This window comes from Cibotium barometz, chromosome 55, assembly GCF_041138505.1.
Source record: "Cibotium barometz isolate CiBa-2024 chromosome 55, ASM4113850v1, whole genome shotgun sequence".
In the NCBI taxonomy this organism is placed as follows: Eukaryota; Viridiplantae; Streptophyta; class Polypodiopsida; order Cyatheales; family Cibotiaceae; genus Cibotium; species Cibotium barometz.
This window is the reverse complement of record NC_141100.1, coordinates 17,930,231-18,198,052: the sequence shown is the minus strand read 5'-3', so window position 1 is coordinate 18,198,052 and position 267,822 is coordinate 17,930,231. Positions and strand designations below refer to the sequence as shown.

The 267,822-nt window shown below is 43.1% G+C and overlaps 5 protein-coding genes and 1 pseudogene across 14 annotated transcripts; 4 read left to right on the top strand and 2 right to left on the bottom strand.

Moving 5' to 3' along the window:
- The first annotated feature begins 30,085 nt into the window (after positions 1 to 30,085).
- Positions 30,086 to 31,077, top strand: LOC147607450 (late embryogenesis abundant protein D-34-like; annotated as a pseudogene).
- Positions 31,078 to 37,452: 6,375 nt separating this feature from the next.
- On the top strand, positions 37,453 to 102,323 carry LOC147607449 (Transmembrane proteins 14C). Of its 6 annotated transcripts, none has more exons than XM_086790245.1 (5): positions 37,460 to 37,812; positions 78,973 to 79,037; positions 79,118 to 79,312; positions 101,664 to 101,751; positions 101,840 to 102,323. In XM_086790245.1, the coding sequence occupies exons 1-5, from the start codon at positions 37,464 to 37,466 to the stop codon at positions 101,947 to 101,949; spliced, it is 807 nt and encodes a 268-aa protein (XP_086646371.1). In that variant the 5' UTR covers positions 37,460 to 37,463; the 3' UTR covers positions 101,950 to 102,323. The 6 variants fall into 6 exon arrangements, with proteins under 6 accessions (XP_086646375.1, XP_086646371.1, XP_086646372.1 ...); XM_086790246.1 differs by having other exon boundaries at positions 37,461 to 37,812; positions 79,118 to 79,291; XM_086790248.1 differs by having other exon boundaries at positions 37,463 to 37,812; positions 79,118 to 79,204.
- LOC147607447 (uncharacterized) lies at positions 60,477 to 216,880 on the bottom strand. The gene is made up of 2 exons (XM_086790251.1): positions 215,711 to 216,880; positions 60,477 to 61,150 (listed from the first exon to the last, which is right to left on the bottom strand). The coding sequence occupies exon 1, from the start codon at positions 216,859 to 216,861 to the stop codon at positions 216,133 to 216,135; it is 729 nt and encodes a 242-aa protein (XP_086646377.1). The 5' UTR covers positions 216,862 to 216,880; the 3' UTR covers positions 60,477 to 61,150; positions 215,711 to 216,132.
- On the bottom strand, positions 135,022 to 142,681 carry LOC147607448 (respiratory burst oxidase homolog protein A-like). Of its 2 annotated transcripts, XM_086790499.1 has the most exons (15): positions 141,437 to 142,681; positions 140,993 to 141,155; positions 140,846 to 140,894; positions 140,638 to 140,751; positions 139,961 to 140,407; positions 139,376 to 139,762; positions 139,138 to 139,233; positions 138,781 to 138,896; positions 138,490 to 138,592; positions 138,021 to 138,079; positions 136,444 to 136,603; positions 136,012 to 136,248; positions 135,694 to 135,822; positions 135,490 to 135,568; positions 135,022 to 135,363 (listed from the first exon to the last, which is right to left on the bottom strand). In XM_086790499.1, exons 1-15 carry the CDS (start codon positions 142,032 to 142,034, stop codon positions 135,254 to 135,256), a joined length of 2,847 nt encoding a protein of 948 aa, XP_086646625.1. In that variant the 5' UTR covers positions 142,035 to 142,681; the 3' UTR covers positions 135,022 to 135,253. The 2 variants fall into 2 exon arrangements, with proteins under 2 accessions (XP_086646625.1, XP_086646626.1); XM_086790500.1 differs by lacking the exon at positions 140,638 to 140,751 and having other exon boundaries at positions 141,437 to 142,609.
- On the top strand, positions 166,264 to 225,754 carry LOC147607446 (uncharacterized). Of its 2 annotated transcripts, XM_086790253.1 has the most exons (5): positions 166,264 to 166,537; positions 209,301 to 209,398; positions 211,128 to 211,394; positions 211,615 to 211,672; positions 225,478 to 225,754. In XM_086790253.1, the coding sequence occupies exons 1-5, from the start codon at positions 166,338 to 166,340 to the stop codon at positions 225,578 to 225,580; spliced, it is 726 nt and encodes a 241-aa protein (XP_086646379.1). In that variant the 5' UTR covers positions 166,264 to 166,337; the 3' UTR covers positions 225,581 to 225,754. The 2 variants fall into 2 exon arrangements, with proteins under 2 accessions (XP_086646379.1, XP_086646380.1); XM_086790254.1 differs by lacking the exon at positions 225,478 to 225,754 and having other exon boundaries at positions 166,304 to 166,537; positions 211,128 to 211,491.
- A 15,377-nt stretch (positions 225,755 to 241,131) lies between these two features.
- Positions 241,132 to 246,784, top strand: LOC147607445 (putative protein phosphatase 2C 5). 3 transcript variants are annotated; one of them, XM_086790320.1, is made up of 8 exons: positions 241,132 to 242,417; positions 242,942 to 243,113; positions 243,220 to 243,373; positions 243,910 to 243,973; positions 245,268 to 245,375; positions 245,475 to 245,600; positions 245,724 to 245,959; positions 246,058 to 246,784. In XM_086790320.1, the coding sequence occupies exons 1-8, from the start codon at positions 242,190 to 242,192 to the stop codon at positions 246,245 to 246,247; spliced, it is 1,278 nt and encodes a 425-aa protein (XP_086646446.1). In that variant the 5' UTR covers positions 241,132 to 242,189; the 3' UTR covers positions 246,248 to 246,784. The 3 variants fall into 3 exon arrangements, with proteins under 3 accessions (XP_086646446.1, XP_086646448.1, XP_086646447.1); XM_086790322.1 differs by having other exon boundaries at positions 241,166 to 242,417; positions 243,931 to 243,973; XM_086790321.1 differs by having other exon boundaries at positions 241,166 to 242,417; positions 245,484 to 245,600.
- Positions 246,785 to 267,822: the final 21,038 nt, after the last annotated feature.

The window sequence follows — 267,822 nt, the reverse complement described above, 5'->3', positions numbered from 1 at the left end:
GAGCGATTGATGCAGTATCCCTCTCTTCAAGAATGTAGTTTTGATTTTGAAGCATTGACCGTGTAACTACATTCGCGGGTACAATGGGTGTGGTTCTTCGTGCTTGGTTGGTGACCTCAACCAAATTCAATGGCGTAATCTTGGGTGCATTAGGATTATGTGGACATTGAGCGATCAAATGATCTATGCCACAACGATTACATGTAAGTACCGGCATTCCCGATGTGCTCCCTTGATTTGGTTGCATCTGAGTAGCGATCTTTTGTAACCTATTAGGGCACTCCGCTACACGATGCGGTCCACCACACTCGTAACATTGAAGAGGTGGTCTCCTCGCCATGGTATTAAGGTTTTGCCCTCTTGTGGCAAGAGCAGCCGCTTGATATACAGGCTTGACTTGCCCGAAATGATCCTCCATGTAGTACTGGGGAATCATTTCAAACGTATCAATCCCGTATGGAGCAGTGGGGTCTATCTCCTCTTCATAATCCCCACATGCACTATGTGACTCACAACCCATCTGGTTTACAGGGGTAATCCTTGGTGGATGTGGAGGTTGTGGTCCTAGCACTGGCGGTGGTAATGGCACAGACTGGACTACATTCGGATTCCTTGGAACTATGTGCTGTGATGGTTGCTCGATAGGTTGTGCAGGCATTAGCGCGGGTACTTGAGGTGTGTTTGACCAAGCTAGTGGTGCCTGGTTTGCCAACATTCGCTTAAGTGTTAGGCAATCTTTAGATTGATGGCCATACTTACCACATGCATTGCAATTTCCATTGAATTTGACTCTAAATGTGGGACATTCACTCGTGCTATGTGGTCCTAAGCACACCGAACACCATTGTTGCTCTCTCCTTGGGTACATATGGCTATTCTGAGGAGCTCGATTACCCCTAAAGTATTCTTGGAGAGCCTTAGTAAGGTCGGTCACAGACATTTCAGATATCTTGGGCTCCTTGGCAATAGGTTTTACCGTCATTGGCTCGTGCCCAGATACTTGCGAACTAACGGATTTTGTTTCTGAAGACACCTTTTTACCTGCAATCATCAAGTTGTCTTCTAACTGGATTGCATTGGCAGTGACTGCTTCCCACGTTGTAAGACCTCTAATGACTAGGCCATTGTAAATGTCCTCGTGGCGCAATCCTCGGATGAATCTATCGAGGAGTTGGTTGTTATTGAAGCGTTCATCGGGAGTGCAGCGAGAATTTAGATGCTTCAATCGACTTATAAAGTCTCTCACTGACTCCCCTTCCTCGCGTTCAGCTTTTTGGAGTTGAGATGCTACCCCCCAAAGCACACCCTCACGTATGTATTCTTTCAAGAACAATCTCTTGAGAGTGGGGTAGTGAGTGCGCTCTTCAACCCTTAAGGTTCGATACCAATCTCCGGCCTTCCCACTCAAGGTTAAGCCTAAGGCTTTACACTTATGCAGCTCATTGTGTTCTTCCAAGGAATCACACACGTGCTCAAAGACTTCAATGTGCTTCCTAACATCCTCGTTACCACTGAAGTTTTGAGTGAGCTTAGCCACTTGTACTGCCTTGCTTCTAGGTTCTCTCTCAGGCATACCCCGCATGTTTTCCGCAATAGATCGTCCGATCGTCTGAGCAAACGCTGCGAGATCACCTAGGTGAGCAGGCATAGTTGGTGGAGGCACTTCTGGGATAGCCTGGCTGATAGGAGTTGGCATTGGTCTGAGTAGGTTGGCAAATGACGTAGGATATGATATGTGGCTAGGCCTAGCTCCTCTTGGATAAGGGTGGTGATAAGGCAGTCTTGGAGCATACGCCATTGGCATACTAGGAGGCGTAGGAGCTACATGAGCATGAGTAACAATAGGTACATAAGGTTGATAGGCACTGGCATGCACTGTTGTAGGTACTGTTCCACTAGGTAGCGGTGTCGTACTAACTACAGCGACAACAGGTGCACTTTCAGCTATGCTCATCATTGGGGTAGGCATTGCAGATTCCCTAATGGAAAGTTGAGCCAAGGTTGGAAAGCTAAAGTTACTGCTCGTGGGCTCAACCTGCATTGAGACTCCAGGCGAAACAACATATGAAGGGTCTATGGGACTCACCGAGGGAGTCTCCAATTGTGATAGGGTTGGTTGTTTTGCCTTGCCCGTATCCAAAAATCTCATAGGGCCAGTGGAAACTAAGTTCACTCCCCTATTTTGCCTCTCAATTTGGATAATTCTATGAATCACCTCACATATCATGTGTTGTTGCTCCTCTAGATTAGTGGCGCTAGATGTAGATCGTAGGACTTCTAACCAACCTACATGATATGTGTAACCCGTGTATAGGTCCGTTAGAGTCTCTGTGTGTAGATCATATTCCCAATTTTCATTGAGAAATATCCCATCCAGACTTGGTGTGCCAAACGGTTCTCTTGAAGTGGACGCAATGTCACTTCTTATGGATTGGCTCCTAGGGACCTCTACTTTAGGAGGAGCATCGGAATGTGGTAGCTCAGTAGGGCCCTCATTGAACGAAGTGGGTAGAATATCCACATGGACACTCTTTGGGAGGGTAGGGTCTACATAAGATGTGAATGGCGAATCTACTACCCCTCCTTCCTCATTTACTTCGCTTGTCGCATGTTCAGAGCGTGTAGCTCTACTAAAGGTCTCTATTAGACGACTAAACATGCTAGATCCGGGTTGTGGGGCCCACACTGGCATGTTTTGGCTTGTCTCCTCAGGGTTCTTGGTAGGGTGTCCTTCCATGGCTTCTGAGTCAGAAGACGAGTCACTATCCACTATTCGTGGATCTTGGGTTGCACTCCCTTGGGTTCCAGCCGAAGGCCAAGATGCCAACGTGGAGGGATGGTGTGAGCCTGCGTAGACTGAAATGCTTTCTAGTGGCTCAGACTCCAGCACCCGACCAGAGCGTAGATGCATGTGATGTGGGTACCCTACGTGCGTTGGTAACTACCCTTGAAACTCACACAAGTGGTTTCTTAGGGTATTTTGCACCTCGTTTTTACTTGTTTTTAGATTGTTTTTAACTCGTTTTTGACCCCCTTACCTACGGTCGAACTTGGACTAGGGCGTGTGATAGCTCGAAACGAGCGTATCGTTTAAAGGGTCCTAGTGTGCTTTACAGCACCGTGTTCGCCTATATAGAGCTCTTGTAGTCCTCAAAATAGTCCGTTTCCTTTGGGGGGAAGGGGCAAAAGCCTATTTGCTTGTGGAGGAAAGGGTGAGGGCTTTATCCCACATGCTCACTTTACTCCTTGGGGAGTGGGCTACATATAGGGCACGACTTCCCATAAGCTCTCACTTGAGAGAAAGCTATGGAGGCTCACTCTCCTATATATATATATCAAAAGACCGAGACCGGGGTCGGGGTCGGGGTCGGGGTCGTGGGTCAATTGGGGTTCTTTCTTTTCAAAAATTTTTTCTCCAATTAGAAAAGCTTTCCTCTCCACACGTTTGGTTCTTTCTTTGAAAATAAAATTTAATTTTTTCTTTTTTCTTTTTTATAATTTTCTTATTTTTTATTTTCTGCTTTTTTTTTGTGGGATAAGTTTTCTAGGGTTTCCTTACGGTTCAACCTTGGCCGCGGCGCAGTTCGCACACACAGCACAGATCTGGGGATTCAGAAATCCCTCTCACACGCAGAAACCAGATAACAGAACGTACGCCCACACGCGGAGCGAAAATATAACAAAAAAAATAGGAATACAGAAGACAAATTGCAGAAACAGAGATTGAAAACCACAGAAACACCTCAACAGCAACACAGACGCCTTTCCTACAGTGTAGATTAAACTTCACGCAGTAGTCGAGCTGCAAACTGGAGCTTGGTGCAGGGCAACTCCCCGGCAGCGGCGCCAAAAATGTGCGCTTTTGCCGCACAGGTCGTAGCTGGGGACTTGCCAGACACCGTATGCGAGCCACGAATGGCTACAAGCATACAACCAGGGAAGGAAGCTCAAACAGAATGCCAAAGGGTGTGTCACTCACCGCTTAACTGCTGCCTTGAAGGATTCCCGCGTCGCAGCCGTGAAGGAGGAGCCGCCGTCGCCGCTCTACCGCCTCTCCGCCGCCTCGCCGTGCCGCTACACAGTGCGCTCGATCGCTCTCTCACTCTCTCTCTCTCTCACACACGCAGGAGAAGGAAAACAAGGAGATAAGGCAAGAGCACTCTTCTATTCACAACACATGAGAATGAGGATTTTAGGGTTACATTTGACTCATATAGGTGACTTGGCCGTTCACACTTGGGCGCCCATACATGGCCGGCCGACCCTAACCCTTATCCTACTGATATCCAAGGTGCGCCTCTCATCGGCGATCACCCAATCCCTTCATCCTTAACATATGGTGCCGACAAGCCCGGCCCATGACTCAGAATATTTAAATTAATGACGTAAAATATAGTACGTCGCCATGTCCGCCATGGGTTAACATCTAGTTTTCAAGCTTTGTGAAATCTCTAGTTTTAGTCATCTTCTTGAGTGGCTGAAGACACAAGGTAAACCAATCCATTCTTTGTGTTAAATATACATGTGAGAGAAACTCCTCTTTATTTATGAAAGTGGATAATTAGAGAGGAAGAGAGAGATCTTGGTCTTTATGAGCTTTGTGAAGAGTTTAAGGGACATATATAATTAGAGAGGAAGAGAGAGATCTTGGTCTTTATGAGCTTTGTGAAGACCAAGAGTATATGTTAGATACCTGTAACGCCGCTACGGGCGTTACCACAGGAGGGGACGGCCTCTGGCTCACCACCCAGCCATAGAGGAAGAATGAGGATTGCCCCTCATCCCCCAGGCTATATAGTGTGTGGCCTACCGTCCACACTAGCCTGGCCGCCCATGACTCCGCATGGGCATCCTCTCCCACGTCCTTGGCCATCCGGTCTGCCGCCGTCGGTCACGGGCGTTACAGCCTACGTGACATTACCCCCTCCTTAAGAAGAGTTTTCGTCCTCGAAAACAAACTGGGGAAACCTCTTGGAAATTGCACTACGGTGTTCCCAGGTAGCTACCTCCTCATCCCTATCTGTCCATTTAACAAGTACCTCCTGGTACACTTTATGTCGGGTTTGTTTGTCACGATACTCTAGAATCTTTTCAGGTTCATGTGGTATCTTTGGTGGCTCTGTCAAGTCCACCAAAATCTCTGGAGAAACTGCATTCTCTAGCCCGTGAACTGATTTCTTCAGTTTACTGACATGGAAGACAGGATGGACTTGAGAACTCTCCGGTAACTCAAGTTTATATGCTACGTCCCCAATATTCTTAAGGATTTTAAAAGGACCACAATATCTCGGAGAAAGTTTATCACACTTTCCCGTTTTCATGGTTTCTGACTGCGCAGAAACCTTGAGGAATACAAAGTCACCTTCTGCAAAGGTCACCTTTCTACGTCCTTTATCCGCATAAGTTTTAGCGTGATCCTGAGCGCTACGAATGCTCTCACGTGCGGCTCTGAGCATATCATTCATATCTTCAAGGAAATCCTTGACAGATTGAATTTTCTCCTTTTCTAGGCCTACAGCCATCGGAGATCTCGGCTGGAATCCATACATTAACATGAATGGTGTAAATCCAGTCGTCTCGCTGAGTGTTTGGAGCTGTTATAGGCAAACTCCAATAAGGGCAAGTACTCTTCCCAATTAGATTGCTTCTTACTAACATAAGAATGCAACATATCCTCTAGAATTTGGTTAACTCTTTCAGTTTGACCATCAGACTCCGGATGATCTGCCGTACTCATACTCAGAATAGTATCCAACTTTTTGAAGACTTCCCTCCAAAAATGACTGTTGAACTTTCTATCTCTATCTGACACTATATCTGCGGGCAGGCCATATAGCTTGTAGAGATGTTCAATAAAGAGTTTTGCCAACTCTGGCGTTTTAACAGTTTTCTTCGTGGCGATAAACTTTGCCATTTTAGTTAACCTGTCCACTACCACCCACACCGAGTCATTCCCTCGACTTGTCTTGGGTAAACCAGTAATGAAATCCATGGAAATGCTTTCTCATTTCCCTTGATGACGGATGGAGTAGTCCTCCAACCTTAAGACGTTCATGTTTATTGACCTGGCACTTACTGCATTTCAGCACATAAGTCTGGACGTCCTTAAACAAACTAGGCCAATAAAACTGTCTTTTTACTAGTGCATAAGTCTTCTGAATCCCAGGATGACCCGCACTTGGACTATCATGACTTTCTTTAAGAATGTGGGCCGGAAAGTCACCAATAGTTGGTACACATACTCTACCCTTGTAGAGTAAGTACTCGTCGTCAATGGAGTAATTAGCATATTTCTCCCCCCGACGAAGTTTATCACTTCCCTTTGAAGCCGTGGCAGTCAAAGGTGATGAAGGGCCTACGTCAGAGCTCTCCGGCTCCAAACTATACCCAGAAGACACGGCTAGTCTCTCCGGACTGACTCTCGCTTCCCTTCTCGTTGCACCTTCGGCCAGTCTCTCCGGACTAGCAACACGTGCCAACGAGGGAGGTGGTCGCGTCTGTGAAGAAGTGCGTACGCGTACAGCGCGCTAGACCTCTATGTAAAAGATGGATTGTGTTCACATAAACCACGTAGTGACTCCAAGAGATGAAACTAAGTTCATTAATCTGTGGCATGCGACTAAGTGCATTTGCCACCACGTTATACTTACCTTTCTGGTAACGTATCTGAAGGTCAAACTCCTGTAGAATCTCCGCCCACCGAGCTTTTCTACCCTTCAGTTCATTTTGACTTGAAAGCCATTTCAGACTTTCATGGTCCGTCCGGACCTCAAAAGTAGCACCATATAAATAGTGTCTCCACTTTTTCAGTGCATGAACTATCGCTAGTAACTCTCGCTCGTAAGCCGAGTAGTTACGCTGCGCACGATCTAACTTTTTACTCTCAAATGCAATTGAGCGTCCCCTTTGCATAAGTACGGCCCTAATGGCCTCATTACTAGCGTCTGTTTCCAAAACAAACGGCTCATTTGGATCCGCAATAGTCAAAACAGGTGCAGCTGCTATACGGTCACCTTGAGCTTATCAAAGCTCTTTTGTTGGGCTTCCCCCCAACTAATGTTTTTAGTTTTTGACCGTAAACTGGTCAGTCAATGGGACTGCGATCTTCGCGTAGTCCTTTACATACTATCGGTAGAACCCCGACATGCCAAGAAAAATATGCAGTTCCTCGAGATTCTTCGGCGCTGGCCATTTAAGAATAGCCTCTACTTTTTCTGGCTCCATCTGCGTACCATCGGCGGATATAATATGGCCAAGGTAGTGAATTTCTGTTTCAAAAAATTCACATTTGCTCTTCTTTGCAAATAGTTTGTGCTCTCGCAACAACTCGAACACTAGACGCAAATGCTCTATGTGTTCTTTCTGTGTCTTACTGTACACAAGAATATCATCTAGGAAAACTACTACGAATTTTTCTAGATATGGACGTAAAATACTGTCCATCAGCGTCATAAATGTCGCTGGAGCATTGGTTAGTCCAAATGGCATAACCAAAAACTCAAAATGCCCGAAACGAGTCCTAAATGCTATCTTCGCAACATCTTCTGCTTTTATTCTATCTCAGGTCTATTTTTGTAAAGTATCTCGATCCATAGATTTGATCAAACAACTCATCCATGCGTGGCATTGGATACTTATTCTTAATCGTTATCTGATTAAGAGCCCTATAGTCTATGCACATCCGCATAGATCCGTCTTTCTGATTAAGAGCCCTATAGTCTATGCACATCCGCATAGATCCGTCTTTCTTCTTTACCAGAAGAATAGGTGATGCCCACGGACTTGAGCTAGGCCGAATAAAGCCTTTGTTCAAATATTCCATTAATTGTTTTTCCACCTCCTGTGCCTCGGAGTGGCTTAATCTATAAGCAGGTTTGCTTATAGGTTTTTATCCTGGAATAACTTCGATGCCATGGTCTACTTCTCTAGATGGTGGTAAACCATTTGGTAGATCTTCATGAAAAACATCCTGAAATTTCTCTAATAAATTCATTAAAGTATCTACGTACTTTTTCTTTATTGTCTCATTCACCTTGGATTTTTTCTTGTTTGAATCACATGCATGCCAAACAGGGTTTTCAAACAGTGGGTCTCGTCCAAGGCTATTTTGTTTTTCTTGTTTGTCTACACAAACATCATTTACAGTTTCATCTACGGAAACAAAATTTAAAAGAGGGTAACAAGCATATACCTTTGCTATCTGGTCTCTCCGGACCGCTGTACACAGCTCCATGGAGGAAATAAGTGGTATGGCAAGGACAGTACGGTCGTCCTGCAGGGTAATGACTCTACCTCCATGCTCAAAACATAGCGTATTATGTAAGTAATTCCGAGCTAGACTAGGGCCCAAGCCATACAGCCACTCCCTGCCTAGATATACGTCTGCTCTAGCTAAGTACATGACCTGAAAGTCAAGCGGAGCCTTGTAGTCCTGCATAGATAATGGGACCCCCAATACTACGGTATTCCATACCGTTTTGTCATATCCATTGGCTAGGCCAATAGTATACTCATGATCACTCTGGGTCTCAGTCAACCCCAATTTCTTGACTAACGAGTAGTTCAAGAAGTTGTGGCTAGCTCCATCATCAATAAAAACTGTGACTCTACGGCCACCTATGGTGCCATACATGCGCACCATGTCATGCGGACCTACAGTAGGCTGCCACATCGCTGGTGTCACTGAACAAGCGTGATGCTCTATCACCTCTCTGAACTCTGCGGAACTGAGAGGGAGTCTCTGCACTGTATGCAATTGCCTAGAAGATTTACCATCTTTTTTGGGCTCGTTGCCACTCGTGCTGGCCTTAGGCTTTGGACACTCAACCTTCGTGTGCTACTTCATTGCAATTAAAGCAACGATTTTCCTTTCATGCTTTAATATATTGCTCTTTCTTTTGGATTTCGGTGTCTCTTTTCTTCCTGGATGGTCGCGGTTTTTTAGACCAATGACCACCCTGTCCTTCCTGGTCCGTCCTATACCCTTGTTTATCACTGCGGAACCCTTTTCTTTTAAGACCTGAACTCCTTTTTTCACTACCCTTGGCCTTGCTCGAACCACCACGCGCACTACGGCGCTTGATGTCATCGAATATCTGCGCATACTTAATTGCCTCTGCTAAGTCTTTAGGCTGCAAGGGCTCTACGTACTCAAGGTAATCATCTTTGAGTCCTCTTTCAAACCCTCGCAATGTCTGGAATGCATCGATTCCCTTTAGCTTGAGTACTATCTCCCTATAGTCTGAGATGTACTGAGTTAGGGATTTGTTCTCCATCGAGCATTTGTCCCATAACTCCCAGCTTCTTTTTGCCTCATTAACAGGCAAAAATTCTTTTCGAAACATCGTTTTAAACTCCTTCCAAGTGGTAGGACGAGTTGTCAAACTCATCCACCACTTGTATGCTTTGTCGGTTAATAAGAGGCTAGCCTCTACGAGCTGTATACGGCTAGGCTGCTGTCACAGCGCATGCAAATCTGACCACTTTTCTAGAAACAGATTGACCGAGTCCTTGTTTCTCTCCTCGCCACCAAAACTAGGCGGCTTTAAGTCTTTTAATGACGACGAAGCTGTCGCTACGGACGGCCCCGCAGGCGCATCGGCCTGTACTCCTGCAACCACTGGCGAGGCTACGCTCACTCGTGCCGCAGGAGCTCGACTACCACGAGGAGTTGGAGTACTAGCCGAGGCGGCTGTCAGTGCATCTAACCGTGTGGAGATGCTCTGTAGCATCGTGACTAAATCAGCCTGGACTTTACCCATATTGTTCAGTTTGGCATTAAGATATTTAAACAGTCCACTAGAGAGCTCCATCTCTGTCAGGACATCAGCAGGGTCCAATAGGTCATAATCGTCGTCGTCATAATCCAAGAGGTCCTCCTTGGTTCCCTCGGCGACGTCGGTGTTCATGTCCTCTGGCTCGTCGGCCAGAAAGGGGTCATCTACCAATGCGGCCGCCGCTGCTGCGGGCTCGCTGGGTCCTAAGGCGGGGTTAATAGACGAGGAGGACGCTGGCGGATCACGCGTGATCGAAGAGCGCACTCCGCATCGAGAACAACGGTCGGGCGTGTACGGCCTGACAATTCGGTCGGGGTCAAACCCGCGACCGAGGACGAGACCTGAAAAACCTAGAGAAGTAGAAGGCGGTGGGGACACACTATGCCTAGCAGACATCTTTAATTCTTGCAAAAAACAATGCGAGAACTCGGAAATTACAAAAAAAAACGGTAATAAAATGAGCAGTGGTGGAGAGAGAATAGTCACCCCCCTTTACGGTCGCTTGTCGATTTGTGTTGCGTTGCGAGCCTCTACACAAGGACGCTACTCCGGGATGCTCCGATCCGAGAGAAAAAAAATGCCTGCAACTCATAACAAAAATTAATCTCCAGAAACACTTATCCCTTGCCGGGATTATTCCTCCACAGCTGGGAGAGAGGGTTTGTGTGAATTTACTTTCATTTTTAATTTTATTAAAAATGATTAATGAAATAATGAAAAAAAATTAATTTTGTTGTTGGCGGCTGCTGGTTTTTTAGGTGGCCGTCGTTTGGCTGGCCTGCCGCGTCGGGTTGCTGGTTGGCTGGACGTTGCCAGCTGTGCGCTGGGCAGGCCGCCCATGTGCGTTGGGCAAGCCGCCCATGTGCACTGGGCAGGCTGGCCGCCCGCCCGTTGTGGGCTGGGCAGCCGCCCGTTGTGGCCAGGCCGCATGCTGGGCTGGCCGCTTCAGGTCTTCGCAGCCGGGAGGAGGTCTTCGCAGCTAGGAGGAGGTCAACCTACAGCCACTACAGAGCCGGCCAACACCTGTGCAACAATCAACAATCGGTCATCATAGCAAAATGGCAGCCAAATTTTTTTAAAAAACAAAAACGAGGCAGCAAGTCGCTCTCAGGCTCTTCGCCCACACCTCAAATGAGGCAGCATTGCTCCAGCAAGTCGTGGGGCTGGTCTTCGCCCCCCCCCCACACAGTAGAGAGACGGAGCTTCAATGCAGGTCAAATGGCGCACATGGGTGCTCTTGGCCCCACCTCAAACGGTGCAAACGGGTCCTAGGGATGGTCTTCGCCCGCCCCCCCGTTGCACAACAGCATTACGGCTGTGATTATGGCCGGGTATATCTTCGCCCCCTACCGCACAACAGCTGTTTCATGTGTTCGCTGGCCGCTGGCCGCCCCGTGGGCAGCACCAGGCAGCCGCAAATCACCCGACGTACCAAGTAGCCGACGCACCAGGCGACCTCTCTCTCACCCAAACGAGATTATGTTTGCGCAGACAAACTTTAACGCAGAAAAGAAAGAAAAAAAATGAAAATTGCTTACCTGCGTTTTGGTGTGTGCTACTGAGAGAGAGAGAGAGAGAGAGAGAGAGAGAGAGAGAGAGAGAGAGAGAGAGAATTCTTCCCTTCAATTCTGGCCACCTCCCTCCACACACTCCATTGTGGAGATAAGGATGAGAAGATGAATGGTTGAAAACCATTGAGTGGGCTCCAGTCCCTCGGTCACGCGCAGACCCTGACGACCCAATCGAACCGACACTCTAATACCAGTGTTAGATACCTGTAACGCCGCTACGGGCGTTACCATAGGAGGGGACGGCCTCTGGCTCACCACCCAGCCATAGAGGAAGAATGAGGATTGCCCCTCATCCCCCAGGCTATATAGTGTGTGGCCTGCCGCCGTCCACACTAGCCTAGCCGCCCATGACTCCGCATGGGAGACTCTCCCACTAAACCCCGGATGGCCACATCCGGGGCCATCCAGTCTGCCGTTGGTCACAGGCGTTACAGCCTACGTGACAGTATATATGTCCCTTAAACTCTTCACAAAGCTCATAAAGATCAAGATCTCTCTCTTTCTCTCTAATTATCCACTTTCATAAATAAAGAGGAGTTTCTCTCACATATATATTTAACACAAAGAATGGATATATATATATATATATATATATATATATACATACATACATACATACATACATACATACATATATATATATATACACACACACACATATATATATATATATATATACATATATATACATACATACATACATACATACATACATACATACATATATATATATATATATATATATATATATATATATATATGTATGTATATATATATACATATGTACATATACATATATACATATGTATATATGTATATATACATATGTACATATGTATATATACATATGTACATATACATATATACATATGTACTTTTATATACACACACACACACACACACACACACACACACACACACACATACACACACACACACACAGAGATTGTAACTCAAAGCTTAGAAGGGAGAGAAGTAAGTAAAGAGTGAGTGAGAGCTTTAATTGAGCTTAGGTATGTGTAATTAAGAGAGCTTTAATTGAGCTTAGGTATGTGTAATTAAGAGAGAGGGGACTGATTTAAAGCATTAACTCTTGCAATTGTTCAATTCTTACAACCTATACATGTGTGTGGCAAAGCATTAAAGGTCTCTACTAAGTGAGAACACTCCTAGTGAGATCACTCAACTATGTGAAGAATACTCAACTACTACTTTGTGTGTCAACAGAAAGCTCCAAGGAAAATTTTTGTGAAACCTTCTCTTAGCACCAAAGCAACTGTGTGTGGGTAGCAACCTAGCAAGAAATCAGTGCATTATAGTTGGTAGAAGGCAGCCCTTAGTGTGTTCACAAAAGTAATTGAACGTTGAGCTCGACAACTAAAGCTTTCTATAACAATGATTTCAGCTCATTTGAGGTGGGATTAAGGTGAGATCAAAGCTCCAAAATTAGAGAGACCTAAAAAACTCCCATTTTTTCTTACATTATGTGCCTTCACCTATAGTTTTCAAGAATTTAAGACTAGATTTCAAGGGCTACTTTGTGAGCCCCATGTGGTGAGTATTGTGAGCTCATGAGCTATGAGCCCACTATGGTAAGCATTGGGAGCTTATAACTAGCTCAACCTTGAGCCGAATCGAAGGTTTGAGTAGTCATTTTCTTTGGTACATATATCACAGGCATCAGGTAGCATCTCACGTTGTTTATAAGTAGTAGATGGCATACTCTATGGTTCCCTATTTTGTGAGAACATGAGCTCAATGTTGAGCTCAATGGAAAGGAAGATAAGAGATGCAAAGAGGGAAAAGCTAGTCGATGGTTCATCACATTGATGCCTGTGGGGTCAAGACCAACTTCAAAACCTTGAAATCGGCCTTTATACATGGCTTTTCAGACAAGGTGATCGGTGGAGTGCAATAACAAAACTCTATTCAATTGTCCACCAAAATCTCTGGAGAAACTATGTTCTCTAACCCTTGAACTGATTTCTTCAGTTTACTGACATGGAAGATAGGATAGACTTGAGAACTCTCCGGTAACTCAAGTTTATATGCTACATCCCCAATCTTCTTAAGGATTTTAAAAGGACCACAATATCTCGGAGAAAGTTTATCACACTTTCCCATTTTCATGGTTTCTGACTGCTTAGGAATTTTGAGGAATACAAAGTCACCTTCTGCAAAGGTCACCTTTCTACGTCCTTTATCCAGACTTATGTGCTGAAATGCGTATCTGAAGGTCAAACTCCTGTAGAATCTTTGCCCACCGAGCTTTTCTACCCTTCAGTTCACTTTGACTTGAAAGCCATTTCAGACTTTCATGGTCCGTCCGGACCTCAAAAAGAGCACCATATAAATAGTGTCTCCACTTTTTCAGTGCATGAACTATCGCTAGTAAACAATCTAACTTTTTACTCTCAAATGCAATTGGGCATCCCCTTTGCATAAGTACGACCCCAATGGCCTCATTACTAGCCTCTATTTCCAAGACAAACGGCTCATTTGGATCGACAATAGTAAAAACAGGTGCAGTTGCTACGGTCACCTTGAGCTTATCAAAGCTCTTCTGTTGGGCTTCCCCCCAACTAATTTTTTGGTTTTTGACCGTAACTGGTCAGTCATCATCAACAGGACTGCGATCTTCGCGTAGTCCTTCACATACTGTCGGTAGAACCCTGACATGCCAAGAAAAATGTGCAGTTCCTTGAGATTCTTCGACGCTGGCCATTTAATACCAATGTTAGATCACCGTAGCACAACTATGGATGCTACCATAGGAGGGGACGGCCTCTGGCTCACCACCCAGCCACAGAGGAAGAATGAGGATTGCCCCTCATCCCCGTAGCACCAGTACGGACACTACCACAGGAGGGGACGGCCTCTGGCTCACCACCCAGTCACAAAGGAAGAATGAGGATTGCCCCTCATCCCCCAGGCTATATAGTGTGTGGCCTACCATCCACACTAGCCTGGCCGCCCATGGCTCCCCATGGGCGTCCTCTTCTACCATCCACACTAGCCTGGCCGCCCATGGCTCCGCATGGGCGTCCTCTTCTACTGAACCCCGGATGGCCACATCCTCGGCGCTCTGATCGAGGCGTTGATGCTAAAGCCCCATCTGGCCTACCATCCACACTAGCCTGGCCGCCCATGGCTCCGCATGGGCGTCCTCTTCTACTGAACCCCGGATGGCCACATCCTCGGCGCTCTGATCGAGGCGTTGATGCTAAAGCCCCATCTGGCCATCCGGTCTGCTGTCGGTCACACAGGCGTTACAGCCTACGTGACACTCGGTAATCCTTCATGGAGGCCACTAAGAAGGATAGGTATCCACCAAGAGTAGCCTGGCTAGCCAAGGAAAATCAACCTACTATAGCCACCATTTGGCCTACAAAGCCTAACCATGAGAGCGGGGATCTGTTAAGTGGTGGGAGCTCCATGTGTACTAGCTAACAATGCAATCCATGGGTTGTGATCCATGGGTACTAGCTAACAATGCAATCCATGGGTTGTGATCCATCCGCTTCTAAGAATGATGCTCTCTCTCATTGTACCTGTTGTGTGAGGGTCACATAAAACTTGCACAAGGATGTAGGTTCACTTGAGTGGGATTGAAGAAAAGCCCAAGGAGTTCATTGTGGCATGCTCATCAAGTATACCATAATTATTTATGTTAAATGGTGTCACTTGACCTTTGTTAACTCTTTCTTTAGCTCTGATGGATGCATAGCCTATAGTACCTACATCTCTCAAACACTTGCTAGATGAGGGATATGCTCTCTTCTCAACTTTGATTTCATGCAAAGGTCATCCATAAAGACCTCTAAGAAATTCTGAAGGAAATCCTTGTATGCAGTGGACATCATTTGAAACATAGCTAGCACATTTATACATCCAAATGGCATTACCTTACATGCAAGTGAACCTACATCCACTAAGTGAGGTAGCCTCAAAGCTCTCAATAGTCACAGCTTTGTCATCCTTTGATGATTGACTGTGTGTTGCACTTAAGCTAATCTTGGTACTCCTTGACAAAAAGAAAGAGGTAGTGGATATTTATGACAAAGAAATAATATGCTTCAACATGAATAGGGACTCCGAAGAAGAACAAATAATGTATTACTATCATTGTCTTCATTGTTTGAGGTTATATGCATAGAGCTTTTAAAGACATGATAGATACAATATTCTGAACCCTACATATTTTAAGCAAACCCTTCACAACCTTCAAATTACAAGTTTAATCTTGGTGACTGATCCTTTAGGCCATAACATGGTTCTAAGGGTGGAACCTGCATTGGGTAGGGGGGATGTTAACCCATTTTGGGATTAACAAAAGAACTGTCTACTACACGGGAGTAGTGATAAGTGTCATAAAAAGGCACTATAAAAGTTATGATTATTATGACAAAAGCTAGCCTAGAAGCAAGCTTAACTAGTTAGTTCTTTAAGTTTTAAGTGCCCAATGTGAATAAGGGCCAAATGTATATAGGACATTTTCTTTTAAAGCAAAGACACAATATCCCTTTGTGCTAATTGAGCTCTTATTTTCTCTTTGCTCTTACTTTTTTGTATGAGAGAAATACTGAGAGAGAAAGTTGAGAGGAGATAATAGTTTGCTCTTTATTACATATGCCTCTTTATGCTTTGTGTGAGAGAGTGAGAGAGGCGAGTCTTTACAAGGAGGTGTAGCAAACCTCTTGTTGAGAGCAAGAGAGAGGCTTGGGAGATTGGAGCTAGCTACCACTGGTGAAGCTTGGAGGTCATGGAGATCCAAATTTTGAAAGCAAGGTAAGTCTCCCCACGATAATTGCTGCTTATTTCCATTCCGTATTAAATGAGAGAGAGTTCTTTAAAGGGGTAGAAAAGGGTGGACTTCGACACAATCACAGATGCTCCCCCATGCCAATGTAGCCATTGGCCTTGCCAACCCCAATAGGCACTGCTCATCAGGCACAAGATATAGTACCTACATATCAAAACCCCTTAAGGTATGTATAGACTGCCCCGATTGCCATATTCACCTCTAGTACTACCACCCAACTAATTCCCAAGAACTACACTAGTACAACAATACTTGTACCCTTGCCCACAAAGATAGAAAACACAAAACATGAGAGCTATGGGTCTTATGGACCAATAATATCCCTATGGAACTTATGACCAACAAGATCCCTATGGGTATCCTGAATAGGCTTTACTCATAGACTATGCCTCTTTATTTGAAGTCATGGTAAAACAACGAGCAAGGGACCTCAACAATATGGTAGAGAGGCCACTAATATAATGCTTCCAATGCAAAGTTCCACAACATTGCATTATTGCAGAGTGTCCCCATAAAGACCCTACACCAAATTCCCCAAGGTACAAATCCCAATGTAATTCCTACACATTCTATAAATGTAGATTTAACCATGCTTACAAGGATCTGCTACCACTTTGAGGAGTCTTAACTTGTTAAGTGTACAAGGAGAATTTATTTATATAGTTCCATGTAGTGCCATCACAAGGCTCCAAGATAAGATGGTGGTGGTAGGCCAAAGGAACATTCAAGGCTACCAATAAGAAGAAAGCCTATGCTTCAACTTTGAAGCAAGCATCCAAAGAGCAAGAGTGCAAGCCCCAAAGTCTATAGTAGTCCCTAACAAGGCTAATAAACTAGAACTAGAGGTCCAAATGAAGCACACCTTAAAGAGTGTGTAAATGCAATGCACAATCACTTGGGGGTATCGATGTTATGTGATCACTAAAAGTGACTCACACAAGAGCTCTGAAGCTACCTTCCTTGCAGAGACCGTTAGCAATCTCTTCCTCAAACTCGCTCTTCCCAAGGAAAAGAAACCCATAGACGATGAAAATCTACCCCACACTGCTAGATGTAGTGAGGGAGGGTTCAGTGTGGGAAGTGAAAATTGGCCTTCCATGGGTCACAATAGCCATAACATTTTCTTGATGACAACTTTATCTTATCCCCTTCAGAGGTACCACCTCTCTTAGGGAAGGATCAATGCATATACCTTACATATTAGCAAGTCCTAGCCAACCTTAGAGGAAGCATAAACCTAGTGAGTGTGAGTATCGCCCGTGAAACATGGCAAGCCTCACATCCGTCTTGTCCTTAGAAATCCAAGCTCCAATAAGTTATCTTTTTCTAGAGAGTTTGCAACTTTGGAGAGGCATATGATTGGGAGCTTAAGAGCCCACACAACCAACTCTAAACCTAAGGAGGAGGAGGATGAGCTATGTATGCCGCCCCATGAGCATCCTCCCTCTATAACCAAAACTAAAGGAGGAGCAAAAAGTGCCCATGAACAAGGTGGGGAACTAGTTTGAAAGTGATGAAATAAACGCCATGTTACCCATCGTGTATAAGGGCCTAACAGTCTCTGTGATCTTGGATGGTGGCGTTGGTGTCAGCATAATCATCAAGGATTACTAGAAGGCGTGGTGGGGAAGCGTGCCACTCATAGTCACAAGCCTCATAGTGAATCTTGCTGATGGGAACACATCCAAACCCATAGGTAGCCTCTTCAAGATGTAAAAATCAAAACCATGTGAATTAAACTTCCACCACACATTCATGGTCATGGAATTTCACAGAAGAGGGTCATACACGGTGATGATTCAAGACACTCAGGATAGGATAACAAAAATACATGCCGAGTAGGAGAAGGCCATGGTTGCTCTCAAGCAGGAAGAACACCATCAGAGTAATTCACAAAGAGGGCCCAAACTAAGGCTATGCATAAACTTGACACGAGGGTTACCACTAAGTTCCTTTATGAGAATGTGATGATTACACATTTTGGTTACCTGCCCCCACTAGAAATAATGAGTGATCGTAGTACTCATTTTATAAACAAAGTGGTAGAGTTCTTACTCAAAGAGTTCCTTGATGTGGTGCATAAAAAGTCGACACCTTACCACCCACAAGAAAATGACCAAGTTGAAAGTACAAACAAGACCTTGTGCACTATTCTCACTAAGACAGTAGAAGCATCAAGGAGCGATTGGGAGCACAAGTTATACTCTACTCTTGGGCCTATTGCATATCATATAAGGTAGTTGTTAACATCATGCCTTTTTAACTTTCATTCAGGCTTGATGTAGTCATGCCAACATGGTACACTTGGTTCTGGGCTCCGAATTGCAACCATACATAATCTCAAGGGAAACCCTCTCATGGGAGAGGGTTAATTGATTTGGAGAAACTTATTACAACCAAACATAATCTCAAGGGAAACCCTCTCATGGGAGAGGTTAATTGATTTGGATAAACTTATTGGAGTAGCTTTGTGAGAAAAGATTGTGATCCGCTTAAGGAATGATGATTAAAAAACTATGGTGCAAGTTTTGGTGGTTTGACGACCAACTCAAGGACAAGTGTATGGAGGTAGGAGACATGTTGCTAATATACAACATCAAGAACACCAAACACAAACTTAAGTACAGAGGCCAAGGTGCCTACCAAGTGACAAAGATTGCTCCTCAAGGTGTAGTAAAGATAGAGACTCTAGATGGGATTGAGATAAAAGGTTGCTTTAATGGTAGCAAGCTGAAGCGTTACTATGGACCTCTCACCTAGGACATGCTCTTCCAAATCCACAAAAAAAAGAGGAGAAATGAGAGGCTAACAATAAAAAATAGGCTATTCCATAATTTATAAATAAATAAGTAAAATAATATCATAAGAAATATCAATGCTAAAGTAAGTATCATAAGACAAAGTATTATAAGACAAAACAATGCATTATATAATCTTATATAACATAAGATTATACACCTATGTGTAGTGTTTTTAAAAAAATACGTTTTTTCTAAGACGTGTGTGTGCTCGATAAAGAACATAATAAGTGGGGGGTTTCTTTATAAAACAAAGCTTTCAAGATTTCCTTGATCAAAATGTGTACACTATTTTTGGTGTGAAACACTGAACCAAATACGTGGCTAGAATCTGTACTTTAAAAAATTCACTTTTTCTAAGATGTGTGTGTGCTAGGTGAAGAACATGATAAGTGAGGGGTTTCTTCATCAAACAAAGCAATCAAGATTTCCTTGATCAAAATGTGTACACTATTTTTAGTGTGAAACACTGAACCAAATACATGGTTAGAATCTGTACTTTTGATCAAAGTATCAAGCATACACAATTAGAGCTAGAATGTTTATATTAGCCAACATACGTGGTCATAATATGTACTTCTAATAAGGGAATCAAGCATACATGGTACATAATATGTACTTCTAATCAGGGAATCAAGCATACGTGGTCAGAATAAGTACTTCTAATCAAGGTATCAAGCATACACAATAGCTAGAGTGTTCACAACTAGCTCACATATGTGACTAGAGTGTTCATATTAGCCCACATACGTGGTCATAGTATATACTTCTAATAAGTACTTCTAATCAAGGTATCAACAAGCATACACAATAGCTAGAGTGTTCACAACTAGCTCACATATGTGACTAGAGTGTTCATATTAGCCCACATACGTGGTCATAATATATACTTCTAATCAAGGAATCGAGCATACGTAGTCAAAGAATTACTTCTAATCAAGGTATCAAGCATACACAATAGCTAGCGTGTTCACAACTAGCCCACATACGTGACTAGAGTGTGCACAACTATAGTGCTAGTAATAAGTTGGATAAGACTACAACCATACTGCTAGTAATAAGCTTAATAAGACTAGAGTGTTCACAACTCTAGCCCACATATGGAATTGGAGTGTGCACAAGTAGTCTTAATGAAACAAAAAATGTGAAAGACTAAAGTGTTCACAAAAGGCCCACATATGTGAACAAAGTACATAAAACTAGCCAAATTAAAATAGATGGAAACTAGAGTGTTCACAACTAGTCCACATGCACACAACTAGTTCAAAATAAAACAAGTTGAACATAGCTAGAGTGGTCACAACTGGTCCACAGATGAGACCAACTTTCACATATCTAGTTCAAAATAAAATAAGTTAAACATAGCTAGACTGGTCACAACTGGTCCAATTATAAGACCAAAATGCACACAATTGGTCCACTTATAAGTTAAACATCACAACAACTGGTCCAATTATAAGACCAAAATGCACACAATTGGACCACTTATAAGACCAAAATACACACAATTAGCCAAAACACAAATATTTTTTTAAATTAATGAGCTAGAGTTATCACAACTGCCCTGTAAGGGTGCTGACTATAGCTCAATTTCACATTAGCATTAAACACATAGACTATCTAAGATAAAAATTACCCTTGAATTTAAACACAAATATTTATATATGATGAAAATCCTAATATTAAAATAGTATTATTCACATTAAAATTAAACATATGTAAAAACTAAAAGGCAAATAAAAACGAAGTTAAATTTAAATATAAAAGTATAGATAAAAATTTAATGTTAAAATTAAAATTATTATTCATATTAAAATTGAACACATGTTAAAATTAAAAGATTAAAAAATAATATAATCATAATGTTTAAAAATATAAGTAAAATTTAAAATTAAGCAAATAACATACACACATAAAAACACGATTCTAAGTGTACACACCTAATCTACATATGTGACGCCCTGTAGTCTATATATGTGACCATGGTGGTCATGAATGTAGACCACCCTGGTCACATAGATATAACAAATTTACACACACATAAACATATAGTTCAAAGTGCACACACTTGGCCCACATATGCAAACCACAACACACACAAACACACGAAGTTTAAAGTGCATACGTCTAGCCCATATATGTGACTAAGGTGGTCACAAAGAACCACAACACACACACCTAGCCCCCATACATGATTGAGGTGGTCACAAGAACCACAACACACACCTAGCCCACATACATGACTGAGGTGGTCACATAGAGAACCACAATACATGCCTAGCCTACATATGTGATTAAGGTGGTCATAGAGAACCACAACACACACCTAGCCCACATACATGACTAGGGTGGTCATAGAGAACCACAATACATGCATGTCCCACATAGGTGTATATTGTGGTTACAAAGAACCACAATATACACAAATAACATGGAGTTTAAAGTGCACACACCTAGCCCTCATACGTGACCAGGGGGATCACAGAGAACCATAACATGGGAGTTTAAATTGCACACACCTAGCCCTCATACGTGACTAGGGTGATCACAAAGAACCATAACACACGCACACACACATACACGGTTCAAAGTGCACACACCTAGCTCACATACGTGATTGACCAGAGTGATCATAATGATCATAGAGAACAAAACACACACACACACACACACACACACACACAAAGATAAGGAAGAGAGTTTAAATTCCCTCTCTCTCTCTCTCTCTCTCTCTCTCTCTCTCTCTCTCACACACACACACACACACACACACACACACACACACACACACACACAATGATCTCTAAAATAATTTGAATGGAACTATTTTAAACTATAGCTTATATAAGAAACATTTCAACAGAAAGCTTTTCAATCGATCTAAAGCTTTCAAATATCAAAAATCTTTTGTTCAAAAATGATCAAAAAGTTTTTGATTCAAAAATAATAAACATTAAATATTAAATGACCCTATATTCAAAGTATTCATGAATAACCATGTATAGGTTGAGAATCTGTGATGAGGCTTAAATCGTGAAAGTGTAGGTTCTTAAGCCGTGAGATTATTATTCGTGAGAAACCTGAACTCATGAGATTGGCAGGTTTTTGGCTGTGATGGGATTCCATGAGATGGCAGGTTTTTGGCCGTGATGGGATATTCCATGAGATGGCCTAATCCCGTAAAGTACAAGCCGTGAGATGGAATTTCGTGAGATTGCAGGTTTTGACCTTAGGTTTTTAACTCGATTTTTTTTTAAATTTTAATTGATTTTATGGGTCAGCCAGGTCATGATTTACGAGCAACAGCATCTTGTGCACTTATTTCTCACTTCCAAAGGGGTGACAAGAGTATTGTTATTTTGTTCTTGATGCGCTCATAAGTTTCTGTTGCTGCAGACGTGGGTATTGATTCTTGAATTTGTTGCTCAAATGTTGTCGAGGCAGTAGGGAAGACTACTGATTGTTTGCTTGAACAGACAAGCTCTTGTGTTGGTGCTGAATGCACGAGAGTGGTTGAGTGATTTGCTTGTTGTTGCTTAGACCTCCATTCTTGTCGAACTTTAGGTGAAGCTGTTGGGGTTGAAGTTGGTGGTGAGGTTTTCTTCACATTAGAATTACCATCATAGTATCCTTGTTGTTGAAGCACATGCACAGGCACCCATCTTTGATAAACATTATAAATTGGTGGCCTATGTGCTTGGTGCTAAGGCTTCCTTCTTTGTGCAAGCTTAGGGGACTTTGTGATGCACTTGGGGTCCCAAGCTTTAGTATTTTTTTGGTAGTACCCTTATGCCTGCAGTAGTGTTTTTGGTACCCACACGTGATGACTTGGTGGAGTTTTTTGAGGAACTCGCATAGGCTTTGGTGGACTGTGTTCGGGGAGTACTTTTCTTCTTCCTTGACCTCCGAGTGCTGCGTTGAGGAAGAGGCTTTGACTGTCAAGGCACCCAAATTTGATTGGCACCTTCATAGTAGCCTTGAGCTACAAGTAGCTTCTTCTCCACCCACATCTTGATACTAATAAGATACCATGATTGTGGTTATCTTAGAGGAGTTTTCTTTTGGGTTGATATGGAAGGTTTGGGTCCCTCCTTGACTTTGGTTGGCATTGAGGCTGCAAGTTTGAGACTCATGGGCATCGATGATGAGGCTAGAGTTTGTTGTGGAGTGGTTGTTGATAACGAGGCCTTTGAGCATGTGGTTGTCTCCTTTGGTGAGGTTTGTCGATGAAGATGTATAGGATCCGGGGCCTTCCCTTTGAGTTTTTTGTTAGAGATAGATGGTTGGGCTTTGGGAACTCCTTCAGGAATAGATGTTGATTGCAAGGTTTTGGCATCGAACTTCGTAGGTAAGGATGGGGTTGAAGGAGTAGATGCTTTATCGGAGTCGATCGTTGATGCAGATGGTAGGTTATTGTGTAGAGGAGATTTTGTGGAAGAGGCTTGTTCAGCATCATAGTATCCATTAAAGTTGGATCCTCTTCCTTGCAATATAATATTATCAACTTTTTGTCGTTGACCATTATGATGACTCTATCGCTAGCAAAGCATAGTGGTGCTTAGGCACCAGCAATAGTCCATTTATGTCCCAAGATCAAATCGTCTTCCAACACATACTCAACCACAAAAAACTTGCAAGTGAGGGGGTTAGTTTCAATATACATTATATGTTCAAAGTACCCCAAACATGGCACGTTCAAGTCTTGTGAAAGGTAATCCTTTCAGGATGTGCCGTGAATGTTGGTTGACCTAACAAATCCCATAGCTCAAGGGTCATGAGATTGTGTTCTCACGCTGGATAAAGCTGTGCTTGAGCTGTGGTGATTTTATTTGCAATTTCCAATCCAACCAAAATCCTAGGGATCTTTTCAATAAGATATGTTGGAAGTTCTAGCCCGTCCAAGGTCTCTTCCTCCCGTAATAACAATTGTACATTGCTTGCAGGAGTGTTCAAGGTGACTGTTTGCATGGAGTCATCTATTGAATACAACGATTCGCCTATCCAAGTTCCGCCAAGACGACATCATACTCAAGGGAATCTAGGGTAACATGGAATGTAAATTCCATATCGCCCCATCGATTGTTTGAGTATCTTGCAGGAGTGTTCAAGGTGAATGTTTGCATGGAGTCATCTATTGAATACAACAATTCACCTATCCAAGTTCCGCCAAGACGACATCATACTCAAGGGAATCTAGGGTAACATGGAATATAAATTCCATATCGCCCCATCGATTGTTTGAGTAGTGCATCTGAAGTAACCTGGAAATTAAATGTTTTGTCCATTGGCTCCTCTTGCAAGGCTATTTTCTGTAGGGAGATGAGTTTAGGTTATCCCAATGACACCCAAGTGTCTATTATCATGATGTTATGACTAGCTCGAGGGCTAATCAATGCACGTTTGCACTTAAAATCATTGCCTATAGGGAAATTTCAACCATACCATGATAGAATCTTCTAAAGGAACCATAGATGTTTCAGTTTTTGTTTCAACTTCAGATCCTATTTCTGTTTCATATTCCCATTCACTTTCATCCCCTGTTTGGATCTCAGCTTTTTCAAGAGTGCCCAATGCGTACATTGGCACACTTGGCCCTCTGACAATTCTTAATGAGGTATGTTTGGAAACTTGCGAATCCTCACAGTCCTGTTTTATGGAGTTCTTTATGTCTTGGTATATCTCATGTTGAGCCCCTAAAGGTGCAAGTGGTGATGTGATGTTGGCTTCATCATGAGATAAGAGCATTCCTCTAAATGAGGTTTTGAAAGACTATTTTAATCTTGTAAGGGAATTATCGAATTCCTCACGTGCTTTCTCAACAAGCATATAGTTCGTACAATCTGTTTCAAATGACTCTTATGTAAAGAGTATGTCTTTCTCTTGAAAGGGGAAGCGGTACTCATCTAGGCTTTGTATTTTGGTTTGCTATTTTAGGATTGGCATTATAAGGCTCAATCACAGCCGGTGACCTTGTAAGACATTCAACCAAGCTAAGCATGCTCTCCTGAGCTTGCTTTTTGTGTTCCACATATGTCATGTGATCATTATTATCCATTTGGAGTGGTTGGGTGGATTCTAGTTTCTTGATTGGCCTATGTGGTGCACTGAGCGAAGAGTAAGAGCTTGTTTTATCCTCACTTAGTGCGACATACTAGAACTTGTTTCATTTTCTGACTTTGTTTGGATTGTCAGTTTTTCATTATGTTTACCCATGCAACGAGATTGAATTTTCTTTTGGGTTTGGATCTTATCCTCGCTTACAGATGTCGATTGAAAGCTTTTAAGCAAGGCTGCATAGAGTTCGGGAAAGGACAATTCTGAGATCTTTCTTTCTTTTGCCATTGCTTCACTTGGTTTAGATGAGGAACACCTCGTAGCATGATTATCTTCCATCATGTTATCTAAAATCTCTAATAGATTCATTTGGTTGACGCTCAATTGAATAGAGTTGCTGCACTCCATCGATCACCTTGTCTGGAAAAGCCATGTATAAAGGTTGATTTCAAGGTTCTGAAGTTGGTCTTGATCGCTGGCATCAATGTGATGAACCATCAAAACTAGCTTTTCCCTCAAGCATAGGTTCAACGCATGTACCTTGGTGGGACAGTTGGGATTTCCAAAGGCTTCACATCTCTATTCAAACATTTGAATGAATTGAACAGGGTCTATTGTTTCGTCGTATTTGCCCATAATTTTAAAAATTTTTACGGTCGTATTTTTGTATGAGTTACTAAGGTCGTATGTGAGTGCTCTTGTTTTGGGAGAGACTCATTGAGTCCTTGGGCCACCCCCCTTCCTAGACAAGTTAGTATGTCCAAGGTGTGGGCATCCAGAAAAAGGGTGGTACCTATAGGATTTGTGGAGATGTTAGGTAAGGGACCAAAGCCCAGTGGGATCGAAGTGACAGGGGGTGTAAAACCTCATGACACGCTTGTTACAGGCATGGCCAATGGCATTGGGAGTTGCATTTGCGGCATAGATCTCAATGGCTCGAAGGTGTTAGCCATTGGGTTCAAACCTTGTGTGATCCCTCGCAATCCCTATATTATTGCCATGTCGGATTGCCTAAATGCTCCCTAATGAGCAAACACAAGTTTATTTTTTTTGGGCTCTTTACATTCTCTCACGCCCATTATAGCCTCAAGAGGCCTGGCATTCTTTTCGTTGGGTCAAACGGGTGTTCGTTCATCCTAATTAGCTTAGGCACTATACGCACGCGAACGACCTCTTAGAGATAATTTTATAGAAAAAGTGTATGCTAGTAGCTTCCCAAATGGAAGAGGAGGTTCTAAAACCTATTTTCCATCACTGTCTCAAGATGGGGAAAAAATCCCAAGATTTTTTTCTTGTTTCGCAGCACGTTTTTTAGGGTATTCCAAAAGGAATTTTGAAAAACTCTGTATGGGGGAGAGTTGTAGTATTTTTGGAGTATAGCTTTGTTTCCCTGAGTCGTTCATGATTTTGTCGTTTAGACCCTCAAGAAGTAGCCTAAATATGGTTCGTTATCATTTTTCCTCTATTTTTTTTATATGATTTTCGTGGTTTTGGGCTGTTTTTTAACCTCGATTTTTGGGTCGAATTTTGAGACTGCAAGTCGGAGATCAAAATGATCAATTTTGACTTTGGATGGCCGAGTCCAAAGTCGAAGAGCTCTTTGTCAGCTTTTCGATGAGCCCTAGAGCGCCCTCATCAGATATATGGTTTAGGAGATATAGGTCTCCAAACAAGGGTATTTTCGAGCCTTTTTTTTTTCCAACGGACCTTTCACGTCGTGAACTAGCAGGGTGCAATTCACGTCGTGAAGAAGAATTGATGAATTTTATAAAAAAATATTTTGGTCACGTGAACGAAGGGTCTCACGTCGTGAACACTTAATGGTTCACGTCGTGAAGCGAACTTCACAAAAAAGTTAAATTCTTTTTTTTTGGTCGCGTGAACGAAGGGTCTCACTCCATGAACTCTTAACGGTTCACGTCGTGAAGTGGACTTCACGAAAAAATTAAATTCATTTTTTTAAAACGTGTGAATGAAGGGTCTCACGTCATGAAGCAGACTTCACGAAAAAATTAAATTCAGTTTTTTTTGGTGCAGGCGTGAACCCTTAGGCAATGAAGTTACAGAAATGGTTCACGATGTGAACCATTTTTTGATTTTTTTTTGGCACGGGCTCCTAGGGCGACGTGAACCCTTAGGTTGAGAAGTTGTAAAAATGGTTTATGACGTGAACCATTTTTTGAAAAAATAATTTCGACGCGGGCTCCTAGGGCGTGAATCCTTCGGCCCTGAAGTTGTAAAAATGCTTCACGACATGAACCATTTTTCGATTTTTTTTGAGTCTAGTGGAAAATATAAAAATTTTCTTTTAGGGGGGGATATTTTTTTTGAATTTAAAATTAAGGAGATATGGACATTTTCCCAAAAAGGTAAGTGAAAATAAAAAAAGTCAACCTTTTTATGACACCCCTTACACCCTTCATAAATGACTCCCAAAATGGACAATTTGATAACTCATGAGCATCTGTTCATTGAATGCTCATTAGCCTTAATGAGTTATGTAAAAAAGTGATTAAGAATTAATCCAAAATTAATCATTTCACTAATCTTTTCTTCTTTTACACTAATCAAGGACTCTAATTAACCACTAATCTCTAATTAATTCACACAATTGAGCACATCATTAAATAGAGCAAGGACATGCTAATCTTTGTGCATTAACAAATGTGTAAATTAATCTAAAATAAGAGATTAATTAGAATCTTAATTGTAATCTTCTCTTTTAAGATAAAATTAAGTAGAGTCAAATTTCTTTAATTAATGAAAAAATTGATGTAATTAGGTATTTTGATGCGTCTAGATGCTCTCAAAATACTCAAAAACACTAATTGGACGACTCATATGATCAATTTAGACCCCAATTAACACATTTTCTAATTTTTTTAACCTCTTGAACAAGATTAATCACCTTTAATGACAAAAATTAGTCCATTAAGAGAAATTAATCAAATTCAAGGATTTTTTAATGATTTTAAGAATTTTTTTGAAAGATTAAGCTCTTCCTAATGCTTTCTAACACTCTAATAAAAACAATGTCAACAACAAACACACAATCAAGCTAAAATTAATGATTTTAATTCTATGTTTAACACTAAAAAGAGAGCTAACATTCATAAAAAAATTCTACTGCATTGTTTGATGCAATGGATGCAAACTAAGCTTTATACAAACTATGTGCAAGCCCTAAGAACATGAAAAACTACAATAACAATAACAATAACAATAACAATAGCAAAAATAACAAATTTAGCTAAAAATTAAGCAAAAGATATTCTTTTCAAAAACAAAATACACCAAATCACACACAAATCACCATCAAATCCACATCTTTTTTATGGAAAACCATTAATCAAGATAATGGGTAATGGGTAATGCGTAGATTAGAGGAAAAACAATGGAAAAAGCCAAAGGATGGCTCCCCGATAAACGACGCCAAAAATGTTAAGATGCATCCTAACCCCCTTGAAACACATCCAAAAAGAGATTACCTGGTGAACCACAACTGTCATGAGGATCTTTCCAATGGCCGAGCTCGTATCCCTTGAGGTCTCCAAGCTCTACAACTCCTTGTGAGAAGCAATTCCACTGCGCCTCCCGCCGCGAGCGTTGTCACACTACCGTGTTGCATTACCGGTACTCGTTCCTCCTCTCACCTCACTTCACTCACACATACTCACTAGTATGCATTAGGGAGATAAATTAGCAAGAGGATTAGCAAGAGCAAGACTCAATTGCACAATGGGAGAGTATGCTATATTATGAGAGATATTCACTTATATACATGGCCAAAAGTCTCACTTAAACTGTGGCCGACCGGGCACTGTAAGCTCATAAGAGGCCTAATGCTATTACAGTGAGTACTCTCATAATAGATCTATGAAGTACATTACTTAGGACTTCATCCTAACTTGCTACCACCCACACTTGAAGCAAGAATCGCCACATAAATACTCCGTACACCATTATGGGCGCCCGTCCAAGTTATAGCTTTGGACACTATTGCTTCATATCTTGAATGTATGACCCTCCTTGATGTAAGATAATAGCGATAGATCTTGTTAACCCTAGAATTGGGTTAACAGAAAAACAATAGTAGTTATTGGAAAGAAATTGAGTTCTCTCTACTTCCCAACCTCTTAAAGACCAATTATTCCTGATCCAGGTACGAAGAAATTCAAGTGGTGGTCGGGGGCCAAAGCACAGTTCCACAACGAGCCCACAATAGCACGTGCTTGGTAAGAAGAACTCCATTCATTAACCAGATCTTCAGGTAATGAAACAGGGATAGTTTTCCTAGTTCCAGGTTGCTTATTTTGAACTCGATCATGCTGGTCGCCTCCTCCTTCGATGTTCTTGGCTGCAGCCTCAAGACTTTGCCTTTGGTCACCTTGGAGAGGGCTTCGTTGATCTGTCGAATCTCGTTCGCATCCAGAGTCAACGAAGTTTTCTCGCTCCTCATGGACGACCTTGACGGCGCCTCTATTTCCGATTCCACTTCCTCCTTGGGAGTGATCACCCTGGAAGCCATATTTAGGATTGAAGGCTGAGCGAAAATCAGGTGGCGGTTCAGGCTAGAAATTACCCAAGGTAAGGTTATCTACACCAAGAAATGGCGCCGTCGTAGTGGAGATGTATGCATGATTTCCCGTCTTTCGACTGCAGTCTGCCAGACTCCCTGCATGCCTTGCAGTGATGCTGCTGCCTGAAAAGTAGAGCCTTGAGCATGCACTTCTTGTAGTGATGACCTTTTTTGGGACAAAGTGCCTTCCGAATGAAGGGAAACTGGACTCTAAGATGTTTGCTTTGAGGCTGGTTTGGGGGTGCCCGAACCGGACCCCCACGGTTTCACCATGGGGAGAGGCCTAGGGCCTAAGGACGAGGTGGCCGTACAGTTAGGCAAACCCTAATCCTGGGGCGTCATCTTGGAGTCATTTTCTATTTGAAAATGAGGATTTCTTGATTTTAAGAGGAAAAAAAATTCCGTCATGCATGTGGCAGCAGAGAGAGCAACGATCGCCCGTGGGCAGGCATTAAGGGGGGCACGTGGTGTACAAATGGCGGAATATGGCAAAGCTATGGAGGGCGGCAGCAGCTGTTGGAAGCTCTGCCCATTATTATTCAGAAAGCTTCTCTGATATAGATGGTAATACGGATCGAGAACTGTTTTCAAGAGCGAAATCTCTGCGCAATATATATGGCCAGCCGATGAGCAGCCCGTCACTAAGGAGGATGCGGCCCTCATGCAAACTGTAGAAACGTCGGCCACCGGGCAGACGCAGAAGGGCGGGGCGGCGTCCGCCATGCAATCTGCTGCCGACCGGGACATCACATCGGAGCTTGTCCACCGCGACTCTCACACTTTTGTGGCTGAAGAAGGCATGCGGCTGGACCAGGCTGCCGTGCCCGGTGCCGTCGGTAGATGGAGTCCGTTGCCGGACAGCCCGTCGTCGCCACTGTACACAAGACTGCAGGAGAGGCTTCGTTGCCGTCTCCACCCATGGCTACGGCGATGGACATGCATACCATCTCCGTCGATCCTACTGCTACGGTCGATACACCGATTATTGGAATAGCGAAGCCTGTGACCGTCGGAGAGGTAACGACGATCTCATACAATCAATTGTGGCCTTTAAAGCTGGTGGCAGTTGTGGATAATTATAGTTTATTATCGTTATTAGGCCTTGGAGGCTGCAGCTGTGGCTGCTGGTGGATCGCCTGTGAAGAACGGCGACGCGCGAGCGATTCAGAGCTCGGAGAGCGGAGCTACTGGTGAGGGCGTTGAGAAGGGAGGCGTTGGCGCAACTGCCCAGTCTGCTGCTGTTGTGAATGAACGCGGCAGCACGTTCCAAAGAGCCACTCTGTCGGATGTTCTCACTGTAATCCATCTCTTAAACGCCATCAAATGTATGTGGGTTTGTGGGATTATACGCTAATGAAATGCTAACTGCGCATGATTTTGTGCAGGATGCAAGCATTGAGATGCCAGAAGACAAGTTGGTGACGAGGGAAAAGATGCAGAGAAAGTGAAGGTGGCGGAGCTGCGCGGCAGGCCCTGAGGTGAGGTGAGGTGAGGTGAGGGATCGCCTTGCTCAAGCCTCATCATTAATGGAGAGTTTTTTTCTCTCTCTCTCTCTCTCACACTACTTTTCTGCCACCCACAAGTGGCAGATTGGCTAGTGCAAGGGCCCTTACAAAAGCCATGATCCACTCGAGTTCAAGTCCCACCGTTTGTATATGCCCTCGTGAAGCATTATACCGACGTTAATACCCCTCTCTCTCTATTATTGCATACCATCCCTTTTCACAAAGGGAAGGGATGCTATGAGAGGTTGAATGAAGAGGGGGTTTGCACGCCCAACAAAGGACGTTTCTAGAGGTGGAGGCATGCCTTCTTTGGTTTTTCGTCATTTGCTCAAGCGTAAGCTAACTGTTGTACTCTCTCTCTCATGCAAGGCAAACTCTTATCATTGCAACAACAATTAATCTCTCTCATTCACCTAAGGGTGCAAAGGGTGGTGTTAATCTCTCTCATATGGGGGAGTACGGGATGTTGGAGATTAATGGGCTAGGTGGTCGAGGGAGTACATGGGGAGAGAGAGAGAGAGAGAGATGGAGCAAGAAATGCTTGTAGAGATAGAGATGATCGAGCAAGAAATATTTGTTACTCTTTCCATAGGAATTTTAAAGATGGTTTCAAAAAATGTTTATGGGCTTAAAAGTCTTATCATTAAAACCTACTCTTCATCGAAGATGAGAATTAAAGAGTAGTGCCACCACATCAATTTACATGTTGGATTAGTTTGATCCTCGCCTTAATGGTATTTAACTTTTGCTTGAGATTCCTCAGAAATTAGTGGGAAAGTATGTAGAAAATTGGAGACCCATTAATTAATTTGTGGAAACCCATTAATTAAATTGTGGTGGCACTACAGCCAACTCTTTACGTGCTTTTTTTTGTCCAACCTAACACTATTTTTTAAAAGCTTGATATAGTTGAGGCAAATGCAATCTTCAATGTTCAGTCCATCTCCGTTCCAAGCATACATAGCTTTTCTCATGCACATGCTCTTTTCTGCCCATCTCGTTCATTTTTGCACTTACTTTCTCTCTCTCTCTCTCTCTCTCTCTCTCTCTCTCTCTTTACCCCTTGTGCAATATACCAAGACCCTCGTGTGGACACAATCTAGAACGGCGGCAAGAACCTATCTTACCTATCTTTCATCCATGCAATGCAAGAGAGCATGTGCTCACTCTCTTGCCACACTCCCATCAATACATAGCCCTTTGTTCATAGGTTCGAACAATACCCCCTGCCACATGGGAAATAACTTTTAACAGACAAACTCCTTAATCAGGTCATGCAAAACCTCTTGAAACAACCAAGCCCCCCTCAACTTATGAATATCAGGTCATACACCCCCTTTGGCTCCTGCAAAATCAGCTTATAGGGATTCAATTGTGTGTCTCAACCAATCTGCATGCCCCCCGTCCTAAGAGGCGGTCTCTCTCTCTCTCTCTCTCTCACTCTCTCTCTACAACTGAATTAGGGTTTAGCAACGAAAATAGCAACACTTTTATAACTAGAAGAGTAGGGAGATGTCGGGCCCATTTTGTTGCTAAAAAAGCTGCTATTTTTGTTGCAACGGGTTCTCTACTTAATTTCATGTCCTACTCATCATCATGGACACGTGTAGTGTTAAACTTGACAAATACAAAAGAAAAACAATTTCAATTCATGGTTTTAGGAATGTCAAAATTCAATTGCAATATCGGCATGCCCAGGTAGTTACCATCATGCATTGGAAGCTACCGGCATGCCTAGGTTGCTATTGGCATTCTTATTCACAAGTCTCATGCATGTGGCTTATTCATAAGCCTCATGCATAAAGCCTATGCATAAGCCTCATACATAAAGATTATGCATATGGCCTTATGTATATGGTTAATGCACAAGTCTCATGCATGAGGCTAAGGCATATGGCCATCTCTTGAGAGAAGCATAGCTCTCTAAAGGCTATCCATAGAGCATGAAAAAAATAACAAACCCGCCTAAAACTTACAAAGTCTATAACATGTAAAAGCATAAGAGAAGAAACATGCAAGAAAGAGATCTCTTACCTTGTGAGGCTTGTATGTGTTGAAAACCTACAAAATCAAACCAGATTAAGAAAAAAAGTATTAATAACAAACCCTAATCTTAAAAGCCATTTGAAAAACTTATAAATCCTATAAACATGTAAAAGCATGAAAGAAGAAACACACAAGAGAGATCTCTTGTGAGGTTTGTATATGTTGAAAACCTACAAAATTAAACCAAACCAAGTGAAGAAAAAAAAGTATTAAGAAAAATCAAGATCTCTTACCATATGAAGCTTTAATGGAGGGCTCTTAATTAGGGAAAAGAAGAAGGAAAAATACTCATAATGGTTAAGCTTCAATAAGAAGGGAAAAAGAAGAAAAGAAAAACTTAGAAGAGAGAAAAGAGAAAGAAAATACTCACAAGAAAGCTTTCTTGGACAGCTTGTTTGTATAAGAGATAAAGGAAAAGAGTAGACATACCTTGCTTGAGCTTGAGGAGGAAAGGGTGGTAGAAGTGATAGATAAGACATACACCTGCAAAAAAACTCAATAGTACAAGTTTATTGTATTCAAAATATAAAAACTACATGGCGACAAAAGAAGCGGCAAATTATTTTTACATTATAGCACCGTTTTTTCACTGCTATATACGTTACTGGATGAGTAGCAAATTTTTGTTGTTCGTGTGACAAATCGCTGCTTAGCATAGTTAAAACCCCTGATATTTCCTTTCCAAAAATGCTATAGAAACGCTGTTGTGCTCTCGATGTGTTGTAATCTCTCTCTCTCTCTCTCTCTCTCTCTCTCTCTCTCTCTCTTTGGGTGTGGGAGGGCGAATGAGCATGCTAGGAGGGGGTGGTACGTGGATCATGAGGATCAATCACATACAAGGTCGTCTTGTGTGTTGCAAGGTTGTCCTGTGTGTTGAAACATGCTGGGCGAGGCTTGGTCGCTAATGGCCATGAGGGTGGGCATGTGTAGCTAATGATATTAGCCAAACATAAACGAGGGAGTCATGCACTCAAGTGTCCATTACGATTTTATTGTGATCATAATGCGTGGTTGGAGGGCGTCTCATAAAAGTTGCGCCACGGAGTTGCTGACATTATCCATTAGGCTACCACATGTTGCTGCTTAGCTTTATCTCATTGGCTTACTGCCACCTTATTGGAATGCATGCTTATCCTAGCTATTGTCATTGTGCACCACCAAAACATCAACACTGAGCTTGTTGGGAAACACTTAGGCACCTCTACGAGTGTTCATTTGCATAGTGCTTACACCACCTACGTAGGTGCACCTTACACGTGCCTCGATTCTGCAATTCCAACTTTCCAAAGCTTGACAAGCACTTGTACTAAGCAGTGATTGCAATGTTTGAAGCTTGTTTTTTATGAAACACTAACAAGAATGAATACACCAAGGAAGAAAAGCACTTGTGCAACAAGATGTTAAAGCTAGTTTTGCTGCAAATACTAATAGAAATGGTTATCCTCTCATGATTTGCAACTCCAATCGTGCAAAGCAAGATGAGCTTTTGTACAACACTTGAACAATCAATGGTTATTCCAATACGTAGACCTTAGTAAGCTCCCCTCATCACCTTCCCATGTTCTCCTTTCTCAATCTTTACTTCTAGACCAGAACATATCACAATCTCCTTGCCTTGTTTTCCTTAACCTTTGTGGCAGGGACCGGCATGCAAATTTTAAGTGTGTAACATGTGTCATTAGTCTTTTGCATGTGTGGTACTAGTATATTAAGTGAACTTTTGAATCTTAGGAGCCCATTTACATGGATGCAGTGTGCAAATGGCACAAACCTCTTTCTTGCACATCCATAGGTACTAGTCCTAAATATGTGGGGGTCCACCCATGCATATTCAGGTGCTCTAGGGGGAAACAATTGCATGTGATACAATCATTGAAGAGAAGCTCTCCCATCAAGCTATCGACTTGCTTCATGTAGGTCTTTTCACAAAGCGTTTGACTCCAAACAAACTCCACTTGGCTTCATCTGCTAAATGGGAATGACTCACCTAATTCGCCTACCCAATGAGGAGAATAACATAACAAGAGAGAAGGTAGCTAACCTTTGTAAACTATCAAGTTCTATTTTCATCTACCAGTTGTTGCTACACACAGTGATGTCTCAACCTTCAAGCTTCTCTAAATTGACCATGTTTAGATCTCGGGGGGGTCACTATATGTAAATCCTCTATATCACGTGCGTTCAAGGCCTATTTAAAAAGTCCCTTATCTATGAATTTTTTAGTGAATATAATGTATCCTTTCCTATTCAAATCTGTAAATTTTTTTTAAAATACAATAAATAAATCCCCTTTGTAAATATATTTCTGTAAGTTTTAAATATTTAAAATGTCCTTATGTTGAACCCACGTGATACTTACATATTTATATGAGTGACCCCCCCCCCGAGGTTTAGATATGTTTGCTTGCAAAATTCAATGCTGCCAATAGGTTTGTTGTTGATTAGGTGTTTGGTAAGGTTAAATACTATTCATCCTCTCATGCTAGCTTCTTTCTTTACTAATCAATGTTGTGTGCACACTAAGGCTATCTAGTTGCTTCATGGTTTATTCTAAGTTAGCTTTATAAAAAACACTTACATAACATGATTTCTTGTATTGATGGGGTGGCAAAGTCCACAACTCTCTCTCTCTCTCTCTCTCTCTCTCTCTCTCTCTCTCTCTCTCTCTATCTAAGTTAGTTTTATAGAAAACTCTTACACAACATGCTTTCTTGTATTCATGGGGTGGCCAAGTCCATAACTCTCTCTCTCTCTCTCTCTCTCTCTCTATATATATATATATATTCTTTCTTTACTAATCAATGTTGTGTGTACACTAAGGCTATCTAGTTGCTTCATGGTTTAGTCTAAGTTAGCTTTATAAAAAACACTTGCACAACATGATTTCTTGTATCGATGGGGTGGCGCAGTCCACAACTCTCTCTCTCTCTCTCTCTCTCTCTCTCTCTCTCTCTCTCTAAGTTAGTTTTATAGAAAACTCTTACACAACATGCTTTCTTGTATTCATGGGGTGGCCAAGTCCATAACTCTCTCTCTCTCTCTCTCTCTCTATATATATATATATATATATATAACATCTACAACAGTTCTACCTCCCCCCCTCCCCCCCCACATATAATAAAATAACATGTATATTTATAAAGCTAATATAAAATATTTTAGAATAGCTAAGTTTAACTTTTTAATGAGTATTTATCTTAGTTAATAAATATAAGCATACCTTTGAATATGATTAAGCATTTGATAATAATTTGGCAAACTTTTTATTTGTTATTATCGAACACATCTTACGAATGCACAAGTAAAGAGAGCACTCCAAAAAGATTTTGGAGTAAGTCTTCATCACGTATCATGCCACATGTTATACGGCTCTATAATAATTGAGTATCGTTCACTTTCATGATTCGTACTGCTCCACTTTTAATAGCGGATTAGGGGAAGACGTGTGCCACATCTCCACCATACCTTATGTATTTATGGGGTATATACAAGAATCATATGAGAGGCTTCTTCCATATTCTACCTTTGAAGCATTTACCTTGTTTCTAAAATAACTACTCTTAAAATTCTAACATGTGCACTTCTGATAGCATCCTTGTTTTATTATTGACGACGAGTAATCAACTACTACTCTTAAAATTCAACCATCCTTCTTTTATTGTTGATGAGCAAGCATTTACCTTGTTTCTAAAACAACTACTCTTAAAATTCTAACAGGTGCACTTCTGATAGCATCCTTGTTTCTAAAACAACTACTCTTAAAATTCTAACATGTGCAGTTTTGATAGCATCCTTGTTTAATTGTTGATGTGAGTAAGGATCTTTTGTAATTCACATCCAACCACCTTGCAGTAGCCTATACATCATGGCACCAAGGGGGGGTGTGGTGCCATTGAGGGCAAGGTATGAGTAGTCTTAGCATCCTTCTTTTATTGTTGATGAGCAATCAGGATCCTTTTTTCCTTTTTGTTCTCTTATGTCATTCCACAAAATTTTCTATGTTTATTCAGAGCAACACTAAGAATGAATGGTCGATCTCTTAATGCTGCGTGAACATGGATCAAATAACAAGACTTATGTTAATTCCAATGTAGTGTGTTAGAGACGAAAGCCTTAAATCTTCGTTTATTAGGTTAGTCAAGTCTCACCGCAATAAACACTTGAATGTAGGACCCTCCCCTAGGGTTAGAATCTACCTTTGTGCCAGGTGTAATATGAGACTCTCTCTCAATCGTTGATACCATGTGAAGGGGGTCTTGAAGACCCAATGTGATATAGTGCTGAGGCCTTTGTACTCTACATGTGAAACCACATGAACGGAAAGGGAGAATTAAAGTTGCAAAGCCTTTGTTTCATTTTATTGCCATTTTGTTGGTGCATTGAAGATTCCATGGCTTCGCTATCGGTGCCCCACCCTCCTCTTCCGCTGGCAACACGATCAGGCGGTCTTGGCAGGAGCATTGATCTCGTTTGTCTGAAGCTCAGGAACCCTCGTTGTCTGGATGGGGCCAACCAACAAGCCCGTCAGCATGCGGGGACACGTGTGGCCCGTCCGAGGACACGTGTGGTACCAGTCCGTGCAGAAGCCGCTCTATCGGAGCTGGCACCCACTGCAGCAGCCGTCTATGGAGGTCTTCTCCTAGGAGGAGGGCTCTTTGCATGTGAGATACTTTGCCGCCTCAACTGCAAAAAAATCATCAATAAATTTTACTAGCTTTTGACACTTAAGATGATGTATGTATGTAGGGGTGTTTGTGTGTGTGTGTGTGTGTGTGTTTTTCACAATTTAGAGATTTTATGCATGAAAAGGATCCGCATTTCTTCAATCTTGAAGTTTCAAGGATATAATTGTACCTAGTAGTTTGGCTTGGCATGAGTGTCCCTTGCTGTGTGCATACCATAGGCTGTGCAGTCTAGGACGGCATCTCACAGCGGTTATCGAGAAGTGCAAATGTATTTAGTTGTGTCAATGGCTACTGCGACGGTGAGCCGCTGGTGGAACAGGTGTAGTGCCACTCCAGTGCCATCCTCCTAGTAGTTGAGAGCAAGGCTGGTCGCCATTGCCGAAGCAACTATACCGCAAGTGATAAAGTGGTCACTTTGGGTGCAGATCCTGCTCCAACCTACTGTGCTGCATACAGGACATGTTTGATGGACTATTACCCATTACAATTAGGGGGGATTCAGATCAGCCAGCCCCTACACAAGAAAATCCTCATGTAGAACATGTGGAACAGCCAGCCATTTAGTCCCCTTCTATGGAAGAAGTGGAAGATCTTGTCAGGGAAGAGCAAACAGCCATAGACACAGCCAAGTCAGTGCCAAGATGGTTGCTGAAAACTTTGCAAGAAAGCAAACTTGTAGCTCCACTCACAGGTAGAACAAGGGGCTAGTTCCAGCCATGCATTGAATATACATCGTGGGGAGTCTACATTAGCCATGGGTGGTCTCTTTGATTCAAAAGAGCCTTCTTCTTATGATGAAGCACATGAGAATGAGCATTGGGTGTAAGCTATGCAAGTTGAAATCTCTTCTATCATGAAGAACAATACCTGGGATCTTGTGGAATTGCCTAAAGGCAAGCATGTCATTGGAACAAAGTGGGTGTACAAAGTCAAAAGGAAGTCTGATGGTACTATTGACAGGTACAAAGCAAGACTTGTGGCTAAAGGCTATTCCCAAAACAAGGGAATAGATTATGAAGAGACTTTTGCTCCTACTTCAAGAATGACCACAATAAGATCAGTGACTGCATTTGCTGCACATAAAGGATGGAAAGTGCATCAATTGGACATCAAAACTGCATTCTTAAATGGGGATTTATAGGAGGAAGTATATATAAACCAGTCCATTGGTTTTGTAGTTCCTGGTGAGGAACATAAAGTATGCAGGTTACACAAAGCATTGTATGGGTTAAAGCAAGCTCCAAGAGCTTGGTATGATAAGATACATGCTTATCTAACCAGCCAAGGTTATGTGAATAGTCCAGCTGAAAGTACATTGTATGTGAAGAAAACCGGTGCCGATATTCTCAGTCATCTTGTATGTAGATGACATGCTCATTACAGGTACTAGCAAAGCACAAATTTTAGATTTGAAAGTTGATTTGAAAGCTGAATTTGATATGTCAGATTTGGGGCCTTTACACTACTATCTCAGCATACAGTTTATGCATACAGATGATGGCATTGTTATGCAGCAAACTAAGTACATAAAAAGTTTGCTAAAAAGGTTTCACATGGATGAATGTAAGCCCATTTCTACTCCAGTAGAACCAGGTGTACGGCTTACTATGCATGATATTGGAGAGCCTTTTGAGGCCGGCATTTACAGCTGGGCAGTGGGATGTCTCATTTACTTGTGTAACACGAGGCCAGATATCTTTTGGGGTGTCTTTGTTGAGCAAATTCATGCATAGTCCAGGCACAAAGCATTGGCAAGCAGTCAAACGCATTTTTCGTTATCTTCAGGATACCCTGGATCTTGGTTTGTTCTATCCCAGGGGGGCAGCTTGCAGCTTTATGCATACAGCGATTCAGATTGGGCTGGTGATTATGATACCAGGCAATCCACCAGTGGGAATTGTTTTTTTCTTGGCAGTTCATGCATATCTTGGTTGAGTAAAAAGCAACCCACTGTTGCCACATCTGTGAGGCTGAGTATAGGGTAGTCTTCACAGCTACAGTAGATTGTGTATGGTTGAGGAGATTATTGGCTGATCTTCGTGAGTGTCAGTAGACACCCACCACCATTCTCACTGATAGCCAGAGTGCTATGGCCGTGGCACGAAATCCAGTACTTCATACACGTACTAAGCACATTGAGATTCATTATCACTATGTCAGAGAGAGGTTACATTATCTTAGTGTCCTACACAGGATAATGTTGCAGATCTATACAAAGGCTTTACCTCGAGAAAAGTTTGAAGCTTTCCGCAAATCTTTGGGCTTACTCTCATACAGAGAGTGATCTGCTACCTTCTACAGGTTCACACTTCCACTACAGGGGGGATTTGTAGCCATATGCTCACTTATGGTAGTGCTTTGTGTGAACAGGGCTTAACCAAGGGCACTTTTTCCCATGTGGTTTTTCCCCTTGGATATCAAGTGTGAAAGAACACTCTACATATAATATTTTGTACTTCTATATTATATGGATGTGGTACACATGCAAGGGTGGACTTGCATTTTGTGGCTACCACACTTGTGGCTCTCTCTCTCTCTCTCTCTCTCTCTCATTTCTGTGTGAGCTTCTCCATCTTGCACCTAACCCTAATGTGCAGGTTTGTGTGTGTGAGTGTGTGAGTCCAACACTAACAATTACAAGATCACATACCTTGTGTAGTGTTCTCTTGTCCTACGTGTCCATGACACTGTACTTGATTCTCCCAAGATCAATATACTTCCGGCTCATTGTGTGTCTCTTGTCAATTCAGCAATTTACTTCTTGTATTTGAGCAAGTGTCCATCAAATCTTAGTGTATTGATTAGCATTGTGTTCAACCAAGTTACACAAGGTACCAAAGAGGCCTGTACAGTTGGTACAATGCAGTACTGTGGGTACATAGGCTGGTGCAGCAGGTACAGAGGTTGGTACAGCTGGGAAAGAGACCAAATTACAAGTTTGTCTTGATAGAATGGCTGTAGCACTGCCTCTAGCTAGCTGGGAGCAAGAGAGGAGGTGGAGAGGGATGATTTCGGGTTTCCAACATGAAAGAGTGTCGAGAGAGCCCAATCATGGAGAGAGAGATCTCAAAAAGAAAGAGGAGAGCTGCCAAATATAGGGGTTACACACATACTTGTCTTATTGCAATCTCAAGTTGAAATGCTAAAATATGTGTGAGAAAAGGATTGTTTTCTTAAGAAGGTAACATGGATTCTAATCCTATGGTTTAGTGAATAAATGGATTGTTATCTTGGTTAAATTAAGGTACAGGTATAACTCTCCCTGCCTTGACGCTGCCCCGTTCTTGTGCTTGTATAGCCAGACGGCGGAGACATTAGTAAGGCTTGGAGTTGGCCCATGGTATCCCTCATACCATTGGGAGAATGAGGTTCGTCGATTGAGGCGAGTGATTGTGATACTGCCTAGTTCTGAGGGCCCAGGCTAGTGCGGTAAATTAGCCCATCCTAGTGTGCAGACATCCCTCTGAGGGGGCAGAAATGTTGAACAATGTGCAAGGGATTGGATGATTAAAGTGAGCAAATGGAGACTCCTTATATAGTGAAGAAATGACATGGCCGACTGTCTCTAGAACAAGCCGACTAGCTCACGACCTACTACACAAGGGAAAGTACATGAAATTCCCAATAAATAGGGACAACCCCATACCACTAAGATGCACTAATTCTAACACCCCCTCTGTAGCTCAGTGTGTGCAAGAGTCTGAAGAAGATAAGTTGATGAAGATGCAACCATGGACCCTCTAGCATCGCGAATACTGGAATCACCTCGGAGAGAGCACCCGCCAACCTGTTTACTCGAAACAAAATGCCACCATGAACAGCAAGGAACGTTGCTTAGCTACGAATTCCCACACAAGTGTGCAGTGAACTCCATGAATAGATGATGAGCTGTTGGACACACCGTGCCCATAATCCCTAACAATAGACGAAAAAACACATCACGTCCCAAAAGACTCGAACAATAAACTCGGAACAGATCCAGTTTATAATCTCTGCCACACCAAAGATAACCATGTCCTGCTAGATGTCTAATGCTTGGAACTCCGAATCACGGTTCCCATGCACCAGTAAACGGAGCTGCAATCAACCTCCTCTCTCGCCCACAAGCCTCCTCTGGCTGGAAGCACATGGGGGGAACTGCATGTATATTAGAGAAGTACACCATCTGGGTCTTCCTAGTCCCTATAGCCATAAGCGCAGCCATATAGGGCATCCACAGGCCTGAATCAACAAGAAGACATGCGTTTTCTGCATATCCAGCAGCGGGCCTTTGCACAGCAGTCCCTACAGCCTGCGTTTTCTGTCCAGCATCAATACAACTTGCGTTTCTGTCCAGCAGCAGCCCCTAGAGTCTGCGTTTACAGTTTAGTTCAGTCATTCAGCCCTGCGTTAACAGCTCCACAACAGTCCTACCTTGCGTTTTCAGTCCTACAGCAGTTCTACAGCAGTTCCTCTGCCTATATGCATCATCCATACATGCAACAGTCATCTGGTGAAGGTAACACAGCATTCATAAGCATTTACAGCATTCTAACATAGCTTAGAACAGTCCACCCCCTTCTTTTCTCAGCCTCAGGTGTGCAGCCCTTCCTCATGCCCTTGGGAAGAGTGCATAGGCTTGAGATGAGTTCATCGAGATGTTTCTACGGCGGTGTAAAGTTCAGCCAGGCTTCCGATGCTCTGAGATCTTGCGTTTGGCTTATCTACAGTCCACAATCATTCTCTCTAAAGAAATAAAGCAAATACTATCTCGTTATCGGGATAGGGGGTCCTTCAGTGGGTAATTCGGGACCCAATGTGGTGTACAGTTTTCATAGATCTCTCTCTCATCTCTTTAAAGTTTGAAGTATTAAAGTGGATTGCTAAACTCATGAAACTCAGGATACAGAAGACGGTGTGAGCATTTGTGTGACAGGATCTTCCAATACAAAGACTTCCGCTGCATATCACAGTCCAATTGAATCCCATCGGAACTGATGATATAGCCCAAGTATTGAACGTCTTTAACGCCGAAGATAGTCTTTTTGGCGTTTATGTAGAGTCCATTATCTCACAAAAGTTGCAAGACTTTCTCCACATCTTTCTCATGTTGCTCTGCAGTGGCTGAGAATACAAGTATGTCATCAAGAAAGATGAAGACACACTTACCAATAAGGATTGCGAAAATCCTGGACATCATTTTATTGAAGGTTGCGGATGCATTTGTAAGCCAAAAAGGCATGACTACGAACTCGTAGTGAGCACGCTCTGTCCGAAAAGCTGTTTTGGAATGTTAGCTTTGAAAATGCGGACCTGATGGTAACCACTCTTGAGGTCGATCTTAGTGAAAAATTTTGCAGTGTCTAAACGCTCCAAAATGTACTTAATCCTTGGCATAGGAAACTTATTCTTAATGGTTAGTTTATTCAATGCCTTAGTCTACACAAAGGCTTGCAGACTTGTCCTTCTTTTGGACAAATAGGATGGGTGCAGCAAATGGTGAGGAAGAAGGCCGAACGAATCCGGCTCGGAGGAGCTCAGATAATTGTCTTTCTAGTTCACCCTCTAAAGTCTTAGAAAGACAATAGGGGAACCTGCTAGGAGATTTTGATCCAGGGACCAAATTGATATGATGGTCCTCAGGACGTGATGGAGGGAGACTGAGAAGAAAATCGTCCCCAAGCATAATGTCGTGATGTCTGGATAGGAGGTCTGCTAACTGTGGGACTGAAGATGAGATAGGTCTATCGATGAGGTAGAGGCTGTCTGAGCACGTACATAAAGTAGTGCTGCTTCTGCTCCCTTGCGGATAGCTCGTCGGGCCTGGAGGTGTGAAATCAATAGGATGCCAAGAATGCTTCTATCCCCACGAATCATGACGGGCTCAGGAAAACCTTTACAGATAGTAAAAGTGTCCTACCTCCAATCGGGAATAGGCTTATATTGACGAAACCACTGGATTCCTAAGATCATGTCACATCCCAAAAGATGCGAGAGAATTAAATCTCGTTGGAATGAGGCCTTCTGAACTTCAAAGGCAAACTATTGTACAAGCCTTCCGAGATATGTGGGAACTCGTCCACATCCAAATGATATGGTACTAATATGCAACTTATCTTGTTAGCCAACTGGGGAGAGATGGCGTCCTCAGAACTGCCCATGTCGAATAGGACTACAAACTGCCGGCCCTTGGCAGAGCCATAAGCTCGGATGAGGCTTTTCTGTGTAGCATCGCTCGCACCCTCCTACTTAGCATCAAATACCACGGATGGCATAGAATGCATAGAAGGTAAAAGCTGAACTGCATTTGTGGTAGTAGGCGGGGCCGGAGGAGCTGGAGATGCTGTGGCAACTGTGGCTGAAGGAGCTTTGGAGGCTTGCTCCACTTGCCATTTGTAACAATCGTTCTTACCATGCCCTATGATATGACAGAAAAAGCATCTATTTTCTGACTGTTATTTCCTTTGCTTCTCTGGAGGAAGATAACCTCCAGTGATGCTTGCTTTAGCCTTTTCCTTTGGGGTTTTCTTAGGCTTGGATTCTTTATCCTTCTTACTCCCTGAACTAGAGCTATTATTGCCGTCCTTCTTAGCATCTTTAGAAGATGCATTACCTTTCCTTGGTTGCGCAGCAGCTTGCTGCTGTTGGGGTTTGGTACTGGACTCTGATGACTGCTTGGGCTTGCCTCCGTTCATCTTCATTTCTTCGTTTTGAGCAAGAGTCAAAGCCCGGTCATATGTACTGGATTCAAAGTTACGAACTGTGAACCGGATGTTGGGATCTAATCCACGAATGAATTGATCCATCTTGGCTTGCTCAGATAGTCCTAACTCTTGTGCTAAAGTGATAACCTTTCTGGAAAACTGAAGCACTATTGACCCGTTCTGTTTGAGTCCATAGAACTCATCTGCCAGGCCGGTCATATACTGGGGCGGGAGGAATCTGGTCTTTAGGTCATGAACAAACGTATCCTAAAAAGCTATGACCCCTGTGGTCTGGTCTATATAAAGACTAGACCAATGCTGCCACCAAGTGACTGCCTCACGTGTAAGGTGGGGAGCCGCTACGTGGACTCTATCCTGAGGATCCGTCATCCTAGCTAATGGAAAATGAGCAGTAAATTGATGAATGAATTGATTAACTGCGAAATGTTCACACTTACCATCATACTTACTAAAATTCGGTTGACTTTGAATGACGGTAGTTGACGCCGCGGGCTGGTGGTTGGTGGCACCTGAGGCTAGGGAAACTGAAAAGACGTGCTGGTATTGAAGATGGATGGTCTCCTTTTCCCTTTGGTGCTCGAGTAACATAGGTTGTCGATCAAGCTCTTGTTGGTGCTCCCAAGCGGCGAGTTCAGCCTGACGCAGGTCTTCTTCGATCCTGCGTTGGGCTTTCTCAAAGTCCCGTCTATCTACTTTTTCTTGTTGCTTTCTTGCTTCAGCTTCAGCTTTTTCTTGATGCTTTCTTGCTTTAGCTTCTGCTTTTTCTTCTCTCCGTCTAGCCTCGTCTTCTCTTCTTTGTTGTTCCAATTGAAAGAAGAGGGAGATGTAGTCAGGGGTTGCTGGAGGCAGAGGAGGACGTGCTACTGTTGCCTCCAAGAGTTGGAGGCGCTCCTTGAGAAGCTGGTTCTGAGCTCTGAGTAGAGTTATGGTGTTTGCTGTAGTCGGAAGAGCAAGGTCTCCTTCGGGGGGAGACGTCTACCCGCTGATGGGTACTCTCCTCTGTAGACATGATGCTAAAGTCGATGGTCGTGCCGGAATGCAATCTGACCAGCAAGGATGCCCTCACGCTAGGATACAGTGTGTGTGGACAAGCTGAATTTGATACCAATGTAACATGCAGCGGAAGTATTCGTAATTTGAGGATCCTGTCACACATGCTCACACCATCTTCTGTATCTCGAGTTTCGCGAGTTTAGCAATTCACTTTAAGACTTCAAACTTAAGAGATTTGAGAGAGAGAGATATAGAAACTGTACACCATATGGGGTCCCAAATTACCCACTGAAGGGCCTCCTATCCCGTTACCGGAATAGTATTTGCTTTACTTCTTTGAAGAGACTGACTGTGGACTGATGATAAGCCAAACGCAAGTTCTCGGAAGACCAAGAGTCGGGCTGAATTCTACACGGCTGTAGAAGCACCAATGATGACCAGTCTCGAGCCTATGCACTCTTCCCAATGGATGTAGGAAGACTGCAAATCCGAGGCTGAGAGAAGGTGCTGATTGGGACTGTTCTAGACTATGTATGAATGCTGAGTTTTACCTTCACCAAGTGGCTGTAGCAAAACGATGCATATGAGGGTGTGGAAAACTGAAGGAATGCTGAAAATGCAAAGGGGATTGAAGGCTCAATGGTGTAGATGCTGGGTTTTATTGAAGGAAGGCTGAATTGCTCAAGCGTTGATGCTCCTATATGCTGATGAGGAAAACGCTGGAGGATGAGGTGCTGAATTCTGCAATCGCTTATGCTCGTTGTGCTGAAGGCTCCAAGCGTCGAGTGCTTCAAGGCTGATGATGATATGAATGAATGAAAGGACTACATGCTTAGCTATTTATATGGACAAGGGATGCTGGTTGGCTGGCTACAGAGCTAGCCGACTGCATTTGTCCTGGCAAAAATATATAAATGATGTAAAAATGCCCATTGAATGCTGTAAATTATGGGAATAATACTAGATAAATTCTGATGAATGCTAGATGGTATGTGAAGGCTTTTGCCATGGTCTGAATGCAGTGGATGAATGCTATGCATTATGCAGAGTGCTTTCTAATGCAAACCCTACGGCTTCTACTGACTCTACATGCATGAATGCATCGCTTCAAGTGGGTTAAGGGACTTGGACTGACTGGCTGATTGACTGTCTAAGGCTGAGCATGACCTACGTAGCTCGTGCCTGACTTATCCTGGACTGAGGATTACAATGGGATCACGACGTACGACAAATATCATCCTAAAAGGTACTAATAATGTACAATGTTGCATTGATGATAATGATGAGCCATCTTGTCACCATGCACTACATTGTAGAGTGCATGTGACAGAATGGATAATAAACAAGAGTGGGGAGGGAGGCCTTTAAATAGGCACGTCATGAAGCATCACGACCTACAAAGATGTATCATGACTTGCAGAAATAATAACCAACTTAATAAAATGTTTAAACCTACATAAGATCTAGTTCCCACACAACACATGAGATGCACATATTTAAATATCCCCTTCTACCTACATGCAACTACATGCTATTCCTTAGATGCCTGGTATTTGGCTACAAGCCGAACACCCGGAACACTTGTCATCATTCTAGAGGGTGGCTCATAGCACGGACTGGCACTACTTCATGTGCGAGACTTATACACTTGACCTTGGACTCTTCGAGTGAAACCTTGGGTGACTCGTCCCGGATTGGGACTCACAAGGGACTAGTTTCCAAACCAAGTCTTGCACTTGCTTGTACAAATATGTCCACGCGGCATCCAAGTGTGGGATGCATGTGACATCTCCTTCTAGTTCACTTGACGCGGAAGCCACAAAGCCTCCAAATAGTCCATCAATAATGTCGGAAAATCTTCGAAGAAGGTCTTGTTAACCCACATAGCTTCATGTGTTCCTCGGTCTGGAAACTTTGTGAGCAACTGTCTTTCTTTTTTGTCGGAGCCGTTCTTGAAGGATCTTTTTTGGAACCATAACTTAAGCTTCGTCCACTATGCTTGGTTCCTGTTCATCGTGGACATCGGAGAGAGGAGGTCCAATATAAGGCTTCAACCAACTGACATGGAACACATCATGCATGGTCCAACTATGAGGTAGCTTTAGCTTCATGGAAACCTCATTGATCTTCTTTAAAACTGGGAGCGGTGCGATGCTCCGAAACAACTCTGGGCATCGCTTGTCCACCTGTTTCAATGTTTGCTTTAGTATCCTGAGATAAACCCAATCTCCTTCCGAGAAGATCATATCTCGTGTCCTTGTTTGCCTATTGAGTGTAGGCCTCCTTTGCTTTAGTCAATCTGTCTTTCATAGACTCCAAGATCTCCTAGTAAGACTATGTCAATCTGGTAGCTTTAGGCACTAAGGACGACGTTTTGGTCAACAAAGACTGGAACGGTCTTCCAAATGCTGCCTTGTATGGAGTCTTGCCAATAGCTAAAGAAAAAGAGTCATTCAACATAGCAACATCCTCAGCAGTCATGTTGACCCTAGAAAATCAACAATCGTCAAACACTGCGTATTACGCTTACCCGGATTGGGAGGGAGGTTCGTCACAAAATCCATCGAGATATCTTGAAAAGGTCCTTCGGGAATGGGTAAAGGCTCTAACACCCCTATCTTCTTTCCATGAGGAGCTTTCACCTTTTGACAAACGAGACAATGTTGCACATGAGTGAACACATATCGCCTCATTCTTGGCCAATAAAACTGCCACTCTTAACTTCTCCAGAGTCAAGTCCATGCCCCTATGACCACTAGTGATGGCATCATGGGTATCGTGAAGAAGAGTGTAACATGCAGAAGCTTCGGAGAAGAATCGGTAACTTCAATGCTCAGAAATCAGCACTCTTTTCGTGACGGAATTAACGCACAAACTGAATGAAGATGTGCACAAAATAGAGAGAGAGAGAGAGAGAGAGAGAGAGAGAGAGAGAGAGAGAGAGAGAGAGAGAGAGATCTGGAGAGGACACAGTATTAGGTCCCAAATACCCTCTGTAGGGCCCCCACCACGGATGGTGTATTTGCTTTATTAGAATGATGTGAATTTGAAAAGAAAATACAGAAAACCTTGACCTTTCTTGGTTGGGAATTCCCTGCCCTTGACCTGTAGTCCTTCACCCCTTTGCTTAGCACCTTCTTGGCTTGTCTAGCCCCTTTATGCTTGAGCTCTTTGTGAGAAATGAGATGAACTAATGGGATTGTGGGCTCAGTATTTATACTACTCTATCAACAGCAGTCGGCCAGCTGAAGTCCAGTCGGCCAGCATTAATTATATCCCACGACTGAACAATAGCATTAAATGCTAGAAAAATCCCATTAAATGCTGCGCATTATTCGCTATATGGTTGGACATCAGGCGCATGCTTCTACATGGGCTGGACACTGTTTTGCAAACAATCGGGGGGCTGGGCAGCCTGTATGGGCTGCCCCATACCTGCCCTACAGCCATACAAAGACCGTATCTCCTGAATGTTTGCCCCTAGCCTGCCCCTAGGGCTGTCCTACAGCCCCTCCATGGCTGGTGGGTTCAGCCAAGGCCTTCCTGGCCCTCATGGGGGTGGTTTCACACTATCCCCATGCCCACACAAGACCCGGGGTAGCCCTATGGGCTGGCCCCTTGTTCTAAAAGCAAACCCTAACTAACTACTCAGTGATCTGGCATCCGGTACCATACCAGATATGGAGAATCACTGACATCATTCCAGAGAGAGACTTACAGCGCGGACTGGCACTGTTTCATGTGCAGGATAGTGCACACCTGATCTTGGACTCATGTGCAAGACAATGATTACCTGACCTCAGACGATTGAGATGGATCCCTGGCTGACTCGTCCCGGACTGGGCTCACATGTGACCAGTTCACCATCCGAGGTCCTGCACTTTCTGTACAGATATGTCTATGTGGTATCCAAGTGCGGGATGCAGGGTGGTAGAAACCGCTGCTTAAGGTCGTGGACAAACTCGTCCCACACATAAGCTGCCATACCTAATCTGGTGTGGGCATGAGCCCACTGAGTCCACCAAGGAATAGCCTCACCTTTTAAGTACCAACTGGCTAAGATCACTTTGTCAGTATCTGTCTTTCTAACTGCGGCAAAGTAAGCTTCAAACTGATGTAACCATGAATAAAGAGTTGTGGGATCGATTTTACCATTATACTTACTGAAATTCATTTTCTAGGGAAAATGATTCGAGGGTGCCGCCGGTGTCAATCTGGCGTTCAAAGCTTTGAGGTAACGCTCGTGTTCCATGCGTCGCATGGCTTCGTCTTCTCGTTGTCGAATCTCCAATGTACGCATCTGCAACTCAAGCAAAGAGCTCGGCTGCGGTTGTGACCCCGCAAAAGGGTCCCTGTGTTGAGGATCTGGAATCTGGGATACAAAAGAAGAGGGAGGAGGAGATGGATAACGCGACGCTGGAGAACGGGTACGCTCTTCCAAAGCCAAGATCTGTGCCTTCTGCTCGTCCAACTTGGTGGTCTGGTTTGCGATTGCTCGCATCATCTGCTGGAACATATCTGTAACACTCAAGCCTGGTGCCCTAGCTGGGCTGCCTGGTGCACTCTGTGTTACCATATTATAGTAGTGATGTGTGTGAACACACTTAGGACCGCCGGGGCACTTTTTCCCTCACTAGGAGGTTTTTTCCCCCGTGCATTGTATATACGCCCATTATCTTCTAGGGCTTGTTATCTTTCATTTTTGGCACTCATAATACACTACTGTGTTGTGCTCAAGCTTCCTCATCTTCTTGAAGTTGTGTGTGCATTCCTGCAACCCTAATTCCAACAATTGGTATCAGAGCAGGCTTCCTCCTCCCGGGCAGCATCACCGGCACCTGCCGCTTCATCTCCTCCGATTGCAACGAGGTTTCACGAGCGTCTGCAGGTTAGTATATGCCGTGGGAGAGCCCGTAGGGCTCGGTCGTTTCAGAATTTTGATCTGAAGTCATTTCGCCCTCCGTTTTTGCATTCCAAGTACTGCGCAGGCAAAATCGTCCTACTGTGCAGATTTTCTGTCAAGATTAAAATCTGCAGGACAGGTGCCCATTCGTCTGTTTTGGGCTGTGCTACATAGCACAGGTCGATTTTATACAGGTTTACCTCTTACAGACAGCATTTACATCTAGTAGTACAGTCATTGGCCATGGCTGACAACAATGATGTATTCCGCATGTTGGCTGCTGAGGATAAGTTGGATGGCACCAACTATCCATTGTGGGCATATATGATGCGACATGTATTGGTAGCAAAGGGGTTATGGAATATTGTGCAGGGTATTGATGCACGTCCTATTGTGGCTGGGAATGCTGCAAACACATCAGAAACAGGTACTGTTGATGATGGTGCAGGCACAAGTGCTGTAGCAGCTGTTCGAGAACCACCACTTTCAGCAGAGCAGATTCGTTGGGATGGTAGAGATGCGCAGGCTCATGCCTTGATTGCGCTGTCTGTCAAACGTACCATTATCCCACATATTCGCTCCTGCAGGACTTCTAAGGATGCTTGGGATGTACTTGCCACATTGTATCAGGCAAGAAATGAGGCTCGTGTTGCTTATCTCCGAAAACAGTTGGAGAATGAGCAAATGAACGAAGGTGATTCTATGGATAGCTTTTTGACAAAGATCAAGGATTTCAAAGAGCAGCTCATTTCTGCAGATGAAATCCTGTCAGACAGTTCACTTGTGCAGACTGTTTTGAATGGTCTACCAGATTCTTATCAAGGTTTTGCTTCCACTCTTCGCTTGATGATGAAAGGCAATCCCAATGCCTTATCATTTGAGGAGTTAGTTTCTGTTTTGCTGCAGGAAGACCAGTCAAGGCAAAACAGGAATATTATGCGTGTCGCAGATCAAGCTTTCGGTGCTAGTCAGAGAAGCGGGAAAGGTAAAGCTGGCTTTTCTTCTAGTAAGCAGAAATCTGCAAATGCTGCGCAACCAAAGAAGGAAGACAAAGATGAGAAGAAGGGTGACAAACAGAAGACATTTTGCAAGTACTGTAAAGGAAATGATCATGTCATCAAAGCGTGTCCTAAGCTGGCTGCGAAAGAGGCTAAGAAGAAAGAGGCTGGTATGGCTGTTGCAGATGCCTCTCCTTCTAACAATGAATCTGCTAATGTTGTGCTAGATACAGAATGGGCATTCAATGCGCAGTGCAGTTATGACCCATCTTTGCATGACACATGTATGTCTGCAGTAGATTCAGATGTATGGTACTTTGACAGTGGTGCCACTAAGCATATCACCTCGCAGCGCAGTTTATTCACTTTCCTTGAGTCTGCTCCCACAGGGAATACTGTCACTTGTGCCAATAACTCCTCTTATCCCGTTAAAGGAGTTGGACAGATTGTGCTGAATGTTGCAAATGGCAACACCTTTACACTTTTTGATGCATTGTATGTGCCAGGGATCAAAAAGAATCTGCTGTCAGTCTCCGCATTTGCCAAAACAGGTTTGGTTGTAAAATTTGTGGATGACAGATGTACTGTTCATGATCTCTCTTGTGGTGACATCATTGTAGCATCTGGTTCACTATGTCGAGGGCTGTATAAGCTCAATATGGATGGCAAATGTGTAGAGGATTCAGCATGTGCTATTATGGATACGCAGGCTATTTCAAATGCAAAACTGTGGCATGCACGTTTTGGTCATCTGAATTTTGCAAGTTTGCTGCGCCTGCAGAAATCTGAAATGGTGTCTTCTTTGCCTAAGCTTGAGGCACCTGTCAAGCATGTTTGTGAGGGCTGCATATTGGGTAAAATGCAGCGTGCTTCCTTTCCCAAAGATGGATCAGTGAGAGCTGAACGCAGATTGCAGCTTGTTCACAGTGATGTTTGTGGTCCCATGCAAACTCCATCATTTGGAAACTACCTTTACTTCGTGACTTTCATTGATGATTTTACCAGGCATGCATGGGTATATCCTTTGAAGGCAAAGTCCGAAGTGTTTTTGTGCTTCAAACAGTTTTTGGTTATGGCTGAAAATGTGTCAGAAAGTAAGATGGGCACCCTCCGTTCAGATCGAGGGGGGGAGTATATGTCTTCAGAATTTAATGCATTTCTGGCTGAGCGTGGGATAAAACACCAATGTACAGTGCCGTATACACCACAGCAAAATGGTGTGGCTGAAAGAAAAAACAGGTCTCTCATGGAAATGGCAAGATGTATGGTTAAGAGTCAAAGTCTACCACATGGTTTTTGGCTTGAGGCTGTCATGTGTGCCACTTATGTACTAAACAGGTGTCCCACCAAAGCATTACAGGTTGTCACTCCATATGAGGCTTGGCATGGCCGCAAGCCGTCTGTTGGCCATTTACGTGTTTTTGGTTGCCTGGCATATGCATTAGTGCCTGTGCAACATCGCAGAAAATTGGATGACAAAGCTGTCAAATGTATTTTTGTTGGATATAGTGCTGAGAGCAAAGGCTATCGTTTGTATCATCCACAGACAAAGCGCATTTTGGTTAGCCGTGATGTTGTATTTGTGGAAGATGCAGTTCAGCCCTTGGTTTCATGTACTAAGGAGACAGATATCAGCTCACGTGATGTCTATGATACATTGTTGCCTCTTTTCAGTGGTGCACAGTCAAGTGCAATACCTCATGAGGCAGTTTTTCAGCCTATGCAGGTTTTAAATGATGGCACAGATCAGCCTATATCTGATGCAGATGTGCATGATGCACTTGAGGATGAGAGACAAGAGATTGAGGGCTCTAGGAATATGCCTAGATGGCTGGTGCAGACTTTGCGTGACAGCAAGTTGGATGCCCCTTTGTCTAGTCGCACTCGTTCTGGCTCTCATGGTGCCTCTTATGCGTCAGATTGTTATGCATTGGCTGTTTCTAGTATGTGCGATGAAAGTGAGCCTGTTTCATTTGATGAGGCACAAAGTTCAGAAAATTGGATGGCTGCTATGCAAGCAGAATACGATGCTATTATGAAGAATGGTACATGGTCTTTATGTGACTTGCCCCCTGGCAAGAAGGCCATTGGCACTAAGTGGGTATACAAATTGAAGCGTAAGCCTGATGGCACAGTGGATCGCCATAAGGCTAGGCTTGTTGCAAAAGGTTATGCTCAAGAGAAGGGCATTGATTTTGATGAGACTTTTGCTCCCACATGTCGTATGACCACTGTTCGTAGCATCTGTGCATTAGCAGCTCATAATGGTTGGAATGTACATCAGCTGGACATAAAGACTGCGTTCTTAAATGGAGATTTGCATGAGGAGGTGTATGTATCGCAGCCTCGTGGTTTTGTTCAAAGAGGGCAGGAAAACAAAGTGTGCAGGTTAAAAAAGGCTTTATATGGTTTAAAGCAAGCTCCACGAGCTTGGTATGAAAAAATACATGCATATTTGACTGCACATGGGTTTCAGAATAGTCCAACAGAAAGCACTTTGTATGTTAAACGTGTGGATGGTGTACATCTAATCATTGCTCTCTATGTCGATGACATGCTGCTCACAGGACCAAATAAGAGTCATATTGCTGATTTTAAGGCTGATTTGAATGCCTCTTTTGAGATGTCAGATTTGGGGCATTTGCATCATTATTTGGGGATACAATTTAAGCAGTGTGATGGAGGTATTGCTTTGTGTCAGACAAAGTATATTGAAACATTGTTGCGGAGATTTGGCCTTGAAGACTGCAAGCCTATTGCTACTCCAATGGAGACAGGTTTGAAGTTGAGTCTTCATGATGCTGGAGATCACTTTGATGTCACACTCTATCAGACAGCTGTTGGTTGCCTCATTTATGTATGCATTACGAGGCCGGACATTCAGTTTGCAGTCTCACAGGTGAGCAGATTTATGCATAGCCCAGGCATTAAGCATTGGCAGGCAGTGAAGCGTATCTTTCGCTATTTGAGTGGTACTCGGCATCTTGGGTTGTTTTATCCCAAGGGGGGATCATTGCCGCCAGATTTACATGTTTTTTCAGATTCTGACTGGGCTGGTTGTTATGACACACGCGTGTCCACGAGTGGTTTTTGCTTCATGCTTGGAAGCTCATGCATATCATGGTTGAGCAAGAAGCAGCCTACTGTGGCCACTTCTAGTTGTGAAGCTGAGTACAGGGCAGCTTTCACAGCTACGGTTGAGTGTGTGTGGCTCAGACGCCTTATGGCTGATTTGGGTGTTGGGCAGCCATCTGCCACCACCATCTTCACTGACAGTCAGAGCGCATTGGCAGTTGCGCGGAACCCAGTGTTCCATGCTCGTACGAAGCACATTGAGGTGCACTACCATTATGTCAGGGAGAGACTCTCTGCAGGAGAGATCAGTTTGGCTTATGTGCCAACACAGGATAACCTTGCAGACCTTTTCACAAAGGCTCTGCCTCGTGAGAAGTTCGAAGCTTTTCGCAAAGCTTTGGGCTTACTCCCTTTTGTGGATTCGTCCACATAGCTAGACACTTCCCTATACATGAGTGCTAGCTCTTGTTCACCGCATCACTCCAGGGGGGATTTGTTACCATATTATAGTAGTGATGTGTGTGAACACACTTAGGACCGCCGGGGCACTTTTTCCCTCACTAGGAGGTTTTTTCCCCCGTGCATTGTATATACGCCCATTATCTTCTAGGGCTTGTTATCTTTCATTTTTGGCACTCATAATACACTACTGTGTTGTGCTCAAGCTTCCTCATCTTCTTGAAGTTGTGTGTGCATTCCTGCAACCCTAATTCCAACACTCTGGTCCCATGGTTCTTGGTCTCTCTCGTCGTCGAAGCTCGCCATAGCAGAAAAATGCACTTCCTTTTCGGAAGGCAATCTGACCATCCACTATCGGTGTGGGAGACGTCCGGAGGCGGAAAACCAACCGTCCTTCGAGGGACAGGAGTCGCTCCGAAAAGGGTAGTCCACCGGCGTGTGAAAACCAACCACACAAGCGAGAAAAAATTCTGGTTTCTTTGCTGAATCTTTGCACTTGAAGTAGGCTCTGTCACCAGCCTGGACATTTCCGAGTATGAAAGGAGTCTGGTGGACTGAAAGTACAAGCTTTGGGAATGGGGGATTATCCTAGAATACAAAGGACCACACTCCTAAAATTTAGGAGAGTTGCTATTTTTGGCCCGACTCTGATGGAAATTCTGTTCGCGTCATTACATCTGGAATTGAGCAGATACCAAGAGTTGGCAATGACAGAATGTCTACCAGTTGGGATATTTTTAGAGATAAAGTTTATGGAAGGACCCATCTCTTAGATTGGGACATGTGGCAAGAAAGTGGATCAAAGTGAGACAAGTGGCCTGACACTTGTTAGAAAGTGGATCAAAGTGAGACAAGTGGCCTCACACGTGTCACTTTAGCTATTGTGGCTCTCCACTTGTCATTGTAGCCTTCTCTTGCCATTTTAGCTCATGAGATGCCCAAATCTATAAATTGGAGCTCTCTCTCTTCATTAATAAAGGCTCTCTTGCTGCACACTAGCCTCTACCACCGTTACAGGCTTCCCCAATGATGGCTACTCTCTTACTCTCTCTCTTGAAGGCTGCCCATGAAGAATACCGATTGTTGGGGACTATTTTGGAGGTTTCCATCGCGAAGAAATACTGAAGGCAAGGGTATTTAATCATTTTATTATGATTTCTAGCCATTGTACTTGTTGTACCAGTCCTTGTACTTGCTGTACCTGTTGTACTAGCCATTGTACCAACTATAACTGTTGAACCAACCATTGTACCTGAAGTACCAGCATTTGTACTTACTGTACCAATCACTGTACCGGCTGTACCAACCACCGCTAAATGGAGAGTTGTACTTGCTGTACCAGCTCTATTGCATGAAGACCCGTGGTTTTTGGGGAAGAATCAGTACCCACACGGAGGTATATGGATTATATTGTTGGCCCGACATTTCTACAGCCTATGTTTTGGCTTGGTTGCCTCGTATATTGGGCTGTGTTATGGCATTTGTATATGGATAATCCGGCATCTCCCGTGGGAAGAGTAAGGCCCTCAAAGCTTGTACATGATATTATTCTCCTTGGGTAATAATATACTCCAAGGGGGGGGGTGGGCCCATTCCGGGCTCTATGCGGTGTCACATGTGCAAGCTCCATTTTCAGCATTTGTGGATGTTTTCTCTAGCTTTATGTTTTATGCAAAGTGATGATGGCTATGTGTTAAGGCTATGGCCATGTTTAAATATTTTAATATGCATTGATGGTATCAACAAGTGTGCCCCGGGCATGCGCGAGTTACATTGGTATCAGAGCATAGGCTTTCTTGGAAGTGGAGGCTTCCTTCTATCAATAAGGAAGAGAAAAGATCTCAAGTGGGGACCACACTTACCATTATTGCTGTTAAGCATGGCCAGCCGCTTCATAGCTTATGAAGCAAGAGCATGAGCAGTAGACAGCTTGTTGATCTAAGGATTTATGAATTCACAAAATTTATCTTGGAAGTATGGAGTTGGCTTTACGTGCATACGTTTAGCACTCTTTCCATATGGATATTGTGGATTATATTATCAAGCTTACAGGCAGGCTATATGGAGATATATCTCAGGATATCTTAAGGATATGGTAACGAGATATTTCTTTTGGCTTCATGACCAACCCGGCAAAGAAAAGCTAAGTGTACTTTGAGTTTGCAAAGTTAGTGCTTTTGTTATTTACTATGAAGTGTTTTTGATGTTCACTAACCCTTGTATAGCCATGCAAGGAGAAAGGTGGTGTTTTTTGGCTTGGTCTATGGATTCCTGGACTTCTTTTCTAGGGATTTGGATCCATCCTCAGTTTATGGATTATGTTTATGACTCCCTTTTACTAGGATGGATTATTCTTTATAGTTCCCTTTATTTGGGATGCATTGGACTTATCAAACTCATTGTTCACATACCTTGTGTAGTGTTCTCTTGTCCTACGTGCTCTCTTGAAGATTGTTTCTACCATGTGTGGGTGGAACAATAGAGAGCAGATGGAAGGGAACATGGGCACTTCAAAGGGTAGTGACAAGCACAACATACCCCGTGTAGTGTTCTCTTGTCCTACGTGCTCTCTTGAAGATTGTTTCTACTATGTGTGGGTAGAACAATAGAGAGCAGATGGAAGGGAACATGGGCACTTGAGAGGGTAGTGTGAGTTGGTGGTCGAAATGCCTACAAACTATTGGTAGCCGAAATGCCTATAAACTATGTGTAGCAGAAATGCTTATGGAACACCAGGCTATCTATGACTGCGAGTGATTGTTTTATCTTGTTACTTAAGCCCACCTCTTATCCAAGGTGTGTGGTCAGAGTACCAACACGGAGTGCAAGTGGTAAAGTGGACATGACGCCTGGTTGGCACGGAACTTATATCTATGCCAAGGGTCATGTGGACCGATGCCTTATTGGCAGGAGACTTATTTTGTCTCGCCCATTTACTTGGGACATGGATTATGATATTTGGACTTATGGGACTGATTTGTCTCGCTTAATTTTGGGACATGATATTGCTATTATGGAGACTTATTTAGTCTCACCCATTTCTTTGGGACATGGATTCTTCAGATATATTGGATTTTTGAGACTGTCTCGTCTCGCCCACTCGATGGAACATGATTATATCTTGAATATATGGCTTGAAGCTTAAAGTTGCGGACAACTTTTAAGAAGTTGGGGAGGATGTCACCAGCCTAGACATTTCCCAGTATGAAAGGGGTCTGGTGGACTCTAGGATGTCTAAATATTTGGAAAATACAAGCTTTGGGAATGGGGGATTATCCTAGAATACAAAGGACCACACTCCTAAAATTTAGGAGAGTTGCTATTTTTGGCCCGGCTCCGATGGAAATTTTGTTCGTGTCATTACATCTGAAATTGAGTAGATACCAAGAGTTGGCAAAGTGCCTATGACAGAATGTCTACCAGTTGGGATATTTTTAGAGATAAAGTTTATGGAAGGACCCATCTCTTAGATTGGGACATGTGGCAAGAAAGTGGATCAAAGTGAGACAAGTGGCCTGACACTTGTTAGAAAGTGGATCAAAGTGAGACAAGTGGTCTCACACTTGTCACTTTAGCTATTGTGTGGCTCTCCACTTGTCATTGTAGCCTTCTCTTGCCATTTTAGCTCATGGGAGGCCCAAATCTATAAATTGGAGCCCTCTCTCTTCATTAATAAAGGCTCTCTTGCTGCACACTAGCCTCTACCACCGTTACAGGCTGCCCCAATGATGTCCATTCTCTTTCTCTCTCTCTTGAAGGCTGTCCATGAAGAATACGGGCTGTTGGGGATTGTTTTGGAGGCTTCCATCGCGAAGAAATACTGAAGGCAAGGGTATTTAATCATTTTATTATGATTTCTAGCCATTGTACTTGTTGTACCAATCCTTGTACTTGCTGTACCTGTTGTACTAGCCATTGTACCAACTATACTTGCTGTACCAACCATTGTACCTGAAGTACCAGCATTTGTACTTACTATACCAATCACCGTACCGGCTGTACCAACCACCTAACCGACTATACCAGCCATTGTACTTGTTGTATTGGTTGAATGGAGAGTTGTACTTGCTGTACCAGCTCTATTGCATGAAGACCCGTGGTTTTTGGGGAAGAATCAGTACCCACACGGAGGTATATGGATTATATTGTTGGCCCGATATTTCTACAACCTATGTTCTGGCTTGGTTGTGTCGTATTGGGCTGTGTTATGACATTTGTATATGGATAATCCCGCATCTCCCGTGGGAAGAGTAAGGCCCTCAAAGCTTGTACATGATATTATTCTCCTTAGGTAATAATATACTCCAAGGGGGGGGGTCGGCCCATTCCGGGCTCTATGCGGTGTCACATGTGCAAGCTTCATTTTCAGCATTTGTGGATGTTTTGTCCAGCTTTATGTTTTATGTGAAGTGATGATGGATATGTGTTAAGGCTATGGCCATGTTTAAATATTTTAATATGCATTGATGGTATCAAGAAGTGTGTCAAAGGCCCTAGTCCCGCAGGCATGTGCAAGTTACAGGCTCTGATACCACTGTAACATGCGGAAGCTTCGAAGAAGAATCGGTAACTTCAATGCTAAAAAATCAGAACTCTTTTCGCGATGGAATTAACGCACAAACTGAATGAAGATGTAATTGACATCATTCCAGAGGGAGACTCACAGCCCGGATTGGCACTGTTTCATGTGCAGGACAATGCACACCTGACCTCGGATGAATGGAGTGGAATCTTGGCCGACTCGTCCCGGACTGGGCTCACATGGGATGAGTTTTCCACCCCAGGTCCTGCACCTTCTTGTACAGATATGTCTACGTGGCATCCAAGTGCGGGATGCACGTGATATCCCCTTCTGCTTAACTTGACGGAAGTTGCATAGCCTCCAAATAATCCGTCAATAACGCTGGATAGTCGTCGAAGAACTCTTTGTCAAGCCAATCTGCTTCGTGGGTCCCTCGGTCCTGAAACTTTGTGAGGAACTGTCTTTGCCTTCAGCTTGAGCCACTCAGCCATGTCCGAAGCGGTGCAAAAGGATCTGTTCTGGAACCATCACTTCAGCTTCTTCAATGATATTTGGTTTCACCTCGTCTTTCACTTCTGAAGGGATCGAACATGCATATGGTTTTTAACCAACTGACATGAAACACATCATGCATAGTCCAACTCGGAGGTAGCTTCAACTTCATTGACAACGTTGGGCATCTCTTGCCCACCTGTTTCAACCTTTGCTTCATAATCCAAAGATACACCCAATCACCTTCCGAAAACTTCATATCCCTTCGGTCTTTGTTGGCCTGCCGAGTGTAGGCCTCCTGCGCTTTAGCCAGCCTGTCTTTTACTGACTTCAAAATCTTCTAGTAAGACTCCGTCAATCTGTTCGCTTCAGGTACTGAAGACGAGGTTTTGGTTAGTAGCGACTGGAATGGTCTTCCAAACGCTGCCTCATATGGAGTCCTGCCAATAGTTGAAGAAAAAGAATCATTCAAAATAGCTTGAACTAAAGGTAAATAAGATTCCCACTTACCTTGGTGATCGTGTGAAGGGAGCTAAAGAAGCTCAACTGAAACAGTTAGGGTTTCATGTGGGAGACACACACAGAGAAGAAGGGAGAGAGAGAGAGACGTATGGGAATAAGTCAACTCACAAAGTATGAGTGTGTGACTCCCCTATCACACATGTATATTTGCTCTAGTGCACATAGTGCACTTAGTACATTAAAAGTACTAAGTGTACTATGTACTATAAAACTTATGGGCTTGTACACACTATAAGGGTGGGCATAATGCACAACCTCCTACTTAAAGGCAGTGTGCCCTTAAGTGAAGAAAAAGAAAAAAATCAGCATGTACATGATAATATACAAGGCCATATCAAGGCTGAAACTGGCCTCATCCAATGCCCATCAAGTGTCTGCAATGAGCAAACCGCTCTGGAGGCAAACTCTTTGTCAACAGATCAGCCGGGTTGTCATCCGTATGAATCTTGACAAGCTGAATCAGCTTGTTCTCTATCACCTCTTTGATGAAGTGATACTTCACATCCACATGCTTCGTCTTTGCATGAAAGACAGGGTTCTTTGCCAACTGGATGGCACTGTGACTGTCACAATGCAACAATGGAATATCCCCTGTATAACCCAAATCAACCACTAACCGAGATAGCCATAATGCCTCCTTGCAAGCCTCTGTGGCTGCAATATACTCGGCCTCTGTAGTAGATAAGGCAGTGCACTTCTGCATCCTGGATATCCATGACACAGCACCTCCTGTGAATGTAAACACATAACCGGTAGTAGACTTCCGGTTATCTGGATGACCGGCATAATCCGAATCCGTGTAACCATGCACTAATGCATCCTGTTTGCCAAAGCAGATGCACATATCCTGTGTGCCCTTCAGGTATCTCATGACACCTTTCACTGCTTCCCAATGCCTCTGCCAGGGTTGGCCATGTATCTAGTAACCACTCCCACTGCAAATGCAATGTCCGGCCTGGTAGCAACCATGGCATACATGAGACTGCCACAAGCTGAAGCATACGGAATCTTGGCCATATCAGCCCTGTCACTATCCGACTGTGGGCTGTCCATAGCACTGAGTTTCACATATGGAGGCAAAGGAGTACTAGTCTTCTTCCCCCCTTCCATATTGAACCTCTACAAAACTTTGCCAATGTATTTCTTCTGAGACAAATACAACACATGTTGATTTCTGTCCCGAAGTATCCGCATACCCAAAATGTGATTTGCATCACCCAAATCCTTGATGTCAAAGGTCTGATGCAGCCTCTTCTTCAAGGCATCCATCTCTTTACGAGATTTCCCGGCAATCAACATATCATCAACATACAAGATGAGGATGAATAGACTGCCATCCAAAGCTTTCTTGGTGTATAAGCAGTGATCTATGTCACTCCTCCTGAAATCCTGGGATTTCATGAATGTATCAAATTTATGATACCATTCCCTTGGTGCCTGTTTGAGCCCATAAAGACTCTTTTTCAGCTTGCATACAAGCTTCTCCTTTCCATTCACTACATAACCCTCTGGCTGTTGCATATATATCTCCTCATGGAGATCACCGTGAAGAAAAGCAGTCTTCATATCCATCTGAATCAAATCCAGATCATCATGAGCAACCAAAGCTAATACAGCTCTAAGTGTGGTCATTTTGACCACTGGAGAGAAGATCTCATCGAAGTCCACACCATATTCTTGCTTGAAGCCCTTAGCCACTAACCTGGCTTTGTATCTTGGCTTTGCATCAGGCGCAACTTTGAGCCTGTAAACCCACTTGCATGGCAAAACCTTCTTGCCTCTAGGCAAATGCACCAACTTCCATGTTCCATTTTTGTGCAGAGAATCCATCTCTGACTTCATAGCACGCTCCCAAAGAGCCTTGTTTGCCCTCTGTAAAGCCTCCTTATAGCAAGAGGGCTCCCCACAGTCAGTGAGCATCAAGTAGTCAACCCCTGGAACAAACCTGTGAGGGGGTCTGGATGGTCTTGTGGACCTCCGTACCCAATGACCATCATTTGCAGGTTGCTGTCCAGCCTGCATATCACCTATTGGTGGCTCCTGTTCCATGCCATAAGGTTGAAAGATCATGCCCGGTATCTCCTCTAACTCTGGAATATCCATCGGGATATCTTCTGCCATCTCTGGCTGTCCATTTGGACCATTTCCAGCACCATTTAAGGGCTGGTTTTGTTGCTGTAATGGCTGATTTACAGCCCTTGGTTGTTGTCCATGATGTCCATCATCATCAAAGATGACTCTGCCAGGCTCCTGTTGCCTTGCAGGTTCCTTATACATGCATGTTTCATCAAAAATGACATCATTGCTGCGTATAATCTTTCTATTCACTGGATCCCCAAGTCTATACCCATTTCACTTTTGTTACCATATCCTAGGAATATGCATTTGTGAGACTTAGGATCAAGTTTGGTGCGTATTTCCCTGCGTATGTGCACGTACGTAACGCAACCAAACACTCTCGAGTCTCAAGTGCTTGTAGGACAGAGGCTTCCCTGTCCATACTTCCTCTGGCACTTTCCCACCAAGCCTTGTGTTAGGTGACCTGTTTATAAGATGAACGGCTGTCATAACAGCTTCAGCCCAAAAACCATGAGGTAACGCAGCATGTGACAACATAGAACGTACCTTTTCCTGAATGGTCCTGTTCATCCTCTCTGCTGTCCCGTTTTGTGGAGGATCATAAGGAGCAGAGAGCTCCGTCTTGATGCCTTTAGCATCACAAAAGTCTTGAAACTGTTTGGACATATACTCTCCACCATTGTCGGAACGCAAAGCCTTCAGTGTTTTGCCTGTTTGATTGTCAACATGAGCAACAAACTTCTCAAACATTGAGAATGTATCACTCTTCAAACGAAGAGGATAAACCCACACCTTGCGTGTGGCATCATCAATAAAAGACACAAAATATTTTGCCCCTCCCAAAGAAAGCTGAGGCATCTCACATACATCTGCATGCACAAGCTCTAACTGAGCATCTTTCTGTCCAAGAGCTTTCTTGTGGGGGCACTGGAGTTGCCTGCCATATATACATTGCTCACAAAACTGAAAACTTGAGAACTTTCTTTAGAGAAGGCAAGTAACCAAAACGAGACAATTGCTCCATTCCTTTGACACTCATGTGTCCCAACCGGCTATGCCACATAGAGAATTCCGGCAGCTCGGTTGCATTTACATTAGCATGGTGACAAACACCAGCATGCATGAAGTAAAGAGTGTCCACCTTAGAGCCTCTGGCAACAACCAGTGAGCCCTTACTAATCTTCCACTTTTCACTACCAAATGTGGTAACATAACCAGCATCATCAAGCTGTGCAGTAGAAAACAGGTTCTTCTTGATCTCAAGCACATGCCTGACATCATGGAGCATAAGCTGTGAGCCATCTGAAAACACAAGCCTCACATCACCTCTACTGAGAATCTGGCATGCATGGTTGTCACCCAAGTAAACTACTCCTTCATTGCCAGCAGTATACCTGACAAACATATCTCTGCAACCTGTGACATGAAAAGAGGCACCTGAATCAATGATCCATGAGTGCATACAATGACCATCTCCTGCATGGAGTGAATGGGCATCAAGTGAAGACATGAATAGGACTTCATCCTCGCTGTCACCTGCATGTGACACATTGACTTCTTCAATCTTGACTCCACTTTTGCCCTTTGGCTTTGCATCTTTGGCTTTGCATCTTTGGCTTCATCTTTGTCTTTGTCTTTTTCTTTGCCCTTTTCCTTTTGATCATCCATTTGTAGCATTGCTTTTTGAAATGTCCCTTCTTGCCACAATAATGACATTCCAAGTCCTTTTTGGAGCGGGACTTGCTCCTTCCCCGTTCTTGGCTTTTACCCCTTTGCTGGGATCTCCCACGTGCATTCATTGCATTGGACTTTCCAACAGAGTTGTTCTTCCTGTTCATCTCCTCTTGAAGGAGAGCACCCTCCACATCTGCATATGACAGCATAGCATTTGAATTGCTAGTGGCTGTCTTGAATGTGTCCCAACTCTCTGGCAAAGTGTATAAGAGAAAGGTGGCTTTGAACTCATCGTCCATTGCCAACTTTTGATTGATGACCTGGCTGACAACACCATTAAACTCATTTAGATGGGTTGTCATAGACGCCCTTCCTTCATTTGAAGACCTATGAGTTTCTTCAACCAATACACTTTGCTTGAGGCACTTTGCTGGGCATACAAGTCCTGCAATCTTTGCCACATTCCCCAAGCTGTCTTCTCTTCATGTATGCTGAAAAGTAAAGTGTCTGACACAGACAACATGATGGTGGATCTTGCTTGCTTATCCATATCTTCCCATTCTTCAGCAGTAAGAGAAGCGGGCATTACACCCCTTTCTTTGATGGGCTTGTGCTGTTTCTTCTGGAGCAACACATTATAGCACTGGGTTTGCCAAATGTCATAATTATGTGAGCCTTCAAGCTTCTTGATGTGAAGCAATGAAGAGCTCTCACCTGTGGTTGCCATAGCAATATGCAACCTTTGACACAGTCAATGCCTGACTCCCTGCAAGATGTGCAAACACTGCACCAAAAGCACACAAAGTGCTCACAGTTGTTCTCCCAAAGTTTATCTCCCACTGCGGAAGCACGAATGCAACTCTCCTCCCACTGAATGTGATAAATCACCAAAATCTGGTTGCTGCAGATTTATGACAGCACCGTAGATGTGCTCTGTTCCCCTTCCAAAATACTGTACAACAGTACTAAGTGCTCACCAATGATGTACCAAATCTGTACTGGCAAGTACAGCAGCTGAAAATGAGCCTTTTCCTCACTCAAATCAATGTGCAGCCATGCCAAAACTTGTACAAAGTTGTACCAAATCTGTACCAGCAAGTACAGTAGTAATAAATGCTCTCCTGGCTGTCCAAATGAGTGAAAATCAGACCTTAACAGTCCCCACCACTGCATACAACAGTCCTGGACAGAAATTAAGCAAAAGCCCCTTGATTGCAAGTGGATTTCTGAGGGTTCAAGGCATAAAAGTCTTCCCTGCTGCTTTGCCAAGCTCAACAAGCACAAAATCTTGAAAAGCCCCTTGATTCAAGATCAATTTCTGATCATGAATGGTACATTAATGCACATGAAAGGCATCCAGAGTCTTCACAATGCTTCCCCCTGGCCACATATACATCCAATACATAAAAGCCCCTTGATTTACTGGCACATTGAGTGCTTGACAGGCATCAACAAATTGCCGAAAGCATCAAATGCCAGTGCCTGCATGCAAATCAACCCAATTGGCACAAAAGCCCTTTGATTTGCACTCCAATTTCCTGCAATTTAGCCCCGAATGTGAGATTGCTCACATCATACAGCATGTATGAATGCCCAATGGCACAATTACATCAAAAGCCCCAAATGTTAACACCCAATTTCTTGCAAATTGACCCGGAATGTGACCAATGGCACCCAATGTTGCCAATTGTGCTAAAATCTGAGCCATTAGGACCTGTACCTGCTCAATTGATGATAAAGGACATGCAAATCCCAAAATTGAAGCAAATACCTTTGAAATTTTTGATTTCTGTTGCAGAAAAGGGGGGGCGTCGTATTTGTTGACTCGTGTGCTGAAGCTGCTGTTGCTATGCAGGTACGGATGCTGTATTCGTGCAGGTGCCAGGCAGAGGTTTTTTGTAACGAGGAGCTGGTGATGACGATAGATGGAAGTGCAGGCTGGCGGAGCTTCCCTCTAGGCGCCTCACCTGTTGCGAGCGCTGCCCAAAGTCCAGCGCCACAAACTTGCGTTACACCCGATGGTTACGCTAGTCAGCAAATTGTGCTGTTGCACTTGGCGACATCTCACAGGACCTGGCCCCGTTAGTTGATGACCTGCACACACGTTGTTGTACCTGTGGCACACAGGCTATGGCTATGGCAACTCCTCAAGCTTGTCACTAATGGCCCCAAATTCAGCGCTGTCTCCAATGCTCACACGCACAGGCTGTCGACCTTCAGCCATGCCTGCTTGGACACACACCTGCAAGCTACCTGCTTGCGCTTCACCTGTAGCATCTCCAATGCTGGCGTTGACCTCGAGCTGGTTTGCCCTATTCTGCACACAGCAGCGATACACACATGTGCCTTAGCACCTACACAAGCTTCTGCCCACGTTGCAGCTTATGGTGACTTGGTACACTTGCACCACAACGGCGCTCACGGTATTGACCTTGCGCTCTGATACCAGTTGAAGGGAGCTAAAGAAGCTCAGCTGAAACAGTTAGGGTTTCATGTGGGAGACACACAGAGAAGAAGGGAGAGAGAGAGAGAGACGTATGGGGATAAGTCAACTCACAAAGTATGAGTGTGTGACTCCCCTATCACACATGTATATTTGCTCTAGTGCACATAGTGCACTTCGTACATTAAAAGTACTAAGTGTACTATGTACTATAAAACTTATGGGCTTGTACACACTATAAGGGTGGGCATAATGCCTTTACCCCAACATCGTGGACATAACACTTCAGCACATCAAAGGCCAACTGGTTGGAGATTTCTGTGTGGTCGTCCGTTTGTGGATGAAACGCACTCGAAAAATTCAATTTAGTACCAAAGCTATCAAACAATGCCCTCCAAAAATGACTGGTAAACTTGGCATCTCGGTCTTACACTAGGGTCCTAGGGATCCCGCCAATCGGGTACCAATGCCGAATGAACAAATGGGCAATATCTTCAGCGGTCACATTGGCCATGCATGGAATAAGCATAACAAATTTGCTATATCTATCAACTATAGTCAAGCACGGAGTATTATTCTTACCCGGACTGGGAGGCAGATTCGTGACAAAATCCATCGAAATATCTTTGAAAGGTCCCTTAGGAATTGGCAAGAACTGTAACAACCCTATCTTCTTCCCACGAGGAGCTTTCACCTATTGACAAATATCACAGTGTTGTACATATGAAAACACATCTCGCCTCATCTTTAGCCAATAGTATTGCCATTCTAACTTCTTCAAAGTCGAATTTCTGTCCCTATGACCATGAGTAATGGCGTCATGGAGAAGAGCTGCTGCGAACGACTTCATGACACACAGTCGGCCTTTGTAGAAAAGCCAACCATCGCGTATCAAAAAGTGTCATGGTCTTGTGGCATCCAATGCCTGTTTCCACTGTGTACTGAATTCCTCGGAATCCGCGTACATGTGCTTCATGTCGTCTAGTCTCGTACCAACAAGGTCGAGTCTAGTGGTCTAAATCAAGGTTACCTGTCCCTTCCGGCTCAAAGCATCGGCCATTGGATTGGCCTTTCTTGCAAGGTACTCAATCATATCACCAAATTTCTAGAATATCTGGCTCCAGCGGTGCTGTCAATCACTCCACTGTGCACTTGGCATTGTTTGAATCCAACGTAATGCTTGATGGTCAGTGCGAACCTCAAAGTCCCGGCCATAAAGAACATGTTTCCAATGTTTCAAGGCCTGTATAACTGCGAGGAGTTCCCGATCGTAGACCGAGTAATTCTTTTCTGCGGGCAGTAACTTACGAGACATGTAAGCTATTGGATGACCATTCTGTTGTAATACACCTCCAATGGCGATGTTACTCGCATCGGTGATCATCTGGAACGGCTCATCCCACGAGGTAAGTGCTAGACAAGGCGCTTCTGACCAAGCCACCTTGAGGTTCTTGAATGCCTCCAATGCTCGTGGAGTCATTCGAATCCGTTGTCTTTTAGTCTTAACACCCTTCAGAAGATCGGTGAGATCCGCTGAGAGGTCAGAAAATTTGTCTATGTGGGTGGAGTATGTCTGACATATATCCACAAAGGATCTGTGGTACTTCTCAATTGACAATCTCGGCCACCTTGGCCGGATCAAGTCGAATGCCTTCTGTACTAATTATATATCCAAGGTAATGAGCCTCAAACAAATAAAATTCCGACTTCTTCTCATTGACGTGGAGCTCGTTGCTTTCGAGCAACTTTAGGACTTTCTCAACATCAATGTCATGTTGCTTAACCGTAGCTGAAAATACCAGTATGTCGTCCAGAAATATGAACACACACTTTCCAATCAATTCCCGGAACACCCGCATCATCATGCGGTTGAATGTGGCTGGGGCGTTCGTCAAGCCAAAAGGCATGACCACAAATTCATAGTGGGCCCTTTCCGCACGGAAGGTTGTCTTGGGGATGTCCCCCTCAATAATCCGCACCTGGTGGTACCCACTCTTCAAATCGAGTTTCGAGAACAGCTTAGTTCCATTCAGCCTCTCGAGAATATAATCTATTCGAGGCATTGGGAATCTACTCTTGATAGTCAGCTTATTGAGTGCACAATAATCGACACACAAACGAGAAGACCCATCTTTCTTCATGACAAACAGATTGGTGCTGCAAATGGCGGCACGCTAGGGTGGATGAAGCCAGATTGCAACAATTCTTGGAGTTGGCGGTCCAACTCCGATTCCATTGCCTTGGAAAGGCGATATGGAAACCTGCTCGAGGGTTCCGAGCCTGGGAGGAGATCAATCTTGTGGTCCTCTGGTCTGGACGGGGGGAGTGGGGGGGGGGGGGAGATTGTCGTGAAGAAATGGAGAGCCAAATACTTCTCGGAAGCACTAGCCACTGTTTGGGCAGTCTGGATGTATATCATCGCACAATGTGTTTCTTTCTTGATTGCTCGTTTAGCCTACAAGTGGCTTATGAGCAGAAAGTTTGGGATTCTTGGCTCACACTTAATGGTCACTGGGGCGTTGGACACATTCCGACTAATCTGGAAAGTGTGCTTGTCTCACTTGACATCAGGAAGGAACTTGTGAAACCACTGAATGTCCAAAATTATGTCTGCTCCTACAAGAGGGGTAACCATAATATCACGCACAAACTCTATGTCCATGAATAACTAACTTAGCACCAAGAGCTTCATACCTGATGCTCGTTGTCATGCCTGTGCTAAAACCCTCAACTTGCTTGTCCACTGACGTCAGGATGAAACGGGCACGCGGAGCGGCCTGTTCCATGACCACGTCCTCTGTGCTACCGCTATCAAACAAGACGACGACTCTCTGGCCACCTATGTAGCCAAAGGTCTTGAGCAATTCGTTGCGCTCGTACTCCTGGTCATGGGCGTCCTTCTGCTTATCTACGAGCCCTTGGCTAATGATTGCTCCAACTGAAGCATTGGGATTCGAAGAACTAGGGACAGCCACTAGGGTCTGTGTGGGAGCTGGGCTCACCACTGAAGCCGTGGAGGCTAAAGCGGCGGTCTTTGGAGCGGTAGTCTTCGACATTCCCGAGAAGGTGTCCTTTTGTATGACAAAAGAAACACCTACCCTCCTCCTTGTACTGAGCAATCTCCTTAGCACTCAACTTGCCACCAGTCTTACCTGCCTCCGCTTTCTGGTCTGGAGTAAGCTTGGGCACATTGGTCGGAATGATGCAAAACTGAAATAAAAGACTGAACTTGAACCTTCTTGGGGCTGAGGAGAATCCTTTGCCCTTGACCTCAATTCTTCACCCTTTGCGTTAGCTTCTCCTTGGCTGTCCTGGCCCCTTGATTGGCTTCAGCACTTGGTGAAATATGAGATGAATGAACTGATTTTATGCCTTGGGTTTGTATACCCCTCTCTAATGCTGGTCGGCTAGTTTTATCCAGGTCGGCTGACTGAAAAAGCCTCACGACTGCATAAAGTAGTATTTAATGCTGAAAAAAACATGTGTGTTCACTCTTGGCCTGCCCAGCCCTTCCTTGGGCTGGTGGGTAAGGGCCATGGGCCCCTTGGGGCCCTCCTGCCCAAACATGGGGTATAATTCCCTTTTTGGGATAGCCCTAAGGGAAACCCCCTTCTACATGCAACCTACACAGCTGTCTGGTATCTGGCCACGGACCAAACACACAGAGCAACTGACATCATTCCAGAGGAAGACTCACCGCTCGGACTGACACTGTTTCATGTGCAGGACAATGCACACCTGACCTTGGATGCATGTGTAGGACAATGCACACCTGACCTCGGACGAATGGAGTGGAACCCTGGTTGACACTTCCTGGACTGGGTTTACATGGGACCAGTTTTCCATCCCAGGTCCTGCACCTTCTTGTATAGATATGTCTGCGTGGCATCCAAGTGCAGGATGGACGTGACACACTGAGTACCGAACTCCACTGAATGTGCGTACTTGTGCTTCATGCCATCTAGCCTTGTACCAACAATTCCATCCGTGTGGATTTTGGATGTGGGACACGGTTCCTTCCCTACTCAAGGCGTCGACCACTGGGTTGGCCTTGCCTAGAAGATACTTGATCATACCACCAAACTGCTGGAAAATCTTGCTCCAATTTGTGCTTGGCATTGTCTGAAGCCATTGCAAAGCTTGGTGATTTGTGCTAACCTTAAGGCTCAAAGTTGCACCCTTAAAAGGAAATGTTTCCAATGCTCTAGGGCTTGTATCACTACAAGGAGTTCCCAGTTGTAAACCGAGTAGTTCTTCTGTGCAGGGATTAGCTTACGGGATGTGTAAGCTACTGGATGAATGGGAGATAGAAATTAGGGTTAGGTTTTCATGTGAGAGACAAACACACAGAGAGAAGAAGGGAGAGAGAGAGTTGTGGGGATAACTCAACTCATTGGAATGAGTGTGTGACTCCCCTATCACACATGTATATTGCACTAGTACACATAGTGCACTTAGTACATTAAAAGTACTAAGTGTACTATGTACTATAACTTATGGGCTTGTACACACTATAAGGGTGGGCATAATGCCTTTATCCCAACAACCTCCCACTTAAAGGCAAAGTGCCCTTAAATGAAGGAAAAGAAAAATCGGCATGTACATGATAATATACAAGGCCATATCAAGGCTGAAACTGGCCTCATCCAATGCCCATCAAGTGTCTGCAATGAGCAAAGCGCTCCGGAGGCAAACTCTTTGTCAACAGATCAGCCGGGTTGTCATCCGTATGAATCTTAACAAGCTGAATTTGCTTGTTCTCTATCACCTCTCTGATGAAGTGATACTTCACATCCACATGCTTCGTCTTTGCATGAAAGACAGGGTTCTTTGCCAACTGGATGGCACTGTGACTGTCACAATGCAACAATGGAATATCCCCTGTATAACCCAAATCAACCACTAACCGAGATATAGCCATAATGCCTCCTTGCAAGCCTCTGTGGCTGCAATATACTCGGCCTCTGTAGTAGATAAGGCAGTGCACTTCTGCATCCTGGATATCCATGACACAGCACCTCCTGTGAATGTAAACACATAACCGGTAGTAGACTTCCGGTTATCTGGATGACCGGCATAATCCGAATCTGTGTAACCATGCACTAATGCATCCTGTTTGCCAAAACAAATGCACATATCCTGTGTGCTCTTTAGGTATCTTATGACACCTTTCACTGCTTCCCAATGCTTCTTGCCAGGGTTGGCCATGTATCTAGAAACCACTCCCACTGCAAATGCAATGTCCGGCCTATTTGAAGCATACGGAATCTTCGCCATATCAGCCCTGCCACTATCTGACTGTGGGCTGTCCATAGCACTGAGTTTCACATATGGAGGCAAAAGCTTGCATACAAGCTTCTCCTTTCCATTTACTGCATAACCCTCTGGCTGTTGCATATATATCTCCTCATGGAGATCACCGTGAAGAAAAGCACTCTTCACATCCATCTGAATCAAATCCAGATCATCATGAGCAACCAAAGCTAATACAGCTCTAAGTGTGGTCATTTTGACCACTGGAGAGAAGATCTCATCAAAGTCCACACCATATTCTTGCTTGAAGCCCTTAGCCACTAACCTGGCTTTGTATCTTGGCTTTGCATCAGGTGCAACTTTGAGCCTGTAAACCCACTTGCAAGGCAAAACCTTCTTGCCTGTAGGCAAATGCACCAACTTCCATGTTCCATTTTTGTGCAGAGAATTCATCTCTGACTTCATAGCACGCTCCCAAAGAGCCTTGTCTGCCCTCTGTAAAGCCTCCTTATAACATGAGGGCTCCCCACAGTCAGTAAGCATCAAGTAGTCAACTCCTGGAACAAACCTGTCAGGGGCTCTGGAGGGTCTTGTGGACCTCCGTACCCAATGACCATCATTTGCAGGTTGCTGTCCAGCCTGCATATCACCTATTGGTGGTTCCTGTTCCATGCCATAAGGTTGAAATATCATGCCCGGTATCTCCTCTAACTGTGGGATATCCATAGGGATATCTTCTGCCATGTCTGGCTGTCCATTTGGACCATTTTTAGCACCATTTAAGGGCTGGTTTTGTTGCTGTAATGGCTGATTTACAGCCCTTGGTTGTTGTCCATGATGTCCATCATCATCAAAGATGACTCTGCTAGGCTCCTGTTGCCTTGCAGGCTCCTTATACATGCATGTTTCATCAAAAATGACATCATTGTTGCGTATAATCTTTTTATTCACTGGATCCCAAAGTCTATACCCCATTTCACCTCTGTCACCATATCCTAGGAATATGCATTTGTGAGACTTAGGATCAAGTTTGGTGCGCATTTCCCCGCGTATGTGCACGTACACAATGCAACCAAACACTCTCAAGTGCTTGTATGACGGAGGCTTCCCTGTCCATACTTCTTCTGGCACTTTCCCACCAAGCCTCGTGTTAGGTGACCTGTTTATAAGATGAACGGCTGTCATAACAGCTTCAGCCCAAAAACCATGAGGTAATGCAGCATGTGACAACATAGAACGGACCTTCTCCTGAATGGTCCTGTTCATCCTCTCTGCTATCCCGTTTTGTGGAGGGTCATAAGGAGTAGAGAGCTCCCTCTTGATGTCTTTAGCATGACAAAAGTCCTGAAACTGTTTGGACATATACTCTCCACCATTGTCGGAACGCAACGCCTTCAGTGTTTTGCCAGTTTGATTCTCAACAAGAGCAACAAACTTCTCAAACACTGAGAATGTATCACTCTTCAAACGAAGAGGATAAACCCACACCTTACGTGTGGCATCATCAATAAATGACACAAAATATTTTGCCCCTCCCAAAGAAAGCTGAGGCATCTCACATACATATGTATGCACAAGCTCTAACTAAGCATCTTTCTGTCCAAGAGCTTTTTTGTGGGGGCACTGGAGTTGCCTGCCATATATACAATGCTCACAAAACTGAAAACTTGAAAACTTTAGATACAGGAGATGGTTATGGTATGCACTCATGGATCATTGATTCAGGTGCCTCCTTCATGTCACAGGTTGCAGAGACTTGTTTGTCAGGTATACTGCTGGCAATGAAGGAGTAGTTTATTTGGGTGATAACCATGCATGCAAGATTCTTGGCAGAGGTGATGTGAGACTTGTGTTTTCGGATGTCTCACAGCTTATGCTCCATGATGTCAGGCATGTGCCTGAGATCAAGAAGAACCTGCTTTCTACTGGACAGCTTGATGATGCTGGTTATGTTACCACATTTGGTAGTGGAAAGTGGAAGATTTGTAAGGGCTCACTGGTTGTTGCCAGAGGCTCTAAGGTGGACACTCTTTACTTCATGCATGCTGATTATTGTCACCATGCTAATGTAAATGCAACCGAGCTGCCGGAAATCTCTATGTGGCATAGCCGGTTGGGACACATGAGTGTCAAAGGAATGGAGCAATTGTCTCGTTTGGGCATCAAGTGAAGACGTGAATAGGACCTCATCCTCACTGTCACCTGCATGTGACACATTGATTTCTTCAATCTTGACTCCACTTTTGCCCTTTGGCTTTACATCTTTGGCTTCATCTTTGTCTTTGTCTTTGCCTTTTCCCTTTTTCCTTTTGATCATTTTTCCATTTGTAGCATTGCTTTTTGATGTGTCCCTTCTTGCCACAATAATGGCATTCCAAGTCCTTTTTGGAGCGAGACTTGCTCCTTCCCCGTTCTTGGCTTTTACCCCTTTGCTGGGATCTCCCACGTGCATTCATTGCATTGGACTTTCCAATAGAATTGTTCTTCCTGTTCATCTCTTCTTGAAGAAGAGCACCCTCAACATCTGCATATGATAGCATAGCATTCGAATTGCGTGGCTGTCCTGAATGTGTCCCAACTCTCTGGCAAAGTGCATAAGAGAAAGGTGGCTTTGAACTCATCGTCCATTGCCAACTTTTGATTTATAACTTGGCTGACAATACCATTAAACTCATTTAGATGGGCTGCCATAGACGCCCCTTCCTTCATGTGAAGACCTATGAGTTTCTTCAACCAATACACTTTGCTTGAGGCACTTTGCTGGGCGTACAAGTCCTGCAATCTCTGCCACATTCCCCAAGCTGTCTTCTCTTCACGAATGCTGAAAAGTAAAGAGTCTGACACAGTTAACATGATAGTAGATCTTGCCAGCTCATCCATATCTTCCCACTCTTCAGCAGTAAGAGAAGCGGGCATTACACCCCTTTCTTTGATAGGCTTGTGCTGCTTCTTCTAGAGCAACACATTATAGCACTGGGTTTGCCAAATATCATAGTTATGTGAGCCTTCAAGCTTCTTGATGTGAAGAAATGAAGAGCTCTCACCTGTGGTTGCCATAGCAATATGCAACCTGTCAATGCCTAACTCCCTGCAAAATGTGCAAACACTGCACCAAAAGCACACAAAGTGCTCACAGTTGTTCTCCCAAAGTTTATCTCCCACTGCGGAAGCACAAATGCAACTCTACTCCCACTGTATGTGATGAAATCACCAAAATCTGGTTGCTGCAGATTTAGGACAGCACCTTAAATGTGCTCTGTTGCCCTTCCAAAGTACTGTACAACAGTACCAAGTGCTCACCAATGATGTACCAAACCTGTACCGGCAAGTACAGCAGCTGAAATTGAGATTTTTGCTCACTCAAATCAATGTGCAGCCATGCCAAAACTTGTACAAAGCTGTACCAAATCTGTACCAACAGGTACAGTAGCAATAAATGCTCTCCTGGCTGTCCAAATGAGTGAAAATCAGACTTTTACAGTCCCGATTACTGCATACAACAGTCCCGAACAGAAAGTGGGCAAAAGCCCCTTGACTGCAAGCTAATTTCTGAGGATTCAAGGCATAAAAGTCTTGCCTGCTGCTTTGCCAAGCTCAACAAGCATAAAATCTTGAAAAGCCCCTTGATTTAAGATCAATTTCTGATCATACATGGTACATTAACGCACATGAAGGCATCCAGAGTCTTCACGGTGCTTCCCCTTGGCCACATATACATCCAATACATGAAAGCCCCTTGATTTACAGGCACATTGAGTGCTTGACAGGCATCAACACATTGCCCAAAGCATCAAATGCGAGTGCCTGCATGCAAATCAATCCAATCGGCACAAAAGCCCCTTGATTTGCACTGCAATTTGCTGCAATTTTGCCCGAATGTGCGATTTCTCACATCATACAGCATGTATGAATGCTTAATTGCACAATTACATCAAAAGCCCCAAATTTTGACATCCAATTTCCTGCAAATTGATCCTGATTGTGACCAATGTCACCCAATTTCGCCAATTTTGCTCAAAAATTGAGCAATTTGGCACCTGTACCTGCTCAATTGATGATTGTACCTCTCAATTGCAAATCCCAAAAGAAATTGAAGCAAATACCTCGTAATTTTTGATTGCAGGAAAAGGGGAGGCGTCGAATTTGCTCTGATGAGGTGCTGCTGCAGAAATCTGATGCTGCTGTATTGATGAATCGGATGCTGCTGCTGCTGAGAAGGATGCTGCACGTGTGTTGATGCTGATGCAGAAAGAGGGGGGGGGGGGGGGGCGCTTCTTGCTGATGTGCTTGCTGCTGTGCAGGTACGGACGGCTGGGCAGCCCTCTGCGCTGCCTGGTTGGGCAGCGTGGCTGCTGCTGGGCAGCAGCTGAGCAGCCTACGCTGCTGGCTGGGCAGCCCTCGTTGTGTGCAACACAGTAGACGGCGCCAGGGACACGTGTTCCCAGATATTCGCGAGGCAACCAGTTTAATGTTGCCGGGCTACCCGTCGCACGCCGTGTGTACTGGTGGCGTGCCGTGTTTGTTGCCGCCGACTCAAAGTTGCCGCCGCTTCAAAGTTGCCGCCGCCTTCGCCTATTCACAAGCAACTCGAAAGAAGCTCCGCCATCACTGCCGGTGTGGGCTTACGCCTTGTGGCCACCAACACTTTGCTGCGCTGCCTCTTCTGAGCCGGTGCCCTTTGTTACGCTACTGGCCAGTCGCCTGCCTGCCAGCCTCGCAAACCTGTGTCATGCACACTGCACACGTTTGCTGTGTGCCTACCTGCTTGCGACTCTACAACTCACGACACAGTAGAGATTGACCTTCTGTCGACCTTGCTCACAGGCACCAGTTGAAATCACAGGATTGTGTGAAGAGCTGGGTGCAGCCATAGAGGGGAAGAGGGAGAGGATCAAGATAGCTTTGATACCAGTTGAATGGGAGATAGAAATTAGGGTTAGGTTTTCATGTGAGAAACAAACACACAGAGAGAAGAAGGGAGAGAGAGAGAGTTGTGGGGATAAGTCAACTCATTGGAATGAGTGTGTGACTCCCCTATCACACATGTATATTGCACTAGTACACATAGTGCACTTAGTACATTAAAAGTACTAAGTGTACTATGTACTATAACTTATAGGCTTGTACACACTATAAGGGTGGGCATAATGCCTTTACCCCAACACTGGATGCTCATTTTGTTACAAGTCTGCTCCGATAGCGACGGTACTCGCATCGGTGATCACTTGAAATGGGTCATCCGAGGAGGCTGATGCTAAACAAGGAGCCTCAGATAATGCAACATTGAGGTCCTTGAAAGCCTGGAAACCCGGAGGGCCATCTTAATCTTTTGCCTCTGAGTGTTGACACTTTTAAGGGGGTCAGTAAGAGCTGCCCCGAGATGTCGGAAAACTTGTCAATGTGGGTGGAATATGCGTGGCAAATACCCACAAATGACCTAATGTCATATTGGTGAATTTGCTTTATTGAATGATGTAAAAGATTTACTTCTTGGAGGCCTTCCTTGGCTGGAACAGCAGCCTGAAGATGACCTATTCTTGACCTTCACCTTGTGTTAGCCTCCCTTTGGCTGTCCTGGCCCTTGGAATACTTCACCACTTGTGAAAAATGAGATGAATTAGCCCTTTGCCAAGCCCATGCTTATACAAGGTCTATATATGCGGGTCGATCTGTAGAAGGAGCTGTCGGCCTGCTTTTATTGCTCCACGACTAGATAAAACACCTGAAATGGGGTGCCTTTTCACACGTGGCTTTTAGTCGACATGCTGCTGCTGCTGGCCGACTGAGGTCTGGCCTTTCCCATGGGCTGGCTGACTATGACCTTAGCCCCTATGGACTGGCCGACTGTGGTCTGGCCCTTCCATGGGCTTGCCGACTGAGCCTTGGGCTTTTATGGGCCCAATCAATGGCCCATGGGCTGCCCAAAGGTAGCCCAGGTGTAGGGCAATATAGACAGTCTATGGCCCTGCACTTCCTGCTTCTACATGCATGTATATGCTACTTCAGTGCCCTTGCATCTGGCTGAAGGCCTATCAATGCTTGGAACACCACATCATCATTCTATAGGGTGACTCACAGTACGGATTGGCACTGCTCCATGTGTGGGACATGCACACTTGACCATGACCATGTAAGGGACTTGTACGCCTGATCATGATGCTTAGACTAGATCCTTGGCTAACTTGTCCCGGACTAGGGCTCACAAGGGGCCAATTACCACTCTAGGTACAGATATGTCTTTGTGGCATCCAAGTGCGGGATGCACGTGCCGCTCACTTTTTACATGAGGACAAGCTTCGGAGCAAGGTTTATGGGTTTTCTTCCTTTGACGAGGGATAGCTTCAACATATGACTTGGGCTCTGAAGACGATCATTAGGGTGCTAGGCGGGTCTGCTTGCCGAAACCAAACTGTGCTGCTTGCTCTGGCTTGAAAATTAGGGCTTCAATTGCAGGAAACATTAAACCCTACTACCAACAAGCACCCCCAAAGTAGAGTTTAGTGTAAATATGGAAAATGCAGTAGTATTAGATTTCTGGCTTGTGTGGATAGAGGGTTTGTGAAGTAGACAATACCCTATGGCGGCCTGTGTGTGGATAGAGGGTTTGTGAGGTAGACGATACCCTATGGCAGCCTTTGCAAGCACGCGTTGGTAGGATGAGTATCTTCCTGGACAAGAGCTTGCATCTTTTGAGAGCTACGCCTTCACATGTTCTTATTTTTTGAGACTTCTTGGTATTTAATGACTGTTAGATTAACATAATGGCTGGACCTTCTTACCTTGGGTGGAGTAAGTTAGTTGTGTGTCATGAAAGACTGCCATCCAGCAGAAGACTAAGTTTGGGAGAAGGTTTTATCTAATTATTTGGCTCTTTGGAACCTGTGGGCTATAATTTTTTTCTTTGGGTACTCCCATGTAGGTTTCTCTGTTAGAAAAATTGAATAGACTTCTGGGTGTTTTATGAGCACGTCCATCGTGATTGATCTTTGTTGCTCCTTTTCTTGTGTCAACAAATACAGATACAAGAACTTCAAGCAAAGGTTCTCTTCTTGGAGGACTCAGTGGAGGCACTTTAATGGGGTTGGTAAGAGCCACACACTCACTCTTATGAGCAGCCTTATTTGTTTTTGTTGTGAGCTGTTAAGTTATTATTATTTTTGTCAGGTTTCAGACTCATGCCCCGTGCAGGGCAGCATATTATTGTTTATGGAAGGATGCATATCCATCCATAGAAAGCTAAAGAACAAGAGAGCAAGTTTCTCCTATTTAAGATCCTCTCCCATTCTCTATGCACCTTCTTCTTTGGTGATTGTGATCCCCATCCACTTGACATTCTTAGTGGGTAATGATTACTATGGTGTATGCATTAACTTTCCCACTCTCTGTGCACTGTCTTCTTTGGTGATTGTGATCCCCATCCACTTGACATTCTTAGTGGGTAATGATCACTATGGTGTATGCGTAACTCTCATGTAAGTAGCTTATGTGCATGTGCGCGCACACGTGTGTGTGTGTGTGTGAGAGAGAGAGAGAGAGAGAGAGAGAGAGAGAGAAAGTTGTATTAACGTCTTCAAAAGGCCAAAATGACCTATGAGACCATGGAGAGTCCCCGTACCTACCCCTTTATGATGACATTATGAAGTTTTCTAGTCTAGGGGACATCCTCCTGGCTGGAGACTTCAATGCCCGCACCGCACGTGCAGAGGTACCCTTCTTTGAGACAGACGATCCCATGTACCAGGAGATTGACACGGTGGGTACGGATCTGGAGCGGACATCATAGGATACAACAGCCCTCGGCGGGGCTCATAGGCTAGCCATTTAAAATGGCCTAGCTAGATGGCCTAGATCCAACCCCTTCACCTCCTACCCCTTTGGACATGGAGTCAGTACAGTGGACTATCTAATGGGATCCCTCTCTCTGATCCCACTCATTCCGGAGTCTACCATCTCACCTTGCCCCATCGGTGTTGCAGCCGACCATACATACCTGGCCTTCTCTCTCACATGCCGATACACCATCCAACCACCTGCTTTGCCCCATCACTATCCGAGATACCACTTCACCAGGGAGACCTCTTCCATCTATTCTGATCATGTCTACCGCATCCTCTCCGACCTCGACCCCCACATCCCACTTGATGAGCTTACCACACACCTCTCAGCCACCCTCCATACGTCTGCTGCAGCCGCCTTTCCACACTCCAGAGCCACCTCCATCACCAGGAGGGACTGTCCCACAAAATAGCTGGTACAACGAGGAATGTCGTGATACCCGAGCCCGTCTACATTGGGAGATGGCGCTAGGATCCACCACTTACCAACCAGCAGGCGCGAGTGATCTTTTGACGTCTCACACGGAGAAAGAAGATAGCCTACCTAGCCAGGCTTGAGCAGGAGCTATACCAGCTATTTCTTGGAAGGGACTATAACGAGGCTTGGAGGATCTTCCAGGATCATCACCTTCCGACTTCGATTACTTCACCCAGCACTTGGCACACCTATGCCAACTCTCTCTACCATGTCCCCGAGTAGCCACCTCTCCCCCATCATTCTTGAACCTCGTCCCCCACACTCTTCCTTCTTTCACCTCAGCATGGTGAGAGATGCTATTAATAGGATGCAAACTGGGGGAGGACAAGATCATGATGGACTCCTCACCGAGCATTTCTCCCATGCTAGGGACACACTAGCCCCTTTAATGGTTCACATGTTTAACATGGCTTTATGTGAGGGCTTCCCCGTCAGCTGGTCATCGAATACTATTGTACCTATCTTGAAAGTAGGTGACCTGTAAGATTCCTCCCTCTAGCTTTTGAGCTATACAGGTGTAAGAACCTCCCCTTTTGATCTCGTAATTATTCCCCTCTTTGAAATAAAAGAAAGATTCTGTTTTACCCTGTTTTGACCTAGAGAGAAAAATGTCTAGAGAGAGGTAATCCAAAATTGAGATATTTTTTGATATAAAAATCCTCCTAGTGTCTAAAATCGTTTCCCCTGAAACAGAAATTCAAAAAGAACTGGTTGTCACGCTACTCACAATGCTCGCTGAAGCTCACCCTACCCCCTGCTCGCGCTGCTGCCTGCGCACCTTCCCCCCCTTCCCGCCCACGAGTCTACCCCCCCCCCCCCCCGCCTGCCCTCGCGTTTGCTTCCCCTCCTCCGCCTGTGTTTTTTATTCTTGCGCGCCCCTGCGCTGTAGCGCCCACCCCCTGCTCTTCTCTTTCACGCCCCCCCTCCTCTCTTCAGCCCCCCCCCCTTTTTTTTTTTGTCTTCGCCGCCTTACCCCTCCCGTCGCTTTTTCTGTTTTTTTCGTCCCCTGGGGTTCTTTCTTTACCTTTCGCCTTCCCCCTCCGCCCTTTGTGTGCAGCTCGGCTCTTGCAGGATCCGCATTCGCTCCGCCTTCGACATAGCTTCAGACTCTGATGGAGGCTCCTCCCGCCCCACCTCAGAGGGACTCTCCCGCAGCCCCCTCGCCCGCCCCTGAGGATACCCCCATCAGGCTTTCTCTTTTGCCAGAAGAGGAAGCGAGCCTCGCCGTAGAGGTGGAACGCCTCCAGGCACATTCCACCATCTGCCGTATAGTCGGCCCTCGCCCCAGTAGAGGGGAGATCTGGGATCTTCTCTAGGCCCGCCTTCTTGCAGATGTGGGCAAGATCCTGGACGTTCAGCTACTGGGCCGTGGACACTACCAGATCGAGTTAAAGACAGCCCAGAGCGTGGCCAAGGTCCTAGCCATGAGTCCCCTTGACATCAGGGGCGCTCGGACATTCTTCAGACCTTGGCAGCATGGATTTGACCCAGCAGCGGCCGAGCAGGGAGAGCGCCTTTTCCATGTTATAGTTTGCTTCCCTGGACTCCGCCGTGAGTACCTTCCGCTCCTTTCTAGGCTAGGAGCATTGGTGGGTTCGGTGCTTGAGGCTGGCCCCACAGCAGCTTCAGTGGTGGCCAGAGCAGCTGGGCTACCTTCGGTCAAAGTTTTAGTTCCTGACATCTCCTCCCTTCCGAAGGTCATTCAGCTACCTAGGATAGAGAGGGGATGGATTGATCAGAGAGTGGAGTTTTCGGGGCTCCCGAACCAGTGCTTTATCTGCAGACAAGTCGGCCACCTGGCCAAGGCCTGCCCTCGCAGGAGACCCCGACCTTCACTGCAGCAGCAGGCCCCCGATGGCCCGCCCACAAATGCGACTCGGCAGGCAGCCTCGGGGACACCTGCTCAGCCCACAGAGACCTCGGAGTGGGAGCCTGGGCAGGGGCGCCGTCGAGGGAGACAGCCCCAGCAGCACGCGCAGAGACCGATGCAGCAGCAGCCACAGTCTCAGCAGCACTGGGTTCCCGTGAGGAACAGCTTTGCTCCCCTACAGGAGGAGACCCCAGCGCCGACTTAGGACCAGAAGATGCCAGCACCCCCTCCTTCGCCCCACCCCCCCTCCCCCGTCCCCCCCTCCCGCCTCGCTTCCACCTTCGCCTCCTCCGGTCCCCGCTCCGGTTTCGGCAGCGGCTCCTTCTCCACCCCCTTCCCCCCCCTCCCCCCCCTCCTCCCCCCCCCCCCCCCCCCCCGCTCGCCTCAGCTCCCCGAGAGGCCCTGGCAGTTCCCTGGCGCTCATCTGCAGTCCGGCGGACACTGAGCACCGACCTTGCTCGAGCACCACAGAGGAGACTTACCATGCCGATTCGGGCTTCACGGATATCCTCTATCCGCAGTCGGCTGAGTCGCCTCGACATTAGACAGTGCTCGGAGGCTTTTGATTATTCCTTCACACTGCTTTTTGGAGCGGAGGGCCTCCATGAGCGAGCGCCCATCAGAGTTCATGTAGTGATACCTCCGGCCCGAGGGGAGAAGGCACTTGATTCAGCGGTGGCCTTCTCATTCCCTCTCTGTGGCCCTAGCGATCGGGAGTGGACTATGGATCTCGCTCTTAGCACTTTGAAGACTCAGGCAGTTGAGTTTTCTCATCATGTGAGCGATCTGGAGGTGACAGACGTGATAGGCCGACTATGGGAGTTGGCTCATTTTTTCTTAGATCCCGGGAGTGTGCATGCCTCCGGGATTCGACATTTGGTGGTTCGCATAGTGGCAGACTTAGCACGTGACCGTGGATATGTATGCATACACGAGGTTGCTCTGTCTGAGCGGGAGGCAGTCGCCATGGGTCACAGCCACTGGCGCCTGATCCGAGATTCTTGCAGCACACTGGGTGGGCAGATTCGTAGCCGCTCGGATGGGGATTATTCTCCATCCAAGCCGCTTGCGAAGGCCCGCCGTACGGCTGAGACAGCATCCACCTCAGCAGGTCATCCATGAGGATCATCTCATGGAATGTACAGGGCCTTGGCGGCGCACACTATATACATTATCGTGGTTGCTTGAGGCAGGAGCTTCAGAGATGCCTGGTTGGAGGCAGTGTTGATATTTTGATGTTGCAGGAGCACCATTTGGGTGAGAGCAGGATCCGGAGATATGGTTCGGTGATGCCTGGTAGATGGGACACCTTTTGGTCTGCAGGGTTTGGCCCCTTGGGTGGGCAGGGAGGAGTATGTATGGTCATTGCGGATGTATGGCGGCAGGCCATTGTGGATCGCGGGATCATTGTGCCTGGTAGAGCACAGTATATCATTCTGAGGATGCATGATGAGCTCTTTGGCGTGCTCAATGTCTATGCGCCCAACCATGCTAGTGCGAGAGCAGAGTTCTGGACCCAGGTTATGGATGCATTGCCAGAGGCCGCACATTGGTGTGTTGGGGGAGACTTCAACATGCTTGAGGACCCGGCTGATCGGGTGGGAGGCAGTCATGTTACAGTGCACGGCATGGAGCTTGCAGCTTGGGAGCGATTTTGAATGACACTGAGGATCATTGATGCATGGTAGCATGAGGCTTTCTCCCGTTCTCAGGACAGTCTTAGTTTCTCTCGGTCGGATCGCCGGCAGGGAGGGACTAATCTATCACGGATTGATCGCTTCTATGTGGGCGATTGGCTAGGGGAGCGAGGGGGTTCCGTTGGCATTCTCGCTGGCACCTCTTTTTCAGACCATGCGCCAGTTATTTTGACACTTGAGGAGGGGACACGGGAGATCAGCTTGCAGTTGAGGATCCCAGAGAGGATACTTACAGATCCTAGTCTCGCTGAGGACATTGAGAGGATATGGCATGATAGGCAGAGCCCTGACCAGGATGCAGCAGGCCAGTGTGTCCAGGGACTCATCGAGCTCAGCTCTTTTTTGCACGCTGCAGCCTTGACATGGCTGGGAGAGACACGCAAGCGGGAGCGTCGGTTGAGACGTAGCCTTGCTTCGCTTCAGCGCCTTCAGGAGCAGCAGCCTACATGTGAGTGGGTGGCGTCCCAACTGAGCCAGGCACGCCAGGAGGTTAGAGAGGTAAAGGAGCAGAGACATGAGTTCTATTATCGTCGCCAGGCCTCTCAGTGGACGCAGCTTGGTGATAGAGTGACTGGGGAGTTTTTTGAGATTACTGGACCTCGCCATGCTCGAGCAGGAGTCCGCCAGCTCAGGAGGCAGGAGCCACTGAGCCCGGGGAGATCAGAGCCATTGCCACTGAGTTCTATAGAGACCTGCTTTCAGCGGAGCCAGCCACTGAGGCTCGGGATGCTTGCAGACAGACTGTGTGGGCCCATGTGCAGAGGAGGGTCACAGATCGTATGCGTACAGTTTTGGGTGAGCCTCTTTCAGAGGTTGAGCTTGCTGAGGCCTTGAGAGTCCTTCCACGCCACAGTTGCCCTGGGGAGGACGGATTGACGCCTGCCTTTTTTATGCGCTATTGGGACCTTTTGGGGCTAGGCCTCCGCAGGGGCTTTCAGTATGTTTTGGACACTGGGGTGATGCCACAGAGCTTCTCAGAGGGCTTGATCTTTCTTATCCCCAAGGGGGAGAGAGTATCAAATGATATCCGGCATTGGAGACCCATTACGATCCTCAATACTGTCTACAAGGTCTTAGCAAAGGCCTTGAGTTTGAGGATCCAGCTCTTCTTGGGGGAGTTGATTCATGCTACCTAGACAGGATTCGTCAAGGAGCGTAGTATCCTTGACAACATTTTCACCTTTTGGGAGGCGACGGCCCGAGCTAGATTTCTCGGTGAGGACCTGGTCGTGATGCTTCTCGATTTTGAGAAGGCATACGATCGAGTCGATTGGAGTTTCTTAGAGGGCACGATGCTTCGCTTGGGCTTTGAGCCAGTTTGGATTCGAGGAGTGGCGGCTCTATAGTCCACAGCTCGTAGCTAGGTGCTGATGGCAAGAGGACGGGGGCCGAGTTTTGAGTTGACCAGATCAGTCCGTCAGGGGTGTCCTCTCGCCCCGTTTCTTTTTCTCTTCTTTGCTGAGGCTATGAGCATGTATCTGACGGCAGAGGAGGTTGGATTGAGAGGACTCCAGCTCCCAGTCCGGGGGGAGGACCTGCTCAATGCTGAGTTTGCTGATGACATGGGTTTATTTTTGCATGGCCAGGAGGCCAATCTTCAGAGGGCAGAGCAGTCGCTTCAGGTTTTTAGTGCAGCTTCGGAAGCATTGATCAATTGGCGCAAGACAGTGGCCTTTTGGATCAGTAGCGCTCTCACTCCGGCATGGAGCCCAGACCCGGGTTTTCGATGGATTCCTCCTGGCACAGCAGTGTGGTACATCACGTCTTGCTGGATCTTCTCGAGCTCTTGCATCAGCCAGGTACAGAGGCTGATCAGGAACTTTCTTTGGTGTGGGCGGGATGGTCAGCCAGCCCGGGCTAAGGTCGCTTGGGCAGTTATTACACTTCCGCTGGCCCAGGGGGGCTTGGGCATTATAGATCCAGTTGATCAGAGCAGAGCCTTATTGGGGAAGCTTTTTGTTCGGGGGCTGCTTCTAGGCGGTGAGCCTTGGAAAGAGCTTCTTGTGCAGCGGCTGCAGGCTCGGGCTCCCCCAGCAGGGGACACTTGGGCACCGGAGATACGATGGATCTTCATAGAGATGAGGAGGACAGGCCTCAGTAGAGGATGGGAGGACAGATTTGCCTTGAGCATCCTGCGAGCTTGGGAGTTGCTGAGACCGGGACTCTCTCAGAGACCTCCTTCTTGTGATGAGGAGCGAGCCAGACAGCCGCTCATCTGGAGCCCAGCGGTTTGCATAGAGCAGAGACATATGTTGGGTTCTCGGCCTCGTCTAGCCTGGGGACCATTGGCGGTAGGCCCAGCACATAGTTTTGGAGACTGGCAGGCCTTTTGCAGTCTCCCAGAGGCGATCCAGGTGGAGAGGTTGAGTCACTTCAGAGGGGGATTGATTATGAGGGATGACATTCAGGAGGCACTCACAGAGGAGTGGTTCACGCCTCTCGAGCCAGTGGCCCCACGGTGGATGGGAGCCTTTACACAGTTGGAGATCCTGATTGCTGTCAGAGCTTGCACTGAGGATGGTAGATGCCTCTACTATGAGATTCAGGATGAGGGTAGACTTCAGAGAGTGGAGGTGGAGTCGCCTTTGGTTGCAGAGTGCATTTTTCAGAGGATACGGGTAGTGGCCGCCGCTTCTCGGAAGTGGCATATTGACCCAGACCTTGCAGATGTGGACTCTGATTGGTGCATATGGGCATATGCAGCGCGCGCCTTGGCTCGGCTCCAGTGGGACCCTGGCGAGTACGAGTGGCATGATCCTCATATATCCCCCGAGGCCACAGAGATCTCCAGTATACTGTTCGGTTGGGGCAACATATTTTGACGGCGAGGAGGATGGTCTCTCCAGCTGCATCGGAGCATTGGCGGCTACAGGGACTCTCACAGGAGTTCCTAGAGGATTTTTGGACCAGGCTCTGGGCTAGTCGATAGGCACGCAGGATCTCGACTTTCCAGTGGCTAGTCGCCCACAGGGGCTCTGCAGTTGGCACCTGGCTTGTCTACAGCAGTCTTCTGGCGGCCTGCGTTCGGTGCGGCCATCCTATGGAGACATTGAGACATTGCCTATGGGACTGTCCTCAGGCGCAGCAAATTTGGCTGCGGATGCTGCGCATTCTGGCCCCCCTCTCTCCAGAGGATATGTATACGTGGGGTGCTGCTGCTTGGTCGACTTCGTCAGGGCCTGCTTTGGGCTATGAGATGGAGCAGGATAGCCAGGCCATCAGATTCATTAGGGGCCAGCCTCGCCTGGTTCCTTCACCGGATTTCTCGTCCGCCGGCTGGACACAGGAGAGGGATCCACGATGGGAGCTCCTCAGCAGCCTCACCATCTGGTTCACCTGGAGAGCCCGGTGCTTCAGGGCCTTTGAGGGGAGACTGGAGCCACCAGCAGAGACTGTTCGGGGAATTTGGCAGGAGTTGATCCACACCTTGCGAGGATAGTATGACCGCATCCGGGGCGACTCGGATGAGGCGATCTTGCGGCGCCAGGCCTTTCACACCACTTGGCGCAGCGGCCCCTTCTATACCCTACACGCGGGTTCCCCCCGCTGACACTACAGGCCACCTGTTTGGCTTTCTCCCCCTCCTATTGTATGATATTGCCTCTCAGTCTTTGTACTGATATTTGTACTTTTCTGCACCTAGGGAGAGTCTCCCTAGCTGCCTAGCTTAGATCTTTGCTATGTTTCCTTATGAGCAGGAGAGGATCTTTTATAGCCCTACGAGCATTTTTCTATAACTAATGAAAGGATCTTTTCTTGGGGAAAAAAAAAAGAAATTCAAAAAGAACTTTTCAATGTGCAATTGGAATTAATTAAAAATAGGTAAAAAGGATCTTAGCCTAAGAGTCCAGATTTTTAGAAATTTTTGAATTATGCTCCAATTAAGGTTCCTATGGGCCAATAGGAACAATCCAAGTGTGTGGAGGAGATAAATCCAATTTATAAAAGAAAAACCCCAAAAAATGAGTAAATGCTCACATAAGATGAAGAGTTGACTAAGGACAAGGTTTATTAGTAAAATACTATGAGTATTACTAAAAAAATGAGATATTTTGGATATAATGATTCAATTTTGACACCTTGGTAAGGAGAAGGAGGGCTCTTCAAGGAGGCGCCTATTTCACATGTGTGGTGGAGTTTTAAACTCAAAAATATTGTGATATTTTTCTCTCTCCTCTCTCCTGGATCAAACCAAATCAAAAGGAAGCCAAACTAGGTCCAAATCTTGTTCAAATTCAGCCAAACTGAACCTGGAAAATTCAAGCAACTAGTTGGACTTGGTTAGAGGCCTCCCTCATCTATAAATAGATCCTTAGCCCTTTGTAAAAAAATATGAGAACTATACCATGCCAGTATTTTATTGAAATAATGATATTTTTTATTATCCTCTAAAAATCCTTTATAAATTAAAGAGATTGGAGCTTCTCTCTCTCTCTCTTCAATCTTCCTTGGAGACTTCATCAACATACCAAACCAATTGATTGGTTGGGGGCCTCTACTTTGATCAAAGAATCAAGCAATCTAGGAGATAAATTGTGGTTTATGGTCTTTTTTCTTTAATCTCCAAATGTTTCTCTCTTCTCAACCCCTCTCAAGCTTGAGAAGCATTTAATTGAATGGCTTTTTAATACAATTGAAGTTCTTTAATGAATTGTGGTGATAAAATACATAAATTTTCATTTATGCTTGAATAAAATATTTTTTTAGCATGTCTCTCTCTCCCCCAAAGAATGGTCATTCCTATGACCTATTCTATATTCAAATGAAGCTTCTCATGAAGCAATTCTCTAATCTAAAAGTAATTTCTATGCTTGTCAAATTAAAGGTGAAATAAGTGGTTTTTTAATGCTATTTAATTTATGAAAAAATTAAGAATCAAGCCCATAATTGGATATTGATCCATTTAATGGTTATTCTAATCATAGGAATATTACTAAACTTTATGCTTTCAAATTATTGAGAATTATTAGTAATAGCAACGGAGTTATAGCAAAATTTTTAAAAAATTAACACAAATCATTTTCATTCATAATATGAAAAGAGGACTTCCTACCATATTCTAGGATTAATCATTCTAGTTTGATTGAATGATTCTCATTATAATCATGAAAAATTGAGTTTTATGTTTATGCATAAATAGTTAATTAGAAAAAAGAGAAATTTTTAGTAATCCATTTTTATGTTAAAAGAGTTATCCCCATGACAATGGAAATCCATGTATTCCAATGAAGCAAGAGAAAACTTGGAATGCTAAAATAATGTATATTTTATTTAAAAATTAAAGAAGAATTTTAGTTAAATTTATCTTTTTGCATAGATAAGTTTAAATGATAAAAGAGGAATTCCCACCATATTAGAATTCAAATATTTAAATGAGAAAAGTGAAATTCCTAGTGTAAAGAAATTAATGGAGATTTTTATTTAAATTTTAAGAGAAAATTTAGTTAAATTTATCTTTTTACTTAGATAAGTTTAAATGATAAAAGAGGAATTCTCACCATATTGGAATTCAAATATTTAAATAAGGAAAGTGTAATTCCTAGTATATTGGAATTAATGAGTATTTTAATTAAATTCAAAGATGAAATTTAAATTTATTTTATCTATGAGAAATATTTAAATGTTAAAAGAGGAATTGTTATGACAATTGGAATTCCATCATTTAGATAGAAAAAGAGAAATTTCTAGCATATTGAATTAATGAGTATTTTATTTTAGATGAAATTACTTTATGAGAAATATTTAATGATAAAAGAGGAATACCCATAACATTGGAATGCAATTAATTAAATGTGAAAAGAGAAATTTCCATGGTATTTGAGATCCAAGAAATTAAATGAGAAGAAGAGGAATTTTTAGTATAATTTTATTTATGATTAATTATCAAAAGTGAAAATATGGGTAGAATTGATTTCTGTAAATCCCATGAATCCTTTTATTCAAAAGAGGAATATTGAATATAATTCATTTGAGAAATTGAGAATGAATGTGAAAATAGTTGTCGAGAAAAAGAACCTTTAATTAGGCCAAGCAATCGGCAAAAATTTAAATAAAATCTAAATATCGGGATTAATCTCGAAAAAGTTATTAAATGGGAATAGCATGTGAATGGATGAGATAAGGTGAAAATAGGATGCGATAAGATGTGTATGGGATGCGATAAGATGTAAACGAGATGCGATAGAATGAAAATGGATGTGATAAGATGTGTATGGGATGTGATAGAATGTGAATGAATGTGATAAGAGGTGTATGGGATGTGATAGAATGTGAATGGATGTGATAAGATGTGTAGGGAATTTGATAGGATGTGATAAAATGTGATGTAATGAGAATGAATGTGGATGTGTATGTGGAAGAATGGATGTGGATGTGTATGTGAAAGGATGTGATATCGATGTGAGTGAATGAATGAGATGTGATGTGATGTGATGTGAATCGGGATGTGAATGAATGAGATGTGATGTCATGCGAATCGGATATAAATGTATGATATGGGATGTGAATGGATGAGATGTGAGGTGATGTGTATGTGAAAGGATGTGATATCAATGTGAGTGAATGAATGAGATGTGATGTGAATCGGGATGTGAATGAATGAGATGTGATGTCATGCGAATCGGATGTAAATGTATGATATGGGATGCGAATGAATGAGATGAGATGTGATGTAAATTGAAATAGATATGAAATGAATGAGGTATAATGGGATGTGAATATGGGTTGATGCGAGTGGATGAGATATGATGAGAATAAATGAGGAAAGATGTGATGAGATGAAAAATGATGTGATTGGATGAGAATGAGTATAGATATGAATTGGATATGGATTAAGTAATGTGAACAGATGTGGAACAATGTAAAAGACAAGAGTTCATTATAGGAACTGTATTTATGTTCTGTTTTTAAACGACTGTTTTATGTCAAAAATGCTGGGGAAGCATTTTTTACCGTCTTGTGAATGAGGTCGTGGTGACCTAACTGATAAAGTTGCAACAGTTGACGGAGAGTCAATGAAGGACGTCTCGCGTAGCAAGGTTGGTCGAGGTCTTGACCAGTCTCGGTTCGATTTAAATGGTGAGCTTCCGGTACGGTGGATGAGAGACCAAGGAAGCGGCCTATGAGTGAAGCGCTAGGTCACTTGCGAAGGATCCTAAAGGGTGTTGACCATACAGTGCTCAGGCTCTGGGTCGCCGAAGATACCCACACGTGCGTCGGAGAAGATATTGGAATAAGGAGTAAGAGTTGTTTTCTGAAACTGGGCATGGATCTGGTTGATTTACCTTGCTGGTCCTCAACGGATGAGTCCATGGCTCTTTTATATGGATCTGTTGGTGGTTGATCTTCAACGGAGTTTCCATCTTGATTTTTAAGTGAATATATTGCCGGTTACTATGAGCTAGGAACTATCGAAAAGGCCCCTGAGTGGACAAGTGGTGAGCGTTCTGGGTTGCCATGATGCCATAGATACACCGATGAAGAAATGATTGGAAATAAGGATTCAACCGGAGATTTTGAGGATTATGATCAGTGACACTATGGTTTCATTAAATGATTGTTTTAAAGATAGCTGAATCTGTGAAAAAGACAATTTCATATTAGGTGTGTAAGTGGTGTGACTGGCGTTAAATTTGCATGAATATTCAGCTAGGGAGCCTGGAACTCTTTTTACTGCAGTACATGAATATCTAGCTAGGGAGCGTGGAAACTCTTTTTACTGCAGTAGAATCTACAATTTACATACAATGGAGAGCCTGTGGAGTATGTTACCTCATATGTATACCTTGGGATCACTTTTGCTGGACCTCAGTTCTCGATGCAGAAGGCGGCCGAAGCTAGATTGATGAGGGGATATGTAGCCCTTGGCTCGCTAGAGAGGCAATGCTCACAAGTACAGTTTCAAGAGCCGAGGACGAAGCTTTAGCTATTTGATACTCTAGTTACACTTGCACTAATGTATGGTGCCCCCATCTGGGGTCCTAGCTTATACCATAGGAGGAGACAAAGGAGAGAACCGGCTGAGACATACAATGGAGGTATATGATGGGTGGAAGCCGATGGAGAGGCTCCTAGTGGCGATGATCTCACGCATGATTAGGAGTAAGCCATCAGTGCTACATGAGATTGTGCGGGTAGAGATGGGGGCTGCACCGATAGTGATAGAGGCTCTATTCCAGACAGTGACATACTGGCACAAGCTATGGGAGCTTCCACTTGATAGATACCCCCGGCTAGCCCTGGAGTCCTCAAGACAGTTGACACTTGAGGGAGACAGAGAGTGCTGGTATACACAGGTAGGCACTTGGTTTGGCATGCACCGTATGTAGATGGAGGCACTCCCCCCGTTCTAGTAAAGTATAGAGGCCGTGTCATTTGCTCTCGGCCGCACAGAGCGGAACACGGTTATCAGGAAGGACATTGTTAGACTGGATACTCAAAGGACATGGAGTTCACCTAGTAGCCCACTGGGGACGAAGATGGCCTTCTATAGAGATCACCTCCTATGCTTGACAGAGGATGGGTTCATCACCCGCCCACGCTACATGGACACACACCTATCCTTTGGGGTGAGATGTGCGATCGGCCAGATCCGCACCTCATCCCACTAGCTGAGAGTGACTGCGAGATATGGGCCTAGTGCGGCCGCACCAAGGGACAGGATATGCCAGCTCTGTCACACAGAGCCCGAGACAGAGGATCATTACATATGTCAATGCCCTGTATACTATTTGATTCGGGGGAGGTTCCACTGCCTCTTCCAAGCTGGGTTCGGACCACTTTCCAGGATCATGGACTTCCCGGATCAGAGATGCTTGGGACTTTCTCTTCTAGAGCTTTGTAGACACAGGGAGTCCTTAGTGAGATCCAAATCAGCTCTACTTGCTCGAGGACCGGCACAGAGAACTCGCACCGACTTCTTCCATACCGGCACTCCGAGGGCCGATCCACCCATCATACCCAGACCACAGGCTAGTGCTGGAGCTCAGCCAAGAGGTGTGACACTCGACAAAGCCACTGAGTTATGCAAAGCTCGACGTCCCATGGCCCTCGCCCACGGCCACGCCACCACAAGAGGATCCAGGCCATCATCTCCCATCATCGCAGGACCTTCTCGCGACAACTCAGTTTTACCACCTTGACCACCATGTCACAGCGGCCCATGAGAGATGTATTAGGGTGATATGAGAGCTCTCTACTCATGTACCTAAATCAGATTTTATAGTTCTAGATTTTTGTTATCTTTCTTTATGACTATTTTGTACCTAGGATGATGTACCTCATGGATATGATGTAGAGAGAGAGAGGGAGAGAGAGAGATTAAGCGTCTACTAAAGACCCAATGGGCCTATGAGACCAAAGTGATACACAAATGTCCATGGCATATTGACAAAGTGCCAAACAGTGAAAGAGAACTGAAGTTCACAAATACAGGATGCACAAGAATTGAAGGAAGATCATATATACCAAAAGGTGGTTACAAAGCTGCAGTAGGCAGCACGAGGCACACCGTAGGTGCAGCCAAGATCCCAGAATATGCGGAAAATGAGATGATACAACTGAGGGCAATGCCCATGCTTATATAGCACCTAGAGAGCCCAGTCGGCCACCATAAAGCAGGCCGATTGGAGCATAAAATGGCCGATTGGAGCATAAAATGGAACATGCTAGAAAAAGGTGCCAAAAATGTGAGAAAAATTTCAGAAAAATATGGGGAAATTTCCCAGGCTGGGGGAGTTTCTCCAGAGATGCAAAAACAATAGGGAAGCATGCAAAACAATGGAGATGACCCCTCCAACAGTTCCTCTTCAGCTCCACTGAAGAGGACCGATACCGGTGCGTGGAAATAAGTGATCCAAAGTTGGTCTAGAAAGTGCCTTGGTGAAGATGTCCTCCACATTGTCGTTTGTAGGACAGTACTCCAATGTTAAGGTACCGAGCGTGAAGTAGTCACGAACCATATGATAATGAACAACAATGCACTTGGACTTCGAGTGGAAGACCAGGTTCTGTGCAAGAGCCATGGCACTCTGATTGTCAGAGTAGACAACATCAGGCATCGGAGGAGGAACATGAAGATGATCAAGCAACTGATGAAGCCACAGAAGCTCTTTGACTGTATCAAAGTAAGTACGATACTCTGCTTCTGTTGAACAATTGGCAACTGTAGGCTGCTTCTTCGTTTGCCAAGAAATGAGTCCGGTACCAAGTAAGTAACAATAGCCCATAGGAGACCTCTAGGTATCTGGATCACCTGCCCAATCAAAATTTGAATAACCAACCAAATCAAGACTAGAGCCATATGAAATCCCATGTGTCAAGGTGTCCTGTATATATCTGAGAACACGAACAAAAGCCTGCCAATGAGAAGTATGTGGTGTTGAAAGAAATTGACTTAGGGTGCTAACTTTGTAACCAAGATCAGGCCTAGTAATGGTGAGATGAATAAGCGACTCGACAAGCTCTCTGTACTGAGTAGGATCATGCTAGTGTGGAGAGTCATCGTTTTTACTCAACTTCTGATTTGGGTCTATAGGGCAAGATAAAGAGCGACAATCCTTCATACCAAACCTCTCCAAAATCTGAGAAGCGTACTTTTGTTGAGAGAGAAATATCCCCTGTGGGCATTGCCAGACTCCATGCCAAGAAAGTAGTGAAGTAGACTAAGATTGGTCATCTCAAAGGTATGACTCAGAAGATCCATAATCATAGCAGTGCGTTTGGGGTCAGATCTAGTGAGAATGAGATCATCAAGATACAAAATGATAATCACAATGTGAGCCTCCTCTATCAATACTTAAAGGTGGTTGTCTGTAGATCGGCTATATTATAAGTCCATTTGGCGCCAATAAGCTTCCTATGAGAAGGATGGGGAACAATTTCCCATGTATGATTTTTGTTAATGGCATCCATTTCCACCTCCATCGCAAGCTGCCACTTAGGAATTTGTAAGGCCTCCTCTAGAGTAGAAGGCTCCGCATGATGCATCAAGGAAGTCATTAATGCAAAATTAACTGTAAGCCTGCCAGCACTTTGAGGTTGTAATCTGGTAGATCTCCTCAATCCGGATGGAGCAATCCCAGACTAATAAATGGTCGGAGACAGGGTTTGAGAATCCCACAATGTAGAGTGAAGCCACCGTGGAGGGAAAGAGGTACTCAGCGGAGGCGGAGGAGAGGTAAGAACCAATAGTGAGTGTGGAACCAAGGAAGGAGTTGATGAAGCTGCTAGTGATTCTGTGGATTTGAAAGTCTACGGGGTTTCATCAAAGCGCACGTCCCGAGATAATATGACTTTCTCTTTGTTGGGATCCCAAAGAGTGTTCGTTGTAGCCGACGAAGATCATTTTGGTGGATTTGGGGTCAAACTTCATTTGATGAGAATCAGGAACATGAACATGAGCATCACATCCAAAAACATGGAAATGAGAAACTGATGGATTTCTACCAGAATATGCCTCCTCTGGAGTCTTCCCATCGACCGCCTTTGTGGGGGAACAGTTGATGATGTACATAGCAGTGTTAACTGCTGCTTCAGCCCAAAACTTTTGAGGAAGCTGAGAATGAGAAAGAAGAGATCAAGCCATCTCAACCACGATCCTATTCTTCTGTTCTACTACCCCGTTCTGTTTAGGAGTGTGGGGAGTAGAAAATTGTCTCTGTATGTCGTGGGAAGTACAAAAGTCAGTGAATGCTCGAGAAGTAAACTCACCACCATTGTTGGAGCACACTTTGACGACTTTTAGGCTAGTGTCGGCCTCCACCATAGCAACCCATTCTTTGAACTTTGTAAATGTCTGAGATTTCTAGGATAGGAAAAAGACCTAGACCTTCCTGGGAAAATCATCCACCAATAAGAAAAAATATATGGCTCCTCCAGGTGTGACCATAGTCATAGGTCCGCTCAAATCCATATGGACAAGCTGAAGAGCGGTGGAAGCCCTAAAAGAGGCCTCCTATGGAAATGAATCCCGATGTTGCTTGCCTTGTAGACAAGCTGAATAGATGCTAGATGCCAGACATCCAAGGTAGTCGAGGCAAGCCTTCCACCATGTGGTGGGAGACAAGAAGCTCTAGTGAAGAGAAGGGAAGATGCCCATAGCGGGCATGCCAAAGAGTAGTATCCTCCTCTGTAAGAAGAGCTTGATGAGAGGCTAGAAGTTGGAACAGATGAGAGTGATCATGATTGGATTCCTCATGAAAACTGGTGATCTTGTAGAGACTACTGTCTTGTATGCCCCGAGTGATAATCCTGTGAGAATTTCTGTGAATGATCTCCAAAACCTGATCATCGAAGTATAAGCCGTAGCCTTTCTGGGCTATTGCTATCTTGGAGACAGAAAGTAAGTTTTTGGATAACTTTGGAGTATAAAGAATATTCTCACGGTACTGGGGCCTCCCTAAGGGAGTGACTAGAGGAATATTATCCATACTCGGTGTATCAATAGGTTGATTGTTTGCAAGTCGGACCTGCTGAGACACAGAGTGAGAGTCCTCCAAGATATCCTTGTGAGTCATGTGAGAAGTAGTCTCGGAATCCACAATCTTGTCCTCAAGAGAGGTAGTACTTCGCACCTTAGTTGATGAGGTGCACTCTTCGACTAGAACAAAGGCCACATCTGTCTTTGGGTTTGGATTCTTTGTCGTCGGAGTCCTTCTGTTTTGACTTTTTCTCCTCGTCTCTCTTCTTCTTGAAGCAATCGGGCCAAAGATGACCAGCCTTGCCACAATAGTGGCATTTCCTCTTCATAGATTTGCCCTTTTCTTTTCCTTTATCTCTATCCGGTCCTCAAGAGAGGTAGTAGTTCACGCCTTAGTTGATGAGGTGCACTCTTCGACGAGAACAAAGGCCACATCTTTGTCTTTGGATTTGGATTCTTTGCCGTCGGAGTCCTGTTTTAACTTTTTCTCCTCGTCTCTCTTCTTCTTGAAGCAATCGGGCCAAAGATGACCAGCCTTTGCCACAATAGTGGCATTTCCTCTTCATAGATTTGCCCTTTTCTTTTCCTTTATCTTTATCCTTGGAATTTGAAGTAGACTCCTCCTTGGATTTGCCGCCATTTTTATTACCTCCTTTGGGTTGCCACTTGAGCCTCCGTTTGGCTAAAAAGCCTGTCCTAAAGCATGCCAATCGCAACATCCACTAGGGGAAGAACAGGGTGAAAGACAATGGTATCCTTAAAGGATTGATAAGATGGAGGAAGTTTGCCCAGTAACTCAATAACAAAGTCATCATCAGGAATTTGGACTCCGAAGATGGCTGCTTGTTGACGGATCTTCTTGAGTTCTTGCACTTTGGCCATGACAATTTTCCCCGAATGCGTCCTCAGAACTGCCCATGTCAAAAAGGATTATGCACTATCGGCCCTTGGCAGAGCCATAAGCTTGGATCAGGCTTTTCTGTGTGGTTGTTGCCTCACCCTCCTGCTTAGCATCAAGTACCATGGATGGCATGGGATGCATAGAAGGTAAGATCTGAACCGCATTGGTGGTAGCAGGCGTGTCTGGAGGAGCGGGGGATATTGCGGTAACTGTGGCAGAAGGCTCTTTGGAGGCTTGCTCCGCTTGCCTTTTTGGACAATCCTTCTTACCATGCCCAATGGTATGACAGAAAAAACATCGATTTTCTGACTGATACTGTCTTTGCTCCTCTGGAGAAAGATAGCCTCCAGTAATGCTTGCTGTAGCCTTTTCCTCAGGGGTTTTCTTAGGCTTGGATTCCTTACCCCCTGAACTAGAGCTAGGACTATTGTCTGTCTTAGTGTCTTTAGAAGACAAATTACTCTTCCCCTGTTTGGGGTTTGGTACTGGACTGTGATGACTACTTGGGCTTGTCTCCGTTCATCTTCATTTCTTCATTCTGAGCGAGAGTCAGAGCCCGGTCATATGTTATGGGTTCAAAGTTATGAACTGTGAACCGAATGTTAGGATCCAATCTACGAATGAATTGTTCCATCTTGGCCTAACTGTTGTGCTAAAGTGATAACCTTTCCGGAAAACTGAAGCACTGGGGATCCGTTCTGTCTGAGTCCATAGAACTCATTTGCCAAACTGGTCATGTACTGGGGCGGGAGGAATCTGGTCTTCAGGTCATGCACAAAGATGTCCCAGTCAAAGGCTGTGACACCTGCGGTCTGGTCTGTATGAATACTAGACCAATGTTGCCACCAAGTGACTGCCTCACCAGTGAGACGGGGAGCCGCTAAGTGGACTTTATCTTGTGGGTCTGTGATCCTAGCTAGTGGAAAATGAGCATTAAACTGATGAATAAATTGATTAACTGTTGAATGATCACACTTACCATCATACTTACTGAAGTTTGGTTGACTGCGAATGACGGTAGTTGATGTTGTTGCAGACTGCGGGCTGGTGACACCTATGGCTAGGGAAACTGAGGAGAGATGCCCATACCTCAAGTGTATGGGCTCCTTTTCCCGTTGGTGCTCGAGTAACATACGTTCTCGATCAAGCTCACGTTGGTGTTCCCGAGCGGCGAGTTGACGCCGGTCTTCGTCGATCTTGCGTTGGGCTTCCCCATAGTCCCGTCTTTCTGCTTTTTCTTGTTGTTTTCTTGCTTCTACTTCTGCTTGTTCTTCTCTCCTTCGGACCTCATCCTCCCTCTTTTGTTGTTCCATCTGAAAGAAGAGGGAGATGTAGTCAGGTGCTATTGGAGGCGGAGGAAAATGTGTTGTTGCTGCCTCCAAGAGTTGGAGACGCTCCATGAGCAACTGGTTCTGAGCTCTAAGAAGAGCTATGGTGTCTGTTGTAGGCGGAAGAACACGGTCTCCTTCGGGGGAGACGTCTTCCGGCTGATGAGTACTCTCTTCTGTAGACATGATGCTGAAGTCGGTGGTCGTGCCGGAACGCAATCTAACCATCCAAGGATGCCCCCACGCTAGGATACAGTGTCTGTGGACAAGCTGAATCTAATACCAATGTAATATGCAGCGGAAGTCTTCGTATTGGAGGATCCTGTCACACAAATGCTCACACCATCTTCTATATCCTGAGTTTCGTGAGTTTAGCACACTTTAATACTTCAAACTTTAAATAGATATGCGAGAGAGATATGAGAACTGTACACCAGATTGGGTCCCAAATTACCCACTGAAAGGTCCCCTATCCCATTACCGAGATAGTATTTGCTTTATTACTTTAGAGAATGATTGTGGACTCTAGATAAGCCAAACGCAAGATCTCGGAGGATCGGAAGCTTGGCTGAACTGTACACGGCTGTAGAAACACCTCAATGAACTGATCTCGAGCCTATGCACTCTTCCCAAGGGCAAGAGGAAGGGCTGCACACCTGAGGCTGGGAAGGGACTGCGGTGGACTGTTCTAAGCTATATGTAAATATGCTGCAAAATGCTTATGAATGATATGTCACCTTCACCAGATGACTGTAGCATGTATGGATGATGCACAAAGGCGGAGGAACTGCTGTAGTATTGCTGTAGGACTGAAAACGCAAGGTAGTACTGCTGTGGAACTGTAAACGCAGGGTAGGACTGGACTGAATACCTGCTGGCTATGGTATATGCACAAAACGCAGAGATGCCTGCTGAACTGGGGCCTGAAAAGGTGCTGAATGCAGGCGCCTATAATCTGTAGGTACGGCTGGTCTGCTGGGCAGTGCACTGAACTGCTGCGTTGGACTCCAGTGGCTGTTGGACTGCTGCATTGAATTGCAGGGACTGATTGAAGCAAAACGCAAGATCTCCAGGGTGGTGAAGCAAATGCAGAAGCTCCAATAGGGCTGGATTAGTCTAGGGCTGAAGGCGTGGATGCCCCTAAGGCTGAGGATGAAGGTGCCTAGCTTCTGAAGACTGAATGAAGAACTAAGCCCTATGCAAGCCTATTTATACTAGATAGGGGTAGGTCAAGTTGGCTGGTCATAATTTAATAAACTTTATGTTTATAAAATGGCATTAAATGCTAATAAAATACTATAAAATATTGAAAAAATACCAGATAAATCCTAGTAAATTTCCTAAGGCTTCTGTGATGTTCTAAATGATGCACAGGCATATGAATGCATGTTATGCAAAATGCAGAGTGCTTTCTTATGCAAACCCTAAGGCTTCTACTGACTCTACATGCATGAATGATTCTCTCCAAGTGGATTAATGAAACTAATACTGTACAAATGTTGCACTGCTGATGATGAGCCAGTTTGTCACCATGCACTACAGTGCAAAGTGCATGTGACAATTTTTGGGCCCATGCCATGTAAGGCACAAAGTGGGCAGAGCTCTTTCCATTGTGCTCGCAACATTGCTCGCGGGCTGGGCGGCGGTGGACTTCACTGCAGCAGACCTGCCCAATGAGGCGGCCAAAACAGGCAATGGCGGAGCATTGGACACTAGCTCCACAGCACTAGGTGAGGGCAGTGGCGGCGACCTCTAATGAGCTAAAAGTCTGAAAGAGGATGGGGCACTCCCTTTATGGATGACCACTCTCAAAGGTAGGCATATGCAGATGTAATGGAAAGAGCCACCCTTGGCTTCAAATGCGCCCCCCCCCCCCCCCCCCCCCCCCCCCCCCCCCCGCGAAACCAAGAAGCAAGTCGAAGCCGATAGAATGCACAACGGAAGATGGGAAAGTGGAAACACAAAAGAGAGAAATGAAATGAAATGATATATTAATGTTTCTAAAAGGCCATAATGGCCTATGAGACCAAAACTGAGAGTACATCTGAAGTTGGTGTCTTATCAAAGAGAACCAAATGAAACTGAAAAGTACAATAAATTGGCTGTCTTACAATTATAAGAATTGTAAGTAAGACTCCTAGATGATACTAAGTAGAAAATACTAGAAAATGTATAACAAGTAGATCCATGTATGCTGATCAATTGAAGTGCTGCCCTCTCCTCAGATCAAATATCTCCACCATGGGGCTATCTAGAATGGAGAGGACGTAGAAGCGAGGTGGGCACCTCCGATGCCGAGCAATAATGGCTTTGATCTGGCGATGGTGAGAATGCCGTGGTCGGGATCCTAGTCTCAATATCACCAAACAAGAATACAAGTCCCGAGCAAGAGGGGAAGAAGACCTCGTATGTGAGGGACTGCAGCAAGCCAATATGCCAGGCAGGCGTAGGGAGAACGTCCGTCGCACAGGGAGCAAGTTCGTCGAGGGTGCAGGTGTGTCCAATCAGAGCTTCACGAGGTACCCTCCAGCTCACAAAAATACATAGCACACCAAGATCACAGAGATGGTAGAGATGGAGATGCAAATGTGTGGATTGCATTGGAATCTGTGGAGCTGAGAAGTCAACCCACATATCATATCAGAGTACAACAAGAAAAAGATGTCCTTTCACACCGTATGTGCTAGCTAGGGGGAAAAACCTAAATGCCCCTAGTTATGCCATGTTCACATGTGGCACTACAACCATGTAATATATGCCGATAATAATTATTGGCCATACTAAGCCTTATCTTAATAGTCATGTAGGTATTGGGATCTGAGAGAGAGAGAGAAGATTATCTTAACGTCTATTAAAGATCCAAGGAGCCTATGAGACCAAAAAGCATTGCATATGTTCCATGTGTAAACTTCATCATGCTTCGTCCTCCTCCTCTGATAACAGTAGTATACATGTAGTTGATGTCCACTAGCTGGGGCAGTGCTTTCTATGGCCCCCGTGAAAATGTCCTAGATGTGGAGCTTCCGGATGGATGGTCTAGGTCTTGGGTGGTAGGGGTGCATGGCTCCTTAGGGTCTGTGCCTGATCTCTAACAACTCCAGGTGTGTGAGATGCTAGTCACATGCATGGAGAGAGAGAGAGAGAGAGAGAGAGAGAGAGAGAATTGTCTTTTTTCCTTTGTAGGTATTCTATTTGATGATGTATCCAGGCATGAAGGACCTTGGTGAAGCAATTGGGTTTGGTACTGCGCTTTTGTTTGTTGCGGTATTTGGTAAGTGGCTGCTACTCTCTCCTTTAAGTTTCACAGGTGGAAATTAATACATGTCAATCGTTGAGATTTCATCCATTGCCGTGTGCAGGTATTCGCCTTGCCGCCACGAGAAAAATTGTGCCAGCAGCACCATTGCTGCTGCTCAGCATTGCTGCAACTGCTATCTTTTTTGGGGCATACTTGCAAGATAGAGTTTAATGATGGTTGTGTTCAGGTGAGGTTGAACAGTCTAGGAAAAGGGGGAAGCCTCCAGTTTTGTAGGGAAGGGAGGGTGCACATGTTTTTGGAGGTGACATCTAAAGCGAGGCACTATCAATCTGCACTCGTGGGCTTTTGCCTACTATCCCCACAAATAATCCTGGAAATTTGATGGAAGGTCTTCACAGAGCTCTATTAGATACATAACATAATCTGGTGAGCTACATTGTCCAATGGGATTGTGTGAAGCTTTACTTTGTAGGCAATGGTTGGCAGCAAAAAATGTTGAAGGAGCAGGAGGGTTTCTTACATCTTTTTCCAGAACAACAATGCTTGAATCGCTTATTTAACAAAACAAAAGAGTTTTTGTTTTCTTCAAGGGGCCTATTTTTGTTGGAGTGAGAGAGAGAAAAATATATTGACGTTTTCAAAAAACCTAGTGGTCAATGAGGCCAAAGAAAGGTAGTACAATGTATCCATAGTGAATTTGAACAATGGAAAAAAAAAACTCTATGAAACAAGCTACATAAGCTTCATTGTCTATGTGATGCTACATGATAACAATATGTGGTCATGCAGTAATATCGTCCTTCACAGAGAGAAAGAAAGAAAGAAAGAAAGCTGTATTAACGTCTACTAGAGGCCGAACTCGGCCTATGAGACAAATCAATGTACAACTGTCAATGTCTTCTAGAGGTCCAGAAAAAAAAAAGGACAAAATGAACATGAAATAAACTATGAAAGTACTAAGCTAGTGGGGGGGTGTGATGGATGGAGCACTACTACTAGAGGCTCAGTATGCAACCTATATGCGCAGGGTATACAAGAATGCCATGCAGATCTGTCTAGCTCCAATCAGTACCATAATGGGGGTGTAATATGTGATACATAGGCATTGGCGAGGTAAAAATACCTCGGAGCATGATCTCCGGATGTGAGTGTAAGTGAGCTAGCCACTCCTGGATATGGTGTTGATGTTGAGCCCGTATCTTTGTGATCTTCCTCTGATGTAGTTTGGGAGTCTGGTAGCGTGGTGCTCGGTCTCCGTCTGGCTCGGAGGTCCGTAGCGCGCTGAAGTGTAACCCCCTCCTAGGTCAGGATAGGCACTGGGATAGATCTCTGGAAGAAATCAGTGAGCTGGAGCTGTCGCCCACCTCTCCCTGTGGTATGAGTCCATAGCAGTGTCTCTCTGCGGCGTTGTGTCTCTAGCAAGAACTGGCCAAATTTGCGTTGGTCTACGGACTCCATGATCTGGCGGAGTGAGGGATGTCCCACTGAAGATGGTGGTGTATCTCTCTCTAATGACACTATGCTTTGCATCTGCATACATAATGTTCCTCACTCTCAACCTCCTCTTGGCATAGTCTGCATATCCTCTTTGCTCTGGGGATCTGTGCTGCCCTACCTGCCTCAATCTCAAGCTAGTGTGATGACACTCTGAGCTGGCCAATCGCCACTCGGGCACTGTGAGGCATACACATCCATGTATCCAGGTCTCTGTATGAATCCATCCGTTGAGATACGCATAAATTGATCCCTGTAGTATAGCATCTTCGGCGGTAGAGGCTGACTGGGTGTAATCCAAGTCTCTTGAGTGTATCGCTGCCATAAATCCTATCGAAGGACTTTGTTCCTCTCACTGTGAGAACTAGATGTGTGGTGCATGTATATCATATTGGAAAGGTGGCAGGTGATCTATGTCAAGACCATGCTGAGTGAGCCACTGTATCATCTGTGAATACCATGATCTCCTATCTCCACTCTCTGCGAGCTGTCTGGACGCCTCAAAAGCTCTATGTGAGAGTCAATCTGATGGCATATCTCTGATCCTCTGTATGAAGCAGATCGTCTGGAAGAGGGTCTCTACTAGCATAGGAGGTGCAACAAACTCCGTCCGAACAATTTCATGTGGGACGGAGGGTTTGCTGCGGATCATCTGTGAGAGCATGAGAATCTGAGGCCTCTCTATCTGAGACCATGTGGGGGTGGCGAGCCTAGGTGCCCATATTGTTGCAGCGTACATCAAAGCAGGGGTGACTAGAGTGTCAAACAACCACCCCTTCATGCGGAGCTCCTGGAAGTGTGCCTGGTGACACTGTCTCTCTAGCATGGCCAGAGCTGCATACCCTCGTGTGAGTCTATCCCTGGTTGCTTGTGCCGCCATAGTAAATCTTCCTGGCGGAGTCGTAAATGTAATCCCCAGGTACACATATTAGTCTACCACCTCTACCTGTCCTCCTGCTAGTGTGAAGATGGCCTCTCGTCGAACTGGACCTGAGGTGTGGGAAATCATGGCCTTGGTTTTCCCAAGGTTCACTGTAAGCCCCCTCTGTGTGTGCAGAAGTCATCGAGTGCATGGAGATGGTGCTGTAGTCCCATCCACGACTCAGAGACTAGAATAATATCATCTGCATATATCATAATGTGGACTGTGGTACCTACCACCGTGACCAATGAAGTCAGCCACCTCATCGATGTATAGCCCAAATAGTGTAGGAGAGAGTGGGCATCCTTGCTTCACACCTATGGTGCTAGCAATAACATCACGCCCCCGAGGCATCGTATGCGCCCGAAGACATGCTCATATAAAGCATTTGATGCAGTTTAAATCCAAGGGGTAAAGCCAACAAACATACTCTCCATAAAAATATATGAGCTTTCACTGGAATCTGCGATTCCCATATTAGACTCCACCTCTTCCTCCAAGTACTCAAGCACCACCTAACTTTCCAAATTTTGTTATAGTTTGTGAAATTAATCTCTCTTAGTCATTTCCTCATATAATGCCTTTAGTTGGTAGTTATTCTATTCAGTTTAACCCCATTGAACCATGCCCAATCATGTATCCAAGAGGCTCCATTGAAGACTGTGGAGGTCCAACCTTTCTCAACCTCTTCTAACACAAAATTCAACACCTGTAACTTACTCTTACTCCAAATTCCCCTTCGATCTAATGCACCTCTTTCCATCCCACCTATGAAAAGTACCAGAGGTCCCCTAGTCTTCTTAATCCCCTATTGTTTATCCCTCTAGCTATCCTTGTATTAAGTTGAGCCAAGGGGGGGGGGGGGGGGGGGGACCCATGGGTCCACCAAATGCTCAAGCTGAAGAAGGAATTCCTAGAGGCTCTAGTGCACCCATTCCATTTAATTAAACCCATCACCTCTTTCCAATTCAAGCATAGAAATTGCAGAGGGGGGAGTCCACAATTTTCAGAGGAGCAAATGATAGCAGCTTATCTCTCCAGTCCAACCCAATCCACTTACCTTTAAGTTGCACCACTGATTCTTCCACCACCTCTCTGAGCATCTTGGTCCAGATTCCTTTCTGTTGAAGAAATTTAGGTAGGTTAATTACCACCCTAGCCTTAGCATGAGTAGGCAAGTAAAGAATCCCCAATCCTTCCATCTTTTTGGGCAAGCTTACTTTATCCCAGGCCAACCATGCAAATGCCTTTCTGCCATCATTGCAATTCCTCCAAATGAAGTCTCTAATTGGGGCTATAATCTTTTTCAATGGCACTCTCTAAATTCTATCAGAGGGGAACATGATAATGAGAATGTGAGGAATGCTTTGTAGTTCGTTCAGATGTTTGCTGAGGCCTTTGGTTCCAGATATATACATAAATCTAGGATCAACAACTTGACTAAGGAGGATAGCTTTGATATGGAAAGATGAGGGTGTGAAGTCATTAGAAAGGGATAAATTATCAAACACTTGGGGGTGTCTTTTGGGGTGGGAGTGACTAACACCAAGGGCTATTGAAAGATTCTATGGCAAACTAAAAAAATGGGATAAGTGTTTCATTTCATGATAGATAGATCAACATTTTTGATATCATTATCTCTTCCACCTATAATTGAATTTCAAAGTTACACACCTCTAGTTGTCAAATTTCAAGGAGGATAGCTTAACTTTAAAATGGGAAAAAATGAGGATTTAAAAAAAAATCAGAATGAGATATATTTTGTATTATTCAAAAGACTAACATGTCAGATACATCAGGCTTTTTAGAGAAGCTTAACTCAACTCCTGGATAGTGTTCTTCAGATTAGTTAACTCCAAAATAGCTTAAGCAGGCTCTTCTTCTTCCTCTGTCAATTGGTTTCCCACCTCCTTCCATTCTTGTTCCTGACTCACATGGTTGACTCTTCATGAGCTTCGTTCATAGCAAGAATCTCTTCGTCTTCAATCCGTGATTGCTGAGCTCGGCAGATAGTCTTGTCTGCTTTGAGAATCATCTTCAGGACTAGATTTTAGAAAAGCAAAATTTCCACTGTTTTCTATCCCAAAGGATTTTCCATTTTAAGTTTAGCCTCACATGCATTAGCATTCCATTGATAGGCAGGGGAGGGATGGGCAACAACGAGTTGGAATGTCCCCAATTGAATGCATCTAGGGTGAGGGGGCTTCTGCACTATATGAGCATTGCCTTGTCAGGATCCCATTGGGTTATCTTGGATTGAATGAAAAGAAGATCCTCTGTTGATTCTGTATAGCATCCTTAGCTTGTCTGCTTCATACCATGCTTGAGTTGTGAAACCCCATATATCTTCCCAGCATTGAATTCTCTTTTTTGATAATTTATGGTCTCTCTTCAAGCTGTCGGTATCCACACTATTCTGTAGGCAGATGGAGAATCATATAGTGTCTTTACAAAAGAAGCCAACAACTTTCTTAGTGCTCTTTGACAGGCAAAGGAGTTCTTTTACTCTGTTCCATGAGGACCAAAAGCTCCTCACTCACCAGCTTCGATCCAGAGGGTTTAATCATGATTCTGTTGAAGAACAGAGGCACAAATGGAATGTTTCTCCATTGTGGTCTCTCCAACATCCTGTGAGAGCTCAAGTTTCTGTGAATGAGGATTGAGCTCAAAAGGTGCTGATAATTTGCCATTAATCACTACCTGTGCTCGTAATATGGCTTAATTCGTAAAAGTGCACGTTCTTAAGCCGTGAGACTGTAATTCATGAGAAACCTGAACTCGTGAGATTGCAAGTTTTTTGGCCGTGAAGGGATATTCCGTGAAATGGCCTAATCCCATGAGATTGTAGGTTTTTTGGCTATGAAGGGATATTTTGTGAAATGGTGTTTCCGTAAAAGTGTAGGCCGTGAACTGGAATTCCGTGAAGGGTAATTCCGTGAGATGGAATTCCATGAAATTGCAGGTTTTGACCCTATGAAGTTACAGGTTTTGACCTTGATGGTTTTTTATTTTAATTAATTTTATGGGTCAGCTAGAGCATGACTTGCGAGCAACAGGTTCTTGTGCACTTATTTTTCACATCCGAAGGGGTGACAAGAGCATTGTTATTTTGTCTTGATGCGCTCATAAGTCTTCCGTTGTAGACATGGGTATTGATTCTTGAATTTGTTGCTCAAATGTTGTCGAGGGAGTAGGTAAGACTGATGGTTGTTTGCTTGAACACACAAGCTCTTGTGTAGGTGCTGAATGCACGAGAGTGGTTGAGTGCTTGGGCTTCCATTGTTGTCAAACTTTAGGTGAAGGTGTTGGGGTTGAAGTCGGTGGTGAGGCTTTCTTCACATTGTTCAATTTTGGCAACCATATGATGGGATTACTATAATAGTATCCTTGTTGTTGAAGCACATGCATAGGCACCCATCTTTGATGAACATTATAAATAGGTGGTGGATGTGCTTAGTGCTGAGGCTTCCTTCTTTGTGCAAGCTTAGGGGACTTTGTGATGCGCTTGGGAATCCAAGCTTCGTTAGTATTTTGGTAGTACCCTTGTGCTTACAGTAATCTTTTTGGTACCCACACTTGTTGACTTGGTGGAGTTCTTTGTGAGGAACTCAAATAGGCTTTTGTGGACGGTGTTGTGGAGTACTTTTCTTTTTCTTTGGCCTCTGAGTGCACTATTTTTGGTATGTATTTTATATCAATAGTTGAATAATGATTTGTTTGTTGAGGCAGTCTAGGCTTTACATGCAAGTATTAGGTGATGTATGCCTTAGTTGATGGGATATTAACACATACTACGGTACCCTAATATTTGTTGATATGTGACATGTGTACACTTGGAAAGATGTGAGGACCAAATATCCCAAGTTTGGGCTCAATACTAAAAGGTGGTACCAAAAAGAGAAGCAATTAGTGAATACTTTTCTCGCCCTAATTGAAAACCTTGTGGGTAGGAGACTTGTGGGTAGTGACAGCCTGGACCAAGGGTGACTATTTTAAGAAGAGTAGATCCCTAGGGATTCACTTCGGATATTCTATTGGTTCCTTATATGTAGTTGGGGTACCATATATCTTGGCAGATTTCTTTTGTTTGGGAGGATGAGACGTGGGATCTAATATGTGATCTTCTCAATAGTGACTGGGATTAGAAGTGATGTGGTAGTGGTATAAAAAGACTTGTTGTAAATGGCTGCTTTTGCCTTGTTAATATAAATATATACTTATTATTCCCAAAAAAATGTTGATCTCTCTCCCTCCCTCTCTCCTTCTCTCTCTACATGTATACATAACAATGTACAAACATGAGCACCTACATGCATGCATACATACATACATAACAATATAGAATACCTACAACTATTTGAAAATTTAATGTCACCTTGAAATTCATCATAAAAATTTGGTTCTTGAAAGCCTCTGAGTTTTCAAAATCTTGCAAACCTTTGAGTTTTCAAAACTTGAATTTGAAAAGCTTGATATCTTCATGTAACACATAAAAAACTTGACATGCACTTTGTCAATGCTCTAAGCACCGTTATACGCTCTAAGTATCTTTATATTGAGTCTGTAGAAAATTGGTTCTTGAAAGCCCATGAATTTTCAAAATCTTGAAAACCTTTGAGTTTTCAAAACTTGAATTTGAAAAGCTTCATGTAACACTTGAAAAACTTGACATGCACTTTTTCAATGCTCTAAGCACCGTTATATGCTCTAAGCATAGAAGCATCTTTATATTGATTCTGTAGCATCATGCAAGCACTTTGCCAATGCTCTAAGCACCTTTATACTGAGTCTATAGCAACATGCAAGCATGCATGCAAGAATGGATCTTACAAGAGAACATCATAGTGTGCATGTGCTTGTGCATATTAGTGTAAGCAAGGTAGGAATTTTGAACTATTATATCAATTATATATATGAATAACGATATTTTCATATTATGGTTGGAGAGCTGGCACACTTTCTCTCCAAAAAATTTCAAGACTAGGGAACATTGTTTCTTAAAAGCCTTTGAGTTCTGAAAACTTGAATCTGAAAAGCTTTATGGAACCCTATATATTTGTGTGTGTGTGTACACACACACACACACACACACACACACACACACGTGCATATATATATATATATACACGTGTATGTGTATGTGTATATATATATGTACACACACACACACACACACACACACACACCCCATATTTTTATAGAGAGCTAGCACACTCTCTCTACAAAAAAATTCAAGACCAAGAAATGTGTCTACAAAAAAATTCAAGACCAAGAAATGTGTCCTTCCTTGGGAAAATTGTTTCTTGAAAGCCTTTGAGTTTACAAATCTTTGAGTTTTGAAAACTTGAATTTGAAAAGTTTATATCTTTATGCTCCTGCAACACTTTGAAATCTTGGTACATGCACTTTGTCAAAGCTCTAAGCACCTTGCTATTGAGTGTATAGCAACATGCAAGTGTGGAAACACAAGGTATAAGGTCAAAAAGCAGCTAGCACATTCTTGGGTTTTCAAGTGTTTGAGGACTATGCACTTTTTTTAAAATCTCATTCAACATTTTGATAAAGACTCCCATCTATCATGCTCATCATATCATCGATGATGAAAATCCAGGTCAACTCCCATTGCTTTCTCAAATGTCATCGATGATGAGAATCTTAGCTAATTACTCCCATCACCTTCTCAAATCTTTTTTGCTGCTAAGAACTCTACAAGTTGCTAGATATATAGATATGGTAACCTGCATAGATTTCTTACCAAGAAACCTCCTCAATATCCTAATGACGTACTCTAATGTAAAACTCTTGCCAATGCTAGTAGCATAATTGATCATGAAGCCAAGTTTACCATGTGCCACACCTTCCAAAACTTTTATTTGATGCCACCGGGAAAACTTAAGCTATTGCCATGAGGGTGGTATAATCCTTTATCTTTGTTAAACTCTTCGGGTCTTCTTCTTCTTCTTCTCTTAAAAGGGCTCTCCATAGTTCTATAATGGGCATAACTTTCTTTGACACATATGAGGATGATAAGTAAGGAGTCCCAAGCTCTATCTATGAAAATATTGACTGTCTCTTGAGCAGAGTAAGTTTATTAAGTCCATCCATCGTGTGTGAGCCCTCTTTGTCCTTGTCAAAAAAACTCTAGGAAGCATTCTTATCTCTACAAAAAACCCTAAAAAGCCTATGTGTGCTTTGTTTTAGCTCCTTTAAAATCTTATAGATATTCTCAGCTTTGCCAACCATAAAAAGCCTATGTCTTCGTGTCTCTTTAGAAGTGTTGGTGTGCCTATCCCACCTTAAGAAAAGTTTGAAACCAAAGGCTCTTGCATAAATTACTAGTGAACCCTAAACAAACAAATTTGTGTTAGAAGAGATAAAAGACTCTAAAACCAAAGTCCCCAGGTGCACCTTAAACAAATCTATGCGAAGGGAGATAAAAGATTTTATGTTGAAACGGTAGACAAGTTGCAGAAGAAGGTAGATCAGGGGATGGTGTAATCATAAGCAGTGTGCTGTGTACAAGTTGGAAAGATCAGTGGGAGGGAGAAAAACATAAGAGAGCAAAGAAGGGGAACATGACCAAGCGCTAGAGAAAAATTGAAGTTTATGGCTTGGCGAGACTGTGAGTAGGAGCAAGTGTAGAAATTAAATTCTTTGCCACCCCGACCTCATCCACCATCATGTTGAGAAGATTTAGACTTCCTTACCCACCACAAAACAAATTGAAAAGAGTATAACAATATACACATAGACCCATAACAAAACATATCTGAGAGTGTATAACACATACAAATCAATCCACTAATGTAGAGCTCTAGAAGCTAATGCTAAAAATCAATGTTTAATTTGAATTTAGAGAAACAAAGGTGTAACTTACTTCCCCAAATATAGAAAGCAAAGCAAACAACCAAGATAGTAAATGGGTGGAAATGTAAGGTGGATTGAAAAGCAGTATTTCGAACAACTTGTGTACTTTGATAGCATAAGAAGCATAGTTTTTTTTTAATCAGGTGGGATAATTCAATTTTTAACTAATGTGTAAATGACATTGCCATCCTTTCATTTTGAATGGTAGTGTGGCAAGATATTTCTCTACTACGGCTATGTCTGCATGCATTTCTTTTGTTTATCATTTTCTCACCCTTCCTTTCTTGTATTCTTGTGTTTTCACCCACTTTCTCCTCCTTGATTATAGCAACTTCTCAATAACCATTGTTATATTGCTTCGAGTGACTTGTATCGTCTTGCTTCAAGCGAGATGTTGTCACTACTATCAACATCCAACGCTCTGTTTTTTCATCGTGACAATGGAAGAAGCTGTGTGTTCAAGTCAAGAACTTACATTAGGCTTGTGGAAGTGTGTTATTGGGTCTTGCCTTAGAGCTACGCAAATGTGACTTCCCAATGTGGGCATGCTAGCTCTTCCATCACATCCTCACTCCATTGTCACAATGAAATGCACCTTTGCTAATGGGGTGAAGATGCCTAGATGGAGGCAACAAGAGATGATTCTCATCTGATGGTTCTCTCTCTCAAAAGGCAAGTAATGAAGGAAAAATTAATACAAGAATACAATCTATAATCAAACCTATCTAGTAATCAAGATCCAATGGCATACAAGGGAGCAAGAAGAGGGAAGAGGATAGCTAATACATGAACTACTATAGTAAGGGAATGATTATATATTACTTAATATACAAATGACTAATTTTCACACTTGGTCGGTCAAACTTAAAAGTGGTATGGTCTCTATTACTCTTATTTTTAAACATAAGTCGTTATATTTTGTTATTGCAAAACTTATTCATGGATAGAAGCTTAAAGACGGTCAAAAGATTTGTGGAAAAGTCTTGAATGTTGACTATATAGGAGAAGATGAAGCAGGAGAACAGGTTCTTCTTACAATTGTTACAAAGGATCGTGTAATTGATTTTCTTATGCAGCAAGGAAACCTTCAAATTAGTTAATGTGGGCCCCCAACTCTCTTTACTACCTTGCGGACCTCTGGTAATTTACTTATTGCTTTGGCACCTTTTCTACAAGCACAACCAACACAAGGTCCAACAAAATCTCAAGCTCTCACCTCCAAATAACAAGAAATTGTTGCCACACCAGCTTATCAAAGTAAGCAAGATATTGGAGCTTCATCTAGGGGTAAAAAATGTTCTAAGAAAGATATCAAAGCTCGATTACCAACTCCAGAATCTTCCAACTCAGAGGATGAAGATGAAGACAATGTTCCTATCACACCTGGAGCAGAGTTGAGTTCGGGTATTATAGCATCACAACAAAATGCTATGAGAGAAAAAATCAAGCGAGAAAAATTGGAGGAGGATGGTAGGATTCTTAATCTTCACATTCAAAAGATTGAGCGTCCACCTATTGATACACTTACAAGAAAGAAGGCCTATGGAGATTAGAGAGCCACACATTGTCCATGTAGAGAATTTAAAGAAAAAGATGAAGCTCAATCCACATGCTATTGTGGTTCCTTTTATTTTACTTGTTGTCAATCCAGCACAATGTCCTGATAAATAGTCTTGATATTTCAAAGATTGATGAGTACACTTACTATGTCATTAGAAGCTCCCACTCCGCTATAAAGCAAGAAAAGAGTTGCACATGGAAAACAAAGATAGCCCCTTCTTTGATCGAGCAGATTGTAAAGTGTATGTGGGGCTTATTGTTGATGAAACAAAGCTATTGGCTTGGGATCACAACAACGACAATGACTATCTGGCCCAGTGTTCACAAAAAACCTGCAAACCCTTACAACACACCTGCAAAATTTATGATCTCACTTGTGTAGTTAATTTTTACAATTTTAAAGATCGACAAAATTTTAAGCATTTTATTTTAGTGGAAAAACCTATAAACATTGAAGAAAAACTTGTAAATTTTAAAACGGCAAGCTTTAAGATCTGAGAAGGAAAATATTCTCCGTGAACATTGATTTGGGCCAAGATGTCTTTCATTGACTGAATAAAGTTCTTTCACCCCACGAGTTCATGGACAACATTGAGAAGAATGGCAAATCAGACTCTACCCTTAGAAGAAAGTGTCTTCAAGAAGTTGGAATTATTATGGAGAAGGAGAAGCAATCATATGGGCTACGAAAGTATCATCCACTTTTCCAACTAGCATTTCATACGGTGAGATTTGGGATGCTCAAGAAATAATATTTACCATGTGGGAAAGCAAATAATTGAAAGGCCAAAAATCATCAAAGAAAATTAATGATTCAAGTGTGGTTTTTGAGCTGCCACTCATGGGAGGAAGTACGAGAACAATATCCACACTACTCAAGTTCACAAGCTTCCCTTCAAGAGTTCTACTTTGCTTTTCGAGATTGGGTATGTTCTATAATTCTAAACAATAGTAATTTTATCCCATGTTTCTAGAAATTTTCTAAGTCTGTTTTAAATTGCTTTGCTATGGCTAGTTATTTTTTAATTTTTAACCACCAATATTTGATTGCCTTTTAGTAGAAATGCAAATTGTGATTTGTTGGTGAGTGCAGATGCATTACTAATATTAATTGATGCAAGAAGGTGGATATTGAATATCCATTTTGGCATTATCTAGATGTTTAACATCCATTTTGTGTAAAAATGGATGTTCAATATCCAAATTAACACAAAATGGATGTTCGACATCCATTTCATTTCAAAATATATGTTGAACTTCTAGTTTCTTTCGAAATGGATATACAACATCTATATTTATATTTATATATGCATGAAGGTGGATATTGAATATCGATTTTGGCACTATCTAGATGTTTAACATCCATTTTGTGTCGAAATGGATGTTCAACATCCAAATTAGCACAAAATGGATGTTCAATATCCATTTCATTTCAAAATATATGTTGAACATCTAGTTTCTTTCAAAATGGATGTATAACATCCTTTTTATTTCAAAATAGATGTTTTATATCCATCCACTACAAAGGAATTAGTATAAGTAAAGTTTTTCTTTGTTGGTTTTCTTAATACATGATTTGGTTTGTGCTAGGTTCTTGTGTCTGATAATTTCTAAATGTTATTTGTATTAAAGTTGGTGATTATAGTTTGAAACATTTGTTTATTTTCTTTAATGGTAGAAACCCCCCTCAAGCAATACCAAACAAAAGAAGAGATCAAGTGCTAATGATGAGGATAGTGATTGTCCTCAACAGTTCATTGTACATTTGAATCGTTTAGATGTGAGAAAGAGCACTTGCTACTTAGAAATACTGCTCCACCAATTGAAGAAGAGCCATAAGAGTTTTTTTCATCCAGGGGAGCCTTCAAATGCTTATTTTTACAAGGTTGTTAATGGTGATGTCTCAAATCTTACTAATATTATTCCTAGAAAAGAATACACCTTCATTGTGGCTGATATTCCTTATGGATTCAATATGACTTGCTCTACTAATGATGGGAAAGCCTTTACATATAAGCAAGTCTTAAAGATGTTGAAGGATATCAAGCTTATTACAACAGCTTCTCTTTGGCGAGTGGTTATTTTTCATAGTACTACGCAAACAGCGTTTATCAATGCTACTTTGGGGAGTGAGACTCATGCTCTTGAGTCTTTAGTGTGGTATGTCTCATTGTTTTTTGTTTAATTGATTTTTTTCTTCAAATTATTTTGTATTTCAATATGCAAAGCTTTACATCTTAAGGACTTTACTACTTTTTACAAGGTCAAATCCAATATTGATCACATGCTTGGGTTTCGTTTTAAGAGCTTTTTTGAGATGATGACAGTTGGATATTATGACAAGACAGAGAAAAAATGTGTTAAGGCTCATGTTTCAGAAATAAATGTCTCTAATGTTTTTGTTTTCCCCGATGTCACTCGCAAGCTTTGTCATGTAACAGAGTCCAAATTATTAGTAAATCCATATCATAAGCCTCACCGATTAATCAATCATTTGATTGATCTTTTCTCACTTCAAGATGATTGGGCTTTGGATCTCTTCTTTGGGACAGATATATATTGGATATGTAACTTTTTTTCTTAGAGATCTCAAAGTATGTATTTGCATTTTAAAGATTTAAACTTTATTATAGGGACGACTGTAACTTGTACATTACAACACAAACGGAATTGTGTGGATGTTGAGCTTGATGAGGTTCAAGCATGCTTTATACCCATGCAAATAAAGGGCTTTGTAGAGCTACCTGATCAAGACCAAGAGGTCGGCATAACATCTATTGAGAACAATGAAAAGTTACAGTTTGCTTCTAAAGAACCATTACCTCCTCTATCTAATAAGCTAGGGGAATTAGCAGACTTAGCTGACGTGGAAGACGAAGGCAATGTCTTAATGCTTTCAAACACATAAGAAGCTATAATGGAGGGAGATGAAAATAATAATGATAGGCAAAAACGATCCCCAACTGCAGATCAAATACTTGATTCCTAGTTAAGTTTTTGGTATACAACAAGTAGGATTGATAGGACTTTATATTTGAGAATTGGTACTTTGTAATTGAACAAGATGCATATACACCAATAATAGGATGTTATCATATGATTTTGATAGCTCTTAGCCGTGTTAGGTTTCTCCTTAGAAAATTAGAAACTTTGTATGTCAATTAGACTTTACTCAATATGTTTTTTAATAATCTTTTTAGCATTACATTCTTCTCTCTGAATTTAATTAATTTTAGTTTACTTGTGATTTGAAATTGTTGTTGTTGAAAAGTATTAGAGCACTTCAAATGATGATGCATTATAATTGGTTTATTCAATTATAGATTTTGATATATCATTAATGAGAAATCTTAATGATTGCTTTACTGTATAAAAGAATGTAACATTACACAAGCTCTACAATTTAATTAATTAAAACTTGCTAACTAAATCACTTGAATTTTTTTCAAAGAAACTAATAAATTTTTTTTCTAGCTTGCCTTGTATGTTTAAGTATTTTAAATCTTAAACATGCCACATCATCACACAAACTCAGGAAGGCCAAAGGGATGGCATGAAATAACATCCCTCTCACTAAAGCATGCATTATCTAGGTTTGGCTTAGAGAGGTAAGATATGTGGAGAATAGAAGCATGTTACACCACCAAAGTAAGAAGCATGTGGTATCGAGCTTGGGTTCTTGCAAAGAGGCAAGACAAGGGGAAAATACTCATGATTTGGATATGAATGCCTTGACACATCGGAACCAGCAGTAGCAAGGGAGGGTATTTGAGGTGGAGCATTAGTAAAACCCTGGTACCCCTATGAAGGAGCCACATAGTAGCTTGTTGTTTTGAATTACTCCTTTGGGATGGTCTTGGATCCATCTTTGCAGCAATCATCTCTCCATCATCAGAATTTGAATTCTCTTGAGAAGGAGATGTTTCTTCTCCACAACTAGGAAACATTGGAGAAGCTGGAATTAGTTCTTTACTTACCTTGTCATGGGAAGAACCCTTTGGAAAGTTGTATATAGTTCCAAAGGTAGACTATGAACTTAGAGCCTTCTGTGGCTCTTGAGAATCTCGAACACTTGAGTCTTTCTTCTCCCTAGATATAGATGATTTTGTTAACGAAGAAAACAAGGATCTGTTCTTTGGTATGGTTGAGACCAAAATAATATTTCCTGTTGGTTCAAAGCCTGTTTTTCTGGCCTTCTTGACAGTCTTTGCTTGCGGTGGAGAATCAAACCCTTTTGTCTCTTCAGTCACTCTTTTTGTTGTGTTCTTGCTTTTGGTTCCCCTAAATAAAAAGAAACATTGCATTCCAATGAATAAATCAGCAAAAAACATATCAAAAACATAAATTTTAGGTACACAAATAGAGTAAAATATTTAAAGAAAAACATACATAATTGCTGTTTAAAATTCAAAGTTTCAAGGTTCTAGTAGCAAGTGGGTAAGATGCATTGATGAGGGGTAGGGGGGTGAGGCCAAAGGTGGGTGGAAAGGCAAAGAGGGAAGAGGTGGTGGCAATACGAATGGGATGGCTTTGTGTAGGCGCCCTTGGCCACTTTAAGCTTGTGAGCAGGTAAGGTTTGGGAAACTTTATCACTTGGCCACTTTTTGGAGCAAGCTTTATTTCTTGGCAACTTGAAGCTTGTTGGTGATGTGTTTTACTTGGTTTTTGTAATTAAAACAAAAGGTTCGATACCCTTACATGAACACACCCTTGGCCCTTGGGGACCCTTTGGTTGGAGCCATGGTTGCCACAAGCACAACCAAGCAAGAAGAACTTGAAGCTTGTGAGTGATGTGTTTTACATGGTTTTTTCAATTAAAACAAAAGGTTAGACACACTTACATGAACACATCCTTGGCTCTTGGGGACCCTTTTGGTTGGAGCCATGGTTGCCAAGGACCACCAAACAAGCAAGGAGAACACTGGCAAAACAGAGCAACGGGTTGAGGAGGTAGCTCTTGTAGTCCCTGTGGTCTACAAGGCTCTACCAAATGCTTGAGATGTATTCCATCACATGGTCATCTTGTTGTTGTAGAGGCACAAGGGCTCTCAAAGCCACAGGTTGAGTGGTGGAGGAGCTGCTTATTGATGAGGCCTAACTAAAGCATAGTGCTGACAGGCTTGTACTATTTGTGCCACTTCAAGGTTCTATAACAAGTTATTGCTTTGTCACCTTCATGGAGTGCGCCAATCATCATAGTTTCGCCTACCCACACTCTGCAGCAGCCCGAGTTGTGTGCAACGGCCCGAGTGGTGTGGTGGAGTAGCTCACCCTTGCACGGCTCCACCGGCTAAGCTTATGGGCTGTGATCACAGTTTACCCATAAGGGAAGCACAGTATGAAAAGCACCCTCTCGCTTTCTCTTTTTTTGGGAAGAAGAGGCGTGTTTTTTTATAGCAATTTGGATATTCAACATCCAAATTGCTACAAAAAAACACACACATACACACACAACTTAAAGACGTGGTTCTCCTTCATGGGCATTGTAAGGGTCAAGGGTGAATTTTGCAAGTAAAATGCAACACATTACACAAGTCTCCTAATACCAAGTCCCTTGGCATTTCCTATCACTTTGTAGGTGTGGCATTTGTTTATGAAACAAACTTCAAAAGTAAAACATAGCACCAACTTGCAAAGGGGAAAATCTCCCTCTTTACTATGAGGAGAAGGATGGAGGTGATGACGTGTGCTACACCTAGGGCTAGCATTAGCAAGACTTTCCACATGTCACAAATTCAATGAAAAACATTTGTAATCAAAGGATTTTTTAAAGTAGGAGATTATCAAAGACTGCATGCCGTGATCATAGTTTTATAAAGATGAAACTACATTTCATGGTAGGAGAAGAAACTATAAAGGTATAATTTGTTGAAAGGAATAATACCATATATTAAAATGCATAATTAGTACTCTAGGTTAGGAAACTTGTGGTAATATCATCATCTTATAGCCAAACATAACAAAACACATTATGGGTGAGTGGGTTCAAACACATTATGGGTGAGAGGGTGCTCATAATCAAATTGTCAACTCACTCATGGTAATATCAGCATCTCTAGGTTCTACAAGGCACATACTTTGAAGTTTGTCTAACTTGTACATACATGTAACATGATTATTGATACAACTAAAAGGCACAATGAACATGCTTTGAAGTTTGTCTAGCCTCTACAGACTCCAAAGTCCATAGTAAACCTTTGTGATTAACAAGGTGCAAATGCCTACCCATGTACAACATGGGTGCAAATGCCTACCCATGTACAACATGTTAGTTGCTATATGTGAAGCCACACTTACCATCAAAGACATGTGTTCACATTAGTTGTAAGAAGGTGCCTTCTTGCATTGAATCTTTTTCATGCATAGTTTGGAGAGAGGTAAACTTTTGTAGCAATCTAGATGTTCAACATCCAAATTGCCCCACAAAACTTTAAAACATTTGTAGCAATTTGGATGTTCAACATCCAAATTGCCACTAAACTCAACCTAGAGTGATATAAATAGTCAGCCACTATTGATGATGGCATCAAAGAACAAGAGGTTAGGGTTACTAAAAATTGGATGTCCCACATTTAAATGTTTTCAAACAAGTTGGTGTGATAGTTTACATTTTTTCTCCAAGTTAAATGTTGGAAGTTGGACATCTAAATGGAAACAAAATGGATATTGGATATCCAAATGATATTGTCATATATGTTAGACATATAAATGGAAACAAAATGGATGTTGGACATCCAAATTGAAACATAATGGTTGTTGGACATCCAAAGATGTAGTAATGGATGTTAGACATCCAAATGGAAACAAAATGGATATTGGACATACAAATTGAAACATAATAGTTGTTGGCCATCCAAATGATGTATTAATGGATTTTGGACATCCAAATTGAAACATATTGGATGTTGGACATCCATTGGAATCAAATTGAAACATAATGTTTGTTGGACATCTAAATGATGTAGTAATGGATGTTCGACATCCAAATGGAAAGGTTATGGTTGTTGGACATCTAAATGATGTAGTAATGGATGTTGGACATCCAAATGGTAACAACATGGATGTTGGACATTTTGTTTGTGTGAAAAAAAGCTCTGGAAAAAAATATTGTACACCTAAAAGTTTTCAAATAGAATCTTTATGGAATTTTTTTGGGAGAGTGTTTTGAGCTACCTTGCCATCTTCGAAAAAATTGATGGTGGCTTGAATTGTAAATCTTTGTTATGTTGCTCCTCTTGCTAGTCTCCTATTCTCTCCTTCTTGTAGAATGGAAATCAGAAAATGAGCCTCTACTACCTCTTAAAGAGGCCTACTCTTCTAAAAGTAGCAGGTAACATTATCTCTAACATTATCCATAAATAATATTTTTTAAAATTTTGTTAGAATTTTATTACATATTATTGTCCAGCGTCTTGTTTACTGGAAGTGCCCATCTCTCATTTCTCTAGTCTAAGTCCAAGTGTTGATGAGGAGCATCATGAGTAGATAATTTCCATTGGTTGCCCCATTTGCTAGCCAATTCGGTGGTTCCCCAAATTCTTCACAACCCATTCACATGGCCTATCATTATCCTCTTATTCTTTATCAGATGGGGCAAAGAGAAATGGAAAACGTTTGTCTAAAAATGTAGGCAAAAGCAGACAGCACTCGCGAAGTCTATCTTTCTCATCATTTGAAGTTGGAACTTCAAATAATCATGTCACTCCACCTCATTCAAATGGCAATTATAGTACCATGGGTGACGATATGAATTTGATGGAGAAGTTAACATCCTCACCATTGTATCGTGGCATGATTTACCATGCAAAGAAATGTAAAGATTACTTATATGTAGAGACAAGCAATTGAGTGCAACAATCAAAGAGGAGTGCTGTAAAAAAAAGTGTTTAGAAAAGATTGGATTGTAGAGGCTTAAGACAATGCATATGTGCTACTTTGATATGAGCAATAAAGATCAAGATATCTTCCTTCGTGGTTTATTGGTTCCTTGCTATAAGGGAAAGTTTGAGTACATATTCGCTGGTGATTTGGTTTGTAGGGCTGCTTTCAAACTTGCCTTAAGCTTGGGAAATATGCGGCTAGAAAGAGTGAAGTGCAAATTTGAAAAGTGGGGAAGGTCAACACCATTGGATCCATATTTATCAATCGGTCTAACAAGTCAGAATGCTTTGACTTGGATGCACTGTTATTTCAGATACCATGCAAAGTGCATGCCAACTACAAGTAGATTTCATTTATTTGATAATTTCATATGAACAGAGGTCTACACATTGTATAGAGATGAAACGATTGAAAAGAATGAGAGGTTCATAAGATACTCTTATTTTACAAGACTTTAGAAAGGCTTCTTCTCTAATATCACTATCCCACACAAGGTCAGAATGGCCGTGTGTGCTATATGTGCAAGGTTGAAGACAAGAAGAAAGGTAGCATCAAGTCTTGGAGAGGAGAATATGATCAAAGTTGCTCTAAAAACTCATAGACAAGAGCAAGCTAATAAAAGAAAGAAAGTTATGGATCATAGGAGAAAGTGTTTCAAAAGTCCAAAGAAATACCTAGGGTTAGTTATTGATGGAATGGATTAAAAAAAATCATGTTTGTCTCACCTCTCAAGGCTACCCAAGGACATCACCGATGATACATTGTTACAGATGCATTTGGTTGGGTGCTTAGTATACAATGGTCAAGTCCATCCAAAAGTTTTCTTCACTTATCCAAACATTCATAATGATCCAAACATGACCATCACTATTATACATCATGTCATTTCTACATAGGAAGGACCACTACCAAACATTCTATACTTGTGCAACTCAACAACACAATAAGGGAGAATAAAAATAAAATAATTCTTGGCTATCTAGGCATGCTTGTCTCCAAAGGGATTTTTCAAAAGGTGAAAGTCAATTTTCTACTAGTAGTTGGCCACACTCATGATCACATTGATCAAATGTTCAGCACATTCTTCAAAAAATTATCACGTCATAATGCTTTTAGTTTGCCTACTATGATGGAACTTGTTGCACAAGCCTACACACCAAAGCCTGTCATACTTCATCTCAAAGAAACATTAGATTTCAAACATTTTGTCAATGTACGGAGAGCCGACAAAACACGGTGCTTGGAGCAGATCGATGATATAAGCTACCAACATGCCTTTTTGATAAAGAGATTAGAGAATAGTGAGCAAATTTTGCTTTATAGCAAGAAATTTTCAACATATGTGCAGAGTAGTTGCCTACAGGTAGTTTAGCATTCCTCAAGTTTATTTCAAACACGATAATGAAGGTAGCTAAGATGACACCTTTAGAGAGCTCCAAAGAAGTAAAGGAGGTAGCAAAGACTGGTTGTGGTGTGGATTTTAAGAAGTGTATTGAGGAGAGGAAGGAGTTGATCAAGAAGGCAAAGCAATATGCAGGTGATCAAGCAAAAGAATGGTGGGATGACTTCTTCATAGAACAAGAATACATACTTGAGAGATGTCTTCAATAACAATTGGGATTTAAACACTACATTTATATGGTCATCAATAATAACAACGGTCCCAGTTCAAGAGACACAGATAGCTAACTATATGGTGAATCACGAGAGATGTATTTAGGATCTGGATGCTCTATCTTAAGGCGGTTATTATGACTTCAAGAGATGTGGAATGGTGATGCACAAGACATAAAGGAAGACACTTTAGTAGCTACTCTAGCACATGGGGATGCTTTAGGCCATCCATCTTGGATTGCTAAAGTTATAAGTATCCATGCAGATGAAGAATCCCAGAAAATAATTTCTTTAACTTTGCATTGGTTCAGGACAACACACAAAAATGGATTTGAAGGGAAGTATACCCCAGAGATGGTAAGCGACGCTCATGGCAGAAAAACGAAAGAGAAGCAAAAACACTCTAAGCACTAATCTATCGGTACTTGTTGTAGATGTGGATATTTTAGTTTATGACTTTACTCTCACAAAAGCAGGTTACTTATTACGGAAGTCTGCAGTATCAATTCTCAAGCAAAAAATTCCTACTTTAAATGTTGGAGAGCATCCAAACACTTCATCACCAAATGTGCCGCTTACACGCTAACGAAGTAGTGGAGTTCTTTTAGAGGAGGGAAATGTACTTGTGGATAGTGAGGAGGAGTATGCATCATTAACTTCTTCAGGGGATGTGACTACCACTAGTGATAGTGGAGGACTCAGTAGTAGTGAAGAATAAGTAGTGTGGGAGCTGCACTAAGCATAATAATATTTTTTATTGACATTCCAATCGTTAATGTAAGACTCCAAATTATGGTATAAACTTGTACTTTTATTCGAGAAGTTGTCTACTTTTCAAGTAATATTTTATATAAAAAAAACTCAAATTTTTAAGTTTATTTGTTGTTTTGTATCATGTTAAATTTGTACAGAGTGCCCAAAATGTTGTCATTTTTTGGATATGCTTTACTCATGATTGAGTACAATGTTTTTTTTTTAATCCTTTAAAAGATCTTTTTTAGAAGGAATCTTTGAAAGATGTCAAATGTTTTTTTAATAAGAAAATATTACCTATTTTATTAGCAAACGTGTTGGAGGTAAAAGAGAATTTAGGACACCAAGTCTGTAGGTTGGACCCTTTGTGAGGCTACTAGTGTCGTTACCTCCTCCAGCCCAGCCCGTGAGGTGAGTCTCCGCATTGCTCAGACCCAAAAGAGTGAGCAGACGTGACAGGCCATTAGCCCTACTCAGTGGAGTGGAGTGGAGTGGTGATGGCGAGATCCTTGTGTGTGTGCTGGCAGTGCCATACAAGGGCGAATGGCGGGCAGCGCTATGTGTGTTGACGTCGGCGGTGGACGTGAGGACAACCGTGGTGGCTGAGGCCGGCAGCAACAGGCGGGCGGAGACGCGTGGCGAGAGGAGAGCGCAGTCGGGAGGAGGCGGCGGCGGTCGGCTGTAGGAAGGCGACGAAAATCATAGGCGCAAGTGCCTCTTTTATATATATATATATATATATATATATATATACATGCAGGCAATTGCTAAGGTTTTTTGTTTTAAAAAAATATTAAAGCCTTTTTATTTTATTTTCTTTATAATTGGAAAAAATAAAAAAGTAAAGGCCCCTTTTAAAAAATTATAAATAATTGAAAAAAGAAAAAGAAAAAGCAAGGGAGGGGGCTTTTTTCAATTGGAAAAAGAAAAAGAAAAAAAAGAGGGGGAAAGAAAAATTTAAAATGAGGGTGGGCGGGGCATGGGCGGGAAGGTTTAAAAAGGGGGGGACAAAAAAAAATTTAAAAAGGAGGAGGGGTTTTTTAATTTTTGAAAATAGGAGGGAAGGGGCATGGTGCGTGGTCGTGAATGTGCACGCACAACTCGGAGAGTATGGTGTATGTGCTTGTGCTTGTGCAAATGTGTGTGTGCACACGTACGTGTGTAAGTGAGTGTGCACGTGTGTGCAGGATGTGCAAAAGGATACACGTGTGTGACTACAAGTGCATGTGCAAGTGAACACGTGTAAGTGCACGTGAATGAGCGCGCACATGTGGGGTTACAAGTGTGTGCATGTGCACGTGCATGTAGGTGGGTGCATATGGAGGTGTGGCACACGCACAGGTGTAAAAGTGGGTGCACATACATGTGTGCACAGGCGCGTGAATGTAAATGAGTGTTTGCACAAATGGATGTGTAAATGGGTGTTGTGCACGATGTGTAAAGGGACGTGCGAATGTAAATGTGTGTGCAAAATGTGCAAAGGTGTGTGCATGTGTGCGTGCGAATGTAAATATGTGTGCAAAGGTATCTACATGCGCACGTACACATTCAAATGTAAATGTGTGTACGATGTGCGAAGGTGTGAGCACGTGCATGTGAATGTGTACATGTGTACAAATGTGTGTGTGCACGTGCTTTTCTTGTTATGTTTTAGGAGTTTTGTGTTTTTTATCATTCCTAGTGAAGGTACTGATTGTACACTTGAATGGGGGACTATGTTACATATGTATACATGGACTTTCGAGACTTACTGTGCGCATGCTTATCAGGCGAGGGTGGAGAATTGTTTGCCCATCCACAACAAAAGCCACCACGGTCAGGGGAGTTTGCTGACGCACTTGATTAAGCTTTATCTTTCACTTCCAGCTTGCGAGTTGGTGTTATTTTCGTGGTATGGCACACAGGTGTTATGGGGTCGTGGTGATCTTTTTGAGCCCTGGGGTTGCTTGGCAATGCCACAGAAGTGTGTGCCCCTTCTCTTTGGGGTTTGGCACCATGTGTGGTTCTTCTTTGATGGAACAAGGATAGGTAGGGCCATTGCACATAGGCAAGGTGTTGCCTCTTGCTACTTGGATTCCACGGACTCTTTGGACTTCTTTAAAGGTGGTATCAGCACATGAGTCGAGGTGGAAAAGCCATTGCTCTCCATTCTTGCTTAAGATTTGGAGTTGGCATGAGAGGCATAGCTTTTTGTCACCACTTCATCTTTGGTATATAATTTGAGCAATTTGATAGCATGGTTATAGAGACTTATGGTGGAGGTTTTCTTGACTTTGAAACCCAAATATAGGGGTTTCATTTGTTGGGAAAAGGAAGAGCTAGATGTTGGACTCATATTGCCAATAATAGAAGAAGAAAGGGCCACATATAGAAAAGGAAGAGCTAGATGTCAACAAGAAAGGAAATAATGGTATTAAATCCATCCCTATCCACTTATGAAGATATCACCCAAGTAAGTCACATCAATGTCTGCAGTACACTAGTAAACTGAGCTTGATATCTCAACATTCCCCCTTAAGTGCAACTCCACACACGGCACTCCAAGTAAGCTCCTAAACCTGTGGAGCTTCTCTGTGCCCAATACCTTTATGAAGATGTCAGCTAATAATTGATCCTTTGTGCTAACATATACCAGATCTATATCACTTGCTAGAACATTCTCCCTCACAAAGTGATAATGCATCTAAATGTACTTTGTTCTAGCATGGTATACTGGGTTAGTGGTATAAATGATCCCTCTATCTATCTTTTTCACATAAAGTAAAAAATCTTAATTGGATATCTGAAATCTCATGGTAACAAGATACTCCCCGATCTTGTTTGACCATGCTCTGGGTGCATGCTTCAAGCAATACAAGGATTTGTGTAACTTGCACACAAAATCAAGGTGTGCATCACTCTCATAACTTGGTGGTTGTAGCATATATGCTTCTTCTCGCAAATCACCATGCAAGAAAGCATTCTTTACATCCAACTGATATCCAACTGATGTAAAGACGAGCCCTTCATTTGCAGCCATAGCATTATTGACAGCTCTCATGGTGTTGCCATTCTCGCAATCGGGTTGATTGTCTCCTTATAGTCAATGCCATAAGTCTGCTCTCATAACCCTTGGCACAATCTTGCTGCTCATCACTGATACATCTACATTATGCTTGATCTTATACATCCACTTACATCCAATTACCTTCTTTTCCTTAGGCAAAGGCACTAACTCTCATGTTGCATTTACATCTTATGCTGCCATCACCTCATTCATGGTATCTTCCCATTTTTTATTTGCAAGTGTCTGCTCTCATGTTACATTTGCATCTAATGCTGCCATCACCTCATTCATGGTATCTTTCCATTTTTTATTGCAAACAAGTGTGTTCAAAAAAAGTGGGCTTCAATTCATGTATTAATTTAACCATGTAAGCATAATGATGGGATGTATATCCATCACATCTCAACCTGTCAACAAGGTCTAACCCTCGTAGACCTGCATACACCTGGATCACTACCGACGAGTGTCCTCAAAATAGCCCAGGTTCTCCTTGCACCAAGAGTAACCACCATTGTTAAGATCCTTATCAAGGCTCTGCTCAAAGCTACTAGAGTCACCATCCACATGTAAGTGACTTGACGATAGATCAAGCACAAAAGATTGATCTATCTTTTCCTTTTCTTTGCATGATACATGTGTACCTACATTTTTCCTCAATTTGCATGACCATGGACTAGCATTGGATCCATTGCTCTAGAGGACTCTCCAAGTCCACTAAGCACCTAGGATTACTACTCTACATGTGGGGCAACATCATTACTTCTTATATCTACATCTTTTGTTGTCTTCACTAGTAGTGCATACCACCTACTCATCTCATCAAAGACATCTCTACTTACTTGCATCTCACGAGTGGTATGGTTATAACATCTATAACGTTTTTGCACCAAAGCATAACCAATGAAGATGTATTTCTCTACCTATAAACTTCTATTCAGGTGTCATACTATGAACAATTGTAGTGGGAGTCCTCTTCATAATGTACATAACAATTACTACTACTTTTATCCAAAAAGAATATAGCATATTCTTTTCAGATATCAAGGCATATGCCACTTCTGCAATGTGTCTATTTTTTCTTTCTTTTCAACACCATTCTGTTGTGGACTGGACTTACATATGTAAACTGTCTCGTGATTTCCTACTTTCTCAAGAAAGCAGTGAACTTATTAGGGAAACACTCTCCTCACCATCTGATCGTAGGCATTTTATTTGCATGCCTTTTTCCTTCCCCACCTTTACTTGCAAACCCCTCACTTTTCTCCTTTATGAAATAAATCCACACTTTCCTAGTGTGATCACATCAATGAATGTAATATAATACCTACAACCTGTAATTGTTGCAGTCTTGGTTAGTCCCCATACATCCGAATGTATAACATTCATGGTATTACACTGACATGCTTTTCATGTGGGAAAGCATGTTTGGCCTGCTTATTACCAAGCTAGCATGTTTCACATAATTTATGCATATCATCAATCTTAAACTTTGGTAAAAATGCACTAATATTTTAGGCCTGCACAGACTTCAGGCACTATATATTTACATGGCCAATGCACTTATGCCATATGTCACTTATGATACTTGTCCCGTGTGTGCAAACATGGCTACCTTCACCTCAAACATGTTTACATCTAACGATGTAAACATCTTGCTATTTATGCTACCCTTTGCAACTAAACGACACTAATTTTTGAAGTCTTTCACAAAACATCCTTGAGGATTAAACCTCACTTGGTAGACCCTTTTCAACCATCTATCCCCACCAATGCAAACGAGGTTTTTTATAATACTTGGAACATGATGTACATCTTCCAAGTACTTCATTTTTTCATACTACATAGACAATTGCATTTTACCAACATACATAATGGGATGTGTAGTATCATCACTTATTTCTACGTAACCTGGTATTTTCATTTTTTGCATGTATCTAAACCACTCACCCATGACTGGTCATGGTGAGTGATTTACCAAGTACATTTGCCAAAAGTATTTCATTTTTCCATCCTCCATAGACAATGACACTTTACCAACATATGCAATGGGATGCACAGTATCATTACCTGTTTCTATATAACTTAGTTTTCCTCTTTATGTTAATGATTTTAGAGAAGAGAAGAAGATAGAAGAAAATTCAGCCATCCATCGCTATGTTGTGTCTTGCTCTCTCTTGTGTGTGTATGTTTGCTTTTACAAGGAACTCAAGCTCTCCCTCTCCGCCACATTCTCTTTACACAGTAGCTCCCTAAAGTCATCAATGCATAACTTTGTGCTAATATTATTAAATCATATGATAAAACGACAAAATAGGTGAAGTGGCATTGCTAGATGGGACCACCAAGAAAGTGACGATTAAGAAAGATGATATAAGATAAGCTATGCAGTTTACTAGTAGTAGCCACATATATACACAAGGTGGAACACAAGGGTTTGCCATTCGATACAATGCTTAAAGAGAAGGTGTTCAAACAAACAATGGTGTGAAGAAAATGCAGATGAGTTGACAAGCATATTAATCCCATGGACATGCATAATCAGATTGACCTCCACAAGTTGTAAAAATTCACATGAACACAAGAATAATTAGGCATATTATCTTCACAAAGAACCATATATATTCCTACCATAGCATCAGAACAAGGTAGTGAACTCTTACCTCCTCTCACCAAGGTCCTAAGTCATGTCTTATGTTACACCATAGGTACCCCACTCCCCCCATAATAAAGGAGATTTTTATAGAACCTACCAAGATTAGCTAGGAAGATTTAGTTGAGGGACCTTGAGGAGGCAAATGTCCTCATTGCCAGAAAAAATAAGATTTTGGTACATATGGAGCAGAAAAAGAAAGTGGGGCTTCAAACCAAAAAGAATCCTACCAAGCAATGCCCTAGGGTGGTTGAGAAGAATGGTGGAGATTATTTCCCTCCCTCTCCAAAAAAGGTCTCTAAAATGGTATAAAGGGTGGACAAAAAGCATCAGATGAGGGTAAAGAGTATTTACATGCAGATCTCCCTCCCTCACTATAACAGAGTTCTCTACAATGGTCTAAGGTGCTGATCTAGACACATGTATAGTTTTTTTTCTTTCACCAAATCCCAAGGAACACCTTATATTAGAGTGCCTCAACAAGTTCAATAGAAGGAACCATTCATGTTTGCTATAGAGTAGATCCCCCAAACCATAATGGAATCCTCTACTAAGAAACCCTTGGAGGAGCTTGTATACAGACATATATACAAACATATATCCTTGAAGAGCCCGAAATTCCTTCCTCACAACACCCAGAACAACTAATTAAATGTAAGCCAAAAGAGGCAACAGAGAATCCACAAAGATTGAGGACATAACACTAGGTTCTTCTTCAAAAGACTTAAGCCTTTTCTTATATAAGTGGTCGAGAATATAACTAATTCAAAATATGAGACTCTGATACCAAAACGATCATTATCATCATCTTCCTTCTCTCTGTGGACTCATAATGTAAGTATATGTATCCCTATATTTCTTACCCAGGTAATATTCTAATGCAGCCATACAGCTTAAGAGGTTTGTCTCTGTATGACTAGGAGATAATAGTGGAAGATTTGTAAGAAAACCTAGTGCAGGCATCTATAAGCTAAGATCCTTAAGAGTGTATATTCTCTTGCTTGGTCACTCCTCTGACTCTTCTCTTGCTTGGTTGCTCTTCTTATTCTCTTTTGTATCCTCACTTATTTCATGATTTTTTGAGGGTCTTACGATAGCAACTTCAATAGGTTTAGGAGCATCTACCTGTTCTTTAAAGAATCTCTTCTTGAAACTTTTTCTAACTTGGGAGCTCTTTCTATTACACTTCTTTCTTTGGTGCATCTACCTAGCACAAAAAGAAGAATCCACCAAGAAGCTAAAGGAACATGTAAGTCAATAAGAGAAGCATCTACAACGATCTAAGGGAAAATATTATGAACAGAAGTTGAAAGCAGAGGTAGAACAATCTAGTTAACTAAAGGCCAAACTCCAACAAACCAAGGTAGACTTTAAAGCTAGTAACAAGCTAACTAAAGAATAGGTCATAGAATTTCACAAGACCGAGGAGATCAAAAGACAATGCATAGAGCGCTTGGAGAAGGAACGAGAAGAGCTGCATGTATGAACTATATGATCTCTTTATGTAGAGGTTGAAATAAGCAACGACCATCTGGAATTAGCCATCAATAGTCACCAGCAAGTAGTGGCTCATTGGATAGACTCTATGTAATCAAAGGAAAAGTTGTCTCAAAAGGACCTACTCCAGCAGCTTGAAGATATGTCAAGACAAGCCTAAGAAGCCAAATAAATTATGCCACTCTCGTTCAGGCAGCAAGGGAAACTTGTGAAGAGATAATCACAGCTCTGCTCGTCGTCTCGCCAAGAAAAATGTCCAGATTACAAAATTAGAATTGTAGTTGAATCAACACAGCAGTAGAAGCCACATGTGCTAAAGAGCCCAATGACAAACTAAAGCAGCTGGTGGAGTGCCCATCACAATTGGTCTTGTTGGCGGTGACTTTGAGGGCCCCTCCACATACTCTTAACCTATGTTTTCTCGTCACTAGCCCTCTCATTTTTACAATATGATATAGATTTTATTGTGAGGACATAACCAAGGGGGATATTGCACTCATTCAACAGAACTTGGATAGAGATGTAGCCTAACAATAATCATGGTAATTTTTCATAGACATCTATCTTACGAAGTACAGTACCATATACACTTTGCCTTACATACCACAATGCTCAATTTTAGATCATGATGTAGAGTTCTCATGCACTCCACCATTTTGGATGAAAGGGAAGAGATGTTAGAGCTATTTATGCCACCTTCCTTCCACCCCTATCGCAAATTTTAAAACTCTTTCTAATAGTCCTCCATGGTTCGAGGCCCAAGGGTTGCTAGAAACATATGATACACATAAATACTTATGTCTACATGAAAGCACTCTTTATCATCCTTATGGTATACTTAAGCTCTATCAAAAAAATATAAAAACATCTAGAGAAAATATAAGTATTCATTATGATTTCTCTATCAAACATATCAAGTACCCTACCCTAATAATACAAGAAGATCAAACTCTATCAAAAATATATAAACATCTAGAGAAAATATTAGTATATCACTTTCAAAATAGCCCTAGCTTGTTCATAATGGGAACTTTTGGATGTCCTTTAGTTTTGGTTATCGAGGGAGGGGGCCCAATAGGGCATGGTTCATCCTCCTCCTCTTTAGGTTTAGGTTCAGTTGTGTGGCCTCTTAAGTTCTCATTTATCCAATTAGATAAGTCTCTCTAAAGCTGGGAATTTACTTCCAAAAGGGAACTTATCAAAATTCAAACTTCCAAGAATAAGAAGGCTGTGAGCCCTGTTATGATTGATCCTTCCCTAGGAGGCGATGCCTCTAAAGGGGATAAAATAAAAAATGTCATGTTGACTATGATGGCCCATGGAAGGCTAACTTTCGCCTCTTGCTAAGTCTTCCCTCACTACATCTAGTAATGTGGGGCCTAGTTGAATTGGTTTTAGAGGCAAAGGCTCTAAAAATAGTTCTATTTATGACCTCTTAAGAATGGCTATGGGTATGTCTAAGGCCTTTGGAAAAATATAGGGCTTCTCACTAGGTCTATAATTAGCCCTAGGATAGGGTTTGAGATATGCTTAGGCCACTTGCTCTAGTACTAGCTCTAGTTTATCTTGCACCTTCCTCATAAGCTCTTGAGCTCGTTTCATTCTCTCTTTCTCAAACATGGGGTTGGGGTACTCCTTGAGTTCTTTGGAAGGTTTTTGTAATCTATGGATTTCTTTCCCTTAGGAAGAGTGGGTTTATGCAGAATATTGCTTTGCTATCTCGATAAAGGGAGGTAGCCTGAGCTCTCATCTGAGCAGCTTTGTGTGGGAGATCGCTTACCTTCCTTGCAAGGAAGGTAACTTCAGAGCTTTCTTTGAACTACCTTTAATGCTTATGACATTTTTTTCCTTAATAATTATTTATGCATTGTGTTTTCATATGCTCTTCAAGTTCTTCTTCTTTTGGACCTTAGGTTCTTGGTCATTGGCCTTTAGGGCAAGCCTTTGGATCTTTGATTTCTCACTTTAGCCTGGTCTTTCTACTTATTGGCAACCTTGGGCTCTTTTGGGCTACTTTCTTTGAAGTTAAAGCCTTGGCTTTCTACTTATTGGTAGCCTTGGATTTTCCTTTAACTTTTTCCCTCGTCTCAGTTTTGTAGTGTTGTGATGGCATTAAGGGGGACTATATGAATAATTCCTCCTTACATGCTCAATAAATTAAGGCTCGTTGAAGTGGTAAATATATGCTTCTGCCATAGGGGGCATTGTCACCCTATTGTTGGGACAATCCTTGTAAGCATGATCGAATCTGTACTTGTAGCATGCTTCTACCACACACGAGGGTGATTGTCACCCTATCGGGACAATCCTTTGTAAGCATGATCGAATCTGTACTTGTAGCATGTGTCCACCGTAAGGAATTATTTTGGGGTTTTGCATAGGATTTGTAGTGCTTGGAGCATTCCAGGGATTTAATGTGCATGATCTTTGTGAGGGCACTCCAGGGATTTGATGGGTATGACTTTTATGATCTTTGTGAGGGCACTCCAGGGATTTAATGTGCATGATCTTTATGAGGGCACTCTGGAGTATGGTGTGGGCCTTTACATCGTCGAAAGCATTGCATTATTTGGTGGCCTACATACCATATTGTTAAGGTCTTGATCTTTATTACACCATGGCTTTGAATAGAGAGGCATAGTAACAATGGGTGAATACTAGTCAACATATCCATATAGGAACCATACTCTTTCTACTCATATGGGTTTTTTTGTTCATAAGACTCATAGCTCTCTTATTCTCGAGTCTCTATTTTTGTGGGCAAAATCACCAAGTATTGTATGGTTATTTAAGGAACTAGTTGAGGTGGTAAAACTAGAGATGGATATGGAAATTATTATGGTAGCCTATACATACCTCATGGTAAGGTGTTTTGATAATTAAGCACTAGAACTTATGCCTACTAAAGAGTGACTAGTGAGGCTGGCAAGGTTAATGGTTACCTTGGTGTGGGGAGCATCTATTATGGTGTTAGAATCCACCTTGTTGAGTTTCCTTAGCACGAACAATGAGTTATGTCATAGTTTCCATAGCACTGATAGTCAGCACAAAATTGTTGTTGTCTAGGCCTTAGCTTCGGGTGGACACATTGTACTTATATGATTTTGGTGGGTAAATTATGTATTGGTGGAAGTAGGTGTGGGTGTCTTGCTTGAAGGACAAGCCTTGACGTTACTCTTGTACCAAAACTGCTAGCCTAAATGATAAATTATGTGTTGGTGAAAACAGGTGTGGGTGTCCTATGCATGAGGGACTAGCCTTGAGGTTGCCTTTTGGGATAGCCCTACTAATAACTACTCGCCTAAATGGTTTAGTAGATTTTTTTCCAATTCATCCATGCTCATGTCCTTCACCAGGGCTCTGGCAGGTGGTGCTGGTGGGAAACCCTTAACTGTTGAGGCTTTGGATGATGCATCCCCTCTCTCTCTCTCTCTCTCTCTCTCTCTCAAATTTACAAGACACATCTCTACAAGCAACATCCAAAGAAGCATGCAAAGCCTACATGGTCTTATAATTTACACTTATTTTTATTCATAATGCATTCTATTAGTTTTTTTAATATAAATAAACAAATAATTACCCTTGTATAAGGTTTGTGGACCTTCATTCTATTATTCAAAGGCCTTTTGAATCATGACATTTACAAAAAATGAATCCTAGCATTTCTCAAAAAACTATTTATGGATTCACTTTTTCATGACTGAAGTATGAAAAAATAATGATTATTATTTTTTAGTCATCATGATGCTATTTCATATGCAAAAAGGATGTGATCATAGACATTTTGTCCTTAATATTAAAACAAAAAAATAAGAGGACACATCAATTTTTAGTTACTCCTTACCAAGGTACATATCATGGCATCACGTCTTTATTATTATAAATTCATACTCGGTATTAAAAAAATCAAGTACGTACGCTTGGTAACCTCCGATTAGGTGCATGTATATTACAAGTGGGAGTGCTCATTTGCATGTACCTCTCCATCTCTTCCCCTCATACAACACAGTGAGTCCCCCCAAGATTTGCAACCTTCAATGGCCATCATTAAGCTACATGTACCTCTCCATCTCTTCCCCTCATGCAACATGGTGAGTCCCCCCTAAAATATGCAAGCCTTCAACGGGCATCATTGCCATGTACCTCTCCATCTCTTCCCCTCATACAACGTGGTGAGTTCCCCCTAAAATTTATTGCGCGTTAAATGGGCATCATTGCCCTCCAAAGTTTCATAGGAAGTACCTCAAAATTTTGGTTTCTAAAGAAGGCCAACCACCCCAAGTCAATTTTCGTGAGTGTGGGTTTCAAATGAAGACCAAGGTACCTTTAAGCCTTCAATTTCCTAAATTTTGAAGTTCGAAGGAGAGTTACAGACTTCAAGCCTAGGTTACTTGCGATGCGCATGGGGGATGGCCAACAACACCCCTGCGTCGATGAAGCTCACTAATGCTTGCTTTATGATCTGCACTCTTGCCCTTCAAAATTGATGGGTTTGATGAAATTAGAGAGTTTTTTGGGATTTCAATGTCATTTTTGTCGAGCATTTTAAAATTTTGCGAGTATTTTACGACCAAAATGCTCAAGAACAGGACACACAGCCCGTCTCAAAAAAAGCAACTATGAGCTACTCACTAGTCAACTCTACCAAAATTGAGCTAACATAAGTAAATTAATTGGGGACACGTCATAATTAGCACACCACATATAAAAAGCTGTGAATATAGGACACACAAATGGAGGACCCGTGTCACACAGACGCCCATCTCAAAAAAAGCAACTATGAGCTACTCACTAGTCAACTCTACCAAAATTGAGCTAACATAAGTTAATTAATTGGGGACACGTCATAATTAGCACACCACATATAAAAAGCTGTGAATATAGGAGTAGGACACACAAATGGAAGACCCGTACGTGCTTCACACACGTGACACGCAGTAAAAAAGTAAATGATTCTGTAATTGCTGGATTTTTAATATTGAAAAATCCCCAGAATAATTTATTCGTACTAATTCTCCTTTATTTTTGGTTAAAAGACAGGTGCTATGTTTATTACACACATGGTGTATATATATATATATATAATATGTACATGACAATTTCACAATAAATATCAAAACTGCATTGTTAAAAAAATAAGCTTAGGGAAACCTGCCAAAAAAAAAATGGGTATCCATTTTATTTTACTTTTTATTTTTCCCCTTTCTCTTTTTTTACTTTGGTTAAAATGCTAGAAGTTTTCTTTGTGGAATTCGAATTTAGAAGAGGAATTCTGAGAGAATTTCCTCGAAAGGCTGTCGAGCTCGTTGGCAAGGACGGAGGGGCCGCAGTAGAAAACGCCTGCAAATTAACGAAAAAATATATATATATATATTATCTTACAACAAAAATAATGCCGAAAATGTATATTTATATTTTCAGTTGATTTTTTTTTAATCTTTTTTGGGGAAAATTCTGATTATTTACCTATTCTAGCACCAGGGTGGTTGGCTGCCATTCTTGAAAATACCTTCCGCCAGTTGGGTCTGGCAAAATGCGTTCTAACCTGGGAAAGATTTATCAAAAAACAGCGCAAGAGTTGGTCTAATCATTTTAAAAAAATGGTTTAATTTATTAAAAAACGGCCTTAAATGTGATCATTTTTCTTAATTGAGCGAGATTAATGTTTACCCTGGTCCCAGATAATATATCGACACCATTTTTGGCATGGTGGAGCGCCTGCACCAGAGTGATCAGAGCAGAACGAGCATCGCCTTCTTCATAAACACTGGTTAAGTAGTTGTGCATCTCAATCACAGCCTAAAGACGACAACGAGTACGATATTATTGTTTATTTACAGACCCATTACTATGATTATGATAATGATCATGATAATGATCATAATCATGATAATGATTATGATCATGATTACGATTATGATCATGATCATGATTATGATTACAATTATCGTTATTATTATGAACAGACAAGGTGGTGGGCATTATTACTCTCTGATCAGTCTCTGCTACTTCGTTCATGACCCCTTTGAACCACTCGAATGATCTCTGCTCTCTTGTGATCCAGTAGAAATAGGCTTGTGTTGGTGGTCTGTGCTTCTTCTTTGATCTCCTTGATGAAGGGCTACTCATCAGAGGGCTGGGAGAAGCGTAATTATTACTGTGATTACTTGCCAAGGGGCTCTCACTTGATCTATTACTGCTAATAGAGTTGCTAGAAGAATCCAGCTGCAAGATTAAGCCAAGAAATTAGCCCTAATCTCCACAGTAACTATGCCACAGGAATTCAATCTTTGCTCCAAGCCCCTCCACCCCCCCCCCCCCCCCTCGCTCCCACACACACACACTCAAACAAATCCTTGTGCTAAGCATTGCATTGGATTGCTTCATTTAATATTACATGCCAATTTTTGCATCACTCACCAGGTTTAATTCAGCTAGCCTTATGTGATTCAGCACGTCCTTCACCACACTTATGAAGGGTGTAGCACCAATCCCCACCCCAACCAGCATCATCACTTCATACTTCTTGTAGTCTTGTGCAGGAGCTCCATATGGCCCATCAATACAAAGTTTGGGGAAACTAGCAAAATTGATCACAAAAAATACATCATTTTGAGGAAAGTTAAATCATGTAAATATATATACTTGGATGAATCCAGGAAAATGCCCGAATTCACCTTTTAGGAACGTGCATGTTATATACTCATGGTCGTCAACCCACAAGACTATATGACTATCAACTCCATTATGCATAGTATGGACTAGATACTACGACATCCCCACTAACGTCATCAGTGCCCAATAGTGGGTATAGAACATGTATCAAGATATGCTCTCACACACACACTCCACGCACGCGCACACACACATACACATACACACACATAAGAGCATATATACCTAGATGAATCCAGGAACATGCCCAAATTCACCTTTTAGGAACGTGCATGTTATATACTTATGGTAGTCAACCCACAAGACCATATAACTATCAACTCCATTTATGCATAGTATGGACTAGATACTACGACATCCCCACTAACGTCATCAGTGCCCAATAGTGGGTGTAGGACTCTGTATCAAGATATGCTCTCACACAAGCACTCCACACACACATAATACCATATATTCACACAAAGCCCTTCGTACTCAGTTTCTATTAAACCTCCGGAGATGCAAGGCAAACTCAGCCATAATGAAGCCTAGCACTAAGGGAAGTAGCAAATAGAAAGACTTAGTACAACAAATAAGTAGTTGATAGGACAAATGCATCGCTAAAAATATAAAGAATAAGCAATAGTGGATGTAGAACTCTGTATCAAGATATGCTCTCACGCACACACTCCACACACACACATAAAAGAGCATATATTCACACAAAGCCCTTCGTAGTGAGTTTCTGTCAAACCTTCGGAGATGTAGGGCACACTCAGCCATAATGAAGCCTAGCACTCTGGGAAGTAGTGGGTGTAGAACTCTGTATCAAGATATGCTCTCACACACGCACTCCACAAACACACACACACACGCACATAAGAGCATATATTCACACAAAGCCCTTCGTATAGAGTTTTTGTCAAACCTCCGGAGATGCAGGGCAAACTCAGCCATAATGAAGCCTAGCACTAAGGGAAGTAGCAAATAGAAAGAATTAGTACAACAAATTAGTTGATAGAGCAAATGCACCGCTAAAGATAGAAAGAATAAGCACAATATCGACTGGCCGCAACTTCGACGAAAACTTCACAATGTAAAATCTGCATGTCTGCTAATACAGCTAAATTATATACCTAGATGAATCCAAGAAAATACCCGAATTCACCTTTTAGGAATGTGCATGTTATATACTCATGGTAGTCAACCCACAAGACTATATAACTATCAACTCCATTATGCATAGTATGGACTAGATACTACGACATCCCCACTAACGTCATCACTGCCCAATAGTGGGTGTAGAATTACAATCCTCTTTGCTCATGTGTACGAGTCCTTACCGTGGATCGTGCTCGTTCTCATCACTCCCATATTTTTTCTTCTCAGAATACTCCAAGGCCTGCAATGTGTGTTGCAAAGGAACACATTAACTAAGAAGAGCAAGAGAGCCCATTGGGAGTGCCGCACACACACATACACACCCATTCCACACACACACAAGAAGATGGACATCCACAAAACAAGAACTTGCAGATGCATATGCAGCTCACTTTGCTGCGCTGCCCCGCAGCCCTCTTCGCTGCAAATGCAGGCCGCTAGGGAAGCCTTATTGGTTCATGTACATCCACACACACACATTGAGAGTGCCCCCCACACACAGACACAAACATATACACAGGGAAGCCTTATTGGTTCATGTACATCCACATACACACATTGAGAGTGCCCCCCACACACAGACACAAACATATACACACATTGAGAGTGCCACACACACACACACACATACATACACAGATTTTGTTTTACCTCTTTAAAAACCTTTCCCATCTCCTGCGTCCAGTCTCCAAGGGCACGAATGTGGACGCTGAGATAGTGATCACCTGGGGCAGATGTGATGGAAAATGGGTGCCTGTCAATGATGAAAGGGATAAAACTAGCCCCATTTTAACCAGATATGAAGGCCCAACAAACCATGCACACGCACACATTGCATTCACACACACACATTGTAATAGCCTTTTCATTTTATTGGACAGTTTGTTCAATGAATCATGTAAAGTTGAGTGGTTTCACAATATTGAAGCAACTGCTTCTCACCATTCAAAAGGAGATATGGATGGACACTGGAGATATATGTACATGCCACTCTCATATTTAAACCCTGGTGGCTTAGTCATGTACAAAGCCAGCACATCACCCGCGTATACGGCCGCCTGCAACAATTCTCAAATATGAGCTTCCAAATCACATGCAATGCTAGCTGGCAGGATCTTAAAACACAGATTGGATTGAGCACCACTGTAATACCTATAGTGAACCATGTCAATGAATGGTGTATTAATAGAAGGATTGTACTTAAATAATCCACAGCCTGCAGTAGGGGTCATGTAATGCTAGAAAATATCATCTTTTATGTAAAGGACAACACTAAAATAGAATCTGATTAGAGCTTACCTTCACTGTGTTGACTTTGTATTGCCCAGCTCTAAATACTCTCAATAATCGTTCACCCATGTATAGCAACATTGGAACAGCTATGTAAATCCAAGTCTAAGACAAAATATATCAGTAAATGGAATGAGTTCACAACCCAATAACTGATTATTTAACCTAAAACATTTGTTTTTGTCACTACATATTACAATCTCTTCAAAACCTGGAAATGATAACATAAGAACTGAGCATTTCTTACTGTTTTCTGGGTCCATTCATGCGCCAAGAAGAGGAACAAGGAGTGGATGATGAGGATAGCATAGACGAAGAGGAAGAGGTGGTGGGAGTACCAGAAGGCATTGAAGCCAGTGAGCCTATGGAAAGGCCATGGAAGCTTCACAATGTTCCTTCTAAACCAGTGGTTTGCTAGGAGATAGGCAATGCCCATGAGAACCACCATCATGATCCCTGTCATGACCTCTAGAGTGAGGATTATCTCCAGCACAGATGGTTGCCTGTTACCAAAGTCATCAGCTATGGTCTCCATGAACATGCGGTGATCCGCAGCTGCGATCCTCGGGAAGTCACATCCCAAGTGAGACCCTGCATGCATGGCTACTCCTAAAAGAATCCCTCCTGCAATGACCTGAAACACATAGGTTATCTATGTTTGTAATCACAATGAGAGAAGAAGCTCTAGCTAAAATGATGAGAAGATGGTAAGAAGCCCATAAGTGGCTCAGTTAGACAGATTCTAATCCAATATGGTAGGTTAGGTTAATTATTTCTAAACATTAGGATATCTTTTAAACGCTTATTCATGAAGATTAGAGTATTGACTCACCTTGTGGAAGTTGATGTTGTCATGGAAAGGCACAATGGAGCCCAGGAAGGTGGAGCGCAGCCAGGTCATGGAGTTCCTGCACACGGGGAACAGGATGAGGGCCATGTTGAGCTTCAGAGTCTCTGCTGCGCCCTTGGCAGTGCACACACAGTAGCCCATTATCTGGAAATCCGTCCTCTGCTTGTACTGGAAAAATTTCCATGTGAACAGCCCCACCATAACGGCCACCCAGCACGCCAAGATCCATATCCTCTGCCAATGGTCCCACAAGAAATACATGGCCTTTCGATTTAAGCAAATTAAGCTTCTAATCAGCCTGCGCTTCCTTCTAACAGGTGGTGTGGCTGCTGGTATTAGGGTGCTAATGGTGTTGTTAGTGCTAATCACGGTGTTGTCTCTGCTGTAGCCTTCGGCGGCAGCTCGGAACAATGACTCCAAATGCGAGAGCTACAGCAGCGAACATAAAAATTAACACGTTAATGATATTGACTAGAATTAATCAACAGATTGTGTAGCTGATCTCAAGATTGATTAGTGGGTTGTGTAGCTGATCAAGATTGATTAAGTGGGTTGTGTAGCTGATCACGATGATTAGTGGGTTGTGTAGCCAATCAAGAGGGATTAGTGGGCTGTGTTTGGCTAACCAAGCATTGATTAGTGAGCTAATTAATGCTAACCTCTATGTAACCTAGCTTGTCCACGTCAAGCTCCTGCATTATGAGTGATGCATACTCTTCTGCCTGCTCCTCTAATATAGAGAGCTTATTGGAGGAAGCGCTCAACATAATCATCTACTTAAGCACACATTAAGACACAATTAGCGTCTAGCCACATAATCTATGAGAAAAAAAATAAAATTAAATATTAAAAAAAAGATTATCTAACCTCTTTCACTTCTTCTTCAGCAATCTGGCCGTCGGAATCCTTATCACATCTACGGGTATTCCATGAAAGAGATTAGCCATAATGGTGGGGATTAGCTCCTAATTACAATTGAGGGGTTAAAGATATGATTAGGGAGATGAAACTTACAGGTTGAAAAAGATTTGTGCACGGGAATGAAAGCTATCGTCAGTTATTTGGGCCCAGTAGTCTCTCAGACCGTCCAATGAGATGCACTCCACGTGATCCTCGCCCTTCCTTCTTGCAAGGGCATCAAACAGCTCTCCAGCAAAGGCCTCTGAATCCTCCATTCCTGGATATATTAAAATAAATTAACCTAAGGTTTGTGGCCTTCCTTCACCTTTGCGTTTGGCCAACCACATCATGTCATCATCATAAGTACTATAGTAGTACAGACATTGATAATCTTTACTTAAGGAACCAGATGGAAAACCACATATTTGTGTCCTATAATGACCATGATTAAGTGAAGTGATTAATGATTAAAATCACTCTAGAGGAGGGACATATTTTGTACAAATTGAAGATGAATTAAGATGATTATCGACACACAAGCAGGTTAGATTACTGTACCAATGCAAGCAGCAAAATTTGATCGAGAGAGGGTGCCATCTAAGAAGGAAAGCTTGTGGAAGCGTCTCTCTACTGCTTCCCACCATTGCTTCTGAGCTCCACTGATAAACCTAAGGCCTTCGAGAGCATAACCAGCTCCAGTGAGAGATCTACCACTAAAACTCCTCTGCTGCTGTTCCTGTTGCTGGCCATAGTATTGATATTGTTGCTGTTGCTGTATCTGAGAGTTATCTGAATTCACAGGAGAAAACATCACCGGAAGCACCCTCGCTGAGCTTCCTGCCGAACCTGCGCTCTGCAACCGCCTCCCGCTGTTACTACTAACCCTGTTATTAACACCTTTAACCTCCACATAATCAATGCTAGCTGCATTCCCTAATCCAGAATTAACGCTACTGCTGTTTGCTAATCTCTCACAGTAATTGTCCACCTTAATCTCCTCTAAGTAATCATGGTTATTTACTCCCCTTTCCTCTATGAAGCGTTCCCTAAGCTGCTTCACAGTTGCCTTGCCCTCTCCTGTCTCTTCGTGAGCATTAATACACGCGGGACTTGAAGAGCTCGCCAACGTGTTTGCACTGCACTGGGCTCTGTCCATAGCTGCTGCTGCACTAAACACAGTCTTAATCCCAGATTACCTGTCAATCCTACGATTAGCTGATGGCTGAGCTTCCCACCTTCTCTCATTGCAAAGAGCCTTGCTCTGTCTGCCACTCGCATTCACTTGTTGAAGGGAAGGAGAAGCAAAGAAGGCTCAAATCACGATGTTTAAGGACGGGGTTAGGGTTAAGCATGGCTAATCTCCACTGTAAGACAATGTGTAATGGAGACCGAGCTCAGTAAAAGGGTTGCTACTAGCAATGCAGCACTGTTAAGGTTGAAGGTAAGGAAAAATGAAGGCGAGGGTATAATACAGAGAGCATGGGGGAGGGGGGACATTAATACAGGCAAGCTACTACTGAGAGCTGAACAAATCTGTGTACAGAAGTCAATAAAGCAAGCTAGAAGATTTTAATGAAAGACTACAAGTACTACAATCATCACTGCAAACTAGGAGATGGATAATGATTCAATTTTGGTAAAGGTGAGGGCGGCGAGCAGGCCACAAGAGAGAGAGAGAGAGAGAGAGGCTCTCAGAGAGCTACATATACACACGCACGCTCTCTGTCTCTCTCTCTTTCTGTGTGCAGTAGACGGTAGTCTGTAGTAGTATGTACCGTGTAGGTAGTGGGTTGGTGGTAATGTTGGTATTGATAGATCATACACAGACAACAAGCTCACAAAACCATAACTCTCTACACGGGTTGGCGAACTGACAACGATATTTGCTACATTATTATTACAATAGGGTAAACCTTTATAATAACATAGCGTGTGGCGGTGGAGATTGAACTTGTAGTCTACCCACAAATACATCCAGACTGCAGGTTTCATATGAAAGCTTCTTGCATGCATGCCTTCCCTATATGCATGTGCACATCAATGCAAATTGTAAGGGCCTTTACATTCCACGATATTTTGAACTTTCAAATTCTTGCCACTTAACAGCTTTGTAAAACTTTTCTAGAGAAGAAGGCTAGGTTGGTGGATTCTCAATCCTCGTCTGTTCAGAAAATCCCTCCCCAATTACCCTGCCCAAACTGCATCCCAAACCTACGAATATAGAGAAGAGATAGAGATTGAGATATACAGAGATAGAGAAGAAGACTAGGCTGGTCGACTCCCCTTATCGTCCGACCACGAAACGCCCCGCCCTGGTTCCAGTGCTACACATGTGTACAGGCCCTAACGACTTGGGGCTGTTCCCGCGCCGTGGCCGTTTGCGACGTTCAATCAGTTCACATCATGGCCGCCAGCTCGGCGGGAATTGGCCCCCCTGGAAAAGGAATCCGCAGCAGAGACGTGATTGGACTTGATTTGAGGTATACATGGACTTGTGTTCGTCAAGAGTCAAGGCATGTGCGAGAGGGATGCATCCTCAAGGCAATGAAGGCATGTGTGTGTGTGTGTGTGTGGGGGGGAGAGAGAGAGAGGGGCACCGCCCTTGTCATAAGTGCTCCTGGCTCCATAGAGCAGGCAGCCAACGAGGCCAGCCAGCTAGCTAGGTCAAGAGAGGGGTAGCCAGAGAAAGTAAATGATGAAGCACACGACACAGAGCCCACCCCACCAACTTGTAATACTTCGGTCCACCATTAACTCCTTGTGCATCAAGGGACGCCATAATAGCCTTCATGCTACATGTCGCACCCTTTACTAGCCTTACCTATCTCTCAATATATTAAATTGAGATAGTACCCTTTCATGTCCAAACTATAGATTTTTTCACTATCCCCCCCCCCAAAAAAAACCAAAAAAAAAAGAGAGAAAGGTGTCTTGATTCCATAAGGAAAGACCACCCTTTGGTGACCAACCTATAGATTTTTTCAAGCTCATTATAGAGAGAGATTTCATCGATTATTACACCTACCCCCCCACCCCAAATGAGAGAAAAGTGTCTTGATTCCATAAGGAAAGAGCCAGGGTCTACAGTAACCCCGAGAGAGAGAGAGAGAGAGAGAGAGAGAGAGAGAGGTTGTGATTCCATAAGGAAAGAGGCAGGATCTGCAGTTCCTATCTCTAAACCCATTCAAATGCCAATTCTGGGTTAAATACAGAGTCATCTTAGAGAGAGAGCTATTTTAGAGTGGTTAACACAATGTCCACTCCCCAAAATGTGTGTGGGGGGGGTGGGCAGTGTGGAGGACAAAAAGAAAGAAAGCAAGAAAGAAAGTGATATTAACCTACGAAAGGCCAAAACGACCTATGAGACTGAATACATGACTAAAAGACCATGTCAAGCTTGAGCTAAATCCATGATTAAAAAAAACATCCTATTAATCAATTAGCCAATATGTCATGTTAAGCATCAAGTATAATTACCTTTGTAAAAAATCTACAAGGTCAATGAAAGTCCTCACTCTACCTTCATGATAGACTGTGCACTTGCCTTGTTTCCAAGCTACTCTAACCTTGGCTAGTCTTATATTCTTTTGCTTCAGAGTTGCATTGGGGTGCTCCTTCATAATCCTCCATATCTTTGTACATTTGAGCTTTTTTTATTATTTGAGGGGGGGGGGGGGCAATCTTATTGATTTTGTATTGATATGTGATTACTACATGATTACCTTGTATCATTACCATTGTGTTGATATGTGATCAATACATGATTAAGATGTGATGTGAGTGGATGTGATGTGATGTGAATCGGGATAAATGTGAATGGATGAGATGTGATGTGAATGGATGTGATGTGATGTGATGTGAATCGAGATAGATGTGAATAGATGTGATGTGGATCGAGGTAGATGTGAATGGATGAGATGAGATGTGAATGGATGTGATGTGATGTGATGTGGATATAGGTAGATGAGAATGGATAAGACGAGATGAGGATAGATGTGGATAGATGTGATAAGACGTAATATGATGTGATTGGATGAGAATGGATAGATGTGGATAGATGTGATAAGACGTAATATGATGTGATTGGATGAGAATGGATGTGATTGGATGAGAATCGATGTGATAAGACATAATATGATGTGATTGGATGAGAATGGATGTGATAAGACATTGGATGAGAATGGATGTGATAAGACGTAATATGATGTGATTGGATGAGAATGGATGTGATTGGATGAGAATGGATGTGATAAGACGTAATATGATGTGATTGGATGAGAATGGATGAAGAACAATGAGAATACATATGATTGGATGTGGATTAAGCAAAGTGAACTGATTTAGAAGAATGTGGAATAACGAGAAATGAGGTGGAACGATGTGAAAAGATGAGAGTTCATTAGAAACTGTATTTATGAAACCTATTTTTAAATGACTGTTTTATGTCAAGAATGCTGGGGAAGCATTTTGACCATCTTGTGAATGAGGTCGTGGAGACCAAAGTGATAAAGTTGCAACAACTGACAGAGAGTCAATGGAGGACGTCTCGCGTAGCAAGGTTGGCCGAGGACTTGACTAGTCTCAGTTCGATTTAAATGGTGAGCTTCCGGTACGTGGATGAGGGACCAACAAAGCGGCCTATGAGTGAAGCGCTAGGTGACCTGCAAAGGATCCTAAAGGGTGCTGACCATACGGTGCTCGGTCGCCGAAGATACCCACGCGTGCATCGAGGAAGAAAACTGGAACAAGGAGTTAGAGTTGTTTTTTGAACTCGGGCATGGATCTGGTTGATTGGCCTTGCTGGTCCTCGACGAATGAGTCCATGGCTCTTTTATATGGATCTGTTGGTTGATCTTGCTGATCTTCAATGGGGAGTCCATCTGGATTTTTATAAGTGAATATATTTCCAGGTACTATGAGCTAGGAACTATTGAAAAGGCACCTGAGTGGACAGGTGGGGGTGAGCGTTCTGGTTGCCAATGATGCCATAGGTACACCGATGAAGGAATGAGTGAAAATTAGAATTCAACCGGATATTTTCGAGGATTATGATCAGTGATACTATGGTTTCATTAAAAGATTGTTTTAAAGATAGTTGAATCTATGAAACATGCAATTTCATATTGGGTGTGTAAGTGGTGTGACTATCTTGAAGTTTGCTTGAAGCGCCGGCTAGGGGGCCTAGGAACACTTTTCCTTGGTACCCGAGATAAAACATAACTAAATTCCTAAATGGATCCTTTCACTACAGTGGTTGGGCGGTTGGCTAACCCATGGGATTGGATGGGGTTAATAGGCTGGACTCATGGATCCATAAATTGAGACTCAATTTTATTATGGTACGATAGATGAAGTAAATCCCAGATAGTCTTTGTTCTATGGAAAAGAATCAATGACTATGCCTATCGAGCGACGATGAGGAAAAAAGCATTGGTCTCTATGATCCAAGTGCAAGTTTCTTCCTTGATCTGACCATGTGACTTACAGGTTCGGTCGGATCAGTTTGGTTAGTTAGAATAAAAATATCATGGAGAAATCGCCCGTGCTTTCTGGGCGAGGGAAGTTTTTTCGGGTTCAGTTTTGGAAGAACCGAGGGATTAGTCTCTTATCTGGATATCCATGGGCAAGGCCCCGAGTGAGAGGCTTTGCCCTGGCAAGAAGTGCTACTTCCGCTACTAGCACCCCCAAATTCGTTGCGCGGAGGGGGCAGGGATCTTTCAGCTGGTATCAGAGCAAATTGGCTAAAGTGGATCAACCGAGAAGCAAGAAATGTCAAGAACTTATGAAGTACCAATAAAAGATTGTAATTGTGATGAAATTCATACAAATTGATATTCAAAATAAAAATTCATAAATTGGTAATTGGGTCTTCAAATGGAAGTACCGCAATTGTATGGAATCCCTGACTTGCTTGAGGCCTAGATATGATGGTATTTACCTTATAACTCCAAGGACCGTGACTACCTGTATATACCGTGGGTATAACTGCAGCTCTTTACTGACAATATATACGAGTAAATCTAAGACCTTGAAGTTATAAGAAAAAATGCTATCCAGAGGGGATAAATTCGAATGCTGGTTGATATGATTTTAGAATTCTGGTTAAGAATTGATGAGTTGATTTGGATTCTAATTGAAAGATGATGATTCCTGAATTCTGGTTGAAAGAAGATAAATTGAACAAAGCCACAATGAGGATGAATGGGACAAATCCCAATGATGATATTGGTAACTGGAATGACGATTATGACTTCAGCAAATCACTGTGAGATTAGTAGATTGTGCTGATAGATTGCTGCTATTAACCCTTGACCCAGTGGATCTAATTAAGGGATGACAAATTGAAAACCTGCATAACTGAAATTCCCGTGGAGGAATGATCAGATGGAATTTTCGGTCTGATGGACCATTATTGTGTTAAGGATATGAATGATATGTTATGAATGAATTATTATCTGATAATGAGTTCTATATGTGCTTCTTATAGAAAGGATCTTTATCCCAGGATTCTGTTGGGTTGACCAGACCATAAGGAACCCCATAATCAGTTGGATCTTAAGGGAAAGACTTGTCCTCCAGCTGCTCTGCAAGATGAGGATATCTCGCGTTTTTTAAGTGGGGCAGGATGTAAGATTCCTCCCTCCAGCTTTTGAGGTGTAAAGGTGTAAGAACCTCCCCTTCTGTTCTTGAAATTATTCCCTTCTCTGAAATAGGAGAAAGATCTTGTTTTATCTTGTTTTGGCCTAGAGAGAGAAAATGTCTAGAGAGAGATAATCCAAAATTGATATATCTTTGGATATAAAAATCCTCCTAGTATCTAAAATGGTTTCCCTTGAAACAGAAGTTCAAAATGAATTTTCCAATGTGCATTAGGAATCAATTAAAAACGATATAAGAGACCTTAGCCTAAGGGTTTAGATTTTCAGAAATTTCTGGATTATGGTCCAATTAAGGTTCCTATGGACCAATAGGATTAATCCAAGTGTTGGGATGAGATAAATCCAAAGAATAAAAGAAAATATCCAAAAAAGAGTAAATGCTCACATAAGATGAAGAGTTGACTGAGTACAAGGTTTATTAGTTAAAAATTAAGAGATATTACTTGAAAAATGAGGTATTTTGAGAAAATGATGAATTTTTGACACCTTGGTAAGGAGGGGGAGACTCTTGAGGTAGGTGCCTAATTCACACATGTGGATGAGTTTTTAATTCAAAAAAATTGTGATATTTTTATCTCTCCTGGATCAAACTAGGAGCTAAACTGGTCCAAATCTTGTCCAAATTCAGCCAAACTGAAGCTGGAAAATTCTAGAACTTAGTTGGACTCAATTAGTGGCCTCCCTCACCTATAAATAGATCCTTAGTCTTTTGTAAAAAAATGTGTGAACTATACCATGCCAGTATTACATTAAAATAATGATATTTTCTATTATCCCTCAAAAATCTTCTATTTTTGGAGAGATTGGAGCTTCTCTCTCTTCAACAATCCTTGGAGCTTTCTTCTCAACATACTAAACCAATTGATTGGTTGGGGGCTTCCTTATAAGATAAAGAAGCAAGCCAAATCTAGAGGTAAGAAGTAATTTCATGGTTTTCATTAATATTCTCAATGATTTCATTTCTCAACCCCTCTCAAGCTTGAGAAGTTTCTATTTAGTTGTTTTTAATGCAAATCAAGCTTTCTCTAAGAGTTTTAATGATTAATCACAAAAAAAGTTAATCTTTATGCTTAATTAGAATGCTTTTTATGTATATATTTCTCTCTCCCCCAAAAGAATAGTCATTCCTATATGACTAATTCTTTAGCAAATGAATGCTTCTCATTGATAAATTCTCAATTCAAAATCAATCTCTAAGCTTGTTAAGCTAGGGGTTAAGAAAATAGCTTTTTATGCTTTTATGCTTATAAAATTATACTAAACTTATGATTTAATTCCATAAATTGGATTTAAGTCTAAGGATAGTTATTCTATCCTATCCTAATTGTATTACAAAGTCTTATTCTTTCTAGAAAAGAAAAAGTAGGATTTCTAGCTTACATGAATTTTTGTGAGCTTTCCTTTGGCTTGATGGTTTGAGGGATCTACTCTTGTTTGCAACAAGAGTGGCCACCAATTCTTTTGAAGAGGAAATGGTCAAAAACTAATGAATTATCAAATAAATTCACTGTTTTTGGCTCTGGGGAGGAGTAGAGTAACAATGCATAAAACACTATTAACCATTTACAAAGGGGGAGGCTTTATTTATAGGAAAAAGTGAGCCTCTGACCAAGCAAACTGATTCTAGAATTTTCCAGATCAGTTTGGTCAAATTTTGACCATTTTTAGGCCAGTTTAGCTTACCTTTTGGATCTAGTTGAAGCAGGAGAGAGGAGAGATGAAAATATCTCATTATTTGTGAGTTTAAAACTCAACCACACGTGAAATAGGTGCCTCCTTCATGATGGAAATTCTCCCACATTAAGGCGTCAAAAATGCATCATTTCTTCTAAATATCTCTTCTTTTTTTAACTAATAACCTTGTCCTTAGTCAACTCTTCATCTTATGTGACTATTTACTCATTTTTGGAGAGGATTTTCTTTTATTCTTTAATTTATCTCCTCCCTACATTTGGATTAATCTAATTGGTCCATAGGAACCTTAATTCAAAAATTTCAAAAAATCTGGACCCTTAGGCTAAGGTCCTTTTTATCTGATTTCAATTTATTCCAATAGCACATTGAAAATTTCTTTTTGAATATCTATTTCAGGGGAAACCATTTTAGAAACTAGGAGGATTTTTATATCCAAAAATATCTTAATTTTGAATTATCTCTCTCTAGATATTTTCTCTCTCTAGGCCAAAATAGGGAAAACCAGGATCTTTCTTTTATTTCAGAGAGGGGAATAATTATAAGATCAGAAGGGGAGGTTTTGACACATGCATATCTCAAAAGCTGGAGGGAGGAATCTTACATTCGTATTGTGCAAACACATGGTGCACAATGCATAATACCAACTTGCTTGGTGTTCCTAAGCTTGCTCATGGAAAAGAGTTGTTTAATAATTGCGGGGGAAGGACCTAGCCCCTTTAAAGTTATTACATAATGTCCACCCTTAAACGGCAATGCTCAGATACTAGTCTGCCATCCTAGTGAATTCGTATTGTGGATGACCCCTCATTAAATACTAGTTAACTAGTATTATTGGTATAGCTTAAGACCATTCTTGATGGGTGTATGTTGTTGAGGTGTAACAAGTAGTGCCATACTTGATTACTGTATTGTGGTCAAGGTGAAACAAGTGGACTAGACAACTACACACGGTCGAAGCATAACAAGTGGTTTATGCAATTCTTAATGGGTATAGCTTAAGACCATTCTTGATGGGTGTATGTTGTTGAGGTGTAACAACAAGTAGTGCCATGCTTGATTACTGTATTGATGTGCCATGCTAATTGAAGTGTAATAAATGGCAATACACGCCATGCTAGATGATACTCTCATCATTGTGCCATGCTAATTGAAGTGTAATAAATGGCAATACACGCCATGCTAAATGATGTGTATAATGATACTCTCATCATCATAGTGAAACAATTGGTGAGTATATGTTATGTTTGTGCCTATCAACGTTTAATATTGGGATTAATTATAGAGAAGGAAATTAATTAGACAACTAATGTGTTTATATTTGTGAGATAGGTGATGATGAGCAATGCACGTGTCGCACATGGAGGATCTTGTCTATATCATCTCAAAATATTATTATTTTATTGGCCACATGCCAAATGATTGTACAAATTATATATGCACACTTGTGCGCGTGACGTTGCTATATGCACATATTTTAGAAGAGTTTTGGTTATTTACACTTAGTGTGTGAACAAGCTCTAGTGTTTGAGCTATTTTTGTAAAAGTGGAAAAGCAAGCCCAATTTTTTATGTACAACTATTATTAGCTCCATGGGCTATCAATTGAATATAATTCTCAAAATACTCATGTTGTGGAAGATTACACCCAATAGTGTGTTGATGGTGATGTATACTCTATCTCATGTTTTATTTTATTCTATGCTCAATCTTATCAATTTGATTCAAGTCTATGGTTTATTCCTTGATGTATTTGCGAGTTTGATTAATTTCTTCAAGAAGTACATGAGATCTCGTGAGTGGTATCACAGCTATGGGTACTTGGACTTGAAGAATAGGGAGAAGCTCACAAAATCCATAGGATAAAGGAGACAAAATTTCAAGAACTCTTGGACAAAGCTTAGATGGTTTATGGAAAATTTGTGAGCCATCGGATCAAGATTGGAATCAAGGGCATAGAGAGATTGTCACCTTTTCCTCAAAAACCACTTCTATGAAGCCTAAAACCACCCTTCTTCTTTCCAAAACCACCTTCATGAATCTTAATCCTCATCATAATCCAACTATATGGATGCAATTAGAACATTGAGGAGACCAGGGGCCTATTCTCACAATTGCTAAGCATTGTGTATGCTCAAAATCCATAATGTAAGGTGGATAGTTGTCCATAAAACAAATTGAAGAAAGGCTTTTATAGTAAAATTAATTTTAGATTAAAGCCTTAATCAAGAGAAAAATTTCAACCTTCAAAGAGGAGAATTACAGCAATTATTTTCTCTTCTCTCTCTCTAACTAATGGCGACAACGACAGCAGCGGATTTGAGAAGCGCTAGCGGTGAATTTCTTTCCTTCTATCTTAGTCGTGCGCAGCACCGATTCACAACCGTGGAGGAAAACATTTGAATTTTTTTTTAAAGCTTAAGCTTTAAGATTTGAAGCTTCATATCATTTATATATATAAAAACTGGCAATTTTTCCTCCCTTCAGTGTTGCGCGCTACCGTGGGCCATGGAGAACCTTATTAAAAGCTAAAGCTTTTAAAGCTTACAACCCTTCAAAAGATCTTATCTATTATAAGCTTTCAGAGATTCTATTTTCCTTAATTCCAAGAGTCTTAATAGCCTACAAAAAAAAGGGAAGAAAAAAAGAGGTAGTTTTACAAAAACAAAATTCTTAGCAAGTGGCCAAATCTTGGGCATGGTTATTCGACAATATTTTCAACATTTCTAAAGAGTTTTTGAACGTGCCTTTTCTCAGATTCTTTGACAATCAGGAGTCTTTAATAATTTACATTCTTGCATCAAGCATCATCAGTTTCAAAGATAACGATCTCATCGACTTAAAGCAGCACTTCCAACAAACGGGAACCAAGACTTCTTCAACGTGTTATTACTCAGGCATCGACAAGTTCTTATGCTGGTTATCTTCTACATCGGATGCATTTCTTGGGCAATATTCTCAAGTTTTTCAAGACTTCTGGAACCATAGCTTTTTGTTGATTATTCAATATCAACAAAATTCTTTCTGCTACTTATTTCGACATACGAGCTCTACTTCGAATATTTTGCCATCTCCTCAAATTTAAGCACATCGATGTCACTCTATTTCTCAACTGTCCATCATCATGAATTCTCTACCCCAACCATTCAAGAGCAAATTCAATCACTTCAAAATCAGATTTTAGTTAAGAAGAAGTTGAGAATGGATCTAGAAGATAAGTTATCCAGTAAAGAGACATACACATGCTAGTGATGCATCTTCAGATTCTGATGGTAACCAAATTCAAAGAACCATGCAAGCTACTCGTAGAGCTCAAGAGTCTATAAATGAAAAGCCACAAAGCTTTTACTTTTCAAAATTTTGATGGCCAGAAGGATGCTTGCATAATACTTGCTTGGCTTGGTCAACTTGATGATTATTTTTCGGGGGATAAATTCTTCCTTTACACTTGATCTAGTAGTCTGTCCCCTCTCACACGACCCTGTTTTTCTATCTCCGATTGAGATACCCTTATAGGAGAAGAAGGTATACACTGATACGAAGTATACAGTAGCTTTGGGGTCCGCGGCACGTCTTGGGCACCACAAGGTTTCTGCTGGAGAGGCATCAATTTGGATTAGTTCCGCTCGATTTTGGGTGTTTGGACTGTGTAGCGGCAAAGATTTGGTGTGCAGCAACATCTATAGTGTCTTCATCAATATCAACCATCATACTTTTGCCAGTAATACTCTATTCTCTACTCTGTGTTATTTTTCATGCACTTTGCAAGTGATTCAGTCAGTTGGCAACCATCCAAGGTTGCATTCAGTGAATACTGAGTACTTGCAGTGTGTTGAAAGATTTTGCATTTGGTAGAAAGTCATAGTTGGCAGTAGTGATGTATTCAACTGTTGTCTGCTAAGGACAAACTTGATGGGACTAACTACCCATTGTGGTCCTATATGATGAGGCATGTACTGATTGCTAAAGGCCTTTGGAATGTGGTCAGTGGTAATGAAACTCATCCTGTTTCACAACTACCAGTATAACCAAGTGCTGCAGGTACATCTGAAGTAAAATCTGATATAGATGTGGCTCCTCCACATGCACCACTAGTACCTCCCACTGCTACTCAAACGAGATGGGATGGAAGGGATGCACAAGCACATGCATTGCTTGCATTTTCTGTGAAGCAAAGCATTATTCCTCATATTCGGTCATGTAAGACTTTAAAACAGGCATGAGATGCACTTGCTACATTATACCAGGTGTGCAATGAAGCATGTGTTGCATATCTGTGCAAACAGTTGGAGTCTGATCACATGAATGAGGGAGACTCAATGGACAGCTTCTTGACTAAGATCAAAGATTTTAAGCCACAGCTTGCTAGTGTGGATGAGATATATCTTGATAGTACATTGGTACCCATAGTTCTCAATGCATTCCTGGATTCTTATCAAAGTTTTAACTCTACCCTTAGACTCATGAGATGAAGGGAAATCTAAATGCCTTTACATTTGATGAGTTGGTTTTAGTACTCTTGCAAGAAGAGCAGTCTAGGCAAAACACATATGTTATGTGAGTTGGTGACCAAGCATTTGTTGCCAATCGAAAGGCAAAGGTAAAGCTTCTTCGCTTGGTGGCTATAAGCCAAAATCAGAATCCTCAGGTAAGAATGCAGAGAAAGAAGGTGATAAGCCTAAAAAGAAGGGCAAGTGTCACTATTGCGGGAAACCAGGGCACTACATAAATGAATGCAAGAAAAGGCTACAGAAGGAGAAAAAGAAAGAATCGGGCATGGTTGTGGCTGATGCATCTGCACACCAAGTGCAGAGAAGAAGGAATCTGCAAGTTTTTCTCAAGGTGATTGGGCATGGACTGTACATTGCAGTTATGACCCTTCTGTTCATGATGTATACATGTTAGTACACCTCCTCATGTAAATCACCATTCAAGAATGCACTCTTAATGTCTAGCTAATGTATTCCACCCATGATGTGCTGCCAAAGCAATGAGACACCTAATGGTAGTCATACGAGATGTGGGTGCAAAGGTCTCATCATAATCAATGCCCTTTTGGTGGGCATACTCCTTTACAACAAGTCTGGCCTTATAGCGATTAATGCTACCATCTGCTTTACGTTTTAACTTGTAAACCCACTTATTAGTACCAATGGCCTTCTTGCCATGACGTAGATATGTCAAATACCAGGTGTCATTTTGGAGTATAGAGTTATACTCAACCTGCATAGCAAGCATCCAATGATCGTCATCTTGTGCTTTCTCAAAGGAAACAAGTTTCTCCTCATCACATAAAGTAGAAATGAGAACATGATCCACATGAGAATAATTTGCACGATGAGCTGCACGAGTTCTGCTAGGTAAAGGAGCTGCCAACTTGCTATCCCTCAATGTCTGCACAAGCAAATTTGGCATACACCTAGATTCTTTTATGGCTGTTCTCTCCTCATCCACTACATCCTCAATAATTGCCTCATCAAAAGACTAATTTTTGTAAGCTGATTTTGCACATGCAAAGGCTGAATTTCAGCACTTGGTTGAGTATTCAATTGCTTTACATATGGTTGCCCTCCATTAAACAAAGGTAGGAGCGAATCAGACATGTCCTATGAGCATACATTCTGTTGTTTTTGCATGAAAGCATGGATTGAACTGAGTTTTTGACAAAAACAACATCTCTACTTACCAAAATCTGCTTTGAGGCCGGATGGTAGAGCCTATATTCCTTGCTTTCTAAACTGTATTCCACAAATATGCATTTTACTGCCTTATCATCAAGCTTACTGTGTTGTTGCTCTGGCACAAGAGCATAAGCAAGACAACCAAAAACACACAAATGAGCTACAGAAGGCTTCCTGTGCCATGCCAAGCTTCATAAGGAGTTTTAGACTGCAAGGCCTTGGTAGGGCATTTGTTCAACACATAGTTTGCGCACATAGTTACCTCTAACCAAAAACCATGAGGTAAATCTTGGGCTTTCACCATACATCGTGCCATCTCCATGAGAGACCTATTCTTCCTCTCAGCCACACCATTTTTCTGAGGTGTGTATGGCATTATACATTGATGCCTTATGTCTTTTTCAGCCATATATACATGAAATTCCTTGGACATATACTCCCCCCTCGATCTGAACGAAGGGTGCCAACTTTACATTCATATGCATTTTCAGCCATGGATACAAAGTGCCTAAAGCACATAGAAACCTCTGACTTCTACTTTAATGGATACACCCAGCTATATCTAGAGTAATCATCAATAAAAGTGACGAAGTAGAGATATCTGCCAATAGATGGTGTCCTCATAGGACCACATACATCACTATGTGTAAGCTGTAATTTCTTAAGAGCTCTCACAGATCCATCCTTTAGAAATGATGCTCGATGCATTTCACCAAGGATACACCCCTCACATACATGTCTAGCAAGGGTCTCAAGAGTTGGCAACTCAGACACCATATCATGCCTTTGAAGGCGTAACAAACTGTCATAATTCAAATGGCCAAATCGTGCATGCCATAATTCTACATCACTCATAGCACGAGTCGTAAAGACTGAGCAAGCATCATGCTACAACTTCTCAAATACATCCATCTTGTATAGGCCATGAAATAAGATACCTGAGACAATGATAGAATAGCCATGAAACAAGGTACTTGAGACAATGATAGAATAACCATCATTTCTATCCTGAACTGTACATCTGTCATCCACAAATTTCACCATCAAACCTAACAAGGCTAAGGCTGACATGACAGCAAGTTTTTCTTAATGCCTGGCATATATAAAACTTTAGAAAGAGTAAACGTGCCCCCATTTGCAGCAGTGAGCACAACTCTACCAACTCCTTTGATAGGATATGAGGAACTATTTGCACGTGAGACGGTTCCTGCACTTGGGATAGATTCCAAAGATGAGAATGAGTTTTCTTGTGAAGTAATGTGTTTACTAGCACCAGTGTCAAAGTACTAAGCATTCAATTCTACCACTTACATGCATACATCATGAACAGAAGGGTCATATTTGCAATGTACAATCCATGCCTAATCATCTTGAGCAAAACTTGTAAATTCCTTCTTCTCTACACTTGATGCAGATGCACCAACCCACAGGCATGCCCGATTCTTTCTTTTTGTCCTTCTCTAGCCTTTTCTTACACTCATTTATGCAGTGCCCTAGTTTCCTGCAATAGTGACACTTGTACTTCTTTTTAGGCTTATCACCTTCTTTCTCTACATGCTTACCTAAGGATTCTGATTTTGGCTTTACCTTTGCCTTTCTGACTGGCAACAAAAGCTTGGTCACCAACTCGCATAACAAATCAATTTTGCCTAGACTGCTCTTCTTGCAAGAGTACTAAAACCAGCTCATCAAATGTAAGGGCATTTGGATTTCCCTTCATCATGAGTCTAAGGATAGAGGTAAAACTCGTGTACATCACACTACAGTATATACCTTCTTCTCCTAAGAGGGTATCTCAATTGGTGCTAGAAAAATAGGGTCGTGAGGAGGGAGACAGACTACTAAATCAAGTGTCAAAGAAGCTAGTTCTGATACCAATTGTTGAAATTAGGGTTAGGGTTGCAACAATGCACACACACAAGATAGAGAAGCTTGAGAGCACACAAACTCACTAGATTAGAATGAACAAATGTGTGCCAGATACAAAAGATAAGTACACACCCCAAAATGAGTAGATAAGAGGGTGTACATACGCATAGGGAAAAAACCTCTTGGTGAGGGAAAAAGTGCCCCGACGGTCCTAAGTGTGTTCACACACATCACTACCATATAATGCTACAAAATGCTTCAGAATTGTGTCGAAACGTGCAGAAAATGCAATTTAACTCAGTTAATTGCACACAATATGGTTTTCTTCCTTCACCCAGGAGGATGCCTCAATCTAAGATAATGACTTCCCTATTTGCCTATAGCTCTCATAGCCTTACCAAAGGTGTTGCTCCAAAATGAAAGAGATGGAAATACCCTTACTCATGTACCGCTTCCTTGCTTGCCTTGTTCTTGCCTCGTTATCTCTCACATAAACCGGAGCTTTGGTACCATAAAGAGAATGTGGGGGAGAGGGAGAGCTTGAGTTCCTTGCAAGAACACACACACACACACACACACACACACACGATGTGCTTTCCCCTTGCCTCTCTCTCTCTCTCTCTCTCTCTCTCTCTCAAGCACAAAAGGGCCTCCCTCTCATAAGCCTATGCCACTCGAAAAAAATACTCTCAATAGCTATATACAAAGAGTGAGAGTCCCTTGTGTGTGTATCTTAACTCTTTTTACAAAGCCATTGGTTGTGTATTTGCAGTTATATGTGTGTGTTACGGAAGGGGATGATCTGCTTGGTGGGCTCAGAGAGTATTGCATGCGGATGAGGGAAGGGGGGGATGGGCAACTTACAAACATCCACTCTTTGGAGTTGTACGATGGAGAAGAAGGATGTGCAAGGAGTAGAGTGCATAGGAGGGAGCTCCATGTGAGACAGTTTGAGGTGCAATAATTTGTCGACAATAGTCAACCTTTTTCTAAGATGTAATAATTTATGCCTGCACTATTAATGCATCATAAACGAATTGTATAAATGTGTGAATAATAGGGACACACAATGAGTGGAAAAATCAATTCATTAAATCATAAGATTCGATTCACAACTTGGAGTTTATTATAATTAGAACATGAAATTTTATCCACCACAATCGAAGAGGGCCTAGCCTACAGCACACGTTCGCACCTCTTCATTCTATACGATTACGTCATTGCATGTGATTTTTGCAACCTTTCCTTTGGCTGAGAAAGAGTATGTTGACATCGTTATGAATAATATTTTCTTTGCTTCTGCTACCAAAAAGGAATGATCAGAGGGTTAACGTCGTTGCATTCATTTTCCCCCTCAAATCACTAAGAAATAAGATGTTGAGGTCGCTGAGAAAGAGGAGTTTCATTCGCTTCTCATTGCTATCCAACAGTAGAAGGTTTTCATCTCTCTCTCTCTCTCTCTCTCTTGCCTTGGTTTTCGTGATTTTGATTTGTGTGGCTTTAGTGGTTCTGATGTGTGTGGCTTGGAGGCTCGACGAGGGGAAGAGTGGGATAGGTGATGCAAGGCACCCATCTTGTTGCTGTGCCGGTGGGCCACTATAGTCAATGTGGATGTAACCAAAATAACTATGTGATGGAGCTTTGGGAGGCACCTCGAAGCTTTGTCTCTTGGAATGTTGCCTGAGAGAGAGAGAGAGAGAGAGAGAGAGAGAGAGAGGATGCTAGAAGAAATGTTAACCAATGTGCTTAACAATACAAGAAGGGGCCAATATAACCAATATGGTACCAATACAATATAAGAAAGGGCCAATCAAGGAGTGGGATACAATTTATAGCATGAGTTAATAACAGAAACCAAGCCCAATTCAAAAGGGCCAATCAAGGAGTCGGATACAATTTATAACATGATTTAATAACACAAACCATGCCCAATTCGGAGGCGCAAAAACAAGTCTTTGTACTTGAATCTCTCTCCGACTTAAGCAAACACATAGAAAAAGTACCATCATGGATGTGCTTTCCCCTTGCCTCTCTCTCTCTCTCTCTCTCTCTCTCTCTCTCTCAAGCACAAAAGGGCTTCCCTCTCGTAAGCCTATGCCACTCGAAACAATGCTCTCAACAACTATATACAAAGAGTGAGAGTCCCTTATGTGTGTATCTTAACTCTTTTTACAAAGCCATTGGTTGTGTATTTGTAGTTATATGTGTGTGTTGCGGAAGGGGATGATCTCCTTGGTGGGCTCAGAGAGTATTGCATGCGGATGAGGGAAGGGGGGATGGGCAACTCACAAACATCCACTCTTTGGAGTTGTACGATGGAGAAGAAGGATGTGCAAGGAGTAGAGTGCAGAGGAGGGAGCTACCATGTGAGATGGTCTGAGGTGCAATAATTTGTCGACGATAGTCAACCTTTTTCTAAGATGTAATAATTTATGCCTAGACTATTAATGCATCATAAACGAATTGTGTAAATGTGTGAATAGGGACACACAATGAGTGGAAAAATCAGTTCATTCATTCATAAGATTCGATTCACAACTTGGAGTTGATGATAATTAGAACATGAAATTTTATCCGCCACAATCGAAGAGGGCCTAGCCTACAGCACACGTTCGCACCTCTTCATACTGTGTACGATTACATCATTGCATGTGATTTTTGCAACCTTTTCTTTGGCTGAGAAAGAGTATGTTGACGTCGTTGTTGTGAATAATATTTTCTGTTGGAATTAGGGTTGCAGGAAAGCACACAAAGCTTGGAGAAGAAGGAGCAAGAATGCACACAACACAAAGTGTATTAAATTGTGTCAACGTACAAAGATAAGTTAGCCCTAGAAGGATGGGCGTATATACAAGCCGGGGGAAAAAACCTCCTAAAGAGGGAAAAAGTGCCCCGACGGTCCTAAGTGTGTTCACACACATCACTGCCTATATATATGGCAACAAATCCCCCCTGGGAGTGATGGTGTGAACGAGAGCTGGCACTCATGTATAGGGGAGTGCCATGCCCGAAGTAGATCAATCCACAAAGGGGAGCAAGCCCAAAGTTTTGCGAAAAGCTTCAAACTTCTCACGAGGAAGCGCCTTTGTGAAAAGATCGGCGAGGTTGTCCTGTGTTGGCACATAGGCCAAGCTGATCTCTCCTGCTGAGAGTCTCTCCCTGACATAGTGATAATGCACCTCAATGTGCTTTGTGCGAGCATGAAAAACTGGGTTTCTCGCAACTGCCAATGCGCTCTGACTGTCAGTGAAGATAGAGGTGGCAGATTCCTGTCCAACACCCAAGTCAGCCCATAAGCCGTCTGAGCGACACACACTAAACCGTAGCTGTGAAAGCTGCCCTGTACTCAGCTTCACAACTAGAAGTGGCCACAGTAGGTTGCTTCTTGCTCAACCAAGATATGCATGAGCTACCGAGCATGAAACAAAAACCACTTGTGGACACTCTTGTGTCATAGCAACCAGCCCAATTTGAGTCCGAAAAAGCATGTAAATCTGGCGGCAACGATCCCCCCTTGGGATAAAACAACCTAAGATGTATGGTGCCACTCAAGTAGCGAAAGATGCATTTAATTGCCTTCCAATGCTGAGACCCTGGGCTATGCATAAATCTGCTCACCTGTGAGACTGCAAACTGAATGTCTGGCCTCGTAATGCATACATAAATGAGGCAACCAACAGCTGTCTGATAGAGTGTGACATCAAAGTGATCTCCAGCATCATGAAGACTCAACTTCAAACCTGTCTCCATTGGAGTAGCAATAGGCTTGCAGTCTTCAAGGCCAAATCTCCGCAACAATGTCTCAATATACTTTGTCTGACATAAAGCAATACCTCCATCACACTGCTTAAATTGTATCCCCAAATAATTATGCAAATGCCCCAAATCTGACATCTCAAAAGAGGCATTCAAATCAGCCTTAAAATCAGCAATATGACTTTCATTTGGTCCTGTGAGCAGCATGTCATCGACATAGAGAGCAATGATTAGATGTACATCATCCACACATTTAACATATGAAGTGCTTTCTGTTGGACTATTCTGAAAACCATGTGCAGTCAAATATGCATGTATCTTTTCATACCAAGCTCGTGGAGCTTGCTTTAAACCATATAAAGCCTTTTTCAACCTGCACACTTTGTTTTCCTGCCCTCTTTGAACAAAACCACAAGGCTGCGATACATACACCTCCTCATGCAAATCTCCATTCAAGAATGCAGTCTTTATGTCCAACTGATGTTCATTCCAACCATTATGAGCTGCCAATGCACAAATGCCACGAATGGTAGTCATACGACAAGTGGGAGCAAATGTCTCATCAAAATCAATGCCTTTTTCTTGAGCATAACCCTTTGCAACAAGTCTAGCCTTATAGCGATCAACACTGCCATTTGGCTTTCGTTTCAATTTAAAAACCCACTTACATCCAATGGCCTTTTTACCAATGGGCAAATCACACAAAGACCATGTACCATTCTTGATTATAACATCATATTCACTTTGCATTGCAGCCAACCAATTTTCTGAATTTTGTGCCTCATCAAATGAAAGAGGTTCTTCCTCTTCACACATACTAGACACAGCCAAAGCATAACAATCTGATGCATAAGAGGCATGCTGAAAACCTGAACGAGTACGACTAGTCATAAGTGCATCAATCTTACTATCACGCAAGGTTTGCACCAGCCATTTAGGCATACCTCTAGCCTGCTCATTTTCAGCCCTATCCTCATGAATTACATCCTGTAAATCTGCATCAGGAATAGGCTGATCTATGATGTCGTTTGAAATCTGCATAGGCTGAATGTTTGCCTCATTAGGACTTACATTTGAATTCCCACCTGTAAACAGAGGCAACAATGTATCAAATACATCGCGTGAGCTCACACCTGTCTCTTTGGTACATGATAACAAAGGCTGCACAGCATCTTCCACAAAAACAACATCTCGACTAATCAAGATACGTTTTGACTGCGGATGATACAATCTGTAACCCTTGCTCTCAGCACTGTAACTAACAAAAATGCATTTGACAGCCTTATCATCCAATTTTTTACGTTGTTGCACAGGCACTAAAGCATAGGCCAAGCAACTAAAGACACGCAAGTGACCAATAGAAGGCTTCCTGCCATGCCAAGCTTCGTATGGAGTAATAGACTGCAAGGCCTTAGTGGGACACCTGTTGAGTACATATGCAGCACACATGACAGCCTCAAGCCAAAATGCATGTGGCAAAGCTTGGCTCTTGACCATACATCGTGCCATCTCCATAAGTGACCTGTTCTTCCTCTCAGCAACACCATTTTGCTGAGGGGTATACGGCACTGTACATTGGTGTTTTATCCCATGACTAGCCAGAAATGCATCAAACTTTTAGACATGTACTCCCCCCCTCGATCAGGAATGGAGGGTGCCCACAGTACAATTGGATACATTTTCAACCATAAGCATAAACTGTTTGAAGCACAAAAACACTTCGGACTTTGCCTTCAGTGGATATACCCATGCATGCCTTGAGTTATCATCAATGAAAGTCACGAAGTACAAGTGTTTACCAAATGACGGAGTTTGCATAGGCCCACATACATCACTATGTACAAGCTGCAATTTGCGAGTGGCCCGCACAGAACCATCCTTTGGAAACGCAGAACGCTGCATTTTGCCCAAAATATAGCCTTCACAAACATGTTTCAATGGTGCCTCAAGAGGGGGCAATGAAGCAACCATATCAAATTTCTGCAAACGCAGCAAACTAGCAAAGTTCAGATGACCAAAACAAGCATGCCATAGTTTTGCATCTGAAACTGCCCTTTCATCAGAAACTGCATTTGCTGAATCTTCCACACACTTGTCATAAGAATTGAGTCTATACAGCCCACGAAACAAGGTGCCAAATGCAATAATCGTATCACCAGAAGTCAAATCATGAACAGTACATCTGTCATCCATAAATTTGACTACAAATCCAAGTCTAGCAAGCGCAGAGACAGACAATAGATTCTTCTTTATCCCTGGCACATACAAAGCATCTGAAAGTGTGAAAGCGCTGCCATTTGCAGCAGTAAGCATAATTTTACCAATGCCCTTCACTGGGTAAGAAGCATTATTGGCACATGTGACAGTACTCCCATTAGGGACAGCCTCAAGAGAAGTGAACATATCACGATGCGAGGTAATGTGCTTTGTAGCACCACCGTCAAAATACCATACATGAGAGTCAACAGAAACTGCCAAACATGCATCATGTACAGATGGGTCGTACTGGCAATACACGCTAAACGCCCATTCTGTATCCTGCACAACATTTGCAGAATCTGCATTTGTAGAAGCATCCGCTATTGTGGCTGCATTTGAGGTAATGTGCTTTGTAGCACCACCGTCAAAATACCATACATGAGAGTCAACAGAAACTGCCAAACATGCATCATGTACAGATGGGTCGTACTGGCAATACACGCTAAACGCCCATTCTGTATCCTGCACAACATTTGCAGAATCTGCATTTGTAGAAGCATCCGCTATTGTGGCTGCATTTGACTCTTTTTTCTTTGCCTCTTTAGCCTTTAGCTTAGGGCAATTCTTAATGACATGATCATTTGCCTTACAATAGTTGCACCTGGTCTTTTTCTTGCCTTTATCAAGAGCCTTCTCAGACTTAGTGTTGCTACCTGTGGAAGGAGAAGAAGTTGCAGACCTACTAATAGGAGAAGAAACAGTGGAAGGGGCTGCCTTACCACTTCTTTCTCATGCTTGATTAACTGCACGCTGCCTGGCCCTGTTTTGCCTGGACTGCGCTTCTTGCAAGAGCTTGTTGACTAGAGTATCATACTTGACAGCATCAGGTCTGTCCTCATTAAGAAGTCTCCACGTGGAAGCAAAAGTCTGATATGTCTCAGGTAAAGCATCAAGAACAGTCTGCACAAAAGAATGATCAGGAATAATCTCACCTGCAGAAATCAACTGTTCTTTGAGATCTTTAATCTCAGCAAGAAAAACATTCATGTCATCATCTTCTTGCATAATCTTCAATTCTAGCTCTTTACGCAGGTAAGTGATTTTTGTCTCGTTACGACCTACATACAAACCAGCTAGAATATCCCAAGCCTGTTTTGCTATTTTAGCTGAACGAATATGTGGGGTGATGTTACGTTTGATAGAAAGTGCAATCAAGGCATAAGCCTGCGCATCTTTACCATCCCAACGAGCTTGTTCAGTAGTGGGTAAAACAGCAGCAACAGTAGAGCTGCTAGAACCTGCAACATCCTCAACAGATCCTACATCCACAGAACCTGGACGTACATCCGTACCCTGCACAATGTTCCACACTCCTTTTGCAACCAAAACATGATGCATCATGTATGCCCAAAGTGGGTAGTTGCTGTCTCCATCCAGTTTGTCTTCAGCAGACAACATGTGAAATACATCATTACTGTTATCAGCCATGGCCACTGACTGAAAACTGATGCAAAAGCTACCTGTAATGAAGCAAAGACTGAACAGAAGACAACTTGTGCTATGTAGCACGGTCCACAATAGAACACGTATGCCTGTTTTGCAGAAAACTGCACTGTCGAAATTTCTGCAGAAAATGACGAAAACACCTGTGCAGAACTTGAAATGCAAAAACGAAGCCCGAAACGACCTCAGAGTATAGGGACCTGCAAGCGCTCGTGAAAACTCACCTCAATCGGAGAACGTGAGTCGGAGGGTGCTGGCGGCGTAGCCCTGGGAGCCGATGCCTGCTCTGATACCAATTGTTGGAATTAGGGTTGCAAGAAAGCACACAAAGCTTGGAGAAGGAGCAAGAATGCACACAACACAAAGTGTATTAGATTGTGTCAATGTACAAAGATATGTTAGCCCTGGAAGGATGGGCGTATATACAAGCCGGGGGAAAAAACCTCCTAAAGAGGGAAAAAGTGCCCCGGCGGTTCTAAGTGTGTTCACACACATCACTGCCTATATATATGGCAACATTTTCTTTGCTTCTGCTACCAAAAAGGAATAATTGGAGGGTTAACGTTGCTGCATTCATTTTTCCCTTCAAGTCATTGAGAAATAAGACGTTGAGGTCGCTGAGAAAGAGGAGTTTCATTCGCTTCTCATTGCTATCCAACAACAGAAGGTTTTCATCTCTCTCTCTCTTACCTTGGTTTTCATCTCTCTCTCTCTCTCTCTCTCTCTCTCTCTCTCTCTCTCTCTCTCTCTCTTGCCTTGGTTTTCGTGATTTTGATTTGTGTGGCTTTAGTGGTTCTGATGTGTGTGACTTGGAGGCTCAACGAGGGGAAGAGTGGGATAGGTGATGCAAGGCACCCATCAAAAGGAGTGTGATGTATTGTGTAGGTAGAGGAGGAGGACTTTGAGAAAATCGAAAGAGAAAACAAAAAAAATTATCCATAGGAATTTTCGTCATACTTTTTAAAAAATACCTATGGAGGCAGAGCTCTGAGCATTGCACTCTAGTAGGAGTTGTGGTTTTTCTAGACACAATTTTCTAGACACATTAGAGGCATTTAGAGGCTACATAAAACAAATTTCATTTTATAACATTTTCCAACAAATTTTTAGGTTAGTTTAACATAATTAAACATTCACAACTTCATTGATGGTGTTAATTAATTAATGTCCATTGCCATGGGCATTAATTAATTAACGGGCACACCTTAGGTAAGCCTATGTAAAACACAATTATTAATGAATGATATAACATCAAAGGTCTACATAGAAATTAAAAGTTTCGGAAGAGGTTTTATTTCTTCATAGAAAGTTTTATTCTGTACAGTTGAACATATATATTGCTCGTTCATTATGACAGTGAAAGCACCTTTACATGAAGGCCTCATCTCCCTCACTGATTTTGCAAGGCAACATGCAACGATGAAACAAACACAATACCTCCACGCAAACCTGTAGAACATTCCAGGCGACAACGTGCATACCCGAGAGAAACGGACAACCAAAAAAAACATGCGAACATGCACGGACGAACCAGACTAACGAATCACACGTCACGTGGATGAGGTACACGATGCCAACCACCAGGGAGGAGCCTCCACGGCCGGAGCACCAGGTCCTACCACCAAAGAATAGCACCACCACTCACTGGCCCAAGGTACCTGAAACAAAGGCATGCACAAAGTAGAAATAGACGCGAACAACACACAAGAGGCTCCACGGCCAACACGCAGGAGGCTCCACGGCTGGAGCACCGGCTCCCAACGCCAAAATAGCAGAAGACCACGTTCAAGAAGAAGGACCAACTCTCGTTGCCCCAAGGACGACCACACGCCACCCCACATTCCATATTCGACTCCCACACGTGTCCAGCATCAAGACACATGCGACCAAATCCACCAACCTCCACCTAACACTCACAACCTTAATCAACCGTTGTATTGGCGTTGTATTCGATTAATTAGTGAAAAAAAACATTTTGCACACATATTAGGTACAACTAATTAAAAACATATTGGTGCCTTAAAAATACACACATAAAAATACGCCCACGTGTGACTAGTATACATTTCAGGTATGCTGGTGAAGTTTCAACTGTGGTAGCATGTCAAGCTTTCTTGGAGAGGTCCATTTCGAGGAGCTAGCGACGGGCAGAGTCCGATGTGTGGAGACAGGCCATGAGATGCGTGCTGCAGAGAGGGAGGGGTATGGCCGCAGCAAGAAGTGCCGCAGGACTCTCTTCGACCTCTGCCTGGCGCAACGGAAGCCGCCCCTCAACGTCTTCGAGCAGAGCCCCACCTCCAAGTAAGGCCCTAATTTCCATCAGTATTTCTGTCTCCTTGTTTTGTTTGGTCCCGCTTGGATTTAGGGCTTAGCATCTCATCTTTTTGATGGTGGGCGGGCAGTCGTTTCTGCCATTGCCCACTTCGAACGGGCAGTGGCAGATGTGCAGTATTGCTTGTTGTCCCCTGCCCATTGCTGCCAAGTGTATATGACGCTCTTTAGGCTGTTCACACCCATGGGCTAGCCCATTGGGCACTGTTAAGTCTGCAAATACACTGGCAATACTGCCAGTTGACCCCCCTGTCCATTGCAACATGAACAGGGCAGGAAGCGTGATAGTAGTGCCGGTGGCAGTTGCTCATAGCACCGTGTGGCTAGATCGACCTATGTGACCAGGAAAGGTGTTGAACTAGCATGAATGCTTGTCTCTGGGCTCATGTTGATGTGAAGCGTAAATGCGCCTGATGACATATTTATACCCGCTCATTGGACTGGTGGGGCTTGGGTGGGTGTGATTTCCCCTCCATCTGTTTTTGAATAGGGAAGGCTTCTATTGCGTAATTTGTAGCCAACCTTAAGGTGTCTTCACCAAGGCTGCAGCTGTCCAAGCCCGGCAACGGTTGCAGTTTTCTCTCTAGATGGTTCTCTCTTGTTAGTGGGGATGTCGTAGTATCTAGTCCATACTATGCATGATGGAGTTGATGGTTTATTGTCTTATGGATGACTACCATGAGGTTATAAATTGCACTTTCTTATAAGGCGAATTTGGCATGTTCTTGGATTCATCTAGGTATATCTTTATGCTGTATTAGCGGACATGCAAATTTCACATTGTGAAGGTTTCATCCAAGTTGCAGCCAGTTGATAGTGTTAATTCTTTCTATCTTTAGTGGTGCATATGCCGTATCAACTACCTTTTTGTTGTAATAATTCTTTCTATTTGTTATGATCCTTGGTGCTAGGCTTCATTATGGCTGAGTCTGCCCTGTATCTCTGGAGCTTTGACAGACCTTTGTATGAATGTTGTGCGTGTGCGTGGGGAGTGTGTGTGTGGGAGCATATATTGATACCAAGTTCTACACCCACTATTGGGCATTGATGATGTTAGTGGGGATATCGTAGTATCTATCCATACTATGCATGATGGAGTTGATGGTTTATTGTCTTATGGATGACTACTCGAGGTTATAAATTGCACTTTCTTATAAGGTGAATTTGGGCATGTTCTTGGATTCATCTAGGTATATATATCTCTTTAGATGGTGCAACATCTGTTGGATGTGCCACTTTTTGTGAAAAATTTGGTGGCTGGTCGCCATCTGTGAAGCCACCTTGAAGCACTTGGGGCAAGTCTGTCTTTTTATTCAAGCTATCATGTGGGTATATTAGTTAGGTGTTACGGGCCCCAGTGGGGTCTTGGACATCGGGCCGCAATGCGTCCCATCATGCCAATATATGATATATCTTGGCTCCATCGGCCGTTGAGCGCGTCATAGCGCAATATAACCTTGTCGGGTCACACCCTTCTCATGTATCCTTGGCTCGACTCAATGGCCTTGTGGTCTCAGGTCATTCCATCCATCTCGAATCCATGATCCAACCGGCCCGGCCTCATCAGCCCGTCGGCTCGGCACGGCTCGCTTGTTATAATTTCGTGGTGCTCATGCTAGATCAAAGATGTGGAGGAGAGAGACTCACTCACAAGATACAAGAAAATATCTTGCTTATTAAGTTGCTCAAAATACAACTAGGCTTCTTGCTCAATAGAATGCCTTCTAGCTCCACCTTTAAATAGGTGAGCTAATGGACCATAAGTCCATTCACACACACACCCTTCTCCTCCCCTTTTACATAACCTTAGTCTTTTAATACCCCCTCTCAGTACCAACTATGAAAGAAAATTGGAATAGGTGGTATTGGACATAGGTTGCCTTTATAACATTAGGTGTACAAGGTTAGTAATATAGGTGTGGTTACATTGAGATTTAAAACAATTTCTCAGTGGAGTTAGAGGCTGATACAAAGTTAGCCTCTGACTCTTTGTTAGGACATTTAGAAGTGATATGTCCTGTTTGTTTACACTTGTTACATTTCATTTTGTTGGGATATTTGATCCAACAATTATTTGCCAAATGACCCACCTTTTTGCAATGGACACATTTTACTTTGATCACTTGATGTGACAAAGCTTGTTCGATATTCGATGAAGTTGTTGCAATTGAAGATTCAGCTCCTCCCTTTGGCCTCTTTTCTTTATCAAGACAAGATTGAATGACTCCTTCAAGGGTGGGATTAGGTATGTTCTTCACGGTGGTGACTAAGGTGGGGTACACCTTCTTGACTGCTTTTAGCAAAACAGTCACTGCATTATCTTCATCCATTCTCGCATTCACTGATGCAAGTTGAGCCATAAGGCCCTTCAAGTGAGAGATGAAGGCTCCAATGCCGTCTCTCTCTTTGAGTTCCAAGCTGAAAAATTCAATTTGAGTTGAGATCTTGGAATTCTTACCACGAGCTCCATAGAGCTTATCAAGCTCATCCCATTTCTCCTTTACAGTCGGAAGCTGGTCCACATGGTGAATGAGGGCCTCATCAAGATGAAGCATGATGATGGCTTGTGCCCTCTCATCATCTTCAATATCTTCAGCCTTAGTTCGATCAATAACTTTAGTGCCAGAGATGAATGGCCAAAAACCTTTGGACATTATCTTGTACTTGACAAGGACTTGCCAAGTGTGGAATCCCTCTCCTGAGAACTTCTTAATTTGGGTGTTGTTCTTTGACGTTGGGTATTGAAGGAGATTACTAGAGAGTAATGGGTTGATTTATGAAGAAGAAAAAACCAGAAATTTGTGATGTTTTGGCTTAAGTAGAAAGAGAGAGGCTTATGAGAGTGCAACAACCCTTAACCAAGCCAAGGATGTTGCATAAAAAAGGAGATTAAGATGGTGAAGCTTATGGTTTAGCATTTAGGGTTTGTGTCCAACCACTAATTCTGATGGAGATTAGCTTCATTAGTGTCAAAGAACACTTTGTTTGGTGATTAAGATCACCATTAGTGTTTAAAAACACGATTAGTGCTTAGGAGCACATTTCTAGCATCTAATGACACTTGCATTGGTGATTAGATTCACCATTAGTGTTTAAGAACACTTAGTGTTTAGAAACACTTTGGAATGACTCCCCTTTGCTGGATTAGAAGCCTCATTAGTGTTAATCAACACTATTAGTGCTTATAAGCACACTTTGAAAAGCTTTGTGCACTTGAAGATGTTGATGGAGCTTGATGAGAATGAGGCTCATGAATACCTCATGGTGTATGTCCACCACTTCAAACTCAAAATAGGATCTGCAACAAGCTCTCACAATAGCACTTAAGTGATTAGAGCTAAGAGGAGAGGATTAGAGTAAAAAGAAGCTTGATTTTGAAGCTTTAATGGAAGCTTCAATGGCTTTCAAGGAGAGCAGCCTGGTTTTTCTACTGTAGCGAACGCGTCAGGCCGCCATTAGGGCTAAGATTCGGGCTGTAGGTAGTTGAGACTATGGGCTTCAAAAGCCCTAAGGTCTCATAGCATGTAATCACTTGCAGATGTTGAATGCGTGCACGACATCGGCGGCAGCCAGAAAACTGCGCCGGTCTGCTCAGACGACAACGCCGCGGCAGAGAAGGGGTCACTCGTCTGATGAGCTGTACGATCTTGAGTGCCCGGAGGTCCTCTTCAAGCTCTTAGTTGAAAGCTCCACGAGTTCTTGCCTCCACCAGTTTGCTGGAGCTGCTCCACTGGCAGGAGGTTCAGCTCCACAAAGAAAAAAAATAATAGAGTTGACCTATTCTACATCACAAAAGTGACCTAAGCAACCAAAGCTCTAGATACCGTGTTATAATTTCGTGGTGCTCATGCTAGATTAAAGATGTGGAGGAGAGAGACTCACAAAATACAAGAAAATATCTTGCTTATTAAGTTGCTCAAAATACAACTAGGCTTCTTGCTCAATACAATGCCTTCTAGCTCCACCTTTAAATAGGTGAGCTAATGGACCATAAGTCCATTCACACACACCCTTCTCCTCCCCTTTTACATAACCTTAGTCTCTTAATATCGCCATCCCGGTGGCTTCGTCGTTTCCACCGTTTTTCCTTTCGTCGGTTCCGTTTTCGCTTCAGCACGATCGCCGTCAAGGTGGGGAGGGCATCCCCTGAGGCACGTGGCACCTAGTAACCCCCATGGCAACCCGGGAGGCCTAATGTGCCTACCTGGTGCGTGAGTGCGTTCTAGTGTGCCTAGATATGGGTCCATGTTTCGCCGCTCCTTACACTTCCTCCCCATATAGATGCATGATATTCGGCGCGGTTAAGCATACTCCCAAAGCCCCATGGGTCTCGGGTTAGTTTTCCGACCTCACATACACCTCCCCTTTATGGAATTGATGTCCTTGTCAATTGATTTTCGAACTAGGAGTGTTTGCCTTTGTATCTTGTTTATTATATTCTCCAACATGTGCCTACGTGCAACTAAGAAAATAAGAAAGCGGGAGGTCTTAACCTTGCTTTAAAGCCATGAGCAAAGTCAGTGTCTAACCCGTTACAACTGTACATATTTTTGTATTCTTATCTATCTTTTTGGCCCGGACTTGAAACCCTCGCTCGAGAGTCCCCCGAATCCCCAATGTGCGAGGTACCACACTGCTGTGTTGGTGCCCGCTTGACTCCTGTCTGAGTCGAATGTAGATGCCTTCAAGGCAATGCAACACTTGCATGTTTCTCCTGAATCAAGTATGTTCTGGCCTTCTTGACCGTCGCTTTATCAAGAGTTCCCAATGATATTTCCATCTTCAAGGAGGTCGACCCCATCGATCTTCATGAACTTGGTTCCACTTGGCCTCTCATCATACGAATCTAATCATTTGTCATTCCAATCCATGTTGTCGACATTGTTTGAGGACAAGGTTTTCTTGGTCAAGCCAAGCTCTAGCTATCTTGACACCAAGATAAGCTTTGCATGTTCTTTTTCCATTGATCCCTTGAATCCGTGGGTTGCGTTGAGCTTGGAGCTCGATTATTACCCGTGTACATTGCGGTGCTGAATCCTTCTGGGCCATGAGTTGCGGAACCTTACTGACACAAACTGAAGTTGGCGTGAATGCTTTTACTGGTTTTTTTTTCCTCTCCCCTCCTCAATTTAGCGCTGCCGGCGCTTGCGTTGCTACCGTCTCATGCTTTCCTGCCGGCGCCGCCTTCGCTCAGGCGTCTGGGGCGGCCTGCGCCAGCCTACGCCTTGGCTTAGGCGCCTGCGCAGGCTTGGCTGCTTGGCTGCGTAGGCCCAGGCGCCCGCCGGGCTGGCCGCTTGCATAGGTGTGACATGTAGAGGACTTCGACCGTAGTAATCTCAACCTTAGTCTACACTTAACTGCACTTAATGATGTTTAAGAGACAAACAGATATACAAAGAGATAGACAAGTTTGTGTCAATGCAGTGCAGCTATATTAAATGAATGAATGCGGTTACAATGAGATCCAACTGGATCTGTGCTGCTGAATATGCTGACTATGTGCTGAGAATGCGGGCTGAACTGCTGTCCACTCTTTCCCTTATCTCCTGGGAAGGAAACACTGAAGGGAGGCTTTGGAACAGAAGCTGTATGCTGAATGGAAGATGAAACGCTGACCTGTTGGGCTGAACTGGCTGCGTTTGCTGATGAGGATGGCTGATGGAGATGATGCGTTAATCTGAATATGCTGATGGAGATATGCTGAAACGCATGATGTCCCAGAGGCTGATGCGCTTCACTGATCTGCTGGCTGATGGCTGAATGCTGCTACGATGAGGTGCTTATGACTGAATGGAGATGCGTTAATCTGAATGCTGCTGCTGATGATGATGCCAGGCTGAAAACGCATGAAGATGATGATGCGCTTCTTGCTGAGCCTGTCTGGCTGAATGGATGAGGGTGCCTGTATTTATATGGGTGAGAGAGGGCTGGTCGGCCAGCACTCATGCAGTCGGCCAGTTCATATCTCCCATAATATATCAATAAAGTACCATAAATGGTAGTCGGCTGCCCCATAAATGCATAAAAAATACCTGATAAATGCTGGTAAAATGCCTGATGAATCTGACGATGCTAATGATGCTAGAATGAAGCCATGTCACTGTACACCTGACTGGTGTGCACGTGACATTCCCCGCTGCTAAACTGTTGCTGGGTGGATACCTGGCAACCTTCGACTCGTCTGCGATCCTTCTCCTCCGAACCACTGCCCCCTTCTGTCTTCTGCTGGGACTGAGGCCGTCTGCAGGAGTGAAATCCTTGAGCCAAGACGCTATATACTGTGGGAACTGAATGGCAACTACCTGAGTCACCCCTGACCTGTTCCTGGAAACCTTTCACCTACCATCTCCGTCGTACCTGAAGCTCTGAACCTCCTGAGGCGATGTTGGAGCAAACTTCCGTCTTCTGTGGAAGAGAAACCCCTGCTGCCAGTTGAAGCCAAAACTTATGTGCTCCTTTGATGATGGATGTCCTTCTTCCCTGAGAGTTCATGGGTAACATGTATGCAGGACTGACTGCTAGGATGACTGCTAAGATGACTGTTATGCAAACCATGTGCAACCCTATATGCTGTGCAAGAATGCAGATGAATGGGTTACTAATGCAGACCTAAGGGAAAATCCCTAAGGGTGGCTTGCAAAATTTTGAGAACTGGGTTTAACTGTGCGGAAGCGATAAAAATGATGACTGACTGAATGACTGCTGGAATGAACATGCTCTAAGGCTGGTTACCCTGTAACGCTCTGATACCAATGTGACATGTAGAGGACTTCGACCGTAGTAATCTCAACCTTAGTCTACACTTAACTGCACTTAATGATGTTTAAGAGACAAACAGATATACAAAGAGATAGACAAGTTTGTGTCAATGCAGTGCAGCTATATTAAATGAATGAATGCGGTTACAATGAGATCCAACTGGATCTGTGCTGCTGAATATGCTGACTATGTGCTGAGAATGCGGGCTGAACTGCTGTCCACTCTTTCCCTTATCTCCTGGGAAGGAAACACTGAAGGGAGGCTTTGGAACAGAAGCTGTATGCTGAATGGAAGATGAAACGCTGACCTGTTGGGCTGAACTGGCTGCGTTTGCTGATGAGGATGGCTGATGGAGATGATGCGTTAATCTGAATATGCTGATGGAGATATGCTGAAACGCATGATGTCCCAGAGGCTGATGCGCTTCACTGATCTGCTGGCTGATGGCTGAATGCTGCTACGATGAGGTGCTTATGACTGAATGGAGATGCGTTAATCTGAATGCTGCTGCTGATGATGATGCCAGGCTGAAAACGCATGAAGATGATGATGCGCTTCTTGCTGAGCCTGTCTGGCTGAATGGATGAGGGTGCCTGTATTTATATGGGTGAGAGAGGGCTGGTCGGCCAGCACTCATGCAGTCGGCCAGTTCATATCTCCCATAATATATAAATAAAGTACCATAAATGGTAGTCGGCTGCCCCATAAATGCATAAAAAATACCTGATAAATGCTGGTAAAATGCCTGATGAATCTGACGATGCTAATGATGCTAGAATGAAGCCATGTCACTGTACACCTGACTGGTGTGCACGTGACAATAGGCCTGGGCGCCTGCCTGTGTAGGCCTGGGCGCCTGCCTGTGTAGGCCGCCTACATAGGCCGCCTACATAGGCCTGGCCGGCCGCCTGCGTAGGCCTGGCTGCCTACACGCTTGCGCCTACAACTTCCGGTAGCCCACGACTACCACGCTTAGCCCATCGATCGCTTCTCTCGCTCTCTCTCTCTCGTTTCCAACAAAAGTGAACATGCTTTTTTCTTTTTTCTCTCCCAACAGTTCATACGATTGCAAAACACATCTTTAGCCTTCTTCTTGCAAAGCAAACAACCCTCCTAACCACCTACACCCTCATCACGGGTTTCTTTGATGAAAAAAGCACATACTAATCTGAAAAACAGAAGTATGCATAGACAAAAAACAGCAAGCTTCTTGAACTCATACCTTTTTTTCGACCTCATCTTCTCTACCTACCGACTTGCTCGTTCACGAGGCACGTTCTGACCACTGTCAAATCCCCATAGATCTCCTCGTAGAATGCTCCTGGTATGAGACTCGAAACCTGCAAACAAACCAAACAAACAAGAAGGGGGTGCAGGCCTAACTCACCTCCCAACCATGACAGCTGTGGGCAAGCCCACAAGACATGGTTGTTCCCACCGAGCCAGGAGTTGAGCTAACTAGATGGACGTATCGACCAATCTCTACCTCGCGACGTCCCATACCGCCACGAAGCTACCCTCGCAGGCCTCGAGACTGCTGCCGGCCTCGGCTGCATGAAGCAGGTGCACGTCTGCACTAGATCTAGGCTCCAGACCATAGAGCTCTCACAAATCGAGACTCTATATCTCTAATGACTAACCTTGGCCACCCTTTTATAGGCTCTTGGCCGATCATCGGGCGTCCACACTTGGGCGCCCGCCCGTCCATACTTGGGTGCCCGCCCGTTAGTCTATCCCTAACTCAGCTCGCCAATCAGCTTGCCTAGCTCCAAGCTTCCCCAAACCTCGAAGCTAGTCTTGTGTGCGTGTAGCACACGGTAGATACACACTGTGCACATGACAGCAAGGGAGACTTGGTCGACTGGCTTTATGGACCCGGTTGATTGGTCTTAAATTAGCCACGACCACAAGAAAATACCCACTCCTCAATATAAGCACTTGTTCCTACACATGAGATGTACATAAAATTCTAACACCCCTTCTGAAGCTTATAGTGTACAAAAGTCGGAAGAAGAAAACTAATGAAGAAGTTGCGACCATGGACACCCTAGTACTGATCGGATACTGAATACATCATGGAAGATGCACCTGCCAACCTGTCTCTTCAAAACACAATGCCACCTTGAACGACAAAGAAATTTGCTTGGCTCTGAATTCCCACATGAGTGTGCAGTGTGCATTGTGCAGTGAAGTGCATTCACCCCAACAGTGGATTGTGAACCATAGTCCCAATGCAACGAGAATGGGAACAGGAACAAGAACGGCCCATGCCGTACAAAATGGGAACGGCATATAGGTATTAGGGAATGGGAACGGGAATGCCACGTCAACATACATACATGCATGCATGACATCCATCCATCCATCCATCCATCCATCCATACATACATACATGCATGCATGCATGCATACATACATACATACATATAAAGCTATTGATCTTTCATTTAAAACATGACAAACATGATACATCATGAGACTTGATGATTAAAGGAGCATCATGACTTGGGGCCTCTCAACTCTCTGCCAATCCTCATTGGATAAATTTGGCCCCAGAAGGTTGCTCCATACATCAAGGTTGGTGTGTGTGTGAGAGAGAGAGAGAGAGAGAGAGAGAGAGAGAGAGAAAGCAATGACCAAGTTCTATTATCACAGCAAAGAGATTACAAGGGGTTGAAGCAGCCAGTAAATGGGCGTCAGTACAAATGCACTGGGAATGGATGACTACAACAAGGGAAGGAGGCCTTTATATAGGCAAGTTAGAATTGGCCGACTGGCTCATGGACCGGGCCAAATGGTCATAAATCAGCCACGACCACAAGAAAATACCACGCCTCAATATAAGCGCCTGTTCCCACACATGAGATGCACAGAAAATTCTGACATAGAGCTGAGGTGACAAGTGTGAGAATGGCAAGTAAAAGCTATGATGACAAGTGTAGAGGTGAGGTGATAAGTGTCTCACTTTGATCCATTGTCTTGCCACATGTCCCAATTTAAGAGATGGTTCCTCCCATAAATTTCATCTCTAAAAATATCTCAACTCCGAGACCTTCTATCAAAGGGGTGCTTCAGCAAGTCCCCCCCGATTTGCCTAGCTTATGGACGTAATGATGCGAATAGAATTTCCATTTGGGGTTGTCCAAAAATAGTAACCCTCCTAGATTTTAGGAGTGTGATCCTTTGTATTCTTGGATAATTCCCCATTCCCAAAGTCTGCCTTGTGGCAGTCATCCCAGCAAGTCATGGAGTGGTGCCTAAGGTGGTCTTCCCACCACAAGAGAGAGGCACCCATTAAAGCCGTACATAGCAAATGGAGCTGATTTTTTTTTGAACCACTTGCTGTTGCCAACACGGTAGCTATTTTGCGGGTCCAATTGGTGAAGACTTCTTCATCCATCTTCCCATTAAACTTGGGAGGCTTTAGAAGCTTCAATAATTGAGCTCGTTCCTCACGAGGCATGGAGTAAGAACTCGGCAAACTAGTAGTCCCTCGACGTTGAGCCGGTGAAGGCGAGGGGGGAACTGTATGGGGAATCCAGTAGAGAGGGACTCCATGAAGGAGATCGTCGGTGACGTGAACAATGTCTCTTCTGCTGACTATGTGCAGGTGTAAGGCTAAAGCCTTGTGGAAGGCTTCAAACTTTTATCAAGCAATACCTTTGTAAACAAATATGCAATGTTGTCATGTGCAAGACAATATATCAAGTTGATCTCCCTTGCATGTAACCTCTCTTTGACATAGTGATAATGAATCTCTATATGCTTGGTGCAAGCATGGAAAATTGGATTCCTTGCCATAGCCATAGCACTCTGACTATTAGTGAGAATGGGAATGGGTGTCTATTGACACCCACGAATATCTGCCATCAATCTCCTCAACCATATGCTGACAAGAGAAAACTGTAGCAAAGCCCTAATTATACCACTTTGGTGTGACGTCCTTTGTAAGTAGATTCACATGTAACATCGTGCCTTCATACAAACATGGTGTATAGGATCAATCCTAGGCCCAAAGTGAGGAGTGTTCCATCTCTTCGAATGAATGCACATACATAAAAATCAGGGATTAAGCATGTCCATGTGCTTGCACAACATGACATCCCGTTGTGCTAAACTTGATGACGGGATTCCAACCTTTGACCCCGGATGACTGTCATCATTCACTGTCTCCACATATGGTCTCCCATTCTTGTCATCTTTCCATTCTTGGCAACCTTTTCATTGAAAACTTTGCCTTAGGTCTCTGAATCCACTCCAAATCTGATGTAGAGATCTGTGTGTTTGTGCCACTTTGTCCCCTTGCCTTCTTGCCCTGTCCCTGAACACAAACATGAATCTGTCTTCTTGAAACTGATCATGGCACCCTTGGCTCCACCCCTTGGATGAACTTCATCCCTTGGAGTGCTCCACAAAAGCTTCTTGGGCAGCCCCAACTAGCTACCAACTCTCACAAAACCCTCCCCTTGGTTTTGCCTGACAACAACTAGCTTTTGGGGGCCTTGACACATGTTGTGTTTCTCTCCTTGGACTCGTGCACTTCTTTTGGGACAAACACTTAGCATAGCTGAGCCTGATGCTTTGATACCAATGTTGCATGGTCACCACACCACCAAAAGATCAAGACACGGGCGATGGTTTCATCCATGTGCGATGCAGTAGGGGTGCGTGGAGCATGGTGGGCAGCAACAGTCCCTCAGAAACAGCGTGAAGCTTTGATACCACTGTGACATGCGGAAGCTCTAGGTAGCCCTAAGCATCGCATAGGAAGTCTTGATGCAAGAACAATCAACATAGATAGTTTTTAGTGTCTAACGTTGGTGAGTTGGCTACCAACTCTGCCAACCTTGATAATAATATCCAACTAAGTGTTTTCACACAATGACCCAATAGCTTTGTCCCATAGTCACCAGAAACGAGAAATATGTGACATGTGAGGGATTGATCGTAGTAATCACAACCTTAGGCTAACTAAACTTCACTTAATGATGCTTAAGAGAGAGACAAATAGTGTCAATGCAATGCAATGCAGCTATATTAGATGAATGGGTTTACAATGAGATCTAAATAGATCTATGATGCTGTCGTAGATGGAGATCCTTCTCGGGATGAGAGGATGGGCTGAATGCTGAAGATGAGGAGTGTTCCTTGCTCCAATGCTGAGGTCCACCCTTCGATGCCGGCTTCCCTCTATGTAGGAGGTAGGAATGATGACTTATATGCTGAATATGCTACCTATGATGACTATATGCTGGATGAACTGCTTTCCCACTGACTTTCCCTTGTCTCATGGGAAGGAAACGCTGAAGGGAATGCTTGGAACTGATGCGATGCTATCTGTATGGTGAAACGCTGATGCTCTCCTTGTTGCCTGGGAGGAAAACGCTGAGGAGATGGATGATCTATGCGCTGAACTGAGAGATGATTGATTGAATGGATGCGCTTCTATATATACGTGAACCTGGCTGCTGGTCGGTGAGTGTGCTGCAGTCGGCCAGCCCCCCAGATGCTCACAACTTGTCATAAATGCCTAGAAGGCTGTCGGCTGCCCATACCATGCTGTCGGCTGGTTCTAACAACCCCGACCTGATGCAAATGAATGCCTTACATGCTCATGAAGACTAAGGTGCTGATGTTGGTGCTGAAACACCTCCATATACATGCTTATGCTGATATATGCCTGAATAATACTTAATGTCCTGTTTAATGCTTGATGATGCCATGCCACTTGTACACCTGATGGGTGTGCACGTGACATTCCCCTCTGCTAAACTGTTGCTAGGTGGTATACCTGGCAACCTTTTGACTCCTCTGGTGATCCTTCTCCAGTGAAACCACTGCCCTCTTCTGACTTCTTCTGCCGGGATTGAGGTCGACTGTAGGAGTTGAATCCTTTGAGCCATAGATTTGTCTACTGCGGGAACTGAATGGCAAATGCTGCTAAAACTGCTTGGAAATACTTGAGTCACCCCTGACCTGTCTGTGGAATCCTTTCACCTACCATCTCCGTCGTTCCTGAAACTCTGAACCTCCTGAGGCGATGTTGGAGCAAACTTCCGTCTTCTTCTGTGGAAGAGAAACCCCTTCTGCTGCCAGTTGAAGCCCAAAACTTTATGTACTCCTTTGATGATGGATGTCATTCTTCCCCAGAGAATTCATGGGCAAACATGTATGCCTTGCAGATGCAAGGCTGACTGCTAGGATGTCTGCTATGCAAGCCATGTGCAACCCTATATGCGGTGCAAGAATGCAGATGGATGGGTTACTAATGCATGCCTAAGGGAAAATCCCTAAGGATGGCTTGCAAGATTTTGAGAACTGGATTTAACTGTGCGGAAGCGATTAACATGATGACTGACTGAATGAAAATGATCTAAGGCTGGTTACCCTATAACGCTCTGATACCAATGTGACGTGAGGGATTGATCGTAGTAATCACAACCTTAGGCTAACTAAACTTCACTTAATGATGCTAAAGAGATAGACAAATAGTGTCAATGCAATGCAATGCAGCTATATTAGATGAATGGGTTTACAATGAGATCTAAATAGATCTATGATGCTGTCCTAGATGGAGATCCTTCTCGGGATGAGAGGATGGGCTGAATGTTGAAGATGAGGACTGTTCCTTGCTCCAATGTTGAGGTCCACCCTTCGATGCCGGCTTCCCTCTATGTAGGAGGTAGGAATGATGACTTATATGCTGAATATGCTGCCTATGATGACTATATGCTGGATGAATTGCTGTCCCACCGACTTTCCCTTGTCTCCTGGGAAGGAAACGCTGAAGGGAATGCTTGGAACTGATGCGATGCTATTTGTATGCTGAAACGCTGAGAAAACGCTGAGGAGATGGATGATCTATGCACTGAACTGAGAGATGATGGACTGAATGGATGCACTTCTATATATACGTAAACCTGGCTGCTGATCGGTGTGCTGCAGTCGGCCAGCCCCCCAGGTGCTCACGACTTGTCATAAATGCCTAGAAGGCTGTCGGCTGCCCATACCATGCCGTCGGCTGGTGCTAATGTGCTGTCGGCTAGTGCTAACAACCCCGACCTGATGCAAATGAATGCCTTACATGCTCATGAAGACAAGGTGCTGATGTTGGTGCTGAAACACCCCCATATACATGCTTATGCTGATATATGCCTGAATAATACTTAATGTCCTGTTTAATGCTTGGTGATGCCATGCCACTTGTACACGTGATGGGTGTGCACGTGACAAAATAGGAATTGAAACGTTGGAGGAATGGAAACTGGGAAACGAGTTTTTAAGGGCAGAAAGGGCCATTTCTTGTGACAATATCACTTTGGAAACGAGAAACGGCCATGGACACGGATGGGGTCCTTAAACGGAGAAACGCATTTATAGGGACTGAAATGGCCGTTTCTTGTAACTATGCTCTGTCAACACTCGGCTGCTCTTGTCCTTCTCCTAGTCCAGCACTTGCCAAATCTACACTTCATGATCCAAAACCTAGTTCTAACTGGTTCTTGAGTTCCTTATTTATTTGTTGCCATTCAGTACTAGCCTTAGAGAATGTCCATGGCAAATCTTGCACATGATATCCCATTCTGCTAAACTTGATGATGGGATTCCAACCTGCTCTTGGATGATTGTCATCATCCCATTCTGTTCTCGGAGTCCCTCTGTCATCCCATCCATCTCTGGCAACCCTTTTCACTGAAAACTCGGCCCGGTCTCCAACACCACTCAAAACTCTGAATAAGATCTATGCATCTGTTCCATTCAGTCCCCAATCCGTTCCTGCCCTGTCTCTGAACACTGTCTTGGTCTTTGTTCTTGAGAAATGAGTCTGGCACTCTCACTCCACCCCTTGGAGGATCATCCTCCCTTGGAATCGTTGCTCGAAAGCCTTTCCTGGCTCACAGGACTGCCAACCCCTTTGGGCTTTGTGGAACACCACCAACCAACTTCTTGGGAGAGCTCCTCGGTCTCATGTTCCTTGCCTTGGGCTTCGTACCTGTGCACTTTCCTGTACCTCGGACCTGGGTCCTGTACACCTTCATATGGGACTGAATTAGTGTTTAGCCTTGTTGAGCCTGATGCTCTGATACCATGTAACACGCGGAAGCTTTGAGATGCTTCTTTTGTTGCCTTTTGGAAAAGGTAAACAAACCCTAATCCTAGTCTATGTCTAGACCCAACTCAACAAGGAGTTGAATGACTAAAACAATGAGCAAAACTTGCCTTTTATAGGCCTTGGACAGCCAGAGATCTGGGTCGGCCAACCAACTAGACCCAAACACATTAAATGCCAACTACGATCTGCCTGATGGAGCCGACACAGTCTTTTCTTGTTCTCCATGCAGTCAACAGGTCCCTGAGTCCACTCCAGTCCATCCCTTGCCTAAACTTGCATTCCATGCTCCAAATCATCTGGTTCTAGTGAGTCTTTATCATGTTGCCTCCAGGATTAGCCCCTGAGATTAGCATGTACACGTGTGTGCACATGACAGCTCTGTCAACACTTGGTTGCTCATTGGGTGTGGGACAATATTACAATGATCTGCTTTGAGCTGTTAATTTTTATCCCTATAGGACTTTTTTAGAGTTGACCGCGACAAGGCTGTTTACAGTTTGTTGCATTTCCCAAGGGAAAGTTGTCAAAAAGCATTTCAAAAATTGTGTGCATTGCTGCCCATGCATTTGCAGTTAGAAATGGCACAAAATACTGGAGATGTATTTGGTGTATTAGCACAGGAAGACAAGATTGACGGTAGTAGTTAGTCCCTGTGGAGTTTTATGGCCAAAAACTTCCAAAATCTTGCTTGTGAGCAGGGGCCTATGGGGTTTTGTGAGTAGGGATAATACCTGTCCTACAAACATTGCGCCTAGCACGTCTCAAAGAGGTGATGGGTGAGGTGGTCAGCAATTGTATGGCACTAGTTAGTCCTTGTGGAGTTTTATGGCCAAAAACTTCCAAAATCTTGCTTGTGAGCAGGGGCCTATGGGGTTTTGTGAGTAGGGATAATACCTGTCCTACAAACATTGCGCCTAGCAAGTCTCAAAGAGGTGATGGGTGAGGTGGTCAGCAATTGTATGGCACTACTTTTGAGGTCCGGATGAACCATGAAAGTCTGAAATGGCTTTCTAGTCAAAATGAGTTGAAAGGTAGAAAAGCTAGGTGGGCGGAGATCCTACAGCAAGAGTTTGACCTACAGCTTAGTTACCAGAGAGGTAAATTTAACGTAGTGGCGGATGCGTTGAGCTGCATGCCGATGGTGAACAAGTTGAGTTTCACCACAATCAAGAGCAAATTCTTGGATACACAACGTAGTGGCGGATGCGTTGAGCTGCATGCCGATGGTGAACAAGTTGAGTTTCACCACAATCAAGAGCAAATTCTTGGATTCACTACGTGGTATGTGGCTTGCTTTATGCGGCCACACTTGTCAGCAATCTATACCTTCCTTGTTTGAAAGGAGTGCTAATCCGGAGCAATTGGTCGAGGTTTCGACGAGAAGGAGAGCGGGAACTAGTTCGAATAGACTAGGCGAGTCTCTTGGGTTATGTACTGAGATGGAGAGCGCGGGGGTGGACCCTTTACAATCACTTGCCATTGGTTCATTTTGGGGGTGATAAAGTTTGTTATAGACATTATTCCATTGACGATGAGTACCTGCTCTACAAAGGTAGAGTTTGTGTACCAGCTATTGGTGATTTTCGGTGCCAAATTCTTATTGAAAGTCACGATAGTCCTAGTGCTGGACATCCCGGGATACAGAAGTCTATACACTAGTTAAAAGATTGTTTTATTGGCCTAGTTTGTTTAAGGACGTCTAGGACTTTGTGCTAAAACACAAGAAATGTTAGGTCAATAAACATGAACACCTCAAGGTTGGAGGTTTGCTACATCCATTGGATATTCCCAAAGGGAAATGGGAGAGTATTTCCATTGGTTTACCTAAAATGACTCGAGGGAATGTTTCGATTTGGGTAGTGGTTGACAGATTGACCACCATGGTCAAATCTATACTAACTAAAAAGAAGGTGAAAACTCTTGAGTTAGCTAGCTTGTCTATCGAACATGTCTACAAACTATAGGGCTTGCCCGTAGATATAGTTTCTGATAGAGAGAGAAAATTCGAGTCACTTTAAAAGTTGGACACTACTCTGAGTATGAGTATGGCTTCTGATGGTCAGATCGAGAGTCAACCAAGTGTTTGTCAGAATGTGTAGCGGAAGACTAACGCACGTAGGAGACGCATACATTGAGCTCCACGAACACCCCCAACGGGCACTGCAGCATCCCTCCATCGGGCTCCCATCTCCCGGTGAGCTGCCTCCCAAAACACGGGCTGGAGGAGATGATTATGACAAGGTGCCACTCTAGTCCATATATGGCTCTTCAACTTCCCATGCTTCCACTTATGGGATATGTCACGTGCATCCTGCACTTGGATGCCACGTAGACATTTTTGTACAGAAGGTGCAGGACCTGGGATGGTGAACTGGTCCCATGTGAGCCCAGTCCGGGACGAGTCAGCCAGGGGTCCATCTCAGTCGTTCGAGGTCAGGTGTGCATTGTCCTGCACATGAGTCCAAGGTCAGGTGTGCACTGTCCTGCATATGAAGCAGTGCCAGTCCGCGCTGTGAGTCTCCCTCTGGAATGATGTCAGATGTTCTGTGTATCGGGTTTGCAACTGGATGCCAGGCCTCTGTAGGCATGTAGGTTTGCATGTAGAGATGGGGCCAGCCCATAGGGCTACCCCAGTGCGAAGAATTGCACTTGCACTCTTAGTATGGGCATGGGGGAGGTGTAGAACCACCCCCAAGGGGCCAGGAGGGCCCAAGCTTTGCCCACCAGCCAAGGCATGGGCTGGAAGGGCTGTCGGCCAGCCCTAGGGCTGCTGGACAGGCAGCCGACAGGGTTTGAAACCCTACCCAGCAGGTCAGGCCAGGTGTAGGGGCAGTCCCACACCCATGCGCAGGTGTGCCCAGCCGCCTGAAGCTGTCCCAGAAGGCTGCCTAGTGTGAAAGCAGCATTTATTATAAGTGTGAAAGTATTTATTTAAATAAGACCCAGTCGTGGAGCTACCTGAAGCTGGCCGACTGGATGCAAAAGGAGGTATAAAAGCCCAGCCAAGAAATCATTGAGACCATCTCATAATTCACCAAGTGCTCCAAGCAAACAAGGGCCAGGACAGCCAAGAACTTGCTAAAGCAAAGGGGTGAAGGACTGAAGGTCAAGGGCAGGTTTTCCAGCCAAGAAAAGGTCAAGTACTTTGTATTTGTTTTCAGATTTACATCATTCTAATAAAGCAAATACACCATCCGTGGTGGGGGCCCTACAGAGGGTAATTGGGACCCAATACTGTGTCCTCTCCATCTCCCCCTTCTCTCTCTATTTTCTGCACATCGTCTTTCAGTTTTGTGCGTTAATTCCGTCGCGAAAAGAGTGCTGATTTCTGAGTTTTGAAGTACCGATCCTTCTCCGAAGCTTCCGCATATTACAGTGGTATCAGAGCTCACTTCAAGGACGAAGATTCAGCAAAGAAAACCAGAAATTTTTTTCGCTCGTGTGGTTGGTTTTTAGACGCCGGTGGACTATCCCTTTCGGAGTGACTCCTGTCCCTCGAAGGACGGTTGGTTTTTAGCCTCCGGAAGTCTCCCACACAGATAGTGGATGGTCAGATTGCGTTCCTGAAAGGAATTGCATTTTCCCGCTATGGCGAGTTTCGGCGACAAGAGAGAACCAGAACCATGGGACCAGAGTGCACCAGGCAGCCCAGCTAGGGCATGTTGGGGTAAAGGCATAATGCCCAACCTTATAGTGTGTACAAGCCTATAAGTTATAGTACATAGTACACTTAGTACTTTTAATGTACTAAGTGCACTATGTGTACTAGTGCAATATACATGTGTGATAGGGGAGTCACACACTCATGCCTCATGAGTTGACTTATCCCCACAACTCTCTCTCTCTCTCTCTCTCCCTTGTTCTTCTCTGTGTATGTCTCCCACACATGAATTAACCTAACCCTAATTCCATCTCTCCCACACAACTGGTATCAGAGTAAGAAGCGCCTCCCTCCCCTTTTCTGTCAGGCGTGGAGTGAGTGAGTGAGGCCGATCCTGTGAGAAACGGAGACAGCACTTACTGCTGAGGCAGAATGAGGTAGTGGGCGCCCAATTTGCTTGCACAGATGCTGTAGCGCTGCTACTCGGTGAAGAGGCTAGAAGCGAACCATAAGGCAGCAATACGTAAGCGTTGGGTCGACTGGCTGCTGGGCGTGAAGCGAAGGCTACCACAGCCGAATAGAGGCAAGGCGACGTCAACAAGCGGCAGCTAGGCGAATACAGACGAGCTGACTACTGGCGACGTGTTGCTACCAGGCGGAAACACAGGCAACGGTGTAAAACCACCGGGCGTCAATACAACCGGCTAAGCCAGGCGTCGAGCGTGAGCAGCGAGCGGAAACACATTAGCGAAGGCAGCGCTGGTCCACGTCACCCAAGGTGCAGTCCGACAAGGCCCACCTCAACGTCACCAGGCGGCCTATGTTGTGAAGCTGGCAGAAGAGGGTGGTAGCCACGGCGCCTCTCATAGCCACGCCCAAGAAGAGCAACACGTTGCCTGCTGAGGAAAGCTACGCTGCCCAGCCATCCGTACAGCTGCAGGTGCATCAGCAATACCTTCAACATACACACAGTCAGTGTGTACAGCAGCATCAACAGCAATCATCAACCCCTCTTTTCCTGCAACAACAAAACCCGCCTGCAAATCAGAGAAAAATCAAAAAATTACAAGGTATTTTCCTCAATTTTTTTTGGGATTTGCAATTGAGCAAGTACAATCAACGATTGAGCAGATACAGGTGTCGAATTGCTCAATTTTGAGCAAAATTGGCAAAATTGGGTGACATTGGTCACAATCAAGATCAATTTGCAGGACATTGGTCACAATCAGGATCAATTTGCAGGAAATTGGATGTCAAAATTTGGGGTTTTTGATGTAATTGTGCAATTAAGCACTCATACATGTTGTATGATGTGAGAAATCGCACATTTGGGCAAAATTGCAGCAAATTGCAGTGCAAATCAAGGGGCTTTTGTGCCGATTGGATTGATTTGCATGCAGGCGATCGCATTTGATGCTGTGGATAATGTGTTGATGCCTTACAAGCACTCAATGTGCCTGTAAATCAAGGGGCTTTCATGTATTGGATGTATATGTGGCCAGGGGGAAGCATCGTGAACACTCTGGATGCCTTCATGTGCGTCAATGTACCATGTATGATCAGAAATTGATCTTAAATCAAGGGGCTTTTCAAGTTTGTATGCTTGTTGAGCTTGGCAAAGCAGCAGGCAAGACATTTATGCCTTGAATCCTCAAAAATCAGCTTGCAGTCAAGGGGCTTTTGCCCAATTTCTGTTCGGGACTGTTGTATGCAGTGTACAGGACTGTAAAAGTCTGATTTTCACTCATTTGGACAGCCAGGAGAGCATTTATTGCTATTGTACCTGCTGGTACAGATTTGGCACAGCTTTGTGCAAGTTTTGGCATGGCTGTACACTGTTGTGAGTGACCAAAAGGTTCAATTTCAGCTGCTGTACTTGCCGGTACAGGTTTGGTACATCATTGGTGAGCACTTGGTATTGCTGTACAGTACTTTGGAAGGGCAACAGAGCACATTTAAGGTGCTGTCCAAAATCTGCAGCAACCAGATTTTGGTGATTTCATCACATAAAGTGGGAGAAAAGTTGCATTCTTGCTTCCGCAGTGGGAGATAAAGCTTGGGAGAAAAACTGTGAGCACTCTGTGTGCTTTTGGTGCAGTGTTTGCACATTTTGCAGGGAGTCAGGCATTGACAGGTTGCATATTGCTATGGCAACCACAGGTGAGAGCTCTTCATTGCTTCACATCAAGAAGCTTGAAGGCTCGCATAATTATGATATTTGGCAAACCCAGTGCTACAATGTGTTGCTCCAGAAAAAGCAGCACAAGCCTATCAAAGAAAGGGGTGTAATGCCCGCTTCTCTTACTGCTGAAGAGTGGGAAGATATGGATGAGCTGGCAAGATCTACTATCATGTTGTCTGTGTCAGACTCATTACTTTTCAGCCTTCGTGAAGAGAAGACAGCTTGGGGAATGTGGCAGAGATTGCAGGACTTGTATGCCCAACAAAGTGCCTCAAGCAAAGTGTATTGGTTGAAGAAACTCATAGGTCTTCAGATGAAGGAAGGGGCGTCTATGACAGCCCATCTAAATGAGTTTAATGGTATTGTCAGCCAGGTCATTAATCAAAAGTTGGCAATGGACGATGAGTTCAAAGCCACTTTTCTGTTATGCACTTTGCCAGAGAGTTGGGACACATTCAGGACAGCCACTAGCAATTCGCATGCTATGCTGTCATATGCAGATGTTGAGGGTGCTCTTCTTCAAGAAGAGATGAACAGGAAAAACAACTCTGTTGGAAAGTCCAATGCAATGAATGCACGTGGGAGATCCCAGCAAAGGGGGAAAAGCCAAGAAAGGGGAAGGAGCAAGTCTCACTCCAAAAAGGATTTGGAATGCCATTATTGTGGCAAGAAGGGACACATTAAAAAGCAATGCTACAAATGGAAAAATGATCAAAAGGAAAAGGGAAAAGGCAAAGACAAAGAGAAAGATGAAGCCAAAGATGTAAAGCCAAAGGGCAAAAGTGGAGTCAAGATTGAAGAAATCAATGTGTCACATGCAGGTGGCAGTGAGGATGAGGTCCTATTTACTTCTTCACTTGATGCCCATTCACTTCTTACAGGTGGTCATGGTATGCACTCATGGATCATTGATTCAGGTGCCTCCTTTCATGTCACAGGTTGCAGAGACTTGTTTGTCAGGTATACTGCTGGCAATGAAGGAGTGGTTTATTTGGGTGATAACCATGCATGCAAGATTCTTGGCAGAGGTGATGTGAGGCTTGTGTTTTCAGATGGCTCACAGCTTATGCTCCATGATGTCAGGCATGTGCCTGAGATCAAGAAAAATCTGCTTTCTACTGGACAGCTTGATGATGCTGATTATGTTACCACATTTGGTAGTGGAAAGTGGAAAATTAGTAAGGGCTCACTGGTTGTTGTGAGAGGCTCTAAGGTGGACACTCTTTACTTCATGCATGCAGGTGTTTGTCACCATGCTAATGTAAATGCAACCGAGCTGCCGGAAATTTCTATGTGGCATAGCCGGTTGGGACACATGAGTGTCAAGGGAATGGAGCAATTGTCTCGTTTGGGTTACTTGCCTTCTCTAAAGTTTTCAAGTTTTCAGTTTTGTGAGCATTGTATATATGGTAGGCAACTACAGTGCCCCCACAAGAAAGCTCTTGGACAGAAAGATGCTCAGTTAGAGCTTGTGCATACAGATGTATGTGAGATGCCTCAGCTTTCTTTGGGAGGGGCAAAATATTTTGTGTCTTTTATAGATGATGCCACACGCAAGGTGTGGGTTTATCCTCTTCGTTTGAAGAGTGATACATTCTCAGTGTTTGAGAAGTTTGTTGCTCTTGTTGAGAATCAAACTGGCAAAACACTGAAAGCTTTGCGTTCCGACAATGGTGGAGAGTACATGTCCAAACAGTTTCAGGACTTTTGTGATGCTAAAGGCATCAAGAGAGAGCTCTCTACTTCTTATGATCCTCCACAAAACGGGACAGCAGAGAGGATGAACAGGACCATACAGGAGAAGGTCCGTTCTATGTTGTCACATGCTGCATTACCTCATGGTTTTTGGGCTGAAGCTGTTATGACAGCTGTTCACCTTATAAATAGGTCACCTAACACGAGGCTTGGTGGGAAAGTGCCAGAGGAAGTATGGACAGGGAAGCCTCCGTCATACAAGCACTTGAGAGTGTTTGGTTGCGTTGCGTACGTGCACATACGCAGGGAAATGCGCACCAAACTTGATCCTAAGTCTCACAAATGCATATTCCTAGGATATGGTGACAGAGGTGAAATGGGGTATAGACTTTGGGATCCCGTATAAAAAGATTATACGTAGCAATGATGTCATTTTTTATGAAACATGCATGTATAAGGAGCTTGCAAGGCAACAGGAGCCTAGCAGAGTCATCTTTGATGATGATGGACATCATGGACAACAACAAAGGGCTGTAAATCAGCCATTACAGCAGGAAAACCAGCCCTTAAATGGTGCTGAAAATGGTCCAAATGGACAGCCAGAGATGGCAGAAGATATCCCTATGGATATACCACAGTTAGAGGAGATACCGGGCATGATTTTTCAGCCTTATGGCATGGAACAGGAGCCACCAATGGGTGATATGCAGGCTGGACAACAACCTGCAAATGATGGTCATTGGGTACGGAGGTCCACAAGACCCTCCAGAGCCCCTGACAGGTTTGTTCCAGGGGTTGACTACTTGATGCTTACTGACTGTGGGGAGCCCTCATGTTATAAGGAGGCTTTACAGAGGGCAGACAAGGCTCTTTGGGAGCGTGCCATGAAGTCAGAGATGGATTCTCTGCACAAAAATGGAACATGGAAGTTGGTGCATTTACCTGTAGGCAAGAAGGTTTTGCCATGCAAGTGGGTATACAGGCTCAAAGTTGCACCAGATGCTAAGCCAAGATACAAAGCCAGGTTAGTGGCTAAGGGCTTCAAGCAGGAATATGGTGTGGACTTTGAGGAGATCTTCTCTCCAGTGGTCAAAATGACCACACTTAGAGTTGTGTTGGCTTTGGTTGCGCATGATGATCTGGACTTGATTCAGATGGATGTGAAGACTGCTTTTCTTCACGGTGATCTCCATGAGGAGATATATATGCAGCAGCCAGAGGGTTATGCAGTAAGTGGAAAGGAGAAGCTTGTATGCAAGCTGAAAAAGAGTCTTTATGGGCTCAAACAGGCACCAAGAGAATGGTATCATAAATTTGATACATTCATGAAATCCCAGAAATTCAGGAGAAGTGACATAGATCACTGCTTGTACACCAAGAAAGCTTTGGATGGCAGTCTATTGATCCTCATCTTGTATGTTGATGATATGTTGATTGCCGGGAAATCTCGTAAGGAGATGGATACCTTGAAGCAGAGGCTGCATCAAACCTTTGATATGAAGGATTTGGGTGATGCAAATCACATTTTGGGTATGCGGATACTTCGGGACAGAAATCAGCATGTGTTGTATTTGTCTCAGAAGGAATACATTGGCAAAGTTTTGCAGAGGTTCAATATGGACGGGGGGAAGAAGACTAGTACTCCTTTGCCTCCATATGTGAAACTCAGTGCTATGGACAGCCCACAGTCGGATAGAGACAGGGCTGATATGGCCAAGATTCCGTATGCTTCAGCTTGTGGCAGTCTCATGTATGCCATGGTTGCTACTAGGCCGGACATTGCATTTGTAGTGGGAGTGGTTTCTAGATACATGGCCAACCCTGGCAAGAAGCATTGGGAAGCAGTGAAAGGTGTCATGAGATACCTAAAGGGCACACAGGATATGTGCATTTGCTTTGGCAAACAGGATGCATTAGTGCATGGTTACACGGATTCGGATTATGCCGATCATCCAGATAACCGGAAGTCTACTACCGGTTATGTGTTTACATTCACAGGAGGTGCTGTGTCATGGATATCCAGGATGCAGAAGTGCACTGCCTTATCTACTACAGAGGCCGAGTATATTGCAGCCACAGAGGCTTGCAAGGAGGCATTATGGCTATCTCGGTTAGTGGTTGATTTGGGTTATACAGGGGATATTCCATTGTTGCATTGTGACAGTCAGAGTGCCATCCAGTTGGCAAAGAACCCTGTCTTTCATGCAAAGACGAAGCATGTGGATGTGAAGTATCACTTCATCAGAGAGGTGATAGAGAACAAGCAAATTCAGCTTGTTAAGATTCATACGGATGACAACCCGGCTGATCTGTTGACAAAGAGTTTGCCTCCGGAGTGGTTTGCTCATTGCAGACACTTGATGGGCATTGGATGAGGCCAGTTTCAGCCTTGATATGGCCTTGTATATTATCATGTACATGCTGATTTTTTCTTTTCCTTTACTTAAGGGCACTTTGCCTTTAAGTGGGAGGTTGTTGGGGTAAAGGCCCACCCTTAGTGTGTACAAGCCTATAAGTTATAGTACATAGTACACTTAGTACTTTTAATGTACTAAGTGCACTATGTGTACTAGTGCAATATACATGTGTGATAGGGGAGTCACACACTCATGCCTCATGAGTTGACTTATCCCCACAACTCTCTCTCTCTCTCTCTCCCCCTTGTTCTTCTCTGTGTATGTCTCCCACACATGAATTAACCTAACCCTAATTCCATCTCTCCCACACAAGGCACCCGGCTTGAGTGTCACAGACATGTTCCAGTAGATGATGCGAGCAATCGCAGACCAGACAACCAAGTTGGATGAGCAGAAGGCGCGGATTTTGGCTCTGGAGGAGCGTTCTCGCTCTCCAGCGTCGCGTTTTCCATCTCCTCCTCCCTCTCCTTCCGTATCCCAGATACCAGATCCTCGTCACAGGGACCCTCTCGCGGGGTCACAGCCGCAGCCAAGCTCCTTGCTTGAGATGTAGATGCGTGCATTGGAGATTCGACAACGAGAAGACGACGCCATGCGACGAGTGGAACACGAGCGTTATCTCAGAGCCTTGGACGCCAGATTGACACCGGCGGCGCCCTCGAATCATTTTCCCGAGAAAATGAATTTCAGTAAGTATAATGGTAAACTCGATCCCACTACTCTGTATTCATGGTTACATCAATTTGAAGCTTACTTTGCCGCAGTTAGGAAAAGAGATATTGACAAAGTGATCTTAGCTAGTTGGTACTTGGAAGGTGAGGCCATTCCTTGGTGGACTCAGTGGGCTCATGCCCACACCAGAGCAGGTATGGCAGCTTATGTGTGGGACGAGTTCGTCCGCGACCTTAAGCAGCGGTTTCTACCGCCCCACTACCTTGAGCGACTCGAAGACGAGTTTAGGGGAGTGCGTCAGAACGTGCAACCAGTCCTTCAGTTTGCCAATAAAATTTCAACCTTGTGTCTGCAATTAGGCTTATCTGATACGGACAAGAAAGGGCAGTTTTTGTATGGCCTGGACATGCAAATCCAATGGGAGGTGCGTATGTTTAGGCCAGCCACCTTTGAGGACGCACTCTCGCTTGCGCAGAGTGCAGAAATGAAACACAATGGTGGCAAGCCTAAGACTTCCCAGCCGGCTTCTCCCAAGGCTAACGCCTCGGGGGGCAAAAGCCAGAACTAGACGGGGTCTTCCCCAGGACAGAGCCCGGGAGCCTCTGGCTCCAAGAACTCGAACAATGCGTCTAAGCTTACTCCAGACCAAAAAGCGGAGGCAGGCAAGACAGGTGGCAAGTTGAGTGCTGAGGAGCTTTCTCAGTACAGGAAGGAGGGTAGATGTTACTTTTGTCACACAAAAGGACATACTTCTCGGGATTGTCCGAAGAAACCTCCAAAGGCCGCCGCCGCCTCCACAGCTTCCGTGGTGAGCACAGCTCCCACACAGACCCCAGCGGCTGTTACCATATTATAGTAGTGATGTGTGTGAACACACTTAGGACCGTCGGGGCACTTTTTCCCTCACTAGGAGGTTTTTTCCCCCGTGCATTGTATATACGCCCATTATCTTCTAGGGCTTGTTATCTTTCATTTTTGGCACTCATAATACACTACTGTGTTGTGCTCAAGCTTCCTCATCTTCTTGAAGTTGTGTGTGCATTCCTGCAACCCTAATTCCAACAATTGGTATCAGAGCAGGCTTCCTCCTCCCGGGCAGCATCACCGGCACCTGCCGCTTCATCTCCTCCGATTGCGACGAGGTTTCACGAGCGTTTGCAGGTTAGTATATGCCGTGGGAGAGCCCGTAGGGCTTGTTTGTTTCAGAATTTTGATCTGAAGTCATTTCGCCCTCCGTTTTTGCATTCCAAGTACTGCGCAGGCAAAATCGTCCTACTGTGCAGATTTTCTGTCAAGATTAAAATCTGCAGGACAGGTGCCCATTCGTCTGTTTTGGGCTGTGCTATATAGCACAGGTCGATTTTATACAGGTTTACCTCTTGCAGACAGCATTTACATCTAGTAGTACAGTCATTGGCCATGGCTGACAACAATGATGTATTCCGCATGTTGGCTGCTGAGGATAAGTTGGATGGCACCAACTATCCATTGTGGGCATATATGATGCGACATGTATTGGTAGCAAAGGGGTTATGGAATATTGTGCAGGGTATTGATGCACGTCCTATTGTGGCTGGGAATGCTGCAAACACATCAGAAACAGGTACTGTTGATGATGGTGCAGGCACAAGTGATGTAGCAGCTGTTCGAGAACCACCACTTTCAGCAGAGCAGATTCGTTGGGATGGTAGAGATGCGCAGGCTCATGCCTTGATTGCGCTGTCTGTCAAACGTACCATTATCCCACATATTCGCTCCTGCAGGACTTCTAAGGATGCTTGGGATATACTTGCCACATTGTATCAGGCAAGAAATGAGGCTCGTGTTGCTTATCTCCGAAAACAGTTGGAGAGTGAGCATATGAACGAAGGTGATTCTATGGATAGCTTTTTGACAAAGATCAAGGATTTCAAAGAGCAGCTCATTTCTGCAGATGAAATCCTGTCAGACAGTTCACTTGTGCAGACTGTTTTGAATGGTCTACCAGATTCTTATCAGGGTTTTGCTTCCACTCTTCGCTTGATGATGAAAGGCAATCCCAATGCCTTATCATTTGAGGAGTTAGTTTCTGTTTTGCTGCAAGAAGACCAGTCAAGGCAAAACAGGAATATTATGCGTGTCGCAGATCAAGCTTTCGTTGCTAGTCAGAGAAGCGGGAAAGGTAAAGCTGGCTTTTCTTCTAGTAAGCAGAAATCTGCAAATGCTGCGCAACCAAAGAAGGAAGACAAAGATGAGAAGAAGGGTGACAAACAGAAGACATTTTGTAAGTACTGTAAGGGAAATGATCATGTCATCAAAGCGTGTCCTAAGCTGGCTGCGAAAGAGGCTAAGAAGAAAGAGGCTGGTATGGCTGTTGCAGATGCCTCTCCTTCTAACAATGAATCTGCTAATGTTGTGCTAGATACAGAATGGGCATTCAATGCGCAGTGCAGTTATGACCCATCTTTGCATGACACATGTATGTCTGCAGTAGATTCAGATGTATGGTACTTTGACAGTGGTGCCACTAAGCATATCACCTCGCAGCGCAGTTTATTCACTTTCCTTGAGTCTGCTCCCACAGGGAATACTGTCACTTGTGCCAATAACTCCTCTTATCCCGTTGAAGGAGTTGGACAGATTGTGCTGAATGTTGCAAATGGCAACACCTTTACACTTTTTGATGCATTGTATGTGCCAGGGATCAAAAAGAATCTGCTGTCAGTCTCCGCATTTGCCAAAACAGGTTTGGTTGTAAAATTTGTGGATGACAGATGTACTGTTCATGATCTCTCTTGTGGTGACATCATTGTAGCATCTGGTTCACTATGTCGAGGGCTGTATAAGCTCAATATGGATGGCAAATGTGTAGAGGATTCAGCATGTGCTATTATGGATACGCAGGCTATTTCAAATGCAAAACTGTGGCATGCACGTTTTGGTCATCTGAATTTTGCAAGTTTGCTGCGCCTGCAGAAATCTGAAATGGTGTCTTCTTTGCCTAAGCTTGAGGCACCTGTCAAGCATGTTTGTGAGGGCTGCATATTGGGTAAAATGCAGCGTGCTTCCTTTCCCAAAGATGGATCAGTGAGAGCTGAACGCAGATTGCAGCTTGTTCACAGTGATGTTTGTGGTCCCATGCAAACTCCATCATTTGGAAACTACCTTTACTTCGTGACTTTCATTGATGATTTTACCAGGCATGCATGGGTATATCCTTTGAAGGCAAAGTCCGAAGTGTTTTTGTGCTTCAAACAGTTTTTGGTTATGGCTGAAAATGTGTCAGAAAGTAAGATGGGCACCCTCCGTTCAGATCGAGGGGGGGAGTATATGTCTTCAGAATTTAATGCATTTCTGGCTGAGCGTGGGATAAAACACCAATGTACAGTGCCGTATACACCACAGCAAAATGGTGTGGCTGAGAGAAAAAACAGGTCTCTCATGGAAATGGCAAGATGTATGGTTAAGAGTCAAAGTCTACCACATGGTTTTTGGCTTGAGGCTGTCATGTGTGCCACTTATGTACTAAACAGGTGTCCCACCAAAGCATTACAGGTTGTCACTCCATATGAGGCTTGGCATAGCCGCAAGCCATCTGTTGGCCATTTACGTGTTTTTGGTTGCCTGGCATATGCATTAGTGCCTGTGCAACATCGCAGAAAATTGGATGACAAAGCTGTCAAATGTATTTTTGTTGGATATAGTGCTGAGAGCAAAGGCTATCGTTTGTATCATCCACAGACAAAGCGCATTTTGGTTAGCCGTGATGTTGTATTTGTGGAAGATGCAGTTCAGCCCTTGGTTTCATGTACTAAGGAGACAGATATCAGCTCACGTGATGTCTATGATACATTGTTGCCTCTTTTCAGTGGTGCACAGTCAAGTGCAATACCTCATGAGGCAGTTTTTCAGCCTATGCAGGTTTTAAATGATGGCACAGATCAGCCTATATTTGATGCAGATGTGCATGATGCACTTGAGGATGAGAGACAAGAGATTGAGGGCTCTAGGAACATGCCTAGATGGCTGGTGCAGACTTTGCGTGACAGCAAGTTGGATGCCCCTTTGTCTAGTCGCACTCGTTCTGGCTCTCATGGTGCCTCTTATGCGTCAGATTGTTATGCATTGGCTGTTTCTAGTATGTGCGATGAAAGTGAGCCTGTTTCATTTGATGAGGCACAAAGTTCAGAAAATTGGATGGCTGCTATGCAAGCAGAATACGATGCTATTATGAAGAATAGTACATGGTCTTTATGTGACTTGCCCCCTGGCAAGAAGGCCATTGGCACTAAGTGGGTATACAAATTGAAGCGTAAGCCTGATGGCACAGTGGATCGCCATAAGGCTAGGCTTGTTGCAAAAGGTTATGCTCAAGAGAAGGGCATTGATTTTGATGAGACTTTTGCTCCCACATGTCGTATGACCACTGTTCGTAGCATCTGTGCATTAGCAGCTCATAATGGTTGGAATGTACATCAGCTGGACATAAAGACTGCGTTCTTAAATGGAGATTTGCATGAGGAGGTGTATGTATCGCAGCCTCGTGGTTTTGTTCAAAGAGGGCAGGAAAACAAAGTGTGCAGGTTAAAAAAGGCTTTATATGGCTTAAAGCAAGCTCCACGAGCTTGGTATGAAAAAATACATGCATATTTGACTGCACATGGGTTTCAGAATAGTCCAACAGAAAGCACTTTGTATGTTAAACGTGTGGATGGTGTACATCTAATCATTGCTCTCTATGTCGATGACATGCTGCTCACAGGACCAAATGAGAGTCATATTGCTGATTTTAAGGCTGATTTGAATGCCTCTTTTGAGATGTCAGATTTGGGGCATTTGCATCATTATTTGGGGATACAATTTAAGCAGTGTGATGGAGGTATTGCTTTGTGTCAGACAAAGTATATTGAAACATTGTTGCGGAGATTTGGCCTTGAAGACTGCAAGCCTATTGCTACTCCAATGGAGACAGGTTTGAAGTTGAGTCTTCATAATGCTGGAGATCACTTTGATGTCACACTCTATCAGACAGCTGTTGGTTGCCTCATTTATGTATGCATTACGAGGCCAGACATTCAGTTTGCAGTCTCACAGGTGAGCAGATTTATGCATAGCCCAGGCATTAAGCATTGGCAGGCAGTGAAGCGTATCTTTCGCTATTTGAGTGGTACTCGGCATCTTGGGTTGTTTTATCCCAAGGGGAGATCATTGCCGCCAGATTTACATGTTTTTTCAGATTCTGACTGGGCTGGTTGTTATGACACACGCGTGTCCACGAGTGGTTTTTGCTTCATGCTTGGAAGCTCATGCATATCATGGTTGAGCAAGAAGCAGCCTACTGTGGCCACTTCTAGTTGTGAAGCTGAGTACAGGGCAGCTTTCACAGCTACGGTTGAGTGTGTGTGGCTCAGACGCCTTATGGCTGATTTGGGTGTTGGACAGCCATCTGCCACCACCATCTTCACTGACAGTCAGAGCGCATTGGCAGTTGCGCGGAACCCAGTGTTCCATGCTCGTACGAAGCACATTGAGGTGCACTACCATTATGTCAGGGAGAGACTCTCTGCAGGAGAGATCAGTTTGGCTTATGTGCCAACACAGGATAACCTTGCAGACCTTTTCACAAAGGCTCTGCCTCGTGAGAAGTTCGAAGCTTTTCGCAAAGCTTTGGGCTTACTTCCTTTTGTGGATTCGTCCACATAGCTAGACACTTCCCTATACATGAGTGCTAGCTCTTGTTCACCGCATCACTCCAGGGGGGATTTGTTACCATATTATAGTAGTGATGTGTGTGAACACACTTAGGACCGCCGGGGCACTTTTTCCCTCACTAGGAGGTTTTTTCCCCCGTGCATTGTATATACGCCCATTATCTTCTAGGGCTTGTTATCTTTCATTTTTGGCACTCATAATACACTACTGTGTTGTGCTCAAGCTTCCTCATCTTCTTGAAGTTGTGTGTGCATTCCTGCAACCCTAATTCCAACAGCGGCTACCCCTAGTTCTTCAACCCCCGGTGCTTCAGTTGGAGCAATTATTAGCCGGGAGCTCGAAGATAAGCAGAAGGGCGCCCATGACCAGGAGTATGAGCGCAACGAATTGCTCAAGTCCTTTGGCTACATAGGTGGCCAGAGAGTCGTTGTCTTGTTTGACAGCGGCAGCACGGAGGATGTGATCACGGAAGAGGCCGCTAGGCGGGCCCGTTTCGAGCTAACTCCGGTGGACAAACAAGTTGAGGGTTTTAGCACAGGTACGACAACGAGCGTCAAGTATGAAGCTCTAGGTGCTAAGTTAGTGATTCAGGGCATAGAGTTTGTGCGTGACTTTATGGTTGCCTCTCTGGTAGGAGCAGACATAATTTTGGGTATCCAGTGGTTTCACAAGTTTCTTCCTGATGTCAAGTGGGACAAGCACACGTTCCAGATCGATCGGAATGTGTCAAACACCCCGGTGACCATTAAGTGTGAGCCAGGTATTCCAAACTTTCCGCTCATAAGCCACTTGCAGGCTAAGCGAGCAGTCAGGAAAGGCGCACAGTGTGCGATGATTTACATCTAGACAGCCCAGACGGTGGCCAGTGCTTCCGAGAAGTACTCGGTTCTCCATGAAAAGTTCCAGAAGATTTTTCTTCGGGACAGTCTCCCTCCCCAGCTTCCCCCGTCCTGACCGGAGGATCACAAGATTGACCTCCTCCCAGGCTCGGAACCCCCGAGCAAGTTTCCGTATCGCCTTTCTAAGGCAATGGAATCGGAGTTGGACCGCCAACTCCAAGAATTGTTGCAAGCTGGCTTCATCCGCCCCAGCGTGTCGCCATTTGCAGCACCGATCTTATTTGTCAAGAAGAAAGATGGATCTTCTCGGTTGTGTGTCGATTATCGTGCACTCAACAAGCTGACTATCAAGAGCAGATTCCCGATGCCTCGAATTGACTATATTCTCGAGAGGCTGAATGGAGCTAAGGTGTTCTCCAAACTGGATTTAAAGAGTGGGTACCACCAGGTTCGGATTGTTGAGGGGGACATCCCCAAGACAGCTTTCCGTACAGAACGGGCCCACTATGAATTTGTGGTTATGCCATTTGGATTGACGAACGCCCCAGCTACATTTAACCGCATGATGATGCGTATTTTCCGGGAGTTGATTGGAGTGTGTGTGTTCATATTTCTAGACGACATACTCATATTTTCAGCTACAGTTGAGCAGCATGACATTGATGTGGAGAAAGTCCTTAAGTTGCTGGAAAGCAACGAGCTCTATGTCAATGAAAAGAAGTCCGAATTTTATCTGTTCTAGGTACATTACTTGGGATATATAATCAGTGCCGAAGGCATTCGACTTGATCCGGCTAAAGTGGTCGAGATTGTTAACTGGGAAGTACCTCAGACTGCTTATGACATTAGATGATTTGTGGGTATATGCCAGGCATATTCCACCCACATTGACAAGTTTTCTGATCTCTCGGCAGACCTCACCGATCTGCTAAAGGGAGTGAAAACAAGGAGGCAAAAGATTCGAATGACTCCACGAGCGTTGGAGGCATTCCAGAACCTCAAGGTGGCTTTATCAGAAGCGCCTTGTTTAGCCCTTGCCTCGTGGGATGAACCATTTCAAGTGATCACCGATGCGAGTAACATCGCAATTGGAGGTGTATTGCAACAGAATGGTCATCCAATAGCTTACATGTCTCGCAAGTTACTGCCCGCCAAAAAGAACTACTCAGTCTATGATCGTGAACTCCTAGCAGTTATATAGGCCTTGAAACATTGGAAACATTTCCTGTATGGCCGTGACTTCGAGGTCCGCACTGACCATCAGGCATTGCGCTGGATTCAGACGATGCCAAGTGCACAGTGGAGTGATCGACAACACCGCTGGAGTCAGATATTCCAGCAGTTCGGTGGTATGATTGAGTACCTTCCAGGAAAGGCCAATCCAGTGGCCGATGCTTTGAGCAGGAAGGGACAAGTATCTGTGATTCAGACCACTAGACTTGACCTTGTTGGTACAGGACTAGAAGACATGAAGCACACGTACGCGGATTCCGAGGAATTCGGTACGCAGTGGGAACAGGCATTGGATGCCACAGGACCATGCCATTTTCTGATACGCGATGGTTGGCTTTTCTACAAAGGCCGACTATGTGTCATAAAATCATTCTGGGCAGCTCTTCTCCATGATGCCCATGACGCCATTACAGGTGGTCATAGGGGCATGAATTCGACTCTGGAGAAATTAGAACGGCAATACTATTGGCCAAAGATGAGGCGTGATGTGTTTACATATGTACAACACTGTGACATTTGTCAAAAGGTGAAAGCTCCTCGTGGAAAGAAGATAGGGTTGTTACAGCCTTTGCCAATTCCTGAGGGTCCTTTCCAGGACATTTCGATGGACTTTGTCACAAATCTGCCTCCCAGTCCGAGTAAGCGTAATACACAGTGTTTAACTATTGTTGACAGGTTCAGCAAATTTGTTATGCTTATTCCTTGCAGGGCCAATGTGACCGCCGAGGATGTTGCCCAGCTATTCATTCGGCATTGGTACCCGATTGGTGGGATTCCTAGGACCATAGTGTCAGACCGAGATGCCAAGTTTACCAGTCATTTTTGGAGGGCATTGTTTGATAATTTTGGTACTAAGTTGAATTTTTCCAGTGCATTCCACCCACAGACAGATGGCCAGACAGAGATATACAACCAGTTGGCCTTTGATGTGCTGAAGTGTTATGTCCACGATCAGCAAGGTAAGTGGGAATCGTTTTTGCCTTTAGTTCAAGCTGTTTTGAATGACTCTTTTTCTTCAGCTATTGGCCGGACTCCATATGAGGCAGCGTTTGGAAGGCCTTTCCAGTCGTTGTTAACCAGGACTTCGTCTTCAGTACCGGAGGCGAACAGAGTGACGGAGTCTTACCAGGAGATCCTAGAGTCCGTTAAAGACAGATTGGCTAAAGCGCAAGAGGCCTACACTCACAGGCCAATAAAGACCGAAGGGACATGAAGTTTTCGGAAGGGGATTGGGTGTATCTTCGGATTATGAAGCAAAGATTGAAGCAGGTGGGCAAGTGATGCCCAAAGTTGTCGTTCAGGAGCTTCGGACCATTTCCCATCCGGAAAAAGATTAATGAGGTGTCTATGCAGTTAAAGCTACCTCCGAGTTGAACTATGCACGATGTATTTCATGTCAGTTGGTTAAAGCCATATGCAGGTCCACCCCCTTCAAAGGTCAAAGACGAAGCGGAACCAGACATTATTGATGAAGCAGAAGTAATGGTTCCAGAACAGATCCTTCTGCACCGTTTCAAGCATGGCTCAGGCCGAAGACTACGACAGTTTCTCACGAAGTTTTAGGACCGAGGAACTCATGAAGCGGTATGGCTCGACAAAGAATTTTTCGAAGACTATCCGGCATTATTGACGGATTATTTGGAGGCCATGCAGCTTCCGTCAAGTTAAGCAGAAGGGGATGTCACGTGCATCCCGCACTTGGATGCCACGTAGACATTTCTGTACAGAAGGTGCAGGACCTGGGATGGTGAACTGGTCCCATGTGAGCCCAGTCCGGGACGAGTCAGCCAGGGATCCATCTCAGTCGTCCGAGGTCAGGTGTGCATTGTCGTGCACATGAGTCCAAGGTCAGGTGTGCACTGTCCTGCACATGAAGCAGTGCCAGTCCGCGCTGTGAGTCTCCCTCTGGAATGATGTCAGATGTTCTGTGTATCGGGTTTGCAACTGGATGCCAGGCCTCTGTAGGCATGTAGGTTTGCATGTAGAGATGGGGCCAGCCCATAGGGCTACCCCAGTGCGAAGAATTGCACTTGCACTCTTAGTATGGGCATGGGGGAGGTGTAGAACCACCCCCAAGGGGCCAGGAGGGCCCAAGCTTTGCCCACCAGCCAAGGCATGGGCTGGAAGGGCTGTCGGCCAGCCCTAGGGCTGCTGGACAGGCAGCCGACAGGGTTTGAAACCCTACCCAGCAGGTCAGGCCAGGTGTAGGGGCAGTCCCACACCCATGCGCAGGTGTGTCCAGCCGCTTGAAGCTGTCCCAGAAGGCTGCGCAGAAAGGGCAGCCTGCTGCCTAGTGTGAAAGCAGCATTTATTATAAGTGTGAATTTATTTAAATAAGACCCAGTCGTGGAGCTACCTGAAGCTGGCCGACTGGATGCAAAAGGAGGTATAAAAGCCCAGCCAAGAAATCATTGAGACCATCTCATAATTCACCAAGTGCTCCAAGCAAACAAGGGCCAGGACAGCCAAGAACTTGCTAAAGCAAAGGGGTGAAGGACTGAAGGTCAAGGGCAAGTTTTCCAACCAAGAAAAGGTCAAGTACTTTGTATTTGTTTTCAGATTTACATCATTCTAATAAAGCAAATACACCATCCGTGGTGGGGGCCTTACAGAGGGTAATTGGGACCCAATACTGTGTCCTCTCCATCTCCCCCTTCTCTCTCTATTTTCTGCACATCGTCTTTCAATTTTGTGCGTTAATTCCGTCGCGAAAAGAGTGCTGATTTGTGAGTTTTGAAGTACCGATCCTTCTCCGAAGCTTCCGCATATTACAGGATAATCCAAGGCACCTTCTGGCCATAGATCACACGCTCGAAATTGCCAACCTTCCAACACCCTCCCTCGATTCGAGCTCCGCAAGCCACTGAGGCGCGAGGGGGTCGCCCAGGACCACACGCCCGGGCTCTGATACCATGTCAGAATGCGTAGCGGAAGACTAACGCACGTAGGAGACGCATCACCATCGAGCTCCACGAACACCCCCAACGGGCACTGCAGCATCCCTTCACCGGGCTCCCATCTCCCGGTGAGCTGCCTCCCAAAACATCGGCCGGAGGAGATGATTATGACAAGGTGCCACTCTAGCCTAATATGGCTCTTCAACTTCCCATGCTTCCACTTATGGGATAATCCAAGGCACCTTCTAGCCATAGATCACACGCTCGAAATCGCCAACCTTCCAACAGTGTTAGAGGACATGCTTTGAGTATATGTCAATAAAAGCAATCCAATTGGGAGGAGTCCCTGCCACATTTGGAGTTTGCTTATTATAGTTTGAAACATTCAACGATTGGATTTAGTCCATTCATGTTAATGTATGATTTCCACTTGAGATATCGTGTGGCCGTAGGCCTACAAAAGGAGGAGATTCATTTTGTCAAGGATTTTGTTGAAGTCCTGCAAGATATGCTAAAAGTAGCAAGAGATAGCATTAGTAGTGCACAAGGTCGTGCAAAAACGTATGCTAACAAGAGCTGCAGAGAAGTGACCTTTGAAGAGGGTGACTTTGTTTTTTTGAAAGTCCTTGCGAAGTCGGAGACTCTCAAGACGGGTAACTGTGAAAAGCTTTCTCCTAGATATCGCGGTCCATTTAAAATCCTTAAGAAGATTGGTAGCGTAGTATACGAACTTGAGTTTCCGGAGAGCTTTGAAGCACAAGGTTGTGCAAAAACGTATGCTGACAAGAGCTGCAGAGAAGTGACCTTTGAAGAGGGTGACTTTGTTTTTTTGAAAGTCCTTGCAAAGTCGGAGACTCTCAAGACGGGAAACTGTCAAAAGCTTTCTCCTAGATATTGCGGTCCATTTAAAATCCTTAAGAAGATTGGTAGCGTAGTATATGAACTTGAGTTTCCAGAGAGCTCTGAAGTACATCCTATTTTTCATGCTAGTAGACTCCAAAAATGTTACAACCTTGTGTTTTTCTTTGGACAGTATGCAGGTTGATGAGAAAACGTGGTGCTCATGCTAGATCAAGTGTGTGGAGAAGAGGGACTCACAAAATACAAGAATAATATCTTGCTTATTAAGTTACTTATACATACAACTAGGCCTTGCTTTCATGCAAAATGCCTCATGGCCTCACCTTTAAATAGGTGAACAAGTGGACCTCAAGTCCATTCACACTCACATCCTTCTCTCACCCTTCTACTCAACCTTAGTCTCTTAATATCCCCCCTCAATACCAACTATGGAAGGATGGAATAGGTGGTATTGGACATAAGATGCCTTTATAACATTAGGCGTATAAGGCTTGAATATAGGTGTGGTTATCTAGGATTTACAAAAGTGTTCCTAGAGCCTTAGAGGCTATTACATTGATGCCATCTAAGTCTTTATTTGTTTGTCGATGAAGATGTACACCTCAATGATGGTGCACCCCACTCTTTGTGTTTGCTTGACTTCTTGTAGATGACATGTTTGTGACATCCATGCCATTGCTTCCACCATATGCTTTCCACCTTGACCATTCTCACACAATGATCAAATGCAGGCTCCCACCATTGCTTAAGTGGTTTGCTTTTAGATGATCCTCCAACATGCTTTATGCTTCCTTGAATACCATATCTCCTCCATGAGTGATGAGGTAGATTTAAATGGGGAAGGGAAAGGGAGGGTCTTACCACTTGCCTTATGCATTGGTCAAGGGCAGTGTCTACTCCACAATTACAATAGCTTTTATGCATGTTAGTTACAAGATACGCATTAGGGTTTGAAGATTCAAGCTTAGTGAAAGTGAGTAAATTGTTGAGGTAAATACTCAAACAAATAAGGTTTATCATCTTTGGCTCAAGAAGGAGAGGGCATGGCTCATAATGTTGCCAATGCCTCTTACAAAAATAATGCCAAAAAATGCTTAAAATCATGACAACCAATAAGGTAGAGCATTTAGGGATTCTATGCATAACCTTACAACTCATCTTATACGATGAAAAATCAGAATATGCAGCGGAATGAAGTGCCTTGGGCTTGGGAAACGAGAGCATACGGCTTATGGCTTGCCTATGCCTCTTACAAACAAGGGCCTCAAGGGTAACACACATAAACATTGAAGATGAGCACTTAATGTACATGTGCCCAACTTTAAGAACACTCAAAAATCTGAGTTTATTGATAAAAAATCAGAATTCTTTAACCTCTTTAGCTTATGAGGTGAAGTCAATTGGTTCATGGTTGCACCATTGCTCTTTGGAAGAAGCGGTGGACGATGAAGACTTGAATGTGGCACTTATGGTGTGTGCCCGGCCTCCATTGTTGATGAAGAAGAGCCTCCGTAATGTAGATGACCTCCTCCTTTGATGATTAAGACCACCTTAGTGTTTAGCAACACTTTAGTTGATGATTAATATCACCATTTGTGTGTATAAAACACAATTAGTGCTAAAAAGCACATTTTTAGTGTAAAATAACACTTATTTTGGTGATTAACTCACCATTAGTGTTTAATAACACTATGAGTGCCTCCCTTTGTTGGATTAACAGAGTGATTAGTGTTAAACAACACAATTAGTGCTTAGAAGCACACTTTAATCACTTTGAAAGCATAAAAATTGGTGTTGATGTTGAAGCTTGACGGGCATGAGGTTGTTGCACTACCTCATGTGGATGGAAAACACTTCAAAATCAAGATAAAGACCAGCAATACTCATTCACTCTCACACTTGAGTGATTAGTGGAAGGGAGTGTTGATTAGAGAAAACAAAACCCAAAAACTCAAGCTTTAATGGAAAGCTTGAGTGAAAATGAAAGAGGCTCCTGGTTTTTCTTCTCCAGCCGGCGCATCCGTGGACGAAATAAGCTGAGATTGCAGCTGTAGGTACTCCACACAATGGGCTATCAAAGCCCCAAAGTGTCTTTGCTTATTGTGGTCTAAAGCCAAGCAATGGCTGTACGACCAGCGCAGCAGGCAGAAAACGCAGGCGAGCTACTTCGTGGGCAATGCCGTCCCAGCGCCAGCAGCTATCATGAAATTAGCCGTACGAACTGCAACGCCCGGTGCTGCTCTTTAACTTTCATGAAGGATTCGTGGAGTGATGAGCCCTCTACATGCTTGTGGAAGGCCTCTAAGGGCTGGAGGTTGAGCTCCACACAAGAAGGATAAGCAAAAAATGGATATTTTTGACCTAATCTACACCACAAGTGGTTCAAATCACCCAAGCTCTAGATACCATGATGAGAAAACGTGGTGCTCATGCTAGATCAAGTGTGTGGAGAAGAGGGACTCACAAAATACAAGAATAATATCTTGCTTATTAAGTTGCTTATACATACAACTAGGCCTTGCTCTCATGCAAAATGCCTCATGGCCTCACCTTTAAATAGGTGAACAAGTGGACCTCAAGTCCATTCACACTCACACCCTTCTCTCACCCTTCTACTCAACCTTAGTCTCTTAATACAGGTGGGCACGGGGACATGCTGGATAGTGTGAATGGCGTTGGTTTGGAGTTGATAAGGAAACCCATGTGTGGACAACCCCAAGTGTGAAGGGAACAAAGAGAATTAAAGTTTAAAGGTTTTATAACCTTTGGTACAAAGAGATTTTAATTTATAAGGTTTTATAACCTTTGATGATTTAAAAAGAAGCTCATTTGGAGGATGCGCTTTTTGCTATTGCTATTGCTTTAGTTTTTTTAAAGGAGAAAAGGGGGGTGGCGGGCTGTTTTTTGAGGTGCCTCCCTATTGGTCAAAAGGGGAGAGGAGAGCGTGGACTTTCATGCTTATGGAGGGGCTGGCGGCTGTAGAAAGAGACTTCTCTCTTGATAAAAAGCAAGGCGGGTAGGGTCCATTGGCAAGAAGCGGAAGGAAGGGCGGCTCTCTCTCTCTCTCTCTCTCTCTCTCTCTCTCTGGTGGATGGCGGACTGGACTGCGTTGGCCTTTTTCTCTCTCTCTTGCTGTCATGTGCAAGCATTGCCATGAACATTCTCAGATGCTAGTCCAGAAGAGGCAGCTAGAAAAAGAATGATAAGAACCAGAAGTTGGAGCACAAAGTGCAGATGTGGCAGAAGGTTGGACTTGGAGCAAGGCATGGAGGACTTGGAAGGCTTAGTCGGCTGTACCAGAAGAAGGCGGCTGCAGTAGGCACGACCAGCACTTATGGAGAACCATGCCTAGTCGGCTGGCCGACTAGCAGTTGGCCAGCTTCTCTATTGTTCAAAAGCCTATATAAAGGTGTGGGTGCTCATTGTATCAGTCATTCAACTCCTTTGAGTTGGGTCTTAGACTCGGATTTGTTTTGGGTGTATACCACCTTTTCATGAAGGCAGCCTAGGGCTGTAGATGTAGGTACCTTTTTGTACCATCAGAAATATACTGAATTTCCAGCTCTCTCTCTCTCTCTCTCTCTCTCTCTCTCTCTCTCTACTCTCCCTTCTGTCTGCGTTTTTGCATCAGCATGTTCTCAGTGGTGTTTATGGTTGAAAGAAGACTCCCAGAGCTTCCGCGTGTTACACTTGCTTTGGAAGGCTATGGCGGGCTGGGCTGCTCAGGTGCAGAACTGCAGGCAGCTCTGGATAGCGAACAGGGCATCTCTGCCTTTTGTAGACGTTAATATATCTTTCTTTCTTTCTTCTCTCTCTCTCTCTCTCTCTCTCTCTCTCTCTCTCTCAGAGTCTAGGCTTTAGCCGTATTCATTCATTGATCAATCAGTCATCATTAGTCACTGAGAACTCAGGTTCAGTGCTACCATTGAGTATCTCTATTCAGCATTGTATATACTTCATGTTAGTATTACACGGTAGATTAGGTCATCCCTCTCTACTATGCATCGAGCATGCAGAAGAAACAGCATGGGTTTGAGTCTTTGATTAGGCACTAATTGCAATCAATCAATCACAAACACGCTTCCGCAAGCATCCATGTTATAGCCACTGAGCCCCTAGCATTTGGCCAAGATGGACTTGGGGTCATAACAACTGTTATTGCTGCTGCTACATGCTTGCGGAAGCGTGCATTACGTGCTGATTAAGCTGCGGGTTAATATGAACTTTAAGTACACAAAGAACAAGGCTGAATTGACCTAATCTACTTTTTATTGCATGAAGGAATATGCACAATGGATAAAAACGGAGATCCGCAAGAGATTTGGCTGCATCCTACCATGCAATAATGCATGACAAAAGGTTACTTGCTGTTCTGGCTGTTCACGTGCTGAAACTGGCTGCTTGAGAATGCTCTCAATGGATAAAAACGATCTGCAAGAGATTTGGCTGCATCCTACCATGCGATAATGCATGACAAAAGGTTACTTGCTGTTCTGGCTATTGACGTGCTGAAACTGGCTGCTTGAGAATGCCCTCAATGGATAAAAACGGAGATCTGCAAGAGATTTGGCTGCATCCTACCATGCAATAATGCATGACAAAAGGTTACTTGCTGTTCTGGCTGTTCACGTGCTGAAACTGGCTGCTTGGGAATGCCCTCCTTTTGACTCACCACTTGCTGTTGCTGCTTTGAGGACTGGCACTTGTAGATACCAGGGTATGGATGATCTTATATATTTCCTTAAGTGCCTATTTATAGGTTTTGGATGGTTGGTCGTTTACTGGTCGTCCATTATTTTTTCAGACCCAAAAATATTATCATAAATATCATTAATTGTATTCAAAGCACCCAAAAGATGTTCCACCTATTGGGTGTATGTCCTAGGCACTTTTGGGCACCTATTGGGGTGTTGAGCCAATTCTACCACTATGTTTGTAAGTGATGCACATGACAACTGTCTAGGCGAAATAGAGAGAGTTGCTACTTGTCAGCAAGCTGAATGTTAGCACTGGGCCTAGCAAAGCAGCATCCCACTCCTTCTGCACATCTGCTTCAACATTTGCGGGTAGGAACCTCTTGTTGAACATAGTCTTGAAGTCGGTCCATGTCTTCGGCTCAGTCCCCTCCTGTACCACTTTAAGCCACCAATTTATGGCAGCATTTTTCAAATGCATACGAACCATTCGAAGCTTTGACTTTTCAAAGTATTCGTCTCCTCCAAAAGTGGCATCAAACTATTTAACAAAAGATAATGGTTTTTGTGTATCCCGCTTTCCATGAAAAGCATCAAACTTGACACTCTTCTCTCCCGGTTTGAAGTCCATCTTGCCGGTTGATGAAGGCTCCTTTACCTTCCTTTCCTTTACTTGTCCCGAAGATGCTGCATCCGAGAGGGCGGGCCTAGGGATAGCCTCCTTGTTTCCCCTTCACACCTTAGTCTGGCAAACCTCTTCTTATTATAATAGAATAATTTTTTTATATTAGAAGTATTTAGAAATATGCTATAAGTTTATAACTTGCTAACTGTGTTCCATGTACAAGTCTGTATGTGTGAGGTTGGATACCTCAATCCTATCGTTAGTGGTTCTAATGTTCCACAATAGATTTACTCATATTAAGCGTAGGTATAAGTTAGTAGATTTGGTTCATAGATATTCGATCATGATAAATTAGTATTTGGAAAGTTGTATTCAAAGTAGTAGGGCTTTTGACCATTGGCAACTCGTTTGTTTTCATGTATCAATTCAACACTAAGATGGGTTTCCACTGTAGGGACAAGGTCATTTGCAAGCTCACAGGGGACTTGCTCAACAAATCAGAGGATGCCTTGTGGAAGCATATGAATGGCAAAAAGTTTCAACGCAAGCTTGGTGGGTGTTCTCAATGCACAACTCAAATCTTCTTGTTTTTTTAAATAAATTAATGATCCTAACCATGAGATCCATTAGGTTCTTAGATATATTATGTACTATATATAGCCTTTGGATAGTAGAAGTAATTAATCATGGAGAGAGGAAATAAAACATCTACAAAAGACCTAAAGAGTCTATGATGAGACCAAAATGAGTTACAATAGTTTCATAGATCTTGGAAAAAGGAAACGAACCACTAGCTACATACACATTAATGATCATGTGAAGGGACATGATAACCATTTGAGTGCAAGAAAGTAGCCTCCTTGCTTATATCATGAACATAAGATACAACTATAGTAGCATCAAATAGGCTCTCTATTCTATCTCTTGTGGAGGGGCCTGTCTATGTCTCATGGGATCTCACGGATTTGGAGTTGCCGCGTTGATGGTTGCCTAGGGCCTATTGGATGGGAATGTATGGTGTATTGTGTTTTCACCCCCAGTTTTTGCTCATTTATGGTGCCCATTTGGTACCTTTTGCATGGCCCTTGCTTGTGGGCTGGCCACCCCTTTTTCTAGTATTTTTTTGGGATTTTTCCCAGCTTTTCTGGCATTTTCCAGTCAGCCTGTCTAGTCGGCCAGCTTACCTCTACTATAAATAGTGGGTGCTGGCCTCTCATTGTTCATTCAGTCTTGTACGAGTTTGGGACATAGGCGGCGTGTTTTCTTCAGGACAGCAGCTTCCTTTGCTGCATTCTTCCTCTCCCGTGGGTCTTTGGTGTTGTAGACTTTGGTGGCACTCTTGGTACCTGTGGAGGACACTTCTTCAGAGATTGTGCGTTTTCTTGAGGAGAGCCCAAGCTACTGTCCTTGTTGTTGCCTTTCCCTCTTGCACCCACTTACAACAGATTCTCGGGTGCTGTCGAGCCTCTTAGGGCTGCATTTTGGTGGGAACACTTGGGGTCCTTTGCTGCCTTGAAAATTGAGCTCTCCTTGGTTGAAGAGCCTTCAGACTTGGGAGCGGTCACAACACATACTTTTTGGGAACCCAAATGGACAGCATCTCTCCCCAAATTATGAAAAGAAGAGCCCTTGAGCTAGGTGCCTCTTCCATTTTAAAGGACTAACTGGGCCTCAACTAGATCTGAGCCTAAACACTTGGCAAACAGCTAGTTCCTCTTCCATCTGCTTGGACACATGAGATCCCATGCAAATCTACGTAATCAAGCTCTAATATCCTTTAATTAAAGTAGACGCTCCTGGTCTCAACCTTATGCATATCGCACACTCTGCATATTCACAGCTCTTGGTTCTTATGTGTTAGCTGGCACACCTCTCCTTGGCTCAGTGTGGAGCCTATGTGATGACACGTGGAGCTGGCCCATGGAGATTCTTAGTGCATGTGACATGAGTTTTTAGGTAACGTGGCATTTGAGTAAACCCATTGGCGGTCACTGTTACAAAATGATCTTGGTATGTTGTGTTATTCTTTTTTATATTAATGTATAAAATTGTTAATTTATGGTATTAGACATGGTACTCATAGTGAATAACAAATATTGCGTGGTATATTATATATTAATCTATATTAAACATCATTTACTAACAAATAGTGCATAAATATGTTTCGTAGAGGATTACTGTTATAGTAAGTTTGTTGAAGCCTTAGAAGCATCAGTTGTTACTCTTTCCTTGTGCAGTAAAAGTCTTTTATGCATGCAACTTCTTGTTGGATGGGTGACAGCTCAAAAAGAAGCAGAGAAGAAGGTGACACCTCAACAGAGGGCAGAGGTTCTCATGGATGTTCCCATGCAACTTGATGGCATAAAAAATCTCAAATTTGATCAAGAGGGAGGAACATTTGATCTTCCCAATAACCTTGAGGAAGATGACAGTAAGAATGAAAACATGGATTGGGAAGATCCTGGATTCTGGGTCCCTCCTACTGGATTCTGGGTCCCTCCTACTGAAGACCGGGACAATGGACAATGTGAAAATGTGTCTTCACTATGTAAGTTTGCAATAAATTTTGCTTGGAAAACGACATATGAGATGACAATGGCTCACATAAATGCTGCATAGTTTGCAATAAAATGTGTCTTCACTATGTAAGTTTGCAATAAATTTTGCTTGGAAAACGACATATGAGATGACAATGGCTCACATAAATGCTGCATAGTTTTTTTGAAATGGTAGTTTTCTACATTTTTAAATGGGAAGATTTGTTGCAGGTATAGAGGAAAGATGTGAAAGTGAATGTAGGAGTGATGAAGACATTGCATCCATGGGGTAACTTGATCCGTCTCTTTCTATGTCCTTCCAGTTTTCAAAACACAACCACTTGTGTTGCAATTTATGCTTAGATGCATGTGTGCTTCTGTATATACATGTGCATGTGTGTGTTCCCTCCATGCAGAGCCAGCGTGTGTGCAAAATGCCTGGAGTAACCTCAGTTGAACTTGTATCAAAACTTGTGTAGTAACTTGCCTTACTTCAAGAGAAGTATATGTGGAAGTGAAGTGAGGATATGTTACAAGCAAGCAAGCAATCTTTGTGGCACTATTGGTTTCATGTACTGGACTTGCTTATACACTTCACAATTTGATTGGTATGTTTTATGTATTCAAAAAGCTTCGTAAGGTGAATTTGATAGAGTGTCAAGTGTACGATTCAGGGTGGAGTCACACCCATTCTTGGTTGGTCCTCAAAGTAGCTGCAGATTAAATGGGCTAACAACAGTTTTCAAGTGAGAGAGTGGGAGTTGGTGAAGCCAAGCCTTGGCTCAAGGGCAAGAGCTACAATATTATATACAAGAGTTTTTTTGCTTAGGACTAAGCATTGTTGTGCAAGTGTTCCCTCATGCCAGGGACTGAGGTAAAGAGCTGGTGCCTTCACATCCCATCTTGTTAGCACATTCATCCCCAGTTTCAGCCCATGTTTGGTGTCCTTTTGGTCCCTTTTGCATGGCCCTTGATTGTGGGCTGGCCACCCCTTATTTACATATTTTTCTTGGATTTTCCTAGCCTGGATGCATTTTCCTAGTCGGCCAGCTTTATCATGCCCAGTCGGCCAGTTGTAGCATGTCCTCATTGAAGGAGGGGGGGGGGGGGGGGTTTGGATATCAATGCTCCACTCTCATATTGTATTGTCTAGGCACCAGCTAGCTCATGTTTATACAGCCCCCATTATGAGGAGTAGCCATGGTTGAGTAGCCCAGGTGCCCGGCATCACACGGAAAGAGGGCCTAAGTGGCCAAATGGTTTAGAGACGGCTTGGATTGGATTCAGCACACTGCCAAATAGGCTACATACTACACTGGACCATTATCTCATAACGGTCCACACATGGAGTAGGTAGACCTTACTCTTGGACACCATGTTCTTACATTGCGGGGCCCAGGATGGTCGTGGGAGGTGGGAAACTGCTATAGAGGCCTATATAGATACACAGCCAACCCTTTCTCCATATCGTTCATCAGTCACCACTGTAAGTTTACTTCCTAGCTTCTACTAGGCTCTAGCATATAGTCTCCGTCTTAGTAGTACGAGATCAGCCATCGAAGCTCCCTTCATAGGAGCACACGGGTGTGGGGATTTGCTTCCTAGCTTCTGCTAGGCTCTAGCATATAGTACGAGATCAGCCATCGAAGCTCCCCTCACAGGAGCACACGGGTGTGGGGATTTGCCATCTATTGTATCACTTCAGTATACAATATTCTTCTCTATCTCCATTATTGTGCAATTTGAGTTTTAAAGTTGTGCGATGAAAGATCCTACTTCTTGTGAGTGTTCTCTTGTATACACCACACATTTTATTCTCTTACGTTAGCTACTGTCTAACTACAGCACATGCTGTAGGGAAGCGATCTAGCCATGTACACTTCTTGTGCCATGCTAATCCTTTTATTAGCAAGTGACCAAGTAGCAAGGCCAGCTCTTCGTCACCCCCTAGCTCTTAATAGCGATGAAAGATAACACGAAGCCTTTTATAAGTGAAGGTGATACAAACATATAACACACACATGGATTATTTAACTCAGATTTCAGGGGACTCTCTGGGCAGAGAACCCATGACTCTTCCACTCGTCCTCGACCTCGCCTAGAGCGAGGTCTTTGACCAAGATTGTTGCAGCATGAATTTCTTCTATATCAGGACCATATTCTTCAGAAGAGTCTGGAACATATTCTCAAGGAGATTGGCATGATGTTGTACTTGTTCTTGCTCTTTCTTCTTAAAACATTCCACTTCTTTGTGTCCAAGCCGCTTACAGAATTTGCATCGAATCTTCTTGTTGGTCTTTCAATTCTTGTTTGTGCTAATGAAGGCTCGATTAATACCAATGTTGGTTTGCTCCTCTTTGTTCCTCTTGGTCTTTTCAATTAAAAGTGATACTAGATCATCAAAAGTAGTAGAATCGAGTGATCCCCTACACGCTTTTGATGAGCACTACCATTTTATCCGCATTATTGAGCTCACAATTCAAACTTGTAAGCTGTTGCACTAATGACCCAAGCTTGGCCAATTGCATCTTCATATCATAAAACTTGAGCTTGAGGAAAAATTTAAAGTTTAGTGATACGATTACCAAAGTTTGCTTTTAGCTTCTCCTAGATCTCCTTAGAAGTACACTTGAAGTAAGAGGAGCAATAGCTCTCTCATTCCGTTGCTGCCATGATGTTGACTGGTTTGCATCTTTGGATCGTGGCTACATCATTATCAGAAACAATACCCCATACTCCTTCCCACATCAGAAGTTACACCGTGGTTTGCCAAGTTGGAAACTTGGTACTAGAAAACTTTTCAATGGATGGTGCAGACATCATGATGGGGTTCACCCCTTGAATGAATATTACCTTTATGCAAGCATGGGAGTGGATACCTCAGGCTTCATGCTGATCACAGTAGGCAGCTTAGAGAAGGCGGTAGCAAGGCGAAGGGCAAGCGAACTCAGAATTGGGTAGAGGCAGACGGAGCATGCCATGGAAGCGGTGGATCTCTTAGTAGTAGCATCTGGCGACAAGCTGCGCGAGGCGACGAGCTCGGGTCTGAGGTGGCGGCAACAACTTGAGAACCTAACACTGATACCATTTGTGGGTATTAGGGTTAGAGCAGCTATGGAGGATGGAAGCTGTCCGTGGTAGTGTGTGGATAGAGAGAAAGCTAGAGACAAACTTAATTAGAGAGAGAGCATATGCACGATTCAATGATTTTGATTAATGTGATAAAAGTTTCAAGGAGTACAGCGCTTTGATAGGCTTATAGCCTTATCTTTTGACACATCACACATTTGGGCGGTGACACATGGCTAAACATATGACATCATTGCTTATTACACTTCGCTTAGTCCCCCAAGGCAGCAAGGCAGCCCGCTTGGGCCCCATCTCTCTCTTTTCTCTCTCTCAAGCTCTCTAGGGCCTACCATCACCAGTTTCTTCTGGACCTAGGAGGTGGAGGACATTGATACGATTGATCTTGTGGACCCACCTCGAGTTGCTCTGAACCCACCTTGCCCGAGAGGAGTTACCTCGGATTGGGCCTCCAATCTCCTCAAAAGCTCCAGATCTAGGACATTCTCCACTGCCATCGAGCTACCTTTCGACGTGACATAGCTGAGGGAGACCTCTCGGCATACTCATTAGCCCCATGCTTGATATTTTGGAGAGTGGTGTACCATCTACTTGGGGCTGATGTTGCTCTCATGTTTTTATGTTCCTAGTATTCCATGATGAGTTTCCATGGATAGTTTTGTATCACCCCAGTGAGATAGCATGAGGCTTTTGCCTTATATACCACCACAGGCGAGAAACCTTCCGGTAAGTCCGGGTCATGGAAATGGACGAGGGCAATGTCCTTAGTGAGGGTAGTTTTGTGTTGGCCATTGATGATGGGAGCGCCACTGGCGAGGGCATTCTTTCCCCTATTGATTCCTCTGAGGAGGAGGACTAGAGTCTCATCTAGACATTTTTGTACTTGTTGTGACTAGTCACTACACAATGTTTTGTATTTACTATTGTAGGCCGTGGGCCATGGCTATTATTTATGGCATGCCGCATGCAAATGTTCACCATCCATGACTCTTTGTACTAGTGTTTTTACTTTTTGTAGTATCTAGTTTATGACAACTTCTCTAGACTTTGCATCTCTACATGTGTACAAATATCTGTTTTGCAAGTGTTTTTAAAGTGGACCGTACCTCAATCGAACTTATTTGTCAAAATTTAAAAGTTCCATACTGGTCTGTTTTTTTGTACCTTCGTTTTGTTAACAACTATGGCTAGTTTACACATACGTGGACACATAAACCCATACAATGGCTGGCTCACACACATAGTTGCAAGCATTCTTTGCATTCGTGCATTCGCATTCGAGAATGCCGAGTTTGCAAAAGAATGCATTGAGGGTGGATGCATTCGCATTCGTGGCAAGTAAAAAATAATAATTTTTTTGGGCATAAATAGAATGTTCAAAGTCAATGCTTGGAAACACAATGAAAAACTTGAAAGCTTGAAACTTAAAAGATGTTAGAATTTAGAACTTAAGACTCAAGACTCAAGAGTGCTGGAAATGTACTCAATACTCATATTATCACATAAAGAGTGAAGTACATAAGTCAGAGTACTAGACTGTAGTCCCAAGGCAAAGAGCCCAACACACTAAAAGTGAAGTGTGCTCACACGGGGAAAAAACCCTTGTCCAGCCAAGGTAAAAAGTGCCCGTGTGTGAGAGGTCATGTACATGGTGAATCGGGATCATTCATCATCTTCCTCTTCAGAGGAAGAAGATGAAGTAGCATCCTCATCTGTCTCAACAATATCAGCTTCAGCCTGCTCAGTACCAACTGCATGCATGTCCTCTTCTTCCTCATCCTCCATAGACTCACGAGCCTCTTGTGAAGAAAGAAGTCTCTCATCATCTTTCTCCTTGTTGATCATTTCCAAAGTTACCTCCACTTTCTCATACCCTCTTGCCTTGATTTTGGAAACAAGTTGAAGGTTGGTATGTATGTATACCAATTTCTCAGTGTTTGAAGGTTTCAACTTGTTCCTCTTTTTGGTATGAATGAGTGAGAAAGTGCTCCAATTTCTCTCACATGGGGAAGATGTAGTTCCTTGAGAAAGCACTCGAATGGCAAGTTGTTGCAATTTAGGGGTACTTGCACCAAAAGACTCCCACCACTTTACCCCTTCATGCATTCTGCTTTCATCTAGAGCAAGTGGGCGAGAAAAAGTACCCTTCAATGACCTGTAATTATCCAACTCATCCATCAATGCACCTTGCTCAACAACATCTCCATGCGTATAACGCTCAATAAATGTCATCCATCCATTTTGCACCTCTTCATCTGCTTCTTGTCCCTTGCCTCTCCAAATTGGATGCAATACATAGCCTGTGGCATGAAGAGGAGAGTGCATCATGTCCCAACGGTCAACACATAAAGCCTTTACTTGGTTCAATTTGCATTCATCAACACCTGTCATTTTTTGTATGCTTTCCACCATCCTATCTGTGAGCTTATAAACTAATCCCATGGTGGCTCCCTCCCTATCAGCCATGCGAAGAATCTTCAAAATAGGTGCCATTATTTTCACAATCTATCTTGCATCCTGCCAAAATCTTGTCTCTAACACTTTGCTTGTAATCTCCAAGCCAATAACTTTGTTCTTCACCTGTTTTGCATTTGTCCATTCATCGCTTACAACCATCTTCCTCAAGCCAGTGTAGACTCTCTCATCTAGCAAGTTTGACAATACAATAAATGTGTAAGCAAAACGTGTCTCTGCTGGCTTTAAAAGCTCCTTCTTGCTGTACCTTCGAAACATGTCCAAAAGAGTTGGCTTCCTTGTTATAAACTTCACAATATTCTTTGCCCACTCAAGAACGGGGGAAACCCATGTCAAGCTGCCAATGTCTTCAAATAGCAAATCCAAACAATGGCATGTGCAACGTGTAAAAAAGATATGAGGCCATTGAGCCTCGACAAGCTCTCCCGCAACCACACAATTTGATGCATTGTCCATGCATACCTGCACAACATTGGTAGGACCAACATGAAGAATAGCATCTTTAAGGATACCAAAGATGAACTCTCCCGATTTCAATTGACCGCTTGTGTCAACAGCTTTTAAGAACACACTGCCATAAATACATGATGCCAGCACATTAATGATTGGCCTTTTCTTGGTGTCGGACCAGCCATCACATACAATTGTACATCCATATTTCTTCCATTTATCTCTTATGCCAAGCAAATCTCTATCTATGCATTTGACTTCATCTCTCAACTCCTTAACACGCAATGCCTCATATGAAGGTGGCTTGTATGAGGCTCCGGCTTCGCCAATGGCTTTGACCATATCCAACAAATACGGACTTTTCACTTTGCAATGAGCAATGTCCTCTGCATAGAAGAAACGCCTTGCATTTTTTCTTGCTTGCAATTGCCATGCTGCTCCCAATTTTCCTTGAGAATGGCTACCCTTAGAGACTCTTTGTCTTTTGTTTGCAGAAACTGCCTCGTTACATGTACTAGAAGAACCACATACATTTGACATTGAAGCTGCCACATTTGATACATCCTGAGCAGCATCCCCCAAATCCCCCACCGCATCATCAATTGCCTTTTTATCATACATAGGGTCAGCTTTGACATGCAATCGCCTGCATATATCTTTCACATCCTCTAGGGCATGCTCACATTTGTCCACACCGTGCCCTGAAATGGCTAGGATGTGAGCACGAATTCGCAAAGGCCCACCTATCCACTCATGAGGACAAAATTTACACCTGCACTGATACATCCCTCTTCCTTTCTTTTCCAAGCGGGTTACATATTCCCACTCCGGTCCCGAGGATTTTCCCATTCTCAAATCTCCAAGGCTTGAAGGCAGGAAGTCCTTCACTCGGTAGTAGAGACTCGAGAGAGGCTCGGGAGTCGGAAGCTCGCAGGTCGGAAGCCCCTTGGGCGGCTGGGCCTCGCTGTGGCCTGTGGGTGAGTAGAGACACGCAAAGGAGCAGAGAGCGTAGGCGTGCAGTGCTCACTGCTCGTTGCTGGAGCCTGGTCGACACTGGACAGTGCGCAGGGAGGGAAGAGCGTAGGCCTAAGGCGTGCGCCGTGTAGTGCTGGTCGACAGCACGCAGGGAGCGGAAGCGCTTCCGCGTAGGCGTGTAGTGCTGGTCGACAGCGCGCAGGGAGCGGAGGTGTCCGCGTAATGTTAAAATTGCCCAAAAGTGGCCCAATTCGTAAGTGTTAAAAAAATTGCAGGTAAAGTTTGCAAAGGGATGCAAACTGCAAACGTTTTCAAACGTTTGCAAAGCCTTGCATTTGCGAATGTTTGCAACTATGCTCACACATATGAAGCTCTGAATACCCAACATATATGTAGTGCTATATGTGAACAGGCACTAATGTATTTTATCGCCTAAGACAGTCCTTTGAAGCGAATGGGTTGTTAGCCCAGTGGCATGTGTTTGTGCCTCTTGATTGGGAGGTCAAGGGTTCAAACCCCACTGTAGGCTTCTGCGTTGGTGTGTGGCTGGTGGATGCACATACGGGTGGGGAAAAAGTGCCTACAGGTGGTGGAAAATGTTAACTAATTGAAGGCTCTACTCAATGGAAAATAAAAGATAGTCAATCAAAGCTTTAGATGTGTGTTGCAGTTGATGCTTTAAGTCCTTTTCTGTACCTTCACCACATCACTGCCATCTTTCTTCTTCGAGGACATTCTCCTCTAAATGTATGGATATTTTTATATTATATGTGAGAACTTATCTACATGGCCTCTACACGTTCGTGTCAACCCATGAATCTTCTAAGCTCATGTGCATCCTATGGGAATCGCGAATGCACTATGTGGTTCACTCTGATTAGCGACCAGCAGAAGGCAGTGGACGGGGCTGAGCAGCCAGTGTTGGTGATTGCCTCAGCACTCACTCCGCCCCTGAAATCAGTGGCGAGATTGGCGGAGCCGCCGATGGGCGGTTGTCACTAGCGCCACCCGAAAACGACGGCAACCGGCTCTTGGGGCGGCGGCAGCAAGGTGATGAGGCTGTGATATCAATTGTGGGGCTCAGGGTTAGGAGACCAGCAGCTATGGAGGTTGAAAGTAATACGTGGTGATGTGTAAAGTAAAGAGAGAAGGGGAGAGAGAGATAAGAGAACAAAGCTCAAGAGACTGTATTTGCACGTACAATATAATGCTTATATTGATTGATGTGAAGTTCTCAAGGTACAATGCTTTTATAGACAAACAATGGTTGTTAACACACAGACACAAACAGGGGTACACATAGACGATGGGTACACACACAGAGACTCCGAAATACTCAACACAATGTGTTGGAAGAAAGATGCAAAGATTGTTTGACATGGGATCTGTTCTTCTTGCTTACTGTGTCCCTTCATGTGTTGCCCTTTATGTCTTCGCATCTCATTTAGAAAGAGTGCCACACACCTTTGGTCCTTGTACTCCATGAATCCAAGAGTAAATTGACCTCTAATCTCATAGTATGCTTGGAAGCAAAGGATGGCATGCACCTTGGTCTCAATCTCGTGCATAAAGATATTGTGCATTTTCGCAGTCCTCGGTTCACATGCTTCCTTGCGCAGATGTGGAGCCTATGTAATGGGACATGGAGTTGGCCCATGGAGATCCTTGGTGAAATGTGGCTTATGGATAAATCTGTTGTAAATTGATCTTTGTATCGGCTCATCCTCAACAAGAGTTTCTCTGGCTGTATTATGTTATTGGATGTAAACCTGCCAAATGTCATCAAAGCTCTATTGAGTTTTTGCCTTAATATTGCTTGGGGCTGTCCAAGATACTAAAATTGTGGCTTAGCATCTACAGAGATCATGTGTTGTCATTCACTTCGTTGCTCTGGCCTACCAACATTCCTCATCCCCTTGTGATGCAAGGTGCATGGATGAGGACGGGGCTGACCATGGGAGTTGTGGTCTACCCTGTGTGGTTGTTTTAACCTCATGTACCCTGTGTATGTAACCAGATGAAATGAGTCATCTATGTGGAGATGATATCTGCTGATTCAGCCACACATGGGCACGTGCGCGCGCGCACACACACACACACAGAGAAAGAAAGAAAGAAAGAAAGAAAGATATATTAACGTCTACGAGAAAAGTGTGCATGTGTCTGGATACAACTGTGAATCATCATGGATTGGTGGAGCCCATGTACAAACAATATAAAGCGGGGGTGGGGATGTGGATGGAGTGCTAAGGCAAGATGCATCTCTATATGCTGAAGGGGTAGTACAAGCATGCTATGCAGATCTATGTCTAACTCCATCCAGTGCCATAAGAGGGGTATAAGATGTCATACATCGCTGATGCTGAGGCTGTGAGTGGCGTGAACATGTACCCCGAGTCTGAATGAAAGCGAGCTAGCCTCTCCTGTGTCTCCATCTAGTGTCTCATCCAGACAGCTGCTATCTCTCGGTGACGGAGTCGGGGTGCTGTGTGTCCAGTCTGTCTAGGTCTCCTCCTGGCTCTCAATTCCTCTACTCTGTGTGTGGTCACTCCACGTGGTACATCAGTTGGCACTGGCATAGCTCTCTGGAAGAAATCTGTGAGCTGGGACTGTCTCCCACCCCTAGTGGGAGCGGGTGTCTGGAGGAGTCTCTCTCTCGAACTTTGAAGCTCTAGTAGTAGTCTGCCAAGCTGTCGTCGTTGGTCCGAGCCTCCATCAACTGATGTAGTGAAGAGTGCTTCTCAAACAATCCTGCATAACTATCTCTGACCCCTTGGTGGGCTCTACATCTACATACAAAGTGATCCTCAGTCTCCACCTCCTCGCGGCACAATCTGCATATCCGCTCGGCTTTGGGAACCCGTGCCGCTCTCCCAGCCTCTATCTCTAGCTGATTTGATGAGACTCGTAGCTGTCCAATAGCAACGCGAGAGCTGTGGGGCATGTATACATCCATATACCGCGGTCGCTGTATAAACCCATCCCCTGAGATGCTCATAAAGTGGTCTCTGTAATAGAGCATCTTCAGTGGTAGTGGGCTCTCTGGTGCTGTCCATGTCTCTAGTATGTAGCGCTGCCATATGTCATGTCTCATCACTCTGTTCCTCTCATTGAGAGAGAGGTAACCCCGTGGAGCAGACTGATCATACTGAAAAGGTGGCAACCACTCAATGTCTATCCCATGATGTGAGAACCACTGTAGCATCTGTGCATACCAAGATCCAGTGTGTCCAGCCTCGGCAAGCTATTTGGATGCCTCAAAAGCTCGGCGGGATAATCTCTCCGTGGGCATCTCCCTCATCCTGTATATAAAGGAGATCGTCTGGAACAATGCCTCCACTGCCATAGGTGGTGCAGCAAACTCAGCTCGAACAATGTCGTGCGGGACGGATGGTTTGCCGCGTATCATCCTCGAGAGCATCAAGATCTGTGGTCTCTCCAACTGTACCCATGTGGAGGCTGCAACCCCTGGTGCCCAAACCGCTGCTGCATACATCAAGGCTGGTGTCACTAATGTATCAAAGAGCCACCCCTTTGTGTGGGGCTCCTGAAAATGTGCCTGATGACACTGACGCTCAAGGCCAGCAAGAGCTGCATACCCCCGGGTCACTCTGTCTCTGACTGCCTGAGCCATGGAGAAGCGTCCAGCTGAGCTAGTAAATGTGATGCCAAGGTAAACATAAGAGCTCACCACCTCGACCTGCCCCCTGCTAATGTGAGAGTAGTGTGGCTCCTGACTGCGTGTGAGGTGTGAAAGATCATAACCTTGGTTTTCCCAAGGTTCACTGTGAGACCCTGCTGTGCGCAGAAGTCATCAAGAGCCACAAGGTGTCTTTGAAGCCCAACCTGCGTGTCGGATACCAAGATGATGTCATCAGCATAAAGCATAACATGGACAGTAATACCTGATAGCTCAACCCCAGAGCCTCCTCCCTGTGTGATGTAGTCGATCACCTCATCAATATAGAGCCCAAAGAGCGTGGGGGAGAGTGGGCACCCCTGCTTCTCACACCAATGGTGCTAGCAACTGTGTCGGACAAGCCTCTTGGGCATCGCACTCTCCCAAAGACCTGCTCATATAGCCTGTATATGCCCCACATCATGTCTGAGGGTATGCCTAGTGTCTGTAGTCGCCGAAAGAGGCGCTCTTTGGGCATAGTATCAAATGCCTTGCGGAAATCCACAAAGCAACAATAGAGCCGTTGCCTCCGTGCCTTGGCCTGATCAATCAGGCACCTCAATGTAAAAATGTGGTCGATGGTCGAGAAGGCTCGTCGGAAGCCTGCTTGGCCTGCTGCTCTCAATCCCCCATCCTCTACATGAGTGCTCAGCTCTGCCTCCAAAACTGCCCCGTATAGTTTGGCCAATATATGGCCAATCATGATGGTCTTGTAGTTTCCGAGGTCTAGTACATCTCCCGCTTTATGGATCGGCACAATAGTGTGCATCGTCCACTCAGCCAAAAACCCCTCTGACATAGCTCTGTTGAAGAGATGAGCAAGAAATGGTGCCAATGTATCAATAGCATAGATGAGATGCTCTCCCTGTAATCCTGTATGATCTATCGCCCGTCCATGTTGGAGTCGGCATATGGCCCTCCTAACCATAGGTTGGGTGAAGAAGGTGGAGACTGTGGGGCATGGCTTTGTGGGCTGTGGTATAGGGGGCTGTGCAGGCACATCATAGAGTCTCTCTGCATATGTCTGCCAGGTCTGAGGATCGGTAATAGGTGTGCGAGGACGGGGCTCTCTGAGTCTCCTCCAAGCAGCAGCAGCATCTCTGCTCATGAGCATGTGATATGTGTCCCAATACTGAGCCTCCTCATAAGCTTGCTGCTTACAGCGGGTGAGTATATGCATCCTCCTGCCTGCTTGTCTCTGGGTGATCTCCCCGTGAGCCCTCTGCACTCGGAGACTATGGTAAAGGTTTTTGCACTCATCATCATACCATCGGTTTTGTGGCATGCTCCTAGATGTAGGTGGCTGTCTTGTCTGTATGTGGTATGGGAAACTCCTCGTGGCTGCGGAGTGCAGTACATGTGAGAGCTGGGAGGTGAGCATAGCCATGGGTGCCGATGGGTCTAAGGCAAATAGCTGATCATGAACATGATAGTCATACACATCGGCTAGGTCCTGAGTGAAGTGGAAAATAGTGCGTGGTGGCTGTATGATGGGTGGGTGGGTCTCCAGTAAGCTTCTAAAAGTGAGGGATAGATATGTATGATCCGCCCCAATGGGGCATGGTGGTACGGTAAAGTGAGACACCATATCTGCTACCTCCCGGGATCCCATCACATAGTCCACTGTACTGCTGCCACCCCCCACTGGAAAGCAAGTCAACCCGCCTGAATCTGGCCACTGAGTCATCCCGTTATAAATAACGAGATGGTGTCGGGCCCCAAGCTCTAGCAAATGTTGCCCATATCGAGTGCTGTCAGCTCCTCCGTCAGCGGAGATCCGAGTGGTCCCTGTATCCTCTGTAGCTAGCGGCTCTAGTCTCAAGGGATCCTCAAAGTCATAGATCTCGCACTATCTACTCTGAGTCCGTGCATTGAAGTCCCCCATCAAGAAGACTTCTCCCAGTGTCGAATAGTGTAAGATCTCCTCAGATAAGACAGAGTATGGAGACTCACTAGCCTCTCCTCCACCCGGCTCCTCGGTGGTGGCAAACCGCGACCCCTTCGGAGGAAAGTAGCAAAGGGCGATGTAAATCCATCTGGTCTCCGAGAGGCATAAGCTAATCCACATGTATCTCGCCTCCGAGTCTCGTGCTACGACTCGAACATGCTCATGTAACCCATGTCTGAAAAGCACTGCAATACCTCCTGAACCTGAGGAGGTGGCTTGTCTCATTCCCTGTCGGTGAGTGGACTCCCACTGATAACCGTCAACCTGTGGTAAGCCCCTCTCCGTGCTCTCATGTGTCTCTGTCATCAAGATGATATCCCGGCCCTCCATCACCTCCTGAAGTCTCCTTGGATGTGTCCATAGGACTCCATTACAGTTCCAGACTGCTATGTGTATCTCTTTGTCTTCATGTTGTTTCCTCCGTGTCTCATAGGCCAAATGGCGCTATTCGACCCTCTTCCCATCAATGTAGATGTGACCATCCCTATAATGTGCCTTCTTCCCTTCTTTGCGTGCCGCCTTGATCTTCGGCATGCATAATCTTCTGTGCTCCAGTTGCATCCATGTGAGGTCGTCATCGAAGTAGATGGGGTCCCCTAGCAAGCTCGTCAAGGTAGCACGTCTTCTCATAAACCTCATCCTACTCTCCTCGTCCGGGAACTATAGCACTAAGGCCTTGCCTTTGGTGGAGTCCTTTGGGGTTGTCCTCCATACTCTAGTGAATGGGAGCGGCTCATCCTCCTTTAGTCCCAGCTTGGTACATAGGTTCCGCCCGTCAATCTCGGGCGTGGAGGCAGTGCTCTTTGGTATCCCTGTGACTCGGATGCTTAGGCGCCGGATCTGTCGCATCTTCTCTTCATCAAGAGTAGACTGCATCATGTGTACATCGTTTTGTACCTCCTCCTTGATGTTCTTCTTCATCACTTGTACATCTTCTTGCACCTCCTTTTTGATGTTCTTCTTCATCACTTCTACCCATCCTTCGCGGGCCGCCTCCATTTTTCCCTCGATTGTGTGGGTGAGGGTTTTGGTGATCTCTTCTTTGATTGCCTCCTTGTCCACCTCAAGAGTCTCTCCTTCCTCCCGTGGACGATCGCGTAAGGATGCCACTTCACCCTTCAAAAGGTTGATTTCCTCCTGCATGGCGAGCTTTTCCTTCTCCCACTCCTCTTGCATGGTAAGCTTCTCTTCCTTCCATATTTCCACTTCGGCCTCCAGCTTTCCCATGCGCGTCAATAAGTCCTTGATGGCGGTGATGGTGCTGTCCAATGTCTTCTTCTGGTCCTTGATAAGATCCCTAAGGATATGATCAAGCTGGCTGATTTTGTCATCTACAGACCCTCCCATTGTAGAGGGAGGGAATGTTTGAAAGGAGCAGGTAAATATGTGGGGGGGAGAGAGAGAGAGAGAGAGAGAGAGAGAGAGAGATTCTTCTGCATGGCTGCTACTTATAATGCTAGTTTTTGGTTCCTTTTTACAGAATAAAACGCAAGGCAAAGAAAGGGCCTAGTAGGCCTGCACTTAAAAAGAAGAAGAGGAAGTCAGCAGGGTCAAATGCATTTGTTCAATGTAGTAGTTCTTGATGCTGCATTTTAACCCTATTCATTTTTTTGTGTATACATCCTCCCACTAATTTGGAAACAGCAGAGGAAAGAGCTAATCACATACTCAACTGAAGGTGTTGAAAAAATTTGATGTGGTTTTTGAGTGGCTGGTGATGTGTAAGGTCTGGTAATTTGAGCTTGTTTATGTAGCTATTGAGTGGTCAAGCATGGCATAAGGTGTTAGTTTTTTTGCACCATTGCATTCATCAGTTTAGGTAAATCGTAGAATATTTACAGAAACCAAGCATGCTTTTGTGGTGGTGGGCAGTGAGCAGTTGGTGTATAGTTAGGTGGAGCCCGTAGGCGTCCAACATAAGTGCAGGGGAAGAAGCAAGGTAGGAGAGTAGCTGAGAGTGGACCGTGTGTGGTGGGGGAACTGTTTTTGATTTGGGACCACAGGGGGTGTGAGTAAGCCTCCTCCAGGTCAGAGTGGGAGGGGGTACTACAGCAAGGGAGGGGTGAAGCTATTAAGAGAGGACGATGGTGAGTACCCAATGTTTGAACCTATATTTAGTTGGGGTGATGTTCCCAAGACGGCTTCATATGACTTTGCGAAAAAGTATGATTTATACACTAAGAGGGAGGGGGACAAAGTTAGAACCTTGGATAAATTGTGCATGTGCCAAAAAAGTATGAATTTTACACGTGCATTAATGATTGCATATTCTCATGCTCTAATTAGATTGCTTTGACAGATTGTAAGTGGATGAGCTTAGTAATGCCAAAGTGCTTATAGTAGAGACTTGATAGAAGGATGATTTCTCTTAGACCCAATTTGTGATTTGTAACTTGGCTGTGTAGCATGTGCGCTGCGCTCCGCCTCCCCTCACTGTGCCTCCCTGTCCTCTCTCCTTGTCCTTAGCATGCCCCTCCCCTCCTCCCCTCCCTCTCCTTGTCCTCAGTTGGGTTACCGAATTCTGAAAAAGAAGATCGGTTCAATGGACTAGTAGGCCATTTCATTACTAAATTTGCAATCCCACCTCGTGTGAAATCTTTTTGTATCCATGGCTATGACATAAGTTTAGACATGGATTATATGTACCATATATTTGGTCTGAAGGATCCAGTGGGTCTTTTATGGATGTTAATAATAAATTCTCTCTCTCTCTCTCTCTCTCTCTCTCTCTCTCTCTCTCTCTTGATGCACATGATACCTACTCTATTAAATTGCCTTAAAATATGGTGACCAGTGGCTAGCATCATGAAACTTGGTCAACTAGAACCATAATTTGCTACAAATTATTTCATTCAACAAGCTGTAATATCCCTTCATGAAGAGCAAAATATGATGAAATGTTTGCTTATAACACGTTGCAGCTACAAAATTCGGCTTCTTTCAAACCTTACTCAAAGGTTCCAAACAAATGAAGTTGCTTATGAAAAGATGTATGATGCCTCCACCAATACAAAGTTAGAAACTTTTTATAGACACCCAAGTTGAATGTTGCCTCCACCAATACAAAGTCAGAAACCTTTTTAGACTCCCAAGTTGAATGTAGTTGTCTAGATACGAAGCTTCTAGATATCCTTCAAACGAAATGTTTTGATTGTTATCTTCAGTCATTGTCATGCTACCAAATGATTAATTTATACTTTGCTCAACGTGTGTATAATTGGTGTGATTTTGATGTGAACTTAAAGATCAAAATGTATTCTTCATTTTTGATGTCATACATTTCCAAATTTTATGTATTATTGAAGCAAGAGCTCATAAAGGCTAGATATCAACTCCCAAGTGCCATGGAGCATGTGTGTCGTACTTGCATGGGCACACTTTTGCCCTTGAGAAGTGAGAATTTTCTTCCTTGTATGTATTTTGGCATATAGTTCAAAAATTACATGAGACAAAAATCATGTTTTTCCTTTACATGAATGTTCACATTATCAACGTAATGTTATCAATTGACCTTCATCACTATATATAAAACAACCTCTAATAGTGCTTGTCACTCTTACGGTCCAAAAAATAAGCTATCATAAGTGGCATGGTGCTTCTGACAAGTCTTTTTGGGTGGCCAAATTTATTTGGTCTACAATAAATGTACAATTATTATTTGTAGAACTTTCAACCTTATAATAGTCATGCAAACAACTGTTTGGGATAAGGGCTTGACATTAACGAGTCTCTATGAGCTTTTGAGAAGATTGGATTGGATAAGTCTGAAGTCAAGCATGAGTTCAAGAAATACAATGGAGGCTAGTTGATGAGGTTGAAATATACAAGATTACTTCTATCCCATGCAAGCATAGAAGAAGATCCACAAAGTGTACATGAGCCAAAATATGTTGCATATTGTTAAGGCTTGTTAGACTCAATAATATCAAAGCCAGGTAACATGGTGTTTGAGCATAATTTGATGAAGCAAAAATCAAGAGTAATATTTTGTGTGAAGAAGCAAAAAATGATAGTGACGTTTTCCCACCAAATTTTTTTGAACTAGTTTAGTTCTTCTATGGGTCAAAGAGAAAGAACCTTAGCTATGCAAGTACCCAACCAAGCAGAGTATAGAGTTAGAAAAGCTCTTCTTCTAAGGGAGCTCTTGTGTAAAAAACCTTAATCAGCAATATTGTGTGTGTGTGTGTGTGTGTGTGTGTGTGTGAGAGAGAGAGAGAGAGAGAGAGAGAGAGAGAGCATACTCCTCTTTAGCTTGTCCACACTAATATCTATGGAAAGATAAACACCACAGTTTTGAATAGTTCTTTCTACTTTTTTGATGACTACAACAAGAAGATACGGGCTTGCGTTGGTTGAAAGCGAGACATGAAACTTGAAGAACATCATTGATTGGATGGAAAATCCTTGGCCTATAGTGCGGAACAAAGAGGCAACTCACACACCTTATATCCTCTAAAAGAATGAAGTAGCATAGTGAAAAAATAGAGTGATCTACGAAATGGCTTAGTGTGCTCAAAGGCAAAGTGTATCCACTTATCTTTTTAGTGGAAGCAATAATATTGAAGTCAATAGGAGTGTCACAAATACAATAAAAAATTATAGCTCATTAGGTAGCCCCTCTTTTATAACATTTTCTACTTGTCTCCATAACCCTCTTGTTTGCTTTGAAGGTTGTTGCAAAGATGGATAACATCTTCTTTGATTAATTTGCTTAAGATACTAACTCAATGTTTAAGTTATTGATTAGAATACATGTGTTACTTAGCTATGAGGCAAAATGAAATATGATTTTAGTAGAGAATTCTAGGATGGATTTATGTTGCTTTCATTTCCTTGTAGCATAGCTTGTATGTCATAATTTAAACATGAATAGCTTGATTGCATTGCATTTTATTTCCCTAATTTAAGTTTCATAATCACTATAGTGGTTGGTAGATAGTGTTGTTTGGATGGTGGCATGTAAAGTCTCATCCCCTCACATTTGGAGTGATGGTCTAATCATAATGTCAACATGTGTACTATAGTTTATATATATGTACACACACACACACACACAATATGTATATATGTGCCCCGGTATTATTGTCAAGTACTTGAATCTTAAAGAAAGATGCCATGATGCCAATACTATAGATCGTATCTTCACACTACAACATCCTGCTTCAAAACAAGAGAACTACTACCCTGATTAGAAACAAAGATCAAAACATCTACATAATGATTATGAATAAGAATTCAGACTCTATTCAAATATACATACCTTATGGATTTACTTGGCTTCTCTACATTATGCCTTTGATAGATAATGACCACGAAACCTATATATGGCTAAAGCTCAGTTGAAAACGTAAACAAATTAGCTTTACCCCTTTTAGTATAGGAACTGCTTTTGATTCATGCTTCACATGGGCTTTGGCATTCGCCTAGCCTAGAACTGTGAACTCTCAACCAACTTCAATAAGCCTTCAATTTCAGCACTACTTTGGAAAAACTAATGGGCTTCTAGGATGCACATGCACACAGAAGGGTTGAGGATAGATCTAGGTAGACTATTCTTGTCCTAACTTGTGCGATGGGGCCCTCCATTCCTAGTAGTAATGGAAATCTTAAAAGGGTACGCTTATGCATTCATGGCACGTGGACAGAACCCATACATTACACTATTGACCCATAATCAACCAGGCAGATTAACACCATAAATATTTTGAAGCATGTCCATACTCTTGCACTATATGTTTGTTAACATCTCCTAGACCCTAGGGATGCCAAACACATACCACCCTAGCTTGTAATCTATGACCTTGAACTAGTGTTGTGCGAAGCCCTTGAGTTACGACGACTATGCCAATGCATACCTCATGCAAGATGAGGTAAGCACAAAGTACATGATCATATCCTTATGCTATGCCATAAGGAAAAGCGCACGGCCCCACTTTGACCCGAAGAAGCATACCCTAATCTCGTGAGCTCCTACAACACCATAAGGACAGGCTACCCAGAACTATTTTCAGGCGGCACACAAATACCCTAACCATGCAAGTTGATAGCTGATATAGCTTCAACTTCAACTACCTCATATGGCTTTCCTTAAGCTTATAACTACTTTCTTTGAATTCAAAGGTGTACCTCATATGGTGCTACATGTAATCTAGCTTGTACAGTGCTACATGTGATCTATGCATGTGATTGAATGAATTACATTCTCAAAAAACAACTTATAAGAAAAAAAGTAAGAGATAAGAATTAACATGAAAGACATAAAGTTCAACAAATGCACTTGTTGGCTTTGGCTTGAAGAAGGTTCACCAAGCTAGGAATGAAGAAGGTTCACCAAGCTGAGAAGAGGAAGAATCACCCGATAGCTTTCCTGCACTACATAAATAAAAACATTATTGATTTAATTTTAATACCATCAAGCACCTACCTAGGAGGAATAGGAACCACATTGCTAATGTAATTACATTCCAACAAAGTGGAGAGCCTTCTCTTTGACGAAGTTGAGAAGAGCAAGAATCACCCAATAGTTTGTTTACACCATATAAATCAAAAATTAATTGATTTGAGTGCAATAAAACCTAGAAGGAATAGAAATGAAATTACCATGCTAATTGCATTCCAAAATCAATCAAAAATCAGCCCATTTGCATTTGTATTAAGAAAAAGTCAACCATTTCACCTCTGCTTGCTGCACCTTCCGTAGAAGCTTAAACATGTAAGCTATGCAGCTTTAAAAAGCTAATGGGCATGCAAGCTAAGGGCATCAAGTTGGGAAGAATAGCAAAGGTAGCTCAGAGGTAGCAAGTAAGAGCAGGAAGAAGCACCAATGCTCAAAATTTTATACTTCATGTCTTAAGCCACTCTACCCACTTAATTATGATGTAGAATATGAGTTTAAGCCAACTATTCTTTAAATTCATTTTTGGCCCTTATTTTGCCTCCTGTAAATATAAATATGTGAGCCAACGTAATAAAAAAATGTCTTCTGTTGAACGCATGTGATAGGCTCACATACTAACGATCGACCCCCCCTGAGATTGCAAGGACCTCACCGTATGTGGTGGAGTGTCTTGTCCTATCAAGAAGGCCATGGTTATAACTCTGTAAACTCAACCACCATCAACACCGCTCTGCATGGGTTGCGGGATAGATCACATGTACCTTGTTAACCATCCTTATGCTATGGAAAGGATCAGTCAATGGCTTTTGATCCTACTAGAGTTTAAATTCATAGTGACTACATGGAAGGGCTCAGAACATGTGTATACTGACCACCTGTTGCACATCTTAAATGGAGAATTTCTAGAAGGGGTACCTGACGCTCCACTATTCAAACCATGTCTTGTTCCTGAACGGACGAAAGAGATAGTTCATTATCTAACCAATGTTTTGCCCCAAGAAATACCCCTAAACAAGGACATTATGAGACGCTTTATCAAGAAGGCAACCCCCTCTCAAACTGAGAACAGGCCAATTGTTCAAGTTAGGCCAAGATGGGATCATGAGAGATGATACCCATAAGAATTTAAATATGTTAAGATTCTAGAACAAGTCCACTCTCTCTGGTGTGGCTAGAGGACATTTCATCACGAACACCATTGCACTAGCAGGCTTGTGTGTTAACCAACGTTATTTGGTGATGTGGTCAAATTCATAAGAGGTTACGATGTGAATGTCAAACGGATTATCGCCATCACACATGACAAAATAAGATGCCTTACCCCATAGTGTCTCTATAACCTTTTGGGAAATGGGTCCATCATTACTCCCAATAGAATGAAGCACACAGACTCACTACATCAAAGCAACCACATAAACTATTGTACCAAGTGGATAGACCGATGTGTATGAAAATATAATTACTAGATTTGGGTGTCCAATCATTGATTGATAAAGACACATACTTTGTAAGCTTCCTGTTAAAGGAATTTACGATTTTACATCGCAATGCACCACCTTATTACCCTTGAAGCAAATAGCTAGGCCAAAAACACCAATAAAATCCTCTATGATGTCTTGACAAAGATTGTAGGGGTTGGACATAATGACTCGGAAAATAAGTTTCCCTATAGGATTTTATCGCACGGCCTACAAGAGGTGGCCATCAACACCATGCCATTCAACCTGGCCCCTATGGAACCAATGTCGTTATGCCAACGGAATTCTTGGTGCCCATCTTGAGAATTTCCATTAACGAGAGGTTGACTCATAACATTCTCACCAATCATCTCTTTGAGGTGGAAAGTCTACAACAACAGGCCAGGTTGTGTATAGTCCATGGCATGATTGTCGAGAAACTATGGAGTAAGCAGTGGTTCAATAAGCTCAAGGAAAAAGGTAACGAGCTTAGGGATATGGCCCTGATTCCCTTAGGGCCATCCACCAAAAGAAGGAAGGCAAGAAAAGAGAAGTTGAGAAGAAAATGGAAGCTATGTTAGAAGCCAAATTGACAAGGGAGGAGGAGTTGTGCAAGCGATACATATCTCTATTAACATGGCCCAAGTTGCTAACTTGGAGGAAGAATAATGGGAGGTGAAGTAGGCCAAATTTTAGCTTGGCATGTCCATAGAGACCGAATTCGATTAGAAGCTAGCCATAACCTTTTTTCTCATAAAGCATGGTACTAACTACGGCACTCACCCATAGTTAGGAAAATATTAGGATTGTATGATTCAATGTCTTTGAGTTTTTTCTCTAGAGTATTCCACATCGAAAATACTCTCTTGGAAGGAAGCTTTATGTAATGCTTGCAAAAAACCATGCACGAAGAAGGAAAAAATAAGTGTGGGCATTCGAGATGCAAAATCAATTGGGCCTCAAGAACCAACTCACCTCTAGCAAGTAATTGTGCTCATGACATATGAAGAACCCAAGACCCTAAGGACTTAAGTAAAAGCGAAGACCATCAATGAAACCTCAATGGGCCATGCCTCTCAAAAAGAGGCATGTGCTCATGGAAGAGGTAAGATGCCCCATTCCCTTAAAAGTCTCACCAAATTAGGTGGCATCCCTACCTTTAAAAAGAGGAATGTGCTCATGGTAGAGGTAAGATGCCCCATTCCTTTAAAAGCCTCTCCAAAGTAGGTGGCATCGCCACCTTCGCCTAGCCTAGCTCCATCCAATCCCACAAGTAGGTCACGGAGGACCTCTCGCTCCATCCAACCCCACAGGTAAGGCGAACACCAAAGAGATGGTGGGCACCATAACCATTGCTTAGGGTGGCACAAAGGTAATTTTAAAGGAAACATAGGTCACACCACCTCAATGCAACATCTGTGCTACTCAGAAAGCTAGTACTTGTGATAGCTACACTTCACATACAAGTTTCTAAGCCAGTTTTAGTTGTTGTGTGTGTGCACACGCGCGTCGTGTCGCATGTGTATGATGTATGTATGGATGGATGGATGCACACACTTTATCCACATTATTATCCATATAGTATTAAACCTTTGTCACTATTCTTGTACTTAGATATCAATTGGTATATTGAAATTGTACGTGTTACTTTGTATCTTTTTTGATTGATCTTATAGCGCAAGGCGCAAGCTCATAATGTAATAAAAATGATCAGCAGTCAGAGAGAGATCGTTTATAATAATATAGAGATATGTCATGCCGTTCACTGTTTATCTTGTAAATCTTTGGTTATATACTAATATCTATTTATGTTATCAATTGATTGCAATGTATTAACATGTTAAATCGTATGTGTGTTGCCAAAACTTTTGGTGATCCTACTCTGTTTGATTCTCTTGTGTTTCTCTTGGTTTTGACTTGGAATGTTGTTTTGTTATCATGGACCTATCGTTGGTTGAGGGATTACCTCTCAGATGAAAAGATGCAGGGGAGAAGAGAGCTTGAGCTCTTGCAAGCACACACACACTCACAAAACCCTAAAAGAGAACACACAAGGTGAGAGGTTGAAAATCTTCTTCTTCACACAACACTCAACACACCATATACAAAGATAAGAGTACACCTAATATGAAAAGGTACTCAACCAAATACATACTAGGGTTCTCTATAGTGTGAACCCAACTAAATGAGCTGGCACTATAACTATGCGTCTCTAGAATGGCTGTCACACAGCCTGTCATCCCACTGGCTGCATATCACCCATGATCTCACCAACCATGCCAGTGGTGTAAGTGTGGGGCCTATCCCCCAGGCGGGTCATCAGTGTCCACCGCCTCACTAGATGAGCTCAATATCTCAACACTCCCCCTCAAGCTCAACTCCATCTCATGTACACCAAGCGAGGCCCTGAATCTGCGGAGCTTCTCTGTACCCAATGCTTTGGTGAAGATGTCAGCGACCTGATCTTGTGTGCTAACATAAACAAGGTCAACGTCTCCTACCAAAACCCTCTCTGACAAAATGGTAGTGGGCCTCTATATGCTTCGTGCGAGCATGAAAAACTGGGTTCCTAGCCAATTGTATACTGCTAATGTTATCACAAAAAATGACTTGTCTATCCACTGATAGACCCAAATCTGCAAGTAGCTTTCTCAACCTCACATGCTACCATAGCAGCACCTGTGTACTCGGCCTCTGTACTGGATAGAGCAACTGTAGGCTGCTTCTTGCTGCTCCAAGTCACAGCAGCACTCCCCAAAGAAAACATGAAGCCCCACTAGTAGATCTTCTATCTGAGATACTACCAGCCCAATCAGCATCTGTGTACCCATGTACACATATCTCTGTCCCAGTTTCATAAAATAATCCACAATGCAAAGTAGACCTCACATATCTCAGTATGTGTCTCACTGCATCCAAATGCGTCTTCCGAGGAACTTGCATAAACTGACTCACCAACCCAACAGCATAGCTCAAATCTGGCTTGGTGATCGTCATGTAGATCAAGCTTCCTACTATGCGCCTATACATAGTAGGATCCTCCAAAATCTCTCCTGAATCTGCACTCAACTTGCCATTTTGATCCAATGGCACTGAGATAGCTTACAGCCTGTCATACCATACTTGGACATGTCCAAGCCATACTGTCTCTGCAGTAATCCAATACCATGTGGTGACCTAATCACCTCAATGCCCAAGAAATATCTGAGCTCCCCCAGATCCTTCATCTCAAACTCCTGTCTAAGCAAGATCTTTACATCAAAGATCTCTGCATCATGGTCCCCCGTAATGATCAGGTCATCTACATAGATGACAACAAGCACAACCCCTCTATCACTGTGTCTCACATACAGCGAGAAATCTGCATTGGCTACATAAAAGCCAATAGTGACAAGATATTCAGAAATCTTGTCAGATCATGCTCTTGGTGCTTGTTTTAAGCCATACAAGGCTTTCTTTAACTTACAAACACGCTCGGAGTGACTCACATCCTCATAACCAAGTGGCTGCAACATATACACCTCTTCTTGCAAATCCCCATGCAAGAATGCATTCTTTACATCCATCTGATGTAAAGACCATTGCTTTGACACAGCCACTGCTATCACAACTCTCACTATTGCCATCTTGGCAACTGGGCTGAAAGTTTCCTCATAATCAATGCCATATGTCTGCGCATATCCTTTGGCTACCAATCTAGCCTTATACCTGCTTATGCTTCCATCACTGTTATGTTTTACTTTGTACACCCACTTGCATCCAATGGCTTTCTTGCCTTCAGGCAATTTCACTAAATCCCAAGTCTCATTTCCATATAGTGCATCCATCTCCTCATCCATAGCTTTCTCCCAACACACATTCCAACACCCTCATCAATGCATGTGGGCTCTACAATCTGTACAACTTTTGCCATGTATGCATAGTGATGTGCCACATAACCATCATAGGTAAACCTCTGCATAGGATTCTTCACTCTCCCAGATCTTCGTAGCTTTGCATTCATGGCTTTCATAGCCTTCTTTACACCAGGTGTTCTCATAGCTAGTATCCCAAGATCCTCATCAAGGCTCATCTCTGAGCCACTAGACTCTCCACCATCAACATGAGAATGCCATGTAGAAATGTCAGGCATACTAAGGGGCTCAATCACTTTCTCTTTGCCTTTATGTGATGTCCTAATCACATTTGCAGGACTGGTATTATGACGCAGCCTGCCACTCCATGGTCTATCAACTGAACCACTAGATGAGGACTCTCTTGGTCCACTCAAAGACTGTGATTGCTGACTTGCATTCTGTGGAACCACATTTCCACTCACATCAGCCCCAACTTCTTTTTCAGCAGCATACCAGCTGCTCATCTCATAAAAAACATCCCTGATTACCCTCAACTCACGTGTAGCAGGGTTATAACACCTATATCCCTTTTGCTCAAGGAAATACCCAATAAACACACATTTTTCAGCTTTTGGATCCAACTTAGTTCTCAGCTCATCTGGCACATGCACATATGCAATGCATCCAAAGACTTTCAGATGAGACAAATCACATTTTCTGCCAGTAAACCTCTCCTCTGGAGTTACATCATGTATGGCTGCAGTTGGAGTCCTGTTCATGATGTAAATTGCTGTAAAAACAGCCTCAGCCCAATAGCTATGTGGCATATTCTTCTCTCCCATCAATCCTCGCGCAATCTCAGTAATGTGCCTGTTTTTTCACTCAACAACTCCATTTTGCTGCGAAGTGTATCTGCATGTAAACTGTCTCCGAATACCATTCTTAATTCAAAAATTCAGAGAACTCATTGGAGAAGTACTCTCCCCCTCCATCTGACCTTAGGCACTTTACATATTTCCCTGTTTGCTTTTCAACCATAACTCTGAAATTCTGAAAATGAGTGCACCTCACCCTTCTCCTTCATGAAGTATACCCACACTTTTCTTGTGTGGTCATCAATGACCCATGATCTCACGAACCATGCCAGTGGTGTAAGTGTGGGGCCTATCCCCCAGGCAGGTCATCAATGTCCACCGCCTCACTAGATGAGCTCGATATCTCAACATCCGAGCCAAGCAAGCAAGCATCAAAAGGTCTTTTAGAAACCGAAAACATTGAATCAACTCATCGTAATGTGGCCCTTGCACATCCTCCTCCAGGTTTTGTTTATATCGACACTTATGCTTTATCATATATATGAATTATTATCTGGCTGATTTTTTTGCTATTCAATGTCTTCCTTCATCGCTTCTGGAAAGACAAGACATCCTCATAGGTGTTGGCTAAGTTGTAGTCTAGAGTAGGAAATTCACCAATAGAAGATTAGGCAATTAGGTTCCGCACTCTTCAAAGTAGGGTAGATAATGTGGACCGGCCAATCGAAGCCTTGATAGGGGTGTGGTTTGTACACGGATTGCATAAAAAGTTAAAACCAGTAGTCACCTTAGTGGACCTCATAGTGGATAGCTTTGATACATTCTAAACACAATTTGATAGAAAAAAACTTTTAAGAAGAAAAAGTACGAGTAGGATACATATTCCTTGAATTTGAACTAGGAAGTGGAGGACACTTCAAACAAGGACTCAGATGTGTAATCAGGTTTAGATTCAAAGCTCCAAAATTGAAAGAAGAAAAGTCAGAAGCTGAACAAGAAAGTCGAAGATCAATTGTTGGCAGTATTGGTAATGTTCAGACCGGAGGAAGTGCAGGAGAAGCTAGATTAAGAGTCCGATCAAATGTCTTATGTACCAAGTGCTCCAATCAAGGTCGTATGAAGGAAGAGTGTAAGAAGCTAACCCCATATTGTGCAATATGCTAGACCACTACTCATGTTACGGAGGCTTGTTGATATCATTGCCAGGGTCATCATCCATAGCAAGCTGCAGAGTTGACATAACCAGCAATTCCAGTGCTATACAAGTGACTCCTATTAATCTAGTAAGCATCGGCGGCCGACGACTGTATCATCTGCTATACGGGTAGGGTGGAGACTAGGGGGAATACCCCAAGGAAATTTTCAATGTTACTACTGTAAGAATTCGAGATATTGAAAGTTTGAATGTCCGGTTTGGTAGAGCCATCAACTAGGATTACAAAAGAATCAGGAAATAGAATTAGACAGCGGGGTCTACCTTGAGGGCCCCGTCAATTAAGATGGTTAAGATTGAGTTGTTTTACCGATGGAAGATAGTCCACCAAATGTTGTATTGGAGGTCACATGATCTCAAGAGCCCATGATGGAAGAAGGGAGTTGGGAAGTGTCAAATCCAAAGGAGAGGCGTGCGAATTAGGTGGGACATTGGGGTAGGTCTGAGACCAAGTTTCCAAGTTAGTGCAAGAAGCAAAAGGGGTAGTCCTAAATGATCGGCAGGTTCCTTTCGAGGCCAAGGAGGCTAAGAATGGTCCAAAGGACGGTTCGACGCCACAGCTATAGGAAAAATGTTTGAGAAGCAATTCTATCGTACTAGTTCAGGAGGACAATAGAATGCACAACAATTTTGGCAGTACCAAAAGAATCTAGAATCTGGGAATAAAGCAGTAAGGCCGTGGAAGGGCAGAGAGTGCCAGTATGGACCAGATGTGAAGGAAATCCAGCTGGATGGTGATTATCTGAAAGAAAAGTCATCACAGTACTCTGAAGCAACCGGAAGTGTGATGCTTCAGAAAAAACATGGGGAGGATACCCTAGCACAAAAAGTAAAATAAGAAAAGATACCCCAGTTCAGAAAAGTGAAAAGAAGTTGAAGCATGGGGGGTGATAATAAGATCAATGCTGAGTATGATCTGTGGGAATATCTTAAAGACGTGAAGCTTAATATGACATTGGATCAGTTGCTATGCATGGTGCCTAATTATTGAACATAGATCATAGGTGTAGGGTGCCCTCATCCACCAAGGGTATGGTAACCATTCCATGGGGAAGTTCGGTTTCAACCAACTAACTACACAATCAATGCTGGTGGTTGTGTAATCCATCCCCTCCCAAAAAGGATGATGCTCTCTTTCATTACACCTGTAAAGGTCACATAAAACTTGTAAGATGCATGTTTAGTTCCAATATAACTTTCAGCCTTCAAAATAACCGATGGTCATGGATTGGGAATTGTTTACATGGTTCGAGCAATTGTGTCAGACTCATTGCCGAGAATATCTCGAGCCATGGAATGATTCTTTTCCTTATTTTTAAGGATTGGTTACCTTTGTGTATGTAAATGTGATTGGTTTCCCAATCTGGAACTACCCTTTCTTCTCTCATGAAAGGCCTAGGATCATGGTGTATCTCCCTCTTCTAGTTATTGAGGTTTTCGATGATGTGTCCCCTATCTCTTGGTTTGGGTGGATGGCTTCTACATCCTTTTCTTGGAGATTGTCTACCAGTAGGTCTTAACAACACTTATCAACAAAGTTATAGTGTCTAGACTTGTAGAGATGGTCTTGATGCCTCTTTCTCTTAAGACCGATCATAAATCAATCAATGAGAGCAGTAAGGAGATTGTCTACTAAGTCTCAGCAACACTCAAAAAAGATGTAGTGTTGTCATAATGCCTCTTTCTCTTGAGACCGATCATAATTCAATTAATGAGCAATAAGTCATGTAGTCGCTAGTGTGGGCTATATCTCATGTGGAGATAGCAATGAGTTTAATGTGTTTCACGTTCTCTAAAAATGTTGTGAACTCTCAAATAATTTGATTTTTTCTCTTATTCTTGGAAAAGTTTATTTCACATACCTTCTTCGCATGGCCTTGAAGACTATAATGTTATCATGTTGAGGTACTTCCTTTGTAACTCTTACTCATCAAAGGTAATTTTCCTACTCAAAATTAATTTTCATGTATATTCTTTTTGTAGCTTGATTCGTATAACATTCTTCATGCATCTACTTTTCTTTAATTTTATAAGATTATAAGGTTTTTTTTGCCACTCTACAAGCTCATTATGAATTTTAAAAAGGATAATCTTAATAACTTTTAGAGTTGGGTCCCTTGTCTTTTGTTGTTATAGAGTTGTATTGAAAGTTGTGATTTAGGGCATCACAAAAAAGGGTGTTAGTAAGCATTTTTTGATAGCTATAAAGTTGAGCAAAGGCAAATTAAAATTGTATTTAAAGTTGTGATTGAGAGCATCACAAAAAAGGGTGTTTGCAAGCATTTTTTTGAGGAGTATAAAGTTAAGCAAAGGCAAATCAAAATTGAAGGGTTGGTAAGGTGTTTCAAATGGGAGTTCTCTTAATACAACTCAATTGGTCCACTAGCTTGCAAAGTTATCTAAGAAGTAGCACAAAATTCGATGGAAAATAGAGCGCTTCACAATTTGATGTAAAGTTACATGAGAGGTAATACAAAAATAATTAGAGCAATTCAAGTGTTAAAATGGACATTGGACACAATGGAGAATGTGCACAACATGCATGGATTAATCCATTTATAGCCTACCACCACCGATGATGTAAAGTTACATGAGAGGTAATACAAAAATAATTAGAGCAATTCAAGTGTTAAAATGGACATTGGACACAGTGGAGAATGTGCACAACATGCATGGATTAATCCATTTATAGCCTACGACCACTGATGATGTTTTTGAAAAGCGCAAGAATACGCCTATAGGTGAGTTTCTTGTATGTCACTAAAGCTCATTGTTGTAAGTGCTTATGCTCACTTCATTCTTTATTAATATCTCGTGTGTTCCTCACAACATGAATGGGGACAACAATGAGATAATAAATAAAGAAAGAAGTGAGCATAAGCACTTACAAGGAACTCACCTATAGGCGTATTCTTACACTTTTCAAGAACACCATCGGTGGTGGAGGATGATGTAAATGGTGGTATTTTTGAGTTGGCAACCTTTGCGCCAATCTAGAACTCTTGTAGCTTTTTCATCAGTTTGGCTTTGGCAATCTAGACCTCTTAGGAGCTGATTCCATGCTACATTCAATCGGTTACCCACGAGTGGAGAGAAGAGAAAAGTAAAGTTGAAAGTTGTATGTAGGAAGAAGAGCAGAAGCGTGTAGCCACTGGTGGAGATAGGTGGCGACACTCTTCTCTGCACCAGTGGAGTGAAGAGAAAGTTAATTGAGAAGGACAAAAGCTGAAAAGTTGTATATAGTAGGAGCAAGGATTGAAAAAAACATATTTTTTAACCAATAAAAAAAAACAACTCTTAAATCTATCCGGTTTTTCGAAATCTCTACTATATGTCGGTTTTATAACTAAAATATATAAAAAATCATTCCTTAAAAAAAGGGCTACTTAATATCTCGCCCGGTTTTTATTAATTTTGGTGAGTACAGCTACACTGGATTGGTGTTTTTTTTTCACTAGGAGCATAGAAATTTTCAAATGAGATTTGAAACAACAACATTCCAAAATTCAGGGTGGGTTTTGAGGCCAGGTAATGAAAGTCAAGATGTATGAAATATTCCAAACAAGCAGAACAACAAATTTCAAACTCACTGTCCACTGTCCAGAAGCCTGAGCATTTTTGGGTTTCTGTGGGTCTATGTGGCTGTCCTCTGCACCAAGATTGTGGGTTTATGGTTTGTGCTCTGAGCTCTCTCTCTCTCTCTCTCTCTCTCTCTCACACTCACATACACACACAATCCCCTCTGCCGTTTTTGGGGTTCGAATATATGCAAATTTCCCACATTCTCTCTCCCCTCCTGTTTTCTAGGATTAGGGTTTCTGCAGGTTTGTACACCTGCTTCATTTCTTTGCTCTTTGTACGGTTAGGGTTTCTACGGATTTCTTTGCTCTCAGGGTTAGAGTACAGGCAGAGGGTGGCTGACACAGTCTCGATTTTTACACCTTGGTGCTCCTGCTGGACACTTTTCAGAGATTGCCGGACAGATTTGGTTTGAAAATTGTCTGAGTGTCCGACGTCTGAGGTCGGCCATTTTCTCATGTGGTGTTCCAAGAGGTTACATTGGGTTCTCCGTCGCAGGCAACAGGTCAACACAGATCCATCATCTAGGGTTCTGCAGTTTTACGGTTTATTCACAACGGGCAGCTGGGATTATCTACGTGGCCATCGTCCAGGGTTTCTGATAGCGTCTGGCTTTTGGTGAGAACAATCTAACTAAGGTTTCCCCAGAACAAGCAGCTGGGTTTTGTGTAGAAAAGTCCCCAAAGGCTTTCCCAGAACAGGCTCCCAGGGCTTCCTCTGCACATGCTCCTAGTTTTTTCACAAAACAAGCTGCTAGAGTTTGTGCAGAAAAATCTTGCTGGGTATTGTTGGAAAACACTGTTTTGGGGTTTTCTCGCCCTCGGTTTCTTTCAGATACTTCATTTCTTTGTCAGCATCAATGCTACTCTGAAAGCTTTTAAAACCTTAGGGTCCCATGAACTCTCAGCAGGGCCACAAGGTGAGGCTCAGAAATGGTTCTGTTCAGCCTATGGTGCCCCTTGCAGCATTGTTGAAGAGGCATTTTGACAATGACAAACTCGAAAGCCCTGCCATATGGCACGGTCAGGCATGGCAAGCCAAGAAAGGAGAAGACCATACCATGGTGAAAACTGATTGCCAACGCATTCCTGGAGATGGGTCATCAACCTTTGCTGTATTCGGGGTACGTGTCTTCATGGTTTTTGATGGGAATCATGAGTTTTTTTCCACAGTTGCTTAAGATCAAGATAAGAAGATTGTGTTGTAAATACTTGGGTCTTTTACAAACAAGCATCTTAATTCTCTTTTATTCCTGTGCACCATGTACACATTCGTGTGCGGGTGTGTGGACCCATGTACTTGTTGGGGGGATTTATTTGGTACATTCATGGTTTGCATGACCCCTTGTCTAATACCCATGTATATGCAAGAAGTGTGGAGTTTTTATACCCTCTTACATGTGAGAAACCTCAGTTTAATATGTTAGAAACCTCAAATTTTTACCCTTATTTACTGCGTACCATATAGGCTTTTACATGCTGAGACCCTTCTACCCTTTGTGTATATGCAGTTCGTCCAAGCTCAAAAGAACCCATGTTGTGCATCCGCATGTTACTTCCTCCTTATATGAGTGAAATTTTATGGTCTCCTTTTAGGAGGAGCTTTTTAAATGGTCTTTGAAGTGTGCAATAAATTTGTTTCTTTTAGGTATTTGATGGTCACAATGGTGCATCTGCTGCTATCTATGCCAAAGAGAATTTGATGCGTAATGTGTTGAGTGCTCTTCCTACTACTTTAAGTAGAGATGAGTGGCTAGCAGCACTACCTCGAGCATTGGTGGCTGGGTTCGTTAAGACGGACAAAGATTTTCAAGGAGGAGGTTCGAATCCTACTCCATTCAGACTTGCTGTTAAGAGGCTTATGGTTGTAAAGTTCATTTTGGGACTGACTACATTGAAGCCAAACCAACAACTACTTGGTTTCAGGACAAACCTCAGGGACAACGGTGACCTTTGTTCTGGTGGATAGATGGACTGTCACTGTTGCATCAGTTGGAGACTCGCGATGCATTCTTGATGCTGAAGGAGGTGTGGTCTCTGTGTTGACAGTGGACCACAGACTTGAAGAGAATGTACAAGAGTAAGCTGTACTTCTGGCCTTTCTTGCAATAGCCTTATACTTCTTGAGTCAGGGCCCTTTGTATATTGGTCAAGACTAGTTTGAAAGTTGAAGAAAAAACAATTGAAACTTTCATGAGGCCATGTAAGTCCAATTTGTGAGCTCTCTCGTGTGCCACACACAAAAAAAAACATGTGTGTGCGCACGTGCGTGTGTGCGCGCGCACACACACACATCAAACAAAAGAAGCTAAACTTTAAACCACAAACACATGCACCACATGCAGGCACTAGGTGCAGTGTGCTTCCAGACAAATAAGTGAACTGTTAAATCACCAAAAGCACTCACACCATATGATATTGTGACATGGATCACCACATTCGAAGGAACACCAGAGAAAGAAATGGCAGGCATGTAGTGTTTTAACTTGTTTGGGTATTAATATGTGGTTTTCTTGAGAGTGAAATTACGGGAGAGTTTTATCTGCTTTACTGGTGTCACCTTTGTCTGGCTAGCTTTGAATTGTATTTTTACTTTATATTTTTGGAGATTTACAGAAGGGAACGTGTGACATGCAGTGGAGGTGAAGTGGGGAGGCTTAGCTTAGCTGGTGGTGCTGAGGTAAACAAACTGTAGAGCTGCTCTCTTAACCTTGATTGCGTTGATCTACATGAGCAGATTGATTACGTGGATTTGGGGTGCTGTTTGGGGGGTTGGGGGGGAGGGCTACTTGATTGGTATGGAGCGCCTTTCCTTTACAAATTTATACATTTGAAAAGTTGGCTGTATGTTTGGACCCTTTAGAATGGGAAGGGCAGTTAAGCCCAACTTTTGAGGTCTGATAACAGGGAGGAAACATGGCCAGTATGTGCATGCACGATTTTGAGGCGATTGCATTGGCCTGTGAGTTTGGACGAGGACAAGAACCACGCAATGAAGTCCGGCAGTAGATGTGATTGCAAGCAATTTTCAGGGCAGGCAAATGTACGGCCTAGGTGGGGACATGCATCATAGTCATAACATTTGCTGTGTAAAATTCATGGTGGGAAGAAGTCTTGGTTCCTGTATAGGGTCAAGTGAGAACTAAGTAGTCTTGGTGGCAGGGAAGAGCCTAGAAGGATGAATTGATTTTGATGGTTGACACTCTATCTTTTATCAGCTGAGGTTAGCTGTTTAGAGGTCAAGGGGGGGATGTCATGAGCCATGCTTCTTAGACATGACCGTTGCTATTTAAATGAGCTAATTCCTCAATAATGATGTGATCTATATCAATTGCATAGAGAATTGAAAAGGTGATGGAACCTGCAAGCCTCAAGAGATATTACAATTGCAGTGAAGAACTCTTCATGGTGATTGAGATACTTTGAAGGGGGGGACCCATAGTTGTTTCAACTTTCCGTACAGCTATGATGCCATATCGTACGGAATACTGGACAATACGATACCGTACGGATTTTTTGGGGATTCCCCCCCCCCCCCCCCAAAAAAAAAATAAATTTTTTGTGTAATGGTGTTGTTTTTGCTTGTCTACGGCTATTTGAGCTTCCTCTGTACTATGATGCTTCCCTCTTCCATATCTCGAAATTGGAAATACCTAAGTTTATAAGCATTTTTTTAAAACACCGTATTTTATTGTAAGATAAGAATTTTTTAAATATCATACCATATTTTCCCGTACAGTATCGTATCATACGGTATTGTACCTGACAACTAGGGAGGACCAGCCTTGCAAGGTTCCCTAGCATGGTGCACAGTGTGCTTGTATAGCATCTCTTCTCCTTCCGTGTATTTGTTATTCAAGTGTTTTAGAGAATCTTGGGTCTTGGGAGAGGCGCTGCTGATTGAATGGACATTTAAGTCAGTTTCCAGAAGATTTTGGGATGTATGACTGATTCTTTATGAGGTTTTGTTGCAGATTGGTCCATTGCGCTGCTGGCCTGGAGGGCTTTGTTTGTCGAGATCTATTGGTGATGTGGATGTTGGGGAGTTCATTGTACCGATACCTCATGTGAAGCAGATTAAGGTGGGACTTTACATTTCATAGTACGGTCGATTCCTGATCTGGCCATTTGGTCCATTGCTGTGTGCTTGAGTTGCTAAGCCCAAAAATCTATGTTGGTAGCTTTCAAAGGCAGGGGGGCGGTTGATTATTGCCTCGGATGGTGTGTGGGATGCTTTGAGCTGTGAAAAGGCTGCTAAGTGCTGTAGAGGGTTACCTGCCGAACTTGCTGCTAGGCAAGTGGTGAAGGTTTGATTTCATTTTATCCTCTCTCTCTCTCTCTCTCTCTCTCTCTCTTCTGCTATAAATAATGCTTAAAAGTTTGGATTGTTTGATTCAGCCCCTACACCTAACTCTTCGCTTTTTGGGCAGGAGTCGTTGAGGACCCGAGGTCTTTGTGATGACACAACATGCCTTGTTGTGGATTTGATGTCACCCGACAGTTACATTCCATCTCTGCCCTCTCCCATTAAGAAACAAAGTAAATTAAAGTCTTTATTCTTTGGATGGAGGTCTAAGGCATTGACTGCTTCAGTGGCCAACAAACCTAGTGATGTTGGTATTTTTGAGGAGCTCTTTGAACAGGGTTCTGCAAAACTAGCTGAGAGGTTGGTAGTCTGTTCTTTGCATGGAATCTCTTAACCCATGAAAGGGTTAATTCTTTTGAGGGATTTACACAATGATTTGTTGAGTTGATTGTGTACAGGCTTGGTTCAGATCCATCTTTAGGAATCCTCAATTGTGCCATTTGTCAGATCAACATGACATTGAATGATGGGATTTCAGTCCATGCTGGATCTGTCTTTTCTGTGACAAACCTGACGTGGGAAGGGCCTTTTCTTTGTACAAGTTGCAAAGCAAAGAAAGATGCAATGGAAGGGAAGCCAAGGTTTTGAAATGTGATAAGGCCTCCCATCATACTGGCCATGTAAAAGGATAGTCGAGATTTGACTGGTCGTGCTTGGGTTTGTCTGTTTCCATCTCTCCCAGCTATGCATGCTGGGGCCTTTCTCTTCTTCAAGCAGGTTCAGCATCGGCATGATACTGGGCTTACCCATAAAATCATCAGGGGTAGCATACCTGTCCATCTCAAGAACTCTCTCTATATCCCTACTCCATTTTTGACCATGTATATGGAGAGAATATACCTTTAGGTGCACCGATGCATTGTGTTCCAATAAAACATCCCAATGGGATACAATGCATGCCATTTTGCTGTGCTGACATTTTTTACTAGCTGACAAGTAGCAGATTTTTTTTTGAAAGGCTTTGTTGACAGCTTGTAAGGCGACTTTCATTGTGGGTCTTCACAAACCTGGCCTTTAACCATGTTGAAGATGTTAGAATATATCCTAGGCAAGCTGACCCACAGGTTAGAATGTGCAGATAAACTTTACATGTGTTAATAACTGTGTTGTGACTTCAATTGCCCGCAAGCTCACATTGCAATTGTGGGATTAACATGTTATATTCACTTTGAGCATAAAGACTATGTTAGTGCAATAATGCCTGAAATGGGATGAGGGCCTAGGCACATAATTTGGGACATAGAATGGGTCGCCCATGTGTGAATTGTCATAGGAGTAAGTGACTATATAAGTCACTTATGGGATAGCTTTTGTATCTTTGACATCTTTTGATATACAACCTTCTCTTGAAGCTTATGGCTCCAAGGATTCATGGTGGGGGTCCACCCTCGTGTGCATTTCATGTAATGAATGCTATAATTTGTGTACTAAATCTATAAGAAAGGGATTGCACTCAACTGGGATGGAGTGTACACATTCTAGCATTCATTACATGGAATGCACACAAGGGCGGACAACCACCATGAATCTTTGAGCCATAAGCTTCAAGACTTGTATATCAAAAGGTGTCAAAAAGGTGCAAAAGCTGTCCCATATAAGTGACTTATATGGTGACTTATTCCTAGGACTATTCACGCATGGGCTGTCCATAAACCCAAGTCCTATGTCCCAAATCATGTGCCTAGCTCCTCATTCCACATATACATGTGCATAAATCCCTGTTCTATGTCACAAATTATGTGCCTAGGTCCTCATCCCATATATACATGTGTAATACATGCTAGCATATAATTTCTTACATTATAAATCATCTCCTCTTACAATGATTTCGTCCACAAAATTGAAGGGTGGTGGTGTACAAATTACACACATACAAAAGTCAAAATCATGATTGAAGTGTCAATGTCGTATAAAGCAAATAGGTATCAAAAACATGAGTCATGCGATGTCGTTGCAAAAGTTGCATGATCTCTCCTTGGGTCGAATGGAAAGGAAGGTTGTATGTTGTCGAAGATGAGGCTAATCATGTAACTATCTGGATCAAATGGAAATTTGAGTCATGTAAACTCTAGAAGAATGATCGTCCAACTACCTAGGTCAAATGGTAAATACGAGAGACCAATGTTGATGGCAAAGCTAACCATAAATTCTCCTAGGCCAAAGGGAAGACTAACAACTAGCCCATTCTCCTCATAGTCGTAATGTAAATGTAGCACTAAAGATATCCACAAAACAATTTCGAAACCCTTGGCGAGAATGTTGAATTGTTGTGGCACAAAGAACCATTGTGTAGGCCAAGACTAGGATGTGCCGTAGGTGTTTTGACCCATGAGATCATCTAATGCCAAACTATGATCCCTAGGAAGGTAGGTGCCTTGGAGAGGCTATTAACTATTGAGAAGGCATTACATTGGAAGCAAGGTGCTATGAAATCTCTTGAAGGCTACAGTTGGTGGTCATGCCAAGGTGACTAGACACACTAGTGATGAGCATCATGTAGGAGGTAGAGAAACGAGTGTAATGTGGCCCTCCCTCCTCTTATGGCATTCCTGAACAAGCAATACAATTTGATATAGTGCTATGTACTCCTTGAGTGGAATCCATGAGTGCATTATTGGTGAAAGTGGACCTTGTGAGTGCATTATTGATGGAGGCCCCTAGAAGCTTATCTATATCTAACCAATGCATGACTACCTAGAGTCTTATCTCTCTCTTGCACTTGCACTTGGCAAAAACTTCCAATCTTTACCTTGCTCTAGTTTATGTATGCATCTATTTTGAGTTCCAAGATTTGGTGGGAAGAAATTTGAGGGATGTACATTGATGCTCAAGTTATCCTTTGGTGGTAGATAGCATGTTGTGGACATTGATTTGTGTAAAACATTGTAGGTGTGAAAAGGGTCTCATGAGATGAGAGACGCGAGTTGAGAAAAATATCACAAAGCACTTGATGTGGAGCTTGGCATTAAGCTATACCTTGGGCCGGGGGCCTCTACCCAAAGGTTTGATGGCCTTAGCATTTCCACATTGTAAAGTGTTGATATTTGTATACAATTTTGTAAATGTGTGGCCAATTTATCTTTTGTAAAACTAATCAAAACATATGAAACTAATCAAAACACTAGATGCAAAAGTAGTGCAAAAGTCCATTGCACTAGCGTAGTAGGTTGCATTGTCAGAATAGCACATAAATAGTGCAAAGAACCTTCACAAATTGTAAATTTTTCCTCTTGCAAGAGAAAATAAATATGTTAGAACATAGCTAGATCCACCACGAGTCCTCACTCATAGGAGAAGGATCCATTTGACATAAAAAGAAACATATAAGAATAATCCAAAGCCTAACTTCAACTTGACTCTTAAACATGTCAAGATGCGATATAGAGTGTTCATTCATCTTTCAGCATCTCTCTTGTTTTGTGATCATTGCTCTTGACTCATTGAAACCATATAGTGAATAACTTTAATTGATAGTGTATATCTTTACACTTCTTGAATCACAAAAACCAAATAGATGTAAGTCTTTAAATAATAAGATGCCAAAGGATTAACGTAAAAATGTTGGCGACATGATGCATTTGAATAGAGTTAATGTATAAAGAAACATAAAAGTTGTATAGGACAACGATATGTCCATGTATATACATAGCATATATGAAAAAACCCAAATTAGGCAAGATACACACAAGAGTATGCATTTATAGAAGTATAGAAAGATTCACACATGATACACAAATTGAGATTAGAAGGAGCAACAAAGTAAGCTACATACATATGGTACATATAGAGTTCATACCAAGTATGAATAATGTAAGTAAATTCACATCGTTTTTATACATACTATACATGTAGATGGCAATATATAAATAGATGTATAGTAGCAAGAAACTAAATAGACATGAGATGGAAAAAACCAAGTAAGATACATAATTGGTACATATGGAGAGATCAAACCAAGTATATAAAAATGAATAGATGTAGAGTAGCAAGAAACTAAATAGACATGAGATGGAAAAAACCAAGTAAGATACATAATTGGTACATATGGAGAGATCAATCCAAGTATACAAAAATGAAACAATGAAAGCAAATATATATGGTGCACATTGTACATATCTAACAGATGGTAGCATATATGTAGATGCATAGTATGAATGGCAACATATATAGCAACAATGTTCACTGTTGTAATAAACTATAGAGATTGGGTAGGGTCTATCTCATAGCTGCGAAGAAAATCTTTAACCTTCATTTTGATGCTTCTATTTTTTTCTTCAATCCATGAATATAGAAGACACCTGGTAGAGAATCCTTGCACATCAATATAACCAACATTAGTTGATGATGAAGTTAATTGTTTTGAATAGCAAGAGGTCCTCCTTGACCCACTTGTGGGATTGGATGGAGCTAGGCTAGGCAAAGGTGGCGATGCCACCTACTTTGGAGAGGCTTTTAAAGGAATGGGGCATCTTACCTCTGCCATGAGCACATCCCTCTTTTTAAAGGTGGGGATGCCACCTAATTTGGCGAGACTTTTAAGGGAATGGGGGGGCATCTTACCTCTTCCATGAGTGCATGCCTCTTTTTGAGAGGCATGGCCCATTATGAGGTTTCCTTGATGGTCTTCGCTTTTACTTAAGTCCTTAGGGTCTTGGGTTCTTCATATGCCATGAGCACAATTACTTGCTAGAGGTGAGTTGGTTCTTGAGGCCCAATTGATTTTGCATCTCGAATGCCCATCCATCCTTTTCTTCACTTATTTTTTCCTTCTTCGTGCATGGTTTTTTGCAAGCATTACATACAGCTTCCTTCCAAGAGAGTATTTTCGATGTGGAATACTCTAGAGAAAAAACTCAAAGACATTGAATCATACAATTCTAATATTTTCCTGACTACGGGTGAGTGCCGTAGTTAGTACCATGTTTTATGAGAGGGTGGGGGGAGAGAGAGAGAGAGAGAGAGAGAGAGAGAGAGAGGACGAAAGAGAGAGAGAGAGAGAGAGAGAGAGAGAGAGAGAGAGGGAAGAGAGAGAGAGAGAGAGAGAGAGAGAGAGAGAGAGAGAGAGAGAGAGGGGGGGGGTAAGAGGGGAAGGGAGAGGGAGAGAGAGGGAAGAGGGGAAGGGAGGGGTGGGATGGGGTGGGGTGGGAGAGGGGGGAGAGGGTGAGAGAGGGAGAGAGAGAGAGGGGAAGAGGGGAAGGGAGAGAGGGAGAGAGGGAGAGAGAGAGAGGAGGGAAGAGGGTGGGAGAGGGAGTGAGAGAGGGGGAAGAGGAGGGAAGAGGGGAAGGGAGAGGGAGAGAGAGGGAAGAGGAGCGAAGAGGGTGGGAAAGCGAGAGAGAGAGAGAGAGAGAGAGAGAGAGAGAGAGAGAGAGAGAGGGACATGGGAGAGAGAGAGAGAGAGAGAGAGAGAGAGAGAATTGTGATAATGGTACTTTATTTTTTATTGATTCAACCCCAATCTATTATTATCCACCCTAATAACTCCCAACTTGCAAATTTCAAGTTCAAGAAGTTGCAACAACATGAGTCATCAAGGTAAGAGTTGATGTGTTTTTCTTGCATCCAAATCCACTTTGTGTTTGGCTTTAGGCATGGGGTTATGATTTGGATAGCTTGCGCTAAGGTTCTTATGTGCCGTTTAAGGAATCCAAATAAGGTTATTTCTCTTATAATATCCATGGGCCCCCTTAATTACATGGGATGCTCAACCATTTCTTGATTTGCTACAGGACACCAAGGGCTAGTGTTTGTTGTAGTGCTGACAAGGCTAGATATGGTCTCATTGTGTTTGCAATAGCCTATAGAGTCGTGTTCGGCAATCTCGGGCTTCATGACCATAGCACCCACAAAAGCTATAGTTACTATTGTAATGAGCTCTTAAAATTGGAGATTCATTGGTGGTATGTCATTGATGGAAAATGGAACACCAATGAAGCTCTCTCCTTGGGTACATGTGCACATTGTCGAAAGCTTTGCTAGCCTTCATTTCCTCTGAAGCTCTTTTGAGAAGCCATTCCAAGTCATTTTTTCAAAGGTATTACCTTTAGTCAAGTTTTTCAATGGCGGTGCTACAACTGCGCTGTGCTGGCCAACATAATAGACTTAGAATTTGAAGCTCTGACTCCCCTTATCCTCATCAGGTAATCCTCAAGTTGGATGGTATTAGCTATAACATCCTCCCAGGTGGTGATACCTCTAATGACCAAACCATTATGGATATCTTCATGTTTAAGCACGTGGATAAATCGATCAGGTAGCTGATTGTTGGAGAAGCGCTCATGTAGAGCCACAACAACTGAGAGACGACTTATAAAATCCCTCACACACAAACTGCTTTAGGAATAACTGTCAAAAACCAGTAAAGTTTAGACATTCCTTCAACTCAAGGAATAACTGTCAAAAACCAGTAAAGTTTAGACATTCTTCAACTCAAGGTCTGATACTAATGACCAGCCTTGCCATCTAGTGTAAGACTAAAGGCATTGGTCTTTGCAAGCTCACTCCTCTCACCTAAGGCCTTTTGCAAAACATAAAAATTATTCTAGTTTGCAAATCCTATCCCAAATCGTTGTTTCTAACCCGATTTCTCCATATAAGGAGTAAAAATTAGGGTAAACCCTATGTTTGAAAACCAATTTTAAGGTCTATTTCATCGAATTCATTAAATTTAAAGCCCAACTTATTATTTTTTATGTGCAAAACTAAAAATAATAGAAAATAGAAAAAGCAAAAATTTGAAAAACTTGAATTGTAGAAATTTAAAGGGGATAATTTTAGGGCAACATGAAAAACTGAACACATAACTCCTAAGATAACAAAATAATGCAACAAAAACAAGCATATACGATAAAATCAAAGTTGTTTTGAGATTTTCTATCTACTCTTTTCTTGCAAAAACAAGAAATATGATCAATTTAACCATTCACACACTTTCAAAATGCATTGTTACTATGCGGTGGGGCTATTCCCCAACTATGGTGCCACTTATGAGAAGCCATGGGACCATAGAAAGAACACAAGAAACAACGCAATATTGTGGGGATTTTCCCAACCACACTCGAGAACAAATAGCTCAACAGAGAAATGAGTTTACTGTGGCTTAGCACACAAATGCACAGTCGGGGTGTGTTACTCACCTCGTCGATTGCTCGGGATCTCATAGGGGGCGAGGTTATCGTGCAGCTGAACCCGAAAGGTGTACTCTGCCGCCACCGCACTCCAATGGAAGCTCGACCCTCCTCCTCACCACTCAATCTTACACACTCATTCTCTCACACACTCATTCTCTCACACATGCAAGCAAGCACACATAAGAGCTCAAACAAGCAAAATGCAAGTAAGTAATAGTATAGGAGAGTCGAGAAGAAGATAACTCTATCATTATGGATAAAAGAATGAGTGGTGAGAGTTACATTTTACCTCTTATGTGTGGCTTCTAAGGTTTACACCCTTGGGCAGCTAAAGTTAAGAACTAGGTCCCAGGGCTCATTCGGTCACTCTAGCTTGTGTAAACACCTAATCCACAAATAGTACTGTCCACCTAAGATCCTGTGGTGCACCTTTAATAGACAAGTGGCGATCACACACGTAAAATAATACACTATAAGTACATTCCAATGAGATCCAACGTTTCCAAGTGACTTCGGAGTACTAGATTCAAAGCACTTATAGAACTTGGTCGGGCCCTTGTGAGGCGTAATACGGTGTGGCCTCTTGCATCAAAAAAGCATCGGTGGCCTACTTACCATATTGTTACACCATGGATTCAAATAGAGAGGCATAATCTATGGATGGAGCCTGTTTGGGGTACCCATATGGATCATAATGCTTCAACAACTGAGGGGCATAATCTATGGATGGAGCCAACTTGGGGTACCCATAGGGATCATAATGCTTCCATTGAGGGGCATAATCTATGGATGGATCATGTTTGGGGTGCACATTGGGATCATAATTCTTCTGTCACATTGAGGGGTGATTGTCACTCTATTGGGATAATCCTTACACTAGGCTCTCTCATGTTATAAAGGGACACCTATGCTCGCTTGATGTGTTTGGTTGCTCGGGCTCTTGCCCCTTGAACACTCGAGTGACTCCTCCTCCTCGGGTGGTGGATCACCCGAGATAGGAGGATCCATACGAGACCCCTCCGCTGTTCCAGCGCTCGACTCATCGCGGTGGTCATGGGGGATGCCTAATTCGTGGCTCTTGCCCGATGGTACGTGGCCCTTGCCCGACCATGATAATTGGCTAATTGTTGTAAGGGGAAATCGGCTCCACCCACTTGAGTGGGCCCCGGGTGTGTACGAAAAAAAAATGCATGGAAAACAATGAGTGACGGAGACATGGTCCCCCTCTACAGCACACAAAATCACAAAAAGAAACTCAAATACCCTCATAAAGCCATGATTGTACCTTCCTCCTCTGCTAAGACACAAGGCCATTCTCTTGTCAAAGGCAAAGCCACAACCAGAGGGATGTGGTGTTGGGCCCTTGTGCGAGGCATAATACGATGCGATTCTTTGCATTAAAAAATCATTACATCAGTGGCCTACATATCATATTGTTGACGTCTCCCGCCCTTTTTTGTACCATGGATTCAAACAGAGAGGCATAATCTATGGATGGATCCTGTTTGGGATACCCATAGGGATCATGATGATGTCTGCATGGGTCTTGCTATTCCTAAGACTTATAGCTCTCTTGTTCTTGGTTTTTTTTTCTCTATAGGTAGAGTCATTGAGTACTCTTGTACTAGTGCAATTCTTGGAGGAACTGCTGAGGTGGTAGTACAGGAGGTAGATATGGCAACTATAGAAGTCTATATATACCTCTCCGATGTGGTAAGGGGCTTTGGTAAGTAGGCACTAGATCTTGTGCTAGTTAAGGAGAAGTGAGTGGTGGAGCTAGTAAGGCTTATGGTTGGCTTGGTGTAGGGAGCATTTTTCATAGTTTTGGAGTCCATCTTGATGGGTTCCCGATGGGTTACCTTGGTATACCAAACAATGATTTGGATCATGGTTAATCTCATGGTGCTAGCAATGAGCACAATATTATTGATGTCTAGACCTTAGCAAATAGACACTCCATACTTGTATGGTTTTGATGACAACTCTGAACCATATCTCTTCGTGGAAATAAGTGTGGGTGTCTAGCTTCAGGAGCACTAAGGTTATCCTTACCAATGGGGTTAGCTCTACCACTTACCTATTATGTTGAGCAGATTTTCTACCATTTCATCCATATCCTTAACTAGGATCAACCATGAGGTTGTCCTTAGGGCTGGCCCCTTGCTACTTACCTATTCTATTGAGTAGATTTTCCACCATTTCATCTATGTTTAGATCCTCGACTAGGACTCTTGCTAGTGCTAGTTGAGAACCCTTAGCTACAGAGGCTTTGGATGATGTGTCCCCTATCTCTTAGTTCAAGTGAACGACTTCTACATCCCTGTCTTGCAGATTGTCTACCATTAGGAGACCTTTGGACATCTTTAGGCCTTGTAAGGATTCCTAATTTTTAGGGATTAAGGCTAACTTTGTGCTTTCTTGAGGAGACAAGGTCAATCAAGAGGGCTACTTGTTGTGGAACCTATAATTTGAGCTTTCTAGCCCATAACTCCCCTACAAAAATAAGGTCTAATGTTGTCATTCTCTCTCCTCTCCTCTTTCTATAGCAAACTTGTAACTAAGGGGGGACCCAAAATGGACAAATTTTTTTCCCATTTTGCAAGTTTTATACTTTGAAACTGACCCAGACCCATATATATGTATAACATTCAATTTTTAACCTTGATTTCTCCCTAAAACCCACTATATCTCATCATTAAATGCCTCCACCTTTTTCTCCTTCATTTAACGCCTCCATTTCCCCACCAAATCAACCAAATCAGAGATCTCTTATTACTTTCCACATCATCAATCTCGCTACTAAGGGGGGACCAAAAATAGTGGAAAAAAATCTCTCATTTTTGAACTTTTTTACTTTAAAAGTTATCACAAACCCATATATATGTCAAAAAATCAGTTTTCAATCTCTTTGTCCCCCCACAATTGAATCGACTCTCTCTCTCTCTCTCTCTCTCTCTCTCTCTCTCTCTCTCTCTATCCTTATCTCTCTACTATGAGCTTGGTCTCACTCTATCCCTCTCTCTACAATCATCTCAAGGCTACTCTTAACTCTCCCTTTCTCTCTCTACTGTGAGCTAATGGCCTGCAAACACACTCTCTCTCCTCCCCCCCCCTCTCTCTCTCTCTCTCTCTCTCTCTCTAATCTCAACTCCTTGGAAGGTTATGGCATGCACTTACTCCCTCTAATCTCAACTCCTTGGAAGGTTATGGCATGCACTTACTCCCTCTAATCTCAACTCCTATCCCTCTCTCTCTCTCTCTCTCTCTCTCTCTCTCTCTCTCTCTCTCTCTATTGTGATCTTAGGGCCTCCCTCTTCTTTTTCACTATCAACTCCTTCTAAGCATGGCATTGCGTGAAATCACTAACACTAATGTGCCATTGAATCGATGCAAGGTGTATTTGCATGTGTGGGTGTTGGAAGAGTATGCAACTTCGAGCAAGGTTCATCTCAGAGAATAGGAGAGCAATGTACATAGACAAGGGGGTCACACTAATGTGGATCTATGGGTTGATGGGCATTTATACCCAGCTAACCCAATAGTGCATTACCCATCCACTTTCAAAGACTTACCATCATTTATTTAGTATGTGGAAGATGGTGAGAATGGGATGCTCGGCTACTGCAAGAGATTAGCAACAACTGACACTGGTAGAGTCTTCTACTTGTCATCCAGTTGCATATACGCTCCAAGTTAACCTTGCTAGTGTACACCAAGGCCTACTTCAAGCTCAAGCAAAAATCAAGGAGCTTAAGAGTGTAAATCAAGAGAGAGCAGCGTGTGTGGAAAAGCTTACACAGACCATCTCCCACATGAAAAGCACTCCTATTGGAGCTAGGGAGTGTAACAGGCCACTCAACCACATCGAAACACTTGCCCTTGGAGGGGGCGCTCGTAAGCAGAGAATTCAAGCAGCACGTATGGCTCCTCTTTCTTATTCTCTAGCACTTTCAATTCAAAATGCCAATGTAAATCAAGTGTGCAATTGTGTAATATCAATGTATTTTTTTGGTTATTAGAGTATTCCTTCAAGATGCCACAGGTTCTGATCAAACTAGGGATTGTAATGAGATCTTGCACCCTTTCACAAACGTGGGAGCATGTGCTTAAAATGATTAGGGATCCCCGTTGTTTGCAAGAAGATGCATATGGCTGTTTCCAATGAAATCATACAAGAGGTTTCCCAAAGTATCAGCAGTGTTGATGTTGTAAATGTAAGCGATGAGGTAGGCATTAGCAAGAAGGGCTACAAGGCTCTTTATCAATTGCTAGGAGACACCCTTCGTAAGAAAGGTATTATGCACAACCTTTTCCCGCCACCAAAGAGGGTTCATCTAGCAAAGGAAGTGAGCAATGAAGATGTAAAATGTAGGATTGGAGATTACTAACACATCAATGATACACTTACCATTGCAGCATAGGGAAAGAAGAAGACTGCAGATGGTAATGTTTCATTCGAATTCAATGAGTTCAACAACATTTTTGTTGAAATGCAAAAGCTACAAAAGGCAATGATATTGTTCTATGGGTTGCCTTCTAGATGTAAGTATCACAAGTAACCTTTTGTACGCATTAGGTCTGTGCTCATTTACAGAAAACAACTTAACATTTTGTTTGATTTTAGTATTTTTTAGGTTCCAAGGTCTCCTTTGTGCGCTGAAGTTGGACGAGTGCCAGATTGTTAAGGGAAGAAGGCTAGAGAGAATGAGTTTCACACTCATGAACCACGCTATGGTGGCAACCTTTAAGTCTCCATACGCTACCACTATTGCAGAGGGCCCAATGATGAGGTAGAGAGCACAATTGATTTTCAAGAGCAAGGGCATGACAATATTTCACACACTAAACCATCATTCAGTGTTTTATCAGAGAAAGATATATGGTGGTTAGGAGCATTTTAGGTTCCCAAGGAGACACACGAGGTGCTATCATGGGTCTTTGAGAGAGGTTGCCTTGGGTTAGTGATGTGATAAAGTCACAAATAGGGGGTGAGAAGCTGGATGTTGATGGTTTAGAGAGCTTTGACGTTGATTGGCATCTTGGTGTGGGGATTTGAATAGACAATAAAGTGTATGCTGGGTTGCACTCAAGGTGCAAATATAGCTCACCCATGTCCTTGGTGCATGCATGGATTGAAACAAAAAACCAAGAAGAAATGCAAGGGGATGGCCAATGGTGAGAAGGGGAATGCGAGGAAACAGGAAACTGCGAGGGAGAGTGGGACGGTGGTGTCCTTTCATCACCTATGTTAGTGCCTCCAAACAGGGACTTAAGGGATAATAGTTGGAACCCCATAATTCCTTTCCCTCTTAGGAATGTTCACTTTTGTACTTTGCATGCTTTTATGCGTATCTTTGACCGCCTCTTAAAGTGTCACATAGACTATGCGTTCACTATGCCTGGGCAAAACTCGATAGGATGAGGCGATTGCTAGAGTGGAGAAGATCTTAAATGACATTGGTTGCCATGGGAGCAACGTGGAGATAAGAGTTAACCAAAATATCTCTAGAGTTTCACTATGGTTGCTCAAAAGGTTTCAATGAGTGGAGGTAAGGCGAGAATGTTTCTCCAGAAGCCTTGCAACAACAAGAGAGACAAGGTTCAAAGAAATGCAGATAGGCAACATGTCGAGGAAAGTGAAAATGTTCCTTGGCGAAGAGATGGGAGATGTGACCTTTGTGCTTCTACTACTTCAGAGACTGCTTGGATGCAAACATTGTTGTTTTGCATGAGTAAGTGTGGGCAAGTTTCAATAAGGTAGTGCGGTTGATAAGTCAAAGCAGCACAATAAATGAAAAATCGTAAACAATTTCAAGCAAAGTTGAAAAGCTTCATTGAAGCCGTGGTCTACACATGGGGTGAATTGAATATTGTGGTAATATAATGCTTTTAAAGGTTTCGCAAAACAAATTTCTTCTTCTAATGCACTTTTCCTGAATGGTGGTTTTGTTTGCTATCTGCAGCACATCTTGTACACACTCATGGTGCATATTTCATGAATGCCTACGGCTCACTTAACATGTGGAGCACCCAAGGAATAGAGAAAAGTCATTACCGTGCAAGGAGAGTCTATTTCAAGAACACAAGACATGGAGGTGGTAGGACTCGATCAAACTATCTCAAAGAAATGTTTGATTGGTTCTTCCGTTATAACTTTGGGAGAAACCTTTTAAGGGAGAGGGCTCGAATGTCCAGATTGGCCCAAATTGCCGAAATGAAAAGTAAGGGTCAGAAAACAACAAGGTGGAGGCCATTGACATGACCTACATGTCATGCGGCATGGAGGGTTACACATAGGAGAGTTAGTAAAGTATGGGTTCCTATAGACTTGAATAAGGCCTAGGGTTGATGTGTAGCTAATCTATGGGGATACTATCTATTGAATGTAATTAGGTGTTTTAATTGAGAATGTAAATGGTTCTTTTTTGCCTAATATGCAACCATATTATCTTTCGTGTTTAAAACCCATTTTTCTAGTGCGTGACATTTTTTGAAAACTAGAGTTTCGTGTAATGATTACGTTGGCCACTATAAATTAGCACCCTCTCTCTTTTTGTCCATTTTGTACAAGCACTTTGAGAGCACACAAACACTAACTTCTCATGGGCACAATCACTGCTTCCAAACTCGCACGGTACTTATTCTCTATCGAGGTCCCCATGCAACTTGATGAGGATGCTCTCTCAGCCCAGGAGCTAGAAGTTAGGGATTTGCACAACCTTGCCACACCCAGATCGACAATTTTGTTTTTGCATGTAGCATCTGTAGGGCTCATTTTTTCATGCTGACGAGCAAGAGGCCACTTAATGACCCCTCCATACCACAAGCTGACTGCACAAGGGCGTTGCAGTTTACTAGGAACATTGCAGAGCACCGGCAGTCTATGGTGTAAATTTTGTTACGGTTTTTGGTGTTCCCCTTGGTTTCAAGGGGTGTGAAGTCATGCGTCATTACCAATTTCATTAGATTAATATATTTCCCTTGCTAGGTTTGATTGGTAGCAACAAGGACGCTTTGTAGTATCTTCAAATATAGTTTTTTTTTATGACTTGAATTGCTTTGTAATACTTAAAGAAGTCTCAAGATGTTGATTTTTGAAATATGACATGCTTGGTATTCCACATATTCATGTGTTTTGATGCTTTGTGATAAGTATCCAGAAGGGTGCGAAAATTCACTGTGCAATTTGGCCGAAAAGGCTAATTTCACACCCTTCTGGAGGACCAATAAAATATTTCCTCGATTTTATCAAATGTCTCCAGTGAATGCTTATTCGAATGATGCCCCATGCATTTAGCATGCGTACGATTTGTTTGCACGCATGAGTGACCTTTGAAAATTAGGATTTTTTTTGGGTTATTGCAATGATGGCATTTTCTTGTATAAATAAAGGTCGACCTCTATTTTTGCCCATTCTTACCCTCATCCTTACCCTCGCTCTCCTCACCATGGCGCAAACAAAGCAAACAGTGAAGACGATGAGTGAAGAATGACACGCCCAATTTAGGGACAACGCAAACAAGAATTTGGAGCATTACAACCGCAAACTCAAGAAAAATTTGACAAAGCAAGCTAGCTCATCCTAGCCAAGAAAATAGGTAAAGTTGGTGGATTACGGCATAAAAGACAGTAGCGCAACAGAAACCGACATCAACACTGACACCGACTACAGGGAGCCTACATGGGCACACAAGGAGATTCCTAACCACCCAGCTGTAGGGGGAAAGACCTTGCCATGCATCAACACGCAACATCAAGAGCAGCAAGGGGAGCAGTAGGAGTAAGAGCAAGAGCAACAGCAACAACAAGAGCAGCAAGGGAAGCAAGAGGAATAACCATCGGCCCCAAAAAGAAATAGAAGGAAGTCGACGTATTACAGGCCTCGCCCCCTACAACCATGTCCCGCCGATTGTCTTCCTCATGTCCCCGCTTTGCAGGAGACGCTCAGGGTGGTACAGGGCTTTTCAAGAGATATGACACTACCAAAAGTTTGTGGAGCTTCTCATCCGGAGGGCACCTTTCTCACGAACGTGCAAAGAAATTTTATGGGAATACAAGATGGAATGCCGGATGCAGTCAGTTGCCCTAGAGGCCTTGTAGGAAGCCACCACTGAAGCATATCTCGTCAATTTATTTGAGGACACAAACTTGTGCACCATCCATGCAAAGTGGGTCACCATAATGGTGAAGGATATGCAGTTGGCCTGTTGTATGCGGAGAAAAGGGAAACGAAAAATGATGTATCTCAATTTTCAATGTATCTCAACTTTTCATGTTAATGAATTTTCAATGTGTTTTATATCTTCCTCTCGCATATTTGATTGTCTATTTCATTGTGTAATTGATTTAATCGTGGTCTAAAGATGAAATTACTACAGAGAGTTGGTTATATTCCTCTTACCTTGGATGGATAGCTTCCATCACAGTCGGCTTCACTTCCATCACGTTTCAATATAAAGAGCTAGAGGGTGCGAAAAAGGCTCCTCTGGGCCGCGTGCAATGGCCATTTTCACACCCTTCTGGCCCACATAGGTTTTAATTGTAACATGGTTTTTAATTATAAGATGTATCATGCGAAGGCATGGGGTGGAAAAATGCTGTGTACGGAGGCCTCGTGCATGCCATTTTTGTAATGGGCAGAGGGGTGCAAAAGTGTTGTGTAGTACGGGGGCCTTGTACATGCCATTTTTGCACCCCTCTGGCTCTCCTAAAAGTTTTTATAAATTTTTTCCTAAAATTTGAAGGTTTTTATGAATATTAAAATTCAAATCCCTTAAAATCAACCGTAGATCAAAATTTCCATTAGGATGGAAATATCATGGAATTAAGATGCTCTATAGGCAACCCAATACATCATGAAGTTAGTCTTCTTAAATTGTCTTTTCCCAAAGTGAAGAATGCAAGGAAAGGAAGATGATGTAAATACAAGACAATTGATTTTAAACCTTAAAAATCAAAATGCATGTAATTTTTTATTTCCTTTGTTAAATTAAGGTAAATTAGATATCAAAAGGGATGGCCTCGTGCATCTTCATGTGGTTCTCAATATCTTTTTGCATGCTCACTGATTACCAAACCAAAGTTATTTTTTTAATTTCCACCATTTTACGTGGTTAATTAGGGGCTAAATAAGTTATTCTCATTCTAGTAGAGGGTGTAAAGCTATCAAAATTGTGATGGCCAGAGGGGTGTGAAAACACCTGAAATTTGAAGACACACCGTTTTATATGATTAATTAGGGGCTAAGAAGTTATTCTCATTCTAATTTTGGGCGTAAAGCCTTCAAAATCATGATGGCCAGAGGGGTGCAAAAAAGCTTTGTATAGGGGCCTCGTGCAGGCCATTTTCGCGCCCCCTTTGGCCCTTCTAATTTTTTTTGTATTTTTTTGCCTAAAATTTGAACGTTTATTTCAGTTCATGTTGTCATCAAGGGAAAAACACATTTATTTCACTTGAAAACCAACTAAAATTAAATGGCAAATATTTTCACATTACAAATCAAACACATATACTTAAAAAGCATCATTTTGCATTGTATTGATATAAAAAGTTACATATGGGATTTGGGAATATTTTTTACAAGTGAGGTTTGGCACTTCTTAGCTACGGGGAGGCAATTTTGGCCAAGGGACTTGGCAATTCCTAATTGGGCATGCAAGCACCTTGCCTCTATATCCGCTCCCAAAAGTGGTCATGACTAACAACTTCCTAACTAGGATTACAAAACTGACCGACCGGTCAATAGTGGCCATGCATAGTTGCTTTGAGAAGGTCTTCAATGTAAAAAGGGGGAAGCTGGCATCCGGTGTGAATTCTTTGTGAATAATCACAGTCATTGAGTGGGAGGTGTCCGATGTAGTGGGCAAGAGCCGGATATGGACCTATAGTAGATCGCGTTCCCCTGCCCCGCATAACAAAATTGTCCATTTCTGACACCCTCTCTTGCTTATCATCTTCATTTGCATCAGCCTTTCTTTCCAAGTCAATGTTGGAGTTGGTATCCACCAAGGCACAATTGTGTGGGGGATACACTTTTTTGCGCCGCTTGGAACTCCTCCTCTGTGACATTTGCCTACTCTGCATTCCTGGCTGCCTCTAGAGCAATCACCACCACTATCTCCTCCACAGAGTCTGTGATGAGTGGGAGGAGGGGCTCCTCCATGTTTCATGTTTTGAAGTCGTCAAATGGGAACTCCGCCTTCACCTTGAGCATGCTTAAGCACTCATCCATGCAGAGGCCACGTGACTTTTGAATGTCATGCAAAAAAATGAAAAGCTCCCCCCTACCACAATTGGACATAGAGAGTTAATCTCTATCTCAGGAAGGGAGGCAGAGTCATCTTCATCCTCAATGGCGGTGCCACTTCCACTGGCCTCAAAGCGGTGCGGATTTTTTGCGAGCGCGAGCGCACCTCTTGGGAATTGTTTTGCGATGATGAGGCTTTCATTGACACCTGTGTGCGCTGCACTTTGAGGCTCTTCCTTGTCGTGGATGAATCCGCCCAGGCGCAGTTGTGGCATTTCGACCTCCTCTTCCTCCTCTCCTTCTGAAAGGAAGAAAACAAAGCAAGCCAGCCATGATATGAAGTGATGGCCAATGGCACCTTTGTTGAGCTTGCGTACTTGCTTCTTATCAAGCTCTAGGAAGTGTCCATATTTCATAGCCATTGCTTCAAATTTTCTGAACCGCTTTTGGAAAGGCCTATCGTTGTGGTTAATGTACTCTAGGAGGTTGGAGGGCACCCACCACAATCTGTCTCGGTGTGGCCAAAGAGACAGAATGCGGCTTGATGTGGGTGTCCATGTAAGATAACGTGTCCACAAATAATTCTTCGTGAGGAGGAGTTTGGAGATCCAATCGATCTCCATGAGTGAACATTGCGTGCAAGTGTGTGGCCTCTGGAAACTCGATCTCACGGAGGAAGTCCATGAAGCGCTCGTTAGGTAGCCATGTGCCGCCCTGGAGCTCGAGAGTGGAGGTGGCTTATGCTATTGAGAATGAGTGAAAAATGACACATAAGGCCTTCAAAGTACTATTTATACTAGATAGTGGCCATTTCACACTGGACCAAAAAAAAATTGTTGATTTTTTAAAAGACGAAACCACCTCTTCAAGAAACTAGACAACATATTTTAAATACCAAGTATCTTAGAAAATATTTTTTTATACAAAACTCCGGTGGAGGGATATTACAAAATTGTTCAAGTGGATACTCATAGCTTAGATTCTTTGAACTAAGGTGATATCATCTGGCCCCCAATTCGAGGACACCTTGGTGTTTGCTTCCATCCTCCTTCCAACCTATCCAAACACCCAACACAGTCACTCCCAACACAGTAAGTGACTCCAGAAAGGGGTGAGCAAATACAGAGGTTTAAATGTCAAACAATCCTTACCTTCCTACAAGGCACATTGAAGCAAGCATTATTGATTCCCTCAAATCCCAAAATGCATAGGTGATCATGGACGTTCAAAAGGCTCCAATGCTTACTTGCTTGGACAATCTCTACCCCCACATTAGGTGGGCCTACAGAGAGATATATAGGCTCTACAACCTCCTCTCGAGCTTGTAAGGGTATCCATGCACCCTCCTTCCTCATCCACTTGTAACAGAAACGAGTAGACAGTGGTGCGAGCTCAAGAATCTAAAGGAGACACTAGTTTGCACTACATTGCACCTAAAATTCTCTCCTTTGTGCTCCCCCTCCACAATGTCCCACCCTTGGCCAAGCAAATTGACAATCTCTTCATAGCCTACCACCTTGCACATGTACATTGTTGGTGTTCGTGTGCAAGTAATGGCCCTTAACATGTGGGCAAACACATGCATAGGGCATGCCCAACTAAGACCAACCGATCTTGAGGCCTTTGTGTATTTCAAAGAGGAATGTATATCATTGGCCATCTTTGCTTTAAGAGCAACAATAGTCCAAACATCAGGCATAGGCCATTCAACACTAGAGAGGGAAGGAGAGGGTACGTCTTCAAGCTTACCAAACCCGTTGACTTGTGCCAGGACTACATATTTGTGGGTGTAGAAGAAAATCTTTCGACTCTAGCAAGGTCAGAAGGGGCACTAACAGAGAATACACCATCCCCAATGTACGCATGTACGGCATAGAATGTTCCTATTAGGCTCCTTATATGGGCTGCTCCTCAATGATATTGGAAGGAAAAATATCTGGAAATGAGGAAACTGTCAAATAAAGTTGAAAAGAATAGTTCAAATACCATGTCCACTAACATACCAACGTGAAAGCATACAGTTGCAAGGGAAACGAGGACTATGACAATGTGGGCTCAAAGAAATTCCCAATGCCGAGTACACATGTTGCACTAGGGCCACCAATCTATCATGCCTTGTTTCCTTAAATACCATGTCCACTAACATACCAACGTGAAAGCATACAGTTGCAAGGGAAACGAGGACTATGACAATGTGGGCTCAAAGAAATTCCCAATGCCGAGTACACATGTTGCACTAGGGCCACCAATCTATCATGCCTTGTTTCCTTAAATCCTAGTAGACGCCCCTTCCAATGGTGCTCAACCACATCTTGACGCCGAACTCGATATGCAGTCCAATGGCACTGGGCTACAAATACACCCAATCTCCCTTTTGAAATTGTTTTTCAACCTAAGCACCGTGGTATTGTGCATGAGCAGAGCCCCAACCTCATCCCTTGGCCTTCTCCTCGACAAAGGTGCACTACCCTCCATAGTGTGTTCTGCTAGAAAGGTTTTAGGGGGGGAGAGAGAAAGACGGAAGGTTACACAGTACTACAGGTTGTTGGGGAAAGGGAGGTAGATGTGGGTGTGAGGAGATTCGAATGTGTGCACGCGTGCATGATAGAGATAGAGAACGCTGCAAATTTGAGCACATTAGAGAGAGAGAGAGAGAGAGAGAGAGAGAGAGAGAGAGAGGGGGGGGGGGAAGGTTGCATAGTGAGATATATATATATATATATATATATATATATATATATAGAGAGAGAGAGAGAGAGAGAGAGAGAGAGGGTTGCACAGTAGAGAGAGAATGAGCTATGGAGATTTGAGGTTTGGGGTGAAGAGGACGATGTTGGAGAGAAGAATAACGTGTAGGGAGAGAAATCTGAGGTGAGAAAATAAGTTTTTTGATATAATATGGTGAGGGTTGGGTTTTGAGAGGGAAAAATGAACTTTTGAAAAAACCAAATTTTTAGGGTTTTTTGACCCACGAGAATGATGGGGCTGAAATTGGTGGAGCCCTGTACTTTTTAGAAGCTACCCCCTTGCTTTATGGCACCCTCCTACTTTTTGCACTCCACCTCCCTAATTTATGAAGGCCACTCCCTACTTTTTGAACCCCACAAATGTAGTAATGAGGGAGACAAGCCTAGTTGCCCCCTACTTTGGAGGAGACCAAATGTGCACACTACTCTCTTCCTATTGGTCCATTGCTAATGAAGGTCATTAGCAAAGGGCCCAAAAGATGTCCAAAGGTTTCCTAATGCTAGTTCTATTTCCTCATGGGCAATACTCATAAAAGTTATAGTGTCTAGACTTGTAGAGATGGTCGTGTGAAGACTCTTGCTCTTAAGACCGATCATGAATTGATTAATAAGAGATAAATCATCCAAATACATCAAAGAGCAGTCTAGACCTATAGAGATGGTTGTGAAGAATAGACCCATAGGGATGGTTGTGAAGCTTCTTGCTCTTAAGACTAATCATAAATTGCAATAAATCATCATGTCTTTTTAGGGGGTTGCATCTCATATGAAGATACTTGGCTCTCTCTTCTCTTACTTGAGGTTATAGCTTTATGTTATGGGGGCCAGTTTGGGGCAAACCTAACTCAAGATTGGCACCAAAGTTTGAAACATTATGGCATCCCGACATGGTTTCAATACTTCCTAAGGGAGTGAACCTTGAGGTTCATGGTCCTCTATTACTCCTTTATTGGAGCTTTGCCTAAAGATAGGGAAGTTTAATACCCTTTTCATGAAGTTTAAGGCATTAGTTAACTGAGCCATTTGGTGAATCTGGGGTTCATAGGCTGTGTCAGCTCTAATTTCTAGGGGTTGTATTGTTCCTCCCCTTACATCTATGTTTAATTCTCTCATTTCATCACAAATCTCCTCGCCTGAGGTAGATTTGAAGGATTCTTGCCTTCAAGGAAGAACTACTTTAGGACCTATTTTGAGGAGGTATGGTTTGATACATTGCAGTCAAGCGGAATTACAATTTCCATTATTTAGTCTATATCAAAGGGTTTCACCTAGGTGAACCAATCTCTAGTGCTTTTCCTAAAGCAGGTTTGAAGAAATTTAGAAACGTGTATTCAACTCAAGCTTCAAAAAAATATTTATTTATTTATTTGAGTTTGAGTTTTTTAATTTTTTGAACATGTCTAGCTTCACATCTCTACATTCATGCATGTAGGCTCATGTTTGTGGGCTCATATTTGTAGACTCACATCTATAAGCTCACACTTCTAAACTCATGTCCTTTTTGTATGAAAAAGGCTCATGGAGGTTTGGTGAGCTAGACTCACATCACACCTAGTAGGCTCACATCTTGTAGACTCATGTCTCTAGTCTCATGCATGTAGGCTCACGTCTATGGACTCGCGTCTCTAGATTCATGCTTGTAGGCTCATGTTTGTAGTCTTACAAGCAGCTAACGTCTGGCTGGGCTCATGGTTTTTATTTTTAAGGAAATAGACATACTTGGGCAAGAATTCAAATAGTGCTATGACAAGGTTGGTGTGCAATTATTGGTTATTAATTGTAGTTAATTACAAAATCAAGAATCTTTCTTTGAAATTATTAATGGTATAGATTGTATGATAGGAAAATCTTTATAAAACATGAGTAAGTATGTCCTTATAGGCCTCCACAAAGTAGTTTTAACTGGCTAGTACAATATTAGGTATACCTATAGGCCTACAATATTAGGTAAGTATATCCTTATAGGCCTCCACAAAGTAGCTAGTACAATATTAGGTATACCTACCTCCCCTCTAGACTGGTATCTCTAGACTTATGTCAATA

Coding starts and splice junctions, on each gene's coding strand:
- LOC147607448 (XM_086790499.1), bottom strand. CDS start 142,034: ATGGACAGAGCCCAGTGCAGTGCAAACACGTTGGCGAGCTCTTCAAGT. Junction 138,593..138,780: donor TCCATATCTCCTTTTGAATG/GTGAGAAGCAGT, acceptor CATCATTGACAG/GCACCCATTTTCCATCACAT. Junction 138,080..138,489: donor TGGGAAAGGTTTTTAAAGAG/GTAAAACAAAAT, acceptor CACACATTGCAG/GCCTTGGAGTATTCTGAGAA.
- LOC147607446 (XM_086790253.1), top strand. CDS start 166,338: ATGTCAAGCTTTCTTGGAGAGGTCCATTTCGAGGAGCTAGCGACGGGC. Junction 166,538..209,300: donor GAGCAGAGCCCCACCTCCAA/GTAAGGCCCTAA, acceptor TTTCCACTGTAG/GGACAAGGTCATTTGCAAGC. Junction 211,395..211,614: donor TGAAAATGTGTCTTCACTAT/GTAAGTTTGCAA, acceptor GATTTGTTGCAG/GTATAGAGGAAAGATGTGAA.
- LOC147607447 (XM_086790251.1), bottom strand. CDS start 216,861: ATGACAGGTGTTGATGAATGCAAATTGAACCAAGTAAAGGCTTTATGT.
- LOC147607445 (XM_086790320.1), top strand. CDS start 242,190: ATGAACTCTCAGCAGGGCCACAAGGTGAGGCTCAGAAATGGTTCTGTT. Junction 242,418..242,941: donor CAACCTTTGCTGTATTCGGG/GTACGTGTCTTC, acceptor TGTTTCTTTTAG/GTATTTGATGGTCACAATGG. Junction 245,960..246,057: donor TCTGCAAAACTAGCTGAGAG/GTTGGTAGTCTG, acceptor GATTGTGTACAG/GCTTGGTTCAGATCCATCTT.
- LOC147607449 (XM_086790245.1), top strand. CDS start 37,464: ATGAACGGAAAGGGAGAATTAAAGTTGCAAAGCCTTTGTTTCATTTTA. Junction 79,038..79,117: donor GAGGCACTTTAATGGGGTTG/GTAAGAGCCACA, acceptor TATTTTTGTCAG/GTTTCAGACTCATGCCCCGT. Junction 79,313..101,663: donor TGGGTAATGATTACTATGGT/GTATGCATTAAC, acceptor TTTCCTTTGTAG/GTATTCTATTTGATGATGTA.